Source organism: Mixophyes fleayi, chromosome 1 (assembly GCF_038048845.1).
Source record: "Mixophyes fleayi isolate aMixFle1 chromosome 1, aMixFle1.hap1, whole genome shotgun sequence".
In the NCBI taxonomy this organism is placed as follows: Eukaryota; Metazoa; Chordata; class Amphibia; order Anura; family Limnodynastidae; genus Mixophyes; species Mixophyes fleayi.
In genome coordinates, this window is record NC_134402.1 from 69,554,744 (window position 1) to 69,843,101 (window position 288,358).

At 38.7% G+C, this 288,358-nt stretch overlaps 1 protein-coding gene across 1 annotated transcript; it reads left to right on the plus strand.

Moving 5' to 3' along the window:
• Positions 1-27,021: 27,021 nt before the first annotated feature.
• On the plus strand, positions 27,022-229,299 carry TUSC3 (tumor suppressor candidate 3). The gene is made up of 10 exons (XM_075196227.1): positions 27,022-27,180; positions 118,287-118,456; positions 144,363-144,480; positions 149,570-149,710; positions 158,265-158,405; positions 172,825-172,914; positions 194,001-194,064; positions 213,965-214,039; positions 224,160-224,250; positions 228,475-229,299. The coding sequence occupies exons 1-10, from the start codon at positions 27,076-27,078 to the stop codon at positions 228,488-228,490; spliced, it is 1,011 nt and encodes a 336-aa protein (XP_075052328.1). The 5' UTR covers positions 27,022-27,075; the 3' UTR covers positions 228,491-229,299.
• Positions 229,300-288,358: the final 59,059 nt, after the last annotated feature.

Sequence of the window (288,358 nt, forward strand, 5' to 3'; positions counted from 1 at the left end):
TGGAGGTAAATTTATGAAGTTGCAAATCAAAATCAGATTCTAGCTGTTATTTGTAGAATGTATTAAATAAATGATTACTACAATCTGATTGGTTGCTATAAGCAACATCTCCACATTTCAAACCTGCCGGTAACTCGCAGTTTGATAAATTTACCCCCTGGTAGTTTATCAATAAAAGACAGGACACAAAAGGTAAAGATGGCCTTACCTGAATGGGTTTACAATCTAAGAGACATGGGGAACACTTAACACATATGTTAGTGCAATAACACTTCATGAGGAGATACTGTGAAAGGCAGAGACATGAAACTTAAAGATGTGGTAGCAGCTGCTGCCACCAAGGCACTTGTGGAGAACATCATATTTGAGCTTGGCCATTCATCAGTTATCAGAGTACCAAGAGAAGAGGTACCGAGCTAGTCCTGTGCAAATTGGGGCTCTGGTGATTCCACTTTGGGGTATCACTGGGCTTGGGAAAATCATCAGAGAGCAGAACAGAATAACATTCATTTGTCATCATGTAATACTGTAATCCTCGCCCAGGCAGTATGCTAAATCACCGGTACATCAGCTGCTCATTTACCATTTCTGGTGACTCAACACTGATGACTCATAAATAATATTAAAGTAATTCTATCGTTTTCAAATAAGCATTGCATAGGCGATTGTATTGTGTTTCCAACGCACAAAGTGATTTATTTTAGCAGATGTAAATAGTTAACAATTCAATACATTATTATATTAAGATACAGTACAGTACAGCCAATTCCAAAAGATACATACAAACCGCTGCGCTACGCTGCACTAACCACGGGCACCAGTGGACAGTAATTCACCCTTGAACACTGTGATCAGAGTAGACTGAGGCTAGTGAGGGTGCACCTATGATTATATATACAGTCAGTGTTACAGAGTGAACAATAGAGATGACGTGGTTTGCTTCTATAGGTCCAGACATCAGATGGGTCCAGGGTAAACAGGTCATAGGCTGGTTCAATCTAAGGAATCCAAAGGTGGGGGTCATCTATCCAGGGGATGAGCTCTGTTCTTCCCGCCTGACTCTCCAGTTACAATTAGTCTATTAGCATTTTATGGTCAGTATCATATTAAAGGTTTATTCCCTAACATCAATAACTAGAGTATGCAATGTGCGATCTCTTCGCCGAATGCACCGGACAGCTGCTGGTGAAAAGGGGTTTAATATGATACTAGACATGACACCTTTCTTATAACCTGAACCTTAAATAACACTGAAGTGTACATATAATCATTATTATATAAACTAATATTAAACTAAATACTATCTGCTCATAAATTACAGTGTAACGGAACCAATATGAATATGAATTACATAAATAACTAAATGTTGTAATGCGAGTGTGTACGTGCGTATTTTACCGTGTGATCGCAATATGCCATGTGTAGCGTGGCATACTGAGTGCAATCGACCAATAAAACAATATCAACCAATATACTTTCGTTCATCCAATTATACGACTTCGACAATAAACTCACAAATGAAAAAATATTCTTGATTGAATGTTCTATCGAATATTTAATGTCAACTTGGACTTCCTGGGTAAGAGCAGATTGATTTGTCATGATATTCTGTAAACATATTCTTGGAGTCAGTGAGTCAAGCATCCAATGAGAGAAAGGAGGACTTGTACACACTCCAAATACTTAATGGCACATATTACACTGAACATCTGACTTTCCAGCATTTTTAAGAGGTTATTATTGGTGCGCTAGGCATATCCCTTCATTTGTGATGATATGGTTTTATTGGTGGGAGGCTTACCCCCCTTTGCCATGGCAGCATCATATGTTGACCTAACTACTATACAATTTAAGGCAGTGCTTGGAAAATATATGTTGCTTTATAGAGAAGGCAACAGCAATCTAAAAATAAAGTCTTTTAAATTGAAAATTCAGTGCATAGTTTCTTAAGGATATCTTCTCTATATAATTGGCCCAGATTGCATATTGACCCCCCCACCCCCCCTTCCAAAGACCTATATCAGTTAGCGATAACAATTGCAAAAGAATAGCATTATACCAGGCAGGGGTGTCAAAGTCTAAACATCCTTCCATAAGTATAGATTTGGCTAAATTTCATAGTCTGAACACTTGCTGTGTAACAGTATTAGAGAAATATGGTGATTTTAAGGTGTCACTAAAAAGCTGGCAGACTATTTCTTCACTCATCTCCATCTGTGGTATATGACCGTAATTCCAGATTATGACTCCCGTTCAGCTGGAACAAATATAATACTTGTGGAGGGCTGGAATAGAGATTGTATTCCTAAACAAAGCAAATTGAGGAGATTGGGACAATTTGAAACTGGGGATTTAACAAGTTTTGTTTTAAAATTCTCACTGCTTTTTGCATTTAATTCAATTGCCCATGCATTTCAATAGGTTTTCAGGTGTGTTTGTCACATGAAGAAAGCCTTTTGGAATTAATTTGTAAATAAATCTTAATCTATATATTTTTAAAAGCGATTCTCCAAACAATTCTTCAACTGGCCCAGAGTTAGTCAACCTGGGCTGGTACCCACTAAAACAAGGTCACATGACTTTCCTGTCTGGGCAAGTGTTTTAAATGGCACTCGCTATTTAGACTCTGCGTTGACAATCATCCTGTGTCAGTTCAACGTTGTTGCTGAGCGTCTGACTCCCTGCTTGCTGCTCTCCTGGTTGTTCCCTCCTCGCTCCCTGAGTGTGTTCTGCTGATCCCCTGTGTGCCGTTCTTGCCTGTCTGACTACGTATTGCTGCATTGCTGATCTCCTGTGTACTGAATTTGGCTTGTCTGACTATGCATTGCTGGATCTCCTGTGTACCGAACTTGACTTGTCTGACTATGAATTGCTGAATCTCCTGTGTACTGAACTTAGCCTGTCTGTCCACTCTGTACCTGAACACACGTGTACCTGATCCTTACCTGCCTGACCATTCTGCTACACCTGGTCTTTCTGGCTCCTGCCGCTGCTATATCTCCTGGGTACGTTCATCCACCTTTTGGGCCTTGTGTTACATCCTGAGGCAGTCCAGGGGGCCGTAATCTGCAAGTTCTTGGCAGCTAGGTCCATTCCGTCTTGGTGAATACCAGGGAATTCGTTAGACTTCGTACCCCTGGTCTGTCAGAGCTAATTGGGATTTGTACAGGTTTCTGTCCGACAGCATAACAGTTTATACTGACCGATATGGACCCAGCAGGAGATCCTTCTCCAAAGGATTTATTAAAACATTTGCTGGAGAGAGTAGAGAAGCAATAGGCCAATCAGGAATGTCTCATGCAGTTTCTTCAGGGATTATCTGTCTGCCTGGACTCTTTGCAAAATACAATAGCGGCTCCCTGCTCTGCAGTTAATACGTTCAAAACCGCCCTAGTGTCTATTTCTACTTCTACCTCACAGATGTGGATTCCTAACCCCTTAAAATTCGAAGGGGATCCTAAACTTTGTAGAAGATTTTTAAACCAGTGTGTGATCTAGTTTGATCTGCTACCTGCTAAAGTCGCATACATAATATTCCTTCCTTCAGGTCAGGCCCTTGCCTGGGCTTTGCCCTTATGGGAAAGGAATGATCCTTTATTACAAGATTGTGCTGAATTTTTAAGGACCTTTAACAGAATCTTTGATGAACTAGGCCGAGTCTCCAGTTTCAGTCACCAGGATTCTTCATCTGCGACAAGATTCTCAGTCAGTAGGTCAATATACTGTCCAATTTAGGATCATTGCGTCTGAATTAAAGTGTAATAACAAGGCGCTTGTGGCTACATTTTGGCCTGTCCGACAAGATAAAAGATGAGTTGGCCTCTCGTGCTCTCCTTTCTTCTCTCAGCGACCTAATTTCCTTATGTGTAAAAGTGGACCTACAATTTAAGGAGAGATCACAAGGTTGAGATCAGACCTGATGTACTATGCGCCTGGCCCCTCAGTTCCAAACAGCAACCTTACATCCTGAGCAGCCCATGCAGTTGGATAGGACTCGTCTCTCCAGAGGAATGCGAGAGAAGATTTAAAAATAAATTATGTCTCTACTGTGGAGGGAATGGTAATTTTATCGGAACTTAAATTCGTCTGGGTAACGACTAGGGCTAGCGGGATATGGAGGGGTCTTATTATGGTTGCATGATCCTCATCTGGGACTCTTTTCAGAAGGAAAATATTCTCTTCCTGATTCTTTTTTTTTTGTGGGAAACAATCCATTTCCCTTTCAGCCCGTCTAGAATCTGGAGCAGCGGGTAATTTTATCTTCTGTGATATCAAAATACGGTATCCCTACTATTCCTCTGGAACGTCCTGTTTATCTCACAGCTTTCAGTGCAGTAGAATCTCTGGGGGTCTGATTCTTATAAGGACTGTTCCAGTCACCCTTCAGATTGGATTGTTGCATAAAGAGAAGATCTTTTTATTTGTAATTCCCTAGTCCTGGGCCTTCCTTGGCTTTGTCTCCGTTCCCTTACTCTAGATTGGCAATCCGCTCAAATTCTCTTTTGGGGCCGCTATGTCATTTATATTGTCTAAGTAAAGTAGTGCCGCTCCGCACAACCTCCACTTCTTCTCATCCATTTCTGCCACCCCAGTACCAGGAGTTCTCCGATGTTTTATCTGAACAGAAAGCCACCGAACTTCCACCTTATCGATTCTGGGATTATGGTATCTCAAGCCATGTCTGACTACATTCAAAAAAACTTGAAAAGAGGCTTCATCAGGAAGTCCACTTCGTCAGCAGGTGCTGGATTTTTTTCCTAAAGAAGAAGAATTTTTAAGGCCTAAATACCATTACTATCAAAAACAGATATCCGCTACCTTTGATTTCTGAGCTTTTCAATCACATCAAATGGACCGCTGTCTTTTCTAAATTAGGCCTGCGGAGGGGCTTACAACCTCATGCGCATTAAATAAGGGGATGAATGGAAGACGGATTTCAATACCCATATGGCCACTTTGAAAATTTAGTAATGCCTATTGGGCTTTGTAATGCCCCAGCGATGTTTCAAAATTTCATGAACTGAATTTTTCAAGATCTTCTCTAGCAGTTTGGGCCTGATTCATTAAGGATCTCAAATGAAGAGGATACTCATTTCAGTCTCCTGGACAAAACCATGTTACAATGGAAGGGGTGCAAATAAGTGTTCTGTTTTACACATAAGTTAAATACTGACTGTTTTTTCATGTAACACACAAATATTTGATAGCTTATTTGTACACTGAAATTTAAAGTTGATATTTGTGTGTTACATGAAAAAACAGTCAGTATTTAACTTATGTGTAAAACAGAACACTTATTTGCACCCCTTCCAGTGTAACATGGCTTTGTCCAGGAGACTGAAATGAGTATCCTCTTCATTTGAGATCCTTAATGAATCAGGCCCTTTGTTATCATCTATTTGGACGATATCCTTATCTTTTCCAAGAATCCTCAATCTCATAGGAAGCATGTTTGTGAAGTGCTTATTCGTCTGAGAAAACACTGTCTTTTCTGCAAGCTGGAAAAGTGCCTTTTCAAGCAATGACAAATATATATCATTTCAGAAACTGGACTTCAGATGGATCCTGCTAAATTAAAAGCCATCTTGGATTGGCTTCAACCCACGGGTTTAAAGGCCATCCAACATTTTCTTGGATTATTCAATAATTATAGGCAATTTATCAAGGGGTACTCCTCTATCATCGCTCCCATTTCGGCCTTGACTAAGAAGATGGCTAACTACAAAGCCTGGTCTCCTGAGGCCATCAAAGCCTTAGGTCAACTGAAAACTGCCTTAACATCTGCTCCAATTTTGCTCCAACCAGATTGTCAGCTCCCTTAATTCTTAGAGGTAGACGCCTCTTCTTATGGCACCGGTGCTGTTCTATCTCAGCGAGACCCGGCTGTGAGATTACATCCTTGTGGTTTTTTTCTCCTCTAAGGGGATAAAGAGTTAGCTCTCTCTGAATGGCATCATCTTTTAGAAGGGGTCCTATTACCGGTGACCTTCTCTACAAATCACAAAAACCTTCTTTATCTTCATTATGCTCAGTGCTTAAATCCGCGTCAGGCCAGATGGTTGTTATTCTTTTTCACATTTGATATTACCCAACTTTCCATCCTGGTTCTAAAAACAAGAAGGATCCCAAATTTATTGGTCCTTTCAAAATTTCCAAGGTCATTAACCCAGTAGCTTTCAGGTTAAAGCTTCCCTCTTCTCTTCGGACACCCAATGTATTCCACATTTCACTCCTAAAATGAGTAATTCAGAACCAATTCTCTACCTCTAGTAGACTTTCACTGACACTTTTTTCGCAAGGTCACAGATCTAGAGGTATTGTACAGTTTTTGTTAGACTGAAAGGGCTATGGCCCAGAAGAACCTTCTTGGGTCAAACATTTGGACATTCATGCTCCTCGATTATTCAAACAATTTCACAAGAAAGTTCCCAACAAACCCTTTTAGGGTGTACCCTTATGACAAGGGGTACTGTAACAAAGTTACCTTCCACACGCTCCAGTGATGTCTCTGTTCATGCCGATCTCGGCACTTCCAGGTGGTGAGTGTTTTGAATGGCACTCGCTATTTAGACTCTGCACTGACACTCTTTCTGTGTCAGTGCAATGTTGTTGCTTGCTGCTCTCCTGGTTATTCGCTTCTTGCTCCCTCTGAGTGCCTTCTGCTGATCCCCTGTGTACCAATCTTGGGTTGTCTGACCACGCATAACTGGATCTTCTGTGTACCGAACTTAGCTTGTCTGACCACGCAATGCTGGATCTCCTCTGTACTCAACTTGGCTTGTCTGACTACACATTGCTGGATCTCCTATGTACCGAACTTAGCCTGTTTGACCATTCTGTGCCTGACCACTCATGTACCGGATCCTAGTCTGTCTGACCACTCTGTGCCTTACCACTTGTGTACCTGATCCTTACCTGCTGACCATTCTGTGCTACACCCAGTCTTCCTGGCTACTGCCGCTGCTATATCTCCTGGGTACGTACATCAACCTTTTGTGCCTTGTGCTACATCCTGAGACAGTGCAGGGGTCCGGGACCTGCGAGTTCTCGGCAGCTAAGTTCATCACGCCTTGCGGCCATTCTTGGTGAATACCGGGGAACTTGTTAGACTCTACACCACTGGTCTCAAGTGCTAAATGGGATTTGCACAGGTTCCTGTCCAGCAGAGCGTAACAGAAACAACCAATTATCAATCACTTAGTGTCTTCTGTAAGCTTGCATTCTCTCATAGGAGATTTTGTGTTTATTTTTAAATTGTCATGGATGAAGATTCCTATTGCACTGCTTCAGGAAAGAACATGCTGGAACATAATAAAGTGGTGAAATAGGATTTTGAATATTTGCCACTCCAGTGGTCTCTATTTTTTATTATTAATATTACCTCGCAGCACAGTGTTGGTTGGCTGTAGTAGACGGTCCCATTCATTCATTTTTCTTTTGTGGGCCCCTCCTTACATGCTCAATGCCTGTACTGAATGATTTGGAACTGGTTCTCACTATAACAGAGAGACCCCATGCAGTATATGGTCTGGTCCAATTTTTCGTACCATGGTGTGAGTTACCACTTTAGCAGGAGATACACCCACTGGTTGTCCCCCTGTTTTGGTGGGGTCCTATATCCAGCTGGAAAGCCCACTGCAATTAATGGTCATTGGAATGAATAGTTTTCAGGCAATACCAAGTGTCTGAAAATAGTGAAATGATTTTGTAGACTTCAATGGTGATTTATAAAATCACTTTTTACAAAATTATCCCAATTATATTTTGAGATACCAATTTTTTTTCTGTAGCTCTCAAAAGTAGTGATTTACATGATGACTTGTGATTTCACTAGATACAGTGATTTGCAAATCACCACGTAAATTACTAAACAAAATTGTGATTTCTGCAAATCATCCTTTATTATATTGCCCTCGGTATGTATAAATAAAAGGGCCTTTAATGCAGAGCATATGCTATAAAATATGTTTAATAATTTCCAGTAATATTTTTTGTGTTTGGAGGGCAATATAAATTAAGCAAACACGAAAGGTAAGGACACAATTCTGAGACATAAATGTATATTGTTCTAGTAGAATATGAAGTAGCTCTATCAGGAGAATTTCTACATTATCTTGACCTCTGGTCCTTAATAAATGACTCCTTATGTACGGTCATTTATGGATCATCATTTATGTTAATCACAATGAAAAGAACATTAACAACAAAATATTAGATGAGTTCACTTTCTCTGCCCCAGGAATGCTAGGTGCCCTGCCAACTCATTAATTAGTGGCAAAGTAACAGCTGACTTCTCAGGGACAATCTCTTAATTAAAAATCTAGCCCTGCCAGCTTGCTGCACAAATAGCATAGTATTATTGAGAATTGGCACATCAACTCAAACACCTGCATTAAAAGTGTACTAAAGTTTGGGTAGTCAGATTTAAGCACATAAGTATTGTGTAAGTTAAAACCATAAGGAACTGAGAAACATAGGAAACTTTTTCTTATATTTCTATGTTTGTTTTAAACACATTACATTTAAAAGATTCTCTTAATAATGAATTCTGCAATAAAAATCTTTAATTGATACTCCTAATGTTTGGTTGGGTTTTGGACTTTTGACAAAAACAAGGTTCCTATTGACATGACCTCATTTGTATGTTGATTTATATTTACTCTCTTTACGAAGTGAGTAACAGATTGTAAATGAAATGTCAAGGAATGACTTGTATAATACTATCTGCTGAACAAATGTTTTTAAAATGCATTCATAAAAATAAGCATTGTTTATTATTGTTTAATAATCTGCATTATTTTTATAAAAAAAAATGACAAATGTCTCAAATATTTGTATAGTGAATAAAAAAAAATATTTTCAATTCAGGAGGCAGAGCCCTTCTTATCTTCCTGGTAATTATGTTTCTCCATTAATCTCAGACTATGTTAAATAGGGATAACATACAAAGAAGAAAAGGAGAATATACATTTTCATGTGTGCTGGATTTTCTGCTGTGCACATACATGGGACCACAAACCCACTCCACGTTTTTCATCTATATCAACGCTTGACCTGAGCAGGAAATGTGTATGACAGCAAAATTAAACACTAAAATTGAAAGTGCTGTCTACATTCACATCGAATAATGAAACAAAACTATCCAGGTTGTAATTTGGCACCAAGGACTACTAGTGTCTAGAGTATCAGCCAATAGGTTAAAACAGTATTCTATCACTGTTTGGGAGTACTCCAAAAATAGCCACCAGCCAGGGCTTCAATATCACCGCTTTCTCTTGCTGTTTCTCATATTGGCTGTGCACCAACTGGGATAATAACTTATCTTGTACAGATATAATATATAATCATTGTGAAGAGAAAAAAAATGCATGCAAATTTAAATTATTTGTTTAGAACACCAAAGAATACTAGAATATTTTATTTTGTTGATCAATGTTCAGTACTATGGATCATACTCAATAAAATGCAAAAAAGACCACAATAAACCTTAGTTTTTTGTTTTTTTTTAATAAAAGCTAAATTTATGTAAATAATTGTATTTTGTGCTAAATGTTATTCTCTTTCTGTTGAAAAAAAACCTCTATTGGATTTTTGATAATATTTCAGGATGGGGTAATGTATGAAGTACATAAAAAATGATGGGAGGGGATGTGGAAGGAGGATGTAGTAAGGATAGCTCTGGTACAATTTTAAAGACATCTCATATAATTTTTGTTTCCACAAGACAAATTGACAGTTGCCCAATCTTATTGATAGCATTTGGCTTAGATAATTGGCTCAGATATTTGTATACTGGGGTTTCTGAAACATTCAATATGTTTCTAATAGCAATGTGTCATGATTTCCTTCAATAGGGGATAATTGAGTGGGATAGACTGGGATAAATGATAGTAGTGGGAGAGGGATGATACTGGAGAGGTTGTTATTGGTGGGGATGGGGAGTCACCTTGCTCAGTTGAGTCACTGTTCGGTTTTATTTTTAGTTTGGTTGTAGTTGAAGCTCTGCCTCAAAGTGTGTGATCCATGGAGACCGAAAGCTCAAGAAGCTTCTGGGTGTGTGTGTGTGTAGTATAATAATTATGTGTTCCATATGGTAAAATGAGCATATCTAATTGATCATAGCAGATACTGTAGGTGGTTCATTGTTTTCCCAATTGCTATTTGGTAGTTGGCTGCATTTAAGATATGCCAAATTAATTTATGACTCTGCTTCAGTGTGTCTGGTATGTATAATTAATATATGAATTATCTTTAACTCTTATAAATATTGAACTTTTGGTTATATTAGTTTTAATTTGCATATATTTCTCCAGGTCCAGTTCTATACCTCACGGTCCAGTGTCTCTCCATTGTCCCTCTCCCATTCGCTCTTATGCAGGTCTTTTATAAGATTATTATGTTTTAATAATAATTGGAATAAGGTATTATTAGTCCTTTAGAAGATAATTTGTGGTGGCAGAGCGATTCTATCAGGTTGAATTCCTTAACAGAGCCTGGTGTAAGTGGAGTATGGCTGAGGTGCCTAATTTGAACTGAAAGAAGCTGCTATTGGGCAGTGAAAATAGTGAACAGAACTCTGAAAGTTCTGGGAAGAACCTTAGAGGGGAATCATCTAAAATAAATTTTATATTATGTTGAGTCTGCTTTGATTTAAGGCTTGCCTGAAATGCTGAGTTGTTTCATAGTGGGATCATTAGGGGGTGATTTGATCATAAGTGGTAAACCCGGGTATGAATTTACAGCAAGTAAGCTATAGTGGGGCGCCTCTTGGGATTTCATCTACAAAAGTGTGTATGTGGAGAGCAATTTAGTCATCTCTGTCTCTATGATTGTGCTAAATGTTATTCTAAATGTTTTCCATCAGAGGTTTCTATTGCAAATCATTGGTGTGACATACTTTGTAGGTCAATTAGGTATTGTAATACATGACTATCTTTTTATACCTCTTTGGACAAAATCAGATAAATTAAAAAAATTCAATCCAGCATCAACCTTTGTACAACTAAAACTTCATAATTGGTGAGTACCTGGTCCTATGTGACCACTTTACAGGGCATACAATGTTTGTTTGCATCTCTTTAGACCAAAATTCACCTAGCAAAAATCAAAGTACAGTCACCCTCCACCTTTGTGCAAATAGTTAATTATTTGTGGTGAGTACCAGGCCCTATGTGAACCACTTTACAGGGCTTTTAAGTATTGTAACAATCATGACTGTTTGTCACAGCAATAGGGTTTCTGGGATCCGTCTTGGGACCCTTGGGACTAGTTGTGGCAGGGATGAAGTGGAAACTAGAAGGCCGGATGAAGATCTTGCTCATAGAGGGAGGATGTGCTCTATTTGTGTATACCAGATGTCAGGAGGAGGAATGCTGGACGGAACTCCGCACTGGAATAAACAACTGGAATCTGAACATAGGAACAGAGGCACTGTACCCACGACCAGAGACTCAGTACCCCAAGGATCCAATAACAGAAGATTATAGTACCAAAACTGGGATTGGGAAGGTACAGAACTCAAACAGCGGATTATCAGAGGTGACTACCTCTTGAATAGTATAAGCCTGGAACTGGCCCCGAGCAATTCATAACTCAGAACCTTTGTCAAGCCTGGAACTAGAAGACGGTACTCAGAGACACATACATGGCTCCAAAAATGAAAGACTCAGAGCAGTAACCTACTACCCCAATAGCTAGTAGGTGACTCAGAAGAATAGGCAGAAGAGAGCCGGATCCAGACGAGAGGTGAAAGCTAGATTCTGTACAGCAGCAGGCTGGTGGCATCATAAATTTCACTTCACTGTATTTAGCTTGACCTTTATCATTGTCCTTTAAACCTAAAGGTAAATAAGTTTGTCCTTCTGCTACTAAGAATATATCTTTTCAAACCATGTCAACCTTTGACCCCTTCCAGCTGAATTCTGAAAAGAACAGAATTGGACACAAAAAATATAAGAATATTGTAATGCTTAAATGATACAATATTAACCATAAATTATCAATAGTTTCCACAACAAGGTAGGCTACTATATTATACTAAGGGAAGACTCAAAAGAATAGCAACCACAGGGACTACAAATGTGTATGGGAGCCAAGAACACTATGCAGTATAAACATAAACATAGATACACAATCTGACACCCTAGAGGAGCACAGAGCGGGTTAAATAGTTTGCCAGTCACCGCCAGGGAGGAGATTTAGTGTCGCTATGAAGAAAAGAAAGAATAGCACACCAGACTCCAGGAGCTCTCCAGATAAATCTGGAACATTTAATTTAGCATAACATCAAGTTTAAGAGTAATGACTGACAAAGACAAGTGACACTAACACCCATCTGTCAATCATCGTAGCACTTGTCAGCATCAATCCAATTTTTAATTTCATATGAGATCTTGGGGTGATGCTTGATGCTAACACCTGACTTTGTGAATCATCATTGCCACTTGTCAGCAATAACAACATTTTTTTGTCAAACTACATCTGGAGTTCATGTCGGAACTGACACCTCACTGTTTTATTATTTTAAAATTACATCTGGCAAATGTCAATGATCATATTTCTTATTTTAGAAGTCCGTTGTTGTTTAGATATTTAGAAAATTCAGTTATTCTTCAAGTATGTAATTGCAGAACAACACATTCATGGGGCAGCTCTGGGACCCCTAAAGCTCTAGGGAGCAGTCTGTAGCACCAAACATCCTATTATAAATCACCACTGTGTGGTGAATAATAACCACCAGAAGATTTCCTATTCTAAGCAGGTCCCATCCATAAGTCATTCTTTTAGCATTTCTTTCTGTAACCATATGATGTAGCATGAAATATTATTTCTTCCTAGGAAGAAATAATATGTCAATAAAGTAGACTGAGATGTGAGAAAAATGTATTAATATAAAACAAAGAACTATAAAAAAAAAATACCCATGTATTGTTCTGTATCATAATATCTTGTAAAACTATACTTTTGTGTATTAATAGGCCATTAAGTAATTGCATCAAACAAGTCATTGCATTGATCAACGTAGATTGATTGTGTGCACTTCAACAATTTAAAGATATAATAAACTATTTATTAGTCTGTGTGAAACAGAACAGCTGTCTGCAATGTCAAGTAAAGACTTTCATCATATTTGTTTTATCTTTTATATAAAAAGTTGGAAGACAGTTGAGAATGAATGGTAAATCTATAATGCATTTGAAATTCTAATTCGGCAACTTGTTGACACAGTTATTACTAACACGAAGAATAATTACAATACAACTGCATGTTTACGATTGTCCCATTGACACCATAATTGTAACTGACACATCTTTTGTTTGTATTTCTTTTTTTTTTAGCTTCTGCTAAGGTGATGCAGCAGTATTTGGGGTATAGCAATGTCCTCTAATTAGGATGATACTGACAAAATTTTAGTCTGAAACTGTACAGCTTACAGTAACAGGGTCTGATTCATTACTAATCTTATCTTGTGCGGAAGTTGTGATGCGTATTTTAAGAACAAACAGCGAGATAAGAAAGTCGCGATTCAGCAAGGAAACAGAAGTTAAGAGTCACGCCCATCTTTAGCCATTTGCGCAACGGAAAATAAGATGCAACGGATCTTAAGCATTTAGTTCATCTTAAAATCCGCTTCTTAAGATCTGCTTCTTAATTAAAGATAAGACGGTGTTACGTTATGGTAAATGTGGGAGGTGCGAAGGGTTTGTTTACAAATTTAAAGATACAATTGGAGTGTATTGTCCAGAAATGTTATTACCTAATTATTAATTTTAACACTTACATGCTTATATGACCTGGGATAAATGACTTTGAAGTGTTAATGAGCGAAATCATCACACTTTCTTATTCGCCTACATGAAAGATTGTGTAATAGGTTTGATTTGAACTGAGAATGTGGATGCAATTGCATCTCATAATAATTTGCTAGCATAAATAAACATGCATATTAAAATAAACATTAATGTATTATAAAAATGTATATCATTAACATTACAAAATGCGTAGCATACTCTTCCATAATCAATACATACAACCTCCACACAGATAAAGGTCATGAGTCAAGAAGTGAACTCATGACTCCATTGTTGGAAGGTGGATTGGCTAACCACTAAGGCAACATTTAGTTGGAAAAATAAATACATTCTATAGACTAGAGCGAGAAGCACAACAATACAGCATGCGTGCAACAGATGTAAGAGCTAGATAATAGTGCTTCAAACAAAAACAACACAACACTGGCACTCTTCCTCATTACGAAAAAATATATGTCAGTTAAGATCTGCATGGTTACCTTAGTGGTTAGTACTTCTGTCTCACAACACTGGCATCATGAGTTTGAATACCAAACATGGCCATAGCATCTGTCTGCAGTTTGTGGGCCTGAATCATTAGGGAAAGAAACACAAGAGGACCTTTGTCCGAAACAGCAGATGTTTTTAATTAGTAAGGGGTAGTATTAGGATAGTATTTAGCACATAAGAAAAGTAATGGTTTTTTTCATTTAACACACAAACACTTGATAGCTTGACTTTAACTCTGACATTCTAAGTTGATGTAGGATCTTACCCAAATTTCCATATGACCTCATATTTAACATTTACCTCCCCCTCCAATACAAGAAATTTTGTATGGCATTTTTCATATACCTTCCTTAATGTTTCAGGCCCCCAGGGCACATTATATGTATACTATTACTAGGAATGGCCTACCTCTTGGAGGGGGGGGGGGGTTGTTTGAGGGCACAGGTTCCTTTTTGTGAAATGCAACTAGCGACTGCAAACTTTTTTTTCCTTCATCTACAGTTTGTATGTTATGTCCCCATCTTGTAAAAAGAAACACTGCAGCCAACACTGGGTCAGCATAGTGGCTTAGTGTCTAGCACGCTCAGTGCTGGTGCCATGAGTTTGATTCCTGCCCATTGCCTTATCTGTGTGGAGTTAGTATGTTCTCCCCATTTTAGTGTGGTTTTCCTCCCAAAATTAAAATACATACTAGTAGCTTAATTTGCTGCTAACAAATTGACCCTAGTCTGTCTGTGTTAGGGCTTTTGCATTGTGAGCACTGTTGGGACAGATTGCCTTCTATGTACAGTAACAGAATTAGGGGTGCTATATGAAATGATGATGTAGTAGGAACAGAGCACTCTAACTTAAATGTTAATAATGTTTTATTGAAATCTCCATTCTTTATTGTCTAATACCCACATATATTGTGCAATTGTAATATATTAATAAAGACTCACACCAACGTTTGTGTTTGATTATATTATATTAATGCAAAAAATTGTAAAAACTCAAACATATGTACAATTAAAAAAAAATAATTAACCATAAAGGTCATCCAAAAATTTAGCTTGTTGTTTTAACAATTTCTGATATTTTAAATTTTTTGGGTTGTATTTTTTTATTTTTGCAGATATTTCGGCAACTGAAGGGGGGGTGCGATCCCTAATCGTGGTGTATTTGGGAGCTGTAAAAGAAAAAAAGGCAAAATATCCAGGTCTACCTAATTTTGAAAACAGGCAGGCGTTGCGGGATGTAATTTGGACTTTGTGGGGATTAGCAGATGTCACGACTATGCGTTGCGTACCTGCTATTGTTGGCACTACTTAGAAGAAGGTGCGGAATCTAACGCGCCCCTGGTATTCACCAGGGACCCCCGCAAGGAGGTATGGACTCCTTTGTAGGAGACATGCAGGTCGCGGTCCTTCCACGAGTCGGATAGCAAGGCACGTGAGAAGAGTTGTCAGACAAGCCGGGTCGGTAACTGTGCTGGCAAATGGAAGTACACATGGAATATCCGAAGGAATGGTGAGACAGGCCGGGTCGGTAACGTTCTGGAAGCAAAAGGGTAGTCAAAACGATCCGGGTCAAAAGGGTCACAGGCAGGCAAGAAGAGTCAAGAACCGGCTAAGTACTGGAACACAGGAACGCTGCAGGCAGGTAAGACCTGATACTCTGGCACTGGGGTGCAAACAGGAAGCTCCTTATAAAGGCTGAGGAGCCAATGGGTGTGCAGGGGGCAGCTGCGCTGTCCTCAGCTGCCGCCGGGAGTTTCTAGTAGCGTCCCATTGCCTAGCAATGGGACGCGCATGCGCAGCCAAAAGTTCCACGTCTGGTTGCCTGGCAAACAGAGGCGCAAGGAGGAAGTGCAGGCGGCTATCCCGAAGAGGCAGCGAGATGGCGCCTGACAGCAGAGACATGTACTGTTATATAACTTTAAACTGACAGCAATGTCTAATGAGATGCAAAATACAGTTGGAGCAAGAGGCCTAAGCCTTTTTGGTGGCAGATTTATATATATATACACATCTCTGTTGTACCCAGGGGAAAAAGGGGGGGAGTGTATTTTCAAAAAACACTTAGCAGGCTCATCATGATGGAAACCTGGGAAATTGTTAAGTATGTCTAAGTTAATTGGCCATGTGTGAAATCATGGATTTATTACCACTACAATGGGAGTCTAAAATGGTAGAAAATTATGAAAAGGTTTTAATGCCAATACTAACATTCAAACAATGCCTCCACCTCATGGCTGTCCTTCGCCACCTCCTCCACCGGCAAATCTTCCTCCAGCAGCACCTTCTCCACCAACACCTCCTCCGCCATCTCCTCTGCCTCCACCTCCTTGTGCTCCTCCTCCGGCGCCACCATAGCCGCCTCCTGCTCCTCCTCTTCCTCTGGCTCCACCATAGCTGCCTCATGCTCCTCCTCCGGCTCCTCCCTGGCCTCTTCTTCCTGATGCTTCTGACGGCCTGTTGGAAAAAGTATAACACATTTTTTTTCTTTATAAATGTTCTCCCTGTTTCACAGTTACTTACATGTAGTCATATAATAATGTGATCTGACATAGTGAAACATGCATTTACAAATTAGTGTGTTTAAAGAAAATCCTAAAAAATTAGCGACACACAACACTTTCAGATGGCCTGTAATCTTGGATTTGGCTTAGGTGACATAGGAATGTTGAACTGTCATTTTAATGTTAAAAAATAAATACTACATTAATATTGTATTATTCCAGTTAAAAAAATTCTATAATCCATATAGTGACAAATTATGGAGATATATTATCGGAGGTATTTGGGTAAGGACTTGTAATATGCTTAAATCAGCTTAGAGCAACTATGAGCGTTGTCCCCAAAAATCGCCAGCAAATATATTTGAAATATATCTCATCTGCCAGTTACATTAGAAATGTCTGGAAGTGAACAGCACCATGTTGCCTTAGTGGTTAGCACTTCTGCCTCACAGCACTGTGGTCATGAGTTTGAATCCCAAACATGCCTTATGGGTCGTTAGACTGGGGGGTAAATGTATCAAGCTGAGAGTTTTCCGGGAGGGTTTGAAAAGTGGAGATGTTGCCTATAGCAACCAATCAGATTCTAGCTGTCATTTTGTAGAATGTACTAAATAAATGATAGCTAGAATCTGATTGGTTTTTCAAACTCGCCGGAAAACTCTCAGCTTGATACATTTACCCCTGGGCCTCCATCAGTAATGAAAGTAAATTAAATGTTAACCAAAAATAAAATTAAAACAAAAAACAGGCCCAAACGCATGTTGCATTGGAGGAGGGGAGTTACATTTGTAATCTGGAGACAGATTTATATTTGGGGTAGGGCATGTCCTCGATCAACTTTGAAAGTCATTCTAAAAATTAAACAAGTATTTGTATTATAGATTTTTTCAGATTACTACAGATTTAAAAGATAACTCACATCTCCTGATCTCTCCCCTGAGTTACTCCAAGAGCTGTGGTTGGCACTGGCATAAATCACTCCAGCACTACTGGAGTTGTACTACACTCCTACAGCGGTGAAACTGCAGCCATATGAAGCGGCGAACCATGCGGTATGCCGCAGCTTCATTACATTTGATCCGTTCCAGCCACTGGACATCATCATCATCACCATTTATTTATATAGCGCCACTGATTCCGCAGCGCTTTACAGAGAACTCATTCACATCAGTCCCTGCTCCATTGGAGCTTACAGTCTAAATTCCCTAACATACACACACACAGACAGACACATAGACTATGGTCAATTTGAAAGCAGCCAATTAACCTACCAGTATGTTTTTGGATTGTGGGAGATAACCCATGCAAACATGGAAGAACATACAAACTCCACACAGATAAGGCCATGGTCGGGAATTGAACTCATGACCCCAGTGCTGTGAGGCAGAAGTGCTAACCACTAAGTCACCATGCTGGGCATGCTATCCATGCCCTCTGCCAATACACGCAGCTCTCTACTGGCAAAGGTGGCAGACCTTATTTTGTAATAGTTGCAATGCTTTCAATATTTTCCAATATTCAACTCTGTGATTGGTTCTCAGAGCACGTGTGGGTGAGCTTACGTCACTCGCGGCTCTCTTCCATATCTGTGTGCAAAATGTTGGCTTGTCGTTCATTCCTTGTATCCCAGCAAATGGAGGGCGGATCGTTGGGAATTGTACTCTGCTATTTGCAATTACAAGCACTAGAGTAATAAGTGTGGTAGTTGTTGTCCAAGCTGTAAATGTAAGTGTAAAAATTGGAGGTAACTACCTGAAAAAGCAGACAGTAATTTACTTATGGTTTAAAATATGTGTCTAATTTAAAACATAACTTTGTGATATGGTTTCGATAAGGTTCAAAGTAACACATTTTTTGGGCCCTAATTTGCCTCATGAATCTGGTCCTCCTATCCTCCTCACAAACTTATTGAGGAATTAATCCATGGGGCGAATGCAGAAAGACAGTGGTTTTCAACAGATAGTGCTGAAAGAAATAGGTAAGGGGAAGCAATGTACATTTGGGTGTCCTCAGCATAAAGGTAGTACTGGAGGCCAAATGAGCAAATTATTACCCCAAGACAAGCGAAGGAGGTCGTTCCAGTAAAGGGGGGCAGCACGGGAGAAGTCCTGGATTCTAGAGTGGGAAGAGGTGATCAGAGTGGAGGAGATGCGGCGGTCATTGGCCGAGGGCAGGGAGCGGGCAGGAGAGTGATTGGAGAGGAGGTTAGAGATATAAGGGGCAGTAGACTGGGAGAGAGAATTGTAAGTGGTGGTAAGGAGTTTGAAAAGGATTCTGTAGGGGAAGGAGAGCCAGTGTAAGGCAAGACAGAGGGGAGGCGGAGGAGGAGCGGCGTGAGAGGGAGATGAGTCTTGCAGCCGCATTGAGTATAGAGCGGAGAGGGGCGAGGTGGGAGTGGGGGAGGCCAGTAACGGGGAGGTTGCAGTAATCGAGGCAGGAGATGATGAGAGCATGGATGATAGTTTTGGTGGCATCTTCAGAGAGGAAGGGACGAATGCGGGCGATGTTACGGAGTTGGAAGCGACAGGCTTGGGCGATGGATTGAATATGGGGGGCAAACAAGAGAGAAGAGTCAAGAGTGACACCCAGGCAGTGGAGTTGGGTCAAGGCCCTCTTAAGAACCTCTTGGGCCCCCGGGCACAGCAGTGCACCGGGGCCCCTATATATACAAAAAAAAAATCATTTTTATTATATATATGGGCCCTGCAAAAAAAGAAGAAAATACTTACCGTGCTGGCAGAAAAAAAAAACCCTGCACAAAAAGAAGAAAATACTTACCGTGCTGTCAGCTGGCGATCCGGCTCCCTCCCTGGTCTCCTCCTCCGCCGCGCTCCACAATGGATGTCGGGCGGGCGTGATGACTGCCAGCGCGACGGAGGAGGAGACCAGGAAGGTAGCCGGATCGCCAGCTGACAGCACGGTAAGTATTTTCTTCTTTTTTTGCAGGTTTTTTTTTTCTGCCTCCGGAGGGCCCCCCTGGGCTGCAGGGCCCCCGGGCACCTGCCCAGCATGCCCAATGGGAAAGACGGCCCTGAGTTGGGTGACAGAGGAAATGGTGGAGTTGTTAACAATGATAGAGTGGTCATGGTGGAATGGGAGTCTGGGTGGGGGAAATTTTAATTTACATGTCCTATGTGTATATGTACTTGATTATTGTCACTCACCGGACCGTGAGTGCCTCTACTCTGGTGCGAGGTCCTCCATTTTTTCTCCCTACACCTGTGTGGAATCGTGGCCGCTCGCTATCCTGCCATCTGCGCATGCGCAGGTCTCACTAGTAGCTTCACCTGTCCATGGAGGTGATTGACAGATCAATCACCTCACCCTGTTTGAGGCACCTGCAACCCTAGGTAGGGGCCTGATCTTGAAGTCTCATTCCCAGTGAACTTCTATAGGTGTGTGCAGATCCTAAACGGCTTCCAGCTTTACTCGTTATACAGTTTCCAAACTGAGTGCAGATTGTTCTTACTACAGCTTCCACGCTGCTCCCTTGTTCAACTCAGCGGTGGTTCCCACACCGCTACAACACTATCATCCCGCTGATCGTGTCACAGCTTCCACGCTGCTCCTGGCTCCACTCAGCAGCGGTCCTCTGACCGTTCCAACACTGACACCCTGCTGATCGTGTTACAGCTTCCACGCTGCTTCCCTGCTCAACTCAGCGGCGGTTCCCATACCGCTACAACGCTTCATCTCCCAGCTGATTCCGGATCTACACAACTGGGTATGCGTTACTAACTATTGACTATTATCTATTCTACTCGCATACCAGTTGCATCCATTGTTGTTTATTGCGCAGGGTACAGGTACCCATATAGACTGTGTTTCCGCATTGCTCCAGTTAGGACTTGCTGTCACTCAAGCTCTTTACCTACTCACGCTACTACTTGGCGTCATTGTGCATAAACTGCTGTGATCAGCTTCTCCCCACTGCAAGGCACCAACTATATATACAGACTATTCATTGTGCCTTCCAAGACATTGCTCTACTCGCGCTGTTCCCATACAGCCACAGTTTTCCTTTCAACTTCACTCTCCTGCACATGGACAAGTCCTCACTCCCTCCACAGCAGTGGTACAACTTGCTGCACGCAGACCACTGACTTACCTGCTACATACCTGCACCTGGAACAGTCCTCCTATCACAGCGGTGGTACAACTTGCTACTCGCAGACCACTGACTTTCCTATTACCTACCTACACCTGGACCCGTTTCCTCACCATAGCGGTGGTACAACTTGCTGTACGCAGACCACTGACTCCTCCTCTACCTATCATCACCGATCCACGTCCACTCCTCGTGTCTACATTATCTCCAGTTTCCAGCTTACAACTCCAAGTCGTTGATTGCCTCAGACTATCTCTACTCTCCTGCTGTTGTGTCGCTCCAATCATTCACCTGCCTGCTTTGAGGTGCGTGCCATATCCCCGCCTCTCCAGCAGAGTACCATCTGGTGAAACTCGGGTAGCAACTCCTAGTGCCCGTGACAGTTTTAATATTTCACTTTGATTTCTAGTAAGGATACTTCATATTTTAATTATTTCTAATAAAAGTTATATTTAAATTTTTCATATGGACCGGAGTGTTTATCTGTCCCCATCTTTAGAACCTTTGTTCAATTCTTTCTAGTTACATATAGTGGACTAGCACCCTCTCCTGGCAAAAATCAAACACTCTACAGTGGTTATTTGATCCAGGAGGACGTTCCTGATTTCCTAGTGCGGAACACTCCCCCTTCTTTTTTGGAATCCTGACAGTAGCAAAGTTCTGCTCTGCCTCTGTGGAGTGTTAGATGAAAGCGCTGCATGAAAAAATCTTATAAAAATATAAAATTATTCTAGAGCTGGTAGACTACTGATAAAACAATAATTAATACAATCATTTAATTTCTATACAAAAGAACTTTAAGAAAAGTATAAAGGTTTATAAATAAAATAAATGATTGCGCTGTGTTAAAATTATCATCAAATTTCAAATCTGAAATTCTTCCTTATGAAACAAGGTTTTTTATAAACACTGAACAGTAGGCTGTGTTACAATTCAAATTTCATGTTACAATTAATTGAAGTAGTATATAGGCGTTCCATAGTCCATTGGGCTCCCAAGATTGCGATGGGATAGTGAAGAATTTTGTAATGTCTTTGTTGACCAATACTGATTAGGAACATCTGTTTTTAGAATTAACTCTTCCACTGCTGCACACATCCCTCTCCACATCAAAAATACCACATCAAATAAAATGATAAAACTAAAATAAGATAAAACAATGTAAATATATTTCCTGCTAATATATTGGCTCCATCCAAAAATACCTTTGACATTACATAACTAGATTTCCTGAAGATTTTTAATTGTGTGCTGCCTAGGCTAAACAGTTGGCTAGCAGAGTATGAGAGCATTTCTCCTTAGTAGGTCAAGTGGAAGTTGTCCTTACAGATCAAAGTACAAATTACATGTCCCAAATGAAGCAAGGGATACTCAGGTTCTTGAAAGTTTCATCAGCTATGACATTGGTTTACCATCTGTAGATCGACAGTCTAGTTGAGTTAAAATTACCTTGAAATATTTTCTTAATAGACTTGTCCAAACAGAGTAGCTTTGAAACCAACTTCCCCCTTTGCTTCTATTTGCAGTTGTGGCAGATCCCCAGGCTTCCACTGGCTCTTTGCCATTTGAACTTCTGTATTACAATAAACCTTAGGGTATTATCGATCTTTTGCAGAACTCATGGGGGGAACAGACTTGAAGAGAGGAATAGCACCAAACAATAAGGCTGAGTACACATTACAGAAAATTTCTCCTGATGCGAGATCTTTAACAATTTTACCAACGACAGAAAAAAAAGTCCCGGTCAACAAGCCGATCATGTGTACACACTATACAAGTTTTACACGATTTACCTTCAGATCTGTGCTCTTCATCTGTCATAATTATCGGCTGAAAAGATCCTGACACTATCTATGGGCACTGCTGGTGTGAGTGCATACACACTGCAGAATTGAAACACTGTTGCATAGTTGAATAACATTTTTAGTCCGGTTTAAAAATCAAATCAAACAATAGGATGTGCTTTGGAACGATAATCGTTCCTCGTTGCAGCGCAGCCTATACAGTGATGCGTGGCCGAATGGCTGTTTATCGTTTTTTGGCCCGATAATCAGATGAAAACACTGCAGTGTGTAACCAGCCTAACTGTCAGAAAAGACAGAGGAAAGTGTTTTATAATCAATTCTGTGAGAAAAGAGTCTATATTGCAAAATGTGAATTTAGGATTGCTTGCATTATGGATAAGCATATTTTCCAGGTACAGAATGTCCCTTACATCCAAGGCACATCACCTCTGCAACATTCTTGTCAGGGAATTGCATCAATTTATTTATTATGACAAATAACGGTTTATGCCCCCCCCCCCGGCATTTTTTATTATTGTCCGCCTGATTTTAAATCGATTGAATTCGTCTGAACGTTAATGGAAAACTAAAGTCTAAAAACAAAGAAGAGCTGCTGGTAACCACAAAGGTAAAAATATTTGAAATTAAATCACCATTTAAAATTGAATGAAGTAGTTTTGTGATGAAGATTGAAGAAGATTGTGATGACTGTATGATGGCAATAATTTTTTTTTTTAATAAATTTCATGCTTTATTACTCTTGTGTCACCTAATTGTAGAAAAGAAAAGTGACAGCCCTTTTCCATAGCAGTGAATAAATCACTTATTTCAATTACAGTAAATCACTTTTGAACAACTGTTCCTAAATAAACAGTAATATTTTATTCAAATACAGTTTTAAACAATACATCTTTTGAATGTGACAAGGATGTTCTAAATTTGTTAAATTAATAAAAATTAAGGGGAGTAGCTGTAACTTAAATGCATGGTAGAAAATGATTCTTAAATGATAGAAAATATATAACACATTTTTATACCTAAAGCACTTGTAATGCATTGCCCAATGCGAGTTAAACAACAACACATAACCAAATGTGATCACCAATCACCATCATTAATTATTTATAGTTTTTCAGTTCGATACAAGCTAATAGCATCATTACAAGACAAGATCTGTGTATACTGGTTTACATATTGCACTTGATCTGCACTGCGAAAACCCCTTTATTTGCAGCTCTGCCCCAAGATGGCCTGCCCAGCACACTGTGAGGAGCACACCTACCTCATATTCTCAGGGAAAAGCCTCCACAAACATGAAGATCACAATGTGCAAACGCCATATCAAAGTGCAACCTCCTACCTCTTTACAACCTTTCATTGAATAAAATGTTTTTCGATTACTATCCTAAAATACAGCTTGATTGATGGTTTACGGCTTCAATGAATAATGAGAGTTGAGAGACATCAATCAATACTCCCTTTATTACATGTGTCACTTTTGTGAATTTGAAGCATTGTTTTTGCATTGGGCAAAGTGCACCTACAAATCTTTCTGCAACTGGAAATTTTAATATACATTCCCTTGAAAGTAAAGCATGAGACCCAATCTCTCTGCATTGCTTTAAAGGAAACCTTGTCACATTTTTGGGATACTGTACTTGGTTTATTTTATGCAAGTTGTCATTCTCAATAAGTAACTGACAGTCAATGGTGTTTCCCAGTACAATAGATGTTTCAATTAGATGGATGGTTGTATTGACTAGTGATAGTGGAAAGTACAGCAATAAATGGTTGACATGACAATGTGTTGCCTGAGTACTTAAATACCTAAGGCCTGAGTCATTAGGGAGAGCAAGGCAAGAAAATTGCGTTCTCTTGTTGATAACATTTTCTAAATTTTTATTATGCACAAATTAAAACAGGATTTAGACAATAGGATTGCCTTTTTAAATAAATATCTTTTTAAAAATTAGATTTTTTATTCTCTAAATACATAATGGTTAACATTGTTATAGGAATAGTGAAGAGAGAATTTGAACATGATGGGCCTGAGTCATTAAGGAGGGCAAGGAAAAAAAGGAGTGAATTTTAACCTGAACAAAACATGTTACAATGCAAGGGGTAGAAAATTAGTTTATTATTTTGCACATGAAAAAAATATTGACTTTTTTGTTATGTAGCACACAAATATTTGAAAACTTAATTTTTCCACTGAAATTTAAAGTTGATCTAAGCAGGGGATGCCCTACCTCAACTATAAATCTGTCCCCCCATTTTAACTTTACCTCCCCCTCAAATGCAATGTGGTTTTGCCAAGGTGCAAAGTTACTCCTTTTTTGCTTTGTTCTCCTTAATGACAAGTGCAAAGAAACAAAACAAACTTTTTTGCACCGGTAAAAAATGACCCCAATAGGTATAGGGTCAGAGGCGAAACTAGAGAATGGGGGCAATTCCCAAAAACATTGTAAGCTCCACTGTTGTTGTGATTAATATGAATAAATAAACATAGCAAAGTGATAATGATAATAGCATTAACAATATTTGTAACCTAACAACTATATTTGTTTACTGTTAATGTAGTTAATCTTTCAATGTACAATAATGCAATATTTTTAAACCCTACCTACCACCATGTCCATTCTTATTTTACAAATCTCCCTCACAATAAATGCCAAATGTTAAGTTATTTTGACAGTACATTATAATTATGTCATATTTCCTACAAACTGCATCTGAATTTTTCTTTTAGATCTCACTATTTAATATTTATTAGTCCAAATAAACGCAACCTTAACATGTACAGCATGTATTTCGTTTGGGTAATTTCGTTCTGGGTTATGGTAAAAAAAAAAGAAATAGTTGCACAGATAAGCATAAATAATAACATTTGGAATGCTAAAGGAATTAGATGCAGGAAGAATAAAGAAGCTCTTATCATCCCTGAGGATCCAGCTTTGCTCACACAACTCAGCTTCAGTGTAGAAATCGGGAGGTGATGGGAGAGAACAAGGAAGAAGTAGTGTCAAGAAGCAGTAGGGCAGACTTGATTTGTAAACTTGAACAGAGCTGAGACAGGGGTTGGTAGGGGTGGAACAGTGCCAGAAGAGCAGGGTGGGGGGCCTCTTATGATCATGTGCAATTACGCGTCCCCTGCATTCCCATCGAGGTTGGGTCTGGCTATACCGCCTTAAAAGTCTGCTGTAAGTACAAGTTAATAAAAAAATGGGTAATGGCAAGTACAGAAACAATGACTTTTGTATTTATTACAGTACTGAATGAAATAAATAGAATGAGGGATGTGACGATATGGGCAATGTGTACATTGGAAAAAACCCTACACAAATCTATTAAACTCCAATAAATTATGAGTCACTATAAGGCAGTGGTGCCAAAGTGATCCATCACCATCTACTGATTGGCTGTGTTGCAGGGACCGGAAAAGACAATCTCATACTTATCAACTTTGAAGATTTGTTTTCCGGGAGCCTGTCATGGGAGGTGGGTGTGGCGGGGGCGGGGCTCCAAAATGTGCACCACCCCCGTGACGGCATGACGCATAACGCGTCATTTGACAGCGGGGGAGGGGCCAATTCCTCGTGAATCGCGGCGTTTGGGAGCTAATTCTGCCCACTTCACTAGGAAGTGGGGCACTTCCTAATGAAGTGGGCAGAATTCGGGAGATTGCCACACTTACCCAGGAGTCCGGGAGACTCTCGCAAAATGCGGGAGTCTCCCGGACATTCCGGGAGAGTTGGCAAGTATGGTCACAATCTTAACTTGTGTCGTAAGCTTTCCAGTAACACGCTGTCTCATCGCTCATGAAGCAAATAACCAAACTACATGTAATAATGATGTAATTAGTGATAGAAACATTTAGTTAACTTTAACTTTACAGTTAAATACCATCCTTATATTGCCATCCATTAGATTATATTTAGCATAATTAACTGTTTAGAAAAATAGTAATTTTAAAGTTTTGTTTATGAATAAGACAAAATACCAGTCTAAAAAAAACAAGCTGGTTAATTAAATTTGCATAAGGCATGAACTACACTAATCCACTGTTGCAATACTGAATGAACATTCAGAGATATTAATAAGAAACATATAAATGCAAAAAACAGTGAGAGCAATAAAGCTAGTGTTTTCTTTTTGTTACAGTAATAAGCCACTGTGCAAAAACGATATTATAATGTTGTGCAGACGAAAACAAGGCCGTTTTCAATGGTTCATTTCAGCTGCACTCTGCAATCGTCTAACAAAAACTACAATAACAGTGATGCTCTGCTTCATCCTCTCACGGTAATTGGCTGCCTCTCCAGCCAATGGAAGCAGCTGATTCCAGCAGAGCAGGTGTTGATGGGGATGCAGTGCTACTGAAACATGGCGTGGAGAATGAAAACAGCAATGCAGCATTTGTTCATTATTAAGAGCTTTCTCATCTTGATTTTGTGTCTGCAGATCGGAGGGGGACAAAAGAAGAAAGAGGTATTAGATTACTCAGTGATGCATCTGTTTTATAGTGAAAATAAATGTGACACCTTTTTAAGCCCGTGTGCTCTCCCCTGCTATGGTTCTGAGATGTGTAACCTTGTATGAACATTTCTGGTTATAAAATCACAACCTTCAAATGAGTATATCTATGTCATCTATCCTAACATATGCACACACATGGAGCCCAAAAATGTCTGTTCTGTTAATACAAGTGCCTACTTGATTTTTCATGAAAATTTTCAGACACATCTAATGTTAGATACACTACATAGTTAGACACTTGTATTTACCATATTATGGCTATTTAAATAAAAACAAACAAGAAAGGGCAATTTGCTCTGTAATTATTCAAATAAAAATGCAACTTACATTTAGTTTTTGTATCTTTACTATTTCTTTAAGCTTTATGGTTATATAGTGAATTTTAATAGTTCACACACATGTTACTTTAACATGAATAATAGCTAAAAGAAAAGGCTGTTTTTTAAAATATAGATAGATGAGGTAGTAACAGATAATGGCAATGAAAAGAGCTGCTAAATGCTTTACCAGATACAGTTCAGATACATAACACATTAGATACACTCTGCTATAGGCAGACACTTGTATTTGCAAAACATACTATTTTGAGTCTATAATGTCTATTTAATTTTTTTTTAAAAAAAAAATCCACAAAGGACCATTTGCCCTGTAAGTTTAATAAAATGCAGCTTTAGGTTTGTATCTTTATTATGTATCCCATCTTTATGGTCATATAGTACATTTTAAGAGTTCACACACATAATTTTAACATGAATAATAAATAAATAATGAATCATAACAATAATAATAAAGAATGAATAATAACAATATATATAAAAGAAAATGCTGATTTTTTAAAGTTATTTTTTCTTTCAGTATTCCAAAAAGAGGAAAAAAATGTCAAAACATTAGATGTGTTGCAATAGCTTTTGTGAACCACATTTGTTCAATTAGAAATGTATGCGGCTCATAAAAGTGCAAACATAAAAAATACTTCCTATATCTTTTCCTTGCATAGGAGTCAATGAAAAATTATAACATAGTGTAACACTGTAAGGTAATTGTCTACCTTTATAAATACTGATATTGTGCCTAAATCAGAACCAGTGATAATACAGAAAAGGTGAGTAAAAAAATATAATAAAATAAGAGCAAGTAAGCAGAAAAAATAATGTGTGCATCTTGTACGATAAGCAATGAAAAGATTCATACTCTTTTTTTTTTTTTATTTTACCTTGTCTGTTGGTTTTATCACTAGTTCTGATTTAGGCACACTGGGCCTGATTCATTAAGGAAAGTAAAGCAAAAAAAAAGAGTAACTTTGGACCTTGGAAAAACCATGTTGTATTGGAAGGGGAGGTAAATTTAAAATGTGGGGACAGAAAAAAATGTAAAAAAAAGAAGCAAACACTCAGAAAAAAAAATGTCCGAATCTTGTTGGGGTAGGACATGTCCTAGACCAACTTTTAATGTCAGTGTAAAAATAAAGCTATCATGTTTTTGCGTTGTACATTAGAAAAAAGCCAGTATTTTCCTTATGTGAAAAATAATAAACTCATTTGGTTTAGGTACTAAATTTTGGCTTACTTAAAAACGACAGTACTTACCACGACTCGAGGATCCCGAAACCCTAATGTCAGACATGCTGACATTGATGACTGGTTGCAGTCGGCAATGTCAGCATGTCTGGCATAAGGGTTTCGGGATCCTCAAGTCGTGGTAAGTACTGTTGTTTTTTAGTAAGCCGTGATTATAAGTACCACCGACTCATTTGCACTCCATGAAATGTAACATGGTTTTGCCAAGGTTCAAAGTAACTAATTTTCTTTACTTTCCTTAATGAATCAGGCCCAATATCACTATTTGTAAAGGTGGTCAATTACCTTACAATGCTGCACTATGATATACATTCTTTTTTGTTTCATTTGACTTAAGTGAGGTTAAAGGAAGTAAGAAGGGAGAAAGAGAAAAAAATCAAGAAGATTTTACTAACAATTGAAGTATTCATAAAACATATATTTTTATTTATGTATTATTATATATTTCTTTATTATTCACTTTATTGGGACACCAATAGTGCTGGGATATCTTCTTTACCTATTATTCATTTATTTGTTTGAAATTGGTGTGTGATTTCTGTACGAAATCTGGGCTGCAATTGAGTTGCAAGAATTTGATAACCTATATACTTTAAATAATTCATGAAACTGTACATATTCGTTTATTGAATACATTGATTCTTCATTAACTGAGTTTACTGGAAAAACTGTGTGAACCAGGTATTTAGTATATGGTGGTGGATCATTTAGCAGAAGTCACTTTAGCATAACCTTTTCTGTAAGTTGATCAATCCTTCTTTACAAAAGTTCTTCTACTCATTATTGTTTTTTAACTTGTTTTTGTCAGGCTTCATTATTTTGTTTGGATTATGGTCAGAGATTTTTGTTGGGTTTTCCAAAATACCACATTCTGTGTAGATCATGTACATGTTTAAGCTCTTTATGATGATCTGTTAAGTTCCAGCTCTCAGGCGAGCACCATAACATTCTTCTTAGAGTTTGCTAGTGCTTAATTCAATGAATTATTGTGAACCATATCCAGAGACTGCTCCCACCACAGTGTTTAACAGTCGGGATGAAGTTCTTTTTTTGTTTCCTGCAAACATATTAGGTGATAGAATATATCTATGTAGTGCAGTGCTTTTTTGTTCTTTTAGAAATGCAGGTGTTTAATGGGCTCCTGCGCACCTATGTTTGTGTTTAGTAAATTACATTTGAAGGATAGTTCCACTCAATTCTTAGCTTTCAGTGAAATTAGTTGGGATATTAAATAACCTGAACTTCTGATCCAGCGGATCCCACAGTACCTGTAATGATTCAAGTCTTACTCAGGGTGGGCTGAAACTGCTAGTGGCATTATCAGGGCCCCTCTGTTGTGAGGTTCCAATTTAGGTCAGGTGCATTTTGTGGAGGGAAATGCATCCGGATGGGCAATTCTACCAATGGAATAAAGGTATGGAAATGTGCAAGTGTGATCCATAAAATGAAGATATTCCTGAGTTGTTAAAAATATAAATGAGACTAAAACAAGCAGGATTTTAAAAAGAAAAACTTCATGAATGGTGGTCCAAATGTGGTAGCCAGGGTAATTGGTTGTCTAAAGCATTTATATGGAGGCTGTTCTAAAAAGAGTAATGTAGATTTGCATCTTGTTGTGGACGAGGAGGACAAATAGATGTATTTTCTCAAAGCTGAATGCAGCTGCATTGTTGCACTTTCGTAAATGTTAGATCGATGTATTGAATAAAATATAATTGTCATTTGTTTTAAATGTTTCTCCTGCCAAATAATGCTTATTTCTGGGAGAAAGGGGGTGTTCCCAACCACTAAAAAAAAGCAGGGAAAAAATACCCGCTATTCTTGGAGTGGAGCCCCTGTAACACTTGAAATTACAATATTTGAAATAAATAAAACTCAGCTTAATGAATAGCACATGATTTCATACATAGTTTGTTCATATTTATCCGACCGGTTCTAACGTGTATTTCATTACTCTCCATATGGTCTTAGGTGTCCAGTAAGTCATTATCATAGCAGTGTGTATGTAACTAACTTAAATGATTTTTTGCACCAGCACATTATTTCAGTTTGGTGAAACATATTGTAATGCGCATTAATTACTACGTACTAGAGGAGTGGGACATAGAGCTCCCCACCCTACTCCATCACACAGACACCCCATTACCTGCTCACTACTCTAATATACACACACCCCATTAGCCCTCCCTACTCTAATATACAGACTCCCGCATCCTTTTATGATATACAGACGCAACCCATCTCCCTCATCCTGTTGTGATATACAGGCCCAACCCATCTCCCTCATCCTGTTCTGATATACAGGCGCAACCCATCTCCCTCATCCTGCACTGATATACAGGCGCAACCCATCTCCCTCATCCTGCTCTGATATACAGACGCAACCCATCTCCCTCATCCTGCTCTGATATACAGGTGTAGCCCATCTCCCTCATCCTGCTCTAATATACAGGCGTAGCCCATCTCCCTCATCCTGCTCTGATATACAGGCGTAGCCCATCTCCCTCATCCTGCTCTGATATACAGGCGTAGCCCATCTCCCTCATCCTGCTCTGATATACAGGCGTAGCCCATCTCCCTCATCCTGCTCTGATATACAGGTGTAGCCCATCTCCCTCATCCTGCTCTGATATACAGGTGTAGCCCATCTCCCTCATCCTGCTCTTGTATACAGGCGTAGCCCATCTCCCTCATCCTGCTCTGATATACAGGTGTAGCCCATCTCCCTCATCCTGCTCTGATATACAGGCGTAGCCCATCTCCCTCATCCTGCTCTGATATACAGGCGTAGCCCATCTCCCTCATCCTGCTCTGATATACAGGCGTAGCCCATCTCCCTCATCCTGCTCTGATATACAGGCGTAGCCCATCTCCCTCATCCTGCTCTGATATACAGGCGTAGCCCATCTCCCTCATCCTGCTCTGATATACAGGCGTAGCCCATCTCCCTCATCCTGCTCTGATATACAGGCGTAGCTCATCTCCCTCATCCTGCTCTGATATACAGGCGTAGCCCATCTCCCTCATCCTGCTCTGATCTACAGACGCAACCCTCCTCCCTCATCCTGCTCTGATATACAGACGCAACCCTCCTCCCTCATCCTGCTCTGATATACAGACGCAACCCTCCTCCCTCATCCTGCTCTGATATACAGACGCAACCCTCCTCCCTCATCCTGCTCTGATATACAGACGCAACCCTCCTCCCTCATCCTGCACTGATATACAGGCGCAGCCCATCTCCCTCATCCTGCACTGATATACAGTCGTAGCCCATCTCCCTCATCCTGCACTGATATACAGGCGCAGCCCATCTCCCTCATCCTGCACTGATATACAGGCGCAGCCCATCTCCCTCATCCTGCACTGATATACAGGCGCAAACCATCTCCACTAATATATTTTACCTTATCCCTCAATGATATAGGGATCAATTGATAGTGAGGCACTTTATAAAGTTCTACTTTCCGCTTTATACTTTACCCTATATTATATATTGCATATATTATAAAGAAAATAACAAATTAAGAAAAGGGAAGGAGGTTTTTAAGAAAGGGGGACTTCAATTTTTTTTTTTAAATTGTTTACTAGTCCTTTTTCATAATGTTTTACCTATTATCTGTTTTTTGGTGACTTCAAGCTAGCATGCCCATTAGTGTTTATTTCCCAAGAAAACAAGTGTTAAAAACATCATTTGTAGATATGTTTGACATTTGTACGTTACTAGTGTTCTTGCTTGCTATTGGAAGTAACTGTAGGCTTCCCCATTGTGTTTACTTGAGGTAGATGTAAGTAAATGGAACATGATATATTAAGAAAATCTGAACGTTAGTAAAATTATTGTAAATAACGTCAAATATTTTGTGAATTAGGTACTTTAAATAATAAACTGCTAATGTTCTACTTTGAAGCAAAGAATCATGAAGGCCCCATTTTTAGATGTTTCTAGTATTGCAGAATAATTCAGGGGTATACGAACAGGAGAAATCTGAAATATATTTTCAATAATTTAGTCCACAAAATGTTTAATAGAATTTTAGCATATTCTAGAATGCCTTGAAACAGAATACATTTTCCTTCCTTAGTTTCATTTTCTAGTGCAGGTTAGATAATAAAAGCAAGCTTTGGACTGGTTAGTTTAGGGTGTAGCACTCTTCTTCACATTACTGAATAAGCCCCATTGAGTTCTCCTTGCCGAATACACAAAAGCAATAAAGAGAGATAGTCTTTGAACAACCTTTAATATTGCAGCCTGGATACAACTTTACTGCCAGGCTTCCTGAGAAACAAATGAATAGAATGCCTTTATGTTTGCACTGAATTTTATGTGTATGCATATAGGTATCTTGTATATTGTTGAAACTTTTATATTGTGGTGTAACCTTCAGCAGTGTACATTTTTTTTCTTTAAAGCTTTTTTTAATGCGTAAATTGTTCTGCATTAGTTAACATGATTTACTGATCAGAATTATGGTTACAGTATTACTAAACCACAGTTTTAGAAAAGTAATATTTGTTACATAGTTGGCAATGTTTTAACATATTTTTCAGGGACTCTTTGGGGCATATTCAGTTGAATATGCCCGCGGCGTTAAAACTATTACCGGTATCACGGTAATAGTAAGCCGGATTTCAGCTCGCAGCTCCCTGAGCCGCGAGCTGAAATCCAGCAAGAAAAGTACCGTAATACCGGTATTTACGCGCACTATTACCGTAATGACGGTAATAATGCGTGGGGCGCGTTAAATTTGGTTGTAACGCCAACAATTGAATATGCTCCTTTGCTGCTGAGCCAGGGCATCCATGCAGGTAACGGGCAATACTGTCTCAGCGGACATTGAAACCCAGGGCGTTACTACCATGGGTGAATGGTCCTACAGCTAAGGTGGCCTCCCTTCCCTCTCAAAGCTCCATGAGTATATGTCAATGGTTTACCATTGGGCATACATAGGGGCCCTTAACAAATTTTTGCTATGGGGCCCACAAATGTCTACACCCTTGATTGAAGCACTACAGTTCCCACCATGTCACTGAATGTAATCATAGTGTATGTTTTGCTTTTGAAAACTCCATTTTTAATAAATGTTGCTCTTCTAAAGCAGAAGTCCACAAACCCAGACCTCAAGAACTACCAACATGGTCTCGTTTTCAGGATTTTTGTCTGCAGAAACAGATGGCATAATTACTGACCCAGAGTTACCTCTGCATGACTAAATAAATCCTGAAAACATGAACTGTTGGTAGCGCTCTGCTCTGAAGCCTAGAATACATTACAAGAATTGCATGTAACATACATGCATTTCTTGTATTGTTTTGCATTGTCCAGTTTGTCAATGCTGAAAATGTGGACATTTCAAACCTGGGACTGGAAAATAGGGACAGTTGGCAATTTGTTTTTATACATTCTATACTATAGACAGGAAGTAACTATGTAACTAATGGTTTGGTTGGGGGTCTTGTGAAATTTTAAAATAATGAAAAGGTCATCAAAAAATCTTACACTATAATATCGTTACCAGAGTTTCAAAAGAAACATGTGTGCTTTTATGAAAGTCTTTTATCTCTTCGGTAATTTCTAGTATCTTGTAATAATTTAAGTAAGGAGCACATTATTTCTTATAACACACAAGGGAGACTCATATAACAGTGAAGCAGACACATACATACAAACAATAAATATTTATTAATTTTTGATATTTGTACATTTTCTTTTTATTAATTCTTAGAACACTAACACTCTGTTCCATCTACTTTAGTAGCTACTACTACCAGCCATGTGACCTCACTGTGTGCAGTGGTGCCGGAACTCGATACTAGATGTTCACATACTGCACAGATCCGTGAGATGCTCAGAATAAAAGGCAGAGTCCCAGTGCTGCAGCACACGGTGGATCCTGTGACCAGTAGCAACAGCTACCAGTGTAGCATATTTGTATAATATAGATAGAATAATGTACTCCCTACTATAAATTATAGGAGTATTAGAAGTCACGGTTGAGTTTTGTGACGGTATAAAAGCACCAGTACTTTTATCCAGGTCATAGAAGTCCAGGGTGACTTCTAATATCCATAATAATTTACAGTACAGGGTTGTGTTATTCTTTATAATACACAAGTTTTTTTTTAATGAACACTGAAGTGATGACATCAGAACACACTATTTATAAAGATATTACTCACAGAAATGTCAATACACACTAAATTCTATGTATATTCTGCGCTGCTTAAAATTTTGGACACAATTAGCTTTGCATGTTAGAATAGACATCATGTTATTTCTTCCTGTATAAACTTTAAAACAAATGTTAAAAGATTAGCACCCATTGCAGTTACTTATCATATCCCCCTGGCATAAAACAATATTAATTTTTTTTGTATCTTAATTTCTTTATTGTATTAAAATGAAAACATAACATTTACGATTTGTGTGCTTAAACCATGCCCTTTATTCAGTACCTATAGCACGTTTTCCATAATCAGCTTAGGTTCTCTCATTATCTGGAGCAAACAAATCCTCTGTCTGCACTTAGTACCATCCTTTCATGCTTATACATGTGCGTAACAGTGCGTAAAGAGGTACATGATATGACACTAAAGAAAGATAAAAAGAAACCACATTTGCGTTGCTCAACTACATTTTTCACATTAATAAATGACTCCTCTATTTCCTAAAATAAATAAATAATGGGGGAAAAAACTTAAACCCCGATACAAGTATGGAAATTGGTTGTTACAAATTACACTGGGTGATTGACAAGAGTATGCAATTTGAGCTTTCAAATTGACCACTTAATAAAACCCAACATGGTTTAATATAACAGGTTTAAGAAAGGTTGTAATCTAGAAAAAGCTTCCATGCAAAATCACTGTGTATTCTAGAAACTAGAATCTAGTGAAATTTTGGTTTAAAACATATTTTAGAATTGTGAAGGTATAGCAGGGTATTCAAGAGCTGTATAAATATATGATGATGATTATATGTGATGGAACATTACATTGGAGGACAGTACTTTGTCATATAACACATTAGAGTGAAACCGTTAAGTTAGGGCAACTCGGTGTAGGCATTTAAATATTAATTAGAGCTGGATAACTCCTATAAAAATGCCAAACAGTGATGACACTGAGCTGAGCAAGTCATGTAAGTTGGACATGATTTTTCATTGATATCACTTCATAAGGTTGCTTAATATATTTTAAGGCAAATGTAATATTTTGAATTGCAGGTAACTGCTAGATGCACCATATTATCAAACAAATTATTATTATTATTATTATTATTATTATTATTATTATTAACAAATCAAAAGCTTGGGTTATTTCAAAAAGAAAATCAAATTTAGGGGTAAATTTATCATTTATTCTAACTGTTATTTGTAGAATGTACTAAATAAATGACAGCTAGAATCTGATTGGTTGCTATAGGTAACATCTCAACTTTTTCAAACCCGCAGCTTGATAAATTTACCCCTTGGGGTCCAGCGAAGCCCTTTTCTGTAGTAAAGGTAACAGCAAGAGTTCTGAGGAATTCAGTACACAGCTGTCCATTTGCTGAGGGATCTCAAAGGCTGAATATCCCATTGGAAAGTAAAATCAATGTTAAGCATTTTCATAGTGGTGTGAAGCAAGTTAACCTCGTCACAAATTTTCTTAAATTCTATCAGCTCTCAGGTAAATTACCTGGTGGCTCTGGTTCAGGATGGAGTGACTATTTTTTTTTATTTTTTTGTTAATCGAGGAAACCGCAAAGCAGCTTATACAGTTAAAAGCCTGTTTAATACTCTGTGAATTATTTAACTAGAATTTATGTTGGCTTTTTCTTACGTGTTTTGATGATGGGTTAGTATAGGGTTGTTAAATTAAAAATCTCCAGTCTCCATGGATGGTGATAATCTCTGTAGGGAAAATTCAGTTGACATGGCATCTTTTTAGCAGAGCCATGAAACGGAGAAAGAATGGATTATAATGCCAGTAACCATGGGGAATTCGTTGACTGAAGCTTGGATTAGTGAGGAAGGAACATTTATTGATTAGGAGTACTAAACATTTGTGTGATAAGGAAATATAGAGAAATGTGTGCAATAAGAAGGGAGGAAGCAATATGTAGCATAGGAAGACGGGAGTAGCTATCACGCCTATCTTTCCTTGATGAAGGTCAGGAATAAGGCATTACTGACCGCATCCACTGTGGATATACTGTGTCCTGTGCAATTTACTGATCATAACAAACAACACATACAAAATATTTATCCTTTTCTGCTTTTATTAGAGCATGATAAAATATTTAAAAGAACCATATTATTTCTTAGGACTTGCTGGTAATATTTGTAAGAAATATTTGCACAGATTGCTGTGTAGAAGGATGAATATTCTTGATTGATGATTGTACTTTCTCAGGTGGTAAATATGCTCCCCTGATGAATCATCTGCTGGAATCCCAGTTTCAGTTATCTGTTAGGATTGTTCTTCTACTTTACCCGTAGAGGATTTGTTTTGCATCATACTGATTTGAAGGTATCCTCTTACATGTGTAATGAAGATACACGTGGAAGCTGCAAGGACACTAATGATGTAGAAATGTGTGGCTATATAAAGACAGGATGCTGCAAACAGGTCACCAAACTCCTATGTGACTTAAAATTTTCCTATCTTGTGTATTACAATCCTATTACACACACACACAATTCATTTGTTTTCTTCAACGTGTTAGGGTTCAGAGGTGTTTCATTCTTCAGGCACAAGAAACATTTCAAAATATTTGTAAGGTGCTGATTTCACCAGGATATTTTGTAATATTATATCAAAGCAAATGTTATATTGTTAGTCATGGATTTGTTTTAGTAGCATTTGCAATATAGAGGAAAAAAAGCAAATTATAAAAGCATACGTGCCTCCATTCCTATTTGGAACATTAGAACACTGATCCATCCAAATGCACAGTAGCCAATGCCCCTTTCGGATCCCAGAAATCATGACTCTGGGCCTGATTCATTAATGCATGTTAAGTAAACAAAATTGAGTAAGTAGTCTCCTGGACAAAACCATGTTACAATGCAAGGGGTGCAAATTAGTTCTATTTTGCACATAAGTTAAATTCTGACTGTTTTTCATGTAGCACACAAATATCAACTTTAAATTTCAGTGTACAAATAAGCGATCAAGTATTTGTGTGCTACATGAAAAAACTGACAGTATTTAACTTGTGTGCAAAATATAAAACTAATTTGCACCCCTTGCATTGTAACATGGTTTTGTCCAGGAGACTACTTACTCAGTTTTCAAGGGGAAAATGTGATACGTTTAGTGAAAACATTGGTTGCATTTTCTTTTTCACATTTTCTTTTACTTTTTGTATTAACAATTATTGTTTTATTTGCCACCCCTCAGGGCTTGTTCTTATTATCACATAATGTGACATCACACGATACACATACTGGGCCTGATTCATCAAGAAACGTAAATGCTGATACGTGCCATATTTTGCTTAAAATCGTACTGCGCATGCCCAGAACCAAAGAATACTTCAGTGAAGGCAGCAACATCCAAATAATTTTCGAGTGTAAAGGACCCTTACTACAGCCCACAATTTCATGGGCGGAACGGGTAGTGCTCTGGGCGTCTGCATATAGTTTATGTATAGTAAGGGTGTGTCCAGCTCGAGCGCGCACAGTCGTTTCCAATTCAATTTTTCGGCATGTCTAAGGTACGTATTATTCTGTCGTATCCATTACACCAGCTACAGGTCTGGTGTAAGTGCTAATTACTAGTGATGACTGTGTATGCATGCTACAACATGTGTTTGCAATCAGGAGCTACTGTATAAATGCATTTTGTGTACAGTAGACATTTATAACATTCTAATAAATGTATTTTATGGAGTGGGGGTGAAGAGAAAAACTTTTGTAAATGTTTTATCCTTTAATTACTATATTATTAATAGCTAATCATTGAATATTTTTTTTTTCCCTGTGTGTTCTTTGGGACTTTATATTCTACATATGTATTGGACATATCCTGAAGTGTATAGACCTGTATTCATAAACAAATTACCTTGTTAAATATGGATGTGCGTATGCCCAATACTCGTGTGTTTTAAAAAAAAAACAAAAAATGCACAATACCTTTGTTTTGTGTTTGTTAATGAATCTGGCCCTCTGTGTGGAAGTGTCATGTTCTTTCCCTTTTTTTATAAGACCTTCCAAAATATTTTTTTTCATTCAACTCCTTGTCACAATAAATACTTTTTTAAAATGCTTTAACATTGTTACCCCTCAACAACAGAGGGCAGTGAGTGAATGCATGAGGTTGTTATGTCTGCCACTCTTACAGTGTCTAGACCATAAAGTGGTGGCAAGGAGTCCTGGGGTTATATTTATTAAACTGCGAGTTTGAAAAAGTGGAGATGTTGCCTATTGCAACCAATCAGATTCTAGCTGTCATTTTGTAGAATGTACCAAATAAATGATAGCTAGAATCTAATTGGTTGCTATAGGCAACATCTCCACTTTTTCAAACTCGCAGTTTAATAAATATACCCCCTGGAGTGTTTACTGGCAGCTTTACATCAAGTGCTGAGTGCTGTATGATTAATATTTATCTGATAAAATTTCCAGTGTATTTTGAATTAATGAGTAATAGTACAGAGCAAAATAATAACATATAGAGACGCTAGCCAGTTGTCTGCTGAATCCTACCACACTGTTTTTTTTAAAGAAAAAGTGGGGTAAGAAAGAGAAATGGAATAGAAAATATGTTCTGGGAGCAGACGCTTTGTTAACTAGTAACAACAATATTAATAATTATTCTTAATTCTTAAAAAGCAAACGTGAATTCATATTAAACAGTTGCAGTTAATATATGGAATAATGTACATCCTACATTAAATTGAAAGGATATTTATAAGTCACTCAGCGATGATATAATGTATGAGGCCTCAGGGCGGAATGCTATTATATAGGGCACAATCTCTGAGATGATTTCTACTATGCGTAATAATTTAAAATAGAAGGCGTTATTTCTTATATGTACGATTTTTCTAATGAACACTAAAGTGATGACATCAGAAGTCACTAATTTATAAGCATTAACATAAGAATTTACCATTTAGTATTAACCTAAATTCATTGGTCAAAATATACGGTGGTAGGACATACCGCCACTTCTCCTACTGCTTTCATTATAAAACTATAAAATTCCATTTACTTATATTCCCATAACATTTTTCGTACCGTCACTTCTAAATTTCCACTTTGACCATTGCATATATTAGTGGTAAACATTTAATAATAAACGTTTAATACCCATCATATTAAATTGTATCTTCCCATCAACGTGTTAAATTGCAGTGTTCGATCACAAGAGATCTCATTTTCCTTCCTCTGTAACCATTTATTGTTTTTGTGTGGTGAATGGTGTTCACTTTAAGCAAATTAGCAATGTTCCAATGAAATGACTGTGTTCAAATTGAATAATGGGCCTAAGGGCCAGATTTACTAAGCTGCGGGTTTGAAAAAGTGGGGATGTTGCCTATAGCAACCAATCAGATTCTAGCTTTCATTTATTAAGTACCTTCTACAAAATGATAGCTAGAATCTGATTGGTTGCTATTGGCAACATCCCCACTTTTGCAAACCTGCAGCTTAGTAAATCTAGCCCTAAGACTCAATCCCTTTCTTAAAGAAAATATACATCCTAACATATGTTGGCAATCTGAAGCACGGGAAGGGATATTGGATTTTTTTTTTAATAGTGTGAATATTAGTATATGATGTATGATTAAATCAGATTCTTGATTTCATATATATTTTGCCCTAGTTACTAATGACTGTTTTGTAAATTATGACATTTGTACTTTGATGTTCCAATCTGTTTGATGTTTCCAATCTGTTGGTAAATGCTTAGGCTGCTATCTACAGATAATCATTCTGACTTCTATAGGACTGCATATGCCTTGCACATTGAAGATTGACAATCATTAATCAGAGGAACAAAGTAGATACACACTGGTAGAGACTGTACCTAACCAATGAATAGGATGGGGCTGATGTAGAGTTGGACTTAGGTTATGTCAAAAGCGTTTTTTGAATAAACATATGAGTTATTTGACGTGCATAAAAGATGTCCCTGCATATATAGTAGTATTGGTTACAGCTCTTGAATACTATCACATTTTCTTAATGCATTTGACATATTTAACTTAAATACAGAGAAATATATGTATACCTAAAAGAAAAAGCACACAAACAAGCAATACTTTCTAGGGATTCTAAAAGTATTCCCCCATGGTTTTCTGTTATTTGTTTTTATCCAGTTTAGAGGGTGGGAATTCCCCTTTAATTATAAAAATTGACAGCATTAGAAATCACAATCACAAATTGGTATACGGACAGATAGTTTTTATTTTCTTTAATTTCTTCTGGAAAGCTTGACAATGAGTGGACACTTTAGGCCTCCCTCCTGCAAACCAATGCCATCATTAAAACAATAGCACACATGTTTAATAATTAGGCCTCCTTCCCCCCAACAAACCAAACATTAATTTAATAGCATTTACATTTAATAAATAGGCCTTTTTTTCTCCAACCAGCCTTGGCATCCAATTAATAACATTCACATTTTAATAGGTCTCTTTCCCCCAAATGACTCGACTCCTGCTATAAAATGAATATCCCCCACATTTAGTAGATATCTCACTTGCATTAATATATATATATATATATATATATATATATATATATATATATATATATATATATATATATATATATATATATATATATTAATAACCCATCACTTTGCATTAATAAATATATATTAAAAGCCCACCACATTTAATAGATATCCCACATTGCATTAATTAATATTAGCCTTCCAGCCCCACATTACATTAATACCCCCCATATTTAATTGAGAGCCACCCGCATGTCCCGCATAACATAAATACTCCTACCGCATAACACAGTGAGCAGGTAGTGTGAGTGCCCTAGACAGAGGCCTAGTTTGCATGGCAGTTGATCAGACTTTGCATCCACAATCAACCTAATATTCAGTTAAATTGTGCATCGAGAATGACCCACTTTTCTCCAACTAGCAGGTCTTTTGTATGGGATGCCTGCGGTTCAAGATAAACTTGTCCCTGCATTTCACATTTATTTCCAGGGCTCACAGACTTATGCTTAATTGTATTCCGCTGGAGATGGATCGTGACAATACAGCTGATAGGACAAACCACATTGGAAATCTCCATTAATGGCAATTTATGTTGAGACATCCAAGGTGATTTTGGACACTGTGTTCCTACTAGTTGTGGGAGGAGGTCTCATTCCTCAAATACATCTTTTTCCCCTGGAGTTCTCCTATAACTAACCAGCGTGTACTAGGTCACTGTTTGTTCTATATGCTCGAAAATGTAATTTTCAACAAATATATTAGATGCTGCTTTTGTTTGTAAAGATCATATTTCACAATAAAATAGTTATTTTGAAAATGTAATGTTCTTTGCAGAATAAAAAACAATTGCACCCATTTATTATATACAGTATTTTTCACGTTGTGTACACAGACAAAGTGCATCGATCCTCCATATGATTATCTGCTATTATTGCTGAACCAACTTATTGTACTTTACTGCAGTTCAATTCTCATTGTGTTGGTGTTGTTAACTTGTATTATATCACAGGTCAGTCATTACTGTGCAGTACAATGGCGATAATGAGAATAATGAAATTCTGTCAACGTTTTAAACTGTGCCGGAATCTCTGAAAAAGGACCCTTGATCTTTCTGTGCCAGACATAAAGATAAATACCTTTAGGTTAGACATTTCTGTGCTTCAAGAGGAGACTTAAGATTTTGTCACAAAAGAAGATATAATGGCACATAGCATGGAGTGCATACTGTCATGTATAATTAGTATGTACAATAATGAAAAAGGAAGAGGAGAAGAGAAGTTACAGTTAGACCAGGGTTTCTCAACTTATTCAACCATTGCCTTGCATTGCTGCCTCGCAGTCCTAGGAACTTGGGTTTGATTCCACCCAGGTTGCTGTCAGTGTGACATTACGGTAGTATTTCCACCACTTGTTTCTGTGAGTTTCCTTCAGGTGCTCCAGTTTCCTTCCATGGTTCAAAGATATTAGTGAACATATTGGCTCCTGGCTAAAACTGGCCCTGTTTCTTTTATTGTGTGTCTGTGGCAGGTAACTAGACTGTAAGCTCTATCAGGACAGAGACTAATGTGCGTGAATAAAATTGTGATAGTACAGTGTGGTGGAATAATTTTTCGCAATACAAATAATGGATATCAATGATTTAAAAATGTCTTTTTTATATTTGATTTACATATGTTGTCTTAATGCATTGTGTGGGTGTGTTTGTGTGTGTGTATGTATGTGTGTATATATATATATATATATATATATATATATATATATATATATATATATATATATATAATTTTCAGTTACATTTAGTTGATGTAAACACACCTTGAAAGAATTTGTTGCTAATCTGGAAGTACACTTACCACCAGGGATTGAACAATCTTGGCACAGCAGAGATAGGCTACTTGCGGGTTTCCAGTTATTGCAGAATTTAAAGTCCCAGCATATCCTACCAGTATGACTGCAATCAGAAATTGTGGGGCCCAGTACCAATGATAAGGGGGGTACCCCAAACCAACCCTCCCCCAAGTGTAGCAGCTAACTGTGGAGCTATGGCGCCCAGACCTCCTCACATGCCCCTCAGATATTTACCATATCCTCTGCTGCCTCTAAACATTGTTTTTATAATAAATTGCTGGCAATTCCTTCCCCAGCATATTTTAGGAGCAAATATACAGAATATATAAAATAAATATATAAAAGGACATCCTGATGGTCTTATTTGAAGGATTACTATGCAGACTGGGAGCTGTAGTATTGCAAACTATTCACTACAATCCTGTTCGCTATGTGTGTGTCTTAATGACAATTAATGCAGATTTGTAATTATTAAACACAAATAATGGAATAAATGTTTGTTTAGATTAGGAGCCCTTCTTGTTCCCGATATGTTGGTGTGACGAGACCCTGCCTCCTAGCTCCTAGCCATTTACAAGAGATATGTTGTTCAAAAACCCCTTTCTGCGTTCTCCTACCTGTTGTTGCGACTACCTGGTGCTGCTGCTAATGTCTTCAGGCCAGTTGCTGCTTGGCCGTATCCTGAAATATCGGGGCCCAGTTTGAAAAAGAAATCACCTCCTTGAAAGCAAAGCAATGACTAAACACTAGACCACCATAGCCCCAACCAGCCCAACATTAATTTAAAAGCCCCTTTGTTTAATAATTTTACGAGCCCAATATTAAATTAACAGTGTTTACTTTGATAAATAACCCCCCCCCCCCCCCCAACTAGCCAAAACATTAAAAGCATTCCCTTTTAATATGTAGACCTACTCTCCTCCTGACTGGATCACTTATAAATAATTTCTGGCATAAATTTATTTAAAGGAAATAGCGCAGGGTGCTTATTTATTTATTTGCACATGCACTTATTTTTGATATTGTGTATATTTTGGTAAGGGAAGTCTTTAATTTCTGAGACCAGGGGGAGAAAATTCGTTTTTTTTATGTTTTAACCTTCCTAGAGGAAATGTCTTATTTCTGATGTATATATCTGATACAATAAGCCTTTGATTAGAAAGCCTTTTGTATATCTTGATGTAAGGAAATGTCTTGTTTGGGGTTTACAACTTTTCCTTGGGAATTCTTTCTTTGGAAGAAATGTGTATTCTGCCACTGTTGGAAGAAAGGTCTCATGCTAATCTCATGCTTATTAGACCTTTTGATGTGTGAGGGTCATAGGAAGATGTAATTAGACTTACTACTAGGTTTCCTGCATCTAAAAACAAGATGCAGGACATCACAGCATTTCTAGAATTTCACAGATAAGTGTAAATATTGTTAGCGTTGCAATGCCTGTAAATCCATGTTTGTGTAAACAAATGGTATCCTGATTCTAAAAATAGCTCAGACCTCAAGGGGGCTGGCTTACCCTTTGAGGCTGTGTACAAACTATATAAAAGGTGAGCGGTTTGAGCATGTAATGTATCATTCTTATGTTCCATCTGACCAGACCACTGATACCTTTAATCAGTGGAACGTTCCTTGTCAGGACACTTGAGCAATAAACATCACTCTGTTACAAGATCCTGCTTAACAACTTCTTCAATATTGCTGTAATCCTGTGACCTACAGATTAGACTCTAAATCTAATCCGTCCTTCGGCTGTTTCTGAGGTTTGGACCCAGCTCTCCAGTACCACCCCTCTGCCGATACCCAGTATGATAGGCCAGGGGGGATCCATCCACAGCACCCTGATCAATAGTAAGCGGTCAGGGCTACCAGCCCAAGTGTACCAGCACGGGAGTACACTAGCGGCGACAGTTACCCATAAGGAACGTTGTTCTGGACGCTATAAAGGAGCCCAGTGGTGGCAGCAGGCTCCTCCTACTTTGGCAGGAGGGGCGTATTCAAAATAACAAAAGGGGACGGTGCCAAAGTAAGCCCAGCCAGTTCATAGCAACAACAGACAGGGTGGCATAGGCGGTCCATCCTGTCACACCATGTAATAAAAAGGGTTATCCCAAGCGGCACCATGATTTTTACAAATTTGGCACATAAGTCAACCCCTTCCCCATTATTTGTATTGATTTTGCACAGAATCCACTCCTTTCTGCTTCTCTTTCTTCTTCCCTCTCCTTCTCTTCAAATTTTTGTTGTCTTGGCAGCTCCTGCCAGCTTCCCTGCTCATTGTCACCCATGCAAGCCGCTCCTTAGAACAGAGGGAATGAGAGATGGAGACAGGTGCTGCCTTCAGTACGGCCCTCACTAAGGTTCTTTGGGAAGTCCGTGTCCCCTTCTATCAGCACTGCCCTGCCTCCCCCCCCCCCTCCCCAATGATGGCCCTGCTTACTGTTATGGTCCACGACCACCAGGATGATCTTTTAGAACAGGAGAGCTTTGTGTGCTCACAGGTTCTCAGGTGCCCCCAGGGCTTAGGCTCAGAGCAGTAGAAGCCCATCCAAGATGGTCGCAGCGCGGATGGAACTGGGGGCGCTAGCCCAGACTGGAGCTGGTGGTTAGAGGCAAGAGGAGGTCAGAGGTCTGTAGCAAAACAGCGAAGTTCAGAATACAAGCCAAAAGGTCAGGGTCACAGGCAAACAGGCAGGGTCCAAGGTACAGGCAAAGGTCACAACAGCAGATCAGAAAAATAGATATCCAAGAGCAGGTAAGCACAGCACAGGACTGGAAGGCTATAACCGGCAGTGAGGCTAAACCCTCCCTGTCCTAAATTCTGAAGATAGCCAATCAGGGCCCTGCCCCGAACCCAGCCCCAGGCCTAATTAAAAAATACAAATGTTAATTAGCCCACAGGCTGTTTAAATTTACCGCACACGCGCCCGGCTGCCCTGTATCGCCGGGTTGCGGCGCTAGGAGGCTTGTTGTCCGGACGTTGCCCTAGCACCGGAAGGGACGTCCCGTTCGTCAAGGAGACACCCGGGGTCAAGCAGTGCAGAGAGCGAGCCTCGGCAGCTATGGACACCGCCGCAGCTCGTAACACTTACCAGTCATTGCTTCTGGTGTTGTGAAGTTTAGTTTAATTTATTATTGCAGATGTTACTGTTTATGAGCCTAGGTTTAGAGAATGTATAATTTTGTACTTTGCATAATGCTTGAAAAGTGAAGTCCTTGGTTCCGTTTGTACTGTAAAGGTTGTACCTTGCCGTCTACCGTGTACATTAATGTATTCGTTACTGAGACAAATTAGGGTTATAAACATTTCTCTAGTCTTTTTTCCCCACATGGACTACAGTTTAATTAAGTTGCATACATCTAACAACCTTTCCAGAATATGCACATATCAAGCACAAGTAGCTGCAAAAACTTTCATTCATACACTCACCATCTTTTAGCTCTGTTACTTCACCTTAAAATGTATTGTTAGTTCTGTGTGCATTTTTACAGACATATTAGGAAAATTAAACATTTATGATCATTGTTAAATTTAAAAAGAATCAAACTGGCACGCACTGATTATTGAAAAGTAATTTGTTTAATAACACTTAAAAACACTATAATTAAAACTGTCTGTGACAAGATGGACCGCCCATGCCACCCTGTCTGTTGTTGCTGGGAATCAGCTGGGCTTGCTTTGCCACCGGCCCTTTTGTTATTTCGAATACGCCCCTCCTGCCACAGTAGGAGGAGCCTGCTGCCACCACTAGACTTCTTTATGGCATCCAGAACCACGTTCCTTCTGGGTAACTGTCGCTGCTGGTGTACTCCCGAGCTGGTACACTTGGGCTGGTACCCCTGACCGCTAATATCTGTGACAGGATGGACCGCCTATGCCACCCTGTCTGTTGTTGCTGGTATTAAAGTAATTCTATCGTTTTCAAATAAGCATTGCATAGGCGATTGTATTGTGTTTCCAACGCACAAAGTGATTTATTTTAGCAGATGTAAAAGTTAACAGTTCAATGCATGATTATAATATAATACAGTACAGTACAGCCAATACCAAAAGATACATACATACTGCTGCGTTCGCATGCGCTCTCACTGCGCTCCCACGGGTACCAGTGCACAGTAGTTCACTCTTGAACACTGTGGTCAGAGTAGACTGAAGCTAGTGGGAGCGCAGCTATGATATATATACATTCAGTGTTACAGAGTGAACAATGCAGATGACGTGGCTTGCTTCTATAGGTCCAGACTTCAGGTGGGTCCAGGGTAAACAGGTCATAGGCTAGTTCAAACTAAAGAATCCAAAGGTGGGGGTCATCTCTCCAGGGGATGTGCTCCTTTGTTCCCGCCAAGACTCCAGTTACAACTAGTCTATTAGCATTTTATAGTCAGCATCATAATAAAGGTTTATTCCCTAACATCAATAACTAGAGTATGCAATGTGCGATCTCTTCGCCGAATGCAGTGGACAGCTGCTGATGTAAAGGAGATTAATATGATATCAGACATGACACATTTCCTTTAACCTCAACCTTAAATAACACTGAGGTGTACATATAATCATAATATATAAACTAATAATAAACTAAATGCTATCTGCTCATAATTCACTATAGAATAGATTCAATATGAATTATATAAATAACTAAATGTTGTAATGCGAGTGTGCACGTGCGTATTTTACCGTGCGATCGCAGTATGCCACGTGTAGCGTGGCATACTGAGTGCAATCGACCGATAAAACAATATTAACCAATTTACTTTCGTTCATCCAATTATAAGACTTCGACACTGGGAATAGGCTTGGATTGCTTTGCCACCGCCCCCTTTCGTTTATACCGAATACACCCCTCCTGCCGCAAAAGGAGGAGCCTGCTGCCACCACTGGACTCCTTTATGGCGTCCAAAACCACATTCCTTCTGGGTAACTGTCGCTGCTAGTGTACTCCCGTGCTTGTACACTTGGGCTGGTATTCCTGACTGCTTACTATGGATCAGGGTGCTGTGGATGGATCCCCCTGGCCTTACACCCTGGTCAGAGTTGCTGGGTAGCGGCAGAGCGTGGTACTGGAAAGCAGGGTCCAAACCTCAGAAACAGCCGGAGGACGGATTATATTTATGGTTTAATCTGTAGGTCACAAGGACACAGGATTCAAGCAATATTGAAGAAGTAAAGAGTGATGTTTATTTCGCTCAAGTGTCCTGACAAGGACAGTACACTGATTAAAGGTATTAGTGGTCCGGTCAGATGAAACATCAGAATGATACATTGCAGTTTACAAGGGCTCTCTTCTTATACAGTTTTAGACACCGCCTCACAGGCTATTTTTAGAATCCGGATAAAATTTGTTTACCCAAAATTGGATTTACATGCAATGCAAAGCTAACAATATTTACGCTTATCTGTGATATCCTTAAACCTTGCTGTGATTTCCTGCATCTCAATTTGGACACAGTGGACATTTGACAGTAAGTCTAATTACCCCTTCCTTTCCCCTAAGGGGTATTGGACACTCACATCAAAAGGTCTAATCAACATAATACTAGCATGGGTGTTTTCTTCCAACAGTTGCAAAATACACATTTCCTCCAAAGAAAAGAATTCCCCAAGAAAAGTTGCAAATCCCAAACAAGGTATTTTCTTACACCATGATATACAAAAGACTTTCTAAACAAAGGCTTATTGTATCAGATATTTACATCAGAAATAATAAATTTACTCTAGCAAGGTTAACACAGAAAAAACAAATTACCTCCCCTGGTTTCAGAAATAACAATTTCCCATATCAAAATATACACAATATCAGAATAAGTGCATTGGCAATTATATAAATTAATAGCTCTGCACTATTTCCTTTAAATGAATTTATATCATAAGTTATTTATAAGTGATCCAGTCATACTGTCTTTTACATTTTCTCCATTAAACTGGACATGTTACTAATAAGACGGCTGTGCTTGTCTTCCAGAGATAAGTTGTTGTAAGAACTCGCCTGCTCCACGATCCCGATCACAGAACCCACTTGTTTACTTCCTGCACAGTTCTGCGATCATGTGACTCTGGGCCGGGAGCTTGAAACTCCCTGCACTATATAAGATCCACTCTGACACACCATCTGTGTCAGAGCAACAGGTTGCAAACACCTGCTTCTGGCTTCCCTGCGCTTTGCTGGTACTTAGCTCCTTGTGAACTTCTCCAGGCTTGCTTGACTGAGTTTCCTTGATTAACTCTTGTGCTGCTGACTTCTGTGTGTATCCGACCCGACCTGTTTATTGGCTACAATTTCTGACTTACTCCTGTACTACCTTTCCGCCATGTATCTCACCCGAATTGTTTACTGACCATGCTTTCTAGATCATCTTTGACACTGCACATCCTAGAGTGTATCCAACTTGGCTTGTTTATTCGACCACCTCTCCTGTACCTTCCTGTGTTTATCCAGCCTGTGCAAAGGAGCGGACTTCTTCTGATCTCTTTACGGGAGGCTCCTGTCTAGCGGTATCCTTGTTGCCTGTATTCTAGCTGTTTCTTTGGGACTCTGAGTGCTTCTGCTGTTCCGGATTGTCTCTCCCGTGGATTCAGTTGCCTCCGTCCATCCTACTTCTATCACATCAGGGGGCTGTCCTGAGGGTCGCGACCTGCGGTATCCCAGCACAAAAATCCATCCTGTCTTGTGGCGGTTCTTGGTGTGGACTGTGCCAATCCTGATTGATAGTTGCCTTCAATGTCAGGTTTCATGTTGGGTAACTGGAGCTGCATGTCTGCTTCAGGATCAGGTCAACTTCTTTGCAAAGTCTAAGGGGCATATTCAATTGTCCGGAAGTCCCGGCGCGTAAAAACTACTACCGTTAGAGAGCTGCGAGCTGAAATCCAGCGAGAAAATTACCATTGTAACGGTTTTTCCGCGTAATAACGGTAATAGTACGCGCACTGCGTGATTTTTGGCGTTTCCGCCAACAATTGAATACCCCCCCTAAAATGTTTTTCTTTTTTAAATGCTACCTCACAACAGTGTGTTGAAGCAATGGGCAGTAGTAGTTTTGCAGTATGCTTCATAGTTTTTGGGTATTCACTTCTAAGCTGTCCCAGAATTCAGACCAGTTTCAAAGCGTCTTTCAGGTTCCTGTCAGCTGCTATGTCGATAAGCTGTTCAATTTCTGTTAGTGGTAGGTCCAAATCTGTTTGATTTGGACCTTGTGCTTTTACCTACTTTTTTCCCCCAGTATGTGTGTATTATGCCGTAATATATTTTTCATATATGTAGACACTATATATAATGATCCTGCCTTTGTATAGTCTACACAGTAAATGTGCAGTTTGATTAGATCAAATCCATTACTACTTTGTGATCATAGATGATACTGCATATTTTGTTTGTTTAATTTCTTAACATATTTTAGACTATATGTTATGACGGGAGGTGGGGGATACCAGGCTCCTCTAACCCCTCCATCCCAAAGCAATTAGTGAACCATTAACAGTGTTTAATCTCCCTGCCTCCTCTCTGCTTTCGATAGGTAGTCACAAAAATGTTTTGTCATTCCATAACCCTTATATATGCTCAGAATCCCAGCTCCAATATATATCCTTAGGCTAGGTACACACTGCAAAAACTTTTAACCAATTTGTTATCACTATTTTTCAAATGACTGACAATGCCAATCAGTCTGCCGATTCATCTGTACACACTGACTTACCTTTAGATCTGTGCTCTTCATCTGGTCCGAGAGCAGTGTAGTTGGGCATTTCTGTCACACTGATTGTACCACACGAAATAAGCTTTGATTTTTCCACAATGTCCTTATACATTTCTTTAGCTTGTGTGACACTAAAACTAAATATTCACTATCAGAGGGAATGGATAAATTATTCCACCTATAGCACTCTCTACATTTAGCACAGACACAGTGACAGGTTCCTATTCTCTCTCTGGGCAGACAGTCTTTTGAGTGCATACTCACTGCAGGATCGGGAGGCGGTTGGAACGAGATTTTTAAACCGAACAAGCAATCTAATGAAACGACTATTGGTACTTTGGATCGACTCTCGTTCATATGCGATATCTGGCCAAACGGTTGTTTATCGGGTGTTTGGCCAGATAATTGGCTGGCAAAACCTGTAGTGTGTACCTAGCCTCATACTGTGATGGGAACCAGCACCTATTAGCAGACAGGGTCACTGGAAGCGAGCTCTTACTTACTTATTTTGGTGTCAGAGTTGGGAGTGTAAAAAATGTGTTGAAACGCAGTTCCGCTACTTTGCGGTACAGTTGAAGCCCTGACCACCAATAGTTGTATTGATTAAATAAGGACATGCTTATAATCCAATGATAGAGGTATTAAGCAGGGTATCACATTTACTTTCATCGTTATTTGGATTGTGCTTTAGTTTATTTTGTCAATAATTGCAGGTTCCCTCCTGTCAGAGGTGTCAAGATTACTTTAGTTTGCCCTTCACCAGCACATTAGCTGCCTACAGTTACATATCTAATTTTCGGAACAATGAATGCTCTGTGCTCTCATGCAGAACTCCTGCTTATTTGGCTGTGAAGGGATAAGTTATAAGTTCATTAGCTGACGTAGCAGCTTTGTTTTTCAAACTAATTAGTGTTTTCAAGTTTTTCTTTCTTCTGCAGATGAACTAAAATTAACCTTTTATTCTTTGAAATTTAATTGTCTATTTTGGGATTGCCTCTGTCACTTGCAGAATAGCTGGCTAAACATAAACAAATTAACTGAAGCTAATCAGCAGAAGTGGGAACTTAATTAAATTTCTTCTTATGTCTTTTAAAGGATTCCAATGAAAAATGGCTTAAGAATTGGTTTAAGAATTTAAGCACTGCAACTTGTATTTTGAATAAACATCTCTGAAAATACATCATTTAGTGAACTGTACTTTATATTTTTGTTTAATTGTAGATGTTAGACCATTTTTTTCTAGCGTATAGCTTTTATCTGCAGAGTCTAACTTGAGTTTATGTTAGAAATATTTGTACAAATATTTTGCAAATATTTTAGAAATGAGAAGTTTTATTTTCACTTATTTTGAATGATGCCTTAAAATAAATAGGATTATAATATTTTTTTCTAAACCTAACAAAGTACTTTTCAAGGGTGTAAATTGAATTGGAATTTTTCATAAAAAAATGTTGCCAAATTGCCCGTACTATTTCTTCAAAAGCTTATAATGTAGAGATTATCTACTGGCCAGTAATATATCAGTGAAGTGGCAAAAAGAGACCGGTCTAGTTCCCATCTTGTATTCCTGTGTCAGCCTCTGCAGTGGCTGACACAGGAATACAAGATGGGAACTAGACCTGTCTCTTTTTGCCACTTCACTGATATATTACTGGCCAGGTATGTCAAAGTGGGATAAAAGTGCTAATATTATTAATTGAGTGAAAAGATAATCGAGAGGATGGAGTTTAAAGAAAAAACTCACACCCACACTACTTGAGCCTGACTCATTCTACCAGCTGCTATTAGGCCTTGTAACTACTGGAGTTAAATTCATACATTTTAGTAATGCTTTTAGCGCTTTCCTGTGCATCGGATTTTGCTGAATGCATCTTGTTTCCTTTTAAGGTGTTCTTCAAGTTATGCATGTTGGGGATGCCTATAGAGATCTTAAATAAATTCTAAATACTAAAAAACACTAATAAAATTGACCGTAACAAACACATGGATGCGTTTGGCATGCATTGTTCACTTGTGTTTTTAGCAGCATTAAAAAATATAAATGCAGCGCCAGTGGGTTTTTAGTACACTGTAGGGACAATTAATGTTATGAAAACTGGTGCAGAGGCATGTTACACGCAGGGCGATCGGGTAATACACCAGATCCACGGCACACTTACCTGCTCCGGCCATCCGCACGCTCCTGGACGGGCGCCGCCATCTTCGCTCCGTCCTGTCAATTTCCTCAGTTTCTCTCCCATTGGTTGGAGCTCCAAAGTTTAAAAGGCACCTCCCCTGTGCCTGTTTTTTATGTTTCATAGCATTCTGATGTGGCTCCTTGTCCTTCTGTCCGTCTGTAGAGCTGACACTCTATTTCAGGTGTTTCTCCTCTGTTCCTGTGGAATCTGCTGAACAAACACCTCCTGAGGGTGCTGCCGCCATTCCAGTGGTAACCAGTCGTCTGCAGATCTGACACTCTACTATTGCCGACCCCTCAGTCTTGTTCCTCTAAGAAGTTCCTCCTAGTTACTCCTAGCAAGGGCCGCGACCTGCAATGGGAAGCAGCTAAGCCCAGGATCCTGTTCATCTACCGTTCTGGCATCAAAATTGTGACATGGCAGCAGTCGAAAAAGGTGCTGTAACCCATTGCAACTAATCAGGTTTTGTCATTTTTAAAGTGCAGTTTATGGGTAATAAGACCATTTTTCAGTTACTCATTTTAATAAATATCCTCTCCTTTTTTTTTTTGGACTGTAGTATTGCAGATGGTTTGTTAGCTAAGTGAATTGTGTTTTCCAGTGTGAAGGACATAGTGAACAAAAAATATCCAACTTCTGAGCCTTGTGTACCTCTTAAGATAATCCAATATGAAAATATGTATCTAAATATTCTATACCTTGGCCTACTCAAATATGTAGAAGTGCATTTTAGGACTTTAAAGTCTCTTTTGAGTGCATGCTTTTATAAAAGACAATTTGCACTTTTTCATACGTGAGCCTTTAATATATGTACATGTTGAAGGATTGACGTTTAAAGAAGCAGTCTATATAGAGTCTTTTCTTTAGATTTAAATGGCCAGTATGTTTAAGGATGGCTATTAAACATTGATATTTGACTAAGAATGTATAGTTCTATTAGCGGTAGGCGCCCACCTTTATACAACTATGCTTCTATTGTTAATTGGTGGCGTTTTGTTTGTTTTTAATTCTATGTACAGTAACTGCATAGTTAGTCAGACACTTCTGACTCCTGCAGCATATTTTTGGTCACCCCCTTACATAAAGGAGAATGCCAGTAATTGATGAGAATCATTAACTGAAGCCAAAGGGGCAGATTCAATTCGACGCGAGGTGATAGTACGTGGAGACACATCGCATTGGAGATTTTACAGAAATTTCTTAACTGTAATAGACGGCAATAGGTGCATCTGAACATTGAGGTTATTTGAATCTGCCCTAAAGAGTTTTCCTTTTTAAGTTTAAAAAAAAAAAAAATCACTTTCTCCAGCCCTATTGAAGAAAGGAACAGATATTATAAATAATAAAAATTAAATCTCTGAATGGGGTTTGGGGGATTAAAATAAAACCGTTAATTGCTCATGCAGCTGGATTGGGAAAGGCAGGTCAGTAGAATCTACGATGCAGACACTGAAAAGGTGAACTAGATTACAGTTAAATCTTTGACCTGTTGCTCGCTGCACTTCATTTTTGTAATTAATAAAAAAATAAGAAAGCGAATTTAACGAACTTTGATGTCTATATTGGTTCAGAACTTGTGTTTTAGAAGAAAAAAAGAAAATTATAGTGAAGAAAAAATACACACGAACATTAAAAATGCAATTCTATCTAAATAAATAAAATGCATATAAAACAACTATGCACTTTATACCAACAAACACATTTAAACTGTATATTATATTACTTTAGTGTGGTGATTTTATTTAACCTGATGTTCACTTTATAAGATATGTGCAATGGAACATGGATAAAAGTTAAAATGTTCTCATAAAACTCTCAATTTAAAACTTATGAGTACAAATTCTGTTTGACAGAGGCCACTCTTCTACATCATTTTGTCAAATAGCTTAGTACATGTACAGACCTGTTCCTGTGCGCCAAAGGCACATTGGAGTCTGGAATACATAAAAGTGATTCTATAAAAATCAATTCTTCACAAAGGGGCAGATTTAAACACAAATCACATATCCCTCAAATATTATGAAATGTCAAAGGTCGGGGCATCAATATATCATTACCTCCTTCTTCACATAAAATAACATCCTTGACATAACCGCACAGTACTTGTCCTTAATCCCCAATAGCACTTAGATTTTTCTTGACTTCTTGTCTGATCCAGAAGATTAACACAGAGTGTTTGAGCTTCTAGATTTGGCCTCCCTTTTTTTTCTCAAATCCCTCCATTGGATATTGGCAGATTATGCAGAAACTGTGCTTTAAACTTATAAGATTGATCCTTTGCTGAATTTTGAGAAGCGTGAAATATGCAAGAATACATTTAACGGCAAGGTGCTGTACATTCATGTTTCATCACAATATGCTTTTTCAGCTGCTTTATTTTATACCTGTATTGTTCAGCAGGTAAAAAATATGGGTAAATATATACACTATGGCATTTAAATGACACTGTTTACATATTTTTTTTAAAATGTATGCAAATGGATGTGACACTAAAAATCATTGCTCACATTTACATTTTTACTTTGTTTGCAATGGGTTTGTTCGAATGCCAACTGTTCCATTTATGTGCTGGTGTTCAACTTCAAAAATATACAATGGCCTCTAAAACGCATGTAAAAACTCATATTGAATGCATCTGGGTTTGATAGTAATATGGCATAATGTTAAAAAAAATTGCATGTCAAACACCAGTGGGTGTGGATGCCAGTAAGCCTTATAGCACTTTGACAATGGCAGTCTGTAAGTGCTTGTTCATAACAGGCTGCTTGTTGTATAGTTACCGTAGTGCTGCAAATGCCACATGATTTACTTTTCTGCAAAAACACCAATTTAAAAGGGCAATAATAAATATAACCCATACGTGCTTATACTGCCAGAATGTCAGGGAGTCTTTCCGGAAGAGCAGGCCACCCACCTGTTCTCCCCAGCACCTATTTCCCGGGTGCTCCTCTCGGCTGTTTTTACTTCTCAACCGGCTCTTGGAGCCCAACGGAGAATAAACTATTGTTTCTCTTACTATGTGAGCACTACAGCCATCAGTGTGTGTTAGACCACAGACCACAAGTCTGTCCAGTGCTGGCAGGTGTGGACAATAACCTCCAACATGTTTCATTATTATGACAAAGTACAACTACCCGGCTGCTGCTTCCTAATGCCAACATTAATGGCAGCATTTTCTGGGGAGAACACTGCACCTGGATACTGCTTTATTTTCTTATGAAGTGGGAAGGGCTTTAATGACATGTTTTGATTTAAATCGCATTACCATGCACACTCATCATCATTGTGATACATTACATGGCCAGATGTATGTGGACACCCCTTCTAATTGGTGTTTTGCCATTTCAGCCACACCCATTGCTAACAGGTGCTAAAAATCAGACATGCAGTCATGTAATCTCCATAGTTCAACTGTGAAACCACGCATTGCAATTTTTTTTTTTTACTTGTGCGACTGAACAATAAAGACACTTGCGATCCATCGCCACTTTTTGTGTACTTCGAACTGTCATCATCTTGCTGTTTTTTTTAGTTTATTGTCATTTGTTGTTCCTATGCATTGATTAACATATATTATTTTATGCTGTGCATATTTATGGTAATTGTTCTATAAATCAGACACGTTATGCTTAAATGTTGCCAGGTGGAGTGTTTAATCAGAGAGAAAAGAGAACAATAGGTCTGGGTTAAACAATTAGCATATGCAGATATAATATGATTAACCTTTTCATGTTTAGCCAACAAGGTCATTGGTTTACAGTACCCTGGATTTGGCTCCTAGGCACCTTCTCCACCGGGAGCCAACGTGGGGAAAGACACTGAGGGCTAAATCCTATCTTTTACCACCTATTACAATTTAACTACCGCTCCTAATCTGCCCACCACTGTGTGAATATTAAAGTGGCTATAACCTGTGTGTTTTGTGTTGTGTGTTTGTGGATTAGTGATTAGGAACTGTGCTTCTGTCACATGTGAATGCTGAACCTGCAAAGAATTATCTGATTGTGTAACCACATGTCTGTATTGCGTTTTTGGTTGCAACAATCTGCCTACATGATTTCAAAGAACCCACTAGAACATGTGCTCCTCACACCAACATTAGCAGTAGAATAAGTCGCCACTTTCCAACAACTCAGTTCGTCAAATTTATGCCCTGCTATATTTAATATTAACTTTTATTTATAGGGTGCCACATGAGGTCCGCAGCGCTGTACAGAGGAAAAGCAACAAGACAATACATGGTATAAAAGTACAATACAGTAAACCTATTAACACTATAGCTCTCAACACAGCTACTGGAGTGCAAGGAGTATATTCACTGCAGCCTGCGTTGAAGTTTAATAATTGGACGAAGCTGGTAATCAGTAACTGCTGTACACTACATTTGGTTGCGATGCGATTAACACACAACCGAATCATGATCTTGGCAACATGTAAATAAGTTTAATGTATTTCTACCATTTAGTATAAAATATAATGTGGTGAAAAAGCTAATTAATGTTTCCAACATTGTAATTGCACAGAGTTTGGTCTCATTCTATTTGCATGAGAACGTTTCCGTTCGTATTTGTTATTCGTTCACACATTGCGGACGCTAGTTATAACTAATAGTACTTTTCATACACCAAATAGCAACTTGAGATGTCATGAAAGAACAAGTTTATACAGGTCTAGAGGCAGGAGACTGAGGAAAGGACACCTGGCCACACATAGAAAGATGACCTCTCACTTCAAGGAACGACGACGGAGGAATCAACCATTGGGGCGTTGAGTTCTTGAGAGGTCATGACCCATCAACCTGTGAATGTTTACCTTAATGCTGTAACTGTATCTTTGTGATGTCACTGCTTTTACGACTCTACAGTGTATAAAAATGTTCACCTCTGGCTTCGGAAACCAGAGCGTTTTAATAGAAGCTTGTGTTGGTGCCGACTCTAGAAGCGTATGCATGCGGTATTTTGCCTGTAATCTGTTTTGCAAATAAAACCCTTGTTCTTTGGAACAACAGCGACTGCATCGGAGAATGTTTATTTTCCTTAACAGCTAAAACCTCTGCCCATTAGCGTGGGCGCAACTAGCAAGTTTAGGGCCACTGAATGAGGTGCAAAGTCAATAGAGGATTGGGGTTAATGAGCAGAAACCTAAAGGAGGAGGTGCACAACTGGTGAGCAAAAGTTATAGGTAATAAGAACAGGAGGGAAGAGGGTCCTGCTTACTAGAGCTTACACTCTAAAAGGAAAGGGGTAGACAATTGGTTGACACATGGGGGTGAGCCAATGTAAAGGGATCTGAGGGCAAGAAGCCAGAGTGGGAGAGAGGGAGGATGAAAGATAGTTGTCACGGGCACTAGGAGTCTTTACCCAGGAATCACCAGATGGTAGGCTTACCAGAGCAATGTAGATGGTAATAGGGTACTCTGGTAGCTGGGTGATCACGGAACATGAAATGATGACCGATGAGATGCTCAGGAAAGTCTATGACTAGCAACACTGGTAATAATGAGGTAATGATACACAAGGAACTGTATGGACAAGGACACGTGAAGGTAGTCAGTGGTCTGCGATAGCAAGTTGTACCCCTGCTATAGTGAGGAGGAATGTCCAACAGAAACAAGGAGGTGATGAGAGTCAGCGGTCTGCGGGTAGCAAGTTGTACCGCTGTCTGAGTGAAGGAATGGAATCCAAGTGGAGGTATCCAGGTAGTCAGTGGTCTGCGGTAGCAAGTTGTACCACTGCTATGTGAGAGGATAATGGAACAGGTGATACCGGAAACAGGGATCAGTGGTCTGACATCAGCAAGTTGTACCACTGCATATATATGTGAGGAGGTGCACGGGGGAAGACTGCAACACAGGATATACACAGGCACCTTATACACGATCCACAGTAATATGCACAATATAGGTATATATATATGTAAATGACTGATCAGGTCTGCAATCTAGAAAGTCTCTTGAAGTAGTCCAGCACAATGATAACACAGTCAATGATGGCAATAGACTCAGCGGATAGCAGACTCCAGAGAGAACCAAACACAGTCCAGCAAGATATGCAATACACAGCACAGTCAATGAGAAGTATGCATACCGTGGTTCAGCAGTAGCAGTCAGATGAGATTGCAGCGGTACCTGAGCGGCTGGAGGCCGACTGGATAGGAAGTCCCTGGATAGGAGAAGCAGCGGTCTAGCAGGTGCAGCGCACAGGTGAGTAGACCGACAGGGACACGAATCCACAGGAGTCAGCAACACGTGGAACTGGACTCATAGGAAACCCAGGAGAATGGAGATGATCCAGCAGAGGGTAGTAGAAGAGATACAAATCCAATGCTGACAGGAGGGTAGAGGCCAGTAGAACACGTGAAGGCGTGGAGAGTGGATCAGCAGGAGATGGACGATAGCGCTGACCACAGCGGCAGGACTCAGCGGCACACGGAGGTAACCAGTAGCAACCACAGGAACCAACAGCGATGGGAAACAGGAGTGCAGCGCAGGGCAGGAGCTGTAGATAACGAAGTGTAGCAGATGGTAATGAAAAGCGGCAGTCTCGAGGAAGACACAGCAAAGATGAGATGAGAGTGTAGTGCACGGAGGCAGCGGATAGTAATCAGCTGGCAGTCACGATGTTGAACACAGGCGAGTTGCAAGCAGGAGACTGTAGTGCACAGAGGCAGCGGATAGTAGTCAGCTGGCAGTCACGATGTTGACCACAGGCGAGTTGCAAGCAGGAGACTGTAGTGCACGGAGGCAGCGGATAGAAATCAGCAAACAGACTTTATGAGAAGCAGGTGAGTGAGGTAAAAGCTGGAGTGCACGGAGGCAGCGGATAGCAATGAGTAAACAGTCACATAGATATAAAATAACGTTGAAGTGGTGTAGAAGACTGTAGTGCACGGAGGCAGCGGATAGGAATCAGCAAACAGTCATGATGACACAGTTGATGGTAGAAGTGGTATGGAACCACAGTAGTAGAAGTGGTTTGGAAACCACAGGAATCAGCAGCACTGAATACACAAGTAATACAGGAACACCTTCAGAGACTCATGAGGAATGAGACTCCAAGATCAGGCAACGTGGTAGTGACCACAGGTGCTTAATATAGGGAGGTTGCCTGATCTGCCAATTAAGTTAAAGGGGTATACACTGAAGTATAGAAAAGGGCTGCGCATGCGCAGACCCTCAGGATGGTGGACGGCCACGGTTCCTAAATGTCCGGGAAGAGGCACTCACGGTCCGGTGAGTGACAGTACCCCCCCTTTTAAAGGTGGGCACAGAACGCCTGGAACCGGGCTTGTCCGGATTTTTGGAGTAAAACTTCTTCAAAAGGGCAGGAGCATTAAGATCTTCAGCTTTGATCCAAGAGCGCTCCTCAGGACCAAAGCCCTTCCAATGAACGAGGAAGTGGAGGACTCCTCGCGAAATTTTTGCATCTAGTACCTCGGTAATCTCAAAATCCTCCTCCTGATGGACTTGAACTGGCTGCGGAGCTGAGGGAGGAGTTGAAAAACGGTTGATAATAAGAGGTTTGAGCAAAGATACATGGAAGGCATTAGAAATCCGAAGACTCTTAGGAAGAAGGAGTTTCACACATACTGGATTGATAACTTGAATGATCCTATATGGACCAATAAAACGAGGGGCGAATTTCATGGATGGAACCTTCAAACGAATATTTTTTGTGGATAACCAGACACGATCTCCAATTTTTAGTGGTGGAATAGCCCGCCTCTTCTTATCAGCGAAAGATTTATATTTGACAGATGTCTTCTTTAAACAGGTTCTGACCTGAGACCAGATATTTTTAAAAGTCTGACAAACAGTTTCCACCGCAGGAACTTGGGTGGGCGGGAGGGCAGGAAATTCCGGAAAAGACGGATGGTGACCGTAGACCACAAAAAATGGAGTTTTGGATGATGACTCATGGTACATGTTGTTATGGGCGAACTCAGCCCAAGGGAGTAACTCTACCCAGTTGTCTTGATTGGCTGATGAAAATATCCTTATAAAAGTCTCAAGATCTTGATTGACACGTTCGGTTTGTCCATTGGATTGCGGATGGTAAGAAGATGAGAGTGCTAATCGTATGCCCAAGGTTTTACAAAGGGCTCGCCAGAATCTGGACACGAATTGTACTCCTCTATCAGACACAATCTCAGATGGACATCCATGGATACGGAAGATCTCTTTAATGAAATGTTCAGCCAGGATAGACGAGGAAGGCAAACCAGACAGAGGGATGAAATGAGCCATCTTCGAAAATCTGTCCACTACCACCCAAATAGTGTTATGGTTCTTACTAGGTGGTAAGTCAGTAACGAAATCCATACTAATATGGGTCCATGGTTTGGACGGAATGGGTAGTGGTCGCAGCAACCCTGCTGGGGTTCTGCGGGAGGATTTGAATTGCGAACATAATTCACAGGAAGCAATGAACTCTTTGACGTCTCTCCTCATTGAAGGCCACCAGTAACTTCGAGAGAGGATTTCAAAAGTCTTGTGTTCACCGGCGTGTCCAGAAAAACGAGAGGCATGGAACCACGAAAGGATTTTCCTCCTTAGAGTAGAAGGCACGAGGGTCTTCCCAAATGGTAGCGTTTTGGTGGATGAAGCAGCCAGTGAGATACATTTGGGGTCTAGAATGGTATGGTTGGAAACCTCTTCTATATCAGAGGACGTAGCAAAGGCTCTAGATAAGGCATCAGCTTTTTTGTTCTTGGCAGCTGGTTTGAAGGTAATTATTAATTCAAAACGGGAAAAGAAAAGAGACCATCTTGCTTGACGAGGGTTCAAGCATTGGGCAGACTGGAGATATGACAAGTTCTTATGATCCGTGAAGATCGTCACCGGATGGCGAGCTCCCTCCAACAAGTATCTCCATTCCTCTAATGCGGCTTTGATAGCCAGTAATTCCTTTTCTCCGATGGTATAATTCTTCTCTGCGGGTAGGAGACCCCGAGAATAGAAGGCACAAGGGTGGAATTTTTGCTGTTCCGAGCGTTGGGAGAGAATAGCTCCTAAGCCCACATTAGAGGCATCTACTTATAGGAAAAAAGGGAGTGTCACATCAGGCTGACGAAGGATTGGAGCCGAAGAGAAGGACTCTTTTAATGTTTGAAAGGCTTGAATAGCCTCAGTAGACCATTGCTTAGGATTAGCCCCTTTACGAGTCAGGGCCACAATAGGAGATGCAATGGAAGAAAAATCTTGAATGAAGCGTCTATAGTAATTGGCAAAACCTAAAAAACGCTGGATGGCACGAAGAGTAGTTGGCTGGGGCCAATGTAGTACAGCATTTACTTTGTCAGGATCCATCTTCAGACCAACTCCGGAAACAATATACCCCAAGAATGGAATCTGGGGTAATTCGAATGAACATTTTTCTAATTTACAGAACAACGAATTTTTCCGTAGCCTGGAGAGGACTTCTGCCACATGTTGGTGGTGAGAAGGCAGGTCCTGTGAAAAAATCAATATGTCGTCCAGGTAGACGACGACACATACATATAATAAGTCCCGAAAAATCTCATTAATGAAGCCCTGAAAAACAGCGGGGGCATTACATAGCCCGAAAGGCATTACCAGATATTCGTAATGCCCGTCTCTGGTGTTAAACGCCGTCTTCCATTCGTCACCGGAACGGATTCTGATTAAATTGTAAGCACCACGAAGATCCAACTTAGTAAAAATACGGGCTCCCTTGATGCGGTCAAATAGCTCAGTGATCAACGGAATGGGATACCGGTTCTTGATAGTAATGGCATTGAGTCCACGAAAATCTATACAAGGGCGTAATGATCCATCCTTCTTTTTGACAAAGAAGAACCCAGCTCCAGCGGGCGAGGTGGAAGGTCGAATGAACCCACGCTGGAGGTTCTCCCGTATATATTCAGATGTAGCTTGAGTTTCAGGTAACGAGAGTGGATAGACCCGGCCTCTGGGAGGAGTCTTGCCAGGAAGAAGATCAATCGGACAATCCCAAGAACGATGAGGAGGAAGACGTTCAGACTGAGCTTTATCAAAAACATCGGTAAATGAAGCATATTGAGGAGGGAGTCCCGGTGAAATAGCTGAAATGGAAGCTTGCTGTACCTTGAGAGGAATGACTTGGGAAAGGCAATGATGGTGACATTCAGGCCCCCAAGACGTGACTTGAGGGGTGCGCCAGTCAATCTGGGGAGAGTGACACTGAAGCCATGGAAGGCCTAGGACAATCGGACTTGTCGTAACAGGAAGAATTAAAAACGATATCTCTTCATGATGCAGAGCACCAATCTGAAGGGTTACTGGAGACGTACTCTGGGTGATGAGACCGTTGATGAGACGTGATCCATCGATAGCCGTCACAGTAATGGGAGTTTTTAAGGTAATCATTGGTAGAGACCATTGATTAACTAACGATTTGGAAATAAAATTTCCTGCTGCTCCGGAATCAATCAATGCCTGTGACTCAAAGGTCTTGGTAGCAAAGGAAATAGTCACATCAAAAGCGCAGACTTTAGATTTCATAGACGATGGAGAGGACTCCAGGGACCCTAACTTCACCTCTCCAGAACTAGTTAGGGCCTGGCATTTCCCGATCTCTTAGGGCAGGAGCTGAGGACATGAGTGGAATCAGCACAATAGATACAGAGTCTATTCTTGACTCTTCGTTTCCTCTCCTCAGAAGATAACTTGGAACGTCCAATCTCCATGGGGATCACAGCGGGTGACACTGGACGAAATTGAGGGTTAGAGCGAAAAGGTGCTTTAGCAGAAGTCGTTTTCTCAGCCTCTCTTTCACGAAATCTCATATCAACACGATGGCATAGAGAGATCAAATCTTCAAGTGACGAAGGAAGCTCTTGGGTAGTCAGTGCATCTTTAATTTTATCGGAAAGCCCCTGCCAGAAGGCGGCAACTAGGGCTTCAGTGTTCCACTGAAGTTCAGAGGCTAAGATCCTAAATTGAATGACGTACTGGCCTACAGTATGAGATCCTTGTCGCAGACGGAGGATGCTGGAAGCAGCGGAGGTCACACGACCTGGTTCATCGAACACACTTCGGAATGTAGAAATGAATTTGGCACTATCTTGTAATATTGGATCGTTCCTCTCCCACAGAGGGGAGGCCCAAGCCAGGGCTTGTCCTGAAAACAAAGAGATAAGATAGGCCACTCTGGAACGATGGGTAGAAAAATTTTGAGGTTGGAGCTCAAAATGGACTGAACATTGGTTAAGGAAACCCCTACAAGTTTTGGGGTCTCCATCGTACTTTGACGGAGTAGGCAGGTGAAGCGTGGAAGCTATAGACACCTGGGATGGCAATGGGGAAACGGAGGAAAGCACAGGAGCTTCAGTAGTAGCTGTCACAGTCTGTCCAGATGTTCCTTGGGAGGTTAATGACTGATAACACTGAAGTAACAGCTGTTGGCGGGCATCCTGTTGCTCCACACGGCTAACCAGATGTTGCAGCATCTCTTTGGCGGTAGGTTCCACATCTGGGTCTGTCATGGCCTGATCTTACTGTCACGGGCACTAGGAGTCTTTACCCAGGAATCACCAGATGGTAGGCTTACCAGAGCAATGTAGATGGTAATAGGGTACTCTGGTAGCTGGGTGATCACGGAACATGAAATGATGACCGATGAGATGCTCAGGAAAGTCTATGACTAGCAACACTGGTAATAATGAGGTAATGATACACAAGGAACTGTATGGACAAGGACACGTGAAGGTAGTCAGTGGTCTGCGATAGCAAGTTGTACCCCTGCTATAGTGAGGAGGAATGTCCAACAGAAACAAGGAGGTGATGAGAGTCAGCGGTCTGCGGGTAGCAAGTTGTACCGCTGTCTGAGTGAAGGAATGGAATCCAAGTGGAGGTATCCAGGTAGTCAGTGGTCTGCGGTAGCAAGTTGTACCACTGCTATGTGAGAGGATAATGGAACAGGTGATACCGGAAACAGGGATCAGTGGTCTGACATCAGCAAGTTGTACCACTGCATATATATGTGAGGAGGTGCACGGGGGAAGACTGCAACACAGGATATACACAGGCACCTTATACACGATCCACAGTAATATGCACAATATAGGTATATATATATGTAAATGACTGATCAGGTCTGCAATCTAGAAAGTCTCTTGAAGTAGTCCAGCACAATGATAACACAGTCAATGATGGCAATAGACTCAGCGGATAGCAGACTCCAGAGAGAACCAAACACAGTCCAGCAAGATATGCAATACACAGCACAGTCAATGAGAAGTATGCATACCGTGGTTCAGCAGTAGCAGTCAGATGAGATTGCAGCGGTACCTGAGCGGCTGGAGGCCGACTGGATAGGAAGTCCCTGGATAGGAGAAGCAGCGGTCTAGCAGGTGCAGCGCACAGGTGAGTAGACCGACAGGGACACGAATCCACAGGAGTCAGCAACACGTGGAACTGGACTCCTAGGAAACCCAGGAGAATGGAGATGATCCAGCAGAGGGTAGTAGAAGAGATACAAATCCAATGCTGACAGGAGGGTAGAGGCCAGTAGAACACGTGAAGGCGTGGAGAGTGGATCAGCAGGAGATGGACGATAGCGCTGACCACAGCGGCAGGACTCAGCGGCACACGGAGGTAACCAGTAGCAACCACAGGAACCAACAGCGATGGGAAACAGGAGTGCAGCGCAGGGCAGGAGCTGTAGATAACGAAGTGTAGCAGATGGTAATGAAAAGCGGCAGTCTCGAGGAAGACACAGCAAAGATGAGATGAGAGTGTAGTGCACGGAGGCAGCGGATAGTAATCAGCTGGCAGTCACGATGTTGAACACAGGCGAGTTGCAAGCAGGAGACTGTAGTGCACAGAGGCAGCGGATAGTAGTCAGCTGGCAGTCACGATGTTGACCACAGGCGAGTTGCAAGCAGGAGACTGTAGTGCACGGAGGCAGCGGATAGAAATCAGCAAACAGACTTGATGAGAAGCAGGTGAGTGAGGTAAAAGCTGGAGTGCACGGAGGCAGCGGATAGCAATGAGTAAACAGTCACATAGATATAAAATAACGTTGAAGTGGTGTAGAAGACTGTAGTGCACGGAGGCAGCGGATAGGAATCAGCAAACAGTCATGATGACACAGTTGATGGTAGAAGTGGTATGGAACCACAGTAGTAGAAGTGGTTTGGAAACCACAGGAATCAGCAGCACTGAATACACAAGTAATACAGGAACACCTTCAGAGACTCATGAGGAATGAGACTCCAAGATCAGGCAACGTGGTAGTGACCACAGGTGCTTAATATAGGGAGGTTGCCTGATCTGCCAATTAAGTTAAAGGGGTATACACTGAAGTATAGAAAAGGGCTGCGCATGCGCAGACCCTCAGGATGGTGGACGGCCACGGTTCCTAAATGTCCGGGAAGAGGCACTCACGGTCCGGTGAGTGACAATAGTGAGGTATACTACATGATGAAATGGTTAAGCTGAGGACTGGTAGACTTTTCTAAACAAGTGGGTTTTCAATGACTGAAGCTATACAGGCTGGGGGATAGTCTGATAGAATGAGGGAATTTGTTCCAGTGGTGAGGAGGGAGAGGCAGCACGAGACAAATCTTGGATAAGGGAGTGTGATGTGGTTACCAGAGGGGAGGAAAGGCGATGGTTATTAGCTGAACAGAGAGGACGGGAGGGAGTATGTATGGATATATGCTAGAACTCACAGAATGGGATTGCCGAGTGCTGAAGTGCATAAAGCAATAAAATCGTCTTTCCTCTGTTGCAGCACTCACTACCAAGTTTGTCTACCTCTGGAAGCAATGACCGCACAAGAACTGTTAGAAGTTTTATTTATTCTGTTTCCATGGCCAAGTTGCCGCACACAAACCTTGATTACTATGCACCATTCCAAACCTTGACTGGAATAGTGTAAAGCACCAATGGACTCTGGTGTAGTGGAATTACATTCCCTAGAGTGATGAATCCAGCGTTGCTATCTGGCAGTCTTGACTAAAGAATCTGGAATTGGCAATTCTCTGGAGATTGCTTTCTACCCAAAAGCTGTAAAATTTAGTAGTGGAGTAATAATGGTTGGGTTTTTTTTCAATGAAAGAATCTTAATGCTGCAACATACGACATTCTAGAGAATTGCATTCTTCCAAGTTGGTAGTAACCATTTCGTGAAGGCCCCTTCCTTTTTCAGCATGACAATGCCCCAGTGCACAAAGCGATTCTCCATCAATAAATGGTTTATGGAATTGGTTAAGAAAGAACTTGACTGGCCCTCACAGAGCCCTGCCCTCAACCTCATTGAACACCTTAGGGATGAATTGGAACTCCAGCTGCAAGCCCGACCTTATCGGACTGATTTCCAACAAAGGAGCACTCTCGTGTGTCTAGGGCTCCTTGTGACAAATAATGTTCTAGTCCACAGATGAAGAAAACAAACTTTTGCTGCAAATAGGAGTTTTGTTACTACATCAGTAATTTTATCAATGGGATTAAATACAAAGATTTCTAAAAGAAACTGCCCATTTTTATAGAGGCATGCTTGATTTAATTAGCTAACATCATTAAAAATGAGTATCCGAGATCTATCATGTTCAAATTCTTTCTTTACTATTCCTAAAATCTTGTTTTGCCATTATGTATTTAGAGAATAAAAAAATATATATTTTTTAATAAAGATATTTATTTAGAAAGGGAATTCTATAGTTCAAATTTTTGTTTTAATTTGTGCATATTAAATATATGTAGAAATTAAATAAGAGGACTGACAATACATATTCAGATCATTAGAAAACTTCTCACCTGTTACAAATGAGGTAAAAGATGTACACCTATGTTCTACATATTTACATGTGTAACAGGTGAGAAGTTTTCCATTGATGTGAATATGGATTGTCAGTAATCTACCTAATTAATTGTGAGTGTGATTGTAAGCTTGCAAGCAGGGCCTTCTCACCTCTTTGTCTGTTTTACCCAGTTTGTTTATTAGTTTCTTATGTTTGTCCCCAATTGTAAAGCGCTACGGAATATGTTGGCGCTATATAAATAAATGATGATGATGAGTGTGGCATTCAATATGTTGGCCGCACAGTAAGAAATTTGAATACTCGATTTTTAGAACATCATAGGAATATTCCGAAAAGGGTTGTGATATTAAATACTTTCGTGTCAAAAAAGACAAAAGTATTATAGGAGTGATACCTTTATTGTTTAACCAAAAAAAGTATTATATTTGCTAGCTTTCAGAGCACAGAGGCCCCTTCATCAGACAAGTTTATAAATGAATGACTGAGAAACAGGCACAACATTTAAGAGCTGTTACATCAAGAAATTTGTACAGGGTGGGGATGCATCATTAAGATAAGGCAGCTAAAGTAATAAAAAGGAGGTTTTCGTTATGGATGGAAAATTAAAAGTCCTACGAGTTCAGAGATCTGCACTCTGCTGTGGGGTGTGAAGTGTGTCCATGTAGTGGGTCATAAATCCAGGTGTTAGATTGAGTCCTTTAGTCAATGACTGGAATGTTCTTATCAGCTTGAATTCCCATATTTTTTCTCTCCCTCTCATTTTTAAAAAGACCTTTCAGTATTAGGACTTTTAAATCTGTCATACTGTGTCCTGGTTCAGAGAAATGTGTCCGAGTCTTCTTTTTTGTGTGTCTTTGTAAATTCATCCTGGATTGCAGTTTCTGCTTGGTCTCCCCAATATAAATTCCCTCAGGGCACCTTGTACACTGTATCAGGTACACCACATTGGAGGATGTACATGAGAATGTGTCAGTGATTTTATAGTCCAGTTGTGTGTTGGGTATGTGGACTGTTTGTTGGTAGGACATGGGTGCAGGTTTTGCATTTTTTATTTTTGCAAGGGAAGTTGCCAGTCTCTGTTTATGATGGGAGGGCACTTCTAACGGGGAGATTTCTTAAATGTGGAGGTTTTTTGTATGAACGGAGAGGTAAATCTGGGAATATTTCCTACAGTCTACTGTCTTCCCGAGATATGGGTTGAAAGTCAGCAGCAATTTTCCTCAAGATGTTCATGTGGGGACTGCAATTGATCACTAGGGACCCCTGCTGTTAACCTCCTTCTGTTTGTAATGCAGGAGGCTACTCCTTGGGATCCTTGTTGCTCTGTGAATCTGTTCATCTTTAACTATTGGATGATATCCTTGTTGTAGGAATGTATTTCTTAGTGATAGCAGATATTTTCTGTCTTCACTGTCTGAACAAATCAGAATGTATCTCAGAGCTTGGCTGTAAATGATAAACTTCTTTATGTGCCCTGGGTGAAAGCTGTTCCATCTCAGATATGCTGGGCGGCCTGTGGGTTTATGATAGACTGATGTTTGTATAGTATTCTTTTTATTGTATAGGGTCATGTCCAGGAAATGTATCTGATATTGTGAGTACTTAAGAAAAAACATTATTTATATATATATATATATATCATAGAAAGAGGGAAGATGGCGCCAAATACGGTAGTGTTAGCTGGTACAAATCGTCCAGACAGTCAATATTACTGTATTTTATTATTATTATTAATTTTTATTTATAGGGCGCCACAAAGTATCCTTAGCGCCGTACAAGGACAAACAATGGCACAGTACAAGGTGAAACAGCACAGTACAAGTAACAGTAAGCACTATAACTCTGGGGGCTCAGTCACAGCAAGAAAGAGAGGGAGGGGAAAAGTGAGTACTGTATATAGAGATGCAAGTACAGAGTGTTCATCATGTCAGGCTGGTGAAAGCAGTATCAACCAATTTTCATAATTTCTGAACATATGCCGAAATACAGACAGAAGGAAGCAGAAAACAACGTTTCAGATGTATCCGTGACAATCAGTAGCAAGTGATAGGTGGCAACGTACCAAAAAGATATAAATAAACAGCTTATCTGTATCAGAGGTGCTTGGAAGTGGGCTCCAGTCAGCTCCAAGAGGTCAGGAACAGGCGTGTAGATATCTTATGTAGATATATGATAACTGGATCATCAGCCACAGCACAGTCACTGCTCACAAACTCCACTCATACGGTGTATTGAGAGGAAAAAGCCATATAGTGTAGTACTTATGTACAATAATTTATTCAGCATGTATCATAATAAAACACACAATGTAAACAAGGTATAAAAGCTTATCTGTAATCCTGTGGACATAGGCTACTGCTACACATTGTAGATCACTGGGATATATAGGAAGTAGACACCAATGAGCTCCGCACAGAAGTTCTCAATTGGGTAACTTTTCAGGGACCAGGTAGACAGTACAGCCTTACGCATACCAGGAGTAGTTAATGGAGAACAGTTCAACGCGTTTCGTCATATAGACTTCATCAGTAGGAGTATATAATATATATATATATATATATATATATATATATATATATATATATATATATATATATATATATATATATATATATATATATATATATTTATATATTTATTTATTTTGCTACACATTCTGAAAAGGGTTACTACACATAGCATTTCACATCATATTAATAATATATGTCCGTTGGGTAATTTGAAGAATGTGAAGATAAGAGCAATTGAACAAATGAAAATCCTAAAAAGAGATGGTGACAGATATAACCTCCTTCGTAGACGAGAAGCATACTGGATTTTCAGACTGAAAACACTACTGGTCTTAATGATATGATAGAACTTAATAATATTTGAGCAGCTAGTACTATATGTGCCGCGTTTTCTGAAGTTTGAGTCATTCTTTATATTAATTATTACTGTCTGCCACACCTCTAGGTCTAAATATAGATATGATATTAATCTTTAGATAATATCATTTGTGACTTATGAGTACTTAAACAAGAATTTTATTATGGTTCTTCTGGGAGGGGATTATAATTGATTTATTGTTTATTTTTTGTTTATTTTTTGTATATTTATATTTATGAGTTGCAGAAGGATGTGAGTGCCATTTTAGATTATATTTATGCAATTTGAATGGAAATATGTTTAAAGTAACTAACTAGAAAAGAGTTATATTTTTATTTTTTATCATGGAGACCTATTACTAACAATGTTTGATGTGCGATTTGTGACTATAATGAAATGTATGTGATGGATGAGGATAGTGTTAGATGCAGGTTATGCGATTGATATACATATTATTGATAGAAGTTTTTTTTAATTTGGTAAGAAAATGTTTATATGTTTAACCCTTATGAGATACGAATAGGTAAATACGAATTTGACTACTCAGATTATTACATATTCCCTTTTTTTCATGCTAATGGACTTTTGTTCCTGATAGAAACTAGAATATTGTTCAATTGGACCCACGATGGTCACATGAGCGCTTCATATGCTGATGTATTAGTGTCGTGTAGTGTAGTGTTTCTTAATTGGGTTAAACATAATGACCTGACCGTTTTATTTTCACCCACCTGATTGGACACCTTGGAATCGCATGACTCCATCTCCTTGTGTATAAACAGTGCTGGATATGAGACTTGATCACTTGCCTCTGATGAAACAACCTATCGCAGCTGAGAAACGCGTCAAAGGCATTGTATTGGACTCTATTCAACACATCACAGACTCGTAACCCCAGGGTTGTTTAACACGCTAGCGTCAATGGTTATCTACATCCAAAGAATTATCACTCCCTCTAAATCTCCTAAAGGATCGAAGAACTTTACAACATATAAAGGATAAGTAACTTTATCATGTTCTTAAGACTGTTGCTGTGAATTGCTCCCATAATCTAATAGGGTTCTATCTACACAGCTTACACTATAAACGGACTGACATTGTCTTTTATCCTATGAGTCCTGCATATCCTGTTGGCTATATTATACATTAAGTCTGTCTGTGATGCTATAAGTTAAATCACATTATTATTGTGAGCACTTTTAGCTCAGAATTTTTTATCAATATTTTATAATAAAGGATTTGTATAATTTTATCTGGTTCCAGAGCTCTACCATTTTCTTGTGTATATTTGTTAGTCTTTTGTGGGTACAGACCCCTTATTGGTTTGAGCTGCAGTCGGGATTCCAACAGTGTTTTATTGATCTCTAGCGCCCTTTAGTTTGTTTTTCCATATGTAATCTATATGTTGTCATGCGGATGCTATATGCAATACATTGGGAGGACAATGAGACCAGTAAAAAGAAGAATTTCTGAACATAGGAAGAATATCCTCAATACGTTACAAACTCATAGTGTCCCTAAACATTTTGAGACTTTCATAATAGTGAACCTAGCTCTTTGACTATTCCTTTAAAAGAACAATTAAAACATAGATTAGAGAGACTATGTATTCGGGAAACATTTTGGATTTATCAAATGTGTAATATTTATCCTGATGGATTACATGAAAATATAGATCTGAATAGCATAATATGATATTGGGCTAGATAGGAACACAGATGAGCTGTATGATAGAATCTGATTTATAATCAATGAGATTAGCCTCCCCCTTCTTTTGCTCCATTTTATTTTTTCCATATGTATATCTGTTGCCTTTTTTTAATGTATTTAGTTTTGTTTCCCATAGAATAGTTCAACTACTCATATGAGATTCTCCCGAGATTGAGTTCTATGAAATGGAGATATGAGTAGGTCTCTGGGCATGAAATATCAACGGAGATCTAAATGTGTAATAAACAATTCTAAGTGTGGGCTTTATACATATATATTGTACTGTGCATGATATCGTTCCTTATGAGTTATGATATCTTAGATGTCTCTGCACCAATACAATATATGAATTCTGTCTTGATGAAGAAGTTGTGATATTAATATTACTGCTTAGTGCTTAACATTTTGTATTAATTTAGTGGGGTGTATTAGTAGATTAAATATAGTTAGTATAGAAAGTATGTGTTGCTAATAATACTGCTAAATATGGAATTTGTTTTATATTGGTGGGATGTGCTAGTAGAAGAGACAGAGATAGTTTTTGGTTTTGTTTGTAGATAGATATGTGATCTAATTTATTTATCATTTTTTATATTTCTTTTTTTTAGATTAAATATGTATTCTTATCTTTGATACTACCCTCCAAAGATATTATGTCTCTTGGAGATAAGATATGGATAGTCTTTATATATGAGTGTGCTTAGGAAAAATAAATAAATGAAGATAAAAAGTCTAACCAAAATAATTAAAGCGTTCTCTTATATATACATATAAATCTTTGATGTCCGAGCCCAAGGAAATTTGAGATTCAGCTCTGCTTGTGATATATATAATATTCATTGTGTCACAAACTGCATACTGATGATAGCCTTGTTATAAATGTTGTCTTTGATATCATTCATTATGGTTGGCCAAAAACATGGTTTTGGTTTTATAATTGGCGTTCCCTTGTTGATAACATTTTCTACATTTTTAATATGCACAAATTAAAACAGGATTTAGACTATATAGGCTTGCTTTTCTAAATAAATATCTTTTTTTTAAAAATTATACTTTTATTCTCTAAATACATCTTGGTAAACATGATTTTAGGAATAGCGAAGAGAGAATTTGAACATGATATGTCTGTGATAGTCATTTTTTAATCCAGATGATGATGTTTAATTAAATCTAATGTTTCTCTATAAAAATGGGCAGTTTCTTTTAGAAATTTTGTATTTGATCTCTTTGTAGCAGCAAAATGTGTCAATGTAATACATTTTATTTCACTTCTGATGGTAACTCCTATTTGTGGACTACAGAAAGTGCAGCAAAAATTAGTTTTCTTCGTCTGTGGACTAGAACAATATATGTCAGAATTAAGAAGGGGTGCTAGACACCCGAGAGTGCTCCTTTGTTGGACCTCCCCATAGCAGCAAAAGTCTATCTTTAAATTGCGTCCTGATCAAAACGGAAGTCAATCGCGGGTGGGGGCGGGGCCAGTCAATCATAATGAAGGAGGGGTGTGATTATGCTAAATTGCCCCACCTAAAAATAAAGTCTAGGGGGTAAATGTATTAAAGTGCGATTTTCACAAATCGCTGATTTTTGGCGACATTGCCGACTAAATTTAAAGCAGCAATGTGATTAAAGGCAAGTTTTGCCTTGAATCACATTACCGCTTTAAATTTAGCCGGCGATGTCGCCGAATATCAGCGATTTGTGAAAATCGAACTTTAATATATTCACCCCAAGGTCTGCCCCTGGATACAGTTACCCATGGGTTTGTCCAACTGGTTCCTGCTCCAGTTCTGTTTGCTGGGAATGAGGTTTACACCATCAGAGCCTGGAAGGTGGCTATCTCTTCATGCAATTGATTGCTGAAAGTAGATTAAAGTATAAATTGATGGGTAAGTATTCACTTTTTATTCTTTCATCAAATAGATTATTTGAAACCTGTGGTTCTGTATTCAACTTCGGATTGAACATTATGGGCCTGAAACATTAAGGAAAGTAAGGGAAAAAAGGAGTACATTTTCCCCTGGACAAACCATTTTACAATGCAAAGAGTACAAATTAATCTATACTGGCTGTTTTTTCATGTAGTATACAAATACTCTAGCTTTATTTTTGCACTGAAATGTAAGGTTGATCTACAACATGCCCTACCCCAACTATAAATCTGTCATCACATTTTAAATTTACGTCTCTCTCCAATTCAACATGTTTTTGCAAGGTGCAAAGTTACTCCTTTTTTTATTTTCTGCTTTACTTTCCTTAATGAGCCAGGCCCCATATGTATTATGTCTTTCCTCCGCTTATATTTACAACAGTTTATCAATGCTAGAAACTACTTTTATCTCTAGGTCTCCAAAATGATACAATATAAATCGGTCATAGTTCTTTTCCATTCTATGCTACTATTTGAAGTATATATAATATTGACAGCAAAAAACCCAATAGGAATGATAAAGTTTATATATTTGTAACAATTCATGTGGTAATTGTTTTAAATGAATGTAGGTTTTCCTTGTGTGTTTTCAAGAGATCCCATGATATACCAACACTCAGGGTCACACTTTTATATTTGTATTTTGTATGAAAGTTGCTAAATAAACGTCATATGTTACGTTTATTACAGACATAAGTGTTCTTCATGTACACGTAGTAATGGTGTGTGTGTGTGTGTGTGTGTGTGTGTGTGTGTATATGTATGTATGTATATATATATATATATATATATATATATATATATATATATATATATATATATATATATATATATATATATCTAAAAAAAATTTTTTTTATAGTAGATTAATTGATCTATGTCAAGCACAGTCCACAGTTTGACTATCTGACACTCCCACTGAGGACAGCTGCTGATATAGTCGTGTGCAGTTTCAAGCGCCATCAGGAATTTTTGTTTAGATATTGTTTAAGAGCCAGTGACATCACTAAGTCTTGATGCCTTCAGGCTCTGTGATGTCAATAGTTCCCAATACAATGAAAGACTACATCTTTAGGCATATTGTATTAACCCACACAATGCCCTTGTACGTGTGTGTGGATGATGTGTAAACCTTAAAGTGCGAATTTAGAAGACAGCAGACACTTTAAAGGATGTCAAACTTCTAATAACTATTATGCAATGTTTTTTTTTCTTTTTTCATAAAACTTTATTGTTTAGTTCTAATGCATTTCTACGATTCCATACTTCCTCTGCTACATGACTGGTCCCAATAAATGTGTTTCTTGTGGATGCTAGGGGAAACTGTCTACAGTGACTGGTTGGCAAATTGTTATCCCAGCCGGCGAGACTCGGCTTGGCAGCCTATTAGGAAAATTTTAAAAGATAAAAAAAATGCAGGTAGCCCAGTGACCCAGCCCAAGATATCCCATAATGTGACCTGCCCAGGAGGCAGATGCCCCCATCGGCTTACTGTCTACCATTAATATACATCACTGACCTGCCACCACATTGTATAGTCAACATCACTCTCATAGACCAGCGCTGGTGCATGTTAAAATAGATCTAGTTGTACATGAGATTAGAGGATTTAAAATAATCTAGTAATTTTCTTTTTATATCTTCTAGCCACATGGTTTCTCTGTAATATTAGATTTATTGTTGTTTTATGCTCTTAGTTTATATTTTTTACATCTGCCTATAATCTTACTAAGTAACCAAACAAAGGTAACCGGAATAAACTAAACATTAGATAAATAATATTTTTTTCTGCATACTTCCTATTATAAAATAAAATAACCTTAAAATAAAAATAAGATGCAAGTAGAAAGCCATTTCTAAAGACAACGGTTGTTAAATAAATCTGTTTTCTCTGTATAAGCTTGAGTACTGACAAGAGAACTCAGAGGATTAAATGCTTTTGCAAATTACTTCAGTATCTTTTTTCCAATTATTTTTTCATTGCAGCAGGATTATAGACTGCATTGCACGTCACTTTGTATTTGCTCAGTACTTGCATAACAAAACTCAGTTATGGCTAGCTATTGTAGTACAGTAATTGGGAATTTATAGTACGATCATATCACTGATATTGGTGTTCAGATGTAATCACTGTGTTATTAGTGTTCATATTCCTTGTATTTTCAGTCTGATGTTTATGGCTGCTGTGTATGATTACATTTAATGGTCAAATATACTGTTTATTTTGAATGCATGATTTGTTTCCCTATTATTGCTTTTCACTTTAGTTAATTTACTGGTTTACACATTTAAAATGAAAGCTGACTTATTTCTAGTGTATGGTAGATTTTTTTTATTTTTTTTGCTGAAGCAACGTATAATGCTGTGAAGTCAAAGGAATTGCCACCAATGGTCATATTTTCCTTTTACAACAGCATTTTTAATTTATGTTGTAGTCATTAAGTAAAATCATGCAATAGAGGACATTAATATATAGTGTGCCAAAGTCTATGGCTTCCTTAATATATAAGATCTAAAATAACCGAACAGAATAGTTTAGAACTAAATTTGATCAACATGATATATGCCCCATTTCCTGGAATAAAAAATACAGAGATAATTGATTTAAGAAAATATTAAATTAAAACTACATCCTAAACTGAACATAAAATAAAGACTTAAAAGTGAGGATAAAAAGTGGTGCAGCACTGTTTGTTTCTATAAATGATCTAGCATCCGTTCTGCTATTACCACTTACCTGTTTTGAACAGGCTGCAGTATTGTTGGGGCCCCTCTCATTGATCTTACTGTTCATGCCCTTGTTCTCAATTAAGTGATTGTCCTCTGCCTTTATTACTCACAATTAGCTAGATCAGTGGTTTCCAAACTGTGTGCCTAGGCTCCCTGGGGTGCCTCGGCGATCTCACAAGGGTACCTCGGCCAGGGCTAATGGTAAGCAAGTCGGGGGACTACTTGGTAATTATTTTGGCTTAGGGATGCCTTGAATAAATTATGGAGGCCCTACGGGTGCCTTGAACTGAAAATAAAGTTGGAATCCAATGAGCTAGATCATTTGTTAGGTTGAAGTAATAAGGGACCTGCACAATTAAGGACCACAGCTCTGACGATGGCAGCAATTTTTAATTTTCCTTGTTAAAGTGGAGTATTCCTGTAATGTTTAATGTATACCTAAATGTGGTAGATAAACTATAAGGGACCTATCGATTATTCTCTGCAGTGTCTGCACGTTAATTATATCTTCTAATAGACCCTTATCTCCGTGATAAGAAATAGTTTTTCGGTGCAATTTATCTTTGTAATTCGATAAATGGCTGTCAGGGCTAACCCAGGTGCCCATTCTATGGAAGGAAGACTTCCTTATCAAAACTAGAACTATGAGGACAGCAGTAGTGTTCAAAAGTTTAGTTTTATTAATGAATGGTCCATACAATCCTGCAAGATTTAAGGCATAGAAGTATTTCATCAATAGGCCCCAAAATCTTTACAGGGTCTGAGTACTTATACAAAATGTGTACACACACACACACACACACACACACACACACACACACACAGACACTATAGAGACAGCTTCACACAAGGAAGAAACTGTTCTCTTGATACCATGAATAGAGTAGAGACAATCATGGATTTTTATATAAAATGGCATTAATATGCTGAGACTGTCCTGATCCTCTGAGTTGTATATAGGTATGCAAATGGAATTTTGCACTGTATTTAATTTAATTGAACCAGTAACATTTATTTAGTACAGTGACTTTTGTTGCCATGGCAGACAGTACCTGATAGAATGAGCGCTGGTCCTTAATCCTATTTTTCTTATCACACTGTCAACATTAGTTATACATTCCCTGAGAGCGGTCACTTATCATTTCGTACCTTTTACTGAGAAAGCTTAAAGGCCAAGTGAGAACCATAATATTTCTTTTAATGTGCGACTACAGAAATATGCTATAGTGTTACAACTGAGAAACAAAATACTTGATTTGTTTCAGCAATAGTAGTTCATAAAAATGTTTCATTTTGATAATCTTTTAATAGAACCATACATTTTTTTTTCCCATATACTATATTTTAACCACTTTGTTGCCCAGAATAAAAATACTGCTATGTGAACATAGGTTAATGCATTGGTTTTCATATCTCTCTTCCCTCTACTCCAATTTTTGAGAAGAGAATTGAGGAATAATATGGTTATTGGACACATTTTCAACAAATACACAGGCAATACTGTGAGCACTACTGTTAGGTGCACACAGTTCTGCCTTCATAAGCCATACAATGTGAAGTAGGACATACCTCCCAACCAGGGCCGGACTGGGACTAAAAATCAGCCCTGGCATTTAAAGCACACAGGCCCACCTCTGTTGAAAAAAATGTGCGCGACAGTGCAGTGGCGGTGCTGCCAAGGGCGTAGCTACATTATGTTGGGGGCGTGGTCAAAATGGTGCGTTGATACATACATTATAATAAAACATTACATTTATCAGACCCTCCCCATCCACATTATGCCACCCCCCCAGATACATTATGACACCCCCAGCCCACTGTACTTATCTATGCTTCTGATGCTGCTGACATTCCTGTAGAGTGAGCAGGGAAGCTCTTAGTTTCACGAGATTAATAAATCTCATGAGACTTAGAGCTCCTCGGCTTGCTCTGCAGGCTGTGTCCTGGGCGGAACTGGGAGCACAAATTCCTCCTGCTGACCAGAACTGGATTAAGGCTCGGGGGCCCGGCACTTAAGTCATAGGGGCTCCTATAATGTAATTTGGCTATTAGACAAATTTTTGACAAATACAAAGGCAATACTGTGTGCACTACTGTTAGGTGCACGCAGTTCTGCCTTAACAAGCAGTACAGTGTGAAGTAGGACATATCTCCTAACTGTTCTTGTAGTCAGACCAAATCCTGACTAAGCGGGACAGTCACCCACCAAATTCAGAACAGTTGGCAGACTGTCCTGGTCTCTCCTACCTGTCTTGTCATGGTCACCACTTGTGGCTGCTGGTGTCTTTAGATCAGTTGCTGCTTGTCTGGATCCTGGAATGTTGGATGCCCTATTAGGAGAAAAAGTACATGAGTAAATGAAATTTAGCCCTGGTGTTAAATCAATATAGCATCCACGTTTTAAAATTAAGCCTCACTGCAGCCACTCATTAAAATACTAGTATTCACGTTTGATAAATAAATCTATTTCCCTCCAACTAGCCCTGACATTAAATAGCATTCCCATTTAATAAATAAAAATATTTTCCTCTCTCCAAACAAACCCAGCAAGAAATTAAATAGCATTTAAGTTTAATAAATATATCCATTTCCTACAACCACCCCAGGCATTAAATAACTCATAATCACATTTAATAAATAGACCTCATTTTCCACACACAGCCCCACATTCAATTAATAGCTCCCAAACCACCCCAGCATTAAATTAAAAATCCAATCACCCCATCTTAAATTGAAAGGCCCCACTATTAAATTGCCCCTCCATCCCCCCACAAATTGAATAGCACCCAATAATTAGCCCCTACCTGCAATTCACCATTAGATTAACCAGCCTACCTCCCACATTATATTAAGACCCCCCCATCCACACATTATAGTCATACACCGATCCCCCCCCCCCCACACACACACACACATTATAGTCGTACGCCGGCCCCCACACACACACACACACACACACATTATGGTCATACACTGACCCCCCCACACACACATTATGGTCATACACTGACCCCCCCCACATATACATTATGGTCATACACCGGCCCCCACACACACACACATTATGGTCATACGCCGGCCCCCACACACATACAATAGTCATACCCTGTCACACACAAAACATACTATATTTTCACTGTCACACACGTACACACTATAATCGTACCCTGTCTCACACACATACTTTACATACCCTGGCACCCACATACTTTACATACCCTGGCACCCACATACTTTACATAATCTGGCACCCACATACTTTACATAATCTGGCACCCACATACTTTACATACCCTGGCACCCACATACTTTACATAATCTGGCACATAAACTACCCCCCCTCCCTCCTTACCTTGTGTGCTCCGCGGCGCGCTGTGCAGTCTCTCCTATCACATGGGACGGCACCTATCACGTGGTGCGCGTCCCATGTGACATAGCCAGATCCATTCATAGAAGAGGAGGGGAGAAGAGGACGCGCGGCCACCAGGAAGTAAGTATACAGCCGGCCCCATTTCTCAGCGCACAGACTGTCATGCAGGAATTCTGGCATGACAGTCTGTGCGCTGAGCGATGGGGCCGGTCAGCTAGCAACCGGCCCATCTGGCCATCGGTCCTTCTGGCATTTGCCAGAAGTGCCAGATGGCCAGTCCGGCCCTGCTCCCAACTGTCCTTGCAGTCAGACCAAATCCTGACTAAGCGGAACAGTCACACACCAAATTCAGGACAGTTGGCAGACTGTCCTTCTCTCTTTTACCTGTCTTGTCATTATCACCACTTGTGGCTGCTGGTGTCTTTAGATCAGTTGCTGCTTGTCTGGATCCTGGAATGTTGGGGGCCCTGTTTGGGAAAAAAAATAGGTACATGAAATTTAGTAAACTCCAACCAGCATCGGTGTTAAATCAATATTGCACCCACGTTTTAAAATTAGGCCTCATTCCAGCCCCAATATTAAAATAATAGTGTTCACATTTGATAAATATTTCCCTCCAACTAGCTCTGACATTAAATACTATATACATTTAATAAATGGACCTATGTCCCTATAACTAGCCCCAACATTAAATTAATAGTATTCTCATTTAATAAATAAACCTATTTCCCTGCCTCCAAACAACCCCAGCAAGAAATGAAATAGCATTTATGTTTAATAAAAATAACCATTTCCACAACCATCCCAGACATTAAATAATTCATAATCACATTTATTAAATAGACCTCATTTTCCCCAAACAGCCTCACATTCACTTAATAGCACACATTATAGTCATATACTGTCCCCCACACACATTATAGTCATATACTGTCCCCCACACACATTAGTCATATACTGTCCCCCCACAAACATTTGCCACTTTTATTTCCCCCCTCCTACAGCCATTGCCCCCTGCAGACATTTTCACTCACCCCCCTTCCCCCTGCAGACATTTTCACTCAAAACCCTCTCTCCCCTTCCCCTTGCAGACATTTTCAATCAACCCCCCTTCCCTTCCCCCTGCAGACATTTTCAATCACTCCCCCCCCCTTCCCCTGTGCAGTTATTTTTACTTATTCTCCTTCTCCCCCAGCAGTATCTGTCACTATCCCCCGAACAGAATGCAAAGAAAAAGAGCACACCAACCCAACACTCAACACTCTGCGCCCTCAACAGACCGAAGGCTCCTGGGCGGGAAGTAAAAAAGAAAGCTGCGGGACTGGAATCGCGGGGAACCAGACCGGCCCATACAGCCATCCGCCCTTCTGGCAAATGCCAGAAGTGCCAGATGGCCAGTCCGGCCCTATGTCGGATTAAGATTTCTTACACAACTTACAATTTAAGAAAATTTTTTAAAAGCTTCCACTCAAATTCGAAAAAGCAATGAAATTATGACAATTAGGGCAGATACCTTAATGGGTGTGTTCCTTGCACAATACAGACATGGTATGCCATCACATCCTGTGGTTAGCTGCTGATTCAGTACTGTCATGGTGTGAGATTGCTGTCACTCACAAAATGGTAGAGCTGCTAATTCACAGATTTGTGTGTTAACTAGAATACACACATACAGTACTATTATATTTTCTTAGTTTATCTTTAACATAGTTTAGGGCCTCGGTGTCTTAGAAAGAGACAATAGCAACTTAATAAAAGAAAATATAACTTCAAAATAACAATACATTTCAAATAAATGTAATTGGCATGCACACGTTGGTTTCAAAAGAGAATGGCTGAGACTACGACACTATCACCACTGCTAAGGATGTGATATGGTTACATGGAATGATGTGTAGACAGCGCTAGTTATTGGCAAATAATGTATATTATCTGTGATCTTCAGATGAGTTTATATATATATATATATATATATATATATATATATATATATATATATATATTATTATACTATGAGAGATAGTGCTATTTCCAGGTAGAGCCCTCTAGCACTTGTGCATTTCACAGAGTGAAAATCGATGGTCACTAGGAGAAACCTGCTGGCTAATGATTCGTTTGAAGGATCGACACAAACAAAGCTGGTCATTTTCAATATGGCTCACCTGAACACAGATTCATCTACTGTTCCAAATAGATCGCAAAAGAAGAAGCTGCCCAGAATGGAACACAATTAACTAGACTCCGAGGGAACTGACCTAAAATAACTGCAAGTAATGTGACCTAAACATTTATAAATCGTCATAGATAAACTTTTCAAAACTTTGCCCTTCAATTGTCACATTGAAAAAAGAACACCAAATTATGCATAGTTGAAATGTTTAGCTACATACAGTAAGGTTACATCATTTTATTTGAAAATATTACAATTTCGATAAAAAAATCAACATTCAGAACCTTTTTCCCCAGAATAAAGTGTGTGTGTGTGTGTGTGTGTGTGTATATGTGTGTGTGTGTATATAATAAATATATATATATATATATATATATATATATATATATATATATATATATATATATATATATATATATATATATATGTTAACCCGTGCATGATACTCATGCATTCTAGTCAAATCAAGCTACTTAAGGTGTTAAAAAGGTTCTTGTCATGCATTTGGGCCATAGCCCAGGCCTCAACCACCAACCACTCCCCACTGTCACCCCCGGCAACCACCAACCACTCCCAACTGTCACTTCTCCTTCAAGAAATATATATATATTTTTTTTAAATCTTTATAAACACTTTTAACAATTAACAAATTAAAAACATCTTAGTATACCAAATTTCAGCTCTTTCTGAATTTTTTTTTCCACACACACTAAAAATTTAGTAGGTCAGTGTATAACTCCACCCAGCAGGTGGCGCTGCAGCTTGGTTTTATTTTTTCCACACACAGACAGACTAACCCACGCCACTAGACATTTATATTATAGATATATATATATATATATATTTATTAAATGTAAATACATACACACACTCACTGTAGCATGATTCATTTTCAAATTATCATTTCCTTTCAATATTTATGACCCTCCCCATGCTACTGCTTACTCCTGGAGTATGAGGCTGTCCTGTGTATTACTCACAAAGCAGCGGTAAGAGGCTGTGCACATGCTGGAGTGTACTGTACATATACACAGAGCTAGTTGTATACACTGGCTGGATCTTGGCGTCTCTCATCATAGTGCACTATTGATTGTTTTCACCTGCTAAGCCGTGCTTGGCTCACTTGCAGTATGGGTGGGCTACATGCATCCCCAGACTGCTTAAATAATAGTCTTCCCTGAGACCTATGGGTTAGGTAGAGACAGTGTGTGCCCTCTTTTTTGGAATGGGTGGATCCTAAGGGAATGGAATAGTAGTGAGGAGGCAGAAGCTGTTGCACTCCATGCGTGTTGTACTATATACCTCATCATCCCTTTCTTCACGGAGGGTGGGGGGCTTGGTGGTTGGAAGGATGTGGGTTGCACTACAGAAATGGGATGCAGTAAACATAGTGATAATCTGTGTGGTCAAGGATTATTAATAGAGAGACACTGTTGAGTTGAATATTCTGACAGGGCTGTAGAGTGTGGCTTTTGGAGGTGCACGAACTTAAGTGACAGAGTTGTTGCACACTACTTTAGGCCCTTAGCGAGACAGAGGGAGCTGTGGTACATTGGCCAAGTGTTGCTTTATAACAGTACATATGTGGACATGATTGCATCTACACCTGATGGAAAATTGTGCTATCCGTCTGTTGAAAACATCCCATCGTGTAGAGTTTGAGATGTGAGTTTAGTACTTTCTCCTGATATATCACAATGTTCTGTCTGGTTGGCAATCACCTGTTGAGTACCCTTCCTCCACAAACGCACGCACGCGCACATACACACAAAATTCCTACAGCACTTTTAAATCTCCCACCGCTCAGAGGGATTAAATTTTGGAAAGAGAGCAGTGCTAATCCTAACAAAGATGATGCAGTGTGCTCCCAGTCCCAAGACACTAACTAGCCCATAGATAGCAAACAAATGTGTCTAATTCCTCTGCAGCTTACAGAAATAAATTATTATGCTGGGAAAAGTCATTCATATTTGTACTCTCAAGTGAAGCCACACCCTCATAGACTGTTCTCCATTGGCATGCTAAATTTCAGCTTAATAGCTATAAGAATATTTAAAATGTAGCCCCTCAGACACCAAGCCTCTCCTCTCAACAAGCTAGCATGGCGTAAAACAATAAGGGTACGACTGCGTGTGTGTGTGTGTATGTGTATGTGTAATATATATATATATATATATATATATATATATATATATATATATATATATATATATATATATATATATATATTATAGTGTGTGTATATAGATCGAAAAAAAAGTGCAGTAAGTTCAATCATGAGAATACTATGGAGGGTGAGTTGGCTCATGCCCCAGAGAGCTTACAGTCAAATATCAGATGGAGGAGACATACGGCATGATCTTAAATCAATTTTAAAGTCAATTTGTATTCCCAGTGTTATAATTTACATGGGGTTTTAATGAATAAAGCAATGTAATTAACCTAATTAACCCTAATATAATTATAATTTGCCGCTTACCAAGTCTATCAATTTAGCCATCTTTTTCGAAGTATAAAGACGCATACATCACTTATTACCTTTAGGCTCTTCATGTTATCTAAAACTTACAGCTATGGCACTAGAAGCTTTCATATGAAACTGTATTTTCTACCAGTGTAACATATGCTTCATAACTTGACTGTTCTTGAGATTTGAGGTTGAATGTTCCCAGCCCTTTTGAGTAAGTGTCTATTCTATATCAGGGTTTTGATCCAAATGCAAATAAAAACGTAAGGGCTTTAAATTAGCCAAATTAGACAGCCTCTGCATGTGAGCCCAGACTTCCTAATGGCTATGCCGCCTCTACTGGAGGTTTTTTTTTTTTTTTTTAAAGAATGCTGTGATAAGGTCCTGATAGGTTTAGTATCTGATCTGATGCAAAACAAAATTCTTTAAAGACTGCTGAACCCATTTTTAAAGGTGTGATACATGTGTTCGACAGTTATGATCGACACCATAATATATACAGAGTTGGAAAGTTGACAAGAATGACATCAACAGTATTGTTGGGTCGATAAAGGAAATGTAGACCGTATTAGGTCGACAATTCAAATGTAGACAGTATTATTAGGCCGATTTAAAGTTACAATGCTCATGATTTTACAAACTCAAAAAAGAGTATGAAATAATAAATGTAAGAGTAATGAGCTATACGTTTACAAAAAGCAATAAATGTGACAGGACACAGAAATTCTCACTACGTTTATTAGCCATGACCATTCAATGGGCCCAAAAAATTTATTAAAAAATATTAGTACAGTTGTAACATATAATATTGATTGTGATACGTCAAATCAGGATGCAATTGTATGAAATTAATTTACATTTATTTATTTTTGTTCTGATAGTCTTCCTGTCCTATCTCAACAACATCAGCGAACAGAATACATCCATGGTCATTGTTCTAGCTTTATTAAAATAGATTCATAGGGCAAAATTTATCAAGTTGCAGGTTTGAAAAAGTGGAGATGTTGCCTATAGCAACCAATCAGATTCTAGCTGTCATTTTGTAGAATGTACTAAATAAATGAAAACTAGAATTGGATTGTTTGCTATAGGCAACATCTCCACATTTTCAAACCCGCAGCTTGATGAATTTACCCTATAGACTCTAAAGTCTGCAGAATGGCTCTGCGCAGAATGGTGAAGCAAAAGCAAATCTGTTCTAATGCAAAACTTAATTTGCGTAATTATTTTATCTCAAGGCACATTCAAATATTTTCATGACATTCCTTCACTCTCTCTGAATTTAAGACATATATAATGTGACACAGAACAGTATGTTAGGAGAAAAAGGAAAAGTTGAAATTGGTGAAGGGGCTGCTAAAGTGTTAGTATACTGGACTCTAAACTGAAAATGTTTCTGTTCCCACTAAGCACATTTGTTTGCTCCCATCCTGTCACTGTACTGCGGTAGGACCCCTACTTTACAGCACAGTTCCCCAAAGCAAAATGTGTTGTATGCACTAGCTGGATAATTAGATGCATTTGTTTAAGAAGCATTGTTCATCTACATTTTAGCAAACAACCTTTTATAATCCAGTGAATATTAATCTTTTCCAGAAGCTCTGACTATCAGCAGGCATTCAAGAAAATTGGCCCCATACCAGCTGACAGGCATTTATTGTCTAGATCAGTGGTTCCCAAACTGTGTGTCTAGGCTCCCTGGGGTGCCTCGGCGATCTCACAGGGGTGCCTCAGCCAGGGCCAGCGGTAAGCAAGGCAGGGGACTAATTGGTAATTATTTCGGCTATGGGGTGCCTTCAAACAATTATGGAGACCCCAAGGGTGCCTTGAACTGAAAAAGTTTGGGATCCACTCTAGATGCTTGGCCCTAGGTGCGTTGATTATCTGGTCTCAAGCACGGTGAGAAGTGTGAACTGCATTAAACATTAAACCTAGTCAGTGGGGCATTTATGGGCTGCCTGTCCTGATTGGCTTATCCTTCTGTCATGGAACAATATTGGTTTGTTTGTTTTCTGTTTATATCATTCACTTTTCCTGGAAAATAGGTAGGTGTTGGTGTGTGCATAGATTGAAGCTTGTGATGGGGTCTTTTGGTGTCAACCCACAAGTAATGCAAAAAATATTTAAATGTAATGAGAAGTGACAGAACACTACACTACCACTTTGACTCTGGGCCCCAACGTAGATGCACTCCCTGCATTGGGGATAATTCCACTCCTCCTGCTTGGCATGTTTTGCCATTTATATGTACATATGTACAAAATATATTTCATATATGTATTTATTATGTGAATATATGTGAGTATTACAATATTATCAGGGTAGAAAAGAATAAATTCACAAGAATTGCCTAACAAGTGAAAAGATAAATAGGAAAGTCTTGGATGGACTATTTTATGACAGGTTGTTGCACCTTTTGAAAGAAATCCTTGGAAAAGAATATGAATACCGCTGAACACATATGTTCAAGGACAGTACAATGATTTCTCATGGGGACAGTAAATATGACAAGATCACAATTTGAGGTTAAAAGAAAGGTTTCACTCATAACCAAGCAAATTGTTATTTACACTAGTGTCAGTTCAGATGCAGAATTCATTATAAATTCTGCATTAGTTGATAACTGAAGTTTCATTTTATCCCTGTGGAATTGTAGGTCTTTCAAGAAGTGGCTTTTCAATAGCATTTATCCAGTGCTATATAGTATGTTGATTGCTTTATAGATACCTTATTAATTAGAGTTATTATTATTATTATTATTATTATTATTATTATATTGTATGACCTCTATGAGAAAAGATGTGGGTCAGCAATGTAGTGTTTTCAAGGCTTCACAAGGTGACCAAAGCCCAGGGGCTGTTTAAACACCAGCATCTCAATTTATCACTGACACCTGTACTCATTTACTACCCCATGCTGTATAGAGACAAGCACAGCAAAGTGCAGTTTGATGTACACTTTTCAGCCCTAGCTCCCATGTAATTGGTTTCTTTGGCTAGAGGAGACTGTATTTGAATAGACTATAGCAGATAGTGGAGGTGATCCCTAATATTTTGTTTTACCAATGAAGCACCATTCTTTTAAATTAGTGAAGCGATCTAGCAACCCCTGAAGTGCGGTAGACATGCAAGATCATGCCACCGTATCCCAGATTCCATTCTGTTTCAGTGCTGGCAGAATTGGGTTAAGTGTGAATAGTGTGATCAAAGTACGATGCAACTGTCACTCGATCGCGACATTAGCCTTAAAGAGTGATGCTTCTGTAGAAGGAAGCTCCTCAAGGTGGATCATTTACTAAACAGGCTGGACAGTTTACTGTCCTCTAGGAAATACTTTTACGCAGGCTTATTGGAAAACCACAAGAAATGCAAACCCACACTTCTTTATTTGTGCAAGTGCTACCACGTCTCATTTCAGAGTGCATTCCCAGTCCCTAGGAACTGACCAAGCAAATCGTTCTGTGCCTAGTTTTCCAAGTTTACAGACAAACTTCAAAATCCACTTTATAGCACCTCTTTTCAAAATACCAAAAGTAAGGGAACACCTTGGCACTTCCGCCTCAATTATTCAAAGCACAATATCAAATATTCTTATACAAATACTTTGACCAGTAATACATCCAAAGCTTATATATATGTATTGAGTATATCCCTAATTGTTCTATTGTGCTGTTTAAATATCTTTTCACTGAACAATTTTTCATTTTGTAAAATACCAACTCTGCAATTTGTTCTTGTTGTTTATCGACTCAAACATAAACATGAATGATAATATAGTGTAGTGCTTAGTAACCAAAATGTACCTTCTCCCTCCACTTGTGTTCAGGGGGATATGTGATGCCCAAATTAACGCCCTATTAATAGGGAATGTTCAAATATTACATCACGTTAGATTTATACTAATATAAATAGCTCCAACAAGTCATTTGGAGAAAACAATTGACATTTTTATTAGTATGAGACCAAACAACACCCTCCTGTGGTTGCACTTACTATCCAATAAAGAAATGCTTTGCTTTTCAGTATGTCATATATATCATTCACTTTCCACAAGAAACTTCCCTAAAATGTCTTCCATCAGACTGTGCAGACTTTCTCTCCCTGCCATCTTGGCCTGTAAAACGTTTGCGTTTGCCTGCAAAAATTGGTGCATTTGCATGAAGGTAGGTCTTTTGGTTTCACAAAACAGCATTATTTCTATTATAGCATCTCTGTCCTTTCTCTCCTCTGATCTGTACATGTTCAGGTCTTGATGTCTTTCCAGATAACTTTTAGTATGTAGTGTGAATATTGCAATAAAATCAGTGTAGAAAAGAGTAAATGAATCAAAATTGCCTATCCTGGAAAGGAAATTTTAAATGAACTACAATACCTTCATCGATACCTTCACTTTCTCCGATATTGGACATCCCTGATATCCCCTCCAATATGCAATCATCCTTGGTGGAAGATATATATAGGGCCTAAAGTTTTATATATGACTATATTGATGGGCAAATTGGAGATCCTTAGATTCCCTTATGGAGAGATACAGAATTGTAACATTTAATATCTGCAATTAAATTCTTTTCTACAGTCTCTGCCTAAGGCATACATGTTTAGACACCTTACCCCATTTGAGCTTATGAGTTGTAACCGTGGCAAAAAAAGTATTCTTCTATGATTTATAGCCGGCTTTTCACATCTAATTGTAATCTCTTTGCCCAGTAAAATGGTTCTGGACGTGGATAACTTGGGCAAATGGAAGAATGAGAGAAAGTAATTTATATATTAGTCATTGGTCATCATTTTTGCGGGATTTACAGTTCCATTATTATCTTTAATTTTAAAAATATTTCTTTGGACAATTTTCAGCCTTTGTTTCTTAACTAATAGTTTAGCAGCCTGATCTCCTCCTTATAAAATCTCTAATATAACCATCTTTTTGTTTGATCCTACTGGGAAGGTAAGAGAAAATGTAGGTCTCCTCTCACTTCACCTAGTTCATAGAATGTTTGTTTAGAGATAGTAGATTATGTAAGGCTTATTATATATATATTTGGAGGTCAAATCTAGAATTTGTTAAGGAGTTCAGTGAGCTGGAATTTTATGTATGGGTCCTGTAAGAGTGACTCATTAAGTTGCCAAGAATATCTTGTCTTGAAGGGCAAAAACCCACATTGTTCGTATGCCTTGGTTCTGGGATGATATCTGGAAGCAGATGTTGCATTGTCTGCCACCCTTTTCATTTCAAAAGTAAATACAGTAGTTGTGGATGCTGTTTGCATTTTTCTTTTTGCCTACTTGAACATATCCACTTCCTTAAGATTTTTAACCTTCCATATCCTCTGTTTGGTAGACTTCTAAGGAAGATGGATTCAAGTGTTAGCCTAAATTAGCGCTGGCCGACCACAGCGTGTAGGGCGGAGGTTAGCTGCAGTGCTCTGCTCTGAAAATAGTGTTCATAATGACAGCAGGACATAGAAAGCAATAGAATCATGTTATTATTGTAAAGCAGTTCTGTAGATATCGGTCATCTAGAATAGTTTCATAGAGTTTAGAAGGACTAGTGGCTACTGGTTGTTATTAATGCATGTACTAGTATGTAGACTGAGTTATAATTCTGAACTAAGTAGTAAATATAGTGGAGGAAAACTGTGTGCTTTTGCTGTATTACTATTGGCGTCAGAATCCCCAAAAATGTATTTATTTCTTTTAAAATTTTAAGTTTTTCTAGTGTAAGTAATCTTGTGTTGGGACAGTGACATCTAAATTAATTTTGAAATAAACTGGGCATTTGCGTGTGAGGGTCAACACAGCTGCATACCCCAAAACAACCTATACTAACCTTTTTTCTATTTTTTCAATACTTGTCAATTTTCAATGGGTCATTCAGTGACATATATAGCTAAAACTGGGTGTTTGCATGTGAGGGCTTTTTCTGGCCATTTACGACATTCAGTGACCGCATGTAGAATATTGCAGTGGCTGCAAAAAATCTCATCTGCCATGCTACCAACTGAATTGAGCCCATTAGTTAATTTGAACAAAAAAATGACTTAGCGTAAGTTGCTAGAGTGTTAAATGTTGAAACTCTGCGCACACCAGCTAAATTTGGAGTGTTAAATAGCATGCATCATGGAGAGTGAAGAGGCAGTAACAATCAGATGTCATCCCTTTGGGGGCTCCCTCAGAATCCCAACATCAGAATAAATTGATTAGGGAAATAGTTTCGGCAGCTACTTGTCAAATAACGTCAGACTGGCGTATGCAATCCCCTCCCTCCATGCAGTCCATAATTAATAGAGTCTGGCAGACTCAACGGATGGAATATATGAACAGTATTATTCGGAACACTTCGAGAGCTTTCACCAAGGTTTGGGACCCATGGTTAACCTTCTTTCAGGCGTGCCCACCCCTTACATAACCCAGCTTTAACACCTTATCTTTTTCTTGGACCTCTCTTTCCTTACAATGGATCTAGTCACTTCCTACCCTCTTTCCTTTTCCCCCTCTTCTCTCGACCCTTTTTTTCTATATTTTCTCTTTCCTTCTTTACTCTTTCTACAAAATTTTTTTGGGTCACTCGCTACTACTAAATTTTAAGGCTCGGTTGTCTTAGTGTTTCATATGTTCTACGCTGGCCGTAGTCTGGATCACTTTTTGACTATGCTTGATAATTGGATTCACTATGTCAATTGTTCTTTTGCTGTTGTTATTTTGGCCTTCCAAAATAAAACTTTTTAAAAAAAAACAACAATCAGATGTCATATCATCAGTAGATATTTAGACAAGTAGATTCCCAATTGTAAAGCGCTACGTAATTTGATGTATATAAATAAATAATGATGCTGATAGGCGAAGGTGGCCTGAACCCATACTACAAACTTCAAAGACTAGGCACACAATACATTTTGAATTTTACAGGGCATGCGTCATAGACAGTGAAGGTACAGAAACAGGCAGAGGTCATTGGATGGACAGTGGTATGAATGAACAGAGTTAGACATTTATAAAAGTAAGTAGACGAAGGTGGCCTTCACCCATACCAAAAACTTCAAAGACTAGTATTATGCACTTCTCGATTGGCAGAGCATTCATTCCTTGTTTTACTTATATGCTCTGTGCCGTAATGCTAACTTCTGAATCAAACCAGGGGTCTGTTGTATATATTTATGTGTGGGGGGAGGGGTGGGGCTATAGAATCGGTCCCCTGGGTTGGAGCTTTTTCCATGCCTGGGGTAAACGGGACTGTCTGAGACTTACAGTAATGGTGGTCTCCAAGACCCATGTATAAAAACATGGAATGTATGTAAATAATATTTATATGTTCTATTAGTGAAGTATAGAAAATATGTAAAACAGACAGTTCAGATTGGCCAATAGTTGAACTTCCCACACAAATATTTGTATATATTTAAACATCTATTGCTAGCTTCATCTTTTGGCTTACGTCCACATTTATAAATTGTAGTAGATGCAGTCCATTCATTTATTGCTGCTGCTTGCCATAATTTGTACATCTCTGCTGTGTGTTTTTAAAACATTTATTGATAACTTTACTGCATTTTCTTGCTGTTTTTAATGATTTTTCTTTGAGACTAAACAATTTATTTTGCATGTTAAAATTGACAAATTAATTCTTTTGTTTAACAATATTCTCTTGAAATGGCTAGCGCACTATTGTAAATTGCATGGTGGCACTTTGATCATTTATTGTATAGGCTCTCTTCTGTAGAAGTATTTCTCCATTAGAAGGGCTGGTGACCTGTGTTGTGTAACTTAATTGCTTTATGCAGCGAACAGATGCGACCTTGTCAAAGATCTGTACATATTTTCCTTACAGAAGGCAAATTTATCATTGTTCTGTCATGTTATAAGAGTCAAGATTTGTTGGTAACTTCTGTTTTGCATTTCATCTATGAACTTCTCTTTTATTTATTTTTAGTGTGTTTTGTATTTTTAATAAGACAAATTGATGCATAAGCAATAGATGAGTTCAGTGTTGCTTTGAATATATTCATTGAGAAAGGTACAAATAAAAAAAAGTAGTTTTTTTTTCTAACTTACACAGACATCTGTTTTATAGCAGTATAGACAAAGATATTAAATTTAGAGCTTTGTTTGGAATCTTTATTTGAAGTCTGGTGACATTTGATTTTTGTGAAAAATATTCAATGCACAGTCAATAAAAGCAAAATATTGGTAACAAATCATCTATCTAGCTCAAACTGAAGCAAACTGATGTATAAATTGTTTGTTTAAATCTGCACTACTGCCTAGGGAAGGAGCAGGGTAACCTAGCTCCGCCCCCTCCCTTGGGTTGTATCATGCTGAAGGACCATTGAAAAGGCGCAATAATGGACATTTAGCTTCACATTGGTCCTTCTGCTCAAACCCATGCTTTGCAGTAATTTTAAAGGGGTTAAAAAAGTGTGTGATACAAACCACCCAACATTTAGAATAATGAAAGCTGGACAAAATAAGCCCCACGCCCGTTCCATCCAAACACCCTCCACAAATGGACAAATTTGGGTAAAACTACACCCACTTTCCTGGGAAGACACACCCCTTTTGCAGTCCACAACTCGGGATGTCCCTCCAAAATTGGGACCATTGGGGGAGGTATGATGATTTATTTATATCTACTTAGATATGCTCCAAACTGTTGTAAGGGCAAAGACACTATTTTGGAATAAAGGAAATGTATGCCACTTATGAAGAACAGATACACCCACAAAGGTTAGTTTACCGTAGAGATAATCTGGCTGATACTTGCAGTATATCTGCCTTCAAGCTCATGTAAACTGTATTGTTCTAGTCATTGGTTACTATTTATTTAGAGTGCAAACCTTACATGGCACAGTGCATCTACACTTCTGCAATTGCACTTACTTTTATGGATCCTGTTGAACAAGTTCACGGTTCTTTTTGTGCATCTAGTTTTACAGGTAGTTCTCAAAGCATATGTCAAGTATAAATGAAAACATCACCGCTTTTTGTACTGGATAATTTTAAAGTTTAATTTTCTGTGTGTCTTTTAAGTGTTTTTAGCCAGCGTTAAGCTGGCAATAAAGTGTTTCTTATTTCTTTCCTCTGGCTTAATTTACTTTGGATATTGTAATTTAGCCAGCTAAATAAAGGAGGGGAATGTTGCATCTAAGATTTAAACACGTTTTAGAAGAACACACACATTATTCTGGATGAGGTTAAGATGCAGGGGTGAAAGTAATATCGCCTATATTCAATATACTACTAGCACAAAGTAAAAATGTATATATTGCAGGGGTGAAATTAAGATCACCTAAATTTGTTATTCATAGCACAAGGAAGAAAAAACACTTGTCATTTTTTTAAACTTGTTTAATTATATATGAAGCTGGTTTTTTGACATGAATCTGGTTTTTTGAACATGTTATCACTAATTAACAAATCTCAAAAAGATAAAGATAGTTTGCATATGTTTCTGTTAATTTCTATATGGTACATGTGTTTGAGATACAGAGGATTTCACTGGAACAAGAACAAGCAATTTTGAAAAAAACACTTTTTGGAAAATCTGAAAGAAAGTTTCATCAATTATTAGCGCCACTTTTTCACTCCACCATTTGTATGTTGATATTTTGGATTTTATTGGATGAGATTCTTGGTGTGTAATACTGCAAGAAGGGTTTGTGCCAGATATCCTAATACTGTTTTTTGATAAAGTTTAGACCACTCTGTTATTCCAAGTCGATTATTTTCTTAATGTTAACTTTTAAAACAATGGAATAACAGATCAATGTGGTTTTAATTTTGTTTTTCTTTTTTACTGTGCTAAACATGTTATACTGCAATGGAAATTAAATTTGCCAGTCACTCATAAGGTCAGCACATTTTTGGATAGACCTTATAGCCACACAGCTATGCGCTTAAAGATTGAGCACTTCCAATTGAACACCCCCTGGGGTGCCGCAGTGCTGTCACAGGGGTGCCGCGGTCAGGACAGGAAAATTCCTTACCAATCCAGTGGCACCCGGGACCCAGCATCATCCTCCTTCCTTACTCCTCCCTGTTCCTTTCTCACTGAATGTTGGGTGTGACGTCATCATGCCCGACATATTTGATGTCGGAAATGGTGATCGGAAACAGAGATGGAGGGGAAAAGAAAGAAGGCGCAGTGTGCTGGTGAAGGGGCGCAGTATGAAAATGAAGTGCAAAAGTGTAAAGGTGAAGGGACAATGTGATCATGAAGGGCCACAGTGTAATTGTGAAGGCGGACATTGTAATGGTGAAGGGACAATATGATCATGAAGGGCCACAGTGTAATTGTGAAGGGACAATGTGATCATGAAGGGCTTCATTGTAATGCTGAAGGGGCACAGTGTGATAGTGAAGGGACAATGTCATCATAAAGGTGCACAGTGTAATTGTGAAGGGGCACAGTGTGAGCGTGAAGGGGCACAGTGTAATGATGAAGGGACACAGTGTGAGCATGAAGGGGCACAGTGTAATGATTTTTGTACATATTATTTTTTTTTGGTTGACCTTATTCTTCTTATCTGTAAAATGTTCTTTGACAGAAATATAATTGAAAACAATATATAAAAATATTTTTCCCTTGGAATTATTTGTATTATTTTTACAAACAACTTAATAAGTATTTCTGTCCTGACTTAAACTCGTATTACGTTATTTTGACCCAACTGCCTACAAAATGTAACTACTCAGGATTTATTTAGGTGGGGTGCCTTGAAAAAATTATGGAGACCCTGAGGGTGCTACGAAGTGAAAAAGTGTGGGATCCACTGGTCTATACTACAGGTGATTGAGCCAGAACAGGGCTGGCTATCTCTCAGATCTTTAAGTTTGTACATTCATGATTTTTCTGTAGCACAATTTTGTACTGCAAGGGAAAGTTTTATTCAAAAGTAATTCTTTGATGGTTTTCAAACACTCCTCGCCAGTTGTTTTCACCTCCAGACAGCAGGATTTGCTTCTCTGCATTTTGGAAGGTGAAATCCCAAACCACTACCAAAGTGTGACGGTTTCAAAAAAACCCTAAAGCCGTTTAAGGTAAACTGGCTTGTAAAACCATTATGTTGTACCCTAGTTAGCACAGTTAAAAAAATATATAGGTGAAAAACTGTTAGGGTAATTTTACCTCTCCTTTATCAAGTAGATATCAGTGAGATAAGATGCTGGTTAACCAGGAGATCAGTAATCAAGACACAGACATGTCAATGTCAAGATAGAACTGAGCTGTGCTCATTTATTTGTGGGATACATTTATACATGTAAAAGCGTTTGATCTTATTATAGAATAGAAACACATGATTGATATTTTCCTGAGTAAATATAAATCTTCTGACAAAGCTAGTTAGTTCTCTTCATGTCACTTTTATGGGTTCTTATCAACTTTCACTGGAGCCAGTACTCCCAATGTCCTCATCCATTATCCCCTGTCCTAGGGGGCTTTGAGATAGTTCAAGGCTGGAGCTGGTGATTACACTGAATGTATTTTTAAGGCAAATACCAAGATTTTTAACTCCTTCACATATCATTATTACTATCATCATTGAGGACCTAGAAATGCTCTCACAAAACTGATCGTGCCCCCTTTAGTTTAATGAAAATAACACTGTGCCCTTTTAATATAAATATGTGTGCCCCATTATTGATATAAATATATGTGTGGTCCCGTATTAATAGAAGGAAGATGGGAATATTTATTAAGTCTAAAACATTGTAGAAATCTCTGTTTCGTATAGTTTAGGCAAATATTAGTATCTGGGCTATAGAACATTAGCCTTAAGCTAGAGATATTATAGAAATCTCCTGCGTTAAGCAAGCTACCGTAGAGTATATTTAAAAAGCCCCAAAAAGTCTAATTTTTTTCGGAGCTTGACTTTGTTTGCTAGCGGCTTCTTTAGATGGAGTTGGCTATTATAGCCTATGGGAAGAGCACTGCTGGAGAGAGGGTTTATCTGATCCCACCCCAGCATGACGATCCTCCCCTTCCTTTGCTAAATAAACTGACTGCGCCTATGTTGACCGGGTCAGAACCTGGAGTTGTCGCTAACAAAGTCATCTCCAAAACAGCCTCTTATCAAATCCGCTGGCCAGGGAACGTAATTTACAGGGAAATATTGTCGTGGCTCATAAATAGCCCTAGCTTTGATTTCTTCAATCAATATACAAGGGAAAGTGGCAATTGCTTGATCATTTATTATAGGACATAATTCACTTTTTGGTTTGTTTTTCTCTTTCATATCATCTTCATGTTGTGTTACTTAGCTGTGATCCAGCTTTTCTGTGTTTTTCTGAATCTTGTGCATGATCTTGGCTATCTGAGACTACCCTCTCAACTCTCCGACCCTCAGTTTAAGCTACAGACTTCTATAATAATAAATATGCTGAATAACTAGGTAGGCTAAGCACAACATTTACCTTTTGCTCAGTCACATAAATAAGATATTTTTTCTTTAGCCTGGTATGCATCAGTGTACTACGCAGACCAAGAAGAGCCACGTGCAGAACTTATAAAGTTATTTTTCTTTGTGGTTTGTGGAGATGGGGGAATCTGTAAAAGTGGCAGCAAAAATTGTAGCACCAGTGTTTGTGGTCACTTTTATTTTTGCGTCTCCTTAGTACACACTGGGGAAATATTCGTTAAAATATGGTTGGTACAATGTGGTAAGGTATGTTTATTTTTTAATGCCCAGGTGCAAACGCAGGATTTGTAGAGAGGGGTTTCCACACCACCAGTGGGCGTGACCAGCATGCATGGGGGCGTGGCTATAATTTTAGACAGTTCTTGGCTGCTCTCCAACTCTTTCTATCCCCATAATATACATGGGCAATGCTGCATGCACTACTGTTAGGTGCACACAGCTCTCCCTTTTCAAGCAGAGCCGTGTAAAGCGGAGACAGGGTCCAGCCACCTCAATTATACAGTGCCCCCAGGCTTGGAGGGGGGTTTCCAGGCACTAGGAAACACCCCCTCGGTTTGCCTATGATGCCATCTAAGTTATCTATGAATGTAATATTATCAACTTGTGCAACAATATGATATATTTCTTGCAATGGGAATGCGTAATGTGTATGTGTTTTGTTACTTGCCTTTAAAAAGTTTTCTGGTGCACTCAAAGTAAATTACAGTCATTTGGTTCTTTAATCTAGGCATGATTGTCTTTTAAAAAAAAAAAATGTCAAGTTTAATAACATTTAATTACCAAGCACTTTTTCAAAATGAATAAATATAATATACCCTCAGAAAATGATACACAAAGCTCTTGGGCAGCATGTTGTCATATGAATACATCTGAACACTACCATTACTTAGAGGTCTGGTCTCAATACACAACTGTCACACCACACATGAAGATACTAAGTGAACTTTTTTTTATTTTTTCTCTATGTAAACCACCAACATGGACATTAATGCCAAAGCCATAATTTGAAGTTTGCAGATGGCTTATATTCTATAGCTCCATGCACTAATCATAGCAGTGTTTGACATTCTGCCATCGACTCTTTTCAATCTTGATATAAATAAATGGATTGCTGACATCTTAGTTGCTGTGTTGTATTTTCTTCTATTCATGTCTTGCAATTGTGATCATTGTAGTGAAATGTTGTAACGAAGCATGAATCTTCTGATACCATGGTACACCAGCACATGCATTGTTCAGTTAATTGGTAAAATTAGACTTCCCTTCTGCTCCTGAATCCATTCTGTGACACAAATAACTTGGTGGTTGTTCTAATTTTGCAATGTTTTTCAGATGCTGCCAGATTACGTTCTAATCAATACGTTGTCTTTTCAATCGTATGATCTTTTTGACTTGGTTATGCCTTCAATCCACACAGTATTATTAGTGTCTTAATCACAAGGGAAGTTTTACAGGAAAGTATTGACATAGAACACAATAGTTTTTGAATAGGTTTTTAGTCACAAAAAAATGTTTCTCTTGACCTGAAAGCATAAAGATGGACTGTGTACGAAAGAGGGAATTTAATTGCTTTTTTATTCCATAATTTAAATTTGCTACATGTCTAAAAAATAATTTCTAGTTTAAATACATTACTCTTTTGTTATTTTTTGTTTAAGTTTTATTTTCGCAAGGTTAAATGAAAAATAGTTTACAACTAACAGTATGAGTTCTCAAATACTAGTTACAGAAATAAGCAAACAGTGTCTACGACCAGCGTAGAAGTAAATCTTTTTACATCAGCAAATGATTTTATATGAAAAGAAAGAATGACCAAAAAATTTTGTTGTAGAGTAAAAGGGGGGAGAGAAAAGAAGAGGACAAAGAGGAGAAAAAGAGAAAAGAAAGGAAGGGTAGAGATAGAGGGGAGGAGTGACTAGTATTTTATCCTTATTAAAGCGTCAACATATTGCGTATCGGTTTACATTGAGGGGAACATGGTACAAACTAATAATATTCAATCACTATGTGAATTTATAAGGTGCCACACACAGATTCCATTGCTCCGGATAATTATCATGCAGATATAAATACAATAAACATAACAGATTCATGACTACAGTTAGGCATTGTTAAGCAATGGACATGGTGCATGGAACCAGTGTTACAACCCCTTAATCTAATCCATACCTGAACTGCACTTTTTAACCATGTTGTTATCAGGAAGTATTCTTTATGGAATTATAACATCTTCTTGAAAAAAGGATTTCAGGGGTTACATTCCACCTCCACAGGGAACACTCAGGAGTTGAGTGAATTAAGCTACCATTGTTATTTCTGTTTGCGCCCTATTGTCCACTAGTGAGCTCTACAGACAGCCAGGAGCCGGACCCAGCAGGGGTCACCTGAGGGAAGACAACTGCAAAGGTAGGTGAGGGGCTGAATAGTGTGAGAAGCCCACCACTCGAGACCTTTTTCAACTCCCTAGGCAGGCAGTTCCCAAGGTGGGATTATGAGGTGATAAAAGAGGCTATCCTGGGAACTGGACATGTATGTGACTGACTTTGGCCAAGAGGTGATGCTATGCCAGAGATGTGCTGTGGAACCTATCTCACTGGATTTATTTGAACTGATTTCCTCACTTGTTGGACCTGCTATAGTTAAGGGGACGTGCTGTATTTAATCCTGTTCTGCAGAATAAATCATCCTTCTATTTTTCCTCTAATACCGTATCTGAGTGATTTGGGTACAACGTATCTTCACAGGCATCATAACACAAACATATATAGTCATAAGCTAACATTTACATCTAGCATGGATAGAGGTACGAATTCCATGTGTGTCAATAAGCAACAATAAACTGCATAAGAGATGACATCATATGACAGAGAAAAACATGAGACATAGGGTAGAGAGGATGGTAGTAGCTAAAGGACACTAGTGGATTTGGTGGGGAGAGGAAGTGGTGTAGACAGAGAAGAGCAGAGTCTGAATAAAAAATCCTGATGGAGTTACCTAAGAGGTTGGAGGTAAACCAGGAGAGGACAGTGTCATGAAGGCCAAGGGAGTGAACGGTATAAGGAGAAGAGTGATCGACAGTGTCAGGACCGCTGTAGCAGTCAAGGAGTATGAGAAGGGAGAAGTGGCTTTTTGACTTGGCTAAGGGTAGATCATTGGTCACTTTTGTGAGGGCAAATTCAATGGAGTGAAGTTGGTCAACAATACAGAAGGTAAAGACTACTGTGCCCAAATAGGTTTACCTTGAAGAGGTGTGGGGCACAATTGATACATAAGATAACAATTGTAGCTGTTGGTGGGGTAAGTGCTTTTCACTAATGTAAGGCAGATGTGGAACCAGTCACTGTATAAATATCAAAACAGTCAGTTGCTGGCAACCATCACAGTCATTCCGTTTATCTCAGCTGAACCTCCTTCCTCTTATGGTTTTAGAAACGGCTTTCACTCTTGTGCTCAGAGTAACTGTGTGCACAGTATATATCTGTGATATCATGTGTGGTGGTGGAAACAGAGCTGGGACATTTGTTCCCCATATTGAATGAATTTGTGGCAGTAGCTTATGCCACCAGGGAAACTACAGAGTTCACTAAAGAAGAGACACAGATGGTGACAGAAATCACAGTTGAACTCTCTGGTTCCAGCAGCTGAACTGATATGTTATTCAAGGGGTCTTAAAAACAGCAATGTCCTTGGTGTTATGACATTCCTTAGTACTACTCATTTACCACTGCCTGCACAAATTTATATCTGTTTTTTTTATATGTGAGAAGGGAGGTAGGGCACAGCTTTTCTAAAGTACAGCCATCTCTAACGGACATCCACATGCCACATCTATTTTGATAGAATATATGTATTAATTGAATATACTTAGCATATTAAAGGAAATGTTCATTTGTGGACTTTTTTCTGCAAAGCACAAACAGTCATTAATGTAAAGATAAATATACTGCCTGGCTTGTTTAGTTTGTTTTGAATACAATTCTCTAGCAGCCTTTATCTAACTCAAATATCTAACATAAAATTGTCTGGTTTCTTCTGAAACTGACTGTATGCTCTTCTGCCTGTGACTTCTCAGAAATGCTGCATCTTCTACCAATGTCCGTGCCAGGGCCTGCTGTTGTGCAAGTAACCCAGCAGCAGATGGGGGGGGGGGGGGGTGCCAACTTATAGAGGACTGCCTAAAATATAGGGTCTTTTATTTACAAAAATGAATATTTCCGTCTACAAAGTGATTTTGTATTTTAAAAAAATTATCATTTCCCATTAATTTAGATATTGTGTTTTAAAGCACACTAGCATTTAGTTTTTATTTTTTCCTTTGTATTCGTCTGATGTAAATATTAAGCTTTTGAATGCCTAAGGATTCTTTTTGCAGAATTGTTTTTGTTTTTTTTTTAAAGATATTTTATTGAGTTTTACAATACAGACAATGATGGAAACAGGCAATACAGGTGAAACAAAACTGCAAAGAAGTTTCCACGTAATAGAAGCAGCGTATTGTTATCGATATGAGAATACAAAAGTAAATTTAAGGAGAGAAGGAGGGAGGGGAAAGAGAGAGAAAAGAATAGGAGTAAGAGGGGCAGGGGAAATCACTAGCCAAAGGGAAGAAAAGAAAAGTATGGAGAAGATGGTGATCCATGACAAAGTTTAAGTTTGGAAGCTCAAAGGCCTTAAAATGCAAGAGGAGAGGAGGCTCCATGGTGCTCAGTCCAAGGACTGCAGACCTTATTGAATTGGACAGGAGTGTGGCGGAGAATGCTAGTCATATACTCCATATGGTAAACTTGCCAAATGCGGTTGATAACTGATGGCAGAGAGGGAGGAAACTGATTTTTCCAAAATAGAGCAATTTGGCATCTAGCAGCACTAAGTGTATGTGTGATAAGTTTCGGAGTCGATTTTGAAATCTTGGGAATAGAACGCGGGAGTAAGGAATACGACAGAGATGGGGGGAGAGAAATCTGAGTGACATTGGAAATCAATCGATGGACCGACTTCCAGAAAGGAAGTAGTTTTGGACAGTGCCACCATATATGAGACAGGGTACCCTCCCGACCGCATTGACGCCGGCATAGCGATGAGGAGCTTGGATATATCATATGAAGACGGTGAGGCACCAAGTACCAACGGTAAAAGATCTTGCGATTGTTCTCGCTTATCTTAATGCAAATAGAGGTCTCTGAGAGATTCAGACGAATCTTAACCCATTCCCCGGGAGGGAGCAACTCCCTCATGTCCTCCTTCCATTTGAGCTCGTGAGAATCCTTAGGGGGGCAATTATATTTACCATAAGGCGGTAGAATGGGGCGATCAGGCCCTGAGAAGAGGAGTGAAGATCACAAAACGAGACCAGAGGAGAAGTTATGTGTATATCAGTGACTGAACGTCGGATGGCGTTATACAAATGTCGAAGTTGTAGGTATTGAAAGAAGCAAGACGAAGGGATACGAAAGCGCTTTTGGATATCAGTAAAAGAGGGAAAGATTTGCAGCGGTATGATATCGGAGAGGAAGTTGATGCCACATCGCGTCCAGTAGAAAAATTGAATCGGGCGAAGTCCAGGAGGAAAAGCGGGATTATTCCACAGAGGTGTCATGCGCTATGAGTTAGGCGCTAAATTATATGAGGAGACTGTATGAGTCCAGGAAGCAAGTGAAAATGCTAGTGGAGGGGGGAGATGTGAGGAAGGAGGCCGATGTTGGGGTTTAAGCCAGAGAAGTAGGGAGGGCGAGGTAGTGTGTGTGAGAGTGGCTTCAATATCGACCCAAACCCGCTGTCCTGGAGGAGAATGAAGGAGTACACACTGGGTGAGATGAGTAGCACGATAATATTTGAGAAAGTGGGGAACACCAAGACCTCCTTCTTAAATAGATTTGTGAAAAGCCTGCATACGAATTCTGGGCTTCCTAGCCGACCAGACAAATTTGGAAGCCATTTGTTGGAGGAGCTTCAAAGAGTTAGCGGGGACTTTGAGGGGTAGGGTCTGAAACAGGTATAAAAGCCGAGGGAGAATGTTCATTTTAAGGGAGTTTATTCTGCCCGTCCAGGAGATAATGAGTTTGTCCCACTTTAAAAGATCATTCTTAATGGCTGTAAATAAAGAGGGGAAGTTTGCCGTGTACAACTGATCGTAGAATCTAGTGAGGTGGATCCCGAGATATTTTCGTTTGTGGGGCTGCCAGCTAACCAGCTAAATTCAAAGCTGGTTTTGAGGGTTGACAGAAGAGTAGAGGGGATATTGAGGTCCAGGATTTCTGATTTGGAGGCATTGATTTTATAATTGGAAATAGTGCCAAAGAGAGTGATGTCCTTGAGTAGATTTGGGAGCAATATGAGGGGGTTTGTGACTGACAAAAGAATATCGTCTGCGTAAAGAGATATTTTATGTTCGGAAGAACCCAACCGAACACCGGAGATAACAGGGTTAATACGAATTTTGCGAGCAAGAGGTTCAATCATTAGCGCGAAAATGAGTAGGGATAATGGGCACCCCTGACGAGTGCCATTTCGAATTTCAAAGGGAGAGGACAGAAAGCCATTAGCTAGAACGGAAGCAGTCGGATTAAAGTATAGGGAAGCAACGCCCCGAAGGAAGAGGCCCCTCAGGCCCATGACCTCAAGGGTCCGCTGCATATAGGGCCAGGCCACCCTATCAAAAGCCTTCTCCGCATCTAAGGCTATGAGCAGGGTGGGGATGTTGCGCGAGTTAGAGACATAAGTCAGATCAATTGCTCGCCGGGTGTTGTCCGATGCCTGACGGCCCGGAATAAAACCGACCTGGTCGGGATGAACGTGAGAGGTGATGACAGAGTTCAGGCGATTAGCGAGAAGTTTTGCAAACAATTTGAGATCTACGTTCAGCAGGGAAATGGGTCTATAGTTTTCGCAGAGTTGGGGACCGCGACCGATCTTGGGTATAACCACAATGTCAGCTCGTTTATTGCAGAATTTAACATATAAAAAAATCTACTAAGTGTGCTCTTGACAGACATTTTTTTTATTTTTGATCCAAAATCAACTTTTTTCTTTCCTAACCTCTTCTTTTGAAGCATCAGTTGAGTTGGCTACATTGTTATGAAGGCTAGTGGTTTACGCCATTTGCTCCTGTAGAACCATAATAGGTTACAGGAACCCTGTAGTTACATAAGTTTATACCATTGCTGCTGATTGACCGATCAAGAAGTCAAACTGATTCCATGACATGTTTTCACTACCAGAAATCATTGTCATAAACCACTGTGATTTAGTTGGAGGAATCCTTAGTGCTTCCTTTTTATTGACTGTAACATCCTTGCAGTCAGAGTGTAGAGAAATCCCTGTTACTTTTGGAAACAAAAGGTATATGAAGAAATAAATCTGTCATATTCATGGACCAAATGGGACTGAATGTAATGAAGCTCATATTAGAGTTTTCATGATCAAACATTTATATATGGGACAATTTAATTCCAATGGACTACTGAATGTATATATAGGTATATGCAAAATAATAGTTTTCTAATTTGCATATTTTGATAAGTGTGTTACATATGCTGCTTTTATGCTTTATGTTATTTCAACAAAATGTATTCAGTAATAATTAAATTTGTCTGCAGAGCTGTTCCTCCCATAAATTGAGCTGCTCCTCCCATAACTGGAGCTGCTCCTCCCATAAGTTGACAGCTGCTCCTCCCATAAGTTGACAGCTGCTCCTCCCATAAGTTGACAGCTGCTCCTCCCATAAGTTGACAGCTGCTCCTCCCATAAGTTGACAGCTGCTCCTCCCATAAGTTGACAACCGTTATTACCCATAAGGTGAGAGCTGCTGCTCCGAGGCGAAAACCGTTCCAGGTACTTCAAAGACTCCTGGCCCCCAAAATGCTCCAGCACAACAGTCATCAGCCGCTCAGCAGTAATTGATGGAAGAAGGAGCACGGGGTGGCATGATCCTCATGAGCTCCTTACTGCAATTATAGGAGTGTGGTGACTAACCACATTATAGTAGTAGTTATGTAGTAACTTCTACTCTCACAGTTTTCACTCCTGTAGTGAGCGGCTGGTGACTGGTAGTGGTAGAGGCAGAAGTGTTTAAGTTGTGCTTTGAAACATCATGTTTGTATCCAAAATGGAAATAATTATTCTGGTGTAATTGTTTCTGCTTTTGTTTTAAACAATTGAGGAACATCCCGCATGATATAGTTGTTTATATAGCAAAATAATCCTTCATGTTCTATATCATGTTCATTTATACTTAGAAGTTTTTGTTTTTTTTTGTTTTTCAGGATTATTATTAGAAAAAGTAAAGGAAAACTGCAAACTTCTTGTGTATATACTACAGTTGTAAAACAAAATGCAAAGTATAAATTGTTGCTTGTGGTTGCTGTGAAAGTAGATTTTGTCCTAATAAAAAGAAACACAGTTGCAAAAATATTTTGCCATTTGTTCCAAATATTTGCTTTTGTTTGGTCCAGATTCAGCATTGTTGTGAAAATGTATATAAATGTGACTCCAGAGTACATAATCTTCCAATCTGGTGGGTGTTTGAATACTAGACCTAATATATAACGTCTCATTGGACAACACTTAAGTATCCTTTTTTTGAGGACTGTATTTCTTCTCCCGAGACACTAACAGCAAGTCTTGCGCTGTTCGTTTCTTCCCATCTTTGACTTTCTCGTTCTCTCGCTCATGTCTGAAACTTGCAACTTCTTCTATATTTGACCAGTTTCAATATTATTGAGCCATATACATAATGCTCTTTTATCCACCTTAAAGGTGTGATGTGCAGTTTACAATTGACACTACTTGTAGTCAGCTGTACATCACAAAATATGTGTCTACTTTTAAATGTGTGTTTTTGTTTTTTACAGGCATATGTGTCCCTTTGTCTGGATCAAGTTTTCTCTGGTTAAAGTAGTTGAGCTGGGTACACACAAATGCTATAATTGTGCAGATCACACTATAAGCGACCATTTAGTCCGATATAGTAAGAGTGATTATGCCCGATGATCGTGTTTTATCGTACCAGAGCACATTGTATCATTTGATTTAGTCTTCTAAACTTCCTAAAAATTACAATCAACTATGGAGCGATGTTGTACAAATTTGGAAGTGTGTACGCACTCCCGAGGTGTGCATATTTAAATCTATGACATTGTCTCCTGCGTGCTCTGTTGTGTTTAAAGTACAACGTAAGCACATGGAAATACAGTGATCATTTCATAGCGAATCAATAATAAATGTTCTTTACATGTGTGACAGACCCGGGCCTTATATTGAGAATATCCTGCCAACCCGGTCTGTCCTCAGTGGGCCAACTGAACAACCATGGCCCACTCTGTTATTAAATGCCGCCCGGTTGCCAGATCTGTTATTGCTGTGGTGTCCAGAGAGGGAGGGGAGAGGCAGCTCACAGGAAATGTGAATCAGCTGTGGACCCTGTGACATCAAAAAGTAGTGGAACGGGTTAAAAAGAGGAGGGTCAGGACCTTATCTAAAATCAGGAGGGGGTCTCTCCCTGTTTGCTAACTATTGTTCTAGCAAGTCTGCAACACAGTCCGAATGGCACCATCACCACAGGGGGGGGAGACCACTGATGTCATGCACTATTTCCACCCCTGTTACCACCCAAACTCTTCACACCACCAATCACAAGAGGAAAATGAGTGGGGGGTTGTGGAAGGGACAAAAGGGAGCTGTCTGGGGGAGGGGGGGGGGTTGTTGGAGAATCTTGAGACAGTGAGGACTTGGACTGTTGGAGAGTAACTATATATTCTCGCAGGGCCTTAAAGGAATGCTCAAGGCAGGAGCTTCTTGACAGAGATCGGACAGTGTACCTCTAGGACTGATTCTGTTACCACTCCTTCGGGAGACACTCGCAGATTCTGGGGAATTGGTGAGCCTACATTGGTAGGGAGACTATACCCAGGGTCCCACCAAGCTGGTGGAGAGTTGGCCGAGCGGCTGGGATCAGCAAGATACACAGACCCACCTTAAGGATCAGAAACCGTGACCCACTTGGATTGTCAGCTGTGGATTTTATTACCAGGAGTTTGGGCCTGCTAGGACACTGTGCTTGGAGGTAACCTGCTGGGGACTTTGTTGGGGAGTTTCTACTTGCACTGGTGATTTTCTGACACTTGATATATTTGGTGGGGGAACAAGTTTCTCCTTGGGGAGCACTGTTGTATTTTACTAAGTGTGTACGCTTTGTTTAATAAAAGGGATTATTATTTCTTTCCTGTCTCCTTACCTGTGTGACCTGTGAACCTAGAGGACAGGGTATCTAGTGAGCTTTGGTTCTAACCCCGGTGTCCTCACAACATGCTTATCTATTTGTTGCAGTATACAAGTGTATTCACCATGAATTGTAAACACATGTACAAATACATATTCTCAATAAAGTCTAATTTAATTACTGATGTGCTGTGTCTAAATTTGCAAACCTTTAAACCGCATGCAGTAAAATATCAGGTTTTATCCTACAGTAGCCAGTTTAAAAAAAGTAAAGAATGTAAAAAGGAAAAAACAAACCATCTATCCCCTTCTGTAACAGCCCATGCTACTCCACATCAGGCCGGCTCCTTTTTGTTGGGGGGATGGAAACCTGACCATAAGTTCGGACACCATCACCAAGAAATGCCCTACCCAATTGCTAATTAGCATTGGGCCACTGCTGGTATAACTGTCTGATGGTTACCAGGGAAATGGTAAATACTGGGGGGATGTCTCATCTGCCAGAGACCAGTCATGATTGGCTGCCTTTAAACTAGGCGGGCTTACCGGATTTTAACTCATTTTGTGTTGAGAGCTTCTTAGGAGCCGTCTTCTTTGGGTATGTGGGTTGTTTATTTTTATCCCCATGGATTAAGTAACATCAAGAACAGAAGAAAATTACAGATATGTATGTATTATGGTCACTGCTCTACAGAAAAATGAATGGGACATTCAGTTGGATTCATAATTATGTCACTATTATTATTCACTCATTCATAAAATCGGGACACTTAATTTATTCACTGAGGATACTACTTTAGATTTATTTAAGAATGGGGTCACTATGTTTAATTTATGTATGATTGAATAAACATTTTAGCAATATTTACCGTTTTCCTGGCTACTTGGCATTGGGTCAGACATCTCTAGGTGAAACTAGGTTGTTCAGGTCCATTCCCCTAGAGGGAGGACTGGTCCATCCCCCTAGAGGGAGGACTGGACACAATGCTGAGTAGCACTGGTCCTGAGGTTTTATTTGTATTTAATTATTTTTACATTTCTAACAGACAAGATACTCAAACAGCAGGCCATGCATCATGCCTCACAACCACCTCTTTTTTTATTATTATTTTTGGTGGGTTGTCCAGCAGTTTGGTAAACTGCAGTGTGATACTTTTCGCTTTGCATTCTTTACATGAAGTAAAAAACAAAAAACCAGATCACAATGTCTAATATGTCAGAGATTTGGCATTTAGTAAATCTGGTTGTTTCAAAACAGAACTTTAGTAAATTTCTGCCATTTCCATCTTCTGTTAATGGCAAAAGTGAAATAATAGCTATAGAAGGTTACACCATATACGTGTTCCGGCATACAAAGTTCATTATTTTTTCACTGTATATTTAATTTGCAAGGATAGGGAAAAAAACAAAAGAATGTTAGAGATTAATTAAGAGGGTTAATGTTAATACATGCTAAATATATTTTCAAGGTCTCTCTAAATTAGTGTCTCTGAAATAACTTGAACATGTCTTGGTGAATGCAAGATAAACTGAAAATTAATTATGCTATAATGAGCTTATCTTTGTCATTTGTAATAGCAGATATTAAGACTAAGGTCATGCTTTGTGTCGGAGTAAATCCTCCTTAATGTTGTTTTATTTGCTCACTGCCATTTGATTTATATTTGTGTAAACAAAATGGTGCTGCTTAGAGGATTTTAATATGAAAGAACCAGTAGATCAACAATACTTTAAAGCCATGGTAATACAACAGGGTTATGTTTTGTACACACCTAATGACGGTGTTCTGAGTAATAAACATGTCCTGTATTTGTTTATCCAACTCTTGATTTGTTTGCCCACTTATTCAATTATATAGTATTTTTAGGTCTATGAAATATGTTATTTACTCAGGTCAGATAACTACTTTTTGGTGGTTGGCTGGGACTCTACATTTAATGGCACTTTATTACTAAAATTGTATCATATTTAATTTGTGTTGTATAATCTATTTTAAAAGATGTGCATAAATGTTAATAGATATTTTGGATTGTAGACAGCATTTTTTAATAGAAGCCATGTAGGCTGATAATGCTGAGTATGCCATTGTAAGGAATTACTTTGACATTTGCACCTCCGACCACTAGAGGTCTCTGTATTTGCAAACTTGCCATTAGATTTGCCCGTATCCAAGATGGCCAGTTTGGCATCGAAGAGGAACCATCTTGAATCCTGTTTCCTGTTTGTGCCTACAAATGGCACTTCCTGGTTCAGACATGTGCTTGAGTACTCTGCTTGCTCAGCTCCTGCTACTCTACCTTGCATCTGTGATTGCCTGCTTGTGTACCGACCCGGCAAATGTCTGACTACCCTCTAATGTACCGACCCCGCAAACGTCTGAATACTCTCTGAATATCTACTCGGCTATTGAGCTTCAGATAATTCCACCAGTATCGTTACAGCCATATATTAATCTGCAGCTGTTTACAACATAGACACATATCAGATAGAATCACGATCAACGATGGAACTATGTTGGGTAAATATGGAAGTGTGTATGCAGTCATGTCTGGTAGTGTAAGCAGATATGAGTGTGTACAGAGTCACAATCTGTTCAGTGGATGGTTATGAGAGATGAAGATCACAGATCTGAAGGTAAATTGTGTAGGTGTGTACACATGAACCTGCAAGCTCATTGGGATTTTCAATGATTGGTAAAACAGTTACAGAAATTGCATTTGAAGTAAGATTGCATAGGTGTGCACCCAGCTTTAGTAGCCGTAATTTAGCATACTCTCTCTACTGCTTAGCCATTCCATGTTATATGTTGTTTAATAAATGCTGACTTTTGTTTGCCAGCATCAGCAAATTATAGCATTGAAGTGACATTTTACCTCCCAGAGATCTACTGTAAATTAAAAAATAACTGAATTAGTTCCCTAGAGTGTATTTTTCACAGATGAACACACTTTGAATATTTGGAAAACACATTTTTTTCTTCTTCAAACAACCTGCTCTAGCTCACTGAGGCAGAAATATTTTAAATATGTTAAAATACTACAGTTAAAACACAGTCTCAGCAGCACTCCAGACATTTAGAGTCAGGTGTAATTATTATGTTAGCTAGATGCAAGAAGTTGTCTCTGGACAACTGGATACAAATCCAAAGCAGCATCATGCCCACAACGTGTGGCTTACCAAACCACAGATCGGCCATTGCAACTGAAACATTGAGAAACATATTGATGGTGAAATACAAAAAAAGTGGGTGTATATGCCATATTTGCAAACATTCCTGATGTGTACTTGGTAAAAGTAAGTCACACCCTTTAACCACGCAAACCAGTCTGTTTCTTATGAAGTCACACCCTGATGGGTTGCTAAAAGTTATGACTGCCTTTTGAAAACTGTGACTGTTGGCAGCTTTGTAGTGTGAAATTTTCATTTGACTTTGCTAATCTAAATATTTATCCTTTATAGGCTATTTATACAATAGTGAATAGCTCTAGAGTGAGAGTGAAAGGAAAGTGAAGTTGACTTTCTATGGGGTTAATATGATGACTCCATGGAAAGTCAAAGGTTTTGGGGCTTTTGTGAATTGGTAAGGTTCTACTTCATAGCTGTAAGGTTCTACTTCATAGCTGTAAGGTTCTACTTCATAGCTGTAAGGTTCTACTTCATAGCTTTATAAATAGCCTAAATATTTGAAAGCTTAATTTCGGGAGGGGGAACACTGGGAAAACATTTGTATGTCTTAAAGTAATTGAAATTTGAAGGAAATACATAGTCTAAGTATGGTGATTTCCAAATGACCAGGCAGTGGTAAGGATTACAGACAGTCTATTACCCTGAATAGATAGCAGAGAGATGATGGTTTTATTTCTTTCTAAGACCATATACTATCTGCTCATTACCTATAATTGCAGAAAAAAGGACATAACCATGTTCAAAATCAATGAATACTCCCATCAGAGAACTAAATATTGCAATTTCTAAGCATGAGACTTTAACAAATATATACTAAAAGGTGTGGGATGTGAGCATCACTTAATTGGCCCATATCCTACCCATAGACATCCTCTATGTCCAGTCAATTGTGATAAATATTGGATTTGGGCTGTGGGGTTTCTATCCCCTTTTACACATTATTTTACACCCATATATTATTGTGAGCGGTAAAATGGCAATTACATTTTATTTTTGCAAAGAGTTTCCAGCATTGATATAGTCAGTATATATTGGAGACATTAGCTCTAATTGGTCCATTAGACCTATTAGATCATAGTTTGCATTGATCTGTTTATTGGTTGGTAGAAGGAGAGATCAGTCTCAGACATGGTCATTCAGTGGCCTTCAAAAATTAGGTTCACAGTGTGTTGACTTTTTGAATATGATGTTCAATTAGCCGGTTGCCAGGAATTACATTAAACATTTCCTCAGGCTGAAGTCCAGTGTTGAAGCAAAAAGGTGCCTTTTTTTATCAGTTGTGCATACATACATGCATACAAGATATTATACCACAATATACTTCATATATACTGTGACAGAGGGTTTTTTGCCAAACCTCTCTTACATAGGGACAGATGAAATCCCAAAGAGTCTACAGATACAAGCTGCAGACATAGTTAAATTCCCACTTACAACATGGCAGTAATAAGTTTTTATTATTTTCTTTACTGATTAGTGCTTGGGAAGAGAATAAAAGTTTGTTGTGGGCGTGGCGACCAAAGACAGTTAATTGGCTAGTGACTAGGCAAAAGATGTTTAACTAGAGAGACAAGGTCACAGGGTTTTTAAATGGCTACAGGTGTCATTATATGCTGAACAAACTGCTGTCCTGACAATAAAATTGGACACTTGGTTCATCTATCCTAGAGTGACAAACAAGTCTGTAGCAATAGTAATTTATTTTACAAAGCATACTAGAGGACGTCTAATACCTATAACATTAATTATTATGTGTCATGCACCGTCATGCATGTGCAAAGAAAAAACAAATATTTTTATTTTAATAAATTACACAAGAATTGTTAATGAAATGAATCGTAATAACAATAGCAACCAGACTTAAGAAATCTCTAAATTCTGATCAGGTGATATATTATTTCTTGACAACTCTTGAGCTCTAAGAAAAACCAAATACATTTCCACAATAGTGAAGTTCTGTCAGCCACATGGTTAATTAATTAATTAATATATTAGCTATTGCACTCACATATGTATAAAACTGTATTAGCCGTATGCTGCACAGATTTTATTGCATTTATAGGCCATTTTATTGCATTTATAGCTTCATATTCTTCCTGTGTGTCTCTTTTTATTTAATGTATTTTAAATATTAACTCTGGAATAAGAAAAAACAATACAGAAAAATCCCATAGTGCATTAAAACTTGCCAATTTGTAATTTCTACCCATTGGGAGATCCCGAAGAGGAGATCAGGTGGTAAATGTGGGAGGGGGCAGTCCCTCCCCCTGTTCTGATTTTCGGCATTGCACTGGAGGGGCAGGGCTTAATGACACAGCTGACGTCATTAAGCCCCACCTCTGGGTGGACTCCTGGAAATTCGGAAGCCTTCCAGACTTTCCGAGGTAGTAGGCAAGTATGAGGGCATTATTTTTAATCACTCTTAAAAATAAAAAAGTATAAAAACGCATCCATTATAAGCAGTAAAAGTGGCGGTATAGCATACCACAGTATATCGCCCACTTCAAACATTGTTTACAGGTGTAGACTTTTGTCCAGCCTGTAAAAGTATGGCAATGAAAGTTACAGAATTTTCTAAGGTAAAGGATAATAAATATCAAATTAAAGACTTTATCACATGTAACAGTAAAAATTGAATGTATGTGTTAGAATGTGATTGTGAAATGCAGTATGTAGGGAGGACATGCCATGTGCTTAAGGAGAGCTTAGCAATGCACATTAGGGGGTATATTTACTAAAGTGCATATTTGAAAAAGTGGAGATGTTGCCTATATTAACCAATCAGATCCTAGCTGTGATTTTGTAGAATGTACTAAATAAGTGATAACTAGAGTCTGGTTACTATAGGCAACATCTCCACTTTTCAAACCCGTAGTTTAGTAAATATACCCATAGGAATATTAAGAAAGTTTCAAAAAGATTCCATTTCCAAACACACAGGAAAAGTAAATGAGTGATCAGTAAGCTCTGTTAGGGATTGCCATAGGTCATATCCACTGTAGGAAAAATGATGAAACATACATGTGGATAAAACAAAAAAGAAAGGAATTTACATATTGGGCATTTTACATCCCAGGGGGCTGAATTCTGATTTTGAAATAAAATGCTTTTTAAAATAATCTTAAATTGTTATTAAGTGTTTGGCCAATTTTATTAGATATAAGTGGTTTTATAATACATCTAGCACCCTGTAACAGTATATAAAATGTTTACCTTTAGTAGTATGTACAATATATTATGTCTGTCAATTTTAATGTAATATGTCACATATTTACTTTCCATGCTAGCATTTATCTTTTTGGGTTGTGTGGTGGAACGTGACAGTAGGCCACTATCAATGTGTATCTTCACAACAACATTGGATCTATAGATGTTATGTTATAGTTGATTATATTATATGTTTTACTGTAGGTTTTTCTTACCTATTTTGAGCTGCCAGTTAAGTTATTTTAATGTGGGTTGAGTTTCCTTATTTTGTTGTGGTAATTAGAAATGTGCAGTACAATAGCTATGTCAAGGTGTGAAAGTTGGTAGTTGCTATGTTTTATAATCGAGAACCTTCCCTCCCATGTTGCTTCGTTTTACGGGTAAGTCCAGAGTGGGTGTAGCAGGTATTGCTTCATAGATGAGGTCATGTGATTGAGATTGTTTATATCTATATGGTGCTCAAATGTTTAAGAGCAGCTGTATGTAAGATATAGTCCACAAGGGATACGTTAGAAATTGAGTCATATGTGATGCGCTATCTGGTAATCTAAGGTATATAATTCCATGGTGACCCAACAAACTTCACTGGTAATTCATCATCGAGTGTACGGCATATAATTTTATGTGTAGTTAACTTCCAGTTGATGGAGGTTGGGTTTTCATAACAACCCCAAACAAGTAGCAATATTTGATAATAAAATTATTTTTCATTGAAACTCAAGACATGTTAAATGTATAGTTTTTAGATAATGGTAGGAGAAATACATTTCAGAAATCTACTAGTGTTTTTGCATCTGATATATGTTAATTAACATTGGATCCTGGAGACAGGAAGTATGTAAACTAGAGGCTTTAGCCATTTCCCCACCGCCTTGGTAAAGACTACCGAGTTAAATCACACCTGGGCTCTGAAAGCATCTAATTTTGAAACCTTTTTTTAAAAAATAATTCTCCTTGCTATTCATCCTCTCTAGTTCAAAAAAAAATGACACTAGTATATAAAAATGTATTAATTTAATTTCCTTTAGATACTAATGAAAAAATGTGAAGGAATTTTTAAGTTCTAATTTTGAAACCACTCTAGCCGTTGTACATCTAGACTACTTGCATATCAATCCTAACTTTATAGTTTATTTCTGGAAGTCTGCCACCAATGTCATACTGCTGAGCCGATGATGTCACTGAATTGGACAGGCCAATTAAACTGTGCAGCACCGTTCATCTATCACATCTGTGTATTTGTCTGTACATTTCTATTTATAAAAATAAGCCCATCATAAGATAAATAGTTTTTTAATTTTTTCCTTAGTAGAAAACATACATTTCTTTCAAAGTTTTTAGATTTGTCTGGTGATATTTCTCATTTTATTGCCTGCTAAGACAACTGTATGTATGTACTGGCTTTTTATATATTTTAATTTTTCTTTTTTACAGACTTAAATTCATTAGAGATCATAGTTTTATCCCTTCACACAGAGTTGACAAGCCAATTGACACTTTTTTATTTCCATCAGATTTGTATCCCTACAAAAATTAACTGCAAATAAATGGTGTTGGAAAGTATTCTTTATTCTACAGCTCTGACTAATTAGTGTTCAGCATCTCAAATCAGTTTGCCTCCTGCTGCTCTAGCTCTATGTGATGTTGCACATTTAACGTGTTACCCTGTTGCTTTTTGTCTTGTAAACAAGCTGGAGTGATTGACTTGAATAGTTTTTAAGAATTGTGTTCAGATAAAATTACAGGAAATTCACTTGGACTCTTTGGAGTATTCACTCCATCTGCTGAAGTAATTCTAAAGTTTTGTAAGCAAAGCAAAAGTGGAAATGAGAAATTAACTTGGAGAGACAATCTGATTGCTCTGCGTGTTACTAATCAAGGCTGTTTGAACAATGTGATAAAATAAAATGCACATTTATGCAATGGAATGCTAGAAAATCTCCAATTTTTAGTAATGTTAAAATTACTCTCAGTATTTTAAGGTTAATTTGTAAAATTAAATATAATTTAACATTGCAAAAGCCCCACATCTTTGATTTATCAAACAATAAAAAAATATTTCAGACTTATTAATTACAGTCTAAATATTGGCTCAAATAATTTTGGCATTAACTGTAACTCCTACATCTTATAACAAAATAAACTATCCAAAATATTAATGAGGAGGAATATCATGAAACAATATAGTTAAAATTGTATATTTATAATAGAGAAAATTACAGAGTTAAAACATATTATTTAATTCAACGTATTAGAAATTAATATCTTAATAATAATCTAACAATTTTTTATTCCGGTGTGACACAAGCAAATATGTATTAGTTTAAAAGAAGATTATAGAACTGACACAAGACATTAAAAAGATTTTTATTCCTTTAATTTTGTTTACAAAGGACTAAATGCATAGACTTCTGAAAACCTAATAAAAGGTGATCTGAAGATTTATAAGTTTCATGAGTGTGCTGTGTATAGTCTTCTTTTACTGCATTGTGAGTCTTTCCTGTATTAATGTTGGAGAAGTCACGTAAAAACCCCCCAAAATATAGGTAACATAAAATGTGTACAACTAAATAGTTTTTATTGTTAAGTCTTCAGTTCGTAGATTGTTCCGTTTTATGCAAGATCTGTTGTCTGACTACTAATGTAGATCTGAAATTGTTTGTGTTTTTTTTTCAAAGCAGTGGAAATCATCCTTGATTTTTTTTATTATAATATACAAGTGACACAAATATATGTAAAATACCTTATAAAATATATTGATCTTTAGGTTGGGTGTGTAGTCACTTTTATGTTTGGAGAGTAGTGATGTCACTTATGTCACATGACGTTTTGAAAATGTTCTGTGATGGAAAGTAAAACTCATAACAAGAAAAGAACAAACTTCTCTTATGGGTCACTCATTAAAGTCTCTAATTCATTAAAATTATATTTGTATTAATCTTATATAAAACTATAAACTTCTAATTTAATTTGTAATTAAATGAAACTGTTAAGAAATGTTTTAGCAAACTGGTCCTATTTTACTTAGGATATAATGTACTTGTATGTTCCCTAGGATAATATAAATTTTTCTTCCCAGTGATTCATAGCCTTTTATTTGTATACTTAATGTCTTTTATGTTTTCTTGGCTAAAAGCTCAATTATTTCAGTGAATACATCATAATAATAATTGTATTATCCTCAAACACTTCATAGAGTTTTTGTCGTAGCAGTACAAATGTTTTGTTTCTTTTGAGAAATCACTTGATTGCGAAACGTGTGTTATCAGTTTTAAAATGCAAGGTCCTCTTGGTTTAAAATGAAATACAATGAATTCAAAATAGTAATAGTGACCAGAGTTACTTTTCATGAATGATAGACAGCAATATGTCAAAATACTAATGGATTAGTTTAATTATACTTAGTGACTGGAGCTTGAAGTCAGCAGTTTGAGTTAGACTGCAGAGTTGTAGTGATTGAGTATTAATATATTCTAAGGAGCACCAACCATACGAGTATAAAGTTAAATTTCAGAATTATTGAAATAATGGGATTAAAGTAAATAATATTAATGTAATTTATATTTTCTTTAACTGATTGTGAGTTAATTTCAATCTTACAGAATGTGTAAAGGTCAGTGAAGTTAAAATTCACCTGGGTATTTGGATCACTTTATACAAGCAGCATTGTAAAGAATAATGAACCATAAAATAAAAAGTTATTCGAAGTGACCCCAGATTTCTTTAACCTATTTAAAAACACTTGACAAAGTATGTCATTACATTTTTCTTGTAGGATTAGACCACCAATATTTTGTGTTAGATGATAGCACCTTTCTTGTATGAAAATTTAGAACCACATTTTATACCATGCTTTATATATTGTTAACATAAGTTAGATGCAAGTCTAAATAACTTTACATTTCACACAGATATTTAAAGAAGAATTCCACACAATTAATTAATAATTAATTTATTGCTCTAGTGTTTATTAAGTTATGATAAAGTAAAGAGCTCTGCTTACCTGGAACATATAGCAGTGTCACAGAGTAAAGTAATCTACTAATGTAAAATGTTTACTGTTTTTATAGAACCTGTTAAGTGAAAAGGTGGAGCAGATGATGGAATGGAGCTCTCGGCGGTCCGTTATCCGTATGAATGGAGATAAATTCAGGCGATTTGTGAAGGCGCCGCCCCGTAATTATTCTGTGATAGTGATGTTTACTGCTCTTCAGCCTCAGAGACAATGTTCTGTATGCAGGTAAGTATTCCTCAAAATGTTATGTTTAGGAATTCTGCTTATTGCTTCAATTACTTCAGATTACATATGGTTAAAAATGACCTTTTTTTTATACTTCGAGACTGCAGCCAGTGGCATCTATTATGCTATCTCTGTTCAGTAAGAAGCAATATTTTGGACTTGGGACATAAAATGTTTTTGTTTGTTTGGTTAGTTTCTGCCAAACATACCCAAGCTACATAATTTATTGTTCATTTTTCCAGCAAATCTGCTCTGAACACTGTCCCCCAATCTTTGAAGGGCAAAGGTTCACACTAAAAGTGTGTAGTATTAGTAAAATGCACAGACTAATGCATTATGGGTGCTTGATGTTACCTCAGATTTCTGTGACCTATGTAAAAACACGGCCTACATTTTATGTTTGTTTTATATGAATCAATCAGTCTTTAGGGAACTTGCCCATAAACTCATCTGCACTGTATATGAATTACTTACCGTATATACTCGAGTCTAAGTCGACCCGAATATAAGCCGAGGGACCTAATTTTACCACAAAAAACTGGGAAAACTTATTGACTCGAGTATAAGCCTAGGGTGGGAAATGGCGCTATATAAATACCGTAAATGGTGATGATGATGATATCTGTCAGTTTACAAAAATACCCCCCCCCCCCCCCCCCAAAAGAATACAACAAATCTTTTCAAAGACTATATGACACAGAAATACACATTTATCTCTCACTGTTCATCTTCTTATAAGTGATTTATATAAACTTTTGACTAGGACTGCACTGCTATAGACATTAATATCTCTGGGGATAAGGCAATGGGACCGTGGGTATATATCTTTGCATGTGTATTTATATTATGGTAAGGTAGCTGAGCATAAAACATTACCTCTGTGTGTGCAATAATGTATTTTTCAGGAAGCGTGGTATTGCATGGAGCAAGGCTGCCCCCCTCTCTCCCTGAATGTCTGTAAGACTGTCTGTGCCAGAACGCACATGCGTTCCACAGCAGAACTACACACTATCAATATCATAGAACTATCTATATTTATAAAAGTCTTTTTTTGCGAAATGTGATAAGTGTCCTGCAACTGCTCAAAGGAGCGAAGGCCCCCAGGGTCAAACAGGTGTACAAGGGAGGAAAGTCCAGATTGAACCCAACCCTTTTTGGATTTTCATGAGCACAGCTTTCATAAAGAATATTTGCCTGGAGTTGGGGGCATATAGGGAAACCAATGTGACCACTTTGTTGTCTAAATGACCTGTTAAAACCAAATATCAACCATGTTTATGCTCCAATTTTTGATGTAAGGTAAAGGAGACATTGGATCCAAATAAGATGGCCACACCATTACATTTGAGGGAGTTGTTGGCCGGGTAACATATGGGGTTATGTTGAACCCCATGTAGAGGGGGTGTTCTAGAACAGAAATGGGTCTCTTGAAGTGCCACGGCATCTGCTCTATATTTAAAGAATGTAGTGAGCGCTAGACGTCATTTGTACGGGGCCTTAACTCCTCAAACATTCTGTGAAAATAGCTTAACTATAAGAATTGGGGTACAAGCCGGTAAGACCAGCCAGGAATGTTGCGAAATAAACATGAGTTTCAAAGGCCTAGTTCAAGGAATAAACTCTGGAACTTTGGAAACATTATCCGGAGACCACGAGAGGAGTTCTCACGATAAAGTCTGGTCCGGGTTGTTCTTGTAAGTGGATGAGATTATGAGAAGTCCATACTTGCCCAGTTATGGATCAAGTAGTCCCCACGGTCGACGGAATCCTGGCCTGAGGCTGACTGGAGTTGAGGGCGCAGGTAATATCCCAGCCCTTCAACAGTTGAGCGTCTTTTTCGATGGTTAAAATGACGTGCATGGAATTATTTCTCTGGACAATGAGCTGCATTGGAAACCACCATCTATAGGAGATATCATGGTCTCGAAGTGCTGCAGTGACTGTATGGAATGATCATCTCTTAAGAATGGTTGCTGCAGAGAAATACGGAAATTGTTGAATGTCAACAAGAACAGCTGTATTCTCCTGCGGCTCGAGCTGATCGTAGGAGCTATTCTTTAATGTTAAAAATGTGCATCCGGAGAAGTATGTCCCTCTGGGCTGAGCCCGTGAACACTTACAGTTTAGGTAAGCAGTGAACTCTGTCGATGAGAGTTTCTATCTGAAGCTGAAGTGAGCAGTGTGTGAAATAGGGACAGGACATAAGAGTGTAAGACCGCGTTGACCACGGATTCCCGTATGCCTCTAATTTTAACATTGTTGCGCCTAGAGCGATCTTCCATATCTGCCATTTTATCTTTGAGAGAGTCCAGTTCCTGGTGTAGGGCGTCATGAGCGTCTGTCAAAGCATTGAGATGTCACGACCTCTCCCATTTTTTGATCAAGATGGTTAGTATGTTCCCCAATTTTCTCTATTTCGCCTTTAAGTTTACAGATAGATGACTTCATAGTTGTGGTAAGTTCTGTGTTAAGAGTGGTGAACATTTGTTGCATCGTACCAACCGTGAGACGGGAGTTGGGGTCGAGAGGTGATGACGAGGAAGAGAGAAACACCACAGAGTCAGACTGTACAGTGACCCCAGGGTCCACAGGCAGGGGGGACTCTATGGAGTGAGGGGGGACTTTTTAACTTTGCTCGATGCCAGGGACTTGAAATAGATGACAGTAGGTATAGATTTTGTACCTTTTGGTTATTTCCAAGATGGATCCTAGAAAGCCCAAAGGCATTGAAGCCAAAGTGATGGAAGTAAAGTGTGGCCGAGAGCGGTATCCAGTTGCCAGGGTAGATCGAAAAAGATTATAAATAGACATGAGTGGGGAGCGTGTTAGAGGTGTCCGTTGTCAGACATCTTCAGATTAGGACATTGAGTCTCAGTCAGTCTATAGGAGACTCAATACATGGTTCGGCTGAGATCGTCTTTGGAGCAAAACTGTGGAAGTCAGGTAGTGCAAGAGTGATTCACAATGCATCTATCCAGGTTCTGTTGGAAGGGTCTATGGCGACCAGGAATACTCAGGATGAAATTATTTGAAATGGTGGTTGCACATTAATTTCTTAGGTAAATGTGATTGCAGGTATCTGCACGGAGCTTACAAGAAGGATTGAAGAAGTGCTGTTTAGCCACTGGGTGGCAGCAGTGCCACTCTGAAAAGGCAGCTTGTTGTTAGACTGAATGTTATCTGATCCACTGGCAGGAGACAAGGTAGTATTTTGTCAGATCCTGAGGGGGACTGTTATCTTATCTGCTTGCCGAGCTAACCTTCTGTGTGAGGTGGTAAAACGGCAGGTATACTCTGACAGTGCCCAGGGTGGTCAATTAGGGTACACAGCACCTAAATCTAGCCCACAGGGATACACAATTGCGGATATAGTGCAGAGTAATGGGGTCTCTGATTTCCACTAACTCTGGCTTATGGAGGCTGCCGTAGTAGTTGCAAAATCAGGCACCACAGGAACAGGCGACAGCAATCAGGGGGCAGTCACAAGCAAGTAAGGTATCTGTTGGGATTTTCACACACTTCAAAAGGTGGTTGCGGTTCCTGCCACTCTCACCTCACAGCCGTCCGCAGCTATGGGATGTGAGTTCCAGGGCAATTGGTGTCCGACGGTTAACCAGTGGAGTGCTGGCAGCAGTAGTGTTGGTAGGTTGCGATGAGGTGCATGTGCCCCTCCTGAGGTTCCGGGACCGCAGGTTATAATAGTGGCTAGACCTGTGGTTGAATGGGCAAGTTTGGCGCAGTCTTAAGAGTGCTATCAAAGCTCCGTGGTGCGCAGGTGGTAATCTTCATCTTTCGAGGTTAGGCACCTGTACAATGTTTGAAATCGACCAATAATCAAAGAAATTTATTAAGTGAACAGGGAGCTGCTTCAACACATGTCCATTCAGTATGGCTGCTAGACCACGCCCCCACTATATCACCATTTAACATCTTAACATCAAGCCAATGCCCAACCCTATTAATCCATTATTACGGGAGAGGTCTCTTAACAAAAGGCTCTATAATGCCTTTTGTAATCCCCAGTTTAAAGATGTCTAACGCTATGAGGGGAATTTTGTTGCTAACGATGGGTCTCTGGACATCAAAGCAATATTCAGCTACGCTCATTAATGGAGTACTACTGTTTCCAAACATCACAGACTTTATGTCCACCTCTATGATCGGTGTCCCATAGACCCTCTGCTCTTCATCACTAGCAATTGAATTCCCCCATATGTTTGCATTTTATCCTCCCTGGAAAAAACCTACAATTTCTCCTTCTAAAGTCAAAATTCCTGAAAGAGAACTCACCTAACATTTGTATAAACTTTGCTAATTATCTGTTTAACTTGTTTTATCCAGTGTCCTCATATAATTTCAGAACCAAAGTGACCTCGAAACTGTTTTAGACCAAACTATGATTGTATTTGGAAACATGAATTTCAGCTAAACACTGGCTAATTTTATATAGCAAAACTGACAATTTAATATTTCCTGATATTTGGGCTAGGAAAATACAATTAAGTGGACCAGAAGCAGTTCATCACCCTGTCTACTCAACCAGCACAGTTTATAGGATGGATGACTGATGCTAAGTTGTTCATCCATAACTGTTTGCCTCTAAATATATGAGTGTCCAGTGATTCATATTATCCTTAAAAATGGATCTGCAAAGTAAAAAAGTTAGTAAATGTCCAGATGTGGCCCAGCATAAAAACTAAAACAATCTGATACCCATCTACCTATTTGCTTAATAATATTTAATGGAAGGCCTAAATTAGCATCTTCTGTAGCAGCACCTAAGCTGAAGAAATCTTATGCATAACATTCATGTTTGTTTGTCTGTCTGGTCATACACTCGGACACCCCTGCACCAATTGGGATGAAACCAATGCAAAGGGGTCCAGTTGGATCCTGGCCAGGTTTTAGGGGGGTTTGGGTCCTGGTCAGACCTCCCATTGGTGTATGCTGGCAGAACTTTGACCCAGGAAGCCTGTTCTGAGCCTGCATTCGGACACCCCTGCACCGATTGGAATGGAACAAACGCAAGGTGGTCAAGCAGAACTTTGAGCAGGGGATCCTGTTCTGGACCTTCCACTAGATGGATTTGGATGACATTTAATATAAAATCAAAAATTACACTGGGCAGCGAATTCATGGGTGTGTTGGCTGAGCTGCTAAGCTGCTAATTATTTTTAAAAGGTTGACAGTTACATCCAACTCTTTGATAACTTAATAACTTGAAGATTTAATCCCAGGAAAGGCCAGGTACTTCAGCTAGTGGGATATAAAATTCAGGTGATTTAAACATAGAATTCCTAAACATTTGCTAGCCACTTTATTATTTTAAATAAAATGTATGTAGAGTAACATCAATTAAGGTTCTGGCAAAGATGGCCTGGAAAGTGTAAATGGATTCATCAATGCCACTGGATATACATGGCTGATCAATTTTGGATCTTGGTATTAACAAATGCACTTTTTCTGTTGTTAGTGATACGTCTTGGACTTTGCAACCTGAGGGGCACTTCTTACTTTTATAAACTAACACTCATAGTCTAAATGTAATGAAAAAAGCTAAAGCAAATGTCAGTTGAAACATTATGACTTATATTTCTGAAAAACAAACTATTTTCAACAACTCCATTAGTTTAACTGTCAAAAGTGATGGGTGCTTAAAATCTTCGTTTGTAAATTGTTTGGCAAAAGATGTTGTTTAATTTGTTAAATATTGCAATGAAATAATTTAAAGAAATGAGACATTCCTGCTAACTTCCTGAAAAAGGCCACACTAGAGTATCTCTCATTAAAAGAATTAAGGAGAAAAGTGATTGCGTAGTGATTGCAAAGGATTCCAATCTAGTTCACCAGCTAAGGCTAACCAAGCCACTCCGATTTGAGACATAAGCTTCCCAAAATGTTAGAGCTAATTCTTTTGATTCTAGGGTAATTCATCCCAGATCAACGCCCACAGGGCATCTGGACATACAATATCTACTTTTTTCTGGCTGTGGATCCAAGTGCCGTAATAGCTGCATCTGTGAATGAGACAAATAACCTGTTAAATTATTAATTCTACCCAAAATGGAAATAGCCTTACACCAGATGTTACCATCTAAATAAACAAAACTAATTCTTTCATTCTAAAACCACTTTTTGTATTGCTGAGATTTTACTAATCACAATAACCACTAGCTCCCAACAATCATCTTCAGAGTTATCGAGGTCTCTTTTTGTAGCATTTCTAACCATAATTATAGACCGTTATGGTAATCGGCATTTTCATAGAATACGTTGACCATTTCTTTGGTTCTGTTTGCTTGAGCAAGCAGCCCTTGCTTTCAATATTCCTGGTGTTCCTCATGTACCAAACAGTTTCCATTTTTTGTTTACTTCCTGTATATTTTACTGCAAAAATGTGTCGTCTCAGATAACCTCAGAGAGGGACCAAATATCAAAATTACAGATGATTTGAAGGTTCTTGAGCAATTTAATTAAACAGAGCATGAAGCCAACAGGATACTAGGTTTTATAGAAAGATGTGTTAAAAGTAGAAAGTGGGTAGTTATATACCCATTTTATATGTTGGACTTTACCTTCAGTATTGTGTTCAAGGAAAGGCTTCAAGAGCATAAAGTGTATGGCTTAGAGAGGCAATGTGACAGAAACCTTCAATTATACCAAAGGAATTGAATTCAGGAGAGGAAATTGCTAGAACAAGGTTACAATTTGAACCTGGTGTGAGGAGCATAACACAACATGAATGAATTGTGAATAGATGAAACAGATTCCAAACAGATATAGCTGGACCCAACAGTGTACATCTTTTAAAAAGTGTACCTGAAGTTATTTAATGCTTTTAATGTTGGAGATGGTTTATATATGACCAAACCCGTGTTTAATAGCTTACAAAGGAATTCTGGATAAAACTAATGCAGTGTAAAAGCATAAAGCACTTTTTTTTTGTTTTGGAACTATATAGATTTTTTATATCACTCTTTGTGCACATTATCGATTAAGGATCGAAACTAAACCGTTCCTAGCCCCTGGTTCCACAAAGACACTCTTGCGGTGCCAGCTGATGATCCTTGTAATGAGGTGGCGTTTATTCACGTCAATACAGCAAGACCCCATATCCTGAACCCAACTGGCACTGACAACCTTGGGTGCCAGTGAATTTTTTCACATAGAAAAGGAAATCTTGTGCCATCACCCTGATAACGTCATCTGCAATTGCCATCAATGTAGACAAGTGCTGTAGAGTAGATCTTTATCACTTCCTCCCTAGTTGTCGTTACTGGTATTTTCATGTAATGTGGAACTAACCATGGCATACATGTCTGCTTATACTGATTCTACCAATACTGACAGAAGGGGAGATCTGAGACAGGTTCCTAGTATAAAAGTAAATATATAATGAAAATGTAATTTAAATACGATTTTTAAAAGTAAACATGCAAACTCTATTGCTTTGCCCTACCTAGATCATAAGTTTAATATTATATCTTTTAATATTGCAATTTTGCGTTTTTCTGCCTGTATAAAAAAAGAAACAATGTTTTGTATATGTGTGGCCTTTCAAAACATGTTAATTTTATTATGGTACATAAAATAGTTTATCAATGATTCTCAGTTTAACCAACTCATAACAAAACTGTAAATTGTGGTCTGGTCATGAAAGATGATTGGTCGTGAAGGTAGGCACATTGTTCCTTGCCTATTACTAACTGCAATGTTTTATATTTTATAGGAGACTAATTTGCAAATGCCCAGCAAGGATTTTGCTTATTTAACTTGACAGTTATAGAGCTTCTAAAGCTCTTGATAGTTTTATGACCTTTTTATCTGATATGAGCTTTATTACAATGTTAAAAACATTGAGATTAAATAGTACATTGCAAGGAGACACAAGAACCCATGTCATTGCACTTTAAGAGTATGGAGGAAAAAATCATAACATGGACATTAGAACAATTGAAAATTCATAATTTTTTCATGTTAATGAAATGCACAGTTACAGTAATTTAACAATGAAAGCTTATACAGTAAGTGGTTGGCTTACTGGTAACATTTTGTTTTTTAAAGACTTTATATTTAAAAGATTGTATCTGTTTATATAGATATTAGTGTTTCATCACTGCCCTCTACGGGTTCTTCTATGCATTGCTGTTTATTCTTAGTAAAGAAAAATTGCAAAATTTAAGGTTTTGCATCTTAAAATCACAATACTTTTATGATAATAGATGACAATGTGAAGCGTAAATTATGTATAGTATAACATTAGTCTGGCACAGAAAAATGTGGTCAATGTTGTTAAACATCATAGATAAATATTGATGTTGTGCCTTGAATACAGAGGACAACAGTCAACATTGTTTATAGACATAAAATATTTTTTTAATGGTTTCTCATAGTTAAAATATATTGTAAGCAATGCATTAAACCACCCCAAAAAGATACATCAAAAATAGAGTACAAGCAAATAGGAATTCAAGAGTTATAGAAAATGCAAAATAAAATGGAAAATAATTGTTAAACTGAGCTCTTCCATAGCTCATTTATGAATAAAAATATGCATTAAAATACAAATTTGTTAGTTGCAACACAAACCAATACTCCAGTATTACTGAGATAAAAAGTACCCTTTCAGGAAAAAATTCATTACATCCAATTTTTGTTACCTCCTGTTCATCAGTAACTATGCTAGTTATATAACATACATAAAGTATCACAATTGTATCAGGCTGTCTCCCCATATTATAACATTTCTGATAATAAAGACAATGGTGACCTCTCGTTAAAATACAAATCCTTACATTGCAATGTCAGTGTGATAACAGCTGACCTAGCAGACCAGTTATCTTGCACTGGGATATTCTCTAAATCCTTTCTTACTAAGCTGTGGTGCCAAACAATAATGCATATCACTGGCACACTGCAGCCTAAACACATATTAGGTAGTGACTTCAATTACTGTCTAGTCATCAAGATCTATCAAGCTCCCTCTCCACTGAAATAATTAAATATGGTGCACCTTGCTGTATTTCTCTTCCCATGTACCCGTGGAGGTGGATATGCCTAGCCTTCTCCCATGGTGTCTTGCTGGATTTGTACAAATAAAATAGTCCTCAGTATTCATAACCCCCAACTACATGCTTGGTGGCCTAATTGGTCCCACTGCTTTTGTGGTGTGATATGACATTAATAGCCCTCTGCCTTACATTCAGGGCTCTATCTGTTCTTTGTTGTTGGTTGACAAGGTTGGAGGCTAGTAGCTACCAGCCTAATGATGCCTTCAAGTGTGCTTTCCATGTGATCCCAACCAGTTGACATCTGAAACTAGGAAGCATACAACTTCATACGTACAGTTGATTGCTGCCTATCTGTTTGATGCTGCTGCTAAGTAAACTACCCCAGTGTTCAACACTAATCAGCAGACACCAGCTATCACCACAACTTGGGAGAATATCCGTGTATTTTCCCAAGCTTAATTTGTCATTATGTTTGACTGTTAAACATGTTGACTATTAATTCCCCCCAGTTTTTTTTCTTTCTGTGATCTACTCTCATGTTTGCAGAGTACATCACAGAAATAGGTTCAGACGCTGTTCTTTAAAGACTAACTCAACATAAACATATATATTTAAAATACTGTGCTTGCATCTGTATCTACAAGTAATTTCTGTATCTGCTTAAGGTTTTCCTAAGTAGGCTGAACAGATAAATTGATTAATCAGTGATACTTGCTTACTGCAGGACATTTCATAGACTATGCAATTTTAATGCAATCAATACAATCCTGTTCGATATATTATGGACACATAAAACATGCATCTGTGAATCTGGTCAGCCTAGTCTAACTTTACTTTTTAGTACACAGTATTGAGCTTTGAACTCTAGTGCACCTTTAGACATAGCAATACAATTTTAGAGTTGTGATTTGTTTTTAAAAAATGTTTATATAGGAGAGAGAAATGGAAGGTTGTTATTTCCATTTTTATATGGTATCAAAAATAAGAGCAGCGAACTTGAAATAACAGGAATTTGCACAGACATGTATATTTCATACCTAATTTAAAGCAGCAATCCAACAGAGAAGATTTTTTTCTTTAAGGGGGAAGATGTCACAGTACAGACTGAGCTCAGATGGGCGTTCCAAAGCGTTGCTGCACAATACATCACATACCCTGTGGCTGTGGTTGCCATGGTAATTCATAACATTGCAGAATTATGAATCATTAATAGCAACCTGAAGAAAAAGAAAACAAGGGAAATTGTAAATATCAAAATACTTCTTCTCTTAGCCTGCCACAAAGATTTTGTTAATAAACACACCTCATTTTTAATGGGATTAATAATAAAGAAAGTGTACAAATATATGCATGACTGCTAAACTGAAAAGAACACCTGGTATTCCTGTCATGTTGTCACTAATTAATAGACCTGTCAAATTGTTCTTCTAATTAGTTTTATTTGGCTTATACTGGTATATTCTATAAAAGTGGAAGTTTCGGAAAACGTTCTTAAAAATGTTTTTGATGGGCCAAATAGTTTCTTAAGAATGCCTTTGATAGACCGACTATCCAATTTGTAACCCATATTTTACTAAAAATAAATAATAAATAAAGGACCTACTTTATTCATTATTGTTTTTTTCTCTTTCTGTTGCATAGAACCTTCTTAGGAGATAGATATTTTTATAATCATCATATGTTATCTTCAGACAGATCATTTCCCAATTTTTTTTTCAACTAGGAATGCTGAAAAAAAATTGTTTAAAATATTTAAGTTGCATGAATTTGGACAAACATCTGCATAGAGCAGCTCCCAGGGCTTCAGATTAGTAATAGGTGGATATATAGCTTCACAAATACATTACATTTCCATTTCACATCTTTTATAGGATATACGTCTTAAAATGCATTAAAATAATGCTTGGTAGAATGGATCTAAATCATAGCTTTTATCTACAGTATAGAATGTGCTGAAAATGTTCACATTTTAACACCTAATGAGTGCAAGCCTCATCTGGTATTCTTTCAAAGGTAATCCAATTTAAATATTGATGCAGTTTGTAATGTCCTTTATTAGCTAGTGATTAAAATAGAGATTTAATACAAGTACATTGATTATTGTGGAACACAATTATCTAGTTAAGAAGACTAAATAAGCGAAGACTTTACATTTGAGAGGTGGAGTTGTACATTTATTGGTATCAAAATACAGAACCAATTGATACTATTAAACTTTATAAGACATTCACACTGTAATTGATGTAATACTTGTTTGTTATTTTACATTAACAGTGGTAGTTGGATAGAATGTCTTTTTTGTTTTAATTATTTTATTAACATTTAAAACATTAAATAACATTAATTAAAAAGTAAATACATAATATTAATAAAAAGGGAACTGGTTGTTTTAATTTGGAATATATTGTATTATTTACATTTTGTATTAATAAAAAGTTGTCTAAAATGGAAGGTATATTCATCTGAATTTGTCAACAGTGACTGAATCTAGCCCTTATGGCAAGTTTAGGTGGTAGTTGTCATCACAATGTTCCACAGCGATGGACAGTGGTGAAAATAGGATAGACAAAAATAAATGCAAACATGAAAACAAACAGTAGGGAGCTTACATTTTAATCAGAAGCGAACATAGCTTCAACAAGTGGAATGAGTGTGGTTCAGACTGATTGGAACAATTTTGAGGGTGCTTTAGTGTGGTTAATATAGGCCATAGTGAGTAAAGCTTTAATAAAAAGATGGGTTTCCATAGAACATTTGTAGATTTGAAGGCCGTGGAAGAGTCTCATTGGGTGTTGTTGTAGGGGGAGATCTAAGAGGGCTAATGGGAGTTTATTTTGAGATGAGATTTGAGCTGTATGAATGAGTGGAGTTGCTGAGGTCTTTGCAGGTAATGGTGAGTAATTTGAATTTGAGTCTGGAATACACGGGAAGCCCGCATAGGGATTTGGAAAGTGATGCGGCAGATGTGGAGCAGTGAGAGAGGAAGATCAGTCTTCCTTTTGCACTTAAGATGGATTGAAGCTGGGTTAGATACTAGGAAGTTACAGTAGTCAATTCGGGAAATTATGATAGAGCAGGCATGAGTTTTGGTAGCATCTTGGGTGAGAAAGATTATTCTGGTAATATTTGTATCATGGATGCGACCGTACTGGGACAGATTCATGATGTGAGGAATTAAGCAGAATGAGGAGATTGTTGTATCAGTGACAGTGAGGGGGATTTGAGGGGAGATGGTGATTCTGGATGGTGGGCAGATATGCTCTGTTTTGAACATGTTGAGCTTTAGGTAGTGTTGGGACATCCATGTGGAGATAGAAGAGAGACAGTTGTTTACACAAGATAGTACAAAAGGGAAGAGGTCAGGAAAGGTAGATTCCGGCAATTCAGCATAGAGGTGGTACTTGAGGCCGTCCAATCAGATTCTAGTTATCTTTTATTTAGTACATTCTACAAAATGACAGCTAGAATCTGATTGGTTGCTATAGGCAACATCTCTACTTTTTCAAACCCGCAGCTTGATAAATTTACCCCTCTGTCTCTCTAGATCATCAAAATGATTCCTCCCAGCAGGGAGATCTGCACTAAAAGTAAGAAATGTCACATATCGAAATATTTTAATTCTACATGTTTCATAGAATTTTAGATTGTGAAGAAGAAATCCTCCATCAAGAGTCGCGTAAAAAAATCAAAATATGCATATATTTAGAAATTTTTTTATAAACCTAAAACAATATAAATTGTATGCCTAATTGGAGTAGTTGAACCCCTACCAGATGTGACTTGTAAATAGGCAAGACAAGTTTATATAGAGCTATTAACTCCCAGGTGTACTAGTCCTTTGTCAGTCCATCTACATCCTTCTCCAATTGGGGATATGACTTATATTGTGTTTACAATGCTAGTACTGTACTGTTACCATGTGTGCCCCAAAACCCTACCATTGCTGTAGTGATTTGCTAACAGGCTGTTGATAAGCAATTGAGCTCAGCCTGGAAGCATTGGTAATATTATTGTACAAATAGATTGACCTGTGACTAGATGAGTGGGAAAATAATAAAAACCAGTTACATTTTTATACGCTGTATAACGTTTAAAAAAAATGCTTGCATGTAGATGTCCTTCCTCATATACTTTCAGAAAATCTGAATAATGATTGTCTCATACCCAGTATGTGAGATTTTAAGGCACTGTAATCAGGGAAAATTTAAATCAATGCACTGTAAGAAACTCTTAATGAGATTTATAATTTTCACTAAAATTTTAAATGAGAAAACCTTGATCCATGAAATTCTTCACTATCCACATGCAGCAGTGCCAAGGGGATTGAATTTAGCTGATCATAAGCTTTTTTTATGGTATCAAATAAAATGAGACACTTTTATAAATTAAGATATGACCAGTAGTTTGAACTTTCTGCCTAAACGTGTGGAAAAATGGATAGATTTGTAAAACACTGTACATGTGACAATAAAACCATAAACTAAAGGTGCTTTATCTAAATCATATTATATTTTCTATTTCAAGGTAAATTGACTTAATGGTGATCCTGGGGCATATGTATTGAAGTGCTTTGCTTCAAAGAACAGTAGAAACTAGTAAAACAGAGTTATTAAGTTCTGTGCGGGGAATTGACTGAATATTATTACTTCCCTTGAAATTGACTGGTCAGTATATCACACTAATGAAGTGTTTCTATTGGTGTAAATATTGTTTTTGTATCTCCTAAAAATCAGTCTGACATGAAAGTGTGTGTGTATGTATGTATGTATGTGTGTGTGTGTATATATATATATATATATATATATATATATATATATGCAGAGAGAGAGTACAGACATTATTTAACTTATAACATATAGCTGGCTCTGTGTTACTGAGCTGAATAATATACCAGAGGTAGCTGATTTGTTTATACTTGACTAAATCTTTAAATCTTCCCAGCTCTTTTCCATCCCTTTGCCGCAGATTGACATGTCAGTAAGGAGATACTCATCTCTTCTCCATCATTCTGAGCCGGCAGAGTGTGAGTGAATGTGTTGTGTGGATTCAAACAGATAGGCCTTCCAAATGACTACCCAACAATCTACCTGTCAACTTTTTGACCTGTATCAGAGGTGGATTAGAAGCACATGGGTAACAGTTTGTGGCCATCTCTTCCTATTTACCATTGCATTGAATATCCCCATTGCTACCTTTCTGTTCATATCACAGTGGTGAAAGGTGGGGACCAGGCCTACTATTAAAAATCAAGCCAGCTTGGGGCCTAAATTCTCCCCTTGTTCATAAAGGGATATGGTCCCTTGTTTTATGCTTTACCAATCTTTTGGTGACCATACATCAATACTGTTTGGCTATATTACTTCATGGGAGATATTGGCACTGAAAGATTCAGTTTCTGCACCAGCCCACAGAAACAACCTTGAATGTAGAATATCACAGTCCCGATTCTCATTCTGAATTCAGAATTTACATGTTTTCAAAATTTCTCACGACAATCTTAAAAAAAACAACAAAAAAAAACTCCAGAATAATCCCTATGCATATAGTGGGCAGGAGAAAAAGAAGATGCAATAACAGTGATAGAAGACAACGGCGCTCAGTGCATTAACACAGTCACGTGAATATATTGTGCTTATATATAAAAAGATTCACATACAGTAGGCTGCTTCACTTTATACATCAATTGCGGATGTGGCACCTAGATAAATACAAAAAAGGAGCGCCAGACATAGTGTGATAACGTCAATTAACAACACAGTGACCATATGTTCCAAATTGGTCTCGTACCAAAAACAGAAGATAAAATCGCTTATCTGGATAATAATATCCCTTAGAACTCCCACAAGATTCTTCTCAAGTGACCTCGACCTTCTGCCTCTTATCCAATACTAGAACTCAATAGGAAATAGCAAATAATAGTGTAGTGTGTTCATAACATACAGAAAAATATCCTTCTATAAAAGATTTTTAATCAAAAGACATGCCATATCCATTCATGACAATAAATTGCCCATACATTGTATAAAAACAAGTCAAGCTTATCTGTAACAAGGACTCACCTAGAAATCCTTAAAGCCCACTTGGCCACAGGTGATGTCAGTTCCTTCCACCAGTTGCATAAGCAATCGCTATCTAATTAATAGTATTAATTGGATAGTGATTGCTTATGCCTGTTTATTATGTAGTATTTTAGTTTGTTGTGTGATTCTTTTAATGCCATGGTATCTATGGAAACGTATTTCTCCTAGAGAAACGGAAGTGATGTAATATGTTTGGGCGGAAGTGATACAGTGTCTGTGGGCGGAAGTGAGAGCCCGGCCCGGACTTCCGATATATCGTACTGCCGATGGAGAAGGGGGATTATAAAAGGGAGGACCCTCTAAACGTTTGATACTTACTCTTTTGAGAAAGTCGTTACGGATGAAACGCGTCAAGGGAGCATTGGTTAACTGACTGTTTGGCTGGTGATCGCAAAGGAGGTTCTATTTCCAGAGGAGCTAAGGAACTATTTACTCGTGGCAATCTTCTGTCCTGGTGGAAGGAACTGACATCACCTGTGGCCAAGTGGGCTTTAAGGATTTCTGGATGAGTCCTTGTTACAGATAAGCTTGACTTGTTTTTATACAATGTACGGGCAATTTATTGTCATGAATGGATATGGCATGTCTTTTGATTAAAAATCTTTTATAGAAGGATATTTTTCTGTATGTTATGAACACACTACACTATTATTTGCTATTTCCTATTGAGTTCTAGTATTGGATAAGACGCAGAAGGTCGAGGTCACTTGAGAAGAATCTTGTGGGAGTTCTAAGGGATATTATTATCCAGATAAGCGATTTTATCTTCTGTTTTTGGTACGAGACCAATTTGGAACATATGGTCACTGTGTTGTTAATTGACGTTATCACACTATGTCTGGCGCTCCTTTTTTGTGTGTGTATATATATATATATATATATATATATATATATATAGATGAATAACAAAATGAGTGTGAAATAAGGTGATGAATGGTAATGTAAAGGTGTTCTGTGGATTGTCTCCAAATTAGCCCAAATTGTTACAAGGGTGATAGATAAATGAACTTGCCGGAATTTGGTTAGACATTAACTTTTAAGGGGAAATGAGGGAAATAAGCATTTTTTTATCTTAATGTGGCTATTCCTAAGGGTTTATGTTAAGGATAAAGTAATATATAGTGAAAACTGTGGTAAAACATTTATTTATAGAATAAGAAAGGGGCTCACATTGACAGCACCTTTTTGAATATAATATACTGAATATTTAACGCTCTTCAGTTCCGAAAGATGTATAAATTCTATAACAGAAAAGGCTTAAATAGTGTAAAACCAACTTTATTTTAAGAGCATAAGAACATAATCACATTCTCGCTGTCAGCAGTGATTTCAGCCTTTGTATAAGAGTCCAAATACTATTCTACAAATGCATGGATGGTTTAGTCTTTAGATGAATAAAATATCCCTCTAATGGCCATAATGTGTTACAGGCATTTCACTTTTTTTTTTTTTGGGTGGACTCATAGCATCTGGCAGTTCAAATAGTGGTCCTTCCCTGGGAAACCTGAGACTAGTCCCTACTGAGTGGCCATGGTGGTCTAGTGACAGCTCGGACTCTGACATAGCAGTTTCCAGTATTAGGCAAACCTGCTGAAGTAATGTCACACGCCGGCCCCGTGGACCGGTACCGATGTTGTTACCTTCCTCTTGTAAGCGGTGATCAGGGTGTACTAACTTCATAATCTGATCAACATCCACCATCTAGTATCTTGTTCTGCGCATGTGCTACCAATTACCCTCTCTTATGACCTCCCATCTGTTCCCATTGGTTCTAGCATTTTGGAGCAGTATTTAAACCTCATATTTTCCTTTGTCTGATGCCTGTTCTTCGAGTAACTCACTCTCAGTAAGGATCTGGCTTCCTTCGGTCTGACTCACCTGTTGTTGCTTTGTACGGACATCCTGGATCAGCTGAACTCCTCTCAGTCGCTGCCGCTAATATAACTGCTTGCTGCACCTGTACTCACCTGCTGCTATGAATCACCATCTACGGATCAGCTAAGTTCTATTCCATTGATGCCTCTGTTTGAACTGCCGCTGTGTCAGTGATTCTCCTGCTCTACTCCTGAGTTTCCATTCTCGGATCAGCTAGTTCTACTTCGTCACTGCTTTTGTTTAAACTGTCGCTGTACCAGTAATTCACCTGCAGTTGCTCTGAGTTACCATCTATGGATCAGCTAAGTTCAACTCCATTACTGCCTATATTGAACTACCGCTCTACCAGTAATTCACCTGCTGTTGCACTGAGTTACCAAGTACGCATCAGCTAGTTCTACTCCGCTATTGCTCTCATTAAACTGCCGCTGTATCAGTATCCACCTGCAGTTGTCCTGACGTGCCATCTACATCTTAGCCATTCTATTGCAGCATTCCTCCTATTTGTACCATCGCTGAACCAAGGACTGTTGTTGTTTCCAGTGTCTACTTACAGTTTTTGCCACACCATTGCTACTTCCTGTTAAACCATTGTTACTTTGCATTCCTGAGAGTCTGACCCTATCAACATTATCTTCAGTGTCTCTCTGACTGGCCGTTACCAATCCGCTATGTCAAGCTCCACTATTTACTCTGCCAACACTCATTCAGGGAACCGCGACCTGCGGGATAAGAGCGGCAAAATCCATACCCTCTTGCGGTGGTCACTGGCAAAAACTTCCTACTTGTTAGACTCCGCGCCCCTGAATGAGCTCTACCCTTTGGCAGACACAAGGGATCCCTTAATTAGCATCCAGATTCGTGACAAGTAACCCTGACAAAACCAGGAAAACTCTTGGGCCTGGCTGCTGACTAGTTAGCAAGGAAGTGAGGGGAGTTGGAACCATGGAGGTTTTAGGTCCACGAATCGAAGGACATTGTGGTGTCACTAGTAAAGCCGATATCCTTGCATGTTATCCTGTGTTTTGTTTAGTGAAGTTGCTTAGTTTAGCACTTTTATACTGTGCAGTCTGTGATGGGCAGTCACCACACCTATTTAATCACACGGTCGACCTCATGTCACCACCGACTGGATGCCTCTGCGATACTATCAGGTGCAGCCACTGAATGGTGGAAGGAGGTGGGTAGTGTAGCATAAGTGTGGTGTAGGCCACTGTTACTTCATACACACAATCCCCTCTTTTCTTCGTGTCTAGTACACAAAGATTTTCTCAGCATGCTTTAGCATCTAGTGGGAATCCTTTCCTGGGCATACATTATTTTGCACGTATTAGCCTCTCTAGGTGGTGAGTCTTGCCTATGATACGGTTCTAGTGATGTAGAGTGTGGCTTCAGCTATTCATAATGAGTACGGAGGCAATACACTTTTAAAAATGTAGGTGCCCTTATACATTAGCGCCAAATTGAAAGATATTTCAGATTTGACCACACATATAAAGAGAACCTGTTATTTTAGTTGTTTAAGTATGGGATCTGTTATTAGAAATGATGCTTGAGGTGTTTCACATTATTTGGACACCATGCTTAAAATATTCAGTCATATTGAAAAACGTTCCTGTCTTTCTCCTGGCATTAACCTCCTCATTTACTTGGTTGAGTGCTCCTCACAGTGACTGGGATGAGCATATATTCTTTACTGTCTTATTTCCTGCTGTTTGGATGTTTCTACTTTTAAGCAGGGATCACAATTAATTCACATATAAGTCAATAATATACATAAAATTTATGTAATTATACATATAGATATAATATAGCAAATATAATTGTCAGACTGTAAAATTTAATCGCACAACAACAAAGTACACTGATGGGAGCATGACAATGTGCCACAAGTTTAGACTAATAATAAGTGTATATATACATATTTTATGTTATGATAAGTCATTTCAACTGACCTTGACAGGTAGGGCTTAAAAATATCCATGAACACAAAATACTATCCGTATGTTGCCTTGAGCAGACAGCTTAATTTTAGTTCACTTTGTGAGTTCCTTACTTTTTTTCTTTCATAATCTTTCTACCTTGAAAAATTTGTCCATTTTCTTTCCCAGTAGACTCATTGCTGTCAGTTGCCATATATAGCCTAGAATTCTACTTTCATTACACTTACAAAATTGGAGGAACGTTCAAAATTTGAATTTTACCCTGGGGGGTTAAATAAATGTAAGCAAATTTCTAGTTACTATCCATCATATGAAATTTTGTTACATATACAAAAGGCAGCACTTTTGTTATTTTCTTCATTCATTAAATAGACATAATTACATTAGTCTCTGCAGAGTAATAAAAGTGTGTGTGTGGAATATTAAAAGTATTGATATACTTTTCACTGTATCTGACCAGCTAGCTTTTAAAGTACTTTGCAAAGCTTCAGTTGTTAAGGTTTGTGGTGTTAAGGTGTGCGTTGTTAAGGTGTGTGACGTTAAGGTGTGTATCTAGCACATTTTTGTTAATACTTTGAACTTCTCCTGTTGATCCATGTGTCCCCTGTTTTGAAATGTGTAGGTTAATCCTATTAGAGGTAGTGATCTGGCCATATGTGAGTTTTAACAGTATTAGTCTGACATACTAAGCAGAGGAAATATAAATATACACAATGTAGTTGGAGCATTAAAATATACAGGCATATCAGTGTGCCATACTAATATAGACATGGGGAACACAGTGTATGATAATGGAAGCATGACTCAGAAATAATAAGGCTGTGAAAATATCCCTAGCTTAGTAGGTGTAATGTGCATTAAGAGCGCTTCATTTAATTCCCTGACTACAATATGGTTGGGAAAGAAATCCCCCACAGTATGAATTGCGTGTATATGTATAGAAATTCGGGTCGGGCTCCCGCGCGACCTGGCATTTCTTTTGACTTCCCTGTCAAAATGCCGCGATTAACCAAGAATCGCGTTATTTTGCCCCCCGCGAAGAAACGTAATTTTACTCGTGGGGCATGGCCAAAATGACGCGATTCGTGACGCCCCGCCCATTAGTCACGCCCCTCTCCCGGATGTCGCCTATATGTATCTATATATGTGTGTGTGTATATATATCTGACAAAAAACAGTGGAATAAAATCTTTAGATAAGTACATATTTTCATAATTTGAAACTAGTTAAAAGCCTGTCAAAATGGCGGCAAAAAATAAGCGTAAGATCATGTTGGACCAATTATTACTACTATAATCATTAATAAAAGTTACATTTATTTTTTATTTTATTTCTTTTTTTAGCATAAAATACATAAATCAGTATTTTCTTAATGGTTACTGTACATTAATTTTTATAGTTTCTCTTATTTGCAAACACATGTTCTGTCAGAGTCATCACTAACAGTCAGGACTTACACCTGCCCTGTAGCTGGTACAAGCGATGCGACTAAAAAATCATGTATCGCAACGTTGCCCAGAGCTTTGTACATTGCCTATGTGCGTCTGCTCCTTCCCTCCTCTGTTGCACCCCTCAAATTGTAAGCAGTCGTAAGTGTCATTTGCAGTTGAGCATGAACTACATGCAGTTGTGGTCACTGGTGTAAAGTCCGTTTATGAGCATGCGCAGAGCAATTTCATGCAAGATGCGGCACGCAACGAAGACTTATGTCGAATATGAATCAGGCACATAATGTGCATGTGTATAGCTTTGGCTCCATAGTGGACAATATCTGTAACTGAAAAATTATATAGTACATTGTAAGAAATGTCTAAATATTCAGAGAAACAGGGAGGGTAATAGCGACTGAATGGAATCTTTCCTCTATATACATATATAGTTCTAACTCTGATATTCACAACCAAGCCATATATAATGCATTCTAAAAGGTCATGACTACTGAGAGAATCATAGTGGGTATAAACAAATGGATACCATAATACATGTATCATAATCTCCTACTAAATAAAATATTGTATTTTGGTGAAATTATATATTAAACCCATTATACTGGAATTAGGGAAACGTTGCATTAAAATCCACTACATTGAATTTCAATCCTATGGTAGAAGAAAGTTCAGTTATATAATACTATATAATTACAGATCAGTGGAACATTTGCAAGCACTATGTAGTTGTGTTTTGTACTTCTGGGGAAGCCCCCCCACCCCTGAAAAAAATATTAAAAAAAAATTGAGGGATATATCCTATATTGAAAAATTAACCCAAGAGTGGGGAAAGTCGGATTGAACAAATATGGCACTTTATGTATTAAGGATATTTATAATATTTCAAAACTGTAGAACAATATTTCACTTTTTCACTTATTTATAGCTGTTCTCTAAAAGAATAAAAAAGAAAGAATGATATAATATATGATGAATAGGAAACTCAAGAGTGGAAAAATAAATCATAGCTAAAAATGAATGCACTTGTATGTTATGTTTAAGAATATTTATAAAATATCAATTGTTGTACAGATAGTATTTCACTAATTAAATTGCATAATCATTTACTGTGAAGATTTCAATGGGACCAGAATACTGAATGAAATATATAATCATGTAATATATACCACTGCTTCTTTCATAGTAAATATCAGATTTAGTAAAACATAAATAGGAATACCAGACTGTGCAGCTCTTATGATTTATTGACCATTGAAATATACACACTGTTTGGATAACTTGTTTGGGATCCGATAAGACAACATTTGCAAGAGTTGAGACAGTGGATATGTAGTTCAATTGCAGGAATAACTGGTTATTAATTTGAAATATGTGTGCAAATTGGGATCTGTAGAAAAAAAGAAGGATTAAACAATCATTTATAAATACACATTTCGTCCAGATTAATGTATAACAATAAAATCAGATGTTTTGAAGTAATTAGACACAATTTGTGTCAGTGTACCTAATTGTCTCAATATGAAAATAAAAATTAACTGCATGTAATGGGACAATGTCACAGTGTGAGCAATGCTGCTAAGCCCAAAGTCAGACTAAGAGGTAAATTTACTACAACTTCTAAAAAGGAAAAAGTGGAGGTGTTGCCCATAGCAACCAATCCGATTCTTGCTATCATTTAACTAGTAAATTCTAGAAAATTATAATTAGAATCTGAGTGGTTCCTATGGACCACACATTCACATTTCCTTTTTAGAAGTTTTAGTAAATGTACCCCTAAGAGCAGTGTTTCTCAACTCCAGTCCTCAGGACCCCCTAGCAGTACATGTTTTCCATATCTCCTTGCTGGAGCACAGGTGTATTCATTACTGACTGACACAGTGTAGCAGGTGGTATTATTATTTCACTGGTCACCTGGTAATCCTGCACTGTTAGTGGGTTCTGAGGATTGGAGTTGAAAAACACTGCCTAAGAGTTTGCTAGCGGTAGAAGCAGAGTCCCTCAAACGTAGTGATGTCAAGTTACTGTCAAACTGATTCAGGAAGGATATGTATGAAACGCGCCCTTTTTTTGAAATGTTGTTGATCCAAGCAGTTGACATTTGAAATCCCTATAGCCTGCTGTCAAACATCAACATATTTAAATTCATTTATTTTTATGGTTTTTTTTTTTTTTATCTATTTTTTCACTGCATCTCACTGCAGCCTAACTATTGTAGAACATGATACCCTTTCCACACATTATTATGAAAACAACGTTGCCTCCTAGGCCTTATAGGTTCAGGATCGATACTCACTGTCCATTTGACACACTATTTTTTTAGTTGAATCCTCTTTGTTTGTATATATTATGCTATAACCGTGTTACCCTTGGCTGAATAACTGAAATATCATTTACTGCTAATTTCTTTGAATTTGGTATTCTGTACAGATATGATGAGGTCACACAGTGGGTCGGACTGGGACTTAAATCCAGCCCTTGCATTTAAAGTACACAGGCCCACCTCAGTTCCAGCAGGAAAGAGACTATGTGCCGCCACGCAGTGGCGGTGCTGAAAAGGGCGTGACTACATTGTGTTGTGGGTGTGGCCAACATGGGGCATTGATACATACATTATAATAAAACATTATATTTATCACACCCTCCCAGCCACATCATGCCATCCCCCCAGTCACATTATGACACCCCCAGCCCACTGTACTTATCTGTGCTTCTGGTGCTGCTGACATCCATCAGGGTGGGAACTACCTGTAGAGTGAGCAGGGAAGCTCTTAGTCTCACGAGATTACAAAATATTGTGATACTTAGAGCTCCACAGCTTGCTCTGCAGTCTGTGTCCTGTCCGGGAACTGGGAGCAGCTCTCACTTTCCTTCCCCTAACCAGAGCTGGATTAAGGCTCAGGGAGCCCAGGGTATTTAAGACAGCAGGGCCCCTATTATGTAACATGGTTATCATTTTTATAATTTTTAACTACTGTTAGAAGCACACAGCTCTGCCTTCACAAGCAGTACGTTGTGAAGCGGGACATACCTCCCAACAGTCGGACCAAATCCTGACTAATTGAGACAGTCACCCAAATTCAGGACTTCCCCACCAGATTCAAGACAATTGGCAGACTATCCAGCTCTCTCCTTGGTCACTTTCACCACTTGTAGCAGCTGGTTTCTTTAGCTCAATTCCTTCTTCTCTTGATCCTGGAATATTGGATGCCCTATTTTGAAAAAAAAAAAATGGGAATATGAGATTTAGAAAACTCCAACCAGCCCCAGTGTTAAAACAATAGCACTCACGTTTTATAATTAGGCCAGTCTCCACAATAATAATATTCACATTTAATAAGTAGATCTATTTCCCTCCAACCAGCCCCAACATTAAATCAACAGTATACCCATTTACTCAAAACATATTTCCCTCCCTCCAAACAGTCCCAGCAATAAATGAAATGGCATTCAAGCTTAAGAAATATAGCCATTTTCCACAACCATCCCCGGCACTAAATAATTCATATTCACATTTAATAAATAGCCCTCCTCCCCAAAATCAGACCCATATTCAATTGATAGCCCTAAACCACCCTAACATTAAATTAAAGGTTACTTCACCTCACCTTAAATAATTAGCACCCATCTACACCTCACCATTAAATATCCTACCTCCCACACTATATTATTCCCTCACATATTATATTAAAATACTGCGCGCACACACACACACACACTATATTAAAATGCTGCACACGCACACACACACACACACACTATATTTAAAATATTGCGGACACACACGCATACTATATGAACATGGCCATACACACACGCTATATTAACATGGGGCCACACACACACACGTACACTACATTAACATGTGGACACACACTAGATTAACATGTGGGGACACACGCACACACTACATTATCATTTGGGGACACACACATACTACATTATCATGTGGACACACACACACTACATTATCATGTGGACACACGCACACTACATTATCATGTGGGGACACACACACACACACACACACTACATTATCATGTGGGGACACACACACACTATATTATTATGCGGGGACACATACACTAAATTAACATGTGGGGACACGGACGGACAGACACACACACCTTTATTACATGCGATCCAGCCATCCGTATGTCCGCCCGAGCAACAGCACCACCTTCCTGCTCACTGCTCGGCGGACTGAGACTCAGTGACGTGTCGCCTATGCAAGTAATCAAATTGGACAGGTGCCGTCCCATGTGATTACTTGCATAGGCGACACGTCACTGAGTCCTCGTGCGCCGAGCAGCACGCAGGAAGGAGGTGCTGCTGCTTGTGCGGGCATACGGACCGGCCCATCTAGCCATCGGCCCTTCTCGCATTTGCCGGAAGTGCCAGATGACCAGACCGGCCCTGGGTGAGGTATTGGGTATAGAGAGTTACAATGTTTAAGAGTGGGATTTAAAGTGTCTTGAGAAAGTTTCTAAAACCTGGACATAGACCTGGGAAGACATAGCCACCCTTATATCCAATATTATCTTATCACCCACCTCTTCGAATCCATGGTTATTTCTCTTGGGGCTGTCTATGTAGGGCTTGGAAAATACCTCTGATAAACCAGTTACTCACATTCTTAATGCAAATAGATGCCTAGTAGCTAGCCATTAGAAAAAACTTCCCTGCAAAACAAAATATAGTATATTGCAACTATGGACAAAATCTCAGCTTATCTGACCAATAAAACCCATAAATTCACCCAATTCTGAAGCCTATGGTATTACTACAACACCTCATCCCATTCAAAATCCCTCCACTAGCGGACTGTCGGTCCTTATGTGGTAATTGAAATATATATCAATTTGATTTCCACTTGCTGAATTTGGGTATTTAAATATCATATCTGAAAAATTTACACAGTAGGTAGTAATGTCTTATTTTTTATTTTCTATGCAATTGTTACCTTCACGTATGTACTGTATATAAGGGATGGATATCAAAAGTTGACAGTCATAAGGTCGACAAAGTTATTATTTTGACCGTCATAATGTGTAGATGTTCATAAGGCTGACACAGTTAAATGTCAACATGTAAAATGTGGACAGGGATGTAAACCATCGCGGCTGCTCATTTTCTATGGTAATCTGGTGCCACAACATTGTGGATTTCCCTTCCCAACCCTTTGGGGGGCAAAGGGCAATTCACAATGTTGCGGTAACGCTTAGGCTGGCAGCACTAGGCTTGGTTAAGATGTTTTGGGAGGAGGGGGCGTACAACATTATTTTTTGTTTGGATGTTTTGTTTTTTTATTTTATATATTTATAGCAGTCCCTTTTTTTCCTTTGTAATGTATTGCCGTTTTAAATCTAGTGATTTATGTCAACATTATGGTGTTCAAATTTTGACAGTCAACTACATCACGTATATCATACCTATGATAGATGTTTTTATGAAGTCCTTTAGAAAACAAAAATAAGACATGAACTACATTTTTAGTGGAAATGATTATAGATATGCTGTAATATAAATAACCTGTGTATTTTCTTTGGTAGGCAAGCCAATGAGGAATATCAAGTGCTTGCAAATTCCTGGCGATATTCTTCAGCCTTTTCAAACAAGCTTTTCTTCACAATTGTAGACTATGACGAAGGAGCCGATGTTTTCCAGCAGGTAAATAACCATTATCACAGATATAGATATATATATATATATATATATATATATATATATATATATATCAGCATATATTTAAGTTACACACTTAACTTTCATTTGCGGCCCCTATGTCTGGAGAGGTAGATCGGTGCGTGCAAATTACTTATTCTCAATCAGGACCTGTTACTACATTTAGAGCATACTTGCCAACTTTTGCCAAGTGTATTCCGGGAGGGGGCAGGGCGCGGCCAAACGCATCATTTTAGCCCCGCCCTTGCGCCGGAAATGCCGTTTTGTTGTGGGGCGGGGCTAAAATGACGCGGTTGACCGCTAATCGCGTCATTTAGGCTAGGCAGGATCGGGAAGCGGGAGACTTGCCTGCTCTCCCGGGAGTCCGTGAGACCGACCCGAATTTCGGGAGTCTCCCGGACATTCCGGGAGAGTTGGCAAGTATGATTTAGAGATGGCAGCATTTCCAGATATACCTCTTATGAGGCTTCTCATTTGTGGCTCATTTGTGTAAATAAGCGTGCTGGTTATGGTAGTCTAGGCTTGTCACCTGACATACTCCTATTCTATAAGCAGCCGCGTGCACAAGTCATCAATTGCTGCCATGGCTTGCTGGTACCTGTAGTTCCACGGACATACTACAGGATATTACCACTTTAAACCATTACCCTGGCACCCATGCCCGATTCCCCCGAAACAATTCTGCCCCTTTCTAACATTATGACAGGAGGTTCCCACATTGCAGGTCTCCTTGTTATATTGTGACCAGCTCAGCCTGCCGTAGCCTGGTGTTATTTTTTGAGTTTTAAACGGAACCCCTACTCATTATCCAGCTGCATTACATAGGCCAGGCTATCACACTGGTGCTGGATAATTATTTTAGGGTGGGGGGGTCACACGTTTTTTTTTAAACTGATTATTTTTTTACAACAGCAGTCATCATCAAGTTGTTGTCTTTTTCCAGCCACATCCAGATAATCTTATACTTTATTATTATTATTATTATTATTATTATTATTATTGTTGCTAATATATTTTGTTTCTATAGTGCTGACATATTACTTAGTGATGTACATTGAGGGGTTCTTGACACAAATTACATACAATGAAATGAAGAGAAAATCTGGATACGGCCTCATATTTACAATGTATTTTGAGTTGCTGTGTACCTGAATATACACACATGAAGCCACAATTTTGTGAATGAATTTTATTCTTCCTGGTGGAAGTGTAATAAAGTTTATACCAATGTACAGTATATTAACAGCAAATTTCAGCAGTGTATAGTGATGTTTATACAATATCTTCTTAAACAGGTTCTAAAAAAACAAAACAAATTACACAGTTTTATAAATGTTTTAATTTCTTTTTTTCTTAGAAACGCATTAAATTGCAGGTAGCTAAATGTTTTCATATACATGCTGATATTTTATAGAAATTGTTCTTTTTGTGTTTTATGTCCTCATAAATCATTTTTTGACACAAAAAAAAGGAAAATAAATGACAGATTTTCCAGTCCCGAACAAAATAAATGTCATGCACTTTTCAAGGCACATTAAATAGAAATGTGTTGTTTACCGTAAGTCCTTTATTGAGCTGACTTTATATATACTTGGCCATATGTTAACTTGAATTCACTTTGTTAAGGTACCGAAAACATTTTCTAAAGAAAGACAATTTGGAAGAAAAGAGCAGATGCAGTTTTTATGTTACTATTGTGCATTAACATAATTCACACCCTTCCGAAAAAAAAAGGCCATCTGTTATAAAATAATTTTCATTTTCTTCTCATAAATATTAGTTTAGCAATAGTAAAAAAAAAAAAAAACCTTTCTAAATGAATGTCAGAACATTATAAGCTGTGCTATAGTTATGCAATTAACTTATCTTCCTAAAGTATTGTTCAATTTAATATTGCAATTTAAAAATACATCCAGTATGATTATGATGCGACAAAAAAAAGAGTCTAATAGCCCTCCAATATGGTGAAAACCTTCTTAAATGTGGAGTTATTCACATGCCCGTAACTGGTTTATAAGATTATTGAGGCATATATTTGAATGCACATGGATTTTAATATGCACTGGGAACAAAAATTACAGACCATGAAAGTCACCGAAAAGTACCAACCTGCTGGTCAGAGCCTACTGGCCCATCAGATTGCAGTGTCACAATGTGCACAGGAGGAAACCAATACAAAAAATCATACCATCATCACCATTTATTTATATAGCGCCACTGATTCCGGAATCAGTGGCGCTATATAAATATCAGTCCCTGCCCCATTGGAGCTTACAGTCTAAATTCCCTAACATACACACACAGACAGACCGAGAGAGAGACTAGGGTAAATTTTTGATTGCAGCCAATTAACCTACTAATATGTTTTTGGCGTGTGGGAGGAAACCAGAGCACCTGGAGGAAACCCACACAAACAGAGGGAGAACATACAAACTCCACACAGATAAGGCAATGGTCGGGAATTGAACTCATGACCCAAGCGCTGTGAGGCAGAAGTGCTAACCACTAAGCCACCGTGCTGGCATTCCATATATTCCTTTTTTTTTTATATTACAATATTATAGCATTTTTAGTTTTGGATGGAGTTATCCATTAAGGGCCTCAAGTACAGCTGGATGTAAAAGACTCATTCTATATAGTATTTTACTCTATGAAAAACTCTCTTACAGTCCCTTATGCTACAGAATTATTTTTTTTTGTTCTAAACAATGGATTTAACAGTGGTACACACATATATCCTCCGAAATTGGAGGCAAATGGCTGTATGAAATATTATGTAAGATATTACAGCTCATACATCTATGCAAAATATTTTTTCTTGTTTTATTTACTCTTGTGTTTTCCAACTAATGTCACATTCACAGTTGTAACACAACACAAATGTTTTATCATAATTTGACTTTAGCCAACTTATGGAAGATTGAATACCAGCAAAACATGAAGGACTGCATACAGTATAGTGTAAACAGTATTATATTATAATGATGCTTTCATATGAGTGCCATGCTGAACAGTCTTCTATTCATACCCAGCTTTATTTCTAACAGTTATGCACCATATCTTATCTACCAGATTTATGTTGGTGCAAACTTTACCTCTCTTATCTAACATATTTGAAGAACGATGTAACTCAAAATAAGACTCATCTCAAAGGTTTCCTATTTTTGCACTGTTGTGACCGTTTATACTGAAGATTTATAGATTTATATAATGGGATATTCCAAGACACATATTGGTTGACTGCAAAAATGTCTCCATTTGCAACTATGTGAAAAAAATAGGCTTCATTCAGGGTAGAATTTGAGCGTTTTGTCAGGGTTAATGGGTCAGTATGTGTCTGCAGAGCCTCTGATACAAATCATGCTGATTTTTGCTTGTCTTCGGAGGTGTTGGTAATTGGCCATTGGTCTATACTGTTTATGGGGCAATGTTTGCACCATCTAGTTGCATTTTATGAGTGGAAAGTTCATTTTATGGCACAATTCTACACATGGTAGAAAGGTTATAAACCTTAAAAACTACACACCTGATTCATAAAATGAATACAGACCTGATGTCACCTTACTCCCATTACCATGGGTGGATTAGGACCTTAAAGTATGCCTGGAAAATATTTTGAAAGGCCTCATATTGTAGGTGGTGTCAAGTTATGTTAGGCAAGGTAAAAGTTTCATGAGGTGGGTGCTCTCTGGTAGAGTCGCATTGCTATCATGCAAGGACATGGCTATTGCTTAGACAGCGCTAGGTCGTCCTCCTTACCCTTACATCTCCATCAAACACACCGTTAAAGCTGTGCGCACTGCTAAGTGTATGTGGCTCCTTTTTCAAAAACAGTGCAGCCTGAAGTAGATCATTTTACCAGAGTGTCCCTGCTGTCGGAACAGTCCTGACTGCGTGGAATGGACAATGGACGATCACCAGAAATGGGACAGTTTGCAGACTATGCTGCTCTTTCTATCTATGCCCAGAATCTTGTAAATAAATGTTTGTACACAGGGGATGCCTGTAAAACAGAATACATATGTGCAAAAATGTGCTACCATGGTGAACAAATAGGAGCATTTGAACAAAATGAAATGTGCCATGTGACCATGTATTTGGTAGTTAATATCCAGTAAGTATCCAAATGTGAATCAATTGTTTATAAAATGTGTTTCAAATAAAAATTGTGTGGGCTTTTGTCTATTTCCAGAAAATATATTTTGTAATACTAAATTGACATCAGGTGATAAATGTATCAAGCTGCGAGTTTCTGGCGGGTTTGAAAAGTAGAGATGTTGCCTATAGCAGCCAATCAGATTCTAGCTGTAATTTTGTAGAATGATAGCTAGAATCTGATTGGTTGCTATAGGCAACATCTCCGCTTTTCAAACCCGCCGGAAACTCGCAGCTTGATACATTTACCCCCAGGACTTTAAATGTTCTAGTGTGTTTCATGTAAGAGAAAATTATTTGGAGTCTTTGGAACTTTCCTTTGTTCCCACTTCTGTATTAACTGTTATTGTACTGTGTAACTACACACAAACATATTTATGCTGTGACTAACTTCCAAAGCTCACCATGCATTTAAAATCTTAGACTATACTCCTTAGGCTCACACAGTGGAGTCAGCCATTTTGTGTGCTACAATATTTTCCTGAAAATGTAGCCTAAGAATTCATTAGGAAGAATAGATAGGGTGTATGCCTATGAATCAGCCTACAAAATGACTGGATGCACTGTTACGGGAGACTACATACTTTTTATGATTAGTGCTTATTTTTAGGTTCCTCTAGTGGTTTTTCACAGGGACTGATGTGAATTACAGCCTTAGTTCCTAGAAGCCAGTTAACCTACCAGTATGTTTTGGGAGCGGGGCTGGAAACCGGAGCACCTGGTCAAACCCATGCAAACACAGAGAGAACATACACACTGATAGGGCCCTGGTGTCAGAATCAAACTCATGACCCCGTGCTGTCCAAGTACATGTGATGTGGTTGCTCTTATCTATTTGCTGTACATATCTCATGTGAACACAGTTTACATTCTGTGTTCTGTTATTATAAAAAGTTAATTTTTGCGTTTTTACTTTCAGCTTAATATGAATTCAGCTCCCACGTTTATGCATTTCCCTGCAAAAGGCAAGCCCAAGAGAGCGGATACCTTCGATCTTCAACGAATCGGATTTGCTGCAGAACAGCTAGCAAAATGGATTGCTGACAGAACAGATGTTCATGTACGTAAACAATTCAACATTGCACAATAATAGGTGTAGGAAAATCGTGCTTGCTCTACAGTCTTAACATTTATTTTTAATCACAAAGTACATGTTTTTTCCGGTTATCATATAATGCTCATATTGTTGAAAACCTCATCTGTCATATTATATATTTAGTAATCTTATTCCCAAGTATCTGAGGATGACTCACAGCACACCACAACTGGTTTGCAGAAAATTCATTCTGTCACTACTTGTATATACTGTAATTATGCTTGAGATTTCATTGTCAGGGCTTTTTATAGTGTTTTGTTGAAGCAAGAATGGATATTTTTATACAAACAAATGTGTTTCAAAATAGAATATGCATTGCTCTTATTAATTCTGAGATCATTATTTAAATGTATGTAGGCAAAGTTCAGCATAATATCATATGTTGAATCATTGAGATAGATTATGACAGTTTACTAACCTTGATCAAAAGTGTATATGTACATTAAACTTAGGGAAAATCATTACCAATGTGATGCTATCTGTCTAGGACAAGTTAGACAATAAAAGGAAATATTTCTATGTTTTATTGGAAATGTCTAACTTAGAGCAATGTTACTAATTAAACCCCAGTAAGCAGAGTGTCCACATAGATGATTTTCATGGGTATTTGGAAGCATGTGTAACTTGTAATGTAATGTGACATGTAATAATTGCATAATTTTCCTTTCTTGTCACACTGCAACATGTCATGTCTATGGAGCCCTAAACATGTTCCTGCTTCAATACTTGTGTGAAGACTTGTAGAAGTCTTCACAACTTGCAGATGTTCATATTTCACTGCTGTCAGAGTGCTGGCAGCTCACAGGATAGAACCACTTGGCTGGGGTCACTATCAGAGACACACCATGTCCAGCCAAACTGTCTAGTCCTGATAGGACAGGTAGTGAGGTACAAGCTGAAGTCAAAGGATTGTAGAAGGTCGGAGGAGGGGATGAAGTTGAAGGATTGGAGAAGGTAAAATCGTAATGTACAGTCAAACAAAACAAGTCTTCTTCAAAGCACAAGCGGAGAGATCCTGCAAAGGCTTAGTAAAACTGAAGGACTTCTAGCTAATGCCTATAAACAAGTGAAATTAATTGTTCTGATTGACTTGATCTTCTCATTGAATGGCTGATTGCAGAGTAGGGAAAGATGTGCAGTAGTCCAGGTGAGGTGCCTAGCTGATTGTGAATAGTTATCTGACAGCTGTCATCTGGAGCTAGTGTTGTGAATCTTCACGACTGCCAAATACAAATAAAAATAATATACAAATACAATATTTAGTGCAAAAAATATGTTAAGAATAATTATTAATATTATTCTCTAGTATATTCTCTGACTATGCTTAGTGCACATTAGTGCACATGTAAATCCAGCCCTTGAAGTAAAACACAAAAGAACTTTAAATTTAAAACTTAGAAGATATATAAAGTCAACAAGCAGGGGCGGTCCACATAGCATAGTTTGGGTAGGAGCACAGCGATGCAGCTGTAACATCCTTGGCCCCCGGACAAGCTTTAGGACCCTTGACCACAGCAAATCCCTGACTTAAAGGTACTGCTTTCCAAAATAGAATATTGGAAAGCAATATCTTTACGTCGAGTCCTTGTAAGGCTCTCAAATCTTGATCCCATCTCCTCCTCATCACAAATCACCTGCAAGAAGGTATTGTTTATGAACTTGTCAAGCTGTCCAGTGGGTAGTGCAGTGGTGGCCAACCAGTCAGAGACTAAGAGACAGAAAATATAGACATATTCTGCGAATAGCCAACTTTACCTTTTAAATGTGTGTTCATATACATATAAACACACACATACATTGAAAATATATCATCATTTATCAAATCTAGCTAAGTTTAAAAGACAATATTGTGCAAAATAACTATCAAATTAGCACAGCTCTTATCTCGCTGCAGCGTCTGGTAGAATAGGGTTCAAAGCACTACTATTAGTTTGACTCTTCACAGTAGCTCATGCTGCTACTGCATCGCTGAAGACAGAACTGTTGAAGTGGAGACAAAAAAGGCATAAATGGCCAACATATCCTTCAGACCTCTTTACATGCCTCTCACATGCCCATCAGACATCACCACATGCCTCTTACATGCTATCAGACCGCCCTGCATACCATTAGATATACCTACATGTATCTTACATGCCCATTAGCCACTCCTTATTTCATCAGACCCATATGTCCCTTATATGCCTATCAGAGACCTCCCTCTATGCCCCTTACATGCCCTCAGTCTCTCCGCATGCCCTCAGTCTCCATACATGCAATCAGGAATTACCTCATGCCGCTCACAGACATCTCACCCCCCTCCCCCAATTACGTTTATTGCTAGAGCCCATCCTGAGGAAGGAGAGAGCAGAGAGATCACACTACCCTCCCTCCCTCCTCTGCTGACTGGATAAGTTGTTACAGTGTGATCTCCCTGCATTGTGCAGAGGAGGTTACGTAATGCGGACTCCCAGCTGCTCCCATTCAACCTTCACTTCTGTCAAATTGGGAGCAGCCGACAGGGTTCGGCTGCCATTATCTCCTCCTGGCCGGGAGCCACATTTAAATGTGCAAAAAACCAAAGGCGGCTCGTGAGCCGAGGGTTGGCCACCCCTGGGGTAGTGCCTAAGAACAGTTGTGGCCTGGGCCTCTGGCTTCTCCTTGGTCTGCTTGGGCCTTGTTGATTGCTCATCCTCTGACTATTGCGAAAATGTCTTTATGTTTGGTTATAGCACCCTGGTCTTCATTGCTAAGCCCCTCACTAACTTGAATTGCATCATGGCATCTATTCCACAGGTTGCATTGGTGATGTAGACTCCCCCTCAAACTCTGGTTGTCCTCTCCCACATCCTCTCACTCTTTGTAGTTCACACTTCCATCAACTGGCCTTCAGAGACTTCCTTCCCCCGCAGAGAATAGCTTCAAGCCCTCCAGGGGTCCTTACCAGGTCATTACTTATGGGTTTGAATGAGCTTAAAGCAGGGTATAGTATGCGCATCTTACAAAGGAAACTCTTTTGGGTGGGGCTCCTTTACTTTTTTAGCCCCTGGCTCTTAGCGGCTTTTCCTCAGTGACCAAGGGGAGATGCTGTCTAAAGAAAACAGACTGGTTTTGGTGGTATTTTTTTTTTGTCCCCCAGGGATTGACTCACCACTAGTGTAGGTTTTTGGTGGCCTTCTCACACACTCTACACATTCTCTATCCTCTTTTGCCGCCGACTTCTCACTAAAGTGCGAAATAGCCTCCATCATGGACATGCTGGTTCCTGGATATAGCTAGATAATCTTTCAGAGTGTTCTGACCCCCAACTCTCGAGAGCAGACACAATACTTTGCAAGGTGACTATCACATGATTTGGAGAAGTGCCTGATTCATGTTCGGACATACATACATTTGTGTAGCATGCTCCGAAGCGGACCTTAAGCAAATGAATGCAATTGCATGCAATTCATGTCTGAGCACAAATGACACTTACAACTTGCTAATACTTGAGAGGCGGAGCGAGGGAGGGGGAGGGAAGGGGTGTACTAATGTAGGCCATGTACAGTAAGGGTGTTCTGATGCAGATGCGGCAGATTCAAGTCCTGGGTTTCTTGGAATTGCACTTGTTATCAGCCGTATTTGCACCCACTACAGTGCTGGTATAACTGTGGTCTAATCATTCAAAAAGTACACGTGGGGATGTCACTGGCTAGCCTGGAACATCTGTATATGAGTAAGACTACAGAAACACATTCTCTGTACAGTATACATTGAAATAATCTTTATGTAATGTAAAATAAATGTAAATGTAATAATTATATAAGTTATTTTATTTCATAATCACTTTTTTTAATGCATGCTGATGTGACCATTTATTGTTCTGTATGTCTACATACTGCAGTTACTGTGTAAGCACACCTAGATTTAAATGTAAACGTGTCTTGAGACACACTTTGATTTGATTATGGTCGGAATTAAGCGCAAGTTCTCTGCTCTTCTTTCAAGACCAAATTACGTGCAAGATGCATTCGGACTTTAATCAGACCCATAGTGTCCAACAAACTGGCCTGGCCTTACATACTCACAGTGACTCTCTTTTTCCCCAAACTGTCACTGTGAGTACTGTACATCTAGAAACTGTTTACAGTTCTCCTCTCTCTCACTTCACAACGTTAGGGAAAATACACTTGGCTACTGGCACACTTTTGGGGTGGCTGTCATCCTACTCCACTGCCCCTGTCTTCCTTAGTAGTAGTGGTAGTGTGTAAAATGTTATTCCTACTTTTAAGTAGCCTTGGGTCAATTACAAGGCTGTTGCTCATTCTCTCTCCCCACCTCAGTGTCCTCTGCGTCAAATTAGCAAACAGGAGTCCGTGCACATGCAGGTTTAACAGTAGAGTAGCTATAGTACAGATACAGCATGTGTAGCAGTGTACAGTTACCAGTGAATGGATGCCAGTCAATCTTGACTGGATAAATAAGGAGGTCTTATTTTATTTACAGGACTGAGCTTTCAAGTTCTTACTGAGACACCAAGTCACACTCACACACTCTTTCTACGCCCTTCAAGAATTCACACTTAAACTCAAGTCGCAAAGGTTTTGAGTCACACTATTATACCTCACTGGCATTACATTTATACCAAACATAAATCAGATCCGATAAATACAAAACCAGGTGCGCCAAGGGAACCATCTGTAGTAAATAAAGTAAAATAAAATAAAAGATGGCGGGCTTTGTCTAAAATGCAAATAGTATTTTATTATAACCAATATAAATAATAATAATAATACGTAAAACTCTAATAAACCACCAACAGTGGAATAGTATAGAATCTACCTCTAAAAGAGGATATCTTTGTATATAATATTGTGCATGTCTGCAAATGCAGAAAGAACAATCAATTTAAATGGTAAACATTTACAATAGGGTCTTCAATCTGGAGACTAACTTACAGATGTTCTTGTAAGAAACAAAGTGTGTGGCCAGTACAGTTTGTAAACAAATAATCAAAAATCCTGAATATGCCTGGATAAACCAAGGATAACAATCAGTCAACAGATGACTATTAAGAGTGTAAATAGATCAGTCTCACCCAGAAACAGCGGCACCTGTAATTAGTGCTAATAGCACTTTCAGATCCAGTTCTTCTATATAATAAATAGGGTGGCGTGTATAATCAATGCGCCCCTTATATTCATGGCCTTTCTGGTGCAGGATGAGGGCGTCCAGGCTGTTAGGGAGAATCCTTCCCCAATAGAGTTTAAGTAGCCGAGGAAGATACTATCATCTACACAGCTCTGCAATACTGGATTTGGACCAACTGGGCACCCGTACTCTGCATTACTGGATTTGGACCAACTGGGCACCCGTACATGCAGGAAGTGCCGGAAGATCTGCGCGGTCCATGTGCATTCCACTGCAGGTGGAGACAGTCGGAAACATCATCCAGCACTGAATCGGAATTGTTTGGAAAGTTTTACAGGAAACCTTCCCTCATCTACCTTTATCACCATCGATTCTGGGAGGAGGAATCCTTTTGTCACGAAAGGGAAAGAGCAGGGTAAGAGTCCCAATACTTTAAACCTTTTCTCCAGAAGAGCTATAACATTATATCTTCATATTTAAGAGTCATATTGTATTCGTACTATGCGCTGAATCATTCATTAATATTGTACAAGCCGAGGGAGATATCGATTGCCCCAATCGGTTGTACTTCTGTTTGTACGGGTGACGGAGGACTAATAAGCTCCTTTGAAAAAAGAATGGTTATCCGATAGTATAACTTATCCAGTTTGTAGCTTTAAAGAGATTTGCTATTTAAGGCATGCACTAATACTTGTCCAAACAACTGACGCATTTCATCTGCTCAAAGGCTGACTTTTTCGAAGATAGTAAGTTGTAACTCAATTAGGTTAATTTGTACCATCTAATCAATTTTGATTGGTGTAGATATCCATGTTAATTAAGAACATCTGAGGTTGCTTAGCGATCGTTCCAGCATTTTTATATATAGATTCATAATAACAAAAACAAGTTAGATCTATAACTGCTACGGCAATAGGGTTTCTGGGATCCATCTCGGAACCCTTGGGACTAGCTGTGGCAGGAATGTAGTGGAAACTGGAAGGCCGGATGAATGTCTTGCTCACAGAGCTTGCTCTAATCCTGTATACTGGATGTTAGGAGGAGGAATGCTGGACTGAAATAAATGACTGGAATCTGGACCTCATGGACTGGAACCTGGATGTGGGAACAGGGAGGCCCTGAACTGATGACCAGAGACTCAGTACCTCCAAGAACTCAGAAACTCAGACAAATATAGTACCAGAACTGGGACTGGGAAGACTCAGAACTCAGCAGTGAATATACAGGGATGGCAACCTCCTGAACAGAATAAGCCTGGAACTGGCCCTGGACATCTCAGAACCTGGGGTAGGCCTGGAACTGGAAGTTGGTACTCTGAAATACTGAAAGTCTGGTACTACCCCAGATAGCCAGTAGAAGCGACAGGAATAGACTGATGAGCGGATGATCCACACAAAGGCAACAGCTGGAATCTGTACACAAGTAGATAGAATGAAGGTAAATCCACACGAAGAATAAATAGCTAAATCTTTATTTCAGCAGGCAGAATAAAGCCAAAATCAAAAAAAGGTTAATGGTTTAAAGTCCATTTAACAGCAACAAGATGATTCTGAATTCACTCAGAGGGTAAATGGTTAAAATCTGTATACAGCAGATGGAATGAAGCAGCAAACAGGATGAAGCTGAATTCACACGAAGGGTTGATGGTTGAGATCTGTATACAGCAGGCAAAATGAAGCAGCAAACAAACAGTAACTGTGGTAATCTGGAACCAGAAAAGTGTTGCTCTGGCAATTTGCTGAGTGAAGAAGGAGACTCTTATAGTCTGGAGAGGAAGCTAATTGGTGAATGAGATCAGGTGTTCAGACTTAGCACAATGTTTAGCAAATGTCTCACCCAATATGACAGCCTCCATAACTGCAGACAGAAGTCTCGCTTGTCCCAGGATAGTTATGCTGCATTCGACCAAAAGGTAGATGTATGGTGATATGGTACCGCCGAGTGGTGTAAACGGACCACAATTTGTGGCAATAACAATACATAAACCTCATATACATTTCTAAAACAAAAGATAAAGCCAAATAAAACACAAAAATAACAAAACAACTTAATTGTAATCTAGTTAATACTACTAGTCTCTCCTTAATTCAATTCCAAAATTACATAAATAAGGAATTGATTCCCCTAAAGATCATAAAAATAAATTTATAAAACAGAAAAAACATTTTTAAAATAAAATAATTCCAACAAACATATAATCATTGTTCGGGACTCAAACCTTGACTGTCGCATTATAGCATTTCTGTGTTATGTTGAGCCACTCCTCATTCATAGAAAGCTTACTGACATAGATACAGGTACCCTCTTTGTTTTAACAATACACATAAATGTGCAATAGGAATATTTTTTTTTTCTAAATTCACTGGTTGACGTGGACTAGCATACAGTGGTATGTCATACAACCACTTTTCCTTTTGTTTTCATTGTAAAATTATCGATTCCATTCAATTACATTTTCCATACTTCTAAATTTACAATTCGATCACTGTGTAAAATTGTATTGGTTATGCATATTTTCCAACATGACCCACTTAAGGCAATACAAAATGTTCTGTTTTTGAATAATTAGAGATTCTTTTTCTATTGCAGCAACCTGTATTTAGTTCATTTGAAAAACACAACTATGAACTAATTCAGCACAGGTAACTGCCGTAAGGTAATAAGTGAGGAGGTCGGATGTAGAGCACTGTGTGTCATGAGACATTTATCAGAAATAGGAGGACACTCAAAGTTATTTAAGGTACAGGAAGAAAGATGGATGTAAGAAAATAGAATTACTCTAATATCTCTTGATGCACTGCCTGGTCTACCATGATATTGTAGAACTATAGAGTAGAGTTTGACAACACCAAGACACCCTCAATCAGGCTAGTAATGGGCTAAAGAAAACGTGAACGTGGCTGCGTTCTGTATCGTCCGGTACTGAGCATGTGCAGCATCATTTTTGCAATCGATATGCACAGAACTGGCTGATGCTTTCATTAGTATGTAAACTAAGATTATTAAGTGGGTCGCTTTACAGGAGCAGATGTCAATCTATGCTACATGTGGCCCTGAAAGGAAATGCACAAAACATGTACTGAAGGCACAAAGATTGGGGAAATGGTGCATACAATTATGGTGTGAACACCCTATAATTATCCTATTTCCATTCTGTAAGGTTCACATGTAACCTCTTTGTATTGGTAGCTGGATGTAATATTTCACTTGTGTTATTTCATGTATAAACCAAAGGTGTATGTATGTGCATGGATTGAAACTGAATTGACAAAAATTTGTTTTTTGAACTTCTTTTCTATGTTGCTCATTGACTACATCGACATGCTGTGAACATCCAGTAGTTTAAATGCAGAGTTTTGTTTTTGAAATGTGATATTTATAGATCTGTTTTTTTTCTCCTTTATGACAGATTCGTGTGTTTAGGCCACCCAATTATTCTGGTACAATTGCTCTGGCCTTGCTAGTGTCTCTGGTTGGTGGCTTACTTTATCTGAGAAGAAATAACCTTGAATTCATCTACAACAAAACAGGCTGGGCCATGGCAGCCCTTGTAAGTATTTTCTTTACTAAATACAGCGCTGTTTCAATGTTGCATAATAAAAACAACATGTAGTTGTTTATGAAATAATACACATCACAGCCATGTAGCACAATAGCGGACATTAGGAATTAAAGTATGTAAGAAACCATTTATAGAATGTTTTAAGCCACTCAACAAATACAGTTCTACAAAATATACAGTTTGATTACGTAGTAGATTATAGATATGACATTAGTTCTGTGCATTTAGCTCTGTAAAACATCAGCTATAAAATGTTATTAAAGTTTGACAGATTAAAAGGATTGAGGTTAACTCATACATACAATATTAGATTATAACACTTAACACACAGGTACATGATTAGATTAGTAGGTGTTTCCACATTAGTCATGCTCAGTAGCATGACAATGATAAGCTGAACACTAACATCTCAAACCAGCCTTTTGTTTTCCATTCTGCTTCATACTAGACGCCATCCTCACTTACACTGTATATATGCAGCAAAAATATAACAATCTCTACTCATCTTGCACAGTGGTGTATACCAAAATGCCCTATGGCTGTTCCGGTGCTCTCCACGGTAGCCTGTGAAAAGTTACTTGGAGAGCTAATCACTAAAGTGATTACCTTGTATATTCCAGTTAAACATTTTAGCTGGTCTGGAAATAGTGGATTATCTTGCAGTGTAAGGCAGCATTCAGATAGACAGGGTTTTTTCTTATGTTTTTGTGTTGTTACTGTCATTTTGTGAACAAAAGCAGCCCGCAAAATATCTTCCAATGTTCATTCAGACCATTTGCCATTTTCTGAATATTCTGGGTGTCTTGGACATTTCATGAAATGTACTGACTGCTCTGCCTACAATAAATAGTATTTTTTTAATTGTTTTTTTATTTTGAAAATAAATGAAAGCTTATGTATATTGTTATTTTTAAACTAGGCAAAGGAAAGGTATCATCCTGTCACATGGATGTGTACTGTGAGAACATTCTATGAGAAGTTGATTCATAGGAGAGGGTCTGGACCAGGCTTCATGCTGAGGTGTATTGTGACCAATGTAGTCAATGCATAGCTGAGGTAAATTTGCTGGAGGAAGATCAGAATTAAGTAGAAAGCTATATTTTTGAAATACAATGTGTGAACAAATGTGAAGTATATTTTTGGCATGGATGAACTATGTCAGGGCATGACCACCATTTGAGATATTATTATTGTTATTATTATTAACTAGTGATATCAGAGGTTAAGCAACATAAGTTTAACCACCCTGTTCCCTGGCACCAATCTCAGAATGTCACGGCTAGCAGGAAACTGAAACCCACTTACTGGTATTTACACTGCTAAACATGGAGGCACGGAGTCAACACGTGCCTCTGGTCTTCGCCAGGGACCCCCTCAAGGGAGTTTGGAGTTAGCTGCAGAGACAGACAGATCGCAGTCCTCCTAGTTAGCGACCAGTGAAGTAATAGGTGAATAAACGAGGTCAAGAATCTGAAATCAGGCCGTGTGAGCAGAAAGGTACAACAGGGTCAGACAGGAGCGTAGTCAGGAAGCCGTAGGTCAAGCCAGATAATCTATAAATGCCAGAAGGAGATCCAAAAAAGAGGTCAGGGAAAGCTAAGTCTGGAGCCGAGGAGTCAGTCAGAATGTTTGGGAGAAAACAGGAGCGCTGGTGCATAAGGAGACCTTGATACTCTGGCACCAGAATTGCACCAGAGCCTCCTTTAAATAGACAGTGCTGTTCTCTCATTGGTGGCAGTGATTAGGACGGCGGAGCCAAGGGAGTGGGCTCACTCCCAGCCAAGGGACTGAGCCCACTCCCTTGGCTGAGAAGCAACCCCACACATGAACAGTCTCAGGATATTATACTGTTGGCATGACACAGGACTGATGGTAGCGCTCACCTTTCTTTCTCGCGTTTTTTTCAGATGTCCCAAACAATCCAAAAGGGTATTCATCAGAGAAAATTACTTTACCCCAGTCCTCAGCAGTCCAATCCCTGTACCTTCTGTAGAATATAAGTCTGTCCCTGATGTTTTTATCTGGAGAGAAGTTGTTTCTTTGCTGGCATTTTTTTACACCAGGCCATCCTCACTGTGCTGGATGATTCACGCATCCAGTGAGAGAACAAGTATGCTTGCTTAAGAATATCTTTCCATGTCTAGATTCCACTAGAACTGGAATGGAGATTGATTGTGATGTATGGCCTATGGGGTCCAAATTTTGTAGAAGGAGACGGAGGAGCCCCTCAGAACACTAGTAATGTGTTCAGATTCTAGTCTTTTATTCAAACTCAAAGAGCATGACAGAGTGATCTCCAGTCTTGTCTTTGTCAACACTCTCACCTGTGTTAACGAGAGAATCACTGACCTGATGTCTGCTGGTCCTTTTGTGGCAGGGCTGAAATGCAGTGGAAATGTTGTTTTGGAGATAAAATTCATTGTCATGGCAAAGAGGGACTTTGAAATTAATTGCAATTCATCTGATCACTCTTCATGACATTCTGGAGTATATGCAAATTCCCATCAATAAAAATGAGGCAGCAGACTTTGGGAAAAATAATATTTGTGTCATTCTCAAAACTTTTGCCCATGACTGTACTCTTTACAATAGGCTCCTACATTAAGTTATCATACACTTCGCATTTCTCTGTCTATTTGCGGCACTCACACTCCTGTGAATCATGTGTGCATTTCCTCCTTCTTCATTATAGGGTCCACTACAGTCTAATGGCCCATGCTGTGCCTATGGTCTGCTTCCTTGTCAAATACCCACTTGGGGGCCCTACTACTTGATGCCTGGTGCTATTTTTCACCTGTGGGGATCTGGGGTGCATAATTCCTATCTGAGTACAACTTTCCTGGGACATCACGATGGATCGGCTGTTCAGGATATTTTCTATAGTTTTCTCCCACAGGTGTGATTTCTCTGGGGATCATCAGTTCACCAACGTCACTGCAGATACTGGACTAGTTGATGACCTTGTCATCCCTTGTGTAATTCTGCTTCCACAGGCAGCACGGTGGTTCAATGGTTAGCACTTCTGTCTCACAAGGGTCATGAGTTCAATTCCCAATAAGGACCTTATCTGTATGACGTTTGTATGTTCTCCATGTTTACGGGGGATTCCTCCCACACTCCAAAAACATACTGGTATGGTAATTGGCTGCAGACAGAATTAACTCTAGTCTTTCTGTGTGTGTTAGGGGATTTAGACTTTAAGCTCCAGTGGGGCAGGGACACACAAATATCACAGTCAGTCACTTTTATAAACTTCTCCCTATCACTTGAAAGTTTCTAAAACATTTCTTTGGCTGGTCTTTCTCTTAGTCCCAACCTTGTTTGCAATTTATTTTGGGGTGGATTCATCAATGTCCTTTTTTATCTTGTACTAGTCTCGATGGTAGGAAATAGCCTCCATCTTGGCCTGAGATTAGTCCTCTTTCACGATTAAACCCCCCCCCACATACATACACACATACACACACACACACACACACACACACACACTCTTTTAGGAAAGTAGTTAGGATTTCACAAAAGTGGATATCCTTCTTTATTTCACTGTGTCTCCTTAAGGCTGACTTTTTCCCTGACTCCTGGGATATCAGACCGGCAATTGACAAAACACAGGTTGCCTTTATCTACTCCCCTGGATACTTGCAGGGAAGGCAGTATACAGTCCTCGCTCCTAGGTTCCACCTATCAAGGAACCCAGAGTTGTGTATAAGCATTGTCCTATAGCTCTGTACTCTCATCATCCTGTGTCCTGAATCAGTAGCCCTACTTTAGGATGCTCACAGCTCTGTGAAGTGGAGCCCCACATTGACTGCCATTTTGTGTAGAAAATGTGTCATGTGCATAACACTTCGCTTAAATAGATTATATACTGTTTAGATGCTAGAGGTACTGTGCATAGTGCGTTTGGGCCAAAGATGTGTCCTATGCATAACATAATCTGCACTTGGATGATGTGTCCTATGCATACTAAAATCTGCACTTCGATGATGTGTCCTATGCATACAACAATCTGCACTTGGATGATGTGTCCTATGCATACAACAATCTGCACTTGGATGATGTGCCCTATGCATACCACAATCTGCACGTGGATGAGGTGTCCTATGCATAACACAGTCTGCACGTGGATGAGGTGTCCTATGCATAGCATAATCTGCACTTGGATGATGTGTCCTATGCATACCACAATCTGCACTTGGATGATGTGTCCTATGCATACCACAATCTGCACTTGGATGATGTGTCCTATGCATACCACAATCTGCACTTGGATGATATGTCCTATGCATAACTTGGATGATGTGTCCTATGCATACCACAGTCTGCACTTGGATGATGTGTCCTATGCATACCACAATCTGCACTTGGATGACATAAGGCTTGTCTGACCGCATTCCGTAAGGAGCAGTGGCGTTCATATAATAGTTTTTCCTTATTTTGCTTTGGACTGTTGTGGATGAAGATTCCCTATAGACTACTTCAGGATGAAGGTTACCTTTGGTTTTAGCAGTTTAATAAAATGGTCATCAAGGGGATTTCTTTATTTCAAGAAAGAGTCTGTATTTTTTTTCCTATTAGGTGCTAAATATCCCAATGGCCCCTGGCTGCCAGAGAATGCTGGACCTTGTCAGTCCATAAGCTCCAGCATGCTTTTGAAGTCACAAGTAGCTATGGCCAACATGTCAAGGGTCAACATGCCCAAGCTACCAATGGCTGCTAGGAACAATAGTAATTGTATTTCTTTACACTGTTACCCTGGCTCACCACCTCAGAGGTGCAAGGATGAACCCAAGTGCTAATTAGCATGGTGCTGGTTTGCACAGGGAATGAATGCACAACTTTGCAGATGGTATTCTCCTAGGGATTTCTGTCCCATGCTGAAAAGGCTGAGACTGGTTTCTCATTATAATAGGGGGACCCCAAGCTGTAGTTTTACCTATTATTATGTGTCCAGCTGAGTCTGGCATATTGTAGTGCTGGTTGCTCTTTTTGCAGGGGGAACCCACGTTCATTCTCCCCCTACTTTAATGGTAACCAGCCTAGGCTGCAGCATGTTGGTGGTTGTCTAATTGAGGGAGGTACTCTACATATTTTACAACAAATTGGATTGTAGAATAAATAACTTTTTGCAGTGCTCAGTAAGAGTCCACCATGCAGCCAGTTCTGGTACTACATGTAAATGTAATGAATTAAAATAGTTACATTATGATGGTAATTAATATAAATATCTGGGCACATGGACTTTGAATATGATGCCCTTGGTGAATGTTAATTGCATACTACATATATGTGCATAGCAAGCATCTGTCTTAAAATAACATTTGATTAAATACTCTGTGTAGGATAATTTTCTTTGGTAATGAAGGGGTCTCTCCATCGTATGCAGTTCAGACTGTGGCTGTGCATATTTCTGAATAGCAACACAATAGTTTAATAAAGGAATGGAGGAAATAGCGGCACATAGTGGTGGAGTTCAGTAAGTACATTAAATTCTGAATCAGGTGCCCTAACAATTTAAATATATCTATATTTTGTTTTTCTTCCAATGTTAGCAACTGACCTTGAACTTTAATACTTATAAAGTTTAAACTTGCTTTTCTGGAACAAACGCATACAGTACAATTGTTTCCTCTTCAAAATAGTTTCAAGGATTTGCATCACTTTGTATAAATGCAGTCTGTACATTAGGCATTAGTTCAGGGTCATGTGTTTCATCTTCTTTCCCTCCATGCTGATGGATTTACTGAGATGCAAACATCTTTCTGAGACAAAAAAACATCTAGTACTGAAAAGCTCCAAGGTAACATCTCCATTATCTTTGCACAGTGAAGTGTCCACTGTCAATTTCTTTGACATATTGTTTATAACTCTGACAGTTCTGGAGATCCAGCAACTCAGACTCACTATCAGATGAAAGAGAGAAGGCAGTGAGCACACATTAAGAAAGAAAAAGGTGCACATTTGTGTTACTATTACCTAAAATTGACACCATCAGTCATTGCCTCTTGCCTGAAAATACAGATATGTCCTCTGGTCCACTGTGTTGTGATCTGAGAAGCAGGTATTGTGTAGTGTTGTATAGTATATCCTGATTTAGAGCATTGTTATGTGTTGCAGTTTCTGCATTAGTCCAGACTCCCAGGACTCCTAGGCAGTTGACTAGGGCGCCTAAAACATGGAATGAGAATGACATAATGTCACTCACTGAGTGTTTTTTTCAGGCCACATCCTTGAACCACTAATTGCTCCATGTAGCCATGCCTACAATTTAACTGTCTGTTTCCCTGCGGTAAAACCAAAGTTCATACCCATTCAGCATTTTGGAACTGTCTACCATAACAGTGTTCTGAGCAACCTTTTGTGGGTTTGCAGATATGGCTGGATATATACAAGGTGGAAAGAGTAAAAACATTATTTAAAAGTCCATTCTATTAATTTTTATTATTATTATTATTATTATTATTATTATTATTATTATCATCATCTTTATTAATTTAAACTTTTCAATTTTTCTATTAATACACCTAAAATACTGCTTGCTACAGCCTCATTTAAGTCTTCTGAAAAAACTAGGTATAATATGTGTTGGTACAGAATAAAGTGACTAACCAAATTACTGATACCGATATTGGAATGTGAGCACCCCAAAAAAATGTCAAAATGGGCTCAGCACAGCGGTGGGAAACGCCTCCGTGTATGTACAATGAGTGTCCCATTTGCATTTAAATTGTTAGATATTAGGCTTTAGGATGCTCTATTGTAAACTATTAGCACCACGTCAATTCTTATCAATTGTGTCCAACTATTCCCAGTGATACTTTAAGTGAAATTCTCCAATGGGAAATTTTCTGTACAAAATTCTAAAAGTGTAAGGAGGTTTGTATATACTTGGACTTTTGTAAGAATAAGAAAAAAACACCATTGTTTCATGTTTAGTTGCATTTAAATAGCTTCTCTTTTTCTATGAGTTACCGAGCATCTGGTAAAGCATACTCATGTTTGTTTATTTACTACAAATGTAATCTATACAAATGTCAACAACATTAACAAGATCTTCAATCTCTGCATGAAATTGCATTTCATTAGAAAGGTGCAATAAACTCTGAGTAAGGCACTTGAAAGGTAGAAAATTGAAACTGATACTGTATAAAAGCAAGAAACCATTTAACAAAATGCAAGAGAATATACCCAGAGTGATTTAAGCTCTTATTTTATGGTTTTCTTAAACAAGTCAATTTTAGAGTTCATAAAACAAGATAAGTTAGTGAATCGCACACAGTATAACTTTTTTCCCCCACTTGTATTAGAGAGAAATACTGCATAAACAATAACAAAATATACCAACAGATGTAGCTAGCTGGATTCCTCTCTATTCAAGCCTAATCTATTCTTGATTATACCAAAAATAAATATTATCGATGGGGAAACAAAATTGACTTTTGTCTCGCGTGTCTAAAACATTTAAAAGTAGGAATCATTTAGTGACAATTAAGGTTAATACCAACGCCCCCCTACTCAGTACCTTTAAGAAAATAGAAGAGGTTTTCTCTGAGTATTAGAATAATCCCTATTCTGCTACTCCCCCAGATGATATCATCATCATCATCATTTATTTATATAGCACCACTAATTCCGCAGTGCTGTACAGAGAACTCGCTCACATCAGTAAGCCCCCATTGGGGCTTACAGTCTAAACTCCCTAATACACACACACAGACAGACTAGGGTCAATCTGTTAGGAGCCAATTAACCTACCAGTATGTTTTTGGAGTGTGGGAGGAAACCGGAGCACCCGGAGGAAACCCACGCAAACACGGGGAGTACATACAAACTCCTCAGAGATAAAGCCATGGTTGAGAATCAAACTCATGACCCCAAAGCTGTGAGGCAGAAGCGCTAACCACTTAGCCGCCTTCTTGATAGGTTACTAAACCAGGCAGAATTGCCTGCTCTCTGATTCTCAGTGAGAGTGTTTGGATGCTGATATAACCCTACAAGAAGTGTCGACAGCGATATTGAATCTTAGACTCCATAAAGCGTCAGGCCCAGATGGGTTTTCTGGGGAATATTATAAATTGTTGAATGTAGATGTCACTCCCGTATTGTTGGATCTATATCGAACAATTCACCAATCACATCCTCTATAGCCTATGTTTAATTAGGCATATATAACTCTCATCCCGAAGCGGCTACCGATCCAGTGTTATTGTCTTCATATCGTCCCATTACCTTATTGAACTTTGATTTCAAGATATTATCAATAGACTTCAAGGTATTTTACCTTCTTTATTAATGAATCATCAAATAGGCTTTGTCCATTGTAAGCATTCGGTCAGGGGCATATGTTCAGCAATTGCAGCAGTGGTAGCTTCTTGCAGAACCGCAAACTCTACTAATGTGCTCTTTAGTTCAGATGCTCGCAAAGCCTTTGGCAGTCTTGTGGCCTTTTATGAACTCAGTCTTGGAGAGAAGTGGTTTAGGACAGGACTTCATAGACATGATACAATACTTTTATAACAAACCGGTAACCTCCATACTGCTTAACACGTTATTTGGGAACCCTATAGAATGTGAAGGGGGACCAGGCAAGGCTGCCCATTGTCCCCTTTACTATTTAGCCTATCACTGGATCCAATGTTACGGGTTATTCAAAAATGGCCTACCTTGCAAGGTATTCAAATAGGGACAGAAAGCATTAAATTCACCACCTTTGCATATGATATGTTACTATAGTTATCAAACCCTGGGACCTCCCTTATTCCCTTGATGAGGAGAATTGAGGAGTTTTGATCAGTCTCTTGTTTTGGGGTCAGTTTTGATAAATGAACACTTCTACCTCTGGGTACTGATGAGCATAGACCACGATGGGCAGCTGCTATCTCTTGGCAATGGGAACTGAAATTCATATCTTATTTGGGCATTTTACTTCCTCGCAACCTAACCACGTCATACAAAGTCAACATAGGTCGGATCATCGAAAATATGAGGACAGAGATAAAGTGGTGGGAACATCTTAATGTCTCCTATTTGGGTAGAGTGAACCCCCTGAAGATGTTGTCCTTTCCAAAATTGTTATCTTTTACAGAAACTACCCCTACTTCTCACATAATCAGAGAACATCTTTTCAACTGCCTCTTTCTCACTTTTATTTAGAAGAAAATATGACCCGAATCCCCTTTGTTAATCTTCAGTAACCCACATCTAACAGGGGTGTCAGTTATTCCAATGTGGTTCAATATAATCATGCCTAACACCTGTGTTATTTGCATGACTGGATATCGCAATGCAGTGTTTATACAAACTTGACACTAAAGAGACAGTTCCTCCCATCCTTACTTATCAAATATTTTCTTTATGTCCATGATCAGGAAATTCCACAACATATACTGGACAATCCTCTACTACTGTCAGTGAGAAAGATTTGACATATTCTTCATCGTAAATTTCACTTAAACCCATACAAATCTATACACCTATCTCTTATTGGTCATACTGATTTCCAAGGTCTTGAAAAAGCCAGGGAGCGAAACGCGCGTCGGCGTCTCGGCTCGCCTATCTCCTTTATCACAGGCTCTCCCATTGAATCGCCTCCCAGATTTTTATAGGCAGGGCACTTTCACATAACCCCGCGATTTGGGAATTGAGCCCTTTTGATATATCTTCTGCCTCTGTTGGTACTCTGCTGTAATAGACAGTATTAGATCAGACTAATGTCTCACTGACATAGAGTATTAGTCCTACTGCTACAGCAGCTTACACAGGGTTAACCCCTGAGTCTCATCAAAAGAATTGCCACTACTGAGCTGTTTATTGGTACAGCTTTATTTGGGGATTTTGATCTGTTTTCCCCCACTAATTGGCACTCTAACTATGATAACAACTTCTATCAAAGATTATATATATCTGGTGGACATTTGATTTCAATGTCTACTGAATACGACGAGAGGCATTCTAATTCATATTGTATACCATTTCCATTCTATAGATAGGTGGGCTTTTGCAAGTAATTGCATTTTAACCACCTTTTACTAATTTTTATTGTTTGTTTTAAATATTTCGCTCATGTTCTTTCCATATATATTATTCATTCTATTAAAAGTTATGTTTTAACCTAGCACTTTAAGAGTCCACCATACACTTCTTTTCCTCCTCTCCCCTTTCTCCTTGCCATATATGATTTCCAAGATGGCATGGCTGTTCACCCATTTAGCGTGTGGGAGCATCGGGGCTTGCACTCAGTAGGCCAACTGCTGGACAAAACCTCTAAAATACCACTGCACTATACCAAGGCCATAGAGAGGTTCCCATTTCTAGGCCCTTGTGGATTGGCGCTTGTGCAGGCCCGGGATTATGTTATGAGTCTCATTAATTTATTTCCTGCTATCGACTGGGATAATCCCTTTGACACCCTCTTAAACTCCTGCCCCCCCCCCACCCCCCAGATAAAAAGCCACTTCATGTCATTTTAGGCTTTCGAGGAACAAGTAAATTTGCTCCTCTGTCCATACTGGTCTTACTCAATGGCTACAACAGTTTCCACACTTAAGTAATGAGATTTTACAAAAAAACCTAAGCACTTCTGTTAAGTTATTCCTGACATATGTTCCTTAATATATTTAATAATGGTTATGTATCCCCACACCGTAAGTTAGCTATGGGTTTATCCGATGATAAGTGTCCCAAGTGTGGGGTGGAAAGTACAGACCTGTTTCATTGTTTATGGGGTTGTCCGGTCATTCGGGGCTTTTGGATCTGTGTGTGTTGAGATTTGCAATGGCGGAGCTAGTGAACTATCTTTTGTTCACACCTGAATGTGCTTTATTGGGCATTTTGCCACCGATTAAGTAGACTGCCAAAGGCAGTAAAAGACTATTGCTGGCAATCTCGCCTGTCAGAAAAAAATGTATTGTCAACATTTTTAACTTTATTTAGGCACAATGGGCAATGGTCAAACCTACCACTCTGGGGGTCCCATTCTTGTTATTATACCAGCTACCCACAGCCCAGGAGGTGAAGTGGTAGTAAAGAGTCCATGGCCTGGTAACCTCTGGAAAGGGGGTCGCCTTTTTTGTTTCCCCAGTAGCCCTGAACTGACTAGCTTGGGACTGTTTTTTCCTATAGCAAGAGGGTGCCACATTTGTGGTCTCTGTGTTATGTGAAAACCAGATCAGGCTGTCTAGTTCTTGGCTTGATTGATGATTTGGGCAGCAGGGTATGATGCCCATTTTTGAAATATTTATTAGCTGCGTCTGTAGTCTGAGACAGCTGTCAGTCCCTTTCAATTCTCCACCGTTCAGCTGCATTTTTTTTCTGCGAGTGATTGACAGTTACTTTCACTTAGACCACAGATGCTGCAGTCATTAAATTAAGCCGGTATGTAAATATAGTATTTTGATTCACAAAGCACAGTATGCATGTGCTGCATACTGTTCAATTATCTGCCATGCATAATACAATTCTATCAAAGTGCCAGCTTGTGGCAGAACTGTGTGTTGCAGAGAATTGAATTATTAAGCATTGGGAAACACACTTGACACAAAGAAATGTGTTTCCTAAAAGTGGTAGCACATTGAAGAATAATTAAATCACCCACCATTAGAACAAAATTTCACACTCTACATTATACAAACCTTATTAATCAGTAAAAAGGAAGAAAAGACTCATAAGAAAATGCATATAAAATGCATTCAACCTATGCAAACTATATCTTATCCTCCCAACATTTTTGATGGTCACAAAGAATTATTTAGTGTAAACATCACACTTATGTTCATAGTTGAGAGTCACACACAAGGGGACATTTTTAGAAACTTGGGCACAGGACAAATGAGCTGTAACCAATAGCAACCAATCTGGCATTTCTTTACTTATTCTTTGTCCTCTGTCCACTACCACCCAATGTGTTTATCAGTCCTGCATTTATATTATAATGTAATTTATATTATATTTATAATCCATTACTTAGAGATTTCAGCCTGGATTCTGATCCAGAATTAGGAAGACCCTGTGAATATTGCTCAGTCAATTGTTGGAAATTGTTATTATTATATGGAATCGCAAAATTCTGCAACACTGCATATCAGGGAAATAGAGAATAGGCTATAAAATGTAGAGCTCTATTAAGCAAAATACACTACAAGAACAAGATGCAAAAAAACCATAAATGTATTAGTACCAATAAATGATACCTGAGACATGACATAATAGACAAGGTACAGAGCAGAGTCTATTACAGAAGAAGAATGCACAAGTGGATGAGGTGGGAGCATGATTGTGACCTCATTATATGAGTGAAACAATATTTATTAATGGGTGGGATAGGAAAATATATTTTAGTGGAGAACACCCTTTAAACAGTTTTTCTACAGAAGTAGCAACATTTTAATAATTTTCCTAAAATTACATAAAGGTATATATTATGCCATTGCCTTTCTTAGGGGGGAATTCAGTTACCCCCAGAATAGCACCGCACTAAGTGTATTACTGTTAATAAGGTAATTTTAACACAGATATCTGATTGCGGCTCCCTGAGTTGCGAAAAAGTCGGCGTTGAAATTACCGTATTAACAGTAATTATGCGCACCATTACCATAATATCGGTAATAGTGCACTTTTTACAGTAACACGGACAATTTAATTCCACCTTTAAAGTCAGTGTGGTATATTGCCTTGTAACAGCCTTTATTGCCCTAATACATATACAGTCTTACTTAAGTATATTTTATTTGCACCAATAAAGGATTCAAAATTGTTATCATTCCAATTCCCTAATTACTAAATGCATTTAATTGTCTGTTAAAATTCTGAAATGTTGCTGTATTGCCTGAAATTGCTATAGAAATCATTTTATTACATTCAGTTTTGGCCATAGCCAGATTAAATGTGACTCTGTTTGGCCGTTCTGTTTGATATTTGCTAAATTGAATTAGGCATTTCGCTGGCTAAATCCCCTTGTTGCTGAGAGGCATGGAACGTTACAGCACCCGCAATGCTTGTCATATGATTTAACATCACTTGAATAGTTGATAAGCATACACACAGTGCACAACACTGAAACAGCACCACATGAGGATAGTTTAGACAAGGAAAATGTTGCATGTTGTGTGTTATTATTTTATCCATGAATTTATTTGTCAGCAAAAATGTGAACATTAAATAAGCAGTCAATGAACAATAGCAATGTTAATAATACACAGTCCACGTCACAAACCCTATATGAAAAAGCAGTAATGTGTATAATAATACAGTTATCTAAAGTGAAGAGCCAAACGGCATAATGTGTGCCCATTAAGAATATTTCTTTAGCCATCAATCCCATCATTCCATATAGAAAAAAAATAAATATATGAAAATAAATTTGAGACATCCAAATGAACAATGAAATACATTTAAAAGACATTTAAAATTAATAAATAGTTAATGCAATTAAATATACAAGGGAGAGATTGACCTTGTTTCCTCTTGACTCACTACTCAGCACATAGCCAACCATTCTAGAGGCCAGGCATTCCTGCAAAAAGTTATCTATGTCGCAGGGTATAGGGGATGCCTGTGCCGCAGGGTATAGGGGATGCCTGTGCCGCAGGGTAAAGGGGATGCCTGTGTTGTGCAGGGTATAGGGGATGCCTGTGGCGCAGGGTATAGGGCATGCCTGTGGCGCAGGTTATAGGGCATGCCTGTGGCACAGGGTAAAGGGGATGCCTGTGGCGCAGGGTATATGGGATGCGTGTGGCGCAGGGTATAGGGGATGCGTGTGGCGCAGGGTATAGGGGATGCCTGTGGCGCAGGGTATAGGGGATGCCTGTGGCGCAGGGTAAAGGGGATGCCTGTGGCGCAGGGTATAGGGGATGCCTGTGGCGCAGGGTATAGGGGATGCCTGTGGCGCAGGGTATAGGGGATGCCTGTGGCGCAGGTTATAGGGCATGCCTGTGGCACAGGGTAAAGGGGATGCCTGTGGCGCAGGGTATAGGGGATGCCTGTGGCGCAGGGTATAGGGGATGCCTGTGGCGCAGGGTAAAGGGGATGCCTGTGGCGCAGGGTATATGGGATGCGTGTGGCGCAGGATATAGGGGATGCCTGTGGCGCAGGGTAAAGGGGATGCCTGTGGCGCAGGGTAAAGGGGATGCCTGTGGCGCAGGGTAAAGGGGATGCCTGTCGCGCAGGGTAAACATGGTTCCAAACACACAAAGGTGGCGGCAGATCACCAGGTTTTGTCTGCACATTTCTGGTCCTATCTTCCAGCGTAGTACTGCTTTGGTATACTGTCAGGGGAAAAAATATTTTAAAACTAAAATATGTTATTTTATTCACAGGCTCTATAACTGCAATATTTTACTGTACATGACACTACAATAGAGTGCTAGTATAGTACATAACATTTATTACCAAGTGTTTCTTTTTATTTTAGTGTGTTGTGTTTGCCATGACATCGGGACAAATGTGGAATCATATACGCGGACCCCCATATGCACATAAAAATCCACAAAATGGCCAAGTGGTGAGTATTTTTATTTATTTAACTTGCCTTCAATACAATTATTGCTTTGTAAACACGTAAACCTGTTTTGTGCAGCTGTAATGGGTATCTTAGTTTGGGTTTATTGTATATTGGGTATGAATCTGCAAGAGCTTGTAACATATATCTATAAGCTTTTTTACATACAGTAAATATCATGTTAGTTACATAAAATGTTGTAATGTATTTGCAAAAATGAATATATGCAGTATTTAAGTTTTTTATTTGTCCATATTCACCACCTATAAATGGCAGATTTTAACTGTTGCCTAAAGCCTTAACTTTATGGCAAAATTAGTACCACCATTTTTTGTTGTATTAGTGTACAATGATTTAGCTTTTAGCTGGGTTCAGAAAGCATTCTAATACATGAATGCTTCAGACACACACACACACACACACACACACACACACACACACACACACACACACACACACACACTAATACTGAGAAATACTAATACTGTACACCAAGACTGAACAATACTGATACTGTACACTGTGAATACTGTACACCAAAATTGGACATTACTAACACTGTGCACTATTAATAATGTACACCAACATTGTACACTACTAATAATGTACACTAATACTGGACACTACTAATAATGTACACTAATACTGGCCATAATAAAACTGTACACTACTAATACTGTGCACTAATACTGTACACTACTAATACTGTACACCAACACTCGACCATACTAATACTGTACACTACTAATGCAGTACAGTAATACTGGCCATACTAATACCGATCACTACTAATGCTGTACACTAATACTGGCCATACTAATACTGATCACTACTAATGATGTACACTAATACTGGCCATACTAATACTGATCACTACTAATGATGTACAGTAATACTGGCCATACTAATACTGAACACTACTAATGATGTACACTAATACTGGCCATACTAATACTGAACACTACTAATGATGTACACTAATACTGGCCATACTAATACTGATCACTACTAATGATGTACAGTAATACTGGCCATACTAATACTGAACACTACTAATGATGTACACTAATACTGGCCATACTAATACTGAACACTACTAATGATGTACACTAATACTGGCCATACTAATACTGAACACTACTAATGATGTACACTAATACTGGACAAGATCATTACACATTTTGAGAGATTTAGGTTCTGTGGAAGATACTGTTGAAAGCCTCATATACACATAGACCACCTCACAGCCAAAACAGGAACACTTCAAGGATAGAAATGATTTTTATAAATGAAGCTTAAAAAAGGTAAAGGTAGCAGAGCTTTCTTCACTTTCTATTGCAACTGTGCTAAAAAAGAAAAAAAGAGTTTAGTTACTTAAACGGGTTAATACAGAAAGAAATGGAACGGGGGAAAACTGTTTAACAGAAAACTGTGTAGAAAAGACAGTGTCATCCATTGCAAACTATCATGTTTTGCTTTAATTTTATTCCTAAAATGTGATTGCTTGATATGGTAACACCGCTTTCTTCACACTTATCTGTACAACAGTTTTCATATATGTACCCATTGGGTCTATGCTTTGGGCAAATACTGAAGTTTAATTATTTTTACAAAAACTAACTTTTATTTAAAGAGTGCCAACATATTACTTGGCACTTTACACGGAGCGTTTAATCAGTGTCCTTTGCATCAGTCCCTGCCCCAGTGGAGCTTACAGTCTAAATTCTCTACCACACAAACACATACACAGCTTAATTTCATCAGAAGCCAGTTAACTTGCCAGATTGTTTTTGGAGTATGGGGAAAGCTAGGAAATCCAGAGGAAACCTACAGAAACACAGCAACGTATAAATTCAACGCAGGATAGAACCAATGGCCTTAGAGCTGTGGGGTAGCACCACTGTGTACCCAAGTTTTATATGAAATTGCATTTCTGTCCATTGTATTACTCTGTCCCTTGCTTCTTCACCCTTTCCAGAAATGATGCTGTCTGCAACTGCATTATGCCTCAGTTATGCAAGCATTATCAGGTGCATATCTAATAGACATGTGCTGTCAGCGCTGTTCGTATTCTTCCCCCATATACCCATACTTTACCAACAAGACCTCTTACAGCTATACAGTAGAGATGGGCAGGCTCGGTTCCCCCGAGATCCGAATCCATCCGAATTTCGCCTATCCGAGTACCGAGACGAGCAGGCTCGGTACTCTCCCGCCCATTTGGAATCAAAATCGAGGCAAAACGTCATCGTGACGTATTCGTATTTCTGAGCTCGGTTTTCGCGAGATTTGAAAAGCATAAATACCTGCCTCCACAGCAATCCATCGCCATTTGACAGAGGGAGAGAGCAGGGTTAGGTCACAGGCTATATCAGCGCAGGTACAGAGCAATAATTGGACACATTATTGTTTCTATTCTATACAATTCTAATATTAATACCAATTGTTACAGCAGTAAGAGGAGGATAGAAGAGGGTTTTTTTTTTTCAATTTCTGGCACTCCAAGTGCTTTTGGGGTGTCCCATATCCCCAGTGTTTTACTGTAATTTTTCTGGCTGTCAAAAGTCATATTTGTCAGCAGTATCTATCTAATACAATTTTGGCACCACAAGTGCTTTGGCCTCATTAAAATGGATTCAAAGCAGTTCACATATGAGCAGAATCAGCAACCCGGTTCTGTCATCAGTCCTGATGGTAGTGTTCCCAGTACGTCATCTGGGAAAGGCGATGTTAAAGTACATAGTCTTTTAAATCAGGGAAAAAACACACACCAAAATTTTTTTTACCGTGTTGAAGCAAAAAAGAATTGTAACTGAGGAAAAGTTAACTGCCAATAAAAAAAAAATTGCCAGCATGCCATTCTACACACGCAGTGGCAAAGAAAGAATGAGGCCTCCGCCTTTCTCTATTAGTGGCAGATTAAAAAATGTTACTGAGCCGCCTTCTTGTACGGTCACTCGTGACCAAGCAAGACCAAGTAATTTGGAGTCTAAAAGTGGTGCACAACTACTGTTAAGCGTGAAAGCTGAGCTGCAAGAAAACAGTAAGGCATTAGAGGATAATGTATGCTCTGAATCAGAAATGACACCAATCCCTGTGGAGAGTCCATCCATCAGTGGTATGTCTAATCGTGAGCATTCTGTTAGTGGCAGTGTACCCATAAAGAAGGGTCCTTTCAGCAGTTCTGCTGATGTGTGCCTTAACAACCCGGGTGTAGCCGGTGATACAGCAATTGAGGATGTCATTTTCTAATTAGAAGAGGATGAGGGGGAGATTTGTGTAGTCCACGAGGGCACTAATGATGATGTTGATTATGATGCAGACAAATACCAAATTGCCTTTGTCCATTTAATTTTATATTCTAATTCTACAGTCTATGCAGGCTGCTTTTTTTCTATTCAACTGCAAGTGGAGGCCGGGAGGGGGGTCATAGACAGCCACCAAGATACCTTTTTTTATATTGTTCACTCTATGCAGGCTGCTTTTTTTCTATTTAACTACAAGTGAAGGGGGGGGGGCTATAGAGACTGAAACCAGACTGCCTTTCTCCATTTCTTTATATATTTAACTATAAGTGTAGGGTGTAATATACACCCAAAGACGATGGCTGCATTGCCAATAGGCTAAGATGAAGAGGAAGACAATCAGGTTTGTGTGCAGAATTAAGGATGGCCTACCAGGGATTAGACTGTTTTCTTCCTAATTTATTAGCTTTAGAATTACCTTACTTATCCAAAAAACAGGTGGAGCACTAAATTAGATTAGATTGATTTTTTAAACAAAATTGCAAAACAAAACCAAAACACTCAAGGGTGGTTTGGCAAAACCAAAACCAAAACACGACGTTAATCCAGATCCAAAACCAAAACATGGGGGCCAGTGAGCATCTCTACTATACAGCGACACCAGAGAACACTGTCTGTTTCTAAGCAACATAAAGGGCTGTTCAAAGTGAAAATCTCCACTTCTAACTCATTCACGTGTTAACCTATGTACATAACACTTGGGTTGGATACACTCTATATCAGTGTGTATCAAACATGTACTTTTTTGACCAGATTTTTAATATGCAAGAACCAAGTGTAAGCAGATGGCTATCTATTACTGACCCCCACCTTCGCCTCATCTGGTCGACATCAGTTGATTGAACTGAGTAACATGAAAAGCTATTTGCACTACTTGTTTAAAACCCAGAGATATCTGTTTGGTGATGCAGCAGTGAGTCCAGGAGTAGCCATGAGGATTGCATATGTCTGGCCCCTTACAGATTGAAAATCTGCTAGCCCTAATCTAGCAAACAGCTCTGGATACTTTGCAGTGCAATCCCCTGCAGACTGGAGCACACAACTACTAAGCACATACCATCCTTTGGATTTATAGGGGTCTGCGCTACCTAAGAGCATCCACATATACAACCACACTGAAATGGTTGTCACACATAGAAGATTATTACATTGTTGAAAATAAACATTCTGTTTTATATAGTTACATTATTTGTAAATGCTTGTGAGAGTCAGGATGGGATCCTGTCAAGTCAATCTCTAGGCCCAACATATTCAGTCTCTTCACTCCCTCGTTCCTCTTCTGTCAACATTCTGCATCTCTATGCACCATCCCCTGAAGCACACTAGTAAAATGATTTCTTCTTTTGAGCCTCCAATGTGAATTATTAATTTATCCTGTCCTTATAGGCCTCGAAACAATGATTAGGCCTGTCAGAAACATGTCTCACAGATTTACTTGATGTGGAGTGTTACATTGGCTGCCAGTGTGCATCACTGCTTGATAAATCAAATGTTTTAGTTATTTATACCATGTTTTACCTAGAAGAAACGCACTGAGAATTCTCTCACACAATAGTTGCTTTTTCAAACAGACTCTGCTGTAATTGTTGCCTTTAAAAATGGGCTGTGGAGGCGCATCATGCAAATATACAGTATTGTCGTCCCATATATAGAGCCATTATTTTTTGAGGCAACAATGGACACATTAAGCACATCATGATAAATCTTTTTGTTCTAGGAATAGGACAAATCCAGCTGTGCAGTGGTTAGATATCAAAATCTGATTTCTCATCACTTCACTAACTGGAAAAAGTGCTCAGATGAATATCTAAGTCATTGCCAAACCACTTAAACCCATTTCTGTTAGTTTAAACCAGAAGAACAATGGATATTTAATGTTTTGGATACATTTTTAAATGTATGTATGTCAGAAAAGCAGTATATAAATTCCTCTCTAATAAGGTTAGTCATCGACCCTGAGGTACTTCAGGTTCATGTTAACATAGTCTCCCATGGAAAGACATTATCCTTCTTCAAGTGGATTCTCTGGGAATTCACTAACATTGGTCATGTTCTCAATTCCCAGTGTGAAAATTATGGGATTCTGTCAATCTCTCAGGACCAGTGGATCATGGGAAATGTATAGAAGTTCAGCTCAGTTGCAGAATGTTACCCATTAAACTTGTGAAGTTTTAGTAATAAAATTAAGCATTTAGGTTAGTTGGGGCCCTTTATCTCACTATCATACATTCATGGAATTAGTCCTGCTTGGTTTCTGATTTCCCTTATGTGATCTCTGCCAAACTCCAAGAAACCACTGGGAATATCTAGAAATGCAGTCAAAGCAGATAACTTTATTTTAACTAATTGATTTTTGCTGCATGGTTTGAAATTTCATGATATTCTTTATCTTTGGTTCATTAAGTGCATTGTATTGCTGGCAGTATGGTGTCTGAACATATAATTAGATATGAAAATATGGCTCTTACTATTATTAATTGTAAATTTCCCATGATGTATCTTTGTTTGAAATAATAATTGTGCCTTAGGTTTTATACATACAGCTATTCAATACAATTATATATTATGTGAGCAGATGTATATTATATATACCAGAGAGCATGATGAATTTTAAATGAAATGTATTATTCACTTTTACGTTAAAATACATAGTTTTATAAGTAAAGAGGATTGGATGCCGAATGACTCACTATGTTGTACAAGTAGCAGTATCGGGCCACCAAAAGATATATATATATATATATATATATATATATATATATATATATATATATATATATATATATATATACACACACACATATTTATCTATATATGTGTGTGTGTATATATATATATATATATATATATATATATATATATATATATATACACACACACAAAATAGAAATAGATCTTCACCACACTCCATGTTGCCCACATTGTATAGACAAAAAGCAGGGATACTCTGCACTCTTCAAAAACATAATTGCTAGTGTACTATCTACTTTTTCGACTTTGGTGGGGGTTGGTCAGCTTAGCATATATTGCAATATATATATATAACTAACATTCCCTGTTTTAAATATAGAAAAGTACAGGTAGTTTGTACAGCATTAATTATGTGTTTGGAGAGTGCAGAACATCTCTTTATTTATATATATATATATATATATATATATATATATATATATATGTGTGTTAACCCGTGCATGATACTCATGCATTTTTTTGTCAAATAATGTCAGTATACCAAATTCCAGGTCATTCAGATGAGCCCTTTCTGAGAAAATAGTTTTTTCCACAAACACACACACACACACTAACACACGCCGCTACACATGCAGGGGCGGATCTAGAAAATGTTTGTTCCCCGGGGGGATGTTAGGGCAGGGCGATTTAGGCTCCGCCCCCTTTCCGACTTCTGAGGCTGCCGGGGGCTGCACAGTATGTGCAGGTCCGCTCGGCAGTGACAGGCAGGGACAGTGTGCTGCCCGGCTGCTCTGATTGTGTTTAAAACACAGCAGCACATTGTCACTGCCAAACGGACCTGCACATACTGTGCAGCCGTCGGCAGCAAACCCCTGCTAGGGGGGGGCGATTGCCCCGATCGCACCCCCCTGGATCCGCCACTGTACGCATGTGTGTTCATGAGGTAAAATTACCTCACGAAAATGAGTTTGACCCCTCAACTCGTCAATAATGTCAGTATACCAAATTTCAGCCCTTTTTGAGGTTTTTTTTCCCACACACACTAAGAATTTAGTAGGTCAGTTAACCCGTGCATGATACTCATGCATTCTAGTCAAATCAACCTCCTTCTTGGGCCAGATTTAAACTTCGTTAAAAGTCTGCAAGAATTCAGCCCATATCCGCAAATCTCTATGTATTTCAGCTGATAAGCGTATCTGCATTTTAGGCCGGCCATGGCCATTTGTAATTTTCTACAGAAAATGTGGCCCATAGGTATTACCCTGCACGCGAAGTAGAACGAACCAAGAAGGGACTGCATCCAACGTAAGGAGCCAGTAGGGGAACTAAGGGCGTCAGAAACAGCAGCCTCGAGTTTATCAATTTTTTCCTTAGGCAATCTACAACATCCAGTGATGGTGTCTATTTCGATACCCAGGAAGAAAAGATAAGTGGTAGGCCCCTCGACCTTGTAGTGCGCCACTGGAACCCCCATAACAGTGAACAAAGCCTTTGCTGAAGAAAGGGTGTCTGCACAATCCAAGGAGGAGGGGGGACCCATAAACAAGAAATTGGGCGAATCCTGTTTGGCCCGTTCCTGCTTCTACGCACCAATGCAGGAATGAGCTAAAACCGTTCAAAAATGGCACATGACACTGGACAGCCCATGGGAAGGCAGATGTCAATGTAAAAACTGTCTTCTAGTTTAAAAAACATGAATCTGAATGATTCCGGGTCAAGAGGAAGGAGTAAATTACTAAACTGGGAATCGGAGGGAAGGGAAAAGGACCAAGCATACCTCCCAAACTTCCTTCCTTCATAACTTTCTCTTTCAGAACCCCTGGAAGCAGGGATGCTGACTTCAGATTCCGCCCCACAGACTACCTAACCTCTCCTATTACTGAAAGACGAAAACCATGAAGGAAACCCGGAGCAAGGAAGCCAGCCTTTGAGGCATCTGGGAACAAACTGAGCCAAGTGCGCAAAACTGTTAACTTAATTGGGGACGGGGCTTTAATTAGTGCTTCTTGATGCACCGCGACCTCCTCCAACGCCTGCTGTACTCCTGGTACATTCTCTGGCTGGGAGATTGCCACAGCATTTGGAGCAGACATGCCGGTAGAGACAAGTCTCATCTCTTCCGCACGTCAAGTTATTGTAAGCAGAACATCTATTTTTGTTGTTTTGATGGAGTACTACGCCTCCTTGGGCCAGGAAACCTAGAGCCTACAACCGACAATGTGAACTCTCGGATGGAAGCATTTGCGCCAACCATGTCTCCACATCCTTGCATTTGAAGGATATTAAATGCATTTTGTGAGCTTTAGTACAGAATCTCTCATCGTATCTTTTCAATAATATCCCCCCAACAGTTATCATCAAATCATTAATGAGGTGTAAATACCGCTACCCATCTATTTGAGAACCTGGCCTCGTCTCTACATAGATGGCTGCAAAAACACAAAACCCCTTCAACGAATTAGGGAATGTCCATTATGCATCTTCACTTATCCCACCCTTACTGCAGGTTGCTTTCTGGACTTGGTCATCAGCGAGGACATATTAACATAATAACCTTTATCTATGTCTTTTGAACTGCGTCGCCCTCTGCTTAACAACGCTGGGTAATGAAAGAAGGCACAATTTTAGTGGCCTTTAGTAGGTGGTCCTGTAATATCTATAAAAGTTTGTGTGAAGTGTCAGTCTTCACTAGTGCTAGGTAGTGAATGACTACGTGTGAACAAGGTGCTGTAGTAGACTCACACTCACCACTCGGACCAGACGTCCCAGGTACCCCTTGTGAACATGCCGGTAATTCTTTTCTGGAAGCTGATGAGTAAAACACTTTTGGCAGTGGTGTTGAATGCACGGTCGTTAATGTTGCACTTTGTACAGGTGCGCTTCCACCTTTGCAGTATACCTCAGGCACTGAAACAGATGACATGTTATCAACATCCAAACTGATAGAAGAGTGGGGATGTCCTAATTGGTGAATGCTGAGCGCCATGGAGTGTTGAGGTGCTGAGAGAGAAACCTGGAGATGGGGGACAGCCAAGGTTCCGGTCAGGCAATGGATAAGGGGGGCATAGACTATGGTCAGGGGAAGGCATATGCAATGGCCGTGAAGCAGCAGAATTAGGGGCAGAAAAAATAAATTTGAAGACGGGGGTAAGGTTCCAACCAATGCTGCGAAGCAAGTGTATCTATCGGGGGAGTGGGCGAGGGTTATAGAAGAGACCAACTAGTTGAAGCAGCAGGGGCAGACTCCCATAATGCTGTTGGCAGAAAAACCCAGGAGGGGGGTGGAGTTGCTAAATGTGGGGTGTAAATTACTGGATTGTGGATCCATAAGAGGGGTATAACCCCCAGGGCCAGTAGGGTTGGCATATGAAACATCAGTATGCATTGCATGGGTCCAGTGTGATGTGGGGGAACGGGCATGTTGCATGGGGAACAATGAGGAAGAAGGAGCCTGGGAATATAAAAGGGGTGGAGTAGAGGCCTATAATTCATATGCTGAGAAACAGTGGAGCGAGATCTTCCTCGCATCCACCCCTCAGGCATCAGGGGGGGATAATCTGTTTTAGTGAAGCACTGTAATGAACAAGGGAAGGCCTTAACCAGGGACTAGGAGGGGGTCACACCACAGTATCTTAATCTTCCCCCATTTATTCCAAAATCATTCTCATTTGAAACAAAACAATTGGGATGAGAGTGTCCCCCCACAGGGGAATCATAAGGAGGAGTAGTATTCTCCCTTTGAGGAGGTAAAATATATGAACCATGAAAATGTGGTCCGCGTGTAAAGGGTGGTGTGCAGGTCCCCTTGAAATGCATACTGCTATTAACTGCAGAAGGAGGGGAAGGGCATCCCCTCCTCTGTCTCCTGATTGCCCCTGGTGTTTTTTTTCTGGCTCCAAAGATAGGCAACCTCGCCACCCTCTCTGGAGCACGAGTTCTGTGGCTATGAAGCCTGCCTGAGTCAGGCACGCTCCCCTGTGACTGTAGTCCCGACCGAGCTCAGGCGCAGGGGAGTTTCCTTATATATCTGACGGTGCCAGGAAATATGCGAGATGCAGGGGGCCGCTGGGAGGAAGACGAGCGACGGCTCCCTGACAGAAGATGGGAGCCATCTGTGAGGCGTGCTTGGGGAATAGAGGATCTCCTCGGTCTAGGCATAATGAAGGTAAGCAGAGAAAAAGGGGGGTGAAAATTAACAACGAGAGAAATAAATAGAGAGGGGATAAATACTATAAACAATCTGTGAAAAGAGAGGAATACTGAGGAGAAGAAAAAGGGGGAGGGGGGCTGGATAAAAAGATGAAAGAAAAAGTAAAAGAAAGAAAAGATGACAAAAAATATAGGAGGAAAACAAATGGGAGACAAGTAAAACGAGAGAGAGAAGAAGTAAAAATCAATTAAGAGATATTAATATAAAAGATACAAAATCCTATCTGAGTTTGGAGCAGCTCTGTCTGGTTAGCTCACGAATAATTGAGTGAGATCCTGCTGACTCAATGAGTATTGACTAAACTTCCCAGGAGGCGCGGAGTCTAACAAAATAGGAGGTGTTCACCAGGGATTCCCGCAAGGGAATATGGGCTTCTGCGGCTCCCACCTTGCAGGTTGCGGCCTTCTAGGAAAGCTCCCAATGTGACAGCTAGAGAACAAGTTACATAGCAGGAGAATGATCCAATTAGGACTTCAAATGGTGGTAGCAAAGATTACCATTTTATTTGTAAAATATTAATACAAGGGTTCTATTAAGACTTGAGTAATTTGCAGGTGATGATCACGAAGACATGAATAGTAACTGTCAGCAACATTCATTAATACAAGCTGTATGTGCAATAACCAGAGTCTCTATAATAATAGAATTGAGGCACAACAAAGTCCAAACATATTCAGCCACTATTGGCACGGCTTGTCATAGCTGATAAAAGTAATCAACAATGCCGGCCAAGTAGATAACAGATGCGGATCATAGCATTCATCACATACAGTGGAACAGGTATGCAGAGATCGTGACAGTCCAACATACAGCAGCGATGAATACTCAGCAGCGAAAAGTAGCAGCTTACCACGGATTGTGGAACAGATAACAGCATTCAGCGATGCAGGCCGAGCAAGTGACAGGTGTAGATCATAGCGTTTACCACGAACAGTGGAACAAGTATCCAGAGATTGAGGAAGTTCAGCATACAGCAGCGATGACCACATGGTAGTGATGAATAGCACTTTACCACAGATTGTGGAACAGGTAACAGCAGTCAGCGATGCAGGCCGAGCAGGTAACAGGTGTAGATCATAGCGTTACCATGACCATCAGATAAACTCAGTTTCCACAGGTATGCATCCCAACAGAGACATCAGAGTAACAGATATGACTTGAAGAACCAGCAATGCAAAACTGAAAGAAGAGTCCTTATAAAGGAAGGCTGACCAATGATAAACCTGACCAGTTCACAGGTGTAGCAAACATAGATGCAGACCATGACTAATCGTCTGCACTAGAACAGGAATTAAAGTGACAGTCAGTGCTTAGAGGCTCAGGTAGAGGTACCCGGGGAGCGGAATGTGACAAGCTCGTTCGTCCGAAAAAAAGCGGGAAAGAAAGGAACCAGTATTTGACAGGGAGAAATATGAAAAGAAAACTGTGCCACTCCCCATGGATTCTATTGGCTGGAGTTCAGAAAAACTTTAACCCCGAATGGGTAAGTGCCTTAAGTTCTTAAACCAATGCTTTTAAGTGCCTTCCGCTTATGGCTTCACTTAACACTATTGCAAAAACTGCAAAATGATACATACAAATGTTAACTATAATTTTTTTCTTAGTTTTCCTTTTAGCATTTGTCTAATATAAATTTTAAAAGATGAGCATTCTCATAATATAGTATCCAGGGATATGGCCTAGTTGCAGAGGACATTAGGAGTGAGTTATGACATAATTGTGGTCAAGGTCAGGTCTAGAATGGATGAAATAAAAGATATGATTAGGCAAAAAATTCACAGACAAAGGTGCCTAATTGTAGCCAACATAAAGGAAGATAAACTTGGAGAGGGGTGAATCTTGAGCTTCAGAAGATGTTAGTCAATATGTTAGTCAATGTGTTGTCACATAGTGTGGCTTCATTTAATCAAGTTTGTTTTCTGCAAAAGGACACAATTGTATAACTATCAGTGCTCCTTATTCGCCAGCTTTTATTAATTAAATAGTCCTTTTCTCTGCGCAAGATATACAAATGACGTTTGTAGAAGTCTAGCAGAGAACTAATAATTAGTGAAGGAATTTACAATATAAAACTGTCAGATGCACACTTTCCTCATCTTAAAGCCACGAAAATATAATATGCACAAGAGCAGTGACATAACAAAACCTGGAAGCGTTAAACGCAGCCCTGCATCTCATTTTAAAGTGTCCATTTTTTAAAATGATGTTGTTTCTCCTACCACCAATATTTTTACTGTTAAATGATCCATGTCGTTTCATATTCATTTTTAATTTACATTTTTGCGACTGCTCTTGGCAAAACACTGTCATTGGCGATTGTTAACTGTGTGACATCAGAAGAAAACTATAAAAGTAGCGCTCTATCACTTTGTGAACAGTATTAAAGGCATTTTTGTTAAGTCTATTTCTGTGGCCGTAATTAAATTTGACGTATGGTTTCCATTTATCTTGTTTTACAGATGTTTTATTGCTAAAGATCTTATTATTTCATACAAGATTAAAAAAATGAAACTAATTATTAAATGGCCCTTAGTCATTTCAGAAGAAACAAAATGAGTTTTGTTCTTATGAGTCCCATGTAATGTGCTTTCAGTTTATTACAATTTTTCAGATAAAATAAATTACTATTTTTGTAATTCATTTTATGCTATGTTAAAACAAGTCCTAATTGTTTGAAATATATATACATATTGCTGCGGTACTTGCATGCTAAATTTCTGATGTTACAATGACAGTAGACTTTCACAATAGAAACAATTCTACAATGTCAAACGTTTTAAATATTTTTAATTTACATTAATATTTATGAGAAAACTGAGAATAATTATTTGCTTGCATCCTTTTCATTATAGTATTTTATATATTCTTTGCGAACATAACAAACGTTTATCCACGGTTGTGTATTACTGATCTGTATAAAATACATGAAATAACTGAAGGGTTTATTCTTAACAAAATATGTGAATCAAGCCCTCTATCTAACCCCTAACAGATTACGATATTAGGGGTGATTTGATTGCATGACTATATAGCAGCAGAGTGTGACTGATAGGCTTCATCTCTTGCTCTGCAGAACTGCATAGTGCGAATTAGTAGCTTTATACACAAGAGCAGGATCAGTGATGTAACAGCAAGTTAACTGACACTTGAACTGCCTGTCCGATATCATACCCACTTAGGGCAATATCCTGAAGATGTGTAATGCGGCTTCAGTAAATGCAATTCAATGTACTGCAGAGCTGCAGTGGGAAGTCTGCATACGATTGGACAATGCAAGCTATTTTGGGTTTAGTTGCCCTCTAAGCTGTTGCAAGCATGTATTATATAAAATGCACAAATTATGTAAATGTTACTCTTATTTAATAACAGGTGGAAAAAATTGTTTGCAATGCCCATTGAATTTGTCACATTGGCATCCAGTGCTCATCGGCTCTTTTGTTTCCCTGTCTCCTGGAATATTACAAACCTGCTTTTGTGCTAACTTGCACCTCTCCTTTGAGAATTCAGTTTTATTATTGGGTCATATTCTTATTCATTTCAGTTTTAAACCACAGTCATTTTTGTAAAAAGCTTCAGCAATCTAAGACTAAAGACGGACTTGTAGTCTGATTTTTGCATGTGTGGGGACCAGTAACAAAGAAGTAGTGACAGCTGTATAACTAATGTGTATTCATCGGTTATGCAAATTTCCACAAAATGGGACATATAAATGTACATTGGGACTGCATTACAGAGAATGTTTTTTTTTTTTTATTATTGTTTAGTGTTTTAATGCTTTTTCTGAAAAAGTTCAATGTGCTAGACGTTTAGATCCCATATTTCGAGGTATTTGTGCTCCTGTTAAAATGGCTTCTTCCACTGCCGTGGTAATGCAACACAGAGTACCTCCATATTCTTATATGCTCATAGGAGCTATTTTATTACAACACCGCCAAGGACCATATTTGCCCACTTTCTTGTGAAGTGGGTAGGACAGTGTCCTTCATGATCATTTTAGCCCCCATCTCAGATGGGAGAGGAGTAAATTTAGCAAGTATGCCAAGGACATGCCCTAGAAGTATGGCACTACGATTCGGGGTTTCACCCACTTCCCTGGGTGCAGAATGCCAGTTACGTGGTGTGTCACCTTATTTGGAAATATACTTAATGTTTTCTTCTCCCTTAGATGTATCTTTGTTGTTTGGAAGGTGGGAGCGACCATCTCAAGAGAGAGAGATAATTCTTCATATTTTGATAGTTTATTTGAGATTTTAAAAATCCGGTATACAAAAATTGAAGCTACATTTTGTTTAATGACATGACCTGCCACAAAAAACAGCTAACCAATAATCTTTACATTAAGCTCTGCCCGTTTGAATCGCAAAATTTCGGTTACTGTTTTGCGATAGCCTAATAAACTACTTTGAATCAGCGAGTTAACAGATAACTCCCTGAAAAATTAATTTAAAGTGGACTTCAACAAGCTAGACAACAATACTGCTTATTAGTTGGGGTCTGGTGTTCCTCCCGATCTACAGGGTTCCCCTTGATTGTGACACTCTTGCTGAAAAGTGTCTTTTCTTGTCTTTTAAAAGGCCTGTTTGTAATGGATTGATAACACCACTGCCTGTTTCAAACAGGCGAAAAGCAGAGACTGTGGGGACCCCAGATCCTGGGTAAAAAAATATTCTCTGTTATCCTTTATTAAACTCCACAAAAGACTCCACCCAAACCCAAATTTCTTACTAATTCACATCACTGTAATTTGTTTTCATTTGTGATCAGATATAACAGAATTGTTGAACTCCACCCAAAACTAGTGGGATAATGGGTGAAACAAGGATTCCACACATTGTATTTGAAGCAGCAGATAAACAGATACAACTATGGGATTAAAGCTCCATCTTCAAGTGTTCAAGCAGTATAAAACGTTTCAGAAGACCTTTCAACTTTCTATAAACCTACTACATAAAGTGAGTGAATCTACTGTACTCTGAAACATCAGAATCACTTTGAAAATGACCAGAGTAGTTCATCTGCTCTTGTGAGGAGGAAGGCTACACTTGACCAATAGGAGGCCTGCAAGCTGCCCTTGAACCTTCCGCTACTCACCGCTGATCTAGAATACCCCTTCTACCAGTTAGTTTGTTTGATTCTTTTGACCATGAGTCCAAAATTACTAATTATAAAATATCAAATCTTAAGAAAATAAAATCTTACTTTAAGCATACAGATGTCTCTGTATAGCTTAACAGCAGCTGTTTATTGTGTGTTTACCAAAGGGAATGGGACAGTAGAGCTGCACCAGCTGGCCACCTGTAGACGCGAACCATATGGCCTTGTCTGTTTTAGACAAATTTTCGAGGGAACAAATCATTATATCACACTCAGTTTTGTCAAAGTAGGCTGTAATGTGCTTTAAATTTTAGATGTACTGAAAGTCTTTTAGCATTTATGTTTAGACCTAAAAGGTTCTGTAATGAGATGCTATTATGCTGAGAACACAAAAGTAAACTTCAGAACTACTTTCTGACAGCCTTTGTACCATGTGGGATGCTGAAACATCTGGACCAGTACTATTGCAAGCATTAAGTAAAGCTGCACAGTAGACTGCACATAATTTGTGTGTGCTGCTCTGTGGTCATTGTGTAACAATTCAGCTTCATTAAAAAAAAGAAAAATTGTAGTTGTCATTTCTATTACCTTTTGGTGTATATGGAAAAATCTGTGGGAAACGTTTATCTGACCTAATGAAATTAGAGTGCAAACTTTAAAAAACCACTTGTGGCATCTTGCCACAAACTTTATATGAAGTATTTTCTATGATAAACCATAAATATATTCAAATATATGCTGGAATGCACCTTGAATTGCACAAAACACAAGTAACACAGGTACGCTCTAAGGATGGGAACATTTGGGACTTGGTAATATCAGGAGAGGATAGTTATCTTTAATAATCAAAAATATTAAATATATTAACATTCAGCCAGCTGAAATATACAATAACACTGTATAAAACCAGTTACAATGAAGGGATGCCCCGTGAACTCCATAGAACATTCATCAAAACTTAATATATTTCTATTCTGTCAGACGTGATGTAATGAAACAATGTAATAATATAATAATCATAACTCAGTTGGCAAAACATTGCACATTTGCATTATGGAGATATATGATTAATTTGAATAGATCAAGTCTTTTTCATTGAACCCACAATGGGAGTAATTTACAAAGTAAAAATTACAGGAGCAGAGCACTGGACACTGTTGTACAATAGTGGGTTAATTGAGGGGTTGATTAGGAAGTAATGTGACTGGTCTTCAGTTGAATTTATTTATGAAGGGTAAATTAGCTTTTGACTCTTTGTGCACTTTAATTTGCATAAATGCTAGGAATAAGTCACTCCCCAAAACCCTTGTTCATCACTTTATTAACAAAAAAAAACCTTTGTTCTTGATCTGTAGTAGTCCAAATGGGAAAGAAAAAAATTTGATATACGCGATATGATCGAAGCTGGGATTTCTCAGGACCGCTCTTCACTGCCCAATCACAAGTATGTTCTCACTGTGGCTGCCTGTGATTGGCTGGAGGTAAAGGAGTCCTTGTTACTCCAGGCTATAGACCTTTGTCGTCATTGTTGTGAGCTGGTGAGTTTTTTGTTTTTTTTTGCTTTTTTATCTCATTTTTTTTTTTTTTATTTGGAGTGTGACAGCCAAGAAGGAAGTGTTAAACACACATACAGAACATTCAAATAAACTTTCATTGAATAAAAGGCACCCCCTTTTATTCAATGAAGGTTTATTTGAATGTTCTGTATGTGTTTGTTTTCTCTTACTCTTTTGGTATAATATGCAGGGGTTTTAGGGATCCCAGTCTACGAATGTAACCACTGGGGTTCCAAGTCTTGCTAATTTCCCCAGTCTTCACAGGCCATCAGAGTTAGGTAGAGCCCCAGCACTCTTCAGTGTGGTACTCGTACCCTCCGCAGGAAGAGGCGTACTGTTTTCTTGCGTTCCCCTCTGTTGAGGCACCAGCCCTGTGCTGACCAGCTGATTTTCACTATTGCAGGGGGGACCCCATGTTTGTGGTTGTATTTTTTACATATGGCACTATACATGAGGACTATCCCTTATTATAGGCAAGGTGTGTGTTTGCAAATAGCGCTTCTTTTTTTGAATAAAGTATTTATTGAGATTTTTTGGTTCCATCATATAAATAACATATCAAACATCCTATCTAAGTAACACTTATCTCTTCCTATGTCGTTATAAACATTATACAGTAATATTTATATTATTATATATTATTTTATATCATATATTATATTTTATTTTATTTTTTGATAACTTATATAAATCACACTTCAGGTCAAATCTATTGAAGCTGCACAGGGCTGAGATTTAACTACCCATCTGGTCACTCCCCAAACCCACCAAATCATCCTAATGCATAACATAACTTGATTCATACCAGTGGTGCCATATCTTATGGTATTTATGCATGGCTTTCCTACTTTCATACATGAACATCTCATGCCTCCAGACTTCAGTAACTAAATTGATCCAGTAAGGACACTAGCTGGTTCAGCCGCCATCCACCCCCTACCTATAATAACTTTAGTCAGGGAGGCTAAGGTAATATATGTTTGAAGAGTGGGTTACTCAAATTATTTTCTAGTATAATGCCAAACAGAAAGATCTTAGGGCATAACGAAGGGGTCACAGGTAGTGTGGAAGAGATGCACTTCCATATTTGTCCCCAGAATGATTGGACAACTGGGCATAACGATAAAAGATGCCAAAAAGTGCCCTCAGGGTCACCACACTTGGGGCACTCCGCAGAGGTGCACAGTCTCATTGTGTGCATCCTGGCTGGTGTTAAGTATACTCTGTGTACCATGCAAAAATGGATCTGAGGTGGCATGTCTAGTAATTCTCACCACTACATTCCACTCTTCGTTGGAGAGAACCCCCAGATCTGCCTCACATTTTATTCTGAGTGGATCTAGTCCTCCCGGGGACATCTGAGTCAACAATAAAGCACAGAAATACTCTTATATATAATGCTTCTTCACCGAACAAGACCTATTGAAAGTAAAAAAGCAGTGGGGACAGAAAAAGTTGATGTTTTCTCCCTTTCTGGCCCCTAATCCACTCATTGGCCGTCACCTTGTTTCTAATGCAAGAAGAAGAGTAGATACCTTGCACTTCTACCTGTAATCAATTGCAGAACACGACTGGTGAATGGATTGTCAGACAGGTAGGGGGATCGGCATTTCAAGTAGGAAGAAAGCTATTTGCCATAAGGGGGAAGAACATGAGTAAAGTATTTGCAAAACATTTTATTATCAACTACAGGATATCAGTTTAAACAAGAAAATTCCATATTTACTTATAAATAACAAATGGTTCCTTCTGATTTAAATGTTCTGTAGTTCTGTAAATTATTGTATAAAGTATTTTCCATAAATGATACATAATGACAATATTATAGAAGAAGCAATTATTAAATTGTCAGCGAATTCATCATGATTTTACTGTATATGTGCCATTTACTGTATATGTGCCATTCATGAGTTACTATTTCACATTGTGATACTGTAATGTTCAGTATCATCTTCATGTGGATGAAGATCTATCCTCTATCTATCTTGGATGTCCTCTTGCAAACTCAAATTCAATCTCTTAAAAACAAAGTTAATAATAAGTCTCACTCACCAACAGAAGTTACTTACCTGACATTTTTATTTCAGTTTACAACATGACCATAACTCCCTCCCCACAACCACAATGCCTAGGTGTTATCGTTGACTCACAACTATCCTTTGTTTCCCACATCGACTCTGTCTAAATCATGTTATATATATATATCTATAAAAACAAATCTTATACAAGATACTGCCAAAGTTTTAATTCAATCTCTCCTCATCTCCTGCATTGACTTTTGCAACCCCCTCCTTACTGGTCTTCCCTTAAACAGACTCAACCCCCTGCAATCTATTTTGCATGCAGCAGCCAGACTGATTTCCTTGTAAATCATTCTTCCTTTACTGAGCCACTCTGTCAGTCTCTACATTGCTTACCTGTTTTTTACAGAATCCAATATAAAATTCTTCTACTAACATACAAGGCCATCAACAAAACTGCACCGACACATCTCCTCACTTGTCTCAAAATATCTCCCAACTAGACACCTTCGTTCTGCACAAGATCTGCGTCTCATGCACTCACATTATATCCTGCCGTTCCCATTTACAGCATTTTTTTCGCACTGCACCCACTCTTCGGAACTCTCTCCCTCACACAATAAGACTTCCCTCTGATCTACAAACCTTCAAGCGTTCTCTGTAAACCCACCTCTTCAGGCAAGCTTATAATATTCCTCAACCACCCTCTTAACCTCACTAGGTTACCCTATTACCACCCTTTACACAGTTCACACAAGACAACAACTCTGACCCCCTGACTAACATTGCTGTGTGACTGGATCATATAGCATACAAATCACTTTTTACCTTTGCAATCTTGCTGGACCAATATGCAGTATGTAGATTTAAACTCATGTATCTGACTCCAATTGACCTATAGATTGTAAGAAGATCTCTCTTACCTCTTTGTCTGTTTTACCCGGTAATGTTTATTACTGTGTTTGTCCCCAGTTGTAAAATGCTATGGAATTTGCTGACGCTAGATAAATAAATGTTGATGATGATGTTACTGTCTAAATCAACATTATTATTTTGCATGAAGTACCAGTGCTGGCCTCATGTAGTACCAGTGCTGGCCTCATGTAGTACCAGTGCTGGCCTCATGTAGTACTAGTGCTGGCCTCATGTAGTACTAGAGCTGGTATTCAAAAAAATCCATTTTTCTGAGGAAAATAAATAAATAAAATTGACAAGGATGCTCTTCCTTCTTCTAAATGAATAATCATCACCAGTGCTATAGCCTGAGCTGGTTACCTCTAAAGTAGGGGACAACAAGCTTGGGTTCTCCTTGCAAAAGCAGCAACCAGCATCAAGCTGTGCTGGTCACACTATAATGATTAGATCTACAGTGTGGTGTCCCCCTCTCCATAATATGAAGCCAGCTACAGCCCGAAGAGCATGAGGGAGAACTTCCCAAGGAAATTGGTCTCGCTAAAAATATTCACACCCGAACAAAACAGTCTATATTGAATATCACTATGGTTCATCCTTGCATCTCTTCTGTGGTGGGTGCCAGGGTAATATTTGGTAGTGCAGAATGTTCTGTTGTGGAACTATAAGTCCCAGCAAGCCCAGGCAGCCACTGTTTGAATATGTTGTCCCTTGTGGAACTATATGTGCCGGCATACCCTGGCAGCTAATGAGTGATTTTCACAGGCACTGGGGCTTGATGGGACTTAATCAGTACTTAATCTATTTTTCAGTACTAAGTATTGCCCTTGCACCCATCTCTGGTTTGCCTTGGGGCTCGATTCCTAAGGGGGGAACCACATGTTCATTGTCGCCCTGTTTTTCCATTATCCAGACAAGGCTATAGCACTGTAGCACATTGCTCTTTTTTTTAAAAAAATATATATTTTTATAGCTCCATTTATATCCATAGGAAATACATGGTTATGACATCTGGTGGTAGAATAAGGTACTGCTATTAAAAAGGTAATTAAGACATTGCTATGGGCAACTTGCGACTACAATGTGTTTTCTTAAGCGCCCTGACATGTTGCATGTATGCAAGTGGGGCGTACCTGTTGTCCACTTAAAGCTGCTACATCTGTATCTAAATATCTATAATAGATCATTGATAAGTGTTTAATACATTTATTCAATAAAGCTGTAAAATTTACAAATTTTACTTTTAAAAGTTTTAAATGTTTTAATGAATACTAATGAAATACAATATTTTTCTTTTCAGAGTTACATCCATGGAAGCAGCCAGGCCCAGTTTGTTGCAGAATCTCACATTATTCTATTGCTGAGTATCCTTCTTATATTCTGAAATAAAGTATATATATTTTTGTTTGTAGAATGAAAACAATTGTTCATGTATTGGCTTAGACTTATTTTTTTAATATGGTGGAAATGAAAAACAGTATCTATGGCAATGTGGATTCTTGCAAATAAGACTTGTCTTAACTTCTGTTCTAAAATAGGATGTTCTTTGGAAATGTATTCAGCTGGGCTCTATAGATGATAAAAAGCAATTTACAGATTCAGCTGGGTTTATCGTAGTGAACAGTGCACTCACTACAGCTAAGGATTAAACAGAGAATCTGAGTTAATTTGTGTGAGTTCATTTCAGAAGCATTTTTTCATACCTCTCGTGACAGGATGGACCTCCTATGCCACGCTGTCCATGTTGCTGGGGACCGACTGCGCTTGCCTTGCCACCGTCCCCTTTCTTTATCGCAAATGTGCCCCTCCTGTAGCAGTAGGAGAAGCCTGCTGCCACCACTAGGGTCTTACACCGGCGCCTAGAACCGCTCCTTTCTGGGTAACTTTTGCTGCTGGTGTACTGTGCACCTGGGGTGGTACCCCTGACCTCTTCCTTTAGATCAGGGTTGCTGTGGATGATTGCCTCTGGCTTTTCAGACTGGACAGAGCTGCAAGGTAGCAGGAAGAGCATTGGTACTGGAATGCTGGGTCCCAACCTCAGAACAGCCGGATAACGGATTAGATTGGTCTAATCTGTAGGTCACAGAAATTGCCACAGGTAAGTAGGCGTGAAATCAGGATCTTGAAGCAGTGATGTTTTATTAGCTCAAGTGTCCTAATAATGACAGTTACACATGCCAGTTTGTGGTACTAGCAATCTTACCAGAAGTTACAGATGGTATGATGATACATTACATGGTAAGACTGTGCTCCTATTATACACATTCTGACACACATGTTTGCAGGGGGTAACAACTTCCCCTGATCCTATACAGCTTCCCAAAGACTGAGATATTACTTCAGATATTTAGTATCAGGATGCAATATGTTCTCCAAACTTGGATTTAAATGCAATGCAAAGTAATTTACAGCAATCTGCGATATCCTAAATCACATTGCTCAGACATTTCCTTTCACTTTAACAAGGCAGGATAACAGGTAACGACTCCCTGCTGTGCTTTAAGGCTAAAAAGACATGTTGGTCAATTCACATGAAAATAATTAATTAGCATGAATCATCCTTTAGAAAAGTTACGAAAATATAATTTCCTCCCCCGACATTGTCTCCAAAAAAAATACATTTCCTATACAGAAGTACAACATAATAAAAAAAATCAGTACATTTGCAATGATATACAGCGGTGCCCTTCACCTCTAATCAAAATAAATATCTACAATAAGTTATTTATAAGTGATCCAGCCACACGTCCCTAATGGAAAATCAGGACATAATAGGCATTCCATGTTCCATCCACAACATAGCTAATTGTAGTGAGGCCACTAATCCTATCTGATAGATTGGGTCTCTTATCCTGTCAGAAATGTGTAAGCGCTGGTGGTTCTTCTCATTACTGTATGCAAGGTTAGGATGAGAGAAAGCTTAAGTCTGATTCTCATATCAGATCTTGTATATCATATGCAGAATACCTGGATACTGCTTTTTGTTTAAGCAGACTCTATTGTCCACTGCTGCCCCGTCTACATGGTGTGTGATTGAGTGGTAGGAATGTTTCTAGGCTTAGTACAGTACATCCATGGAATAGATGTTCTACGCATCCATTATGTCTTCATTGTTCATTGTTCACTTTTTTGTGTCCAGAATAGTGTCAAACATTTAGTTGTTGATTTAGTTTTCATTTGCAGGAACTTTTATTATATATTGTCTTGTTCCTCAACGTTTACCATTCACTGTAATAATACTGTGAGTAAATGCATGGAAATGTCAGTGAGCTAGATACATAGGCAAATACAAGAGGTAATTACAGATGTCTAGAATACATTTAGACCTGAAATACTGAAAAGAAAGGGTTTGTGACCTTTTCCACCACTGCTTAGGTCTTTTGTACTGTCACCAAGTCACAGAGCAGTGTGACTTGTTGGAGAGTTTATTGTAGAGCAATTATGTATTTTGTATTGAGGGACAGTTGTTATTAGGATAAGTTGTGGAGAGTTCTAGGAATTATAATATCTGTCTTGAGGGTGGCAAATACTAATGTATTAACTGCTCCCCAGTTGCTTTACAAGTGAGTTTTACTGACTAGCAACCCTTAGAGAATGGCATTTATTTTAAATGATATTACTTTGTGATAATATTTATATATTGTGAGATGTGCTTTTTAATTTTCAACAGTAAAGTGGAATATATTCATTGCTGTCATAAGATTTGGTAAGCTGATGAGTTTTACAAACAGCCAATGTAGGGACCAAAGTACTTGACTTAGTGGTTTATTGGTTAGCACTTAGTGGCTTAGTGGTTTGCACTCCTGCCTCACAGCACTGGGGTAATGAGTCTGATTCCCCACCATTGTCTTCTCTGTGTGGAGTGTGTATGTTCTCCCCGTGTTTACGTGGGTTTCTTCCGGTCACTCTGGTTTCCTTCCACAATCTAAAAACATATTAGTAGGTGAATTTGCTGCTATCATATTGACCCTAGTCTCCGTGTGTATGTTTGTGTGTGTATGTTAGGGAATTTAGACTGTAAGCTCTATTGGAGCAGGGACTAAGTGTGTTATCTGTACAGCGCTGCGGAATTAGTGGCGCTATCTAAATAAATAGATGAATATGAATATGGCAGTAGTGAGTTTGATTGGATAATAGCATGGCTGATGCATTCTGTACCATCTGTGGTTAGTGCAGCTCTTAGCCTAAAGACCTTGGTATTTTCTCTTATTATGCAAGTAACTTTGACCTGCTATGTACACTGTGATTTAGTAATGATAGAGTTAAAACTAAATTTGTGTGACCTGAGGGATATCTCTGATTAATATTAGGGAGTTGTTATAGGTGGCACTAGAGGCCACCTCCTGTCTACGATTCCAGCGTAGGAGGCAATTTGCTTAGTTGAATGATTGATACAAGCTAAGAGATGTCATGTTTGCCTTTATGGCTGCTGTTCAAGATATTGATAAGGAATTTTGATCTGAATCATTTTCATTGTGTATATACATTCATTATTCTATGTTCACTCGGGCTAGAAAATAGACAGGTTGGCCTTGTCTAGGTAGTTGGGTAATTTAAGTCTTTGTATGTTTTGTGTCTGTAGCAATGTTACTAAAAATACTTTATTTAAAGAGAAAAAAAAAACCTAAATTTGTGTGAGAGGGAAAATCCATTGCACAGGGTTGCAGCGCTCGGCAGACTTTCAATATAATCCTAAGTATCATCAGTTTAAAAGAATTGACCACTTGTGGGAAACCCCCCCTGCCTTAATCTAAAGTCTCCCTAGAAATACAAATGGGTTTCCCTGTGTCGGGATCCCAGTCTTGAAGCACTGACTAGCTCTTAAGTATATTGCATGCATAGCTCTAGCATGGACTTAAATTGAAGTATGTTGGGAGAGTTCCTGGGGTGGTCTTACTATTTAGCATACATGGGGGAAATGTTTTATTAACAAACTCTTCAATGTTTAATCGCACAATTTGGATGGAACATTGGCTTTAAATACCTAAAATTACGAAAGTTGAACTTAAATGATTTTCCTTTTCCTTTTTTTTCCTATGAAACATTACCATCTTCTATTCAACATCCACCCAACTTTATTTAAAAATAAAAATGCAAAAATTGACTTGGCTGCACTTTTCTTATTGCTGCTGTTACTAAAATCAAATACATTTTTCATAGTCTGATCCATGCTTACACCTTTATGGCTAATGATGCGCTTGAAATGTAAAAACATTGCAAAACAAAAATGCATAAGTAAACAAAGCACTCGTGTATGTAGAATTCTTTCATATCACTTTTCTCTCTGTGGAATTATTTGCTCTTCAGCAGTGCTGATTGAATAACTGTTTTATTTCTCCTGAGCAAAATGGTTAGAATATATATATATATATATATATATATATATATATATATATATATATATATTTGTTGCTGTTCATTTGCTTTAGCATAGAGATTATCCAATATATATGCATCGCACCAGCACAAACACAGAAGCAAAAATAGAAAACTAACCATGCATAAAGCTGGAACAGTGTAATTTGCTGTAAACAAAATAAATGTTCTTTATAAATTAATGCACAGGATACACGCATGAGTAGACATTATTTTAAGGCACTTGTTTTCATTCTATATTTGGAGGTGTTTTTGTTTAACAGCAAGTAAAGTGTTACGGAGCTGAATAAATATACATGAAATAACTCTAGTGCTTATATACTATTGTAACCCATACTATCTTCAGCTTCTCTGCCACTGATTTCTATGTTAGGAGGGAGGTACTTCTACTGAGCAGGCAGAGTGTGAGTGACAATTTACCGTTCTTGCTTGGAAGAAATTAACTGTGTGACTTGATCGATACATACACAGGTGTAGGGTGAATGGTGTCACAGAAAATCAGTCTCACCTTTGTGACCTGTATCAGATCCCATCTTAAAGATATGGGATGAGCTATAGCAGCCTGTAATGGTGTAAAGATGAAGTACTTTACTTTTTAACAGAGCTGCAGTGGAATGTCAAGTTGACACAGAATAGAGTACTGTACAGTCAGTGTTCTTATAAGAAAGTTTCAATTTCAGGCTTAAGTGGTCCTTTGCGTTTCATTTTATTTTTGTTTTTGTTCGTAATTATTATCTTTTTCTTATATATGGTGCAATTATGTGATTCAATTTCTTTACTTTATTTGCTACAAATTTGCCTATATGGTTGATCATAGGAAAAATTCTAATAGGAAATCCCTACAATACAATAACAACTGCTTACAGTGTGTGACACAATCACCATTAAAGGGAAAATGTTCTTTTCATTCTATTTACAATTGACCAAAGAAAATGAATGTCATCTCTTTGATGTTCGTAAATAGTTAGTAATAGTAAAATTAGTAAAAAAAAAATAAAAAAAAAATTGCTATCCCAAAATTTACAAGCTGAGGTGCCACACAAAATTAATCAAAGAAAAACAACTGCTGTGGACAAAGCAAATAAACTATTATCATTATAATTAATATTGTTGCTGATTTGTAAATCTGATTGCCACAAATGTAATGCAGCAGCAGACAGCAAAGAATTTGGTGCGTAGATAAAATGGACATACAAGGCGGACAAAATAAATGCAGATCTGTAGAGTAGTGTGTTCCTTGCTCAGAGAGATCTTATAGTCTAGTGAGGAAAGGACAGATCTATGGCGAAAACCCACTGTGTACCGTTATCAGTATTATAAGTGGGATTAGGGTAGGCTATATTAAACAGGTAGGTTTTCAGAAAGTTTAAAGATTTGAAGGCTGGGGGAGAATCTGATCAGGTTTGGTAGGAAAGGCTATAGCTGGGTATAGGAGAAGTCTTGTAGGTGGGAGTTGAGGTTGTTGAGGCGCAGGTCAGAAGTAGTTCTAAGAGGATGAGAGGGAAAGTGTTCTGAGATGTGGTTTCCGATGTACAAAGGGCTGGTGTTATTGAGTGCTTTGTAGGTAAGGGTGAGTAAGGGATTGGCAGAGTGCTGCTGCAGACTGGGTGAGAGGAAAATCTTGCTGTGGCATTTTAGGATGGATTGAAGGCAATGTTAGACAGGAGGAGGTTGCTGTAATCAAGACAGGAGATAACAGAATGAAGTAGAGTTTTGGTTTTATCTTGAGTGAGAAAAGAGCATATTATAACAATATTTTGAAATTATATTCAATACAATAAACTCCTGTGTAGAGCTGGGTGAATCTAGTGATATTAACTTAGCTCACAGTAACTGAAATGACTGCACTCTCAGCTTTTTGACATTTAAGATCCCTTCAGAACTGTATCCTTAGTATGTGGGGGAGCTTCAGTTATCTGTAGTGCAGTGGGGAGCAGTGTTTACACTTACCTTTTTTTGTGTTTTTTTTACGTTTTTCAACAGTCTTTCCACATATAGGTTTTGTTTTTCCCGGTCGCCCTGTTGTTATGTTTCCTGTTTATCATTTTATGTATGTATCACACCCCTTTTAAGTACAACTGTTGACAGGGACATTTGAGATTCTGACCAGGAATAAACAGGTCAAGACCAGGAAATATGGAATTTGAAAAGTGGAAACACTGGTGGGGAGGTAACTATTTCCTTTTCAACAGAGTTACTGTGGATAATCAGCTCATCAATGTACAACATATTTTAGCTCCTTGGATCATGTCTGAAAATGTAAATTTTGATATTTGTTGGTTCTTTATGCCTTGTCCCCTAAAATGAATAAGGCTAACAATCATACATAATTGGGGAGAAAAAAGTTTCCCCAATAATAAAGTTTTATGCCAGTTTACGTAGCTTATCCATACTTCCTCACACTGTGCATGCGCAGACAGTGAACATAGGCCACAATGGTTATTCTCCTTCTGTCTGAAGGCGTGACCGGGTGGGGGGACAAGAAGTGCTCTAACATAGGTAATGTACTGTGAGGACATATTTGAGTAATTACATAGGGATGCAGACTGGGACGTTGTCGCAGTAAAAACGGTTTAATTTGCAAGTAGTCAGGGGCAGGTGTAAGTAGCGGATGATGAGATTTGCGAATGATTCACAGATGTTTATTGAGGCTTTAGTAGTCGGTCGGTTATAGATTAGAATTTGCTCCTAATTTAAATAAAATTCAAATATAAATTATGCTTCATAATGATTGCATTTCTAACAATAAATTAATGGTGTTTGTACATGTTCACAAGTGGGACGTAAGTGTCTATTGTTATGATGACATCTGATGACATGTGCAACTTTTTCATTTGCAGGTTACGGTTACACTTGCGTTCCACTCTGAATCAGGCCCTAAATCAGCATAAGGGGTTTATTTAAATGATCTTTTTCTTATAGAAAACAAGTAAAATGCTGAAAGCAGGCTGCACTTCTTAAATCATTTTTAGTAAGTGTGTTAACTCTTAACTCCACAACTATTGGTCTTTTTATGTTACACCCCTAACATTATTGGTCGCTGTTTTATTCCATATGACCTTTATGTGATAGGAAAGTTTCTGGCTGGAGCACTGAATCTTAAATATAAATTGATCTAATATGAAAAGGACTCTGGTAACATTGACAAAGGTACAGTCTATATAATATTTCATACCCTGATGGGAGTTATAATAAAGGTATAAGAACTATTATTTGGAATGCCTGAGATGTAAGACTTTCTGGATAAACTGGTTTTCTGCAATTTGGGGCATCATACAAAATAATGTTTATAGATAAACATTAGCAAGCTTCTCTTCCTGAAATTGTTTAGCTGTGATCTGTGGGGAGGAACTTGGTAATTATGTCTGTGTGTGAATTACCGTATATACTCGAGTATAAGCCGACCCAAATATAAGCAGAGGCACCTAATTTTACCACAAAAAAACTGGGAAAACTTATTGACTCGAGTATAAGCCTAGGGTGGGAAATGCAGCAGCTACTGGTAAATTTCAAAAATAAAAATATTGGAGGGTGGCTTCTATGCATTAGATAAATACATATACAGCTAGTACCATAACTGCGTATTGATAAGTACATATTCCCTGAAAGTACAGTCCAAAAATGACTTGCTTCTTTTAATAAACTCAGGCTCCCAAAATGTCTCCAAATATACCAAAAATCATTAAATACCCACATCAGCCCACTGTCCACGAAAGTACACAGCCAGATGAATAAAAAAACCAAAAACGTTTTATTTACCTTCCTTGGTTGGCTAATTGGTGACCTAATGCTTTTGAGGGAGGGAGGGAGGGATTTTCTTCAGCCCTTAACTTCCACAGTGGAACGCATGTGCGTTCCACTAACAGGAAGTTCGGCATTTGTAACGGAAGTTTGCGTTCCACTGTGGAAGTTAAGAGCTGAGGGACCGGAGAACAGGTAAGTGGGACCCTCACTCGAGTATAAGCCGAGGGGGGATTTTTCAGCATAAAAAATGTGCTGAAAAAGTCGGCTTATACACAAGTATATACGGTATGTGTTTATAGATAAATATTCCATATTTGTGTATACTTGCCATGTAGCGGAGTGCAAGCCATAACACTTTGTTAGCTTTTTTAGTTATTTAATCATTGGAGGCCCTTTCAAGATATAGGAGACTGAAATGTGTTTGTCAGGAACTAGAGAGTCAGCTGCCATTAGAATCAGATTATACAAGTGCTGTTGTATAGGGTAGACCCCAGCTGAGTCTGCCATACAGCACTCTGCCCCTGTCCGCGTAGGAGGCTGTTCTTAATGATGTCATCATGACCACGACAATCAAGTGGCCAGGAACCAGAGTATTTACCATTGAAACCCCAGTTCCAGCAATGGTGGTACATACAGGGGTGTGCATTCACCATGTTTAAATGATGGCTATAAATATTAATTTGCAGTATAGTGTCTGCTCTTATGACATTTCAAAATGTCTATTTGTGTAAGAAGCCTAAATATTGCTATGATAATTCATGGTGACAGGTTTTCCTAAAGAGTGTCTTCCCTTTGTTCACATTTACTCACCCACTTGCAAGTGCACCACATTTGCTTTTTATGAGTATATGTGCATTGCAAGGAATATTCACATGACCTTTATTGTAAATACTATGTGTCCTATAAATGTGCAATAAGATATAGCAATATAAGTTTACAAACAGTATAATGTTGTACTATAATGTTGTTGTCACGGATTTATTAATATTGATTTACTGGTTTTTTTTTCCCCTGCTGACAAGGACATTACAAGGGGACGACACAGCGTACACACAACATCCTGGATACAGTCGCATATTTATAGAAGCCAGAAGATATTTCACCTTATTAATGTGCAGATCATGTCATCTGCCAATAAGCTAATGATGACCAATCTTGTACTGAAGTATCTAGATTCAAATAATGAATCATTTGTCTTCTGGACAAGTACCATCTGTCATCAATTCAGTGAGCATTGATTTGAAGAGGAGAAAATTTGGGATAACTATTAATTACATACCATGATCTTCTCTACATAATTTTATTGTATTAACCACCATAATTTCTGATCTCTGCTATTAATTAATAATACACTATTTCTATTAACTGAGTGTATTGAGCATTAATATATAAGAATTATTTAGTATAGAATTACTGTTGTTGCAACATAAATCTGATGTATTAATATTTGTGTCCTATTTGTTCCTATAGAACAAGCTAATAGTTACCTTAAACTTTATAAAATGATTGATCTTTATGATCAATACTCAACACATATATAATGAAAACATACAGGATTTCAGATTTCTACAGCATAAGAAGTCCATTACCTTGTATTGATCCTGTTTAAAATCACAATATTGCAAAAGTGCAGAAATAGGGAAAGCTTACAAGCCCCATGGAATGTAGAGGGACTCGAGAGCCATTATGTGCTATATTTAGGGTATTTATGGTTGGCATCACCCTAGGCATTGCAAGTTAATATGCTTTAAGCTAGAAATTCTGCACAAAACATTTTAATGTTCCTTTATCCAAAACCCCATTCATCATTTTCTGGGAAAAATAAGTGCTTGGTAAAGAATAAGCAGGAGCTAAAAGAAAAATGAAAGTCATAAAATTAGCATAAAACTATTTCTGTATTGAAGAATAGTTTATTAGAGAAAGTACAATAAAGTACATTATCACCCAAATTTAGAGGAACAAGGTTATAACAGTAAACAAATACAGTCTTTTCTTTTTCAAGACTTTTTCTGTACTTTTGCGATATTGTTTGTTGGATTCCATGGTGACCATTTTTAAAATGTATTTGTAAAGGATAGTGATGTGCGATAATCCTTTAGAATTGTTGAAATGTGCACCTTAACTAAGCTTGAAAGTGACACACTGTGAAATCAGGGAAATATACTATGATAGTGTATATAAGTACTATTGGTGTTTTTGGGACCAATGTGAACATTGATATGACCATTATTTGCATTGGAACTGTAATTCCACTTTTAAAGAGAGACCGTGCATTTAGTGGCTTGTTTGGTCTTTTTATAATTTAGATGTTCATTTGTACATATGTTATATTGTCAAAAATACTGTTGAAAACTAGATTTTAGCTGCATTTACTTCAACTCCCATCCATACCTTTTTAAAATGGCTCATGTTTTGTAAATGGTTCATATACAAAACATTTTACATTATATTATTTTTTTTCTATATTATCATTTGTATCAATTTGTCATTTGCTTTTTGTATCCTCAGAGAGATTTTAGTATAATTAATAATTACAGTAAGTAATAGAAGTATGACTGAGTTGTACCAATTCCAAGATTACCATACTGTTCTAATATTATGAAACATACACCAGTTTGCTATTATCCCAATAATACCATGGTAATTAACTGTATTTACTGTACAATAAAATGGTCCTGTCTCTGTATTTAGGGAGCTGGATCAGGCAACATTTAGGTGTATTTAGGCAGCTGGATCAGGCAGCATTTAGGTGTATTTAGGGAGCTGGATCAGGCAGTAATTAGGCAACTGGATCAGGCAGCATTTAGGTGTATTTAGGGAGCTGGATCAGGCAACATTTAGGTGTATTTACGCAGCTGGATCAGGCAGCATTTAGGTGTATTTAGGGAGCTGGATCTGGCAACATTTAGGTGTATTTACGCAGCTGGATCAGGCAGCATTTAGGTGTATTTATGAAGCTGGATCAGGCAGTATTTAGGTGTATTTAGGGAGCTGGATCAGGCAGCATTTAAGTGTATTTACGCAGCTGGATCAGGCAGCATTTAGGTGTATTTATGAAACTGGATCAGGCAGAGTTTAATTGTGTTTAGGCAACATTTAGGTGTATTTAGGCAGCTGGATCAGGCAGCATTTAGGTGTATTTATGAAACTGGATCAGGCAGTATTTAGGTGTATTTAGGCAGCTGGATCAGGCAGAGTTTAGGTGTATTTATGAAACTGGATCAGGCAGAGTTTAATTGTGTTTAGGCAACATTTAGGTGTATTTAGGCGGCTGGATCAGGCAGCATTTAGGTGTATTTATGAAACTGGATCAGGCAGTATTTAGGTGTATTTATGAAACTGGATCAGGCAGAGTTTAATTGTGTTTAGGCAACATTTAGGCAGCTGGATCAGGCAGCTTTTAGGTGTATTTATGAAACTGGATCAGGCAGTATTTAGGTGTATTTAGGCAGCTGGATCAGGCAGAGTTTAGGTGTATTTATGAAACTGGATCAGGCAGAGTTTAATTGTGTTTAGGCAACATTAAGGTGTATTTAGGCGGCTGGATCAGGCAGCATTTAGGTGTATTTATGAAACTGGATCAGGCAGTATTTAGGTGTATTTAGTCAACTGGATCAGGCAGAGTTTAATTGTGTTTAGGCAACATTTAGATATATTTAGGCAGCTGAATCAGGCAGCATTTAAGTAGCTGGATTAGGCAGCATTTAGGTGTATTTAGGTAGCTGGATCAGGCAGCATTTAGGTGTATTTAGGGAGCTGGATCAGGCAGCATTTAGGTGTATTTACGCAGCTGGATCAGGCAGCATTTAGGTGTATTTATGAAACTGGATCAGGCAGTATTTAGGTGTATTTAGGGAGCTGGATAAGGCAGCATTTAAGTGTATTTACGCAGCTGGATCAGGCAGCATTTAGGTGTATTTATGAAACTGGATCAGGCAGTAATTAGGCAACTGGATCAGGCAGCATTTAGGTGTATTTACACAGCTGGATCAGGCAGCATTTGGGTGTATTTATGAAACGGGATCAGGCAGTATTTAGGTGTATTTAGGCAACTGGATCAGGCAGTAATTAGGCAACTGGATCAGGCAGCATTTAGGTGTATTTACGCAGCTGGATCAGGCAGCATTTGGGTGTATTTATGAAACTGGATCAGGCAGTATTTAGGTGTATTTAGGCAACTGGATCAGGCAGCATTTAGGTGTATTTAGGCAGCTGGATCAGGCAGAGTTTAGGTGTATTTATGAAACTGGATCAGGCAGAGTTTAATTGTGTTTAGGCAACATTTAGGTGTATTTAGGCAGCTGGATCAGGCAGCATTTAGGTGTATTTATAAAACTGGATCAGGCAACATTTAGATGTATTTAGGCAGCTGGATCAGGCAACATTAAGGTGTATTTAGGGAGCTGGATCAGGCAACATTTAGATGTATTTAGGCAGCTGGATCAGGCAACATTTAGGTGTATTTATGAAACTGGATGAGGCAGTATTTAGGCAACTGGATCAGGCAGCATTTAAGTGTATTTACGCAGTTGGATCAGGCAGCATTTAGGTGTATTTAGGCAGCTAGATCAGGCAGAGTTTAGGTGTATTTATGAAACTGGATCAGGCAACATTTAGATGTATTTAGGCAGCTGGATCAGGCAACATTAAGGTGTATTTAGGGAGCTGGATCAGGCAACATTTAGATGTATTTAGGCAGCTGGATCAGGCAACATTTAGGTGTATTTATGAAACTGGATCAGGCAGTATTTAGGCAACTGGATCAGGCAGCATTTAAGTCTATTTACGCAGCTGGATCAGGCAGCATTTAGGTGTAATTATGAAACTGGATCAGGCAGAGTTTAATTGTGTTTAGGCAACATTTAGGTGTATTTAGGCAGCTGGATCAGGCAGCATTTAGGTGTATTTATGAAACTGGATCAGGCAACATTTAGATGTATTTAGGCAGCTGGATCAGGCAACATTAAGGTGTATTTAGGGAGCTGGATCAGGCAACATTTAGATGTATTTAGGCAGCTGGATCAGGCAACATTTAGGTGTATTTATGAAACTGGATCAGGCAGTATTTAGGCAACTGGATCAGGCAGCATTTAAGTGTATTTACGCAGCTGGATCAGGCAGCATTTAGGTGTAATTATGAAACTGGATCAGGCAGAGTTTAATTGTGTTTAGGCAACATTTAGGTGTATTTAGGCAGCTGGATCAGGCAGCATTTAGGTGTATTTAGGCAACTGGATCAGGCAGCATTTAGGTGTATTTATGAAACTGGATCAGGCAGAGTTTAATTGTGTTTAGGCAACATTTAGGTGTATTTAGGCAGCTGGATCAGGCAGCATTTAGGTGTATTTAGGCAACTGGATCAGGCAGCATTTAGGTGTATTTATGAAACTGGATCAGGCAGCATTTAAGTGTATTTACGCAGCTGGATCAGGCCGCATTTAGGTGTATTTATGAAACTGGATCAGGCAGTATTTAGGTGTATTTAGTCAACTGGATCAGGCAGAGTTTAATTGTGTTTAGGCAACATTTAGGTGTATTTAGGCAGCTGGATCAGGCAGCATTTAGGTGTATTTATGAAACTGGATCAGGCAGTATTTAGGTGTATTTAGGCAACTGGATCAGGCAGCATTTAAGTGTATTTACGCAGCTGGATCAGGCCGCATTTAGGTGTATTTATGAAACTGGATCAGGCAGAGTTTAATTTTGTTTAGGCAACATTTAGGTGTATTTAGGCAGCTGGATCAGGCAACATTAAGGTGTATTTATGAAACTGGATCAGGCAGTATTTAGGCAACTGGATCAGGCAGCATTTAAGTGTATTTAGGCAGCTGGATCAGGCAGCATTTAGGTGTATTTATGAAACTGGATCAGGCAGTATTTAGGTGTATTTATGAAACTGGATCAGGCAGAGTTTAATTGTGTTTAGGCAACATTTAGGCAGCTGGATCAGGCAGCTTTTAGGTGTATTTATGAAACTGGATCAGGCAGTATTTAGGTGTATTTAGTCAACTGGATCAGGCAGAGTTTAATTGTGTTTAGGCAACATTTAGGTATATTTAGGCAGCTGAATCAGGCAGCATTTAAGTAGCTGGATCAGGCAGCATTTAGGTGTATTTAGGGAGCTGGATCAGGCAACATTTAGGTGTATTTACGCAGCTGGATCAGGCAGCATTTAGGTGTATTTATGAAACTGGATCAGGCAGTATTTAGGTGTATTTAGGGAGCTGGATCAGGCAGCATTTAAGTGTATTTACGCAGCTAGATCAGGCAGAATTTAGGTGTATTTATGAAACTGGATCAGGCAGTAATTAGGCAACTGGATCAGGCAGCATTTAGGTGTATTTACGCAGCTGGATCAGGCAGCATTTAGGTGTATTTATGAAACTGGATCAGGCAGAGTTTAATTGTGTTTAGGCAACATTTAGGTGTATTTAGGCAGCTGGATCAGGCAGCATTTAGGTGTATTTATGAAACTGGATCAGGCAGAGTTTAATTGTGTTTAGGCAACATTTAGGTGTATTTAGGCAGCTGGATCAGGCAGCATTTAGGTGTATTTATGAAACTGGATCAGGCAGTATTTAGGCAACTGGATCAGGCAGCATTTAGGTGTATTTACACAGCTGGATCAGGCAGCATATAGGTGTATTTAGGCAACTGGATCAGGGAGCATTTAGGTGTATTTAGGCAACTGGATCAGGCAGAGTTTAATTGTGTTTAGGCAACATTTAGATGTATTTAGGCAGCTGGATCAGGCAGCATTTAGGTGTATTTAGGCAACTGGATCAGGCAGCATTTAGGTGTATTTATGAAACTGGATCAGGCAGAGTTTAATTGTGTTTAGGCAACATTTAGGTGTATTTAGGTAGCTGGATTAGGCAGCATTTAGGTAGCTGGATTAGGCAGCATTTAGGTAGCTGGATCAGGCAGCATTTAGGTGATTTTATGCAGCTGGATCAGGCAGCATTTAGGTGTATTTAGGCAGCTGGATCAGGCAGCATTTAGGTGTATTTAGGCAGCTGGATCAGCAGCATTTAGGTAGCTGGATTAGGCAGCATTTAGTTGTATTTAGGTAGCTGGATCAGGCAGCATTTAGGTGTATTTAGGCAGCTGGATCAGGCAGCATTTAGGTGATTTTATGCAGCTGGATCAAGAAGCATTTAGGTGTATTTAGGTAGCTGGATCAGGCAGCATTTAGGTGTATTTAGGTAGCTGGATCAGGCAGCATTTAGGTGTATTTAGGCAGCTGGATCAGCAGCATTTAGGTGTATTTATGAAACTGGATCAGGCAGTATTTAGGTGTATTTAGTCAACTGGATCAGGCAGAGTTTAATTGTGTTTAGGCAACATTTAGATATATTTAGGCAGCTGAATCAGGCAGCATTTAAGTAGCTGGATTAGGCAGCATTTAGGTGTATTTAGGTAGCTGGATCAGGCAGCATTTAGGTGTATTTAGGGAGCTGGATCAGGCAGCATTTAGGTGTATTTACGCAGCTGGATCAGGCAGCATTTAGGTGTATTTATGAAAGTGGATCAGGCAGTATTTAGGTGTATTTATGAAACTGGATCAGGCAGAGTTTAATTGTGTTTAGGCAACATTTAGGCAGCTGGATCAGGCAGCTTTTAGGTGTATTTATGAAACTGGATCAGGCAGTATTTAGGTGTATTTAGTCAACTGGATCAGGCAGAGTTTAATTGTGTTTAGGCAACATTTAGGTATATTTAGGCAGCTGAATCAGGCAGCATTTAAGTAGCTGGATCAGGCAGCATTTAGGTGTATTTAGGGAGCTGGATCAGGCAACATTTAGGTTTATTTACGCAGCTGGATCAGGCAGCATTTAGGTGTATTTATGAAACTGGATCAGGCAGTATTTAGGTGTATTTAGGGAGCTGGATCAGGCAGCATTTAAGTGTATTTACGCAGCTAGATCAGGCAGAATTTAGGTGTATTTATGAAACTGGATCAGGCAGTAATTAGGCAACTGGATCAGGCAGCATTTAGGTGTATTTACGCAGCTGGATCAGGCAGCATTTAGGTGTATTTATGAAACTGGATCAGGCAGAGTTTAATTGTGTTTAGGCAACATTTAGGTGTATTTAGGCAGCTGGATCAGGCAGCATTTAGGTGTATTTATGAAACTGGATCAGGCAGAGTTTAATTGTGTTTAGGCAACATTTAGGTGTATTTAGGCAGCTGGATCAGGCAGCATTTAGGTGTATTTATGAAACTGGATCAGGCAGTATTTAGGCAACTGGATCAGGCAGCATTTAGGTGTATTTACACAGCTGGATCAGGCAGCATATAGGTGTATTTAGGCAACTGGATCAGGGAGCATTTAGGTGTATTTAGGCAACTGGATCAGGCAGAGTTTAATTGTGTTTAGGCAACATTTAGATGTATTTAGGCAGCTGGATGAGGCAGCATTTAGGTGTATTTAGGCAACTGGATCAGGCAGCATTTAGGTGTATTTATGAAACTGGATCAGGCAGAGTTTAATTGTGTTTAGGCAACATTTAGGTGTATTTAGGTAGCTGGATTAGGCAGCATTTAGGTAGCTGGATTAGGCAGCATTTAGGTAGCTGGATCAGGCAGCATTTAGGTGATTTTATGCAGCTGGATCAGGCAGCATTTAGGTGTATTTAGGCAGCTGGATCAGGCAGCATTTAGGTGTATTTAGGCAGCTGGATCAGCAGCATTTAGGTAGCTGGATTAGGCAGCATTTAGTTGTATTTAGGTAGCTGGATCAGGCAGCATTTAGGTGTATTTAGGCAGCTGGATCAGGCAGCATTTAGGTGATTTTATGCAGCTGGATCAAGAAGCATTTAGGTGTATTTAGGTAGCTGGATCAGGCAGCATTTAGGTGTATTTAGGTAGCTGGATCAGGCAGCATTTAGGTGTATTTAGGCAGCTGGATCAGCAGCATTTAGGTGTATTTATGAAACTGGATCAGGCAGTATTTAGGTGTATTTAGTCAACTGGATCAGGCAGAGTTTAATTGTGTTTAGGCAACATTTAGATATATTTAGGCAGCTGAATCAGGCAGCATTTAAGTAGCTGGATTAGGCAGCATTTAGGTGTATTTAGGTAGCTGGATCAGGCAGCATTTAGGTGTATTTAGGGAGCTGGATCAGGCAGCATTTAGGTGTATTTACGCAGCTGGATCAGGCAGCATTTAGGTGTATTTATGAAACTGGATCAGGCAGTATTTAGGTGTATTTAGGGAGCTGGATAAGGCAGCATTTAGGTGTATTTACGCAGCTGGATCAGGCAGCATTTGGGTGTATTTATGAAACTGGATCAGGCAGTATTTAGGTGTATTTAGGCAACTGGATCAGGCAGTATTTAGGCAACTGGATCAGGCAGCATTTAAGTGTATTTACGCATTTGGATCAGGCAGCATTTAGGTGTATTTAGGCAGCTAGATCAGGCAGAGTTTAGGTGTATTTATGAAACTGGATCAGGCAACATTTAGATGTATTTAGGCAGCTGGATCAGGCAACATTAAGGTGTATTTATGAAACTGGATCAGGCAGTATTTAGGCAACTGGATCAGGCAGCATTTAAGTGTATTTAGGCAGCTGGATCAGGCAGCATTTAGGTGTATTTATGAAACTGGATCAGGCAGTATTTAGGTGTATTTATGAAACTGGATCAGGCAGAGTTTAATTGTGTTTAGGCAACATTTAGGCAGCTGGATCAGGCAGCTTTTAGGTGTATTTAGGCAGCTGGATCAGGCAGCATTTAGGTGTATTTAGGCAACTGGATCAGGCAGCATTTAGGTGTATTTATGAAACTGGATCAGGCAGAGTTTAATTGTGTTTAGGCAACATTTAGGTGTATTTAGGCAGCTGGATCAGGCAGCATTTAGGTGTATTTAGGCAACTGGATCAGGCAGCATTTAGGTGTATTTACGCAGCTGGATCAGGCCGCATTTAGGTGTATTTATGAAACTGGATCAGGCAGTATTTAGGTGTATTTAGTCAACTGGATCAGGCAGAGTTTAATTGTGTTTAGGCAACATTTAGGTGTATTTAGGCAGCTGGATCAGGCAGCATTTAGGTGTATTTATGAAACTGGATCAGGCAGTATTTAGGTGTATTTAGGCAACTGGATCAGGCAGCATTTAAGTGTATTTACGCAGCTGGATCAGGCCGCATTTAGGTGTATTTATGAAACTGGATCAGGCAGAGTTTAATTTTGTTTAGGCAACATTTAGGTGTATTTAGGCAGCTGGATCAGGCAGCATTTAGGTGTATTTATGAAACTGGATCAGGCAGTATTTAGGTGTATTTATGAAACTCGATCAGGCAGAGTTTAATTGTGTTTAGGCAACATTTAGGCAGCTGGATCAGGCAGCTTTTAGGTGTATTTATGAAACTGGATCAGGCAGTATTTAGGTGTATTTAGTCAACTGGATCAGGCAGAGTTTAATTGTGTTTAGGCAACATTTAGGTATATTTAGGCAGCTGAATCAGGCAGCATTTAAGTAGCTGGATCAGGCAGCATTTAGGTGTATTTAGGGAGCTGGATCAGGCAACATTTAGGTGTATTTACGCAGCTGGATCAGGCAGCATTTAGGTGTATTTATGAAACTGGATCAGGCAGTATTTAGGTGTATTTAGGGAGCTGGATCAGGCAGCATTTAAGTGTATTTACGCAGCTAGATCAGGCAGAATTTAGGTGTATTTATGAAACTGGATCAGGCAATAATTAGGCAACTGGATCAGGCAGCATTTAGGTGTATTTACGCAGCTGGATCAGGCAGCATTTAGGTGTATTTATGAAACTGGATCAGGCAGAGTTTAATTGTGTTTAGGCAACATTTAGGTGTATTTAGGCAGCTGGATCAGGCAGCATTTAGGTGTATTTATGAAACTGGATCAGGCAGAGTTTAATTGTGTTTAGGCAACATTTAGGTGTATTTAGGCAGCTGGATCAGGCAGCATTTAGGTGTATTTATGAAACTGGATCAGGCAGAGTTTAATTGTGTTTAGGCAACATTTAGGTGTATTTAGGCAGCTGGATCAGGCAGCATTTAGGTGTATTTATGAAACTGGATCAGGCAGAGTTTAATTGTGTTTAGGCAACATTTAGGTGTATTTAGGCAGCTGGATCAGGCAGCATTTAGGTGTATTTATGAAACTGGATCAGGCAGTATTTAGGCAACTGGATCAGGCAGCATTTAGGTGTATTTACACAGCTGGATCAGGCAGCATATAGGTGTATTTAGGCAACTGGATCAGGGAGCATTTAGGTGTATTTAGGCAACTGGATCAGGCAGAGTTTAATTGTGTTTAGGCAACATTTAGGTGTATTTAGGTAGCTGGATTAGGCAGCATTTAGGTAGCTGGATCAGGCAGCATTTAGGTGATTTTATGCAGCTGGATCAGGCAGCATTTAGGTGTATTTAGGCAGCTGGATCAGGCAGCATTTAGGTGTATTTAGGCAGCTGGATCAGCAGCATTTAGGTAGCTGGATTAGGCAGTATTTAGTTGTATTTAGGTAGCTGGATCAGGTAGCATTTAGGTGTATTTAGGCAGCTGGATCAGGCAGCATTTAGGTGATTTTATGCAGCTGGATCAAGAAGCATTTAGGTGTATTTAGGTAGCTGGATCAGGCAGCATTTAGGTGTATTTAGGTAGCTGGATCAGGCAGCATTTAGGTGTATTTAGGCAGCTGGATCAGCAGCATTTAGGTGTATTTAGGTAGCTGGATCAGGCAGCATTTAGGTGTATTTAGGCAGCTGGATCAGCAGCAGACCTGAAGAGTAGCTCATTGCTGTATCAGACTGTATGAGAACTATTCATAAAAATGTTTGTTACTGTATGCATTAGGAATTTCTCAGAACAGATATAACAGGCCCAATGTTTGTAAAAAAAAATGTAAATACATTGACTGGGGACACCTAGGGAAGGTTTCCAATTCCATTGTTTAAGACATGCAAAATAAAATGTTTATTTTAGTTGCTTCAGCTACTGCTACCAATAATGTTTAAATTTTAACCTGAATTGAGAGTTGTGCTCTGTGGTCTTCCATGCCTGTCTGAATATCTTTTGTTTCTTTTTCTTTTTTGTTTTAATAAGTATTGTGCTTGAAAAGCAAAATTACATACATACATTTTTGGTGGTCCTTAACAATGGTTTTAGATGCTGCTATTACCATGGGAATGGTTCTCCTCAATGAAGCTGCAACCTCAAAAGGAGATGTTGGAAAAAGAAGAAGTGAGTCATTTTATGACATTATTATAAGAAAAGTAGTATTTGTATGTGCCTAGCTATAGAATTATAATCTGCGCTTTTCACCCGAAAGTCTAGAGAATAAATGTTTCAGTGGTACCTATTAGGATAGGATTTTTAGACTAAGACATATAAAACTTGTTTTTCGGTAACCTTAAGCAAATAAAATATGTTTAGGAAATCAATCAAGTGTTAAATTAAATTTCAAGTAATCAGTTACATCAGTGATTCACAAATCCAGTCCTTAGGCCCCCCCCCTAACATCTCAGGATTTGAGGATATCCATGTTTGTGCATGTGGCTAAATCAAATTAATTGAGGCACTAATTTTATCACCTGTATTCAAGTATGGATATCCTTAAAACCTGGACGGTTAGAGGGGGCTTGAGTTTCATAGTGTCATGAACAACTGCATTCATCCTCTTCAACAAATAAGCCGGTGGTAGTCAGATTTAAGATGCTCATCATTCCGACAACAGTTGCACCGACAATGAAATGGCGAAGGCGATTATAGCGAAATACACAAAATACAGACTTACGTAATTTTTTTTTACCCTGTGATAAATAGTGACAGCAGAAAATGCAGGCAGTATGACTCACGACACTTAAAACCACGACAGTTACATTGGCGGCATTAAGGGGGCAATGAAAGGACCCACCGGATGTCTAATCTCCAAGCATTACTAACAAAGTTTTGAAAAAAGAGTTCAGGTGCTTGGTATAAACACTATTAACCTTGGTGGCGCTGCCAAGGATGGTCTCATTGATAGACACCTCCCATCTACATCAACTGTGTGTCTGTCTTACCAGCAGCTATTTAAAGATAAGAGATGCCTAAGTAAAATTCACTGAAAGTGGACAGTACTTTAAACCTATAGTTATTAAATATCGCAGTTTGCTAGGAATAGACCTCAGAAATGGGGTAAACCCCTCCATGCGGCCACACCCCTTGGAGTCAAATAATCTGTCACTGCTGCAGAGTGGTGGCAGCAAAGTGATGGCCACACATATCACTTATGCTATCACTATGATGTTTGTTATCTTTGAGCACTAAGCACTCATAGTGGGGGATGTCCCTGGGGCTACCATATAGCAGCTTGGACTACCAGTGTGTCTGCATCATTTAGGTTTACACCAAACTAATTCAACACACTATACATTTCAGGGCTGCTCCTCTGCCCAAAATTCAGGATACTCTATTATCTTTAATCAAGAAAGTCTTTTAATCATTCCAATCATAGCCGCAAGTGGGAAGGCAGATTGCAAAGCATATAGCATATATGTTACACTATATGTTATTTATAACAAGGCTAGCTGGTTATAAAGAAGCCCCACATCCTAATTACAAATCTATTGAGGCAGCATCTTATCTATTTCTAATCATTTTCAAGTATTTAAAGTTGGTCTTTTATTGGACATTCCTTTCTAACTTAATCATTACATTAAATACCAATGATTAAATATTCTCTGCAAAGTGCTGTGTAATATTTGGGCGCTATATAAATAATTGTTAATAGTAATAATTAATAAAACCCTTACACCACCGCCATCTAGTGGTAAAATATATCGCAGCTTTAACTGATTCAAAAGCAATTCTCTCTGGCTTACACACACTAATTCTATGTCTTCTCTCCCTACTGGGCATGGCCAAAATATTGATTTTATGCCTCTGGATTTGTTAAATATCTGGTAATCTTACTTTACATGGCTGCTTCTGTTTGTGTTAGTATACAAACTTAGAAAGGTTCAGGTGTCTAAAGGTGCTTCATTATCATTATGTGGCCTAATTATGTCCTGCTCTGGACATATGGCAGTTTCCAATGACCTTTTAGATGTGTTGGCTCAAGGGCCAAAGAGTTTAGTTTTATTGTATTGCAGAAGACAGAATGGGGCATATTCAATTCTCGGTGGAAACGCCAAAAATCTTGCGGTCCGCGCATGATTACTGTTATTATGGTAATCGTGTGCGGAAAACCGTTAATGCAGTAATTTTCTCGCTGGATTTCAGCTCGCAGCTCCCTGAGCCGCAAGCTGAAATCCAGCTAACTATTACCGTATTAACGGTAATAGTTTTTCCGCGGCACGGAAAAAAAAGAATTGAATATGCCCCAATGTGTTCTAATCTGTAGAATGTAGCTAATATGTATCTTTTAATCTTATATATCTTCTACTTTTCTTTTTAATTGAAAATTTGTAGACTTGGATTTGTTTATTTTGTGCTGCTTTATAAAAAGTTTGCCTAGTGCAGATTATAATGCAAGAAAAACTTTTAGGAACCATCTAATAAAATAATGTTTAAATTAACTATTTTTATATGGAACAATAAAAAAGTATGTGTGGAGTATTTTTATGAAAAATAATGGGAGGGAAAAATATGTATTTTAAGTAATAGTTCTATGTACTTTGTGTGAAAATCTGAATTGAGAACCTCCGGTATAAAGGGGTTGTATAAGTCAATGTGGAATGACATGTCAGTATCTTCTACACTAACCTCATTATTATGGAGATGGAAGCACATTTAGCTAAGCCCTTCAGTCAAACATAATTTTGTTTAGGATAATAAATCTTGCATATACAGTGAGTTAAATTAAGCAACTAATCCCATTTTACACTATTTCACATCCTGTCATATACAGCACTCCCCAGCATCCGGAATCCATAGCATTTATTCCATCTGAAATGTTGAAATCTGTTTTGATGTATGTTTCATTTTATGCTAAATTACGTATGCTTATTGTGATGGTCTATAAATAGCAGGACTGTAAGCAGAACAAGATACAGCCATAGCTCAAACTACTGACTGTGGCAGTGTGCTTTATCATGTCACCAAGCAGCACCCAGTAACAGCAGGGAAGCAATCAGCCAGCTGGGGAAAACGGCAAGAATCTTGTTTGGACACAACAAAAATTCCATATTTTAAATTACTTTTTTTTTTTTTGTATTCTGTTTCATGGTTAGTATTTAGAAAACATGATTTTATTAAACAAATAGCAAAGTGAACATGTTTTTATCAGTTACTTTTTTTTGTTTTGTTTTCTGGAAAAGAAATTGCTTGTTTTACTTAGTTTTGATATTTTTTTGTTCTGATGTTTTATAGCGATAATAAAACACAGTATTTTCCTAAACCTAAAACAACCACTTATGTTGGTACCTTAAAATAGAGTTTTCTTACACATTCTAAGAAGGATAATATAGAGTATTAACAGTATAATCCTGTTAATATCGTAATGAGTTCATGTATCACCAAACATCCGCATATTGGTAAACATTTTTAAAGATATGTTGCCTAATTATTTGTATGCTTTTTTATATAGGTGTGGTAGTTTTCTTTTAGGTCTATACATGATATGGATAGTTTCCCATCGCTCTTCCAGATCAGCTTTTAAGCCTTTACTATGAGCTAACTTCCGTTTTGTTAAGCTATACAGGTCAATACACCCCTCCCGCTCCCTCTGTTCTTACTCTTCCTCCACATGTTTTCTGCCTCTAGCTAGATGGGTAATCGAGGAATTTGTTATTTTTGATGTGCTTGGGCTTAACTGGTTTCTTATTCCAGCAGTGCTCCACAGGTGGGGTAAGCTGACGATAGGTCAGCGATGTGGGGACTGCTGAGCTGCTACCTCCAGCAGCGTGGGTAAACTAAAATATATGTGAAAAATCGTAGCTTAGAGTGCCGGAATGTATGCGCACCACTGGGCAATTGGAGATGACTGGGAACTTCTATAAAGAACTTCACTATCCAAACAGAAAGCGCTGTCTATCGCTACTAACAATTGAAGCTGCCTTTTATCGATCAGTAAAATGGAGACTGAGCTTGTTCCCAAATTACTGAAGAACATCCGCCCCAGGTAAGCCCCTAAATTAGGGGTGTTTTGCAAAAATATATGCAATGCATTTTTAGTTAATTAGTAATAGTGTATCCATTCTCTATATTCTTGTAGAGCCTGGAGAAAGCAAGAAGGAAAATAAAACAAAGGGGCATATTCAAGGTCTGGCGATTGTGATTACGAGTGGCTGCGCATGTAAAGTGACAATACGGAACAGCATCATTGCAGATTTTGCATCACAACCCTATGGTGTGTGCACGGAAATTTGCGGTGTTCTGGTTACGGGAGGTTTGCATCCGTGCGTAATCGTGATTGCTGGACCTGATTGAATATGCCCTAAAGTATTTGTGTAACTTGTGGTTAAACTTTTATGGCAGATTCTGAAGGAATGTTTTGTGCTATGTACAATTCCCAAAATCAAAGGAAAATTCTGCCTCCTGAGCAATTTAAGGAGCTTATTGCATGGATGAAAGAATAATTTGTTACTAAGGAAGATTTGTGTAAATGTATAGGTATGAGTGGAATTGCTATTTATTGCAAATCTCCTACAAATTCTCTCTTTGAAGATCTTATCAAAAGATAAAGTTTATAAGGAATGGGCCCCGGTGGAAAAACATCTGTCTAATGCGGCGGTTCCCAAACTGTGCGCCGCGGCTCCCAGGGGTGCCGCGGCGCTGTCACTGGGGTGCCGCGGGCCAGACCTAGAAAAAAGAAAGAAAACAGGAACTTACCAATCCACTGGGCGCCGGGACCCAGAAGCCTCCTCTCTCCCGCAGCTGTCACTGAATATCGACGTCAGTGACAGCTGCGGGAGAGAGGAGGCTGCTGGGTCCCGGCGCCCGGCGGATTGGTAAGTTCCTGTTTTCTTTCTGTGGCTGGCGCCTGGCGCGGGGAAGACTGTGAGAGGGATCTTAGCAGAGGAGGGGGACAGAATGATGGCAGAGGAGGGGGACAGAATGATGGCAAAGGAGGGGGACAGAATGATGGCAGAGGAGGGGGACAGAATGATGGCAGAGGAGGGGGACAGAATGATGGCAGAGGAGGGGGACAGAATGATGGCAGAGGAGGGGGACAGAATGATGGCAGAGGAGGGGGACAGAATGATGGCAGAGGAGGGGGACAGCGGGCAGAGAAGGGGGACAGCGTGAGAGAGGGCAGAGAAGGGGGACAGAATGAGGGCAGAGGAGGGGGACAGAATGAGGGCAGAGGAGGGGGACAGAATGATGGCAGAGGAGGGGGAAAGAATGATGGCAGAGGAGGGGGAAAGAATGATGGCAGAGGAGGGTGACAGAATGATGGCAGAGGAGGGTGACAGAATGAGGGCAGAGGAGGGGGACAGAATGAGGGCAGAGGAGGGGGACAGAGGGCAGAGGAGGGGGACAGAGGGCAGAGGAGGGGGACAGTGTGAGAGAGGGCAGAGGAGGGAGACAGCGTGAGAGAGGGCAGAGGAGGGGGACAGCGTGAGAGAGGGCAGAGGAGGGGGACAGCGTGACAGGGGGCAACGTGAGAGAGGGCAGTGTGCCTGGATGCAGAGGGGGCAGTGTGCCTGGATGCAGAGGGGGCAGAGTGTCTGGATGCAGAGGGGCATTTTTGCCTACAACTAAATAAGTATTTCTGTCGTGACCTAAATACTTATTACAATATTTTGACCCAACTACTAAAACAGGACTGCTCAGTAATTATTTTGGAGGGGTGCCTTGAAAAAATTTGGAGACTCTAAGGGTGCCGCGAACTGAAAAAGTTTGGGAACCACTGGTCTAATGTAAAACGACTGGGGCGGATGTTACCATTGGTGGATGAGAAAGCTCAGAAGGCAGCTATGGCTAGCACGTCAACTAGAACAACCATTCCATTATCAGGTGGGGTTTTTTAGGGATCCTATGGACAAGTGAAAAGAAAGTTCTTTGAAAAAAATTCATGCTTCATCTAGTACCACATTGTGTTCAGGTGTAGCTATGGCTTCAGTAGCCAGAACCTTAAGGTTATGGGGCAAAAATCTGAATACAGACATCCAGGGAAAAGTGAACAGACAGATTTTTTTTTAAACGGTGTGGAAATTATGCAAAAAGTTATAGGAGCATCTGTGAAGCATGTTTGGACACTATTGTTTTTTTCTGCAAGAGCTACCGCAGCAGTTACAAGTTGGGTAATAAGCTTGCGCCCTTTTAACAGTGGATGCCCAGTTAACGAATAGCCTGGCTAACCTTCTTAGAGAAAAATTGGATACTATGATACATAAGTCTGGTGGGAAATCAAATAGATTGCCACAAGATAGCAGAACTAGAAATTGTCCATCTTCATCTTCCCATCAGCAGTTCAAGGAGGCAAGGAGTTATAAGCTAATATTCCAGACAGTATTCCAGACATAATTTATATATTGCACCAGTTCTTTTGGACATTCAGACGGAATGGACGGAAAAACAAATCAAAGTTCACAGCAATGACTATTGTCAAGAGCAGCCCTCAATGACATCAGTAGGATATTGATATCATTACTCAGAAGCATGGACCCACTACATCTCATGTCAGTGGGTAGTGGACACTATAAAAAGGGGGTACAGAATTGAATTCAGTCATCTACTCAATGGACATTTCTTTGTCCGGTCAGAGACTCTATCAAGCAAAACAGAGCTAGAAGTGTTATACAAAAGTCTGCAAAGTCTATTGAATATCAAGACAATGTTTCAGGTTTTACCAGAGCAAGAAGACGGGATTTTATTCCAGAGTGTTCCTTGTCGTGAAAGATTCAGGAACTTTTTGTACACTTTTGAATTTGAGAAGACTCAACAGGTTTGTATATGTCAAACCTTTTAGATGTGATTAGTGAATTCTATTGTAAAATCCATATGCAAAGACTACTTTATGGCATCCATAGACCTTCAGGATGTTTACTTTCATATGCCTGTTGCCATACAGCACAGAAAATTTCTCAAGTTCGGGTTATTTGGACTGTCATTTCAAGTCTAAAAATGACATGGCAACCTTTGGAAAAGAAAAGATAAATTTCTTGAAAGCAAGAACGGAAAGCAATCCAACATTTCCAGTTTCAATTAGCGGGACAACATCTAACAATACTCTCAAACAGCAGAATACTGGTGGCCTTCATAAGTCAACAGGAAGGAACCAGAAGCAGAGCATTGATGGCAGAGAAAAAAAGAATTATGTTATTGTTACGACAACCAGTGCGGCATAAAACCATAGAACTGGTAGAAGAGGTCTTCACCTTTAGCAGCCGCCTTTCCCGTAGAGATTGGTTATGCTCACAGGTACTCAGATGCCCCCAGGACTTAAACTCAAAGTAGTATAAGTTTATACTCACATGACTGCGCACAGTTACAGAAGGTAACACACGGAACAGAGGCAGGCCAGCGATCTGCAGACTGGACGGAGCACTGGAGGAGATGTCAGATACCAGCAGGGTAAGGGTCACAGGCAATGGTTCAGAGTCCGGGTACAGGCATCGGGTCAGGATCACAGGCAATGGTTCAGAGTCCAGGGACAGGCAATAGGTCATAAACATGCAATCAATCCAAAGGTTCAACACCAAACAATAGCACAGGAGCTGGCAGCAGTACTGGAAACAGGACGCTATAACCGACAGGGAGGCTAAGCCCTCCCTGCCTTATATAATGACATTAGCCAATCAGGGCTTAGCCCTGAAATAATCACCAGGCCCCAGGTAATTAATAAGTCACTTAATTAGCACCCAGGCTAGTAAGCGCATGTGCCCGGCAGCACCATGTTCCGGGGCGCAGCGATCAGCACACTCGGCGTTCGGCCGTTGCCTTGGCCGAGAAACAGGAACTGACGTCCCGGTCGTCATGATGACGGCCGGGATGCTGACACAATGCGGAAGTGAATCGCGGCCACCGCGGCTTCTGACAGCCATGGGCAGAAAAGAATGTAAAAGCACTACCAGCATTACATGTAACAGGCAAGCAGAACATACTAGCCACACACAAATCCATCCAGGCAAGGGGAGTCCAAATCAAGAAGTATTACTGATACTAATAACCAAGTTTGGGCTTCCACAAATGACATTGTGGGTTTTTGCCATTTTGTCTAAAGTACCCAGATTCCTGTCTCGACAAAGGTTTCTAGGAACAGAAGGCATAGATGCTGTACCACTTCCATGGATGTCCCAACTGGGGATACGTCTTACCTCCATTTTCCCTCATTCCTCGTGTCCTGAGGAAAAACAAAAAGGAAAAAGCAGACGTAATAGCTGTTCTTCAATTTTGACCAAAGCATCCTTGGTTTCCAATAATAGAAATGCTCAGAGAAAGGCCATGGCCTCTATCACTTCAAACAGATTTATTAATTCAAGATCCAGTTCTACATCAAAATGTAAAACACCTAGTTGTAATGGCTTGGAGATTGAGCAGGTTTCAAAATCCATGATTAGTACACTCCTGCATGCTAGGAAAAATAATTCTTCCATTATCTATTACCGATTATAGCAAATATTTCTGACTTGGAGTGATTCTAAAGTCATTCTAACTTCAGTGAATATCTTAGATTTCCTACATGATGAACTTACTTGGATCTTGCTTTAGCCACACTAAAAGAACAAGTGTCGGCACTAAGTGTCCTGTTTGATCCCAAATTACCTTTGGAAGAACTAATTATACATTTTTTCCAAGCAGTGAAAATGATCCATTCTTCAGTCAGACCCTTCTGTGACTCCATAGGACTGCAATTTAGTTCTCAATATTTTGATTGCTACAAGAAGTACCTGTGAAATGGATGACTTTGAAAGTATTATTTTTAGTACCAGTGACTATTAGGAGAATTGGGGAATTACGAGCACATAGTGCAAAGAACCTTTCCTGAATATATATTCAGATAGAGTGGTTTTGAAAGCCAAGCCTGCTTTTCTACCAGAAGTAGTATGGGCATTACACATCAATCAAGAAACAAACTTTCTTTCCACAACCTAAAGATGAGAAAATAAAGAAACCACATTCTCTATATGTGATCAGAACCACTTCTATATTATTGTCTGAATACAGGAGTTCAGAAAAACAGAACTATTGTTTGTGATATCTGCAGGATATACTCCTTCTAAACAAGCTATGTCCAGATGGACATACAGGCATACAAGAGGAGTGGGCAGCAAGTACCTTGAATACTGAAAACCCATTCAACATGAGTGGTGGCTACATTTTGGGCAAAGCAGGCTCTGGCTTCTGTGACAGAGTTGTGCAAAGCTTGACGTGTTGTCATCAAGAGAATCTCAGTTGGGCAGACATGTCCTTCAGTCAGTCACTAAATACCGTATATACTCGTGTATAAGCCGAGTTTTTCAGCATACTTTTGTATGCTGAAAAAGGGCACTCGGCTTATACACGGGTGAACTTACCTGGTGTCCGGTCCCTCGGCTTCAACTTCTGCATATGCGTTCCAACACAGGAAGTTCGGCATTTGGAACGCAAACTTGCGTTCCAAATGCCGAACTTCCTGGTGGTGGAACGCATATGCGTTCCACTAACGGGTAAGTGAAAAAAATCTCTCTCGCTCTCTCTCTCTCTCTCTCTCTTTTTTAAAATTTACAGTGCAATTACATAATGAACAAACAATACAGCCACCATGTTCATACATTTATATCCCTACCCCTTATATACCCCTTTATTTAGGTTAGGTTGTACCCAATGATTTTATAATCATTTATGAATGTTCCTTGTCATCTACTGTTATTTATGGTTTAGCTAAAAATGATTTCATAGATTGAACCTATCATTTTTATTTAGGTTTTTAAATTAGCGCTCTTTTCCACCCTAGGCTTATACTCGAGTCAATAATTTTTCCCAGTTTTATGTAGTAAAATTAGGTGCCTCGGCTTATATTCGGGTCGACTTATACTCGAGTATATACGGTAAATTATTTATGCTGGTTAATTGGTCATTCATTGCCTACCCCCCTTCACTCTATGTATTGCTTGTGTACATCTCATCATAAAATCTGCCATGGAGGGGTGAAGAGGAAAGATGGGTATTACCTTACTGTTAGTTCCATTTCCTCAAAGTACTCAACAGCAGCCCAGGCTGTATTATATGGTTTTTATATGTTTTAGAACACAGCTTGGGAATAACTGAAAAGATGTGGAGGAAGAGGAGCTGACTTACATACTCTCTCTGTTTTTGTTTGACTTGTATAAACAAAATGGAAGCTTACACCAACTAAAGGATGTCATTGTGTATTTCAAGGAAAAGTAATAAACATTAAGATAATTTGCTTTTTTTGCCTACAGTAGATATTTATGTGCTTTCTTTTTTACAGTTATATGTCTGGTTGGACTGGGCCTTGTGGTGTTCTTCTTCAGCTTCCTCCTGTCAATATTCCGGTCAAAATATCATGGTTACCCGTACAGGTATGTTCTTTGTGCACTTGAGAGATATAATCATTAAAACGGTGCATAATTATATTTAGAAATATAACAAGTTTTTACTTTTACACAAGTTGGTGAACATTTTTTTTTTTGCTGTTAAAACATTCTGCTAGGTTATGAAACAACAGTTTTTAGCTGTGTAGTTTATTTTTTCTTTTATCCCAATAACTTGTCACTTTCCTGTGTGCTGGGTTCTTTAAGTCTGTGTTATCATTAAGAAGCTTATAATATGTAGCCTAGTTTGCCTGAGCCAATATATTTTCTAATCAATCTCTATCGTGATAAATGTATCTGAAGCCGAATTAAAATTTTTCATGAACACAGCATTGATTTTTAATCTCATAGTACACTGTTATCAGTGGTTTTCCAATTATAATGATAAATAGTCAAAGTACATGTGTAATCTGGTAAGCAGACCACCAGCAGTCACATGAGCAGAAACATTGTTCAGAGTACTGTGGAATTCTGATTTTCTGCTGTGGCAGATGAAAACAACATTTGTTATTCTGCTCACATGAACTATGTGCATCCAATTGAAAAGTGTTAAACAGAACAGACAATTTCTAAAAATCACAAATATGTAAGTGCAGGAATGCCTTGGAAGAGAAAAGATTTCAATTTGCATTTACACGTGTCAAAGTACACAACTGCCATGCATAATTAAACTTCATATTCAGGTTTACCGGTTTAAAAGGCTTGTGCATAATTATTCTGATGGTTTTTACATATAATTTAGAAATCTGAAAATTGGTTCTTTTGATGTTATGTTATCTTGAATTACTCTGATTACTGCTGTCGCCTCTGAGACTTATTCACAGGACCAATAATGTCATACTGATACTATTGAAATAAATCTTTCTGACAGTATACTTTTATTAAAAAGAAACGCTTTCTTATATGCAGTGTTCATCCTTCAAGGGGACATTACATCAACAGCTTTGGATTACCAAATTTATGATTAAAGGTACCTTGTTGTACATTATTCCACTGTGACAGTCCTCTACGTGCTATATCACATTATTATGGAAAATGTTGTGACAATCAAAAATGACAGCAGACAACCCCCTAAGGCTACTTACATGCTGGTGTTAAAATTATGCGTTTAACATGCATTTCTACTGCACATTAGGGTCATATTTGCCTACTATTCTGGAATATTCAGGATACTCCTGGACCCCCGGAAAAACAGGGCTTTCTCTCGGTTCCTGCCCAACTCCTAGTGAAAAAGGCAAAACATTGGCCTCAATGACATGATTTGCTGTGCCACACCCCTCCCCCCGCTTGCCACTTGACAGTTTCCCAACGTTGGCATGTCTGAAATAGATATGGAAAAAATTGTACCAAATGAGACCGGATATATTTTAATTTTTACTTACTTTGGGTTGTGGTGTTATTTTCATCACTTTTTGTTCCATTTCAGTGCGTCTAATGAGCAACAACGCAGTTGAAAACTGAAGAATTTGCTAATGCATTTCCAAGTTTAGCTTGAGCAACATAACCTTTTGTATTGTCACAGACACTTGTTTAAAAACACAGAACACATTGTTATTATCGTTGATTTGTCAGGCGGCACAGAGCACTGCAGTGGGAAAATGAGGGCATACATAAATTAGAGACATACAAGATAAACACTGACATGTTATATGTCATCGTCAGTGGGTTTCAAATCACTAGTGCAAAAAGCTATTCATATTCGTAAAGCTCAGCTCTAGCTGTGGGTTGGGATGTAATAGATTTAAAATACATCACTACTGAAAAACTATAGTGTACTGTTTTTTTGTGTCATTCTCAATTTTCAGAGAGCAAAATGAGTATGGCCTACAATAATAGGTGTGTGGTCTATAATAATAGGTGTGTGGCCTATAAAAATATAGGTGTGTGGCCTAAAAGAATTGGTGTGTGGTCTATAAGAATAGGTGTGTGGTCTATAAGAATAGGTGTGTGGTCTTTAAGAATAGGTGTGTGGTCTATAAGAATAGGTGTGTGGTCTATAAGAATAGGTGTGTGGTCTATAAGAATAGGTGTGTGGCCTAAAAGAATATAGGTGTGTGGCCTAAAAGAATTGGTGTGTGGTCTATAAGAATAGGTGTGTGGTCTATAAGAATAGGTGTGTGGTCTATAAGAATATAGGTGTGTGGTCTATAAGAATATAGGTGTGTGGTCTATAAGAATATAGGTGTGTGGTCTATAAGAATAGGTGTGTGGTCTATAAGAATATAGGTGTGTGGTCTATAAGAATAGGTGTGTGGTCTATAAGAATATAGGTGTGTGGCCTATAAGAATAGGTGTGTGGTCTATAAGAATATAGGTGTGTGGTCTATAAGAATAGGTGTGTGGCCTATAAGAATAGGTGTGTGGCCTAAAAGAATATAGGTGTGTGGCCTAAAAGAATAGGTGTGTGGCCTATAAGAATAGGTGTGTGGCCTAAAAGAATTGGTGTGTGGTCTAAAAGAATTGGTGTGTGGTCTATAAGAATTGGTGTGTGGTCTATAAGAATAGGTGTGTGGTCTATAAGAATATAGGTGTGTGGCCTAAAAGAATATAGGTGTGTGGCCTAAAAGAATATAGGTGTGTGGCCTAAAAGAATATAGGTGTGTGGCCTTAAAGAATATAGGTGTGTGGCCTAAAAGAATATAGGTGTGTGGCCTAAAAGAATATAGGTGTGTGGCCTAAAAGAATTGGTGTGTGGCCTAAAAGAATTGGTGTGTGGCCTATAAGAATATAGGTGTGTGGTCTATAAGAATATAGGTGTGTGGTCTATAAGAATATAGGTGACTGGCCTATAAGAATAGGTGTGTGGTCTATAAGAATAAATTTGTTATTCTAATCAAAGTGGGTTTGGGTAGATCATGGGTTTATTTTACCCCACTTTTTCTTTATAGATGCTGGTACATATGCAGCATTTTTTGGGGTAAAAATACAATTTGTAGCACAATACTCTGATAAAGTGCTATTACACAAAATTAAGGAAACATACGCTGATCCTATTTCCTGGTTTAAAATCCCTAAGGATACCTGCTACTCACACAAACTGCCCATTCACAGCAATATGTAGTGTATTGTAATATCTGTGCACTGATTTATATTTTGTGGGGAGGGGGGTTAAGGATAGGCATATTTACATAGACAGATGTCAATCTGGGGCACTGAACACTAGGGAGATTTTTGAGTGTGGTATTTGTTTAATGCAGGATTCTCAAAGATCTATAATTAAATACATCTACAGTACATCTGACTTTTAACCAATGCAAAGCATAATCTAGTAACAGATATACAATTCAAAGAGCTTTCTATAGACAGATATATACGGTACAGAGATTTTCACAATATAGAGAGCGTTCTAATGACTGATATACAATATAATTCTAGTGACCAGTATACAAAATACAATTTGTTGTAGTGACTCCAACACAGTTCAGATCCTGTTCTAGAGACCACTATGCAATGTAGACGACAAAATATCTGGTGGCCTAATAAGGCACACCACCAAATATCTTCTGGTGGCTATACAATGCAGAAATCCCCCCACTCAAAAGGTCTGGTGGATAGACTCCACGTCTGATTTGTGACTGATCACCACTGTCCACAGCCACAATGCTGGAAGCTATAAAGTGAGTTTCCTAGCTTCCTTGCACATGTTAAACTTCGGCGTATGGAAGGTAATTTACCGTCTGTCACCGATCTTAAGAAATCTGAGAAATTCCAAAGACTCGATCAATGCTGGCGACTCCAGAAAGTTTTGGGAGACATCTACCATATGCCCTGCCAATTCTGTTTGACCCTCATTGCTAGCTACGCAGATGATGGAACTGCTAGGCGACAAGATTCCTAAGGATTTTTTCTGGAATAGCTGAAGGCCCATAGATTACAGTGTATACTAAACTGAGGATGAGGTTTTCTTTACTCTCATCTTGTAGAACTTTCAGTGTTGTTATCCACTGATTATGGTTCCGTGCATAAGTCTCTGGGGTTAGAATACTATAATGACCAGGTGCTTGTGGTGGTCATGGCCTGAGGCAATTGTAAATGATGCAACACCAATGGATATTTCAATGGTAAAATGTATTTAGCTATTCTATGTACGCATGAAGACAGAGTTAATGTATTGAAGACAATAGTATTTTATATTTGCTTATTGTGGTATAATTAATACCATCAATAATGCTGATGCATTAACAAATAATGTATTCTGTTTTCTTTTTTCAGTTTTTTAATTAAATGAAATATTCCAGTATTCCTAAGATGACACAATTTACACTGAAGACAAAGTATTCCTGCTGGTGTACATGGCGTATATATTAATTAGTCTCACTTCATTTGCCGTTTGTTTACTTTATGTATTAGATTTTAGTAATGTGGTATATTCATTTGTTTGTGTTTTTTTTATTATAAAATGAAAATATTTAAACAAGTTATTTATAATCCTGTATTTCAAGTAGCAAGTATTACCAAATGAAATGTAGTCTGTCTACACCATTGTTGTATTTATTTTATTTAATATTAATAGGTGTATATTTGTTGATTTTAAGTCAAAATCTATTTAAATAAGCTAATATATACAGCCCAGTAACAAATATACATATTTCACAAATATCTGTAAAAAACAATGTCCATGATTTACTGAACTACATGCGAGATACTTTCACGTTAAATTAGTCGTGTAATTAACATGCTTAAGTATTTGTTCAATATAATTGCTTTTATGTTCATGCCAGTGGCTTAAATCACTGTCTTATTTGACATTTACTATACATATTCTGTATGATAGTTCCATAACCTCTTTTAATTTCTCCTCAGTTTAACATTTTAAGGGAATTCCTAAAATGTAAATAGTTCCTTCTTTTTGTCGTTTGTTAAACATGTTCTATTAGAATGTCAGACTCTGTGAAAATGTGTATAAATTAGTAGAAAACAAACAAAAAGCAGTAAAATAATTGTTTTATTGTGTAATACATTTATTATTTTTAATGCCAAATAGTATAAGTACCATAATGTCATAATAAATTCCCACAATAAAAATATTGCATTGAACTACTACAGTTAAATGGTGTTTTTTTAAACATAATGATAGGAAGATTAAGGTTAAGAAGAGAAATCTGTCACATAAGGAAGTGGTAGGAAGAGGGAGGGGCTAAGCATGCACCCTACAAACACTAACCAATCAACTTGCTTATGGCACTGACAATACCTCAGTCCCCTTTCTAGACCATTGTCCGCATAGTATCTGAATTTCTTATTTTCCTTACTTTGCTGTGCTATAGAACAGTGCAGCTTTGTGATTTCTTTAATATTTTTTAATAAAACAAGTAAGTGTGCCAATACATAAGTATAATGGTAATATATGTAAATGTTTATTTTGTTGTCAAATATTGCTGGCTATTTACGAGCAGAACACGTATTCCCTTTTTTCCCAACTGACTTTGCTATTGTTTTGGGGGAGAAAATCCGTTTTTCTTTTCTTTGAATATATTAATAAATAGGTGTTTTTTCATTTTCTTTATTATACAATTAAAAAAGGCAAAACAAAAAAATGAAAATGTATTTTTTTCTTGCTTTCACCCATAAAAAGTTTAAATAACAAGTGCCATTGCCAAAATATTTCCCAGGTTGTATTTGGGATTAATATTGATTACAGAACCTTCAAATATGTGCCCTTTATTTCAGGGGAAGTTAAAGTGTAATAAATAAAACACAAAACTCTGAAAATATACAAGCTTTACCTTATTCCACATACAAATCCTTAAATGGGCTGGCCAAAATGACCACCTTTTAGAAGTCATTAGTCACTTTGGAACTGAACCTACCTGTAAAACATTGAGGGGGTTCAGGAATGTTTTGAGGTTGCTGTGCTGCATCTGGAATTGGGTGCCTTGATCGTGTGCATGGCATCATGGAGTCTGGAGATTACTCGGCCATTTTAGAGCACAATGTTGAACCCAGTGGGAGAAAGCTGTGTCTCCGTCGAAAGTTATGGGTCTTCCAGCAGGACAATGACCCCAGACACACTTCTGTCACACATTGCACCAGCTAAACCTGCATTATGGTCACTGTTCTCACCTGTTTCCCTCTTCCTGCATTCACTTGCTGGTCTGAACTGAGCATGCACACACCTGGTTTGCTCAATACTTCCTGCATCTTCTTGATTGGCTAATTGCCTGTCAGCTCTGTCTATTTAAAGCAACTGCTTCTCTACCAAGTTGCCAGACTTTCAGGTCAACTCTCTTGTACAGCTGTTCTGTTCCCTGGCTCCTGTTTGCTGCCTGTTTTCTGAGGTCTCCAGCACATCTATCCGCAGATCATCACAGCCTCTGTGACTACTCCACTATTCTGTTGTAACGCTCTGCAAATTATTGCTACCTGCTCTCTGAGTCTCCAGCACATCTATCCACAGATCATCACAGCCTCTGTGTCTATTCCACTATCCTGTTTTAATGCTCTGCAGATTATTGCTACCCGTTCTTTGAGTCTCCAGCACATCCATCCACAGATCATGACAGCCTCTGTGTCTATTCCACTAACCTGTGGTAACGCTCTGCAGGTTATTGCTACCTGTTCCCTGAGTCTCCAGCACATCATCCCTCAGATCATCGCTACCAGTCTCCAGCATACTCACCTGCTGTTCCTTACTCTCAGTACATTGGCTCTACCGTTGCCCTGGGAAACTGTCTCTTAGTCTTTCCTACATAGAGCCACTTGTCATCTGTGACATCTTTAGTTATTATCTTGGTTCTCAATATGGCCTCGCTCATCACCCCCTAAGAGGGCTGCAACCTGCGGTCTGGGATCAGCTAACCCCAAACTCCCTTGCGGGGGTCCCTGGCGAACATCTCCTTCACCGTTAGACACTGCGCCTCTCTGGAGGTAATATCACATGAGCCGGCTGTATAGGCAGTCCTCTGACCATAACTCAGTGAAGTACCCAGGAATGGTTCAAGAAGGGATGGACTCTTCTGAAGTCCCCTGCCATGAGGGCAGATGTCAGTCCCATAGAACACCTGTAAAGAGATCTGAAATCAGCAGTTGGGAGAAGTCACCCTTTAATTCTGTGAGAAATGGAACAGTTTGCAGAAGAAAAATGGACTAACCTGCCAGTAGAGGGGTGTAAGTAGCTCATTAATGGCCATAGGAAGTGGGTATTTGCAGTTATTTTTTTTACTAAAGAATGTGCTACTAAATATTACCAATGTCATTTATTTAAATTTTCTGATTCAAAGAATATACAGTATTAAAATCAGAATATTATAATAGATTTTTGGAGATCAAATCGAAATACACTTGTTAACTTCAACTTATGTTTAGAGGAAATTGTGAGTTATTTGGAGAAGTGCAAGTAGGGCAATGTTTTTAGTCACAACTGTATTGCGGTAGTTCATGTCTGTGTTTTATCAGTTGTCTGAGGATTCTAGAGCCCAGGAACAAATGTGCATACTTTTAACAGACCCTTGCTTTTATTTCCCTATGTGTGAAATTCCAAAGAAAAAATAAGTAAACAAAAGCCTCAAATTCCAAAATGTCAACCTAACACCCTACCCTTGATCACCTATAATATTCTAAAATCTATTTCAATGTGTTGTTAGAATGAAATATGATTTTTATAATGTGAAGTTTGACTAGCAAAACCTGCACAAGTATAAACCTAGTATTTGTACTACCCCGATATGTCCTTAGTGCTGCATCTGTACTGTAGTTCTCCCATCGAATGTATCCTATAGGTAGGTAACTTTTCCCCTTCTTTTTTCATATTGATACTGGTACCTGACAAGGATGTTCCCTTGTTCCTCTCTTATTTGCTACATATATACAATTCTTAGCCCAACACATTACCCTTAACCCTATATGTTACTGGAGGGATGACTTGCTTTTGACAAAGACATGATTTCTTTGTGCAGGCAATATGTTTTTGTTGATTACAATTCACGGTCATAGCATAGTTTGGCAAGGTTTCACTTAGCTTTCATTTTAAGTGGCACAATGATCAGGTATTATATTTAGGTATTAATCTCAGTAGCTCTTGTTAGGGTAATTTTACCTCTCCTTTATCAAGTCCCTTCAGATATCAGTGAGATAAGATGCTGGTTAACCAGGAGATCAGTAATCAAGACACAGACATGCCAATGTCAAGATGTATACTGGACTGAACTTGTTTATTAGTGGATTACATTTATACATGAAAAAGCGTTTGATCTGGTTATAGGATAGAAACACATGATTGATATTTTCCTGAGTAAATATAAATCTTCTGACAAAGCTAGTTAGTTCTCTTCATGTCACTTTTATGGGTTCTTCTTATCATGGGTTCTTATCATCTTTGCTGGTGCCAATACTCCCAATGCCATCATTCGTGTTCCCATGTCCTGGTACTCCCAATGCCATCATTCATTATCCCATGTCCTAGGCCTCCATCCGGGGTCTTTGAGATAGGTCAAGGCTGGAGCTGGTGATTACGCTGAATGTATTTTTAAGGCAAATACCAAGATTTTTTAACTCCTTCACATATCATAATTGAGGCCCTAGAAATGCTCTCACACTCTTGATTGTAAACACATGTTCTAGCATTGCATACACAGTCGTCATCACTATCTCTCGTCACTTATTTCAGATCTGTAACTGATGCAAGTGAAATGACTGAAGATCATCTGATCTGATCATGAATCAGGTGCTGGTGCGTGTACTTGAGCTTGGCTATTCTCACTGTACATTGACTATGTACATACACAAATTCCCCTCCCTCTCCCGCCCATGAAATCCTAACCTGTCTTAATTGTCCTTTGCGCTCGAAGGTGAATTGCATACACTTGTGTTCTCTGGCATATAGCTTGTTTCTGGGCATGTGAATTGTAATTTAATGCAAAATAGTATCAGCATTTATTTTTTTAATGAATCAAGTCCTGAGGGTGTTTTTTTCTCATTGGGGCATACCCACCAAATTTTGTTGATTAAAGCTTGATTTCATGCTGGGAGTTGCACACATGTGGTGGAGCAACTTATAGGAAAAATATTTGTCCACCATTGTTGTGGATTTGGGGTTTGCATTTAGAGCAAAACATGAGCACCAGTCCTTTCCTAGAATTAACTTTGCGACCTCTTGCTAATTGAAAAACCATTTTAGGGCAAGAATTGAACATATTTATAATACAGTAGAAGAGTGACCCAAAAATTGTAAAACATAGATGTCATTATTGGGGTGATCTAAGAAGAACAGGGGGTTGCAGCATTTAAGAGTATGATTTTTATAGGGGCAAGGCTTTTGGTTTGTGTCTCAAATGTAACCAATTAAATTCCTTAATTGTGATTGGATAATGTATGAGATTGATCTGAGTTTGCAATCTGCACTTACATGGTTATCTCAATATATCCTGGTATAAACACATCAATGTAAACAACAAAAATCTGACTGTTTTTGTGGTGTTTACTACACTAAGGGGTAAATGTATCAAGGTGAGAGTTTTCCGACGGGTTTGAACAACCAAATACATTCTAGCTATAATTTATTTAGTACATTCTACAAAATGATAGCTAGAATCTGATTGGATGCTATAGGCAACATCTCCACTTTTCAAACCCACTAGAAAATTCTCAGCTTGATACATTTACCTCTAGGAGTACCATATTTTATAGGACATTTTTTGGAACATGGTGTTGGAATCTCATTACGAAAATGATTTTGAAGGTTTGGTACAGGCATTTTGAAGCAAAACTTTGGTAAGGTACTGGAAAAACTATAGTTTAGATATAAATAAAAGAAATCAAGATCTGGAATAGACACCTAATAAGCTTAAATTGTGTCTTATACATTTTACACCCCAAGAGTCTCCTTCCAGGTACAAATAGAGCAAATCATCATACACTCCAGTCAACAAAAATTAGTGTATATAGAAATTTCTGCAGCAAAGACCAATAAAGGTAAGAAGGGTAATATTTGGTCAACTTTGAAACATTTGGACAATCTAAATGCCTATCAAACAATGGTGGTGCCACAAGAGTCTTGAAATGCTAGAGGAGCTGCATGGGATGATTCCGATGAAGACAGCGACTGTCTAATATTTTTGTAAACAGTTTCAGTTCTTTTCTGTAACGCAAAGGGAGAGACAAGATATCATGAAGGATTTTATTATAGTGCTGACTATTTCAGTATTTCTCCTTTCGCACAGAAGCAAGGACCTGGGAATAACCCGACTCGTGTGTCTTTGTGAATGGGGAGTCCCAGGTTGGAGCAGGATAACTGCTGTCTGAAAGGTGTTCCTGGGTTATTCGACCTAGATTCATTTAAAAGCAGCTCAGTGGAGGGGCTCAACTTGTAAATGCAGGGCAGACACAGGTCCTGTGTGAAAAGTGGCCACCCAGGACCAAAGTGCATTGTGAATGGTTGCAACACTGGTTGAAAACGTGTTCATTGTCCCATGTTTGACCTGGGATTTTGGTGTGAAAGGGGTATTAATGGCAGTGATCAGAACTGGTTTAGCATGACTTATTTAATTTTTAATAAATGCAATATATCTTTATGGGCTCACACTTCTTGGGGTTTAGATGTAAGGCCCTGGTTGTGCCTGTTTTATGGTAAAATCTCCTTAACACAGAAGATCCTCCAATAATAGAAAATGTCCTAGCATGGATTTTGGGATCCGTATTGCACAGTTTTTGATAGGAGAAACAGACCTGTTGGAAACATTGCAGATAAGATAAAATAATATTTAAAAAATAATACTTGTTGAGCTTTGCAACTGGGCTTTAGGAGCCAAAGCTCTGTTAAAAGTATTTATCTTTATTTATACACTACAAGGACAAAAGTATTTGGCCACACCTGTTAATTATTGAATTGAGGTGTTTCAATCAGACCCTTTGCCAGAGGTGTATAGCATCAATCACCTAGTCATGCAGCCTCCATTTGCAAACATTTGTGATATAAAATGGGTCATTCTGAATAGCTGAGTCACTTCAAGCGTAGTACTGCGATAGGATTCCACCTTTGCAATAAAATGCTTCGTGAAATTTCATCCCGGCTGAATATTCCACGGTCAACTGTAAATAATGTTATTAGAAAGTGGAAGCATTTAGGAACAACAGCAACTCAGCCATAAGGCGGAAGACGTAAACTCACAGAGCGGGATCAAGGACTGCTAAGGTGCATGGTGCGTAAAAGTCACCAACAGACTGCTGATTCCATAGCTGAAGAGTTCCGAACTTCACTTCTATCTCACAGTACTGGGTTCATTAGTTTGATTCCCAACCATGGCCTTATCTGTGTGGAGTTTGTAAGTTCTCCCCGTGTTTACATGTGTTTCCTTTGGGTGCTCTGGTTCCCTTCCACACTTCAAAAACATACTGGTATGTTAATTGGCTGCTATCAAATTGACCTTAGTCTCTCTGTCTATGTGCATGTCAGGGAATTTAGACTGAAAGCTCCAGTGGGGCAATGAGCTGTTGTGAGCGAGTTTTTTGTACAGACCTGCAGAATTATTGGTGCAATATAAACAGATGATGATGATGAGCGTCCACTGGCATTAATGTAAGCACAAAAACTGCGGCCAGAGCTTAATGGAATGGGTTTCCATGGCCGAGCAGCTGCACACAAGCATCACATCTCTAGGATCAATGCCAAGTGTCTGATGGAGTGGTGTAAAGCACACAGACACTGGACTGTGGAAATGTGTTCTGTGGAGTGAGGAATCACTCTTCTCTGGCAGTCAGATGGGCGAGTCTGGGTTTGGTGGATGCCAGGAGAACCTTACCTCCCTGACTGCATTATGCCAACTGTAATGTTCAGTGGAGAAGGGATAATGATATGGGGCTGTTTTTCAGGGTTTGGCTAGGCCTCATCTCCAGTGAAGGGCAATCTTAATGCTTCAGCATGCAAAGTCATTTTGGACAATGCTATGCTTCCATCTTTGTAGCAACAGATTGTGCAAGGTCCTTTTCTATTCCGACATAACTGTTCCCCAGTGCACAAAGCAAGGACTATAAAGACATGGTTTGATGAGTTTGGTGTGGAAGAACTTTACTGGCCTGCACAGAACCCTGACCTCAACCCCATCAAACACCTTTGGGATAAACTGGAACGGAGATTGCGAGCCAGGGCTTCTCCTCCAACATGGCACAAATTCCCACAGAAACACTCCAACATCATATGGAAAGCCTTCTAAGAAGACTGAAAGCTGTTAACGTTGCAAAAGGGGCACCAACTCCATATTATAGTATATGTATTTGAATACAGTGTTATTACAGTCCCTGCTGGTGTAGTGGTCAAGCGTCCAAATACTTTTGTCCATATAGTGTATAAGCCAAGTCCTCTTCCATACAGTACTTTTAAAAGTGATAGATAATCAATAGCAAATATATTCTGTGCATTTGTAATAAACTTGCATACCTGGTGTGGTAAATATAAGTTAGGCTTCAAACATTTGGGCTCCAGTGCATTTGTCTGTCAGATTATGTGATCTCCAACTCATTAGGACACCCAATCATTTGGGTCCAGTTCATTTGAGCCCCAGGTGATATGGGCAACGTGTCATTAGGATACCCGATCAATTTGGACTCCAGTTTATTTGATCCCCATGTCATTGGGGCACCAGTTCATTTGAGCCCCAAGTTATTTGGGCACCAGGTCAATTGACTACAATCATGCAAAATCAATGAAATACTTATATTGCTGAATTCTATTAAACATTTTTACCTTTATAAATATTGTACAATCACCTAGCTCCTAAATGACCTTTTTTATTCTATTTACTTTGTTTGCATCATATGCAAAAATGATAAATATGATAGTGCTATAAAACTAAATATTATTTAAAATGATGACAAAACAGCAATGTTATGTTGAGCTGGTTGCTTATAAATGCCTCCTTATTCCATGCCAGATTTATAATCCTCTGCATTTGATTTTAGACTTCATAACCATGTGTTATTTCATATAGATAGTATCAGAAAAGCTGACAATATTTTCTTCCCATTTCTTAATACTTTTTTTTTCTAAATCTATAGTTTAATGGCTGAACCTGACAGTTGATAAAATTGCTTGGAAAATAAAAATCTTCACAAAATATGTGTGATTGACACAAACGGTAAGAATGAAAGTTGAGTATTGCAGATGAATCTATCTAGAGGTAAAGCAATCTGTTTTATGTTGTGTTGTGAAGCAATAAAATATAAACACATACTGCAGTCCTTGTTTTATGAAGAAAAATTCCAGTATTTTCGGCTGCACCAACAAGCTTGGTAAGAGCAAGTAAAGCCAGTGATTGACATTATTATAAAGTATCTATATCAAAACCATATATGCCTGAGCTAAATAATTCACTGTAACTGAAATAATTAGTGCTGATGCTTAGCTCATGCTCTGGGTTAAACATCTCTGTAGCAGGTTGCCATATTAGGAGGAGAACGCATCTCTTTCGTGTATTACTTGAAAGCAGCAGAGTGATTGACGTTTTTTATTGTCTTGCCCTGCAGAAGTGCTTTGTGTAAATTGATGAATTCATACACAGTGGGGCAAGGCCTATCATCTTCCTGAGAGGGCTGACTTGATGTCCTTAGTAGTTTGCACTTTCTGGCATGTCTCAGACCCACTTATGACAGCTTTTAAAGGATGTTTTTGTAACTTATTTTGTCAATTGTTTCTGATCTTTTGTCTAGAAAGTGTACCATCAGCCCTGGGATGTTTATGATGGCTGCAAGAAGAATTAATTAATAAAATTTTACTTTTCCATTGACCTTGGTTTATTAACACTTTTGTATTACGATGCCTTATTGCTGTATGTTCACAGGATTGTTTTCCCAGAGGATGACATATTTAGTTTATGGCTGGAAGACCTAGTTCCCCGACAAAAATACCACTAAAATATTGTTTTTATGCACTACATGTCTCCACATTGTTCTTGTCTGGCACAATTATACAGAATACATTTCCATTGCTAAGTAGCCAAATAAAATTGGAAGAAATGTGCTTTATTCTTATTTTGTTAATGAGGCCCAGTCTTGAATCTAACAATCCATCCACCCAACCACATGGCATGTTTCTTTTCTAAATAAATTGTGTAGGTTCTAAACTTTGTACTTAACTTATACTTTGGGAACAATCCGATTTTTGTTTTTGTCACAATTTTTTGTTTTGGGAAAACTAGGTGTAAATTTGATCAGCTTTTGTAAGTGAAAGCAATTAGGTAGATAATTATATGCACAGTAGATAGGTAGCTCATATCACCATTTTAAAATAAGGTCAAATTAAGCTTAGCAGTGAGGGAGGCATTATAAAGAGAGTAACACATTAATGCATTTTAGTGTATTTGTTGGTAAGCAACGGTGGCATTGTACTGTGTAGTTGTGTCTGTAGATAAGGATGTCTCAACAAATATAAAAATAGATGCAGATAAATGTGTTTAGTTTGCATTATAATATTTCAGTTGTTTTAAGAATATTTAGACTTGATTTAATTTTAAATAAATACTAATGAACATTTTAATAAGCACCATTCCAATTTTGCTTCAGTAAGTGTAAATTTACTAAAAATAGATTTGGATTATCAATTATAAACTGGGGTAAGTAGTTGGATTAGGGATTGTGAACTCTGAATACTGTGCTGAAATTCTATACATACTGATATGCCTGTGTATGACATAACATATCTGGCAAAAAGATACTATGGATACTATTGATTCATCAAGGCACATATTTGTCAATTTTGATCGTATTGTAGGCAAAATCACTCTGCGTATACCCAGAACCCGACCATACACCAGTAATCGCAACCATGTCAAGTCTGTCTTCGTACTTATTACAGCCTAGGATTTCGGAGAGTGAACAGAGCAGGAAAGGGGCGTTTAGATGCAGTCAATTTACAGGAGTGTAAAACTTAAGCACATGCAGCCACCTCAAAATCAAGCTCTGGACATCACAAAGGTCCTTGTTTTTGTGTCACATCTGGTGCTTCAGCTGTAGGGCTAGTCTAAGTCCTGATTAGTAGTGATGACAGTCTCCTATGCATGCTATAACATGTGTTTGGTTTGCAATTAGGAGCAACTGTAAAAAAAAGTATTTTATGTTCAGTGGACACAAAACATCCTAATGTATTTCATAGGGAAGAAACAAACTTTTGTTTCCTTTTTTTTTTCTGACTGTTTTGTCATTAATGGCAAAATTATTAGCAGGTGACATCAGTTCAATTTTCTTTTTTCTGCATGTTCTTTTGCATATTTTTAATCCACATAGTTACTGGACATATCCCGCAGTGTCTTGTTTAATAGACACAGCAGACCTACACCCGAATTTATTAGATCCATTCCTTGTCGAACTTGGGAGTGCACAGAGCCAATTTACATGCATTTTCAAACGCACGTTGCGCTCAGTATGCATACCTTGATGAATCAAGCCCTATATGTTTATTTTCTTTACTTACATTATGTATTCAAAATGGATTTATCTGGGAATTCCTCCACTCATCCACACAATATATTCTGTAACACCCTCCCACCCCCTTAATGTAATACTTGGTAGAAGTGCATTTAGCTGCAATTATAGCTTTGAGTCTGTTTAGATAAGTAATCTAATGGCTTTGTACACATGGACATTACAATTTGCAATCTTGCTTGAGCTTTATCTGGTTGGATGGGAGCCATTGGTGAACAGAAATTTTCAAATCAATCCACAAATTCTTGATGGGTTTGAGGTATGTATTTTGATTTATTCACTCCAGGATCTCGACTCTTGCAGATTGCAACAGGTTTACCTGCAAGATTTGTTTAAATCTTGCTCCATACATTTTGAGCTCTATTTTCACACGTTTTCCCATCTCTGAAACAGAGAAGCATGCCCATAGAATCATTCTCCTGCTTACATGATTTACGATACAGATAGTGTCTTTGGGATGATGAGCAGTATTAGGCTTGTGCCAAAATTAGTGACTAGTGTCCAGACCAAAAAGGTAACTTTTGGTCTTATTAGATCATAAAATCTTTGTCCACTTTGTATGAGGTTCTCCCACATTGTGTCTGAAATGTTTTTGAGACGTTATGTGAGTTTTCTTTAAAACGTATTTTTGTTTTGCCTCGCTCCCATAAACCACACATTTTGTGAAGTGTCTGGGCAATTGTTGTCCCCCATTGTTTCTTCCATCTCTTCCATAGAAGAATGTAACTGTCATAGTTGACATAAGCCTATTGGTGGCCTCCATCTGGCACATTTGATCAATTTTGGAGGACATCCAACTGTAAACAAATATATGCTTGAGTCATATTCTCTACATTTCTATGTGATGTACTTGACCGTGCTCCATTAGATGTTAAAAGTGTACTTTTTTCGCAATTACGTTTTTGAAAATGCACCAACAAACTATTGCCCTTATTTATTTTGAAATCTTTTGAAATACTTCCACAGATATTCTGCAATCAATTAATGATATGACTTCTAAAAAAACTGAATCAAGGTTTATTTAGGAGTGTCTTAGCAAAAGGGTGAATCCTTATGCAATCTATTATTGTCTGTAATTTGTAACATAAAATAAAAATCGAAAGAGCTTTTTTAATAGTAAGTTACAGTGTATTTTATTTTGATCAGTATTAAGTATTCCAGAATAAATGATTTTTGGAGCTTTTCTAGCTTAATTTACATATAAATCTTTCACATAACAATGGCTACTCACATGCACCACCATGGGAAATTTAGCCCTCAATGTTAGTGGTTTGCAAACCCTTGAAATGTTTTTGTTTTGTGTCATTACTAAGAAAATCACTCAAGTGAGAGGAATAATGTAATAAGAATGACACTGTTGTGTGTTCCTTGCATAAACCCACAATGCAGATTGCTATTGAACTTGACTCCAAGAGAGTCAAGGCTAAAACTTTCTAAAAAGGAAAACTATAGGTGATGACCATAGCAACCAATCAGATTCTGGCTATCATTTATAGTACATTCTAGAAAATTATAGCTAAAATCTGACTGTTTCCTATGGCCAACACCTCAACTTTTTCTTTTTCGAAGGCTTGATAAATCCAGTGGTACTCATTACTGCGACATGAGTCTTACCAATAACGACTATATAGACAAACAAATTCTGATTAGTAAAACAGCGACAATGATTAAATGCAGACTTACATTAAAACAGACAAAGGACATTTCCTACGACTCTCTATCCAGACTGCTAGAAATTGAGAAGTTACATGCCAGCACTTGAGCTGTACGTTAAATCTACCTTTCAAAATTTACATAAAATAAGAATATTTTTTAAAAACAACATGTTTCAAAAAAGAACTTACACAGGCTCAATCTTTAAATGTTGCAACTTAATTTTGTAGACACAGTTCTGGTCTATTAATAGGTACTCATTACCTCCTGCATCTCCAGTGGGGGATAATTTGCAGGTATGGGCACTTACGACACAGCAATTTCATTTACCAAATATCCATGTTGCTTGTGATGCAGAAATTAACATAATGGATCTTATTGTCATGTTGTTTCGAAGTAGTCAGGTGAAAATTTAATGTTACGTGCTTGTATCATTAAAAGAGAATAAGGAAGCCAAATTATATCCACTACTGACTAGCTGTTTTTATGCACCAGAAAATGGTAAAGATTAAACTTTAAAATGAATGACCGTTATTGAACAACAAAGGCAACACTGTAATCTTGAACTTTTTTCTTCTATTTTATTTATAAAGCTAGATATTTAATAATCATGTTTTTGTAAATGAACAAATATCTTTTACTATTAAAATGCAGTGAAAAATTATTTACTTTGTTTAGCGTAGTTCTGATGCACACAATCTGCAAAAAGCTCTAACATTTAAATGTGTAGCAAATGGATAACAATTAAAATATACATATCCTAACAACAAAAAAAATGCTGTATATTTGATAGGTTCATGTAAAATGGCAACAATTCTATGTAGTGCAAAAAGTCCTATTTCCTGCATGCAGCATTGATAGGGTCTTTTTAGGGTCTGAGTTTAAACTATTATTAACCTATTAAACTAGAATATTTAAATCTATCTGTAGTGTAAATTATGTTATTGTTGTAATGTATACTATTTACATATATTTAGTTACAAGTAACATTATGTCATTTAATATTGTGTTTGGTTGCTGATTCATTCTGGGTTGTCTTAGCAACTTTCCTATGTGAATTCAGTGAGTTGACATAAAAAGTCAGTTAGAGTTTAGATGGAAAGTGAGAGATATTTGGAAAATATGCTGCATTGAGGAGTAGGATTACATGAATAAACAGTGCATAGCAGTTTATAATAAAGATAAAACAAAGGTCAGAACTACATGTAATGCCAGTTAAATTTGACAAAAGCAGGAGTTGGAAAACAAAGGAAGTACTGACTATAATTAATGTAAATCCTTGATGAAGACAAACTGGAGTAGTTCCCCAGGCAGCTGACCCTAACAACAACCATAGTATGTGTGTATATGTGTACACATATATACACACACACTGTATGGCCAAAAATATGTGGCCACGCTATTTAATTAGGCCATTTCAGCCACACCCACTGCTAACGTGCATACAATCAAGCATCCAGCCAAGCAATAGTTAAACAATAGTAGAATGGATCATACTGAAGAGCTCAGTGACTTTCAGCATGACACTATCACATAGGATGCCACTTTCAACAAGCCAGTTCGTCAAATTTCTACCCTGCCAGAGATCCCCAGTCAATTTTAAGTCCTGTTATTGTGAAGTGGAAATGTCTAGGAGCAACAGCAGCTCAGCCACACAAGCTCATAGACAGGAGTGTTGCGTGCTGAAGTACATAGAAATGATCTGTCCTTCACTGCTACACTCCTGTCACGATCTGCCACCTGCAGCTCCTGTCAAGTGCAATGCTGGACTTTTGGCTTGATATGTATCCAACTTGCAGTACCACTGTTCCACAAAAGGGGCCACTATGATGCTAGGACTGCTCTCCTACCTGACAGAGCTAAGCTTATTACTTCAGGATGCTTAGCACCTGTCTCTGGCCTATAAAAGCTTTCCTGTCCAAGCAGTCTTTGTCAGCTGCCTTTACTGCTGCAGATCTTCCTGTGTATGTATCTTCTTTGATCTCCTGGTTATGATATCTGCTTGGCTCATTGTTTTGCACCTCATCTTAAGACCCAGACCCAGCTTTGTTGGGACTTCTCTTCTGCCTTCTCCCTGGTATCGTGGTGAACCGTGTGGCTTTGACCCTAGGCTTGTTTGATCCTCCTGCTGTGTCTGCATTCATTGCACCACTAGCAATCCTGCACCTACAGTTTGTCGCAAATCCAGATCCTGTGTCTGCAGTTGTTACACCTCTGTGTCTGATCCAGTCGTCTATCTTGCAGACTACTACACTTTGTCAGCTTGCTGATCATCCGGTGCCTTGTGCCTCCCAAGTTACCTGCAGTCCTGCTACCTGTGACACATCCAGTGCCTTGTGCCTCTAGAGTCCAAGTAGCCTGCACTTCTGACACCTGTGACTCACTTGGTGCCTCGTGCCTCCCGAGAAACCTGCAGTAATATATACATGTCCCAGCAGTTCTTTCCCACAATAATTTTTGTTTATTAAAGATGATTTTGTTCTTTTCAAAAAAAACTTTCTTTAGCATTTATTACTTATGATAGGGATCACAAAATGTCTTGGTTACTAAATGGGCCTTTGCAGGAACATGTAGAAGTCCATGAAAATATACATATTATTCCTTGCAGATTCAGGCAACTCTGACCCAACATCTTTCTAATCAGATTCTGTGAGTTTAAGGACATAACCCTAAGAACACACTCTCTCAACTTCCCAGAGAGCGGCAGTCTAAAACTCATGAGAGCCAATTTTCCTGCTATTCCTTGTCTTTTCAAGACTACAAATTTGTTGTCCCAAATGTTATGCTGGTCTTCTTTCAAAAAGGATGTCAGGGAACTTTTCCTTGCTTGCTTAATGGTTCTAGGAATAAAAACCTTGACCCTGGGTCACTTGATGCCTCTACTCAATAGGCCATGAATTTTTTTTGTGACTGTCAGTTGTTTACCTTCTGTCAAAACGTTGGTTTCACTCTTTGTCCAGTACATAGCAAAACTACATTATATTTCAGAGAATATAGTTTCTGATAGAAGTTACCAGTTTATTTCCAGGGTTTGGAGAGCATTTTGTTCAAATGTAAAGAGCAGTCTATCATTTACTTTTGCATATCACCCACGGACCAATGGTCAAGCTTAGCGGACCGATCAAGTCCTAGAATGGTATTTCAGGTGTTACGTTACCAGTTTACAGAATGATTGGTCATCTTTCTTAACGTTGGCAGAGTTTGCTTGCAGTATTTCCCCTCATTTTTCTACTGGTATTTCGCCATTCAGTTCTATGGAATCCACCCAAGGTCATTTTAATTCTCTGTTGTACACTTTTCTGATGTTCCTGAGGTTAGACAGATTGCTCACTGGTTAAAATCTATATGAAGAAAGGTTAAATCAATAGTACAAAATGTTTCTCAATTTAAGCGTGTTGCTGATAGCCATTGTAGATGTTTTAAATTTAAATTTGGTGCTAAAGTCTGGCTCTCTATAAGTAATGTCAAGTTGCGGTAACCCTTGGCTAAATTAGACCTAGATCTATTGGACATTACAAGATTATAAAGAAAATAGAGTTTCATTTCAGTTGGATTTTCTATTATCTATGGGGATTCCAAGAACATTCCTTATTTCTTTATTGAAACCTGCAGTCACACAGTTCATGTGAAACCCCAGCTATTAGTGTATCTTGTCCTGATCCTGGTTTTGGACTCTGATTTGGACCCCGACTACTGTCTAGATTGCTGCCTGCCCTGCCATTTGCTTTGGACCTTGGCTACTGTTGGATTGCTGCCTGTCCTCACTCTTGCTTTGAACCCTGACTACAACCTGGATCGCTGCTAACCCTCAACTTTTGTTTCCAACCGACTATTACTATCTGGATTGCTGACAGCTAGGATCTCTGTTTTGGACTCTGACTAATTATTGGTGGTTGCCTATCTACTGCACAGGCATAGCTCAGACGTATGTGAGTACCTGTGGTTCTTATTTATAGCACAGTATCATGTGACCAATGTCTCCTATATATCTTCCACTAGAATGGGCAAGTACCAGTGAGCAGATACCAATGAGTACATACCACTGTAAGTGTGGTTCTAGGGGTTTATTCTAGTAATCCGCCCTCATTGGCATATCTTCTCTTCTGACCCTAATCTCTAAACTTGATTAAATATTCCACCAATTTTGTGTTACAGATGTGATTGGAACCTGACAAATCTATTGGTTAAAACCATTTTACCTGTATCCAGACCATGTGGAAGTCAGATATTTTTTAAGTGCTTTAATTGCACAGCAGGCTCCCGTTTCCCACCTAAACACTCAGGATGTAGGTTTAACATTCAACAAGGATATATCATGCAGAGACACACATGTTCTTAATCACGTCACTTGTCCATGTTGACTGTCCTATGCAAGGAAAACGAAGCAGCTTTTTTTGTGAATGAGCAGCTCTCGTAGAACAATGATATTACCCAGCCACTGGAAGCACAATTTCCTAATTAAGGTCATGCATTGTTAATCTTGAAGTACATGATCATAGACTAGGAAGCTGCCCAGAGGAGTGAGCAGTCCATGATCTTTCCGTGAAAACATGGCTCAGAAGATCCATGAACTTAAGATGATCGCAACAAAATTGCCCAATGAACACTACTCTTTGGAATGCTGTTTTGGATTTATGAGATGCTTAGGCACAAGTTACTGAATCTTACCACACATTAGACACACATTCTATCTGTTCTTCAAACTTTTTGGAAAGGCTCCTACAAAATGAATGTATTGGTAGTTGCAGCTTGAATAAACTTTATGCTTGAGCAATGAATGTCAGATGTTCACTAGGGTGAGTTTGTTGTAAGGTACATACAAGTTTTGGATTCACAAATACTTTTTTATGTCTTGATAAAGGTCCCACAGAGGACAAAACATTGTTTTTTTCCTAATAAATTAATATTTGTATTTAGTCCTGTGAGTGCAAATATACCTCTACACTGTATACATACACACAGCATTCAGGGTTCCCCAAAATAAAGGAGAAACAGTTACTGTAGCAATTTAATCTAATTTATGCACAGGCCGTCCTCTCTAAATATTGTACGTTAAAAAATGTTTATTTAAGAAAAATACCTAGCTTGGTGTAGGTTTACACTTTTTTAAATAAAAGGAATTGTTTGGGTATTGCTACCTGGACATTGAACACATACACTTTGTAACTATAGAAAAACACTATACCACAAGGTGTTACTATGTAGCGTTTATTGTACAACTACATTACTGTGAATTTGTTTGTTGTGCCCTATGGATGTTATAAACGGCCAAATAATAACACTTTCTAGTTATTTATTATCTGAAAATCAAGGAACTCTTTCATACCACCTTTTGAATAAATCTGTTCTCATCTTTTCTGTGTGGTGAGATGTGTTTATGAAGTAGAGATTAATTGAGTTACACATTTGAAAAAGAGGAACCTATTGTTATTAAAATTCCATGTTAAGACTAGTGAACTCTATTTGAGAATACTCCATGCCTTCTCAAATGTCACATATTCATCCTTCCTGGAACATCACATGTAGTATATTGCATTACACTATTGCATACACAGATATCACATGTCTTACATCACTCCCATTAAATCTGGGGGAACACAGCAATAAAGAGGCAGGGCTGGAATGAGCTTTATTTAGATCAGGCCTGTCCAACCTGCGGCCCTCTAGGTGTTGTGAAACTACAAGCCCCAGCATGCTTTGCCAGTAGACAACCTGTTGATAGCTGGAAGGGTATGCTGTGACTTGTAGTTTCACAACATCTGGAGGGCCGCAGGTAGAACAGGCCTGATTTAGATGGTGTTCTCAGTCCATTAAGCCTTAAGTGATATAGCTGTAATTGAAAACACAACTGGCAACATTTACACCATTGTAACAGCTATGTATTCTGTCTTTCATTGATTACTAATAAAAATGTTCATTCAGAGGTGTAAGTGGTGAATGATTACTCATGTGGTCCTTTATGGCAAAAGGGCAGCTGTGTATGGTCCAGTAAGGCTTAAGCCACTGAATGTGTCACAATGCTGGTTAATTTCAGGAGAGGATCTTTTGACTGAGGTAGCTATCAGAGACACACACCACGACTGGCCAAGTCACTTAGATCTGTGATGAAGTTGTGAGAGACAAAGCTGAAGTCAATGAGTTGGAAAAGGTAGAATTGAGAGGAAAAAAGCCAAAGTCAAAAAAGTGACAAGCAGAACAAGACTTTTAAAGCACCAGCAGAGAAACAAACTTCCAGCTTTGTTTATTCAAAGTTTGGTATAACTGACCATTTTAAATGCTGCAGACTTGTTTTGTCTCTTAGGGGGGTATTCAATTGACGGCAGGATCGCCGAAAATACCGCGCTCAAAGAATATTACCGTTAATACGGTAATTTACTCGCTGGATTTCAGCTCGCAGCTCCCTGAGCTGCGAGCTGAAGTCCAGCGAGTAAATTACCGTATTAACGGTATTTACGCGCAGGATTACCCTATTAACAGTAATATTCTTTGAGCGCGGGATTTTCGCCGATCCCGCCGTCAATTGAATACCCCCCTAAGTCTTAATTGACTTGACCTTGCTGATTAAGGTAAGTGAGAAATAAATGTGCAGCTGTCAGTGTTGACAATGCACTGTCACCTATCGTCTGCAGCTGGTATGATGGTCGATCCTCACAGACCCCTCAAAATTAACGTCAACATTTTTACAGTTAGCATTTCCTTTTGAATATTTGAGGAATGATGTCTTGTTGTAGTGTCGTCATGTTGTAGCATCAACGAGGATGGTGATAAAGAACTTATTGAAGGTAAAACAGAGAAGTGTTATTGATGCTGATGTCTTGATTTTATTTCTTTTTATTCCTATTATTTTATGTATGAGGTTCAAATGGATCAGGAAATGCTCCAACAAAAACGGTCGTCAGAGGCGTCTGTATTTTCACTCTCAAAAGATAGTAGCCTTAAAACAAAATGGTTAGAATTTGTCTGTTAAATGTAAGAAAATATCAGTCTCCACTGTATCACAGCAAGCTTTCGGCGCACAACACATACAACATGGGCCTACCAATTTGATGCAATGTGATAATGACACGGGGTTGATTTCAAGAAGTATTCAGTTTGGAATTACCTTACTAATACTGACTCATACTGCAGCTAAATCATTTACATCCCTCCCTGATTTGAAACATCTTTTAATGAGGAAAATGACACAATGAAGCACCCATCCCAAGATTTGGCAATCATACCATTTGGGCTTAATCCCGACCCAATACCATTCAACTATCATAAAGAGGTAATTACCAGGTGAAGATTGCCCTATCTGGGCATAGGACATGCCCTGGTTGGTGGTGCTGAGCCACGGGAATTGTCAACACAGAAGCAGTTTTTCCCAAAGCTGCAGTGTTACAGAGCTATAGCCCTGGCATATGTAACTGCTTAATAATGTTAACCAGCCAAATATGTATCTCACAGGAGGGTGTGACCCCCTGGGGCACTTGTACTGTGCACTTACTGTATTAGAAAGTGCACAATAAGTATATTTTGCATAGAATGATAGGCAGGCCCGTATGTTACTTACATTGTTTTGCATGATAAAAATTACACAGCTGTGTTAGTTACACAACCGCAGAGATGGTGGATAATTGTGCTTCTCCTGAAATGTTATTCCAATATGATACCAATATGAAAGTTCTACATTTAGATAAACACCCACCCCACTGTAAAAAAAAATCCAATATAAAATGTATTTTATTTTATATTTCTGTCATTGAGGTGCAAACCACCTCGGGATATGCTGAGCTTATGATAAGCTTAATGTCAATGCCAGTGATAATCAAAAGCAGCAGCACAACGCTTTCACATCAGCAGTATATGGTATCCTGAAACATGGCATCTACAGAAAAAGACGGAAATGCAATCTCGGAGCACTTGATTAGTTCATGCGATCTGATTGGTCATTATTTCCAGTTTTTTAATTAAATTCTGTGCAACATTGAAGCATGTAAAATATAGAAGTTATATGAATGGTTTAACTTGTTTTAAATTATATACTTTAACCGTTAGTCTAAATTTAGCACCACTTTGTGGCTGAACCTATCATGTTTTAAACATTTGTTCTTGACTAAGAAAACCGTCTCCAAGATTCAGTAAACCATCTTTATTACAGTTAATTGAATTTATCACAATAGCCTTAAGTGCAAATACATGTCCTTTTTAAATGTAGCATATTCTAAACATTATCATTATGCACTAACTGTATGTTTCAATGTAGGTCAGTTTTTATTACTGGTATATTGTAGCTGGCGGCTTATCAGAATTTTTAGTGTTTGTTGAGGAGTGTATTGATAAAATTTCAATTATATCCAGAAATAAGCTTTGGTTACATTCATAACAGCCCAACATTTATTGTACATGTTTCATTTAAATTAAATGCTGCAGTCAGACTTCAATTTGTTAGCAGCTATATCTTTATGCAAAGCTCTGCTTTGTGTGATTTGTTGTCTATAACATATTTCTGTTAGTTTCATCAAACTGTGAGGTTAAATAATATGACCTTAACATACAAGTTGATTTATAAACATAGAATAATAATACACTTAAATACAATTAAGAGCTCACACCAATAAATAAGTATTGGCAAAAATCTATAAGATGGTGTAAAAGTAATGTATGCAGAAATGCATCATGGGAATTGCAATTGGGCCAACTGATAAATGTCTATTCTGTGATTAACATTTTCAATATATTTCTTTCAGTATAGTATGAAGAATCCTCTCATTATTGACTATGACCCGCTTCAGTTTCACACTCATATGAAAAATTTGGTTCATTTGTTCAAATAAATGATCAAGATAGTGATATTGAAAGATTGATTCAGAAATTATAGTTAAAATACCCCTGCAGGAAGAAATTCTCTTTTTAACCCCACTAAACCCATTTTAAAAGTTTACCATGAGTACTAGTTTTATCAAACCACCAATCCGAGAACACTTGCTCCAAATATTAACGATCCATTCTTTACAAGCTCATTGCCTCACTTTACTTACAGGTTCCTATGGACAGGCAGAATTTACGATGGGGAGAGCACAAAGCTTGACGAGGAGTGATCTTAAGAGCCCTCTCCTGCAATGCTCTCCCCAAAGTCTACAACGGCTAGCGCCATCTTCAGGTGGTGTTAACTGTCGGGAGCAAGTTGCAAATTTTGGACTTTGATAAATAGTGCAGAATCGCAGTCCCTATACGGACTGGCTTTGCAAGCTAAGAGGCTGGGACCGCAACAGATATTGGAGATATCTCCTGCAGTCCTATAACCATAAATAGTGCCATTGCTAATTAATGTGGTATTCCCCCAACAACTGCAGGTTTTGAGATATTTTAACCTCTTGAGGGGTTGATAAATATGCCCCTATATCTTTATTTAAATGTACTGTACACAAATATATCATATTTAGGTGGAATAGAATGGACACAATTATTTATTATTATTAGCAAGGATGATAATTTCAAACATAGATATTTGTAAAAGCAATACTTTTATTTTAATGCATAGTGAGTTTACATGAAGGAATCTGATTTTACTACAGGTTTTGGTATAGAAACTAGGTTTGCTTCTAGATACTGTGACAGAGTCACTGGAAGGAGGCTAAATGACAGAGGTATGTGTCCCAGGCTTCCAGCATTGTGTACGTTAAAGCACCAGGGAAAATGTGTAGATGTGTGGGTAAAGCTTCCCACAGGGTATTTCCCTGCGCTAACAAAACATGGTAAGGGTCCCTGGTGTTACGTATGAAGAAAGAGAAGGGTGGGCTCCATACATAAGGCCCAGTCCGGGTCTTCTGATCTGCTAGTCTCTAAACAGACTGATCAAGAGATGCACCTGTGAGGTGCCTGTGAAAAGGCAGCTAGAATATGCAATCAGAGTGTCAGACCTGGGGAGGAGGTGAGTTGCCTCCTGAGAGGCTCTGCTGTGGTGAGCAATGATATGTTGAGTGTGTGTTTGGACACAAGGTCCTGCACCTGAGAGAGGGTGTCTCTAAAATGTATTCGCTAGTAGCCAGACGGCTAGGATTTTGTTTATGTTTTGTTTTGTTTGCAAGCTGGTGAATAAACTAGCTGTGGTTTTTAAACTGAAACCTCTGGACTTGTGTGGTTTACTGCTGCTGTTCATCGCCATCTTCCCCAAGGAGATGGTACTTATTCCCCTGATTATGTCACAATACAAAACTCTTTACTTGGGGCATTGGCAACAGCAATATATACATAAAAATGAAAACCTTTAGGCTTTACCTGATCCACTGCTGCATTAATGGCATTTTTATTATTTGGAAAGAATGTATGGAACAAATATTTGATTATCACATATATAAAGTAAAGCAAAATTTAAACTAATAATTACACATATAAAAAGTCCAACCTTTAGCCTTTAACATATACAGTAAGAATGGTCCATTCAAACTAAGCCTTTAAACTGACAGACACTATTAGCTGTCACCATTATTACAGCAGTCATTACAACAGAAAAGCAATATTCTTCAGACAATTCCAGTGAATCCGGAGGAATTGTAGTACTGCCAAATTTTTTGACCTTCAAGCTAATATTATTTGGGATCAATTTGTTTGTAAGAGAGATTGCCTAGGATTTATAGAAGAAAGTTAATCTAATGCTAGAACATTTTACAACAATTCTACACAATCATTCTCAAACCACTTTATTGGTATCAACTGTCTACTAGCCATATACCATCTAGAAACACCAAGACACTACTTCAAAAGACCCCTGTGCTTCTTGAATCTGCATTTTTATAGCTTTCATTGCAATTTATTTAATGTAGCTTCAAGTGAAAGGAAGAGAATCATGAGCTATAATTTACAGCTTTTTTTATAATGATCTGAATTTCTTAAAATAGACAATTCATAGTAAATTTTCACATAAAAGTAGGAATGTATTCTGAACCCTATTCTTAGACACTATTTCCCCAATTACTTTGAATGGACGATACAAATGTAACCAAAATAGATGAAGCACTTGAGAAGGTGTCCACATTGTAGACACTAAAGACATACTAATCACAGTAACACACATTTGTGTATTAGACTCTGTAATATCAATATAATATCTGAAATTAACATGAGTACATAACTCTCTCTTGCATCGGCAAATAGGTTACAATGCTGGTAGGACCTTTATATTAAATGGGTACCCTGCTATACCAAAATGAAGGCACTCACAGCCGTCAAAGTGCTAAACAGAAAATAAAGGGGGGATTTAGTCTGCACACCCAAATTTGGCAAATGTATGTAAAGGTGCATTACACCTGTGACTGACTTTACAAAATACAGGACAAGAATGCAAATGTCAGAGCTCACTTTATACACTAAATACACTTACAAACTTATTACAATAACATTTGTGTATTAGACTCTGTAATATACATACATTATAATATCTGATATAAACACAAGGGGCCTGAGTGCTACATGAAAAAACAGCCAGTATTTAACTTATGTGCAAAACAGAATACTAATTTGCACCCCTTGCATTGTAACATGGTTTGTCCAGGAGACTGAAATAAGAAGTTTCTCAAGTTAAGATCCTTAATGAATCAGGCCCAACGTTCTTTCTTAATGCACATTGTGATCAAATTTTAAATACCCATTTACTGCAACAAGGGGATCTCATTCAGATGGGTACTTCGACTGACAATTCATTTCATGTGGGTACAAACCTATTGCATCTGCACACAATTTATAACAAAGCTACCTCACATCAAAACACCGGGTGGGGTACTATAGTGCGAATAACTTAACGCTGACAACACTTACCCTGACATGGTCATGGCCAAGCTGTAAGAGTGGTAATTCTGTTTGAAAATGTGACATGCTAGAATTGCGACCAATCAACATCCCGGCACCACAGATGGACGTCACTTTTATTCCTGCTGTTAAGTGGGCATTGTAAGCTGGCGTCGCCTGTACATTGTAGAAGCCTTCATAAAAAACATTGTACAGGCCGCGCCTCCTTGCATTGTGTTTTACTTGTGTTTGGAGTAAACCGGTTATATATGGTGCTGATGCCAAGCTAGAAGCATCTTGCAATGTATAGCACTCAGCATAAGGGTGTGCTCCTTTTTTGAGTGTAAGTGACTTGGCTGTTGCCCTCTCTGCCTCAGTGAGGGAACATGTCATTAGGAAAGATTATAAGATACAGGTCAATACAAATGATTTGACTATGATGTTTTTTTAAAGAAAGATTATCTAATGGATATATTAGAGCCTATAGCTGTGGAGGGCAACGTGCAGCCAGCTTCCCGATGAGACTTCACCTACAGCTTGCGCATCACGTGACTTCCTCTGCACACTGCAGGTAGGTCACACAACACATCCAATAAGAAGAGGATGAAGCATAGTGTATTCTGCACCACATCCTCTTCCTTCTTCCTCCGGACTAAGAGTAAGTATTTTAACTAAAGTGTACCAGATTAGCCAGTGAGTGGGGACATGTGGGTCAGTTTCAGTAGCATATGTGAGGAGGTCTGGGTGGCATATGTGGGAAGGTCTGAGTGATACATGGGGAGATCTGAGTATTATGGTGGGCATGTGCAAAGGTCTGAGTAGCATGTGGGGGGCATTTAAGGAGGTCTGAGTGGTGTTTGTGGAGGTATGTGGCATGTGAGGGTCATGTGGGGAGTCTGAGTAGTATGTGGGGACGTCTGAGTCAAATGTATAGAGGTCTGGGTTGCATGTAGAGATGCTCGGGCTCGGTTTTCTGAAAACTGAGCCTACCCGAACTTAGGGGTTCCGAGTAGGCTTGCAAGCCGGTTCGGTACTTTCGTGCGTCCTCGGATATTAATGGAGGCAAAACGTCATTGTTGCATTGTCAGGGGGTTTTGGATTCCATATGTACCTCTCTTCCCAGGAGATCCATCACCATTGCTTAAACTGAAACAGGGGTAGCAGTGTTCTTGTCATTCTCCATTCTCCAGTGACATTGCTCAGTGCCATTGCTCATACAAAAACAGGAAGGGTAGCAGTGTTCTTGTCACTTGACAAAAATTGACTGGAAATGTCTGGAAATTAATGTTATTGAGGTTAATAATAATGTAGGAACAAAAAAGAGCCAAATTATGTGATTTTAGAAAAAAAATATGGATTTTAGAAAAACAATAGGGATCCAAAACCAAAACACACGAGGGTGGTTGTGCCAAAACCAAAACACGAAGTTAATCCAGATCCAAAACCAAAATACGGGGGTCAGAGAACATTTCTAGTTGCAGTTGATGGAGTTTTGGAGTCCATATGGGATCTGAGAGTAGGTTATGGGCATTTTATGGCATGTAGGATGTCTGAGTGGCATGTGGTGGAATCATGGAGCAAGTGAGGGGCATGTGGGGATATTATGCGATGATTGATGTGGGGGGCTGACGTCTTTTTTGGAGAGGAAATTATTGAGCCGATAATGGATAATATTGTTAATTAGAGCCCTTTACTACTGATTTTATTGGAGGATATAGAATTAAAAGTTGGACTATCTGATACCCTAGTTTTCTTTCTGAAGAAAGTCAACAATAAGTAGAGAAACTCAATAAGTTTTATATGACCCCTAATTTGGCTGTCCCGCTTGACGTTATACTGTTATTCTGTGGCATATTAGGGTTTTCTCATGAAAATGATTGATGATTTAGCATTAAGTGCTGCATGCTACAATAAGTGCTCTTACTTGAGTAATCTTGAAAGCCGGAGCCTATACATTATCCCGTAATAGGCAATAATACACAGGTGGGAATTTGTACCCTTTTATGTCATGCAGCATTCATATATTAACTTTTGTGCAACTTCCATTGGTGTATTAAATGTATGAATTGTGTTTATATTGAATTTCAATATATCAAACCGTGTGCCATATTTTTATTTAAATATTTATTTAATTCCTCTTTATACATTGAAAAGTCCTTCTCTTGTGATCTTATTGGCAGAGGATACATCCTGGCATGAAACACATTTGGAATGGCTGGAGAGCCATGAAGTGTGTGGTGGCAGGTTGAATGGCCCAAAATTGTACTGTCCGAAGGGCATGTCCCTCCAGCCCAACCTGCCCCTGATTTCTTGCTGACTAAGCTTCTGCACTGTTTCTTCTGGCTACCAGTGTAACAATCTACCTTGAACCTAGGCAATTTGGTCAAGTCCATAGATAAATGTTCAATTTAAAAGCAACACTGCAGCACTGGCAGGTGGTTGATTTCCTAGTATTATAGTGGGATACATTGGCTATAATATTGTAAATGCTAAAGTTAGCTAAGCAAAGGCTTTATGCATCAAAATATGGACAGACAATTTTTCTTATTTTCACAGATTTAATGTTTTTTTCCGGTTTATCGTTCCAACCTTAGAGCTAATATTTGTTTGTGATAAGTACTGTGTACGTAAACACAGTGTGTGTTCCGGAGGCTAAAGCTGGGTATCAAAATGAGCATATGCAATGGGCTGTAATTACTTTAGTTTATGGGATGTCAGGCAGGTGTAATGCACACATACTTTGTCAGGAGGAACAGCTGGATGTAAATGGTATGCCAATAAATGCGTACAGCACAAATAAGCAAGTATTAGTTGTAAGAAACACAATTAACCTATAGCTTTATTTAAATGTGATATTAAGCACATCTATTAGATAACAAGAGCATTGAAATACACATTAAAATATATTTTAGCAAACAAGAACACTTCTTTCTTCCTCATAGATAATTGTCAATACAGGATATCCACTGTTTCCTCCTTTTATATATTATGTATAACATTTGAATGCAGTGTGATGCTTATATGGTGCATATTTACAGATGAAAATAATATAAATAGGAATTGAGGCATAAATGTTATATTTCTATAGATAAAAATATTCAGCAGCTATTATCATCATCATCATCATCACCATTTATTTATATAGTGCCAATAATTCCGCAGAGCTGTACAGAGAACTCGCTCACGTCAGTCCCTGCCCCATTAGGGCTTCCAGTCTAAATTCCCTAACAGACAGATACAGACTAGGGTCAATTTTGTTAGCAGCCAATTAACCTACCAGTATGTTTTTGGAGTGTGGGAGGAAACCGGAGCACCCGGAGGAAACCCACGCAAACACAGGGAGAGCATACAACCTCCACACAGATAAGGCCATGGTCGGGAATTGAACTCATGACCCCAGTGCTGTGAGGCAGAGGTGCTAACCACTAAGCCACTGCTTCAAAAGTGTACAGTGAATTCTGGTTTATTTGTTCATTTTAAAGCACAAGACTACAGGATGTAGTATAAAATGTTATTATTGATTCTTGGGTAAAAATAAAGCGTTGTACACTATAATTAGTGTCTTGTATATAGGGCCATACATGGTACACTTAGAAAGTAGATTCTCTCTATATGTTATATTGTGAAAAAAACATATATATGGGGGGATGAGAAAAGTAAATACTTAAGTGATTAATAGTGTGGGCAGCAGACACAATTTTCAGGATCTTATTTAGCCTCATGTCTGTCATATATAAGGAAGAGACCAGCACATATATCTACTTTCCCACTATTATACAGCTGCAAGAGCACATCTAGTCTTATGCCATGATATACCACTAGACAGCCTCATGCAGAGCCTACTTATTTCCAAATGGGGCACCAGTCAAGGCAGCAGTTCTGAGGCCGTCACCTCCAATATACTCGGTACTGCTGCACTGGATTATACCTGCAGTATGCTCTCAGGATTCTTCAATGCAAGGCCACACTATTGCCATCAATATTGTTTTGAACAGGGGTTCTTAACCAGGAGAGTGTGGCAACATTTCTGGGGGGGGGTGTAACCATGCTAGATTTTAAACTAAAATTCATTTTCAACATTAAGGGGGAGATTTACTAATGTTTCTTTTTTGGCATTTTATAAACATTGCCTCGTATCGCTGGCGCTTTTCACTCCAAGATGCAGGATTTACTATGCAGCAGTTTGGAGGGTAAATACCCAAACAGTTTGCGATGTGTTGCAGTTTGAAAATACCCTAATCCGCATGCGTTGGAGACCAAACTTCATGCAATATGGTAATGGTGGGTGAACACAGCGTAATTTGCAGGAAGTGAATTATAAAAAAAAAAGGAAGATGAAAGTGAAATATAAGATGGATAGGGAATAAAGTCTAAGGTGCATATTTACTATACGGCTGTTCCATAGTAAATATACCCCAACGAGGTGAAATAATACCTCCTGACTCTTCGTGTTAGAACTTCAGACCGAAGGGTGTTCTCAGGAGGAAGGCACAAGTATTGGGTCTTGGGGAGCCACTCCAGCATGACTCTTCAGTTCAACTAATGCAAGGTAACTTTCTCTTTCTTCCTATCTGGGGACACTGCTACCATGGGGTTGTAGTTGGGGAGAGTGGATTTAACACTTAACTAGTTAAATTGTGACTGCTAACAGACTCCTCCCCTCTGCAACTCCCTGTAGCTAGCCAGTGTAGTCTAAGTGCCCAAGGAGTGGGGCTGACTTTTATTTTGCTCCTACTTATATTATTTTATAGGCCGTTCTTTTCCACTAGGATAGTGTAGAAAGAAGATAGAAGGGGACAGCGGGGCTGCTTTACTTACAGGACTGCAGCGCTGTCAGGTAGTGAGAGTGGCGACTCTCACAGAACTGCCTACCTTTTTTGCATGATGCTGGCACGCAGAGCGAGAGAAGACGCAGTCACATCATTTCCTGGGGACCGGCGCTGCTCTGAGGAGCATAGAGCACCGGAATCCAGTAGCGATGGCCGCCGCCATCTTGGAAGCTACCAAGTATCTTCCTCAGAGAGGGGGGGACGGAGCTACAGTACACAATGCTTTTAAGGCATTGAGAGGAGGCAGTCTGTGGGCTTAATAGGAGAAGCACCGCAGACAAACTCTTATAAGCAGTCAGGAGGCCGCTGGACGCTGCAGACAGGCAAGAGTTATTATAGAGTTCCCCCTGTCTTAATTGGCAGATTGATTTCTTCCCCAGGGCCAAAGCATCGTCTGGAAAAGGAAACATTTGCAGTCAAGTTGTAACAGACTTACAAGAGATATAGGGGGGTATTCAATTGTTAGCGAGATCCCCGGAAAAATGAGCGCTCAAAATATATTAACGTTAATACGGTAATATGCGCGTAAATACCGTTAATACGGTAGTTTACTCGCTGAATTTCATCTCGCAGTTCAGGGAGCTGCGAGATGAAATTCAGCGAGTAATTACCGTATTAACGCTAATATTTTTAGCGCTCGTTTCCGGTGATCTCGCTAACAATTGAATACCCCCCATAGTGTTGTAGTTACATAATTGAATATATTGTTTTCTACTCACTAAAAATGTATACATATATATATGAGGAGGTATACTGTGATTTACAACAGATATAGTGTTGTAGTTACAATGTTGAATATATTGTTCTCTACTCAGTAAAAATGTATACATATATAATTGGGTTAATAAAAAAAAATATATAAGATACTACTGGTGACTCTGTCAGAGATTAGTAGTATTCTTAGGGGTCAATCTATACCTGTGTGACTGTATATAATACTTTCTATTCCTATTCAGTAATCATGTCTGATAAAGGAAATTCTACCAAAGCTAAGTTTTATAATTGTTCAAAATGTAATATATAATTACCTATGTGACAACAGGACCCGGGGCCCTCTGCTTGGGCTGTGACGCGGGGTCCCGGGCCGCACAGTCTCTGGTTTCGGCTCCTATAGCCATGAAGGAGCCAAAGTGGGCAATAACTTTACAACAGTCTGTAGACTCTCTGGTGCAGCTTTTGAGCCGCCCAAAAGGGACTTTAGTAGAGGAACACCCCTCTACCTCATTAGTTAGGGTAGCCCAAACGGAAGTATTGTCTCAACAAGAGGAGAATGCAGGTGTAGGTCCAAGTGGCCTTCAATCCTCATTGGCTCCTTCAGGCATTTCCCAGGGGGAACCGGCCAGATCCAGTGCTTTGGTTAGCGGTATAGATAAATGAAACCATTTTTTAGACTACCCAGGACCATTGGGGTCTAGAAATAAAAGACACAGAGTGAGCCATCCTCTCTTTTCGGTCTGTGACTCTGAGGCGTCATCAGAGGAGAATGGGGAACTTCTGCATGAGTCAGATTTCCAGACACAGGTCTTAGACCTGGATGACTCTAACAGAAACCAAGGGGTTCAGGATCTGGTTCTGGCAGTTCAGCGGGCCTTAGATCTCATAGACATTGACGAGCCTAGACCAGTTAACCACGGGTTATTCAAAAAGGTTAAAAACCCGTAATTTATTTCCCCCCTTCTTCGGAATTAAGGGAGATTGCTGAATCGGCCTGGGCTCAGCCCGATCGCAAAATAGTGGTTCCACGTAGGTTAATGTCCCTGTACTCATTGCAGCCAGATGACCTAGTACGCTGGGAACTGGTTCTTAGAGTGGATACACCGGTGGCACGACTGGTGCGCGACACCACACTGCCAGTTCTGGGCACCGCCAATCTTCAGGATGTCATTGATCGTAAAGTGGAATGATTTTTAAAATCTATTTATGGTATAACGGGAGCCTCCTTTAGACCCATGCTGTCTTCTGCATGAGTTGCTAGGGCGATGGAAACTTGAGCTGACGGACTGGCAGAGGGAATGCAGGATTCGGACCTTCTTCCCCTCTCCTTACACCTGAAGGAAGCTGCAAAGTATCTGTATGAGGCAGCGCAGAGCGCAGCATCCTTGTCATCTTCTATGTCAGCTACTGTCCCCAGCTCGACAGAGTACAACTACAGTGTCAAATTACATGTGAATAAGGGGATATTGTAGCTCATTGTAAATATGTATATTGTTTGTTGTATTTGTGTATATTGGTGATGTGGCAGTAAGGTTGTTATTCATTGTCCTTAAAGTGAAGCCAGGGGGTTATGGGTAGGGATCAGATTCCAAGATACTGGAGGGGGAAAACTAAGTAGTGTCCATTGTTCTCACAAGACTAGTCCAGATATGCCATGTAGCAGGGGAGGTTCTGTGGAAGGACAGCTCATCTTCACTCCCCTCTCCAACCCCCCTACCCTCGTCCAACACTGACCAACATTTAACAAGGAGAGGCTCAGGGGTTTGCCAAGAGAGGGTAAAGCTCTGTGGAAATTAGACCGTAGTTATAAGGAGCCACTCCAGGGAGGGAGGTGGTGTTCATTCTGTGATTTGATTCCTGGAAGGTGCAAGGTCTGGTTTTGAATTGTCGTTTTCTACGAGAGTCTACATATGCAGCTGAAAGAGATCCATGGGTCATCAAGTGTGGACAGCCGGGCGACTGTAACTCCTTAAGCTAGTGGGGTAAGGGGCAGATGATGTGGTAAACCTGCCTGTTATTTATTTAGTGTGTGTACATAATCTTTCTAACTGCATTTGCTGAGTGACTAATAAGAACCTTAGAAGGTACTGGTTAGACTTCACTGCATAGGAAGGCACCCGTGGGTGGCCAGCCAGCGTGAAGTACATAGAATTGGGCCAGAAAACCCGGTATCTTCCAGAAAGATATAAGGGGTAGAGAAGTGGGTGTATCATCTGCCTGTAGAATGGGAGATACGCTATGAGTCATATAAATCATAGGATTTGAGTAGCGAAGCCAGGTGCCTAGATTCCTGGTGGGAGGAGGTAAGGGAAGAGGACATGGAAGAGTGGTTCATACCGGGGTCCAGTGTGATGTTAAAATGGCCACCGATAATAACCTGAATTTGGGCTAGGGAAGCCAGTTGTTCAAAGAAACTAGAAAAAAAGTACCTTGTCCCACATTAGGAGTGTAGCGCGAAGCCAGACTGAGTTTATTGAGGCCAAGAGATCCCACCAAGATGAGGTATCTGCTCAAGGGGTTGGTAAAGAGTGATCCAGAGTGAAGTATGTGTTGTGATGGATAAGGATGGCTGTGCCCCTCTGTTTGTTATCAAAGAATGTATAGTAAGTTTGGGGATAAGTATTACAGGTCAATTGTAGGTGGGGAATCTTAAAGTGTATTTCTTGAAGGAATGCGAGGCCCACCCTCAGGCCCTTTAAGTGCTAGAGAGCCATGATGCGCTTATTTGGAGAATTAAGGCCATTATAGTTGAGGGAGAGAATTTTAAGAGTCATGGAGGGTCTGAGTTACAGAGGGTGAGCGGGAAGAATAGTGACTTCAGGAGGGACAGAGATGAAAAGGAGAGGACGGGAGACCAGTCTCCCAAGGACTTGATGATTCCAGGCTTGAAACGAAAGGTACAACATAGGTACCAGAAATGAGGGGGGAAGCTTGGACAGCCAAAAAGTGTGGACAGGTCAAGCGACCAGGAAAAGACAGCGGGAGTGGGGGTAGCTAGACATAAATAGGGGCGGGGAAAGTACACAATAAAGTAAAGTTAAATACTCCAAATTGAATAAGCCAATTACAAACATGAATTTAATGCACAACATCGGAAAGAAGAATAAATGGGTAACGCTGTGTCCAGGGACATCCTATAGGAGAAAATTGGGAGCCTGGGGTAAAGCCCGTCCAATCTTAGCAAATCACAACTCCCAGGTGTCCTACATAACGAGGGGTAGACTGAACATGGGTTGCTAGAGAGTAAAAAACACAGTACGAATAAATCAAAGCCTAAAATCCAAGTGGGGGTTTGAAGACCACTAAACAACACGTGAATATAAAACGTGAAAGATAGAACAACAGTAAACATGAGATTATCACATAGGCCTGATTCATTAAGGAGAGCAAAGCATAAAAAAAGGAGTAGCTTTGCACCTTTGCAAAACCATGTTGCATTGGAAGCGGAGGTAAATTTAAAATGTGGAGACAGATTTATAGTTGGGTTAGGGCATGTCCTAGATCAACTTTAGATTTCAGTGTAAAAATAAAGCTACTAAGTATTTGTGTGCTAGATGAAAAACAGCCAGTATTTAACTTATGTGCAAAATAATAAACTAATTTGCACCCCTTGCATTGTAACATAGTTTATCACAGAGAACATTTACTCCTTTTTTTGCCTTGCTCTCCTTAATGACTCAGTGTGACAGGATGGACCGCCTTTGCCACCCTGTCTGTTTTTGCTGGGAACCGGATGGGCTTACTTTGCCACCGTTCCCTTTCGTTATCCCAAATGCGCCCTCTTGCCGCAATAGAAGGGGCTTATAATGCTGCCACCACTGAACTCCTTTATGGCGCTCAGAACCATGTTCCTTCTGGTTAACTGTCACTGCTAGTGTACTCCTGTGTTGATACACTTGGGCTGGTAACTCCAGACCTCTTACTATGGATCCGGGTTGCTGTGGATGGATCCTCCCTGGCCTGTCACACTGACCAGAGCTGCAAGTAGCAGGCAGAGCGGTGGTACTGGAAAAGCTTGGGTCTAAACCTCAGAATCAGCCGGAGAACGGATTAGATTTAAGTTCTAATCTAATGATCACAGGAATACAGCGATATTGAAGAAGTTGTCAAGCAGGTTTTTGAAGCAGTGTGATGTTTATTGCTCAAGTGTCCTGACAAGAACAGTCCCACTGATTTAAGGTATCAGTGGTCAGGTCAGATGGAACATCAGAATGATACATTTCAGTGTACAAGTCAGTGCATTTATACCTTTCAGACACATGCTATTTTTAGTATCAGGATATACTCTATTTACACAAACATAGATTTAAATGCATTGCAAAGCCACTAATATTTATACTTAGCTATGCAATTCTTAAAACCATTGCTGTGATTTCCTGAATCTTATTTCAGAAGCACGAGACCCACTAGCAAGTCAAAAGATCTGACTGGCATGAATACTTCAGACAGTTGCTGAATACCCATTCCCACAGAACAACAAAAAACCCCAAAACAAGATACTTCCCCACATCACAACACACCAAAGGCTTGGTAAACACAGGCTCATTGTATCAGATATATACATCAGAAATAGGCATATTCTATAGCAAGGTTAAACAAGAGACGAATTTCTTTCCCTGGTCTCAGAAATAACGATTTCCTATCTCACAATATCAAAAAATAAGTGCACATGCAATTACATAAATAAGTGACCTGCGCTATTTGCTTTAAATAAATTTTTACCAAAAGTTATTTAATAGTGATCCAGTGACAACTAGGCTGATAACATTAATATACATACAGGCTTGGGGGTATCACTGTGTCAACGGGTGCTAGATGGGAGAAGATAAGGGGCCCAAAATTAGAGGAAATAAAGAATAGCTAAATATGGCTCCCAATACTACAGAGGCACAGTGACACCCAAATTGGTTGTACATAAAAACTGTTCAGAACTCTTCAACATATAATAGTTATGAAGCAACTAAAGATGAAGATGTTTCAGTGTATACAAGACATTGGATATAAGAGAAACCTTAGCCATGATCGTTAAGCGGTAGACCATTCAGCTTACGAGGGACATTTTTGAGACATGAGATATTATCGGTGGCCATTTTAACATCACACTGGACCCCGGTATGAACCACTCTTCCATGTCCTCTTCCCTTACCTCCTCCCACCAGGAATCTAGGCACCTGGCTTCGCTACTCAAATCCTATGATTTATATGACTCATAGCGTATCTCCCATTCTACAGGCAGATGATACACCCACTTCTCTACCCCTTATATCTTTCTGGAAGATACCGGGTTTTCTGGCCCAATTCTATGTACTTCACGCTGGCTGGCCACCCACAAGGTTGCATTTTTTGAGCGTAGCTCCGTGACTTAACCTCGGAATTTCGATTGAATAGTGGGCTTTACTTGTTTTGTCACTTCAGCCATAGTGGGAGTCAGGGTCCGAGTCACAGACTAAAGAAGTCGGGGCTGAAGTGAGAGGGTGGCCTACTTTGCTACATCTGGAAAACACGCTAGGTGTCTGGAGTTGCTTTTGCTTTTTGTCAGAAACATTGGAGGTAACACAGTATGAATTGTCCACGGTAGAGTCAGTAGGGTGCAAGATTAAGTTGCTTTCAAGTATTAGAAAATAACCCAATGCAGTTAGAAAAGTCCAACAATATATTTATTGTAACAGAAACAATCACTAGATTATTATATATACACAGTAAATAAATGGCAGGCAGGTTTACCACATTATCTGTCCCTTACCCCACTAGCTTAAGGAGTTACAGTCACCTGCATAGCTGTACTTGACGACCCGTGGATCTTCCGATGTATTTCACTGCTAGAGAACGGCAGCTCTAAAAATCAGCCACCCTGCAGCTTCCAGTCCCAGAAGTCCAAAGTCTTTGGTACGCAAGAGAAGTAGAGATGAGCGGGCTCGGATTGCATTTATCCGAGCCCACCCGAACAGTGCGGATCTGACGGGATCTGAGCACTGTTCGGGTATTTCCGGCGGCCAAAAAAATTGAAACCGAGGCTATGATGTCCGGATCTCGCGAGACTCGGATTGCCTAAATTCCCCCAATCAAAAAATGTAGAAACGCACCTTTGACAGGAGCGAATGCTAATGTTTGTATCAATACAAGGACGTCTACAGGATAGAGCTGATTGTAATGATTGGTAGAGCATGCAGACTCTGGGGGAGGGATCTCACACTGTGACTGGAGGAGAGGGCCAAGCTTCCAGCGAAGTGTACACTGCAGCCGAGGCAAAGCACAGAGTCAGCACAGTGACAGAGCTCGGGAAGTCTGCGCTTGATTTATACAAGTCTGCACAAAATCTGCTTCAACTTAATCCTGAGACATAAAAGGAAACCTAACTCGCTCCAAACTATTTTCTGTAAGGATCTTTTCATTCCAGAATTTGTGTCTGCTGTGCCTGACACAAGAGGAACATGTGTCACAAGTTGTCCCAATACAGCTAAACTATACTCAGGATACCCCGTAAAACAAAGACTCCGGATAAAGGTGCTTTCCAAGGTGTTTTGGGAAAAGAGTGGAATGGATTAACTATACACACTTAATACATACATACATACGTGTAGCACATGGTGTTCCAGGATCTAGACTAGACTTCCTGAGGCTGGAATACACGACAATGGATAATTTCTTTAGCGAGGTGAGTTCAGATTTGGTGGTTTGATATGTTTATTGTTATCATTTACTCATCATATATGAAATACACTTTATAACACTCAGTGTGATTAGCTCTGTTTTAAAGTAGTTTCTCTGTTTCCATAGAGGAAATATTGTTACCATAGTTTTTAGTAGTGAATAGTATCATAGAGGTAGTGTTTAATACATCAATGGTAGGTAATGATGCCATTGCAAACTCTTATGAATGAAGTGACCATATGATCACTTTGTGTCCACAAATGTTTGTAGGTGAGTTTATCCCTTGTAGATAGTGTGGGCAGACTAGTAGGATACAGTCCCTCCTGAAAGATGTGTGTGTGTGTGTGTGTGTGTGTGTGTGTGTCTTGTGGTGATGGTGTGGGGGGAGGGGGGAGGGGGGTGTTGCATTCTGTTTTATAACAAATCATACCTGAAACCTATTGTGCACAAATATTCTCAACTTTTCCTGAATTCTAGGAAGTCTCCTAAAAATTGTTGTCTATTCCTGTCGCCTTTGACTTTCCTGTTTTTCCCTCATGCAACAGGAATGAAGTGTAGTGACATTGTTTATCCATAAAGTATGTGTTCCATATTTTACTGGCCATGCCCTGTGTGCATATTTGTACAGATTATTTGCGTTATCTAGGAGACTGCAAGCAAGGCACTGATCCTGCCGTATAAGTCCACTGATCCTGCCACGTGTTGGGCCACGTGTTTGTGCCTCCCACTTGTGTCGCTTAGCTTAGTCATCCAGCTACCTGGGTGCAACCTTTTGGCCTAAAAACAATATTGTGAGGTGTTCAGAATAGACTGGAAATGAGTGTAAATGAATGTTATTGAGGTTAATAATAGGGTAGGAGTAAAAAAAAAAAAAAAATATGGATTTTAGCACTTTTTATGCTTTTTTTTAAAAAAAATCAGAACTCAAAACCCAAAATCAGAACCAAAACCTTTCGTGGGGTGTTTTGGCAAAACAAATCAGAACCCAAAACCTCAAGCTAATCAGAACCCAAAACCCGAAAAGTGGCCGGTGCACACCCCTAAAGAGAAGTCAGAAGTGGCATTTATGGGAGGCAGTTTGCAATGGGGACACCAGCAAGGTAAGGATGAGTTCCGGGTTGGAAGTACTTGTGTTTAAGTCATATTTTGGATGTGGGGAGGAAAAGCTGCTACCCACTTTTCTAAGGAGAGTGTTGAGGGAGGGGGTTGAGGGTGCTGTTCAATGAGTGGTGTTGGATGCCTGGGCTAACTGCCCAGTGATCGGCAGGAGCAATATTGGTGAGCCCACCAGAAGTACTTGTAATTTCGAGGGACAAGGAGGGCCATTAGTGCAGATGAGAAGCAGTCACCAGCCTTCAAGGCTCACCTCTGTATTGACTTTTGGTAATGCGATGTAGGGCCAATGTAAACAGGTTGTAGTGTGTCCAGCAATTGAGGCCGGGGTTCCAATAATGGAAGCAGGCCCTGGATGTTAGAGGTGCCGAGAAAAGGTCTGGACTTCAGCGGTCTGTGCGAACTGGAACTGGGCCGCCTTGCAGAGAACCCTCCAGGTAGCAAGACAGATCCTAATTGAGGTCCTGTAAGTATAGGGAGAGGGCTCAGCACAGTCAGTGGGTGCACCCGGGTGGACTCTACACAGTGTGGCACCAGGATCTGGGAGAGTAGGTCCTAGGGGAGTTAGGTCAGAATGGATTCAAGATCTACAAGTTTGGGTAGACAGTCTTCTGAAGGATCTGTCAGGAACGATGGGGCTCCATGGGTGCTTGGGTGTTATACCAGCCATTTGGATGAGGATAGGCAGGTGCAGAGTACGAGGAAAGAGGTATATATATAATTATATACCTATAAATATACATATTATATATATTTATAAGTGTATAAGCGACTTATGGAAAGAGATCCCAAAGAAGGCGAATGTCCTGAATGGCACCCAAGCCACACCCGTGGGGGGTAGCAATATTAAATACAGACGATTATAAAAAATAGGCTTTAAGACAATTAGATGATAAAAAAAATTATTCGAGGAATACAAATAAAAGAGGAAAAACAACTACTATTTTAATGGAGCACTCCTGAACATTAGTTTTCTGAGGCATAATATATTGTGCAAACTATTTAAGGATTATCAACAATATTTAATATCTGCTCACTAATGACCCACTTATTTTAATTTATTTATATTTTGCTTTTTAAACTTAAGATTTTATGGATATTCAATAAAAGACACATTTTATTTACGTTACACCTTTGTCTAGAGAGGACATCTTTCTGGTTATCAGGACACATTGATAGTAATGACTGTTACGCCTCAAAAAGTTAATGTCCCAGGAGTGCTCCACTAAAATAGTAGTTCTTTCCCCGCTTTTCCTTCTCTAATATACATTTAAAACTGAGGAAGTACCCAATTATACGATTAATATAACATACGTAATACTGATTACTATTGGGACTTGGTACAAATATTATTGATTCCGAGTGCGGAGGGTGTTTTCTCCTTATTATTAGTAATCCGACTATGAAATATTAAACACAATGGAAGTGTTTGCTGGATGAGGCCCTAGCTGACGGGATGATATACAGGGACGAGTAGAAGTAGAAGTTTTATTCATCTTCCAGTTACACGCATTTTTTATTATTTATCCAAAACTCACAAAGCACTACAATCACCTCTGGGTCATCCCATAAATTCAGGTATTGGGTCCTTCACTTCAAATATTTCTTTTGATGTAGAATATTTTCTTTAACCTTATATTATCTCTCTGAGATCCTACCTGTATGATTCCACACATTTATTAAATTTGAGCATAAATATAGACTGGAAATATACTTATGGGTTTTTAACCTTAGATGTACAAGCATTGTATACTAACATTGCCCACTCCACTGGAGTGATGGCTATTAAAAATAATTTAGTCTCACGTGGAGGGATCCCAGGCAGACAAATAAAATTTATCACTGATTCATTTTTTGTGTGTAACTATTTTTTATTTGATAATACTTTTTTTCTTCAGGTGAAGGGAACGGCCATAGGGACCAGGTTCGCCACCAGTTATGCTAACCTGTACATGGGTGAGTTTGATCTTGACATGCGTGGGGTGAGATATGGGGGTCAGAGTCTGGTCATCTTTGGTTGTTACATTGATAGCCTGTTTATTATTTGGGATGATGGTAAATTATCAGCACAGGATTTTGTTATGCATTTGAATAATAATGAGTTCAATTTGCATTTCACCCACAGTTATCAAAAATCTTCCACCAACTTCCTGGACCTGACCCTGTCAGTTCTGGGTACATCTATTGCATATTCTAGTTATATGAAAACAGTAGATACTAATAATTATTTACATTATCACAGTGGGCATCTAAAATCATGGAAAACAAACTTGGCAAAGGGCAGATTAATGAGACTTAAACAAAATTGCTCTTCCCAAGAACAGTCAAACAGAATCTATGACACATAATTTTATCAAGCGAGGCTCTCCATTAGTCCTTTTACAAAAGGCTATGAGAGAAGTGGACCTGATCAAAGATAAACAGCAAAATAAACCTCCTCTCTGTGATAAGCCAGATGCAATATTTATTTTAAAATAAAACATGAATTCACATAATGTTAAAATAGTATTAAGAAAAATTATCAATCTTACAGTAAGATAACATCTTAAAAACTTTATTGCCATTATAATCTTTAGTAGTCTTTAATAAAAACAGAAATGTCAGAAACTCAATAGAACCAAGGTTTTTTACCCCTAAAAAAGTGATATCAGTTAGATACAACAGGAAGGTCAAGGTATTAACTGAATTCCAATGAGCCTACATGGTAATATATCTAAGATGTAGATATATTAAGAATCTATCAACTGAGGTGATAGCTACTTCACATAAAGAGTGTTTCTGTATTAAGAGTTTCATAAATTGTGACACTAGTTTTGTAATCTACATGTTTTCATGTGGATGTATTATGCAATATATTGGAAGAACAATGAGACTCTTAAAAAGAACATCTTCAATAAATTACAAACACAGTGTCCCTATTCACTTTGAGATCTTTCATAATGGTGAGCCTGGTTCTCTAAGTATTATTGGAATAGAACAAGTGACACAAACTGAAGATGGGGTGATAGATTTAAGAAATTATGTATTCAGGAAGCTTTCTGGATCTATCAATTAGGTACATTGTATCCTGATGGATTAAATGAAAATATAGATCTGACCAGTTTGATCTAGTAGATAGTCAAATAGAAGAGAGATTTGATGTAAAGTAGAATTTCCATTATGATTAAGATGCCAAGTCTGCCGCCTTTCTTACCCTTCCTTTTGTTCTTTACTTCACTCCTCTTCTCTTCTTTCTTCTTTAGCCTTTTAGCCTACATGTTTGATAATTACAAGATAAGTTATTTTGTACTGGTGGTAGTGGTGTCATTGGCTATGACAAAGCCGACATACTTAAGCACTACAAATTAAACCCGAAAGCAATAACATCGATAGTATGAGAATGTAGACTTACCATATAGCAGGCAGTCCTTCTGTCCGGCAGCTGTAACGATCTACAGATCTAAAATGCGACTGTGAGAAAGATCTAAATAAAGCAACAAAGTAATTTTTAATAGACTGAGTGCAATTGCCGCCTTTAAAGCGCCAATGGCCGGCCCCACCGCCTGTATTACATTATACAGGCGGTGGGCCTGTATAATGTAATACAGGCGTGATGTAATTTCTATTCTCTTTGAGTCATTTGCATTTCAAGATGTGTCCAACTCTACATATAAATGCATATGCATTTTTTACTATCAAACGCTACATGAGCCCCAATAACATCATGTACAGCTGATCTTTGTATATTAGGTGTGTGTGACCATCCCTGTTTCAGGACACCAATCCTAGAAGATCACATACACCAACGAATAAATCTCTTGCACTCAGGGTGTGTCTTCCATTGATGGAATCTGTAGTTACACAACTTTGTGCTCCCTAAACTTCTCCACATTTACTAGTCATGCATATCTTTTCATGTTAATTTTGACACAAAGTAGAATATTATGGCATTAACTTACCCGATTCCTCCCAACTGACACGATTTCCGCAGTTCAGTCCGAATTTTCGATTTATGACCCAAAGTGAAAGAATATTGCGCGCATCTGATACTGCGGCAATGAATATTGTTAGTAGGGTTATAAGGGGCAACCTAAAGATTAAACAGCACTAGACGTGCCCCAAAGTGTATGACCATGCCCTCATAATGACATATCCACACAACTATGTAGCCACAATCTATGTCCCGATTTCCAGAGCTCCAATGTTGGGAGTTATGCCTTATACAAGGTGTCGCTTAGTAAATAGTTTATTTAACCTCTTTTTCACCATATTTGAACTCGCCCATTTGAAAGTTGAATTTTCTCACCCCCTCAGTGTATTATTCATAGAATAGAAAGTTTAAGAAAATATTTGACATACATGTTGTGTGGGAAAAAGCCATGTCTCATCTCTGCAGCCCCGAGGAACCCAAGGTAATCTCTACTCTCTCTCCCCAGTGTCTATGTCATACATTTTCTAGCTGCTGATCTTGAATTAATGAGATATAAATCAGCACTAACCAGTGTGCCAAATCTTGCTTGATTTAGACCAATGCATTTCCTTAAAGTATGATCTCTCTCTCTCTCTCTGTATATATATATATATATATATATATATATATATATATATATATATATATATATATATATAAATGAAATGTTTTTCTGTAAATGTACATATCAACCCCCTTTGCAATATTAGAAAATTCCCTTTCAATATTAAAACTTTGAATGAGCTGTAAATTCTTCTGTAATTGTATATTTTTTATGTTGCTGATTGAATGCTGTATCTTTTAATGACTCTACAGTCTGCACATATTGCAAAGCATCTGGAAAGAAAACAAAATAAATGCCTGGACAGGTGTAAATGTGGATACAAAATGTTTTAAATAGATTTGTACATTATATTTGCTGCATCAACAGATGAAAGTTGTCAAAAGCTATCAACATACTTACATATCAGCATAAAGTTGCAGTGTAAGCATATCATTGTTATTTTAAGATATTGTTGAAGCTTCTTATAGCTTTTAGTGCTTAGAGGATTTTTATCGAAGTTGTTTTCCATTAAAAGTGTTGTTTGATATAATTCATCTTCAATTTTGTTTCTATTTCCTTTGGGGGTTCTATTATAGCACCTGCTATGCCAGTCTTATTGTCATTCTGACAGTGATTTATAAAATACATTAAATCTGCTATATCTCTTGCTGGCATAGCTTATTTTTCAAATATTAAATCACTGTAGTGTCCCTTCTAGCCTGCCCTGACCCTCTTAATGTATCTTCATATTGCTTTAAAAATAAAATGTGACTTTATTATGGGGCCTGTTTTCTGATACAAAATATAAGGGTATTAGAACCTATTGAAATACTAGTGGAGGTAAAGGAAATGTGGTGGAAATCCAGCAGCAGAATAGAATAATTTATAAAACTCTGGGCTACTTTATATTGTATTGATACTTTTTCCATTTGTTTTAAAAATAAAGTTGTCATCTGTCTTTATTCAATTAATTTTAGATGGTAAACATTATAATAAGTATGTCTATGCTGTGACATATATAATGTTATTGCATAAAAATCCTATTCCCATCATTTTCTATAGATGCTGCGCCTCTTAACAGCGAGGGGGATATTTGGGTATATATGAACAGTTTGTTGCCTGCTACAAAAATAGAAGGTGCTCGATTAAAATACAATAAATATAATGGAAACTATTAATATTTTAATCTTGCACTAAAACTACATCTCTGGCTACTTTTATACAGACTTAGGGGATGATTTAGAGTTATACACAAGAGCATTTCCGCTGTGTAAACATATATCTTGCATAGCATTATTTTCAATGTGCATGTGCACAAATTGAGCCAGTATTTTGAGCTGCGCATATCTATGACATGTTACCTCTTGCGCTTCAAGAGGTGGATCAGGGGAGCTCCTGTGCTAGGGCAGTACAAATGCAAGTTTAAAACACGCCTTTGAACTGTTATATTGGGCTACACAAATGTTAGATACAGTCCTTACCAAACCTATTAAACCTGCATTCATAAGATGGGTGCGGTTTTTGAGTTGACAATGATTGATGCATGTTTGTTGGTCTGTATACTAGAATTAAAGTTGCAGGTGTCTTAAGATGGGTTTAACTCAAAATATGAATGTGTAATGCAAGTATGTAATGCATATATACCAAAACAGTCTAATATTACATTTAAGTCTAAATTACCACTTTGACTTTGATATCCTAACTAATCATTGTTACATCTGTATCTCTCATTTGTAATAAAGATTCTCTGATGCGATCACTGTGGTTCCAAAGCGCAAGAGGTTTTATTCGTAAAGTATTGCAAGGCACAGTTTGGCATACATACGCTTGTGCTGTTGGCACCAACACAAGCTTCTGCCAGAACGCTCTGTTTTCCAAAGCCAGAAGGGAACAATTGATAGACTGTACAGTTGTAAAAAACAGTGACATCAAAAAGATACAAAGTTACAGTATTAAGGTCTTCATTCATAGGTCAAAGGGTCTTGACCTCCCAAGAACTCAACATGACATTGGTGGATTCCTCTGGTCATTGGTCCTTGAGATTGCCAGATGTCCATACCTCAGGCTCCCCCCTCTAGACCTGTATAAACTAGTTTTTATGATCCCTGTGTACTGGCTATTTGATGTATGAAAAAGTGATAAAAATGTAAATTACTTATAACTAGCATTCGCAAAGGTACAAATGCTACATAAAAGATAATGTTCTCATGCAATTGCGAACAAAATTATACCAAACTTGATGTAATTTAGATGTTGAATACATTAAGTAGCCTCTTCACCACTTTATATTTTTATATTAAAAGATAGAAAATACATGAAACATATTTAAATGTTATACTAATGATTACGTTGCGTATGAATCGCATCACAACTGATTGTAGTACATATATTATAAATTACACTTACGTACAATTATTTAACTTCAACATCATAATACCTAATAGTCCATTTTTTTCCTATGAATAGGCGTATATGGGATAGGGTATGCCTAATGAAGATATGTATTAAAGCAAATCAAGGCAACATGTTTGCAGCAAATACACCAAAATATAATAGTGCACGGATTTCTATGGCATTGTTGCTATGATTCACATGAAATTAGTATACTTAACACACAGGTATTGTTAACACAATGATCAATACATTAGGAGCTTTGAATTCATTAAAATCTTTTGAAAGGAACATAGAGGAATATTACTCTTTTACTTGAACAATTGGACTGAAGTTTATTATTGTTCAATACATGATACTAAAATAAATATTTTGAATACTATTTATTTTATTGTTTCATTTCAATTTCTCACAGTCATGAATTAGTCAGTTATTAGTCAGTTAGTCAGTTTTCCTTGCATTCATTTACGTACATTCTATGGCATAATACTTCCTATTTTTATATGTCATCATACTTTTTGCTCTCTAGGATGTACTAGATCTAATATGCTTCAACACATTAGAAAATGTACTTATAAATCATAAAATCTAGGAACCAATGTAATATTAACTATGCTGTTTGTGCCATTTTTAACAGGCAGAAAGACAACATGTTTTGTTGAATCTCACCCAATGACCTCCAAATATTCATTCATTTTACTGGATTAATGCTCGAATCTAAAGAAGTTTATTTATCTAAAATCTACTCTAGTTCTAACATATTTGAATTGACATTGCGCTTACTTCTATTTAGATAATAGAGAACTCAAGTCTGTTATCTGTTTATTGGAATTCTGATGGCTCATCCATTCTATCAGTAATGTTTTGTTGTATAGTAAGAAATATCACAGGATATGGTTGACAGTGTATTGTTCTTTTATTGAGGGAACTCTATCATGTGAGCAATTGAATTGTTAAATGTTTCATGCAAGAAACAATGTTTGTATCAATATGGCACAGGAATTGTTGATAGACAGATGAGCCACACATTAAAATGCTATGTTTGAAGTAATGGAGCAATTTATCAAAGCTATTTCTCCATGAATTACACATGCTTTATTGTTAGGAACATATTCATTTCAGTGTTACACCTCATTTGTCAGTTTTGTATGTTGACGACAACCATGAAGGTTATGATTTGTGTGGAGAAGTACTATTTGGACCCACTTATTTTAACCTCCAGGAAATAAAGACAAATTACGTCAGATTCTCAAATACATGTATGCCCATTCTCCACCCAGTATGACCTGAAGATTTTCATTCATTCACTAATTATCTGATGAATTGACTACTAGTTGGACGGCTACTTTACTTATTCTCTTCACTTCAGTCTATCCAAAATGCTGTTGCAAGACATACATATAGCACAGTTTTGTACTTTCATAATTTCCATCCTGACAAAATAAAAATCCCTAAACTAAGTATTGCACTTCTTACTAGATCGAATAAACCCTCCAATGGTGGTGTTTCAGGTGAATGAGACTTTGAAAGAAAATTAAGTTCTGTAGTTGTGAAGTCTGTATAAGAGAGAGAATGTATGTGACTTTGTAGCTGTCAAAATGTGCTAAACTTATTTTCTGTTTAAACATATGATTTATTTTTGTAATTGTATAACCGCAGTGGCATATTATATTATGGCCAATTATCATGCATGATAATTTATTAATGTAACCCTATATAAACAATATGATTTGAATTGTGCTTTCAGGAAATATCCTGTACTGCTAAAGGGGAAACTATAACAGAGAGATTATATCTTTGTGATCACTTGACCTACAGTGTTAATAAAAGTGTATCTGAGCAGTTAGACTGAACGTATCTATTAAAATATCAATTACCAAACGTCTGTTTGCCAGGGTTAAACGCATTATCCAGTCCTGATACCTACCAGATGAGAATCCAGAAGATGGGGAAAGTATTGAATCAAAACTAGATGTTGTCTTTTTGTATACACAGAACTCAGGACAGCATCATACTTTCACTACAAATATGTTTCCATTTGTAAATTCGCAATTAGTCTTGTAGTTATTGATCCTCGGCACTAAATTGAGGCAAACTTTTTTTTATATTATTACTGAAATATTTGTATCTACAAAGAGCTGTTCAGCTACAGCAACTAAAGAGCAAGAATATTATAGCTTAATTAAGAGATTCAGCTTTGCTGGATTTCCATAGCAACAGACAACTTCAAGATTCTTGTTTTATTGACTTCAGTGATTCTACATTCTCCAACCCATCAAATCCAGCTTTGTCCCTTTATGACTTGTCCTCTCAGGACTAAGCAGCATGGCCGGTCATGGTGTGTTTCTGATAGCTACCCCAGCCAAGTTGTTCTATTCTAGGTGTAACCAGCGCCATGACAGGTTAAATGATGTAGTCGAGGCATTTCTTGGGCACAGTTAAAGTTGTAGTCTTGGGATTTATAGGCAACATAGTCTGACAGAAGTAATCTTATCCGGACCTGATTATAGTGTGCAGTTACACTGGGAGACCGCTTGTTCAGGATAGGAGATGCTACAGATTTAAGAAGGAAGTGTAACTAGAGAGGCGAGAGGAGATAATGATCCACTCTATGAAGATACTATAAAGCAGATATATTGAAGGTAACTTAGTTATGGTCAGAGCGTGGGAAGGCTAAGTTACATATATTAGTGATGCACCAGGATTTTAAAATATAAATATATGAAAGTGAGTACAATATGGTGAGGAGGAGGGTGGCAGAGCTTATTGAGCATCTAAATGAGATGGTAAGGGGCAAGGAGGGCAGTAGTTATGGCATTAAGTCACCAATTATAAGTCTAGGTATGCCAGAAAAGAGGTTTTGTGGAGGCCAGGAAGTAACATTGTTAAGTTATTGAAAGGTTGGGCCAGGGGGTCCATAAATAACTAAATCTGGAAGGAGCCAGATTGGTGAATTGTGGGGACTTTGAAAGAGGTAAAGGATGAAGAGTGAGGACACAGTAAAGGAAGTGGTGTGAGAGCAGGTAACCTACACCACTGATTAGATTTTTCAATAGGTCTTGGAAATCTATGAAGAACTGCACTAAAAATAGGGGAAAGAAACAAAATGTTCTCTATGGGGCACTCAGTGAATTAATTGATATTTAGAGTATAAAATATAAATTTTATTATTATTATTTAAAAGAGAATTGCCATCTCAGTTAGAAAAGAGAACCCATTAAAATGGTGGATATACCATCAAGCATCACTATGTTATAAGTAATTTTATAGTATGCTTGTCTTTCATTATATATCTCTTTAATGTCAATTATAATAAAAATGTATAAAAACAACCACGTCTTATGTTATTGTTTCAGTGTCTGGTGACAGTATTTATTACCACTTTAGTTCCTTGAAAAAGCAAGCAGCAAAGCGTGCATTGGCGTTCGCCTCGCTATGTGACCATAACCACAGATAGTTTCTTAAATAGGTAGTTCAGACATTTCATGATACCACTAGACAATTAGTTTTATCTTAAGAAACAACAATTGGTTTGCTCTCACTGGTTCGTCTGAATTGAGCAGCCGCACAGCATTGATTTCAAGCAGCTGCTATTATATTTGGGGCAGTATATGGTGGGCATATTATGGGACATTTGCCTCTTATCATACAAGGTTGTGCTTACTTATTGAAGCGCAATTAATATTTCACAAGGAACTGTAATTAGATGTACCATATTAGCACATCAATCATGGATTTGGAATATGTATGCAAGAGTAATGCCTGGAGGGAAAATATTCTCCAAGACTAAATAAGGTTATAAGTCTTTGTAGAATTAACACATACTAATAAGATTGTGTTCCCATAAAGATAATGTGATTATAACTCAAGCCCATTATATAAAGAGTTTAACTGAATCTTATAATAAGCTGTCATGGTTAGTTATTGATCTCTGAAGAAGAGAGATCTGAACCCTAGCAAGTGGCAAATCTTGGATCAATTACTTTATTGGATGATATTTCTCTATGGAATAAAACAAGGGGAGCAAGATATTAGGATCTTACAATACATGTAATTAATCATTTTCAAATGGTAATATATATTATAATATCTTATCACATAGCGAGACTTGGTGCTATTTTCACCATTTTAAGGGATTTCTCTTTTCTAACTGTATGTATTCACCTTCTTTGTTTTTAAAAATATTTCGCTACAAGCTATTATGTTGGATTGAGATGGGAATTCTCTTTTAAATAATAATAATAATACAATTGTAATTTTATACTCTATTTATCATTGAATTCACTGAGTGCCCCATATAGAACATATTCTTTATTTCCTCTATTTTTAGTGCAGATAAATTACTATGTTCTGGGTGCACCACTCAATCACTGGTATAATTTTCATATGATAGTAACAATATTATGTATCGGGGATGTGATAACCAGGTGCGGTGTTTTTTTCTTAAGACGACCATAGGAGAGTGATGCAGCTGTTTTAGTTTTTCTAATGGTGACATAGACAATGAAATAGGGATTTTTATTTCTTTAACATTTGTGGCACTGGTGAATAAAAGGATAAGAAAAGAGGAGGTGAAATTAAAGTTTCAGGAGGAATTTCCAGGAGAAATGTGTTTTGACATAAAGGTAAATTTTGGCAATTTAGAAATATGTAAGTGTACATTGCTAGCAGCTGTTAACACTTTACATTAAGTATTCAGTGTTGAAGTCCAGATTTCAGCCCATATTGTTTGTGTCTTGTGCTTTTTCATGGTTTTATCTAAACATAATCACGTTGCTTGTAAGCTACAGCAAAGTGAGGCACCCCAGCATAGAGATGTGCTAAACTTATAGGCGAGCTCACTAAGCTGAGAATGTTTGCTAGCCAATTACTGTAAGATTTCAGGTTACGCAGATGTCATGGATGAGTTTGGCTAGGTACACACTACAGAAAATTTTCCTGATGTGTTATCTATAACACATTTTCCAATGACTGATAAAAAAAAAAGTACTGATCAGCTTGCAGATTCATGTGTACACACACATCTGTGCTCTTCATCTGTCATAACCATCAGCTAAAAAGATCATGATTCTGTAACTTCTATGGACATCCTGATTGGCAGTGCATAGACATTGCAGAATTGGAACAATATCGTTCCATTGCTAAACAAGGTTTTCAAGTTTTAAAATCTTGATCAACAATTTCATGGGCATTCGAGTGATAAGCTAGAATATTCCAGGGTACACACTTGTTTGATATTGGGGCAATCAGTTGCTTATTGTCTGATTGGCCTGATAATTTGCTGAAAGCACTGTAGTGTGTACCTTAGGGTTGAGTTAATTAGGGCAATAAAAGCAGCATTCAAGGAGGAGATAAATGCAAAATGTTGTAAAACAACAATAAAGGAGTGTACAGTCTTTGTGAGTTCAGAACATACCTAAATAATGCAATATAGGAAAAATGAAAGGGTTAACAGTTTTTGAATAAAGTAGGCTCAGAGCATACATGCTAATAGAAGAGGCACCTTAATCAGACAGAACCTGATTAAGACCCCATGGAACCCTAGCAAAGATATTGGCTTGTGCTCTCCTTCTTCTCCTTCCTTTTGTCAAAACTACCTCCCATAAAAAAGGTTAAACTAATTCAGGCCCCTCAGGGCCAACTGGGCCCTCAGCAGGAGCCTAGGTTGCCTAATGGATGATCCTGTTCTGGTACCTACCTCTTGGGATAGGTAGCTGTCACACAGAAACTTCTCTGGATTCAACACTCAGCCTGATTTGGCTCTATGTGCAGAGGAGGTATAGAATGTAATGTGGGGTAGGTGTTCAACATCAACCCTCCCAAGGAGGTATGAATCAAACACTGCAGCTGCAGAGGACTCCTTTTTAAAGACAAGGTGTGAGTGTCATGTAGCCATCAAGTTAGGGCTGTGGCAGATGGGTAAACTATTTAAACATGTCTTTTTCTTTTGCACAGCGTGACCGATGCCAGACAGTGGCCGATGTCTAGGGAGCTGGTCTCTGTTACTTTAGCATTAGGTTTACAAGAAAGTGTGTGCAACTTTGTTATGAATTACTTTACCATCCCGACAATAAAAGCAAAGAAAAAGCAAGAAGATGTTTGTGTCTATATCACCAGAAGTGTGCCTGTGTTACAATCCATAGAAAAAATACCTTCTCTACTCCCCTTTAGATCGTTTGAATATTCTCGCTCTGAGAAATTAAATATAGTTTTTCCACTGCTCTGAAAAAGTATTACTCCTTCTTTGCCATCTTGCTCAACAAGCCAATACTATTTGGTGGAAATGTAGGCACACCAATGCATATTAAGTAGAGATGAGCGCACTCGGATTTCGTGAATCCGAGCCCACCCGAACGTTTCCGATCCGAGCCGGATCCGAGACAGATCCGGGTATTGGCGCCAAATGAAAACCTGAAACCGAGGCTCGGAGTCATAATACCGCTGTCGGATCTCGCGATACTCGGATCCAATAAATTCCCCGCTAGTCGCCGCCATCTTCACTCGGGCATTGATCAGGGTAGAGGGAGGGTGTGTTAGGTGGTCCTCTGTCCTGGTAGATCTCGTGCTGTGCTGTTTAGTTCTGTGCTGTGCTGTGCTGTGCTGTGCTCTGCAGTATCAGTCCAGTGGTGCTGTGTGCTGTGCTCTGTCAATTTTGAGTTCAGTGGTGCTGCTGGGTCCTGTGCTGTGTCCTGTTCAGTCCAGTGGTGCTGTGTCCTGTGCTTTGTCCTTCTAAGGGCATAGTTATTTCCCCATTATTCCCCATTTTCAAAAAAAAATTAAAGTTTTATAAAAAAAAAATACAAAAAAATAATTAAAAAAAAAATGTATTACAACAAAATTTGCAAAACCAATCCTGCAGTATAAGTCCATTGGTACTGCAATATTACCAAGTTCACACATTCAGCAGTAAAAGTCCAGTGGTACTGCAATATTACAAAGTTCACACATTCTGCAGTATCAGTCCAGTGGTGCTGTGTCCTGTGCTCTGTCCTTCTGAGTTCAGTGGTGCTGCTGGGTTCTGTGCTGTGTCCTGTTCAGTCCTGTGGTGCTGTGTCCTGTGCTCTGTGCTTCTAGGGGCATAGTTATTTCCCCATTATTCCCAAGTTTTTAAAAAATAAAAAAAAACTTATAAAAAAAAATACAAAAAAAAAATTATAAAAAAAAGTAATTATAACAAAATTTGCAAAACCAATCTAGCAGTATAAGTCCATTGGTACTGCAATATTACCAAGTTCACACATTCTGCAGTATCTTGTGCTACATATAATGGAGACCAAAAATTTGGAGGATAAAGTAGGGAAAGATCAAGACCCACTTCCTCCTAATGCTGAAGCTGCTGCCACTAGTCATGACATAGACGATGAAATGCCATCAACGTCGTCTTCCAAGCCCGATGCCCAATCTCCTAGTACAGGGCATGTAAAATCCAAAAAGCCCAAGTTAAGTAAAAGTAGCAAAAATAGAAACTTAAAATCATCTGCGGAGAAACGTAAAGTTGCCAATATGCCATTTAAGACACGCAGTGGCAAGGAACGGATTAGCCCCTGGCCCATGTTCATGACTAGTGGTTCAGCTTCACCCAAGGAACTAAGCCCTCCTCCCCCCCCCCCACAAAAAATTTAAGAGAGTTATGCTGTCAGCAACAACACAGCAAACAACTCTGCCTTCTAAAGAGACATTATCACAAATCCCCAAGGCGAGTCCAAGGGTGTTGGTGGTTGTCAAGCCTGACCTTCCCATCACTGTACGGGAAGAGGTGGCTCGGGAGGAGGCTATTGATGTAGCTGCCGGTGTGGAGGAACTTGATGATGATGATGCTGATGTGGTTATTGTAAATGAGGCAGCAGTGGGGAAAACAGCTGATGTCCATGGGATGAAAAAGCCCATTGTCATGTCGGGTCAGAAGACCAAAAAATGCACCTCTTCGGTCTGGAGTTATTTCTATCCCAATCCGGACAACAATTGTATTGCCATATGTAGCTTATGTAAAGCTCAAATAAGCAGGGGTAAGGATCTTGCCCACCTAGGGACATCCTCCCTTATATGTCACCTGAATAACCTTCATAGTTCAGTGGTTAGTTCAGGAACTGGGGCTAGGACCGTCATCGGTACAGGGACACCTAAATCTCATGGTCCAGTTGGATACACACCAGCAACACCCTCTTCGTCAACTTCCTCCACGATCTCCATCAGATTCAGTCCTGCAGCCCAAGTCAGCAGTCAGACTGAGTCCTCTTCAATACGGGATTCATCCGAGGAATCCTGCAGCGGTACGCCTACTACTGCCACTGCTGCTGTTAGTCGGTCATCACAAAACTATTAACCGTCCAACAGTCGTTTGCCATGTTCAAAAAGTAAAACAAAATGTCAACAAATTCAAAAAATTAAACCAAAAGTAAAATGCCCTGTCATAATTTAAAACAAGAGGTATTGACGTGCTAGAACTACTGTAGTGTTTATGTGTTATAAACACTACACTTGGAAGTTGGAGGAGGTATTGTGGCCCCGGTACCAAATTTAGTACAGGGGCCACTCCACTATGCAGTCCAGATAGAGGTGTATCAGATATTAAACAACGTTGACTGTTGCTGCAAAATTTTTAAATAATATTGTGGGGAACACTACACTATGCAGTCTATAAACTTTTTTGGTGGAATTCAGACCCGTGGAGGGTTTTTTAATTATATTGTGGTGACCACTCCTCTATGCAGTCCAGGTACAATTTTTGGTGTAATTAAGAGCAGTTGATGGCTTTTTTATTATATTGTGGTGACCACTCCTCTACGCAGTCCAGGTACACGTTTTGGTGTAATTAAGACCAGTTGATGGCTTTCTTATTATATTGTGGTGACCACTCCTCTACGCAGTCCAGGTACAATTTTTGGTGTAATTAAGACCAGTTGATGCCGGTTTTCTTATTATATTGTGGGGACCACTCCTCTACGCAGTCCAGATACAATTTTTGGTGTAATTAAGACCAGTTGATGCCGGTGTTCTTATTATATTGTGGGGACCACTCCTCTACGCAGTCCAGATTCAATTTTTGGTGTAATTAAGAGCAGTTGATGGTTTTCTTATTATATTGTGGGGACCACTCCTCTACGCAGTCCAGGTACAATTTTTGGTGTAATTAAGACCAGTTGATGGTTTTCCATATTATATTGTGGGGACCAGTCCACTACGCAGTCCAGAAAGATACCTCGTTGCAACGTTTTGGACTAATAACAATATTGTGAGGTGTTCAGAATACACTGTAAATTAGTGGAAATGATTGTTATTGAATGTTATTGAGGTTAACAATAGCGTAGGAGTGAAAATAAGCCCAAAAACTTGATTTTTGAACTTTTTATGCTTTTTTCCCAAAAAATCCGAATGCAAAACCTTAAATCCGAACCAAAACCTTTCGGCAGGTGTTTTGCGAAACAAATCCGAACCCAAAACCTCAAGCAAATCCGAATCCAAAACACAAAACATGAGACACCAAAAGTCGCCGGTGCACATCCCTAATATTAAGGGATGTGAGGTAAATAAAATTACTTTATTCTGAGCCTCTACTGTTTTTTGCCTTGTGAGGCCTAGTGAATAGTAACATACTTGAGAGTTTCACATTATTTTATTAACTTCTCTAAATAGGTGTTTTGAATTAAGCCTTGGTATAAAAGATATCATAAGCAATTTGCTAGTTACAAAATAACTGATAACTAAAATTTACAATAAAAAATCAGTCAAATATATATAACATTTCTAGGCCTTATTTAAGAGTAGATTATTTGTTATGGCAAAATTAGGAACCAAATATATGAGTCAGCGCAGAACTATGTAAGGGGTTAACAAAAGTATGGTCAGGCAAGTCAAGGTCAAGACAGAGAACAGGTAATCAGACAGACAAGGGTCAGGCTTAGATCCAATATGAGAAGTCAGCCAGCTCCACATGTAGAATTGTTGCCTCACTGGGAATGCCAGACCTAAAGGCTTGTAATGCGGTCTGTTCCGTGGTAGCAAACAATCCACAACAATTTATTAATTCTTAGTGGATGTCAGTTGGAGAAGATGTCAGTATTGTGTCTTTGAAAAAGTCGGACAGAGTCAGAAATGCATAGACCTACTGAATCGCCCCAAACAGCGCTCACACCCCACACACTTTAGGTTTGCCACTACCTATTGAATATGGGCAATAGGACCACAATATACTAGCACACAAGGCTTCTAGCTCTTCACAGACTAGCAAGACTCACACCAGCGAACAAAGGGTTAACTCTTCACACCTCTAGACTGTTACACAAATAAATGCAAACACACACTAAGCTTGTTAATCAAATGTGTCAACAAATCACACACTGGCATTCAAAGGGTTAACTTGGTCGAGCTATTTCTTCTTAACAGGCTAATGGATTCGTTAGAGTATCAAGGATGCAACATATTAAATTATAGATTTAATATACAAAAGTACAGGGCATACAGATATAAAAATAATTAATAACAATTAATAGATTGAGATAACACACACAAACAAAGCAGTTTAAAATAAAAGTGGTTACATTCAGAGTAACACTTACATGAATTGCCTTTTCTGGCCAAGAAAAATTGGCTTGGAAGATGGACAGCCTATCAATGTGAATTGATTTCCCAAAAAGTCTGACAATTTTTGTAACTTGTCTCAGTTTTTTAACACTTCCACACCTGTCCCCGCCCCCAGGGGTTGTGTCTGTGATACTTTTTTCAATCACCATTTGCATGTTGCCTGATTTACTACCCAATTCTACTATGTGACCTAACTTTTCTGTGGAGCGTCACACAGACCCAATTTTATTATTAATAAATCCCCTATGAACCTGTCCATCTTTTGATACTAAACACACCTTAATACAGTGTATTGGCAGAGCTTACACTCATTTCCTTAACTTCTCTGTGGGGTAGAATTCTTAACTTGGCATATGAGCTGTCTTTCATCATGCTATTGAGGAATATGTGGTTGGTCACTACTTTATTGATTTTTGAGTTGTGGCATATTTTAAAACTGAATTCTTTTTGTCCATATCACATATAGTCTACGTCAGCACATGGCCTCTTTGAACCAGACAACATGCTGTGCGGTTCCTAAAATTCTATTCAGGTGTCACAACTCCATTCCAGGCCAAGGCATCTCTCACAGAAGGGCTTTTTGAAGCTGCCATAGGTGACACTTCTATCTTCTCACACTGGAATGTGCAAATACTCATACAACAGACTTTCTGTCTTCACATTTTACACTTTAGTAGCTGAACTTATCAATGGATTAATTTGATACAACATATTTAAACTTCAGTTATGATTTATCCCTTATTCCTCACAAATATGTGATGGGTTAACCCTTATAAATAACTGTAAGTTCTCTATGTTCACGACAGTAAGCATGCAATCCAATTGTGTCTTCATATTATTTTTATTTTTTAAACATTAGGCCTGTTAGCCAAGTTCTTCTAAATTATATCCAGGTCTGGTTCGGTGGTAACAGAGGTGGAACTAGCAAGCTGTGTTGCAGGGAGGTGGGTTTGAGGGAACCAGGTAGATAAGGTATTCGTAAATACAAAACATAAACAGAAGTATGAATAAAATTAAGCATAATCACAAATACATGACTACAATTGTGCATTATAGTAACATGAGGTACAAATAGAGAAAGAGTAGTGTGTGAACAACAGCCGATACAGGTATGAATTTGGTGCCCTTTGACTAACAAATAGCATTATACTCACACAAAATACAGCAAAATCCATGACAAGAGAAATATGAGGTAAACTGTGGACAGACATGAGACAAATGGATGTGATGAACAGAGGAACTAGAGGGATTGGGGTAGGGTAGGCAAGCATGCAGAGGTGGATTTTGAGGAATCATTTGAAAAATTGTAGGTTGGAGCAGAGTCTGCTAAGGCGAGGGAAGAAGTTTCACAGCTTGGGACAAAGTACTAGTAATAATGGGCCTGATGGGCTGCAGCCCCTGGCCTCTCAACAGAAATAGGCCCAGGCCAGCCATGAAGGGGAAAAAAAGTTTAAAAAAAAATTAGGGGGCACAGGGAGGGTGGTTTGGGACAATAAGCATGGTGGTGATACAGACCGCCTGCTGGGAGCTTCCATGTTTTCCAGGGGGCTGTCCTGTCATTAGAGAGCAACAGTGCGATCGGCATGATCGCCCGCCCACCATCTCCCACTGCCACCAAGTGTAATGAAAGACAGTGCCAGTTGCACTACCTCTCCGCATCCCTGGTGCCGGGTTACTGGCAGTGCCATGACGGCATGACGTTTCCAGCAGAGAGGAGCCAAGAGGCTCCAAGAAGAAAAGAAAAATAAGAAGCAAGCAAGAAAGAAGTGGAGAAGCGGTAAATGTGGACAAGGAGAAAAGAAGGAAAGGTAATTCCATTAAAATGGAGGGAGAGGGTGCTGGAGCAAATGGGGGACAGAGGGGGCTGTAATAAATGGAGGGAGAAGGTGCTGCAGAAAATGGGGGATAGGGCTACAGTAAATGTGGAGACATGGGTCTGGAGAAAATGGGGGGCAGAGGGGGCTACAGTAAACGTGGAGAGATGGAGCTGGAGAAAATGAGGGCCGTAGGGGCTGGAGAAAATAGGAGATGGGTAGAGGGGGCTACAGAAAATGGGGAGGGTATATGTGTGACAAAAGCTGGTGGGCAGGGGGTTGTGTGAAAGAAGCTAGCTCGCATACAGGTACATATGAAAGAAAAACTAGTGGGCAGTGGGGCATGTGAGAAAAAGTGGTAGAATAGAGGTGGCATGTGTGACAAGAGCTTATGGGTATGGGTGACATGTGTAAGAAGAGCTGGTGGGCAGTAGGGGACATTTCAGTATGTAACAATCGAGTGATGTTTTTTTTTTTTTGTGCTATGGTCTGAAATTTAACATTTGGAGCCTCCTCTCTAGATATCCTATGTTCCTGGGCAGCAGTGAAGCTTGGACAAAATTCTCCATTAGACTTTAGTACATCTGGACATCACTGCATCTTTCCTGCAGCCTTGGCAGCCAACCAGGAGGAGGTAAGAGTTACTATTTTTATTTTACAAATGTCAAGTGTATGAGGGGCTAAGAAGTGTAATTGGAGGGGTGGGGAGTGTTAGACTCAAGATTTGCCTAGGGCGCCAAAAAACCTTACACTTGCCGTAGCTAGATAGCAACGGACTGGAGTGATAAGGACTTCAAGGACTGCTTCTTTACCACTTCAAAATATTTGGAAGTGAAGTTGACCGACATTGCATTAACACTTTATCCCGGGACATCAATTCCATCTATAATAATCAGAAATGCTCAGTTGATTTCAGTTGTGGTAGGAGCACCCTTATATACCTTCATATTTTATGTTTTTATCTTATATTCATGTTTTATATGCAAATGGAATTAATAAATGTTGGATATTTAGGCAAAATTACGCTAGATCCTCCCTGTTTTTCATTTTTGGGTACTAATGTGGAAAACATCTTTAGAAGATTTCTACTCCATTGCAACAATAAAAAATTGGAACATATTTAATAAAATACATAAAACATAAACCACCACATATAAATACAAAATAATAAGAATAAAAAACACAAAATATATTGATTGAGGAACCCTGTTAGACTTGCATATATTGGTTATTAAAAAAGGACTTAATGCAGAAAATATCTGCAAATAATATATTGTGCACAAATATATGGAAAATATTGATAATAAGCTATTTTGTGGTCCCACAATAATCTAATACTCTGAGAAGATATAAAAATGTAAAAAAAACTTGTCCTCTGATCAATTTTGCAGGTTATTACTACATACAATCATCCAGTACTGAATCAAAGTTGTGTGACTTCAAATAGAAGGCTTTGTAAACTACATTGTACATGGACGCACACAAACATTACCCCCTTAACAACAGCAATAATGCCGTCACCATGGTAAATGACGTCATGAAGTGGAGCCGGCTTCTTACTTGATAGTGATTGGTTGAAGCCTCTTTGAAGAGTAGTTGTCATCGCTGATCGTTGGGAAGGAGCCCTTCGGAGTTCTCATGTCTGGGTAAGTGTTGTCGGGGTAGTCAGCATCGATACCACCGCTTGGAGGAGTGCATGTACACAGATCTCTGTAGTATTTTACTATGCGAGTTGGAATATTGATGTTTTAATCTGGAAATATAATAAAAAGATGGTTTTATACTATATGCCACTTCTTTCTGTTTGGCATACTATACCTGTCGGAGGGCACTCTGATGGCATAAACTTCAGGAAGAAGATTAATGAAAAAGTTTACAGATCTAGTTATTTAGGCTTCCATTTCAAGTATACATTTGTGAGTAGTTTGGCATAATGGAACACTGTGTTCAGAATGACCTCTCACTGAGTGAAGACTACTGTTTTGAACATCTGCATAATAAGAGACATTTTTGAGTTCAAAGAACTATAGAATAATCTTTCTCTTTTTGAGTGTCATGTTTATACAATACTTCACTATTATAACTTTGTTCTCTCTTATGTGAGCCTAATGGGAAGAAACATCACTTAGGAGGAATATCTCTACCCTAGAAGAACGCACCATGTGAAATATATGCATTCTATATATTTTTTAATGGAATATTGATTGCGCTTGGAAAAAAAATTCTGACTTTATTTCTGTTGTTATACATGTATACTAAACTTGTGTATGTTTAGATTTCAAGTTTATCAGGCAGCAGTTAAGAAGTGGAGTGCTGTATAAATTTATTTTATTTTATTTTTTGATTAAAATCATTATTTTTAAGTTTGGCATGGAAAGGAGTCTGCTCAAATGCCCCTCCATCTGACACCTTTCCATTTTCTCCAATGTCCACAAATAGGAATTAATAGTTGGCAACCACTATGGCCATTCAAATGATGCCAAATAATCTTTTATAGTTGTAGTAACAGGATCCATTTTTTGAGGTTGGCATAATTCTCACATATTTGCCATCTATGGCGCAGCCACAATTTAGGAAATTCCAAAGAGTTTCAAAATCTTCAGCAATAACTTGCCATTGCTCAACTGTTGCAGGAAACTGTAAGATAAATATTGTTGCATTTTTAAATCGGTACATGCATGTA

What these genes read in the sequence shown, in the direction of transcription:
- TUSC3 (XM_075196227.1), top strand. Translation starts at nt 27,076, where the DNA reads ATGGCGTGGAGAATGAAAACAGCAATGCAGCATTTGTTCATTATTAAG. An exon ending in GGGGACAAAAGAAGAAAGAG is followed by an intron (nt 27,181 to 118,286) that starts GTATTAGATTAC and finishes CTGTTTTTATAG; the next exon opens with AACCTGTTAAGTGAAAAGGT. An exon ending in GCTGGGCCATGGCAGCCCTT is followed by an intron (nt 158,406 to 172,824) that starts GTAAGTATTTTC and finishes TTTTTATTTTAG; the next exon opens with TGTGTTGTGTTTGCCATGAC.